General features: G+C 49.4%; 10 protein-coding genes and 2 pseudogenes across 16 annotated transcripts; 6 read left to right on the top strand and 6 right to left on the bottom strand.

The window, feature by feature from the left end:
- Positions 1 to 27310: 27310 nt before the first annotated feature.
- PIF1 (PIF1 5'-to-3' DNA helicase) lies at positions 27311 to 33965 on the bottom strand (the record flags this gene model as incomplete). Its single annotated transcript, XM_081114299.1, has 12 exons — positions 27311 to 27370; positions 27539 to 27730; positions 28353 to 28498; positions 28653 to 28740; positions 29474 to 29580; positions 29932 to 30071; positions 31551 to 31657; positions 31734 to 31848; positions 31930 to 32083; positions 32204 to 32329; positions 32417 to 32549; positions 33408 to 33965. 12 exons carry the CDS (start codon positions 33963 to 33965, stop codon positions 27311 to 27313), a joined length of 1926 nt encoding a protein of 641 aa, XP_080970425.1.
- Positions 33966 to 43449: 9484 nt separating this feature from the next.
- PLEKHO2 (pleckstrin homology domain containing O2) lies at positions 43450 to 63606 on the top strand (the record flags this gene model as incomplete). The annotated part of the gene is made up of 6 exons (XM_081088863.1): positions 43450 to 43461; positions 49045 to 49194; positions 54177 to 54293; positions 58572 to 58676; positions 60292 to 60390; positions 62605 to 63606. The coding sequence occupies 6 exons, from the start codon at positions 43450 to 43452 to the stop codon at positions 63604 to 63606; spliced, it is 1485 nt and encodes a 494-aa protein (XP_080944989.1).
- Positions 63607 to 72459: 8853 nt separating this feature from the next.
- LOC308517553 (solute carrier family 35 member G1-like) lies at positions 72460 to 73676 on the top strand (the record flags this gene model as incomplete). Its single annotated transcript, XM_081088754.1, is given in 2 exon segments — positions 72460 to 73438; positions 73441 to 73676. Coding segments are annotated over 2 exon segments (1215 nt in total).
- Positions 73677 to 108335: 34659 nt separating this feature from the next.
- LOC308528035 (transmembrane protein 230-like) lies at positions 108336 to 108666 on the top strand (annotated as a pseudogene). The gene has a single exon. The product of its transcript is annotated as a transmembrane protein 230-like (transcript).
- A 2572-nt stretch (positions 108667 to 111238) lies between these two features.
- On the top strand, positions 111239 to 141804 carry ANKDD1A (ankyrin repeat and death domain containing 1A). 2 transcript variants are annotated; one of them, XM_081090258.1, is made up of 16 exons: positions 111239 to 111301; positions 114851 to 114954; positions 117048 to 117146; positions 118172 to 118270; positions 119809 to 119913; positions 120582 to 120680; positions 124351 to 124449; positions 124992 to 125090; positions 126985 to 127083; positions 131212 to 131310; positions 132617 to 132715; positions 133641 to 133736; positions 135618 to 135822; positions 138164 to 138295; positions 139547 to 139817; positions 140468 to 141804. In XM_081090258.1, exons 1-15 carry the CDS (start codon positions 111268 to 111270, stop codon positions 139606 to 139608), a joined length of 1530 nt encoding a protein of 509 aa, XP_080946384.1. In that variant the 5' UTR covers positions 111239 to 111267; the 3' UTR covers positions 139609 to 139817; positions 140468 to 141804. The 2 variants fall into 2 exon arrangements, with proteins under 2 accessions (XP_080946384.1, XP_080946383.1); XM_081090257.1 differs by lacking the exons at positions 139547 to 139817; positions 140468 to 141804 and having other exon boundaries at positions 138164 to 139050.
- Positions 128767 to 129397, bottom strand: LOC308527315 (nascent polypeptide-associated complex subunit alpha-like; annotated as a pseudogene). Its single transcript has 2 exons — positions 129394 to 129397; positions 128767 to 129309 (listed from the first exon to the last, which is right to left on the bottom strand). The product of its transcript is annotated as a nascent polypeptide-associated complex subunit alpha-like (transcript).
- A 2538-nt stretch (positions 141805 to 144342) lies between the features above and the next one.
- SPG21 (SPG21 abhydrolase domain containing, maspardin) lies at positions 144343 to 165853 on the bottom strand. 4 transcript variants are annotated; one of them, XM_081090265.1, is made up of 9 exons: positions 165593 to 165853; positions 161549 to 161635; positions 158427 to 158588; positions 156447 to 156527; positions 154905 to 155050; positions 150305 to 150413; positions 148903 to 149010; positions 146351 to 146491; positions 144343 to 145053 (listed from the first exon to the last, which is right to left on the bottom strand). In XM_081090265.1, exons 2-9 carry the CDS (start codon positions 161609 to 161611, stop codon positions 144937 to 144939), a joined length of 927 nt encoding a protein of 308 aa, XP_080946391.1. In that variant the 5' UTR covers positions 161612 to 161635; positions 165593 to 165853; the 3' UTR covers positions 144343 to 144936. The 4 variants fall into 4 exon arrangements, with proteins under 4 accessions (XP_080946391.1, XP_080946393.1, XP_080946392.1 ...); XM_081090267.1 differs by having other exon boundaries at positions 146369 to 146491; XM_081090266.1 differs by lacking the exon at positions 165593 to 165853 and adding an exon at positions 165008 to 165048.
- Positions 165854 to 173940: 8087 nt separating this feature from the next.
- Positions 173941 to 192247, bottom strand: MTFMT (mitochondrial methionyl-tRNA formyltransferase; the record flags this gene model as incomplete). Its single annotated transcript, XM_081101734.1, has 9 exons — positions 173941 to 174919; positions 176498 to 176580; positions 177405 to 177483; positions 182941 to 183032; positions 184728 to 184803; positions 186255 to 186357; positions 187624 to 187746; positions 190065 to 190274; positions 192039 to 192247. 9 exons carry the CDS (start codon positions 192245 to 192247, stop codon positions 174725 to 174727), a joined length of 1170 nt encoding a protein of 389 aa, XP_080957860.1. The 3' UTR covers positions 173941 to 174724.
- An 8843-nt stretch (positions 192248 to 201090) lies between these two features.
- Positions 201091 to 210062, top strand: SLC51B (SLC51 subunit beta). The gene is made up of 4 exons (XM_081101723.1): positions 201091 to 201934; positions 205717 to 205928; positions 207006 to 207096; positions 209733 to 210062. Exons 2-4 carry the CDS (start codon positions 205808 to 205810, stop codon positions 209929 to 209931), a joined length of 411 nt encoding a protein of 136 aa, XP_080957849.1. The 5' UTR covers positions 201091 to 201934; positions 205717 to 205807; the 3' UTR covers positions 209932 to 210062.
- Positions 210000 to 225712, bottom strand: RASL12 (RAS like family 12). The gene is made up of 5 exons (XM_081101715.1): positions 225125 to 225712; positions 222636 to 222692; positions 215465 to 215538; positions 214591 to 214781; positions 210000 to 211938 (listed from the first exon to the last, which is right to left on the bottom strand). Exons 1-5 carry the CDS (start codon positions 225225 to 225227, stop codon positions 211563 to 211565), a joined length of 801 nt encoding a protein of 266 aa, XP_080957841.1. The 5' UTR covers positions 225228 to 225712; the 3' UTR covers positions 210000 to 211562.
- A 6956-nt stretch (positions 225713 to 232668) lies between these two features.
- On the top strand, positions 232669 to 234045 carry KBTBD13 (kelch repeat and BTB domain containing 13; the record flags this gene model as incomplete). Its single annotated transcript, XM_081088025.1, has 1 exon — positions 232669 to 234045. One exon carries the CDS (start codon positions 232669 to 232671, stop codon positions 234043 to 234045), a length of 1377 nt encoding a protein of 458 aa, XP_080944151.1.
- Positions 234046 to 252848: 18803 nt separating this feature from the next.
- Positions 252849 to 259335, bottom strand: LOC308512869 (protein SON-like). Its single transcript, XM_081082550.1, is given in 2 exon segments — positions 252849 to 256167; positions 256170 to 259335. Coding segments are annotated over 2 exon segments (5457 nt in total). The 5' UTR covers positions 258568 to 259335; the 3' UTR covers positions 252849 to 253108.
- Between the last annotated feature and the right edge of the window lie 2580 nt (positions 259336 to 261915).

Raw genomic sequence — 261915 nt, 5'->3', positions numbered from 1 at the left:
CCGGGAACCCCGGCCAGAGGCTCCGTTGGGACGGAAGAGACCGGCGGGACCTGGCCCGGATCCGGCGTTGCCGGGCGTGATTTGCCTCCCTGCTCCTAGTTTCTGCTCAATTTCCCGGGCCAACCTGGTCGCCGCACCTGCGTTTTAATGTTGGACGCGGAGCGCGGCGTCGGTGGAGTGCGGTTGGGGGGCACTCACAGACCAGTGAGGATCCCCGACCCTAGACCGGTGACTCAACCCTTCAGAGCCTCAGTAAGCCGACCTGCTAGGTGAGGCTCGCGCGGCCACCCGGGAGTATCTAGTGGGGCGCCTACGACAGACGTGCCTGACTTAGTCTCCACAACAAATCTTCATCTCCTTCCTAGCCTGCCACTTCACAGTCGGGTAATTGAGGCCTAGAAATAGGCATTGCCTTTCCCAAAGACACATTCTCCCAGTAAATCACGGTTGAGCACCTACTATGTGCTGGTGGATAGGCCAGAAGCACCCTGGTTCCCCACCGCCCTCATTGTGAACGTTAGGTTCAGGCTCCAGTATGAGGGGAACCGCCTCCTGTAGGGAGCCGGCACTGCCATTCCGTGCGAAGTGCTTCACTTTACCCAAACGTTTTTAGGTACTTCCAGCCTCTGGCACCTCCAGGTGGAGCCAACCTTGTGAGTCCGGAGACATCCAGACCATCCTTCATAAGCCGCAGCCCACCCAGCGTCATCTCCCCCACCCCTGCCCTAGACCTTCCCAGTTGGCGAACCACCAGCTTTGTCCCATGGAGATTATTCCTCCTCTCCCTCCTCCTCCCTTTTTCTTTCCTCTCTGCTTTTCCGGCCTTCTCAATCCAAATCCTCACTTCCCTCAAATTCCTGCTTCAGTTCGGCTCCCTTTTCTGCCAGGAGGAGAAGCCTGGCCAGTTTTCTAAACTCCGGTATCTTCAGTTAGTTTGGAATTTTTCAAAGAGGAAGGGCGTCTCATCTTGCCCTTCAGGTTCCCATTTTATAGAGGAGGAAGCTGAGGCCCAACGAAGAGACAAAGGACACAGAGTCCACAATTGACCCCCACTGCTGTATTTTTCCGTGACATGAAGCTGATGATTATTTTTAAATATTTATTACTTTTCTGATGATAAGAGCAATATATGTACATCGTTGAAGAGTTGTAAGCTATAAAATAGTTTAGGAAACAATCTGCCATCTAGAGAGCAATTTATTAATATTTCCTTCTAATCTTTTTGTCCGTGCAAAAATTTGCGATCTATAGTTTCAGAACCCCCTTTTTCTTAAATTTGTCATGAGCATTTCTTAAAATTATTCAGTCATAATTTTTTATTATTGTTAACCCCCATGAGATGTGCCATAATTTTTTTAATATACTTTTTTTATTGATATCACAGAGGAAGGGAGAGAGAAACATCAGTGATGAGAGAGAATCATTGATCGGCTGCCTCCTGCATGCCCTTTACTGGCGACTGAGCCCGCAACCCAGGCATATGTCCTTGACTGGAATCGAACCCGGAACCCTTTCACTGAGCCAGACTGGCTAGGGCGATGTGCCACAATTTGACATCTTTTGTTATTAGACATTTACATTCTTTCCAGTTTTATTCTCTTTTGCCTTCATGAGAAGCACCTTACACGAGGATTCTTATTGCTTCAGAAAGCTTCCTGGATGTGTGGCCAGCCTTTAAGCATATTGGAGGCAGCACCTGTCAGTCCTCCTCGTATCCCCCACAGCCCCTGAAATGGAAGAATCTCTGACTCCAGAGGGATTGGGAGATTATGTCAACTCAAAGGTCCCACCCACCCGGGTGTGAGTATCCAGTTGATGCAAATGGGGCTAGAGAGAAGAGTTCAGGGCAGCCGTGGGCAAACTACGGCCCACGGGCCAGATCCGGCCTGTTTGAAATGAATAAAACTAAAAAAAAAAAAAAGACCGTACCCTTTTATGTAATGATGTTTACTTTGAATTTATATTAGTTCACACAAACACTCCATCCATGCTTTTGTTCCAGCCCTCCGGTCCAGTTTAAGAACCCATTGTGGCCCTCGAGTCAAAAAGTTTGCCCACCCCTGGTTCAGGGTATACAACTCCAGCAACTGCCTGGCGGGTGAGAACTTTTAACTCAGTCTCTTCCAACTCTGACCTGGTAGCCCAGCCTCTAGCAACCTCTTCAGTGCCCCCTCCTTCCATGGTGCCAGGCTTCCCATTACCTCTGAGCTTCTCACATTTCTGTTCCCCCCTCCCTTCCCCAGCTTCCTGATCTTTCCCCACCCACACCCCTTCCCAAATGCTCTCATAGGGCCTTCTCTGTGTCCTCTTGAGCCTGGGAAGACCTCGTCTTGCAGTCTCACCTACCAGATGTGAAAATCTCTGACTCTGAGAAGTATCCACAAACCTTGCTAAGTGAATACAGGCTCACCTTTCCATTTCAGCAGAGAACTTGATGAGTGATGGGCATTTGCAGTGGTAGATGTTCAATAACCCTTCGCTGAAATGATACTGGACCATTCCTGGGGCCTCTGGGTTATCTGGGGCATATGGCCCTTTCTCTTTGATTTATTGTACATAATTATCCTTTGGTGTCTTATGCTTAGGGGATGGAAAAGATTCAGATGGCCTCACTCCTGAGAAATGCTGCCCTGGGACCCACCCAGCATCCTGAGGGTATGTGTGCCTTGCTACTTTCTAACCTCAGCTTCCCTACCATCAGGAAAGCCTGGGCAATGAGAAGGCAGGTAGAGAGGGTGACCTTGAAGCCCAAAGGCTGGGCTGTAGCTAAGGTGTATTTTCTTGGCATTTACAGGTTTAAGCTCCCCTTGGTGTAGGAGGTCTCAGGAAGGGAAGGGGGCTGGATGCTGACATTTATAAAGTACCTACGCCTTCCTGCCCCAGGCAGTTAATGTGCAGTCTGACTTAATCTCCCCATTGTTCCTGCTATTCCTAATTAAAGATTAGAAAACTGAGCCGAGACCGGTTTGGCTCAGTGGATAGAGCGTCGGCCTGCGGACTGAAAGGTCCCGGGTTCGATTCCGGTCAAGGGCATGTACCTGGGTTGCGGGCACATCCCCAGTGGGGGACGTGCAGGAGGCGGCTGATCGATGTTTCTCTCCCATCGATGTTTCTAACTCTGTCTCTCTCTCCCTTCCTCTCTGTAAAAAATCAATAAAATATATTAAAAAAAAAAGAAAAAGAAAACTGAGACCCAGGAATATTTGGGAACTTGCCTAGCTACTAGTGGATGACATGGATGATGGGGAAAATGTGAAATAGCCCTGCGACAGGATTCTGATTCTGTGACCTTGGGCAACCTACCAGCTGAGTATCGAGTTCATCTGTAAAATGGGAATACAGTGCACAACTTCAAGGATGTGTTATACAAGTTAAGTAAGAGCTCCTGGTAAGCTCTTGTTGATTGTGATTATTACCCTTGATCCTACTGCTAGTTTAAAGGTGGCGCAGGTCAAGACCGAAAACTGGGTCTTTTCAACCCAAAGTTCCTGAGCTCTCTCCTTCTCCCCTTGCCTCCTTTACTCTGGGCCACACAGTTACCTAGATCCCAAGTTCAAATCCAAAGCAAACAGTATTTCTAAAAAACAAAACAAAACAAAAAAAAACTGTGTCAGAAGGCCCAGGTTTGAGTTTACGTGACCACGGGCAGTTCGTTTAATCTCCCTGTGGCTTTGTTTTCTCATAGTAAAACGGGAGGTGCCTTTCAGGCTCTCCTGAGTATTATCCAGGCTTTCTTGAGTGTTAAATGAGATCCCAGCTCTGGAAGTTCTATGAGGGCCTCAAAGCTCTAGGGCAGTGGTCGGCAAACTCATTAGTCAGCAGAGCCAAATATCGACAGTGCAACGATTGAAATTTCTTTTGAGAGCCAAATTTTTTAAACTTAAACTATATAGGTAGGTACATTGTTATTAACTTAATTAGGGTACTCCTAAGGCTTAGGAAGAGCCACACTCAAGGGGCCAAAGAGCCGCATGTGGCTCACGAGCCGCAGTTTGCCGACCACGGCTCTAGGGCAACAAGAGGAGTGATTATAAAATCAGCAAAGGAATAGAACCAAGAACTTCACTTCGAACCCAGTCTTCCCAAGAGGCAGTGTCTCTGCCCTCCCTGCACATAATGTTATTTTTTCTGTTTCCATGTGGCTGAAAATGAGGGGAGGACCCTGAGGACAGGGGTGGTATCTTTTTCTGATCTTCGAATTCTCAGTGCCCAGCTCAGGTCCTGGTGGAGGGGGTTTAGGAATGAATATTGAATGAATGAAAGGCTTGAGTTACCATGGAAAAAATCCCTGAGAGGGGTATTTTTATACTAACATGTCAATAACTGCTTTTTCTTCCTTCTCCCAAAGTGGGACAGAGAGTAGGATGCCAGGAACCTGAAAAGTAAGCAAAAGATTAAAAAACAACAATCAGAAACCCAAAAGGGGTGTCTGGGCAGGTCAAAGGTTCCTGGCCTAGATTCTGGGTTCCCAACTGACACCTCCCTCTCTGCAGCCAGAGCCCCCGCCCCACTGCCAGTTCCTATCCAACCACTGGGCCAGTGGTCTTTGCAAATGGGGAAACTGAGTTTCAGCACCTGAAATCAACCTCTAAGGTCACACAGCCAGGCACTGAATTCATCTTATACTTTCTATTTAATTTCAAAGGCAGATAGCTTGGAAGTTTTCTTTCTAAGAAAAAAAAACAAACTAATCACAGATATTTTCATATGGAGCCCTCAAATGATCTTTTATCCTTTAGAAAGTGTGTGTTTAAAAAAAAAAAAAAGGTTCTGGCAACGATTAAATGGCACTTGCTAAACTTTTACTGTTTTCGAGTCCTTCCCAGGGAACCAAAGGTCACTGAGAATGCCACCCTGGCCTGCGTCCCTGCCTGAGTTGCAGGTCTCTCAGAGCCTGAGAGAGGGCCCCCCACGCCAAACAAATTGCAGAATTGCCTGGCATGCCAGGAAGCTGGCCCCACTAGACAGTTTCCGAGAAAGACCTAGGGACTGAAAGTAGGAATCGTTGTACTTGACCCAGGGTCCAGTGGGGCAAATGACACTCTTCTGGGGACTGGCTCTGCACAGAGTGGGGTGGGGAGGGGCCAGGAGGGAGGATGAGCTGGCTCTACCTTCCCCACTGAAGTTGCCAGTGAGGCTCCTTGTACAGTCTTTTTTGCTTTCCAAAAAGCCTCTTATTCATAAGGGAAAGGGATCAGCTGCACTCATCCTCTCTTAGACGTCAGGGATTTAAGGAGGCAGTATGCTTCCCCTGAGGTGGGCATTGCAGACCATAGAATCTGGTTAGAAGGGGACCTAGTGGTCACACAAGTCAATGGGCCTCACACTTGGCTGCAGACCAGAATTGCCTTTTGAAGAAGACAGACTCCTATGGCCCAGCGAAAACAACTGCATCCAAATTTCTGGGGGCAGACCTTAGGGATGTCCTGGTACCCTAGCAACTAGAACCCCGGGACCTGAATCCAACTGCCTGCAGCAAACACGCGAATCTCCACCAAAGACTAATCCAGCCTTGGCCTGAACTTGGGGGAAAGCAACTTCACCCACCCCAAACGGCTCATCCTCCTGCTACACCTCCAGCTGTACTTACAGTAATATTGTTATCAGGTAATGATTAGTGATAATTAACATATGTCAGGTACTTGGCCATTGATCTCTTAGCACAGAAGCTGAGCTTCCAAGTTCTAGACTGAGACAGGCCTGGGTTCCAACCTTGGTGCACTTTATATTTGTTTTTGTGACTTTGTGCAAAGTGACTAAGGACTCCAAGCCTCAATTTCTTCATCTGTGAAATGGGGACAGTTTGTGTAGAATTACACAACAGTGCTTGGCATGATGTCCTGTCAATTAAAAATTTAAGGTGTGCCTCTGGTTAAACCCAAATCTGTCTCCCTGTTCCTTTAGGCAACTCCTCCATATATGTGGCCCTGAGCTCTATAGCTCCATAGAGCAAACCCATGCTCCCTATCATAGGGTAGTCCTTGGCAGACAGCGGGCCCCATTGCCAGCACCTGACTCTGGTTCTTGTCCCCTCACACTCTGGTTGGCCACTCTTCTGGATGGGCACTAGGGGTGGTGAAACACTGTGGGATGGGGACTCTGCTCAGCAGGGCCAGGCCTGCAGGAATTCTTTTTTTTTTAAAAGTATATTTTATTGATTTTTTTACAGAGAGGAAGGGAGAGGGATAGAGAGTTAGAAACATCGATCATCTGCCTCCTGCACACCTTCTACTGGGGATGTGCCCGCAAACAAGGTACATGCCCTTGACCGGAATTGAACCTGCGACCTTTCAGTCCGCAGGCCGACGCTGTATCTACTGAGCCAATCTGGTTAGGGCTGCAGGAATTCTTTGAGCATGTGGGGAATCAGAGAAGCTGATGTAAAAAAGGCTGCAGAGTACAGATCTCAGGATAGAAGCGAGTAGCTTCCAAACCCTGCCTGCATAAAGCTGCTAACCTAGGCTGCTAGCTGTGTGCCAGGCTCAGAGCTAGGCATAAGATGTCTCAGAACTCATTCAGCTCTCACAGCTGGCTGGACAGGTGATTTTTCTGTATTTTACATTTGTGATGCAAAGAGGTTAGGTAACCTATACAGTGATGCACAGCTATAACTGACAGGACCGAGATTTGAACTCAGGTCTCCCTATATTCCACCACTGGAACTACAATGAAACAAACAAATTGAAGTGTAAGTCCAAAATGCAATTTTCTTCCAGGAATCCTCTAGCTAAGTATTTGTTAATTTTGTATCTAGCAATAATCCCTTGTATTTATACAGTAAATTTTTTTTAAATAAATGTGCACCTTCATTTTATATGTATATTTTTCTTTGTTTCTAGAAAAGCTAATATTTGTCATGGTACTTATAGTATAAGATTCACAAGGTACAAAAGAATATTAAAATCAGTTTCAGTCCTTAAGAAAGTTAAACATAGAATTACCAGATGACCCAACAATTCCACTCCTAGATATGTACCCGAAAGAATTGAATACAGATATTTAAACAAAGACCTGTACATGAGTGTTCAGAGTAGTGCTATTCACAATAGCAAGAAGGTGGAGACTACCCAAATGTCCATCAATGAATAAACAAAATGTGTTATAGTCATATATACAACCCTATATAATAAAAGGCTAATATGCAAATTGACCAAATGGTGGAACAACCAGTCGCAGTGACATGCACTGACCACCAGGGGGCAGATGCTCAACGCAGGAGCTGCCCCTTGGTGGTCAGTGCGCTCCCACAGGGGGAATGCCACTCAGCCAGAAGCTGGGCTTACGGCTGGCAAGCACAGTGGCAGTGGTGGGAGCCTCTCCCACCTCCGTGGCAGTGCTAAGGACCCCTTGGGGGGTGTCTGCCTGCCAGCTTAGGGGGAGTGGGCCTAAGCCAGCAGTCAGACATTCCCCGAGAGGTCCCAGACTGTGAGAGGGTGCAAGCTGGGCTGAGAGACTCTCTCCCCTGCTACACCCCTGTGCACGAATGTTGTACACCGGGCCTCTGGTGGAATATAAAAATCCATGAAAAGGATCAACGTGGATGAACCTCAAAAACATACTAAGTGAAAAAAGCCAGACATAAAAGGTCACATACTATATGATTTCTATTTATATGAAATATGTAGAATCATCAGCAATTCTGTAGAAACAAAGTAGATTTGTGGTTGCCAGGGGCTAGGAGATGAGAAATAGAGAGTAACTGCTAATAGAGGCAGTGGTGCTTGGGGTTTTTATTTGTTTGTTTGTTTGTGTGTGATGAAAATACTGGAGCTACATTGAGGTGATGGTTAGACAACACTGAATGTACTGAATTGTACATTTTACAATGGTTAAAATGGCCTGGCTGGTGCAGCACAGTGGTTGAGCATTGACCTATGAACCAGGAGGTCACGGTTCGATTTCCTGTCAGAGCACATGCCCAGGTTGCGAGCTCAATCCCCAGTGTGGGGCATGCAGGAAGCAACCGATCAATGATTCTCTCTCATTATTGATGTTTCTATCTCTCCCTCTCCCTTCCTCTCTGAAGTCAATAAAATGTATTTTAAAAAATAAAATGGTTAAAATGATTCATGTTATATGAGTTTTAACTCAGTTTTATAAAAATACTAGAGGTCCTGCGCATGAAATTTGTGCACGGGTAGGGTCCCGAGGCCTGGCCTGTGATCAGGGCCAATCTTTCCCAGCTGCTGGCAGCCGGCCCCGCCCCCTGCCGCCAACGCTGGTCGCCCTGTGTGTGGGGCGGCCAGCGGGGCAATCAGGGCCCCGCTCACTCGCACCCATCTTGGCCTGGCGCCACCCATACCCACCGCCACTCCCTGTTCCCCTTCCCCATTGGGCAATCAGAGCCTGCCAGCCATGGGGAGGGACCAAGAGGTTGGCCGGCAGGCCCTGATTGGGCAATCGGGGCCTGCGGGCTGGTGGTAGCTCCTGCGTTGAGTGTCTGCCCCCTGGTGGTCAGTGCGTGTCATAGCAAGCAGTCATTCCGCCATCTGGTTGATTTGCATATTATGCTTTTATATATATAGATTGAACATTAAGGCTCCCCTCAACCCTATCCCCTGGCAACTAGTACAAGTTCCAGGGGTATTCTGAGTATTTATAAACGTGTGTGTATAGCTTTTCATGTAAATGGTAGACACCCTGTATACGTTGCTCTGTGCCTTCTTTTACTTAAGAGAGACCTTGGAGATTATTCCACATCAGCACTTAACAGACTGGCTATGTTATTTTTAACATCTCTATAATACTCCATTTTGTGGATTTGCCCTGGTTTATCTAGCTTGCCTCCTCTTTTCTTTTTCTTTTAGCGTGTCCCTTTTTGGTGGACATTTAGATTGTTTCCAGTCTTGCTGTTTCAAACAAGCCTGCTGTACATAGCCTTGACATGGGTCATTTCACACAAACTTCTCTACCTGTGGGGAGATTCCTAGAAGTGGAATTGCTGGGTCAAAGGGCATGTGCATTTTAATTTTTTCAGTGTCATCTTTTGTTGTTGTTGTTAATCCTCACCCAGGATATTTTTCCATTGATTTTTAAAGAGAGTGGAAAAGGGAAAAAACAAAACAAAAAGAGAGTGGAGAAGGAAGGGGAGAGACAGAGAGAGAAACATTGATGTAAGAGCGACACATCAATCGGTTGCCTCCTGCCCACACCCCGACCTAGACTGGGTATCAAGCCTGTAACTGAGATATGTGCCCTTGACCAGAATCAAACCTGGGACCCTTCAGTCCAAGGGCTAATGCTCTATCCACTGAGCCAAACCGGCTAGGGCGGAGTGTCATCTTGACATGCCAAAGTATCGGGTGTGATCTCTGGTCAGGGCACATACAAGAATCAACCAGTGAATGCTTGAGTGAGTAGGACAGCAAATTGATGTTTCTCTCTCTCTCTAAAATCAATTTTTTATTTTATTTTTTATTTTTTTAAATATTTTATTGATTTTTTTACAGAGAGGAAGGGAGAGAGATAGAGAGTCAGAAACATCGATGAGAGAGAAACATCGATCAGCCGCCTCCTGCACATCCCCCGCTGGGGATGTGCCCGCAACCCAGGTACATGTCCTTGACCGGAATCGAACCCGGGACCTTTCAGTTCACAGGCCGACGCTCTATCCACTGAGCCAAACCGGTTTCGACTAAAATCAATTTTTTAAAAATATATATTTTATTGATTTTTTTACAGAGAGAAAGGGAGAGGGATAGAGAGAAACATCGATCAGCTGCCTCCTGCACACTCCCTACTGGGGATGTGCCCGCAACCAAGGTACATGCCCTTGACCAGAATCGAACCTGGGACCCTTAGAGTCCGCAGGCTGATGCTCTATCCACTGAGCCAAACCGGTTAGGGCTAAAATCAATTTTTAAAAACACACTCAAATATACAGATCCTGTAACATAGAAACCCACATTGGTCATGTTGACCAATGTCACCCCAATAAATTTAATAAAACACACACACACAAAATTAATGCATACTTGTAATACAAATTTCAAACAACTCTGAAGCTCAAAGGCATGCCTCTGAGGTGGGGTTGCTCCCACTTCCTGTCTGCCTCCCTTTTCTGGACACTTCCTTCCTGGCCCTGGGCCTGTGGCTCTCAGAGCCTTCCCTGCCTGCCAGATACTGGGTCTCCCTTCCTCCTATTCCCTCACCTCTTCCTTCCTTCATCCCTCAGTAGGGATGTTACCATCTGTCCCCAGGGCCTGGGCTGGGACTGAGGCTCAGAGTCAAATATAACCTATTATCTCCAAACCTACCTATGTCAGGCCCCTGGCAGTGCTTTCATGTCATAGAATGTTCAAACCAAAACGCTAGGAGCTTCTCATCTAAACCTCATGGTCCAGTTTACATAGGAGGCAACTGAGGCTCAGAGAAGGGAAATGTGGCTCAGTGAGTGGGTTTACAGAGCCAGGAAGAGAAGATACACTCTGTTCAAGAATCATTTTATTCATTTAATAAACAGTTATTGAGTAACATAAGAAAACCCACTGTCAGGCACTGGGCTCCAGCAGTGAATGAGACAGAAACCTCACGTTACATTCAGGGAGACCAACAAAAAACAACAGCAAATGGACAAAATACTTTGCTTACAAGTGCCATGTAAGCATAAAGAGTGATTTGGCCCCAGGAGAGAGTGGTGATATCTGAGCTGGGACCTGAATGACAGAAAAAGCCAGTTAAATCAGCATATGCAAAGGTCCTGAGGTAGGAAGAAAATTTGTGCATTTGACAGAGGAGAGGAAGGCCAATGTGACTGGAGCAAATGAGGTATCAAAGGTACACAGGTCTGATCACTTCGGACCTTGGAGGCAGTGAGGTCATTCTGCAGAGCCATAAAGTCAGCTTCTCCCTACCCACTCCTTCGTCCCCAATAGCTCGTCCTGGAGGACACAGCAGGTTTGTTATAGAATCCTTGAGCCTGGCCGGTGTAGCTCAGGGTTGAGCATCGACCCATGAACCAGGAGGTTGAGGTTCAATTCCTGGTCAGGACACATGCCCAGGTTGTGGGCTCGATCCCCAGTAGAAGGCATGCAGGAGGCAGCCAATCAATGATTCTCATCATTGATGTTTCTATCTCCTCTCCCTCTGTCTCTGAAATCAGTAAAAATGTATTTTAAAAATAAATAATAAATACCCCCAGATCACTAGCTATGTCGCTTGAGGCCTGCTGTTGTTCATCTGTATCACCACCATCACAATGGCAACCAGCCCTTAGAGGACGCTGTGAGTTATACAATTACATCTGTGTTGCAACTACTCTGTAGCTATAGTGGGAAAGCAGCCACAGACCTTACGAAAACATGTGCATGGCTGTGTTCAAATAAAACTTTACTGCCCTAGCCTGTTTGGCCCAGTGGATAGAGCATCGGCCTACGGACTGAAAGGTCCTGGGTTCGATTCCAGTCAAGGGCACATGCCCAGTTGCAGGCTTGATCCCCAGTGTGGGTGTGCAGGAGGCAGCCAATCAATGATTCTCTCGTCATTGATGTTTCTATTTCTCTCCTTCCTCTCTGATTAAAAATATAATTTAAAAAAATTTTTTTAAGTTATCTATAAAAAACAACAACACCTTTTACTTACAAAACCAGGCTGTGAGCCAACTCAGGTATAGTAATATGAACCTTACATGTATTGGCCTTTATAATGAGAGGCCAGACAGATAACTGTTCTGTATCTCATTTGGGTCTTGCCCTCCCCTCAACTCCCTTTGAGACTCAGGTGGCATCTCTGGATGCTGGCTCCAGAAATCCACAGACATACAGAGTTGTGCACACAGCCTGGGAGGTTAAGCACCTTGTGAAGCCTTTGTGGGCCCCCTGGATGGATAATTCCTCAGGCCGCTTCTGCCTCAGGCGGTGGTGGTGGTGGTGGTGGTAATTACGGAATGCCAGCAGGAAGACAGAAACAGAGTAGGAACCATGGGCTTTTCGGAATGGATAGTGCAGTCTGGGACCCCAAAGGGCCAGCTGACAAGAGGATTCCACTCAACCTCTTTGCTGGAGTCTATATCATGAGCTCTAGACAGTTGCCTTCCCAGAGAAAGGTGACTCACTTGGCCCCTGGGGGTCTTCCTTTCCAAAGTGAATGGCAGAGAAAGCCTAGCTCACAGAGGAGCCCTACGGAGGCCCCCTCAGTCACTTCTGTGCCCCCACTGTGTAATGCAGGTGGATCAGACTCATTCTTTCCAACTACGGGTATTTATGAGCACCTACTAGATATCAAAGACTACATTGGACCGCACCAGTGATGAAGCAGCCTTCAGGCAGGCCAGCTGGGAAGGCACGTGGGAGGTCTCGGCACTGGAGCCCGAACCTGAAGAGGGGGAGCTGGGGGCATTCTAGGCAGAGGGAAGGGCATGGGTGTGGGAAGACTCAGGGTGTAAGGGCCTGGTTTGGCTGGAGTGTCAGGTAAAAAGACAAGGAGAATTGGGTCCCTGTAGGGCCCTGGTGTGAGCTAGACCAAGGTCATCGGGAGGTGGAGAGAAGGACAAGCACTGGGCCTCACAGAGCTTGGTGGGAGGGGGCTAGGGAGGGACCGTGAATCTGGGGGCCGGGCGGGGGGCAGCAGGACTGGATGGAGAGGAAAGCTGGATTTGGTAGGAAATCTGTGTCCGGAGTTGGAAATGGGAGGCTGGAGCTAAGAGATGATGAAACAGATTGGCCAAGGTGACTGAACAGCAGGCGGTGCGCGCCTTCTCAGGGGAGATACCCGGCGGGCGGTGCTGCCGGGAGTAAGTTTGGGAGGCTCCGTTCCCCCCTCCCTTCCCAGAAGCTCTGGGAGGTCCACAGTGCGCATTAGCATGTGAAAGGCTTAGAAAGAAGGGGATGTTGCCGAAGAGCTCCACTTAGCTGCTGGTTGGGGGTTGTCTCACTGCGGCAGCTCACTAGACTTCCTGGAAGAACATCCAGGCAGGGAAACTTAAGCAGGCATTAAAAGATGTCACCATCTGATCAGGTTGAGTATATTTTTCAAATGGTTTGAAGTAAACTAGCCTCAGAGGGATGGATGGAGTAAGTGTGGTGGGGGCAGGTAACCTGAGCCTTGTCTATTGCTAGAAGAATCCATCTCCCCTCACAAGATTTCTAACCCGAAAGGCTAAATCCCTTTTCCACGTGTGGCTCAGAGAGGTTTAGAAGCTGCCCCAAGATCACAGAGCAGGAATGGAGGGAAGTCAGGACAGGACTGGAAGCCGAGTATGTTTTACCTCAAACCCCTTGCTTTTAACCTTCTGGCAATTTAACTCTGAATAGGTTGGGATTAAAAGTAGCAATGCCCTGGCTAGTGTGGCTGAGTTGGTTGCGTGCCGTCCCATGCACCCAGAGGTCACTAGTTCAATTCTGGTCGGGGCTCCGGTCTTGGGCTTGATCCCCAGTAGGGAGTGTGCAGAAGGTAGCTGATCAATGTTTCTATCTCTCCTTTTCCCTTCCTCTCTCTCTAAAATCAATAAAAAAAATATTTTTTTTAAAGTTGGGATTAAAAAGTTAGTAGTGCTCTCGTTGGTCTGGCTCAGTGGATAGAGCGTCGGCCTGCGGACTGAAGAGTCCCAGGTTCGATTCTGGTCAGGGGCACATGCCCAGGTTGTGAGCTCCATCCCCAGTGGGGGGAATGTGGGAGGCAGCTGATCAATGATTCTCTTTTACCATTGATGTTTCTAGCTCCCTCTCCCTTCCTCTCTGAAATCAATACAAATATATTTTATTTTATTTTATTTTTTTAATATATTTTATTGATTTTTTACTGAGAGGAAGGGAGAGAGCTAGAGAGTTAGAAACATCGATGAGAGAGAAACATCGATCAGCTGCCTCCTGCACATCCCCCACTGGGGAAGTGCCTGCAACCCAGGTACATGCCCTTGACCGGAATCGAACCTGGGACCTTTCAGTCCGCAGGGCGACGCTCTATCCACTGAGCCAAACCGGCTTTGGCAATACAAATATATTTTTAAAAAGAAAAATAGTTAGTAGCAACATTAAATCCATGAAGCAGTCAGGTCCTCCCTCCCTCAGTCCTGCCTGCCCCCCTCCCCACACCTCCAGCCCTATTGCTGGTTGTCCTGGTACACTGACGCTGGAAGAAACGGCAGGGGTTCAGGCCTGGGGGCTTGGTGGTGCTGCTGGTAGAATCCAGAAGGTTGAGAGGAGGAAACGATTTTTAGGATGCCCAGAGTTCATTTGTCATCAGACAGAGAGATCTACCACTTACCAGGTATGTGACCTGGGACAATAAAATGAACCTCGGTTTCCCTGAGCTGCAGGATGGTACTACTGTGGAAACCTCAGTTCTCAAACTTAATTCATTTGGAAGGCGGTTCCAGAAAGGAATTGTTTGAAAATGGAATCATTCCCTCCCCCCTCCCCTTAGAAATAATGTAAATCATCCCCAAAAGCAAAACACACACACACACACACACACACACACACACACACACACGTTTTCAGAGCACAATTTCCTGAGATGTTAAGTACTTGAAGATTAGCAGTAAACTGACTCACACTCACACATTTTCTCCTTTGTTGCCTGGGAGACACGTGACTGACCATACAGATATCAGCAAGAACCGAAGTTTTGTTCAACAACCAAGACATTTTCCGTGAACAACTTGGTTGAGAACCAAATTGTTTGAGATGGAAGACGTTCAAAAACTGACTTTTTAAAACATCTCCCATCTCAAACTTTCTTGAACATCTCCTCCTTTTCTTAAGTATTTATTTCTTTTTTTAAAAAAATGCTCACCAGATGATATTTTTTCCATTGATTTTAAGAGAGAGTGGAAGGGAGGGAGGAGGGGGAGAGAGATCAATGTGAGAGAGAGGCGGCACCCCAACTGTGGCTGGATTGAACATGCAACTCAGGTAAGTGCCCTTGACCAGGAATCAAACCTGAGCTCTGGTCCGAGGGCTGGTGTTCTAGCTTCTGAGCAACACCAGCCAGGGCGAACATCTACTTTGTCATTGATTTCTAATTTCATCCCATGTTGTTTCACTTTTTTATTTTTAAAGTATCTTTTTATTGACTTTTTAGAGAGAGAGGAAGGAAAAGGGAGAGAGAGAGAAACATCAATGATGAGAGAGAATCATCGGTTGGCCGCCTCCTGCACGCCCCCTACTGAGGATCGAGCCCACAACCCGGGCATGTGCCCTGATGGGGAATCAAACCCTGACTTCCTGGTTCATAGGTTGATGCTCAACCACTGAGCCACACTGGCTGGGTGGTATACTTTCTCTCTCTCTTTTTTTTTGGCTGGGTACAGTGTACTTTATTGATGGTACATACTAAGCCCCTCCCCTTCTTCAGGAAGTCTGGGATGGAAATTGTGTCAAAGATGAGAAATTCTCAGTGTATTGAGAGATTTAGTTGGGGGCAAGATCTCCCCGGCAGCAAAGGGCTGCTCTTTTCCTCTTGTGTTCTGGGTATGGCTGGTAGTCCAGGTCACTCTTCCTTCTTGGAGGCCATAGCGTCCATCACCCCGTTGCTGTAGTCAGATCCATTGTCATACCAGGAAGTGAGCCTGACAGAGTGGTCGTTGAGAGCAATGTGAGGCCTCACCCCCCAAAAAAGAGACGTAAGCCCCAGCATTGAAGGTGGATAGTGGGTGTGACTGTTAAAGCCACAGGAGACAACCTAGTCTTCAGTGCAGCCCAGGATGCCGTTTGGGGGCCCCCTAATGCCTCCTTCCCCAGCTTCTTAGTGTCATCATATTCGGAATCTTCCTTACCTAATGGTAGGTCAGATCCATAACCAATATATTAGGACAGCGGTTCTCAACCTGTGGGTCGCGACCCCTTTGGCGGTCGAACGACCCTTTCACAGGGGTCGCCTAAGACCATCCTGCATATCAGATATTTACATGACGAGTCATAACAGTAGCAACATTACAGTTATGAAGTAGCAACGAAAATAATTTTATGGTTGGGTCACAACATGAGGAACTGTACTGAAAGGGCCAGAAGGTTGAGAACCACGGCCTTAGGAGGTAGGGACATGGAAGGCCATGCCAGTGAGTTTCTCATTCAGCTCAGGGATGACCTTGCCCACAGCCTTGGCAGCACCAGTAGGAGCAAAGGTGATGTTCTAGACAGCCCCTCAGCCGCCACACCTGCTTCCCAGAGGGACCCTCCACCCTTGGCCAGTGGTGGGCCAAGCAGTTGGTGGTACAGGAGGCATTGCTGACAATCCTGGGGGAATTGTCATACTTCTCACGTTTCACACCCATCACAAACGTGGGGGCATCAGCAGAAGGAGCATAGATATGACCCTTTGGGCTCCAACCTTCAAGTGAGCCGCAGCCTTCTCCAAGGTGGTGCAGACACCCGTGGACTCCACAACATATTCAGCACCAGGATCACCCCATTCGATGTTGGTGGGATCTTGCTCCAGGGAGATGGGGGTGGGCCTCCCATTGATGACAAGCTACCTGTTCTCAGCCTTGGCTGGGCCATTGACCTTGCCATGGGTGGAATAACACTGAGACATGTAGACCACGAAGTTAAGTTCAATGAGGAGGTCATTGATGACAACAATACCCGCGTTGTAGAGTTAAAAGTTGCCGTGGTGACCAGGCACTCAATGTGGCCAAATCTACTTACCCGGTCCTGAACCATTATGTGTCAGACGTGGCTGGCACCGCACAACAAGAGGGGGCTGCCTGCTGACAGGGAGGATCAGAGCTTGGTGGTTTCTTTATGTTTATTCTGCTTGGGGTTTATTAAGTATCTTACGCCTGTAGATTTATAGTTTTCATCAAATTTGGAAATGTTTCAGTTTATTTTTCTTCAAATAATCTTTTCTGTCCTTCTCCCTCCTTCGGAGATGCCAATTACACGTCGGTGTTAGGTCACTTGAAGTTGTCTCAGCTCACTGACGTTATTATACTTTTTTAAGCTTTTTCGTTCTGTTTTATTTTAGATAGTTTTTATTACTATGTATTCAAGTTCACTAATTTTCTGCCATGTCTAATGTTCCATTAATCCATGTAGTGTATTTTTTATCTCAGACATTATAGTTTTCATCTCTAGAATTTCAATTTAAGTTTTGTGTGTTTTTTTTTCCAATTTAAGTCTTGTAAAAAACATCTTCTAGCCCTAGCTGGTTTGGCTCAGTGGCTAGAGCATCGGCCTGTGGACTGAGGGTCCCGGGTTCAATTTTGGTCAAGGGCACATGCCTGGTTGTGGGCTCGATCCCCAGTAGGGGGCGTGCATGAGACAGCCAATCAATGATTCTCTCATCATTGATGTTTCTCTCTCTCTCTCCCTCTACCTTCCTCTCTGAAATCAATAAAAATATATTTTAAAAAATATCTTCTATATCTCTACTTAACACAGCACTCTTTCCCTTATCTTCTTGCACCTATGCAGTCGAGTTTTAATAACTGTTTTAATGTCCGTGTCTCCTAATTCTGTCATCTGTGAAATTTCTGGGTAGGTTTCAATTGATTGGTTTTTCTTTCCATCATGGGCCATATTTTCCTGTTTCTTTATATACACGCTAATTTTTATTGGTTGCCAGACACTGTGAATTTTGTTTTGCTGGGCACTATTTTTGTATTTGTATAAATATTCTTGAGCTTTGTTCTGGGGTACAAAAGTCATTTGAAAATAGTTTGGCCCTTTCAGATCTTGTTTTTGTTAGGTGGGGCCAGAACAGCATTTAGTTTGACCTACTTTTGAGCCAAAAATTCTTCTGCGTGCTCCACTCAATGCCCCATTAATTGTGAGGTTTCCACTCTGGTTGTGGGAACCAGCACTACTCCCAGCCCCGCGTCAGCTCCCAGGGCTGTGCTGATTCCTTTGCATGGTTCTCACTGTGCCGCCAGGGTTCCCTCACAGGAGGCACTGCGCCGGGTTACCGAAGAGGGGCCCTCGGAGGAGCTCCAGAGCTCTCTGTGCGGCTCTCGCCTTTTCAGTCTCTGCCTCGCGACCCCAGGCCCCTGGCGTCACCTTTCCAGGGCCTAGACCACCAGACTCCACCTGCCTGCCCTGGTCTGGAAGCTTCGGGCAGTAAAGTGCGGCTCACCACATTTGTTTTCTGACTCACAGGAGTCACTACGGGGTGTCCCCCCAAAAATGTGTGGGTACTGTAACAGAGGATAGCTCAGTTTTGAGAATGAAATGTATTTTTTTAAATCTTTATTGTTGCCGAATCCGGTTTGGCTCAGTGGATAGAGCGTCGGCCTGCGGACTGAAAGGTCCCCGGTTCGATTCCGGTCAAGGGCATGTACCTGGGTTGCGGGCACATCCCCAGTAGGAGATGTGCAGGAGGCAGCTGATTGATGTTTCTAATTCTCTATCTCTCTCCCTTCCTCTCTGTAAAAAATCAATAAAATACATTTTTAAAAAAATCTTTATTGTTGACAGTATTACATAGGTCCTCCTTTTCCCCCCATTAACCTCTTCCAGCCTGCTCCCATCTGCACCCCCCAAAAATGAAATTTTAATAAACACTGCCTTTATAATGATTCAAAGTGTGTATACATTTTGGGGAGACACCCTATATTTTCCATCGTCTGGCATTCAATGTCTTCAGGGCCATTGTTTCATATATTTGTTGGGCATTTCAGTTGTTTTAGGTGGGAATGTCAGTCCAGTCCCTGTTGCTCCACCTTGGCTGGAAGCAGGAATCCTTGTGATCGTTGGTTAATTTGTTCAGCTGGCATTTATTGAGGGCGAGCCTACTGTGTGCCCACCGCACACTGGCCCTGTGGCTCTCAAATACGCCGCATGTCCCTATCTCAGGGTCCTTCGGGGGCCCTTTCCTCTCTCTGGAATGCCTTTCCCAGCTACGCATCCTCTCTCTGCTCAAAGGCCTTCTCCGTTTTCCTTTAGTAAAGCGAAGTCCTCTCTTTTATCTCCCATCACACGTAGCTTTCCTTTACAGCTTATTTTACTAGAGTAAATAGGAATGTCTGTCTGATTCCCTGCATCCGGCTCAGGGCCAGGCACACTGTAGGTGTTCAGTAAATATTTATGAATAGTGAGGTCTTTGCGTATTTCACAGAGCCTGTCATATAACAGCTCAGTCAAATTGGGGATGCTTGGCTGATGGGAACACATCTCCCTGCCCTAAGGTTGCTAGCAGGGAAGGGATTCAGGGCCCCTGGACTGAAGCCACACTCTCCTTAGTGATAACCAAAGGCCAGCGAGCCAGCCATGGAGGGCTGACAGGTGGGGTTGATGAGTTCCAGACCCAGGCCTCTGGGCCTCGGCATAGCCCGGCAGAACCGGACGCGGGGCAGGAGCCAGAGCCAAGCTTCCATGACGTCGTCTCCAAGGGCCATGCCCCTCCCTGGGCCCTGGGTGGAGCTTCAGGTCTCACCCACCCCTCTCAGAACCCTCTGCCACCAGGTCCTGGGGGAATACGGAGCCTTCCTCCTGGTTCCTGTCCCAGATCTAGTTGTGTGACTGTTGCAACTATTACAACACACACAGGACTATAGATTGACTACAAAGTGAAAAATACTTCGTACACAGAAAACCTTTTACAAGTACTCGCTGAATTGGAAAAGCCTTAGGAAGCTTCTGTTCCAAACCCCTATTTTTGACGACTGAGGTTTCAATGAGGTAATGTATATAGACTGCTTAGCAACAGGCTGGGGACTCTGTGTTTTATTCTAGCCTCTAACCCGCTGCCCACCTCTGGCTAAGCAACCTGTGCCTTGGTGCCTCCCTGCTTCTCGACAGCCGTCCTCCCCACCCTCAGCTGAGGGCCTGGGTCCATCTGTCATCGATAAGGCTTATCGCTAGCATATTTTGAGCCTATATGAGGTACCAAGCCATGAGCTAAGCACTCTGCATGCATCATCTGATTCTTATCTAATAGGTAGTATTGTCCCCACTTTACTGATGAGGAAACTGAGGCATTAGGTAACCTGCCCAAGGCCCTACCAGTGGTTGAAGCAGTGTTCAGACCCCAGAGTGGGTGGTCTCTAAGTTCCAAGGCCTGGCTTCTCTTCCCTTAGCAGTTTCTTCTGATAACATGGATTTTCTACCAGCTACCACTTCCTGGGTCTTTGGGGGAAGCTGGCTTTCTTTTTCTTATTTATTTATTTATTTATTTATTTTTATTGATGGATTTTAGAGAAAGAGAGGAAGGGAGAGAGAGAGAGAGAGAGAGGGAGAGGGAGAGAGAGAGAGAGAGAGAGAGAGAGAGAGAGAGAGAGAAACATCTATTTGTTGTTCCGTTTACTTATGCATTCATTGGTTGCTTCCTGTGTGTGCCCTGACTGGGGATTGAACCTGCAACCTCGGTGTAGTGGGATGATGCTCTAACCCAGGAAGCTTTCTGAGTCTTTTTGATTTCTCGAATCATCTGAACAGGGCAACACAGGGTCTAAAGCCTCCAGTTAAGAGTCTGCCTTGAGGCCCAACTATGAGCTTTTTTTAAAAAAAAATATATTTTATTGATTTTTTACAGAGAGGAAGGGAGAGAGATAGAGAGTTAGAAACATCCATCAGCCGCCTCCTGCACATCTCCTACTGGGGGTGTGCCCGCAACCCAGGTACATGCCCTTGACCGGTATCGAACCTGGGACCTTTCAGTCCTCAGGCCGATGCTCTATCCACTGAGCCAAACCGGTTTTGGCATATGAGCTTTTTTTGAAGTTGGTGCTGAGGATGTCTCTGAAGGTCAAAGATAATCTGTGTCAAAAAACAGAGCCCGGGGGAAGGTAGGGGAGTGAGCTGCAGCCCACAGGCCCAGCCTTTCCCCCAGCCAGTGCCTTGCCAGCTGGTTCTCTAGGAGCCCCCTTCTATACTGCCCACCGGGTGGTGGGAGCTGCAGGTGCAGGCAGGCGAGTGGAGTCCAGCCTGTGGGAGCTCCAAGTGGGCGGGGTCACCTCTGATGGGGCCCCCCCGACGGTGGCCTCTCGAGGAGGTAGTGGGACTTGGCCAGCCTTAGGGGACCTCACCGATTTGAATGAAGGAGAGTGAGAGTGGGACGGGCAGCCTTTCCAGCACAGAGAGCCAGAAGTGCGGGTAGCGTGTCCGCACCACAGTCCCCCAAGTTGAGGGGTTGTTAGTGCCCTCGGCACATGAGGAACTGAGTCCAGGGTCTGACTGCAGGCGGGATGTGCCGACTGCCAGGGGATGAGGTGGCTTATTCTGAGGGAGGCCCCTGGGCACCATGGGAGGTTCCCAAGCCTCCGGAGGTCAGCTGAGTGGTGTGTGTGGGTTAATCAGAGGGGAAGAGGGCGGAGGGGCCGGCAGAGGCTGTCGGGGCAATCTTGGTGACGATGCGGTGGCCGGGGCCAGCGCAGGAGCCTAGAAAAGAGGCCTGGGGGAGTAGGGCTGGGCCGATGGGATGGCACCTCATCTACCATCTGTCCAACCCTCTGTTTTCCACAAGGAAACAGGCCCAGACAGGAAAAGGGGCTTGCCCAAGGGCACACAATGGGTTAATGGTAGAACCAAGCTAGAAAGACCCTGGAAGCTCAGGGACACCCCCACTAAACAAGGAGCTGAATCTCCTCCTATAATAGACCCTCCTCCCCCAGGGATCAGGTCCACACCAGCTTGGCTTCTGTCTCATAGTGGGACCCCTGGCCTCCCCTCCCCTTCCCTGGGCCACAGTTTGCTCATCTGTGAAATGGGGCCACTGGACCAGCTGCCCGATCTGGCCCCTTCTGCGCTCAGTGCTCGGAGGAGGAAGAGGCCAGGCCTTCTCCCTCACTCTGTCCCCCGACGCCCCCCCCCCCAGTCCAGCCGCAGCCTGACACTGATGGGGGACAGGGCTTGGTGGGGGGGAGGGAGGGGGGCGCAGCCTGCTGTGGCTCACGTGCCTGAGGAAGGAGTGCCTGGTCCCGAGGAGGCAGCATGATCTGCAAAGGATCCCTGACCCTCTCCCTTTGAACCCTGGAGAGGGCGGCTCAGTCATGTGAGGACCACAGGGGGCTTAGTGGGGCTGAGATGGGAGGCTGGGGAGGGCCACCTGGAGAAAGACGGGGAAGAGCATCAGGAGAGCGGGGCCTTGGGCCTCAAAGAGAAAGAACTGAGCTGCTGGGAAGGGCTCTGCTGGGTCCTGCAGGGGGAAGGTGGGGGGCGGGGGGGCGGGGGGGGGGGGCAGGAACCCAGGAGGAGGGGAGAAGTGTGGGCCTGCGGAAAAGAGGAGGGGGGGCAGAAGGCAGGAGTTGGGACTGCCTGAGAGGAGAAACAGGCAGAAGAAGAGTGTGCAGGGGCTTTGAGTGAGGCCTGGTGCCTGACAGGAGTCGCTGTCGGTGCCGCGTACAGACCCTTCCGCTCACTGGCGGTGTGGCCTTGGGCAGGTCTCTCGGCTTCTCTGAGCCTCAGATGCTAAAACCAAAGAGCAGTTGTGTTTCATCCTTCACACTGGACAGGCTGTGAGATCAGATTTCAGTCCTACCCCAGATCCTCCCTCTCCCCTCACTAGCCACCGTGGTTGCACCACTTCTTCACCCAAGCACCCCCCCCCCCCCCCGCAGGGCCTGGGGGGGCTAGCATCATTCCCCACCCTCCCACCCCCAGGCAGTGAGGGCTGCTAGCCCCGCTAAGAGGTTCTAGCCAATCCAGGGCCTAAGAAGTGAGGGGACCAAAGTGGAGGCGGGGGTGGGGGCAAGGACTTTCCCAAGCTCACGGCGGGAGGAGGGAGCCATGCCTCTTGCCCCCATACCCCCTCCCCCCTCCAGCCTCCGATGGGATATTTGGGGCTCTCCTCCTCTTTCCCGAAGCCCTGCTTGTCTTCTGCATAACAAGGAGAGAATGTTATTTAAAAGGACATCAGGCGATTTGCCTTAAATAGGCATGGAGTGCTGTGCCAGGGCCCAGGGTGAAGGGCGGGGGGGGGGGGGGGGGGGCGCGGGGAGGCGGCAGTGGTGGGGAGGAGGTGGAGGGAGGGGAGGAGGCACCCTGCGTGGTGGTGAGAACGGAGGAGCTGAAAACCTGCCCAGGGGTGTGCACCGTCCTTCACAGTTTACCAAGCACAGTCCCAGGATCCACCCGACAGCAGAGGGTCAAGCTGGGCTTATTCCCACCCCCTCCATTCTGAGGAGGGGGAAACTGAGGCCGGGCCAGGGAACTGACATGCACTCGCTGCCAGGTGGCGTCCGATGCTGGATGCCATGGTCTTCCACCGCAGCCCCCAGAGCTGGGAGGTGTTCAGGGAGGCGAAGAGCCCAGAAGATAGGGCTTCCTGTAGTGGGGACGGGGGTGTCTGTGGGGTGGGGGTGTCGTGGGGCCTCTTAAACACCTGCCTCCACCCTCGGTTCGGTTCCCAGGTCTTTGGCTCCTGCCCCCAGGTTGCCCTTGCCGGCCCTCCCAGCCCCAGCTTGTACCTGGATGCCCTCCTCACTCTGCACCTTCCCAGGTGAGCTGGGGCTCTGCTTACCCAATACAAGCCGGGGGAGGAGGTGAGGGGCAGCCCGGGAGACCATGAGGCTAAAGGAGGGAGCTGGAGCCAGGGGTGAGAGGCATGGTCACGGCCCGCCCTGCAGGGCTTGTCTGGTGCCTGGCATTCCCTCACTTCCCTCTTCAGTGTCTCCTTCCAAGCCTCTCCCCTTCCATCGTGGCCCCTCCCAGCCGTTTATGGCTCAGCGGGTGATGCTCTTGGAATCCTAAAGAAGTGGAGTTTTGCCGAAACCGGTTTGGCTCAGTGGATAGAGCGTCGGCCTGCGGACTGAGGGGTCCCGGCTTCGATTCCGGTCAGGGGCATGTGCCTGGGTTGCGGGCACATCCTCAGTGGGAGGTGTGCAGGAGGCAGCTGATCGATGTTTCTAACTCTCTATCTCTCTCCCTTCCTCTCTGTAAAAAATCAATAAAAAATATATTAAAAAAAAAAAAAAAAAGAAGTGGAGTTTTGAGTGTGGAATTTCTGGGGCAAAGCTAGGGGCCAGAGGGCACCCCATGCTTGCTCCTTTTTGCAAAGGCCCTGAGCATTGAGGTGAAGCCTCAGACACTGGGTGTCCACCCTGGCCTCACCATCAGCCTTGAGACCTTGAGCTGCCCACCTGTGTCTGTCTCCTCCTCTGTACAGTAGATCTAAAGATGGCCCTCATACATGCTTGATGAGAAGAGGGACAGAGCTCTAGCCGGTTTGGCTCAGTGGACAGAGTCTCAGTCCTCGGACGGAAGGGTCTCGGGTTTGATTTCTGTCAGGGACACGTACCTCGATTGCAGGCTCGATCCCTGGCCCAGTCGTAGGAGGCAACCAATCAATGTGTCTCTCTCACATCGATGTTTCTCTCTCTCTCTCTGTCTCTCCTCTTCCGTTCTACTTTCTCTAAAAATCAATGGAGAAAATATCCTGGGTGAGGACTAACAGAAAAGAAGAAGGAGAAGGAGAAGAAGAGGGAGAAGAGAGGAAAAACAAGAGGCCGTTGTGACAAATGCACTCACAGGTCAGGGCTGAGACCTCACGTTCGTTGGGAGACAGAGCGGGGAAAACTTCACTCTCCCCTTCCTCTTAGTGGGTGGGCGCAGCCTGTGCCTTCTGGGAGACTGAAAGAAAGCAGTCACTTAATCTGGGCTCCGGTGAATTCTTTTTGTTATTCTCCAGGCCACTTGGGGGGCAGGGAAAGGGTAAGGATGGGAGGAGGGGTGCAGGATGGCCACTGTAGGTAAGTAATGAAGGACAAAGAGAGCTAACCAGGAGGGTTTCCCGCACGCCTGGCCCCATCCAGCTCTTGCCCTGACTTCATTGGTCAGCGGTTTGCCCCATTTCACTAATGGTGAAACTGGGGTTGAGGACTTAGGCAGCATGTCCAAGGTCACACGGGAAGTGGGAAGCCAGTATCTGACTTCAGGGCCTTCTGCTAAAAACCCCAGGATCCTGGGACTTGGGTTCCAGACCCAGCTTGCAGTGTAGCCTTGGCCAAGTCACCTAATCTCCGATTAGTTTTCTCTTCCCCCGTCTTCTCGGGGTTATTGTGAAAAAGCCAGAGGGCTAATGAGCACAAACCGTAAGGTACTCAACTGATGCCAGGCGCAAGCTCCTCAACAAAGGAACCTCCTCCTCTCTGCTCTTCCTGGGCTCCCGGCTCCTGAGGTATCCATGTGCCCCAACAAGGCAACAGACAAAGGATCGTCCAGGTCTCTGGGAAGGGACTGGCCGACCACTTGGCACCACCTAGTGGTCCGTGGTGTGTGGTGCTTGGGCAGGGTGCTCTGAGATTGAGGGTTTGAGCATGACCCTTGGCCCTGTGGGGGTGGGCAGAATCTGCCGGCCCCTCAGAAAGGATGAGCTCATGCCAAGCTGAGCCCTCCCCTGGCCACGCCCCTGAGGACACATGACGGTGGGCACGCCACCAGTCCCCATCTCAGCCCACATCTCACTGGCAAGGGGAGGCCACGGGTTCTCCTCCAGCTCTGCCACTGCCTCACTCCCAGGACTCAGCCGCCGCCCCTGCAGAACTGGAGTAACCATCCCCTGCTCTCAGGGAGCCTGGGACGGTGGTGTGTGCTTTCCTGTATCAACCACTTTATGAAGTGTCTCCTTTCTAAAGTCATCATGCTGAGAGCTGTGGGGATACAAGGGCTGCTAAGCCAAGTTTCTTGCTACCAAGGCACCTGCCTTATTCTAGACCAGTGGTTCTCAGCCTTGTCTGCACATTAGAACCACCTGGGAATCTTTTTAAAATCCTGATTTCTGGGCCTCATCCTCTGGAAATTCTGTTTCTTTGTTATGGGGTGGGGCCACAACATTAGTAACAAACAGAATTTCTGGAGGATGAGGCCCAGAAATCAGGATTTTAAAAAGATCCCCAGGTGGTTCTAATGTGCAGCCAAGGTTGAGAACCACAGTTCTAGGGGAAGACAGACGTGTAAGTTGATCATTGCCCTCAAGGCAGATCACGGCTGCTCGGAGGAGGAGGGCACTGCACAATGAGGACGGGACTTGCTGGTGCCCAGGCAGGCTCGTGAGGAAGCCGTCTTTCAGCAGAGCAGGTCCGTATGGAACCAGGGAAGGCTGAAGCCAGTGCCTGGGCGAGGGGAAAGGGCTGGCAGGGTGAGGGGTGCTTTGGCAGTGTGTGTCGAGGATGGGGTCAGAGAGGAGAATCCCAGGAGAGGACCCTCAGGCATCCTCAACAGCCCAGCTCTGGGGATGATGTAAAATTCATCTCCAGCAGAAGCCCTGGTACCTCCTGCACCTTCATGCACATTCAGCTCCTGCCAGAGGCTGCAGGACCTGCATGGGAGACCAAGCCCAGCCAGCCACACACCTGCCTCTAGGTCTGGACTGAGTGATGTGAGCAGGCAGAAGAGTTCAGGACTCCTTCCCCTGGTGGCTGTGAAAGGCGCCCAGGGGTGGCCAGAGGTCCTCCTGGCCAGCTGCTCCCAGCTCCACTCCTGCCAGTGGTTCTAGCCTCCCTGGTTCCCACTGTTTCCAAGCCTGGGTTTCTGGGCTCCTCATATCACTTCTACAAGCTAGCCTTCTGTTCTACTACCTTCCTTTCCTGCTTAAGTTATCCCCAGTCTGTTTCTCCTGTTTCCATCCACGAACCGGCAACCTCCTAGTGCATGGGAAGATGTGCAACCAACTGAGCAACACCAGCCAGGGCAGGGGTGTGCCTCCTTAAAGAGAGCCGAGGAGCCCACAGTCCTTACACAATTCACGAGTTTATTTGTCCTAAATAAATACCATCTGAGTATGCATATATGCATGGACACAGACAATAGGGTGGTGAAGGCCTGGGGCGGGGGGTGGGGGCAGGCTGGAGGGGGGCCATGGGGGGGAAAGGGGGACATATGTAATACTTTCAACAATATTTATTAAAATAAATAAATAAATAAACTCAACCGGAGAACATCCATTTCAATGCTCACTCACTATTTCTTTCCCCAGAAAGCAGCTTAAGAGACGGGCGCACAGTGTGCTGTGCGTGTCCTCACGTCAGGCTCAGGCGGGTGTTGGTCCTGGCTGTGCGAGGCTGGGCCTGGCTGTGAAATTACCTCAGGGTCCCTTCTCCATTTGGGGCCTGTACCGGCCTGAGTCCCACAGGACCCACGTGCCTCTTCCTGCCCCTGGAACACCTCTCCCTCTGCAGCCCAAAGCGGGTGGCCCTCATGACGGTGGTCCCATGGCCAGCCCTCTGTCCTCTAACGCCAGATACCACCACAGGTCCATTCCCAACTGGCACAGAAAGACGATTCCTGACCCTGGAAGCAGCTCACCCAGCGCAAGGGGAGAAACTGAGGCACAGCTGGCAAATGGGTGGGAAGCATTATCCCTGTACCTGTGCCAGGAGGCTGAGAGACCCTAATGACGGGAGAACGGGCACTGACCATCCTCCCCTGCTATCTCCTGGGGTCCTAGCTCACCAGGAGTGGGAGGAGGGGGAGACCATCTTCTGTCTTCTCTTTGGGGCTCAAAGGTTTGGATCCACATTCTCCTGGTCTGAGGCTGCTGCATCATCATTTGGGGACTCCTAGATTGAAGCCAGAGAACCTGAGTCACGAGCTTCTGCTGTCCTCCAGGGCCACAGCCTGGGGGCCAGCATCTCCTTCCTCTTGCCCCTGTCCACAATGGAGCCAGAGAAGGCTCTGCCACCCCTACCCAGGGTCCCTTGGCCCACCACTGGGTGTCTCCCTCTTACCAGGCCGAGGCCACTGCCCCGCCGCAGGGTGGCATAGAAGCGTAGCACACGGGGGTCACAGCGAACTACCATGGGGTCAAAGTCCAGCACACGCAGGCCCTGCAGGCTGCGGGCCCGGGAAAGGGCCACGTAGGCCTGGCCACTGGCAAACACGCGGCCCAAGGAGATCTCCACGCAATCCAGGGACATGCCCTGGGGATGGAGAGACAGAGATGGAGCCAGCTCTGCCTGAAGTCCTTTGTGCCCAAGAGCCCAGCTATTGCCCCTGGATCTCCTGGCCCAGCCCCGAGATTCTCAAGGCAGAGGGATAGGCTGACCCTGGATGGGGATCTGAGCAGGAGGGGCTCCAGGAGATACATCCAGGATAAGCGAGAGGGGTAGGGGGGGAAGGAAAGAACTCAGGCCTGGGTCAGACCGGCATGGAAAGGAATCCGGCTCTGCCTCTCACTAGTTGTGTGGCCTTGGACACGTTACTTAACCTCTCTGAGCCTTGGTTTCCTCCTCTGTAAAACAGGAGTGATGGTTACGTCTGCACTTCATACAGGTGTTGTGAGTATTAACGTTAACAAGTCTGGTAGTGGCTCAGAAAGTGGCAGGGCAGGAGATGACGGGGGCAAGTATATGGATCCCGGAAAGGGAGAGCATGGGATGGGAAATGCACTCAAGAAAGGTTTATCCTACAATTGGTCTGGAACTTTGCCTCCAGGGCAAGCTCAACTCCCAAAAAGCCTTTAAGGCCTCCGTCAAATTGCGCCTCGCCTATTTCGTCCCCCCTCTGCCCTGCCCTGCCCCACCCCCCGCACTGGCTGCTCACCTGGCTCTTGTGGATGGACATGGCCCAGGCCAGCTGGAGGGGCAGCTGCTGCCGGCTGAGGAGCCGGCCCCCGGTGGTCTGCACCGTCCAGCGTTCAGCACGGATGACCTCGGTGACTCCACATAGAAACCGGACCTGGGGCAGCCCTGAGGGAGGCATGGAGAAGTCCCACTTTTCAGCCCTGTTTCAGGGCTCAGAGGTGAGAAGCAGGCCTCACCTTTGCACCCTAGACTCTTTCTCTTCACACTTACCCTGGGGCCCTGTTGCCCCAAGCAGTAGGTCTGCACCCCCATCACTCACCTCTCCCCTCAGTCTCGAAGCCGACCACCACCCCTCGGGCACCATTCACCAGGCCCTGGGACACCGCTAAGTTCTTCACCAACATCACCTGCAAGGGAGAGAAGGTATGGAGAGCTGCCCATTCCTATGCCTGGCCTCGGGCCCAGGGGCCACTGCTGTGGCTTTGGGAGGCTGGGGGCTGTCATGGAGGGGCACTGAGTCCTACTTTTAGCTTAGCCACCAGCTGACTGTCCCCCTGCAGCAAGATGCTTTATTTTCCCGGCCTCGGTTTCCCTTTGTGTCAAGGGGACGGACATTGCTCGGGAGCAGGTAAAGAGCATAAGGTCACAGACATCATAGGGCTTTGAAAGCTACCACGTCTGTTGAGGGGTACATGTGGGCCCCAACCTCGAGGGCCAGCCCCCAGCTGCCATCCCTCTTCCAACCACATGGTGCCTGCACTTTCCCCCTGGGTGCCCTTTGGAACCTGAGGAAAGGCTCCCATGTGGCCCACCCCGACACAGTGGCAGGAAGGAGGACTCTCAGAGTAGAGGGTACGCTAGGGAAGGCAACTGCGTGGGGGAGACAGTTCACGCCCTGACTGAGAGATGAAACAAGGCTTCAGCAAGGACAGGGGCTTATCCAAAGCAACGCTGCCTGGAGCTCCAGATGCTGAAACAGGAAGGCAGTGGAAAGCTAAAGACAGGAAGGTGGGTGGGAACAGGAGGAAGGGAGTTTGCTGTGGTCACAGCCGGGCCCTCTAGCTGTGGAGCAGCCTGGGCAGAGGGGCAAAGGTTGGGGAGGCCCAAGCTCCCAGGGTGTAGGCCCTGCTTCCCACGCACCTGGGCCCCCAGCTTTAGCTGAAGGAGCTTGCTAACAGGACACTGGGCATCCAGAGTGCGGGCTTGCTCAGGGTCACTGTCCATGGCCTCGAAGCTGTGTACCTCACCTGGGGAAAGAGTGGGGCAAACAGATTACTAGTCACTCGTGGCTTCGTTTCCCAAAACACATATCAGACCAGGGCTTGCGGGGAGGTAACAGGGATAGCTCAGGCCTATCTGGAGCTTTAGAATCAGAGACCTGAATTCCAGCATCTTCTGGCTGAGTGACCTGGACCCTTTCAAGGTCACACCTCTCAAAACCAGTTACCTCTGTAAATATAAGGGCCTTATGGCCACAGAGGTTGGGGCCTGGGTATTTATCCCAAGGCCCCAGGCTGCCAGGAGTGGGGGGTGGGGGCTGACATACCTGCCTGATAGCCTCCCCAGCTGGTACTACCCAGCCCTGGCTCCCTGCTCACCTGGCAGGTCCCGCAGCCGCCTCTCATTGGTAAGAGCCACGTCATCCTGGTGGGTGCAGAGCCTGGTGGCCACAATCCCGTCTCGCCCCACCTTGTGGGTGGCCGTAGCCTGGAGCTGGCGGGTCACCTCATTTGAGCACCTGTGGGGGCTGGGCTTTAGGGCAGAGCCCATCTGAATGCCAGGGAAGGTGGGGCATGTGGATGGTATGGCTCAAGCAGCAGGCAATGGGTCAGGCCTGGGGACTGGACAGGGGCACGAGGGCAAGATTTGCCGGCCAACTTATCCTTTTCCACTTTTCCACTTCGACCCCGTACATGGGGACTGAGCATAGTTTGTGTGTGTGTGTGTGTGTGTGGGGGGGGGGTACTTGGCTGTGATCATGGGTGGGTACCCTTTCCTTCGCTTGCCCCCAGAAAGAAGCTAGCCACCCTCCTATCACCAGCGCTCCTTGGGGAGTCTGGTATGCTGAGTGGGCACAGTCCAGAGGTTTAGAGGACCTAGACCAGGAGCTGATGTTGATACCTGTTATATCGGTAGCCTATAATCTAGATGACAATGTTCTAGCCCAGGGGTGGGCAAACTTTTTGACTCGAGGGCCACAATGGGTTCTTAAACTGGACCGGAGGGCCGGAACAAAAGCATGGATGGAGTGTTTGTGTGAACTAATATAAATTCAAAGTAAACATCATTACATAAAAGGGTACGGTCTTTTTTTTCAATAGTTTTATTCATTTCAAACGAGCCGGATCCGGCCCGTGGGCCGTAGTTTGCCCACGGCTGTTCTAGCCCCTGACCTGCTGCCTTGGGGGAAAAAATTGAGCCTGTGTTTCTATATCTCCCCATCTGCAGTCTTCCTCCATCCAGGGAGGCCTGGGTACCGCAGCACTACCGTGGGAGGAGGGGGGACAACTTGGGTCCCTCTCTCCCTGCTCTGCCACTCAGCGTTCCTCTTATCCTGTGCATGCTGGTGCGTGCTGTGCACTTTCCTACCCGCCTCCTGTCCCCAGGCGTACAGAGCAGCTCACCACCACTACCCTCCCCAAGCCCATCCCAATCTGACCTGGCTTTCAAGGCCCAGCTCTGGCTCAAGTCATCTGCCCTCCTGGCCTGTCCACTCCCATGTTAGAGTAGTTGTAGCATTTCAACCGTTTGTCCTAGCTGGGCAGGGATCATGTCTGCAATGTTCCCCACCCCCACCTCTACCACCACCACCAAGTGACAGCACAGGCTTTAAGAGTGGAAGGAAAAAAAGAAAAGAAAAGGGTGGAAGGAACCTAGATTTTAAAGTCAGACCTGGGATTAAATTCCAGCCCTGACTTTGGGCAAGTCACTTCACCCCTGAGAACCCCAGCTTTTGCATCTGTGAAATGGGAGTGTCGATATCTCGGAATTCTTCTTGTGTGTCCATCTGACCATAGTTCCCTGACACCTACTCTGTGCCAGGCCTTGTGCTGGGTGATGGGGACCTGCCCTGGGGAGGCAGGAGCTCAATATTGACAAAGTGACCATCTTCTATGGGCCCAGGAAGCATTTCTTCCTCTTGTTTGGGTCCCCATGCTCCCCTCTGACCCACACGTGGGTCCACATCTGCAGGCCCCTCTCTATTCACAGAGCCCACCTGCCCAGTCTCACAGCCTGCAGCAAAGAGATGAAGTTCTGGTCTGCCTGCCTCCACACCTTGGTCAGCTCCTGGGTCACCGGGACACACCTCTTCCAGCTCTTGGCCTGATGGGGGAGGAAGGGGGTTAGGGAGCAGAGCAGACCCCTGGGGGGGAGGGCAGGACAGGAGGGTGAGTGGTACCTGGAAGCAGAACTGTGGGGGCTGGAAGCCCTTGGTTACAGGCGGCAGCTGCAGGAAGTCCCCACAGATGATGAGCTGGATCCCTCCGAATGGCTTATCCTGCTGCCGGACAGTTCTGGAGAGGAGTGAGCAGTGCTTTAGCAGCGAGGATCCTCATGGAAACCACCAGATCCCAGTCCTCACTGCACACACTGACCTGGCCACGGCCTCTAGCTTGTCAAATAGATCTGCCTCCACCATGGAGATCTCATCGATGACCAGCCGCTGGCAGTTCAGCCAGCCCTGCCGCACACCTGGCCGCTGGGCCAGGGCCACACATTGGGCCAGGGGAGCCTGACCCGAGCCGATGCCTGTGGGTGACATTATTCAGCTGAGACCCCAGCCCTGTCTCAACCCTGACTTCCCCTTCCTCCCTTCCCACAGGCCTGGCTTGCTCCCAGCGATTGCCGCAGGGGCGCTCGCTCACTTACCTGCAAAGGCATGGAGGGTGGTACCCCCGATGTGGCAGGCTGCCACCCCCGTGCTGGCGGTGGTCACAGTGCCTGTGGGAGGCAGTGAGCCCAGGATACGCTTCAGCAGATAAGACTTCCCTGTCCCTGGGCAGAGGGCAAAGTCAAGACCACCTCTCCTCCATCCCGCCCTCCACCATTCTCCCCCCCACCCCCGACTCTGCCCCCCACTACCTGCACTCCCAGTGAAGAAAATGCTCTGGCCTTTCAGGACGATCCTCAGCACTGCAGCCTGCTCCTCAGAAAGCTGTGATTTGGCGGGGGCCAAATTCAGCTTCTTCACAGGCAGGGGCCACCTTGGGGCTTCCTGGGGGGACAGGGCTGTCTCAGAGCCTCCCCCCCATACTCTAGGCATTGCCACCACCCCCACCCTCCAACCACCACCACCTTCTTGGCCCAGGTGCAATGCTAGGCCTGGGAGCTTTATTCCTTGGAGCCACTGGGCAGCCTTGGTTCACCTGAAGATATTACCAGTGACTTCTGGGGGCCAGGTCTCCCCTTGAGGAAGGGATCGAGGCTGGGTCTCCACTGACTCCTCAGGCCCTGAAGACCAGGGTCTTCTGGGTCCTTAGCCTCCTCCCGGGGTTCCTAACTCTCCTGGTCCTCTCACCCATCCTTCTTTCTCACTTCTCACTGCAATGAACCTGTTTCTCACCTCAAAACACCCAAGCAAAATCCTGCCTAGCCAGGTTCCCTTCTCCCCCATCCTTATCTTCCCACCTCCTCAGTCTCCACCCCTGTGGTCTGAGATCCATCTGCCCCAGATCACAAACTGTCAAAACCACCAGACTTTGTCCCCACCCCTATCTGATCGGACCTGTTGGCTCTCCTTATACGGCTGACCACTTGGTTTTTTCCAAACGCCCCTCTCCCTCTCTTTATCTTTCGAAGTTTCCTTTCCAGGCCTCCTTCTCTGCTTTCTCTTTTAATGTGACCTGGGCCACCCTTTTCCTATCCGGGCTTACCCGGTCTCAGAGGTTGCACTATGAGAAACACACAATTCCCGCATCTCGGTTCCACTCAGATGTCCGATGGGCATCTCCTCTGAGATAACCAGCAGCCCCCTCAAATACCACCACCCCCACCCCCAACTTGGGTCTCCTTGGTCCCTTCCAACTCAGCGGCACACCCAGTCCCCAAGGCATACCCCCTTTCCTGTCCTCACGGTGTTGGGCTCGGCCCCCACCCGCGACTCCGTGGGCCGCTCCACCGGCGTCACGTCCTGGCCCCGGGTGGCCGCTGCGCGCCGCAGCTCTTCGGGCTGCACGGGGCTGATGGTGAAGAAGTCGCGGGGCCGCGGGCCGAGCAACTGCGCGCGGGCGGAGGACGGCCCGGGACCTGGCGCCGCGGCCAGTTTGAGTCGCAGCAGGCGCAGGAAGCGGCGCAGGCGGTCCGGGGCGCAGTCCGAGAGCAGCAGCTGCACCGCGCCCGCCCGGGGCGAGCCGTCGGCGGGGAGCCGCAGGGCGCTGCGTCCCGAGGCGGCGAAGCGCGTGAAGAGGCGCGCCGCGCGCAGGGGGAAGCAGCGCGGCCGCTCCGCGGGCCCCGGCGCCTGCAGCCGCAGCATCAGCTCGCGGCGCTCGTTCCGACCCAGACTCAGCTCCGCGGTGCGCAGCGCCTGGCGCCTTCGCGGCTGCCCGCCGGGGCTCAGCTCCTCCACAGCCACGCGGCACCGCAGCTCCGCGTCCTCGCATTCCGCGGCCGCCGCCAGGGAACCGGCCAGCATCGCCAACGCCTCCGCAGGTCTGCAAAGGATCGGAGCACCGGAGTCGCGGGGACTCAAGGACACGACAGATGGTCTAGAGGCCGGTCAAGGCCACATAGGATCCTACCCCTCTCCGGTAACACAAAGAGGTCACAGTGATGGCAGAAGGACGCGGGGGCAATTTAGGAAATTCATTCAGAAATTACATCCTACACGATAATTTCCAGAGTGGCGGGTGGACAGCGTCAAATGCACCCGGGTTTGGGGTGCCTCGGCTGTCCGGCAGGGGCCGCTGAAGATGGGGGACCCTGAACAGAAAAGAAGACAGCTTCAGGGACCGAGGGGACGGCAGGGGAATCCTGAGTCCTCTCCCCAGGAAGCAGGGGAATCTCACGTGGGGAGATGAGCAAGGGCGCTGCTGCTCGTCCTGTCAGCTGCTGCTACGTTCACTGCTGCATACGCAGCCGAGCAGGGATCCCTATTCCCGTGGACAAAAGTGGGAACAGGCTGGGAGAGGCCACGCGCCTGGTAGAAGTCGGGGTGGTGTGATCCGAAGCCCTGGCGCTTCCCATTTCCAAGGTGGCAAGGGGTAGCGTATCTGGCTAGGTTAGGGAAATCGCGGGGCGGCCCTGGAATGTGTGTTCCCTCCGTCTGACCCTCTCGTTTGCACCCTCCCGGCGGGGACCCATTAAAGAAGCAGGTTCTCTTCCTCCCAACCCTGACATCGGGTGGACACTCACTTGCGCCGGAACTCGGACGAGCTGGTGGACCGAGCGGACCTGCCGGCGAAGCTCGGGCTTATAACTTTCAAACGCAGGCCGTGGGGAATCATCCTATCACTGGCCGGATCTTTAAATTCTCCAGCCATTCAGAGGCAGGGGCGTGCCCTCACCCTCCGCCCCCTCCCTGGCTCGGGCCGTACCAACCGCACGCTGGAGGAAGGACGCTTATGGTGGCGGCGGAGCGTGGAGCATACCAAGTCGCGTGGACCGGTGGGCGTGGCGGGAGATGGCGGGGGGTGGGGTTGGGGGACTGCAGGAGCGCCGTAGGTGGTGTGGTGTCACCCAACCCTGCTCTGAAGATTTATTTTCGGAACCACCCATCCGACACACTTCCCCTCCCTAGCCCTTACAGAGCGGCTGAACTTGGCGTTGGGGAGAGCGGCCACGGATCTCTCCCACCTCCGTTTCCACCCGCAGGATCATTGTCCACTCCGGGGCAGACCACCCCAAGGCCTGCCCCGCCTCTCAGCTCTTCCCACTCCTCTTTGCCTTTGTAAGGGCCCTTTCTCTCATTGTCTTTCCCACCCAGCTGAGGCCCATCAGGGAGGAACTCTTGAGACCTGGGCGATGAAAGCATGTGAGTTAGTCTCAGGGAATACTGTACTTATTCATCCTCTTGTTGCCCTGGAGGATGCTTGGGGAATTTATTTTTAATTACATCCCCCCTCCCCGCCCCTCCTCATTGAAGCTTGGAATTACATAGCTGGAGGGATCTTACAGGTGAGTACTGTCCCCTCTCCCCCCATTCATTTTATTGTCCTCATTTTGCAAATAAGGAAACCAAAGCTCCAAGAGGTTTACCAAAGGTCACGTAGCTTGTAGGTAGCAGAAACAAAGCCTTGAAACCAAGTCTCACCTGGCCTAAGTACCTGCGTGTTTACTACTAACCACACTGCTCCCAGGTGATTGGTCTTCATGGAATCCAGGCCTGGACTACAATATCAGCTCCGGACAGCCACTGCAATGCCCAGCCCTGCCATTAGATGTTACCCTAAGCAAGTTCCATAATGTCTCAAGCCTTTGTTTCCACAAACATAAAAATGGGAGAAAGATGAAAATGTGATGATTGCACAACTCTGTGACTACTAAAAACCATTTGAATGATTTGCTTTAAATGGGTAGATTATATGGTATGTGAATGCTATCTCAATAAAGCTATTAGGAAAAAAATAATGAGAAATGTTTCCTCTTTAGTGTAGTCTTTTTAAAAATTTATTTAAATAGTTTATTTTTAGAGAGGAAGAGAGAAACATCCATGTTGCCTCCTGAATGCCCCCTACTGGGTATCCAGCTGGCAACCTGGGCATTGTGCCCCTTGGCCAGGAATCAAATCTGTGACCTCCTGGTGCATGCCCAACAAACTGAGTCACGCCAGCCAGGGCTTCAGGGTAGTCTTGACGTAGGAGTAGCATAAAATTTCAAAGCCACTGTAGTAGGCAGGAAAATGTCCCCCCACCATGTCCAGCCTTAATCCCCGAACTTGTGAATATGTTACCTTACATGGCAAAAGGGACATTGCGGATGTAATAAATTAAGGATCTTGAGATGGGGAGATTATCTTGGATTGTCTGGGTAGGCCCAATGGAATCACAAGGGTTCTTATAAGGGAAAGAGGGAGACGGGAGAGTCAGAGAAGGAGATGTGATGCAGGAAGCAGAGGGGGTGGATGGTGTGTGAAAGAGAGATTTGAAGATGCTACTGTTGGCTTTGAAAGAAAAGGCCATGAGCCAAACCAAAGAACACAGGAGGTTTCTTGAAGTGGGAAAAGACAAGAAAGTGCCCGCCCCCCCCAGAGTCTCCAGAAGGAAGAATGCAGTGCTTGATGTTAGCCCAGTAAGACACATTTCAAACTTCCAGAACTACGAGATGATAACTCTGTGTTGTCCTAAGCTACTACATTTGTTACAGTAACAATAGCAATACGAAACAAGTAAGTTTTTAAAATAGTAAAGACTTTATTGGTTCCCTCAGCAACTCCAGCACAAGTTTTCTTTTGAAAGGGAGGCAGAATCAAGCTACCCAGTTATTCAATTAGAAAGTGAAAGACTTGGGATTACGAAAACAGGTCTGTTTCCAAAGACCGTGTTCTCTTCCCACTGACTTCTACTCCAAGCGAAACTAGCACACTCACTCACACAGCCTGCTCCTTTCGCCCTTCCCTTTGTGCAGAACTCCTGACTGCCTCTAGAGAAGGCACAGAAACTTTCACATGGATTTTCTCCCAATATTTCTTTTTTTTTTTTTTTGGCTTTCAAACTTCTCTAAATTGTAAAAGATATATAACATAAAATTTACCATATGATTACTTTAAGTGAACAATTAATTGCCATTAAGTAACCACCATCACTATCTATTTCCAGAAAAATTTCATCATTCCAAACAGAAACTTTGTACCCAGTTAGACAATAACTTTCAAATCCTTTCTCCTCTTAGCCCCAACATTTTATTCTGAAAATAATCCAACATACACAGAAAGATTACAGTGAACACCCATTAACCTACCACCAAGATTCTACAATTAATATTTTGCTGTATTTGTTGTATTACATGTCTAGCAACTTAGCCATCCCTCCATTCATCAATACATTTTTGCTACCCATTTCAAAGTTGTAGATAACAGCACATTTCACATCTAAATGCTTCAACACACATAGCATTAATTAGAGTTTATGTTTATCCTTTATTTTTTTAAATATATTTTATTGATTGCTTACATAGAGGAAGGGAAAGGGATAGAGAGTTAGAAACATCAATGAGAGAGAAACATCGATCAGCTGCATCCTGCACACCTCCCATTGGGGATGTGCCTGCAACCAAAGTGCATGCCCTTGACCGAAATCAAACCTGGGACCCTTCAGTTCACAGGCCGATGCTCTATCCACTGAGCCAAACTAGCCAAGGCTATGTTTATCCTTTAATGTAAACTTTACATACAGTGAAATGCACAAATCTTAGGCTTATTGTGAAAGGAGTTTTGACAGATGAATATACCTGTGAGGCCCAAACCCTTATGAGGATATAGAACTGTGTTGTTCAATAGGGAAGCCACTAGCCACATGTGGCTAATTTTAAATTTAAAGTAATTAAAATAAGCCCAGTCGGCGTGGCTTAGTGGTTGAGTGCGGACCTATGAACCAGGAGGTCACGGTTCGATTCTAGGTCAAGGCACATGCCCTGGTTGTGGGCTTGATCCTCAGTGTGGGGTGTATAGGAGGCAGCTGATCCATGATTCTCTCTCATCATTGGTGATTCTATCTCTCGCTCCCTCTCCCTTCCTCTCTGAAACCAATAAAAATATATTTTAAAAAATAATTAAAATTAAATGAAATTTAAAATGCAGCTTTTATTTGCACTGGCCACATCCAAGTGCTTCATAGCCACACGTGGCCAGTGGCTACCCTGTTGAACAGCACAGATCCGGGACATTTCCTCCATTGCACAAAGCTCTAAGAACATTACCATCACCTCGAGAGTTCCTTCACGCCCCTTTGCAGTCAATCCCTACCCTCAGTCCTCAGGCAACCCCTGTTCTGATTTTGTTTTCATCATAGATTATTTTAGCTTGTTCTAGAACTTCTCATACATAGAATTATGCAATATTTATTCTCGTGTGCACAGGTTTCTTTCACTGAGCATAATTTTGAGATTCATTCATGTTGCTGCGTGGCTCCTTTTTGTTGCTTAATAGTATCCCATTGTGCAGATATATTAGTTTATCCATTTTCCTGCTGATGGATATTTGGGTTTTCTGTGGATTTGTACTTCCTTTTGCATAAATACTTAGGTAGGAAATTGCTGGGTCAGAGGATAGTAAGTACTTAGTTTCATATGAAACTGCCAGAGCTTTTTCAAAAGTGGTTATGTGCCCACTCATGTTTTTTTAAGACCTGCAACAGTAGATCCTTGTAGGGAAAGGAAGCGAATGAATAACTGGATGCCGACGCGGCGAATTAACGGTCCTCAGCTCCGTCCTCCTCCCCGCCCCGGTGCAGCTGCAGCTGATTCCTGATTGGTCGGCGGCGGAAGGGGGCGGGGCCAGAGGGACGCCTCACATCTGGGGCCGGACTTCCTCCCTCGGCGTTGGGCAGCCCAGGCATCCCCCTGGTTCCCTGCCCGCTGCCGCCTTGGTGGGTGAGTGCGGAGTGAGGCTCAACACTGCCCCGGGGTCCCCTCGCTTCACCCGACACCTGGTTTGGACGCAGACTCTCGGGAGGAAGGGGTTTTCTTCATTATGAAACCTCCTTCCCTAGAACTCTTTCCTTATGTCTTATCTGCTCGCTCTCACCGGTAGTCTCAGTCCAATCCCCAGGTCATTAATAAAAACAACAATGGCATTAACACAGGACTGGGCAGTTTACAAAATGCATTTTCGATGTTAGCTCATTTGATATTTAAAAGAGTCCTTCCCCTCCAGCTCATGGTCCTTTCTCTGCAAGCTTTTGCCCTCCTGCCTTACAAGGACAGTCTACGGGAAGGGTGGTCTTCCACCTTCCAGAGCACTGGGCAGCAGACACTTTTTTTTCTTATAGACATGTTTTTTGTTTGTTGTTGTTGTTGTTTTTTAAAATATATTTTATTGATTTTTTACAGAGAGGAAGGGAGAGAGATAGAGAGTTAGAAACATTGATGAGAGAGAAACATCGATCAGCTGCCTCCTGCACACCTCCTACTGGGGATGTGCCCGCAACCCAGGTACATGTCCTTGACCGGAATCGAACCTGGGACCTTTCAGTCCACAGGCCGACGCTCTATCCACTGAGCCAAACCGGTTTCGGCTGTTGTTGTTTTTATATATATGTATATTGATTGATTGATTTCAGAGAGGAAGGGAGAGGGAGAGAGATAGAAACATCAATGATGAAAGGGAATCATTGATCGGCTGCCTCCTGCACACCCCCTATTGGGGATTGAGCCAGCAACCCGGGCATGTGCCCTTGACAGAAATCAAACCCAGGATCCTTCAGTCCGCAGGCTGACACTCTGTCCACTGAGCCAAACCGACTAGGGCTGGCTGTGTGTGTCTTTTTAAATTGATTTTTCGAGAGAGAGAGGAGGGGAGAGGGAGAGAAACAACAATTGGTTGCCTCCCGTAGGCACACCAGTACACACCTGATCAGGATCAAATCCAAAATCTGTGTATGTGCCCTGACCAGAAATAATTGAACCGGTGACCTTTTGGTGTACAGGACAAAGTTCCAACTGACTGAGCCACACCAGTCAGGGCTGTGGACATATTATTATTATTATTATTATTATTATTATTATTATTTTGTTAATTCTCATCACAGGGATGTTTTTCCATTGATTTTCTAGAGAGAGTGGAAGGGAGGGGGAGAGACAGAGGGAGAGAAACATCGATGTGAGAGAAACACATTGATTGGTTGCCTCCCACCTTGACCAAGGCCAGGGATCGAGCTTACAACCGAGATATGTGCTCTCGACCAGAATCAAACCCTCAGTCTGTGGGCCGACACTCTATCCACTGAGCCAAACTAGCCGGGGCTGCGGACACTTATTTTATTGAATCTCTGGTACAGTTGATTCTCTTTCCTTAAAATCCTCTCTTCTCTTAACTTCCGCAACTAACCCGACTAAATACAAGTCAGTCACTCCAGCCCCTCCCTCTGGGAACCAGCTCTCACCACACACTGTGTACTCCATCAGAGCCTTCTCAGTGTCCTCCTACTGGTATATCAGCTCTCCAAGACAGGGCCTGGATCTTGTGTAGCCTGGTCACACAATGCTGCCAAAATAGGTCATTTAGGAGAAAGCACAGACTCTGGAGTCAGATGAGGTTTGAATCCTTGCACCACCACGTACCAGTCAAGTGACCTTAAATAGGTCCAAGCTTTGAATTCTTGATCTGTAAAATGAGGTTAACAGTTGTATTTATTTCATGGATGGATGTCTACTTGTGTGAGGATTAAATGAGATACATGCGAAGAGTTTAGTACGGTAAGCAGGTAAGAGGCTCCCTAAATTCTTTTGAATGAATAGATAAAAGCCAGGATGAAGTATTGGAAAGCACCCCAACTTAGAGCACCCAATAAACTTGATTAAATGGTGCTCATGCAGCCCTAGCCGGTTTGGCTCAGTGGATAGAGCCTGTGGACTGAAGGGCCCCAAGTTTGGTTCCAGTGAAAAGCACATGCCTGGGTCGCAGGCTCGATCCCCAGAAGGGGGTGTGCTGGAGGCAGCTGATCAATCAATCACGATTCTTTGATGTTTTTATCTCTTTCTCCCTTCCTCTCTGAAATCAATAATATACTTATATATTTTTAAATAAATAAATAAATGATGCACATGCAAAGCAGACTCCATCACTTTCATAGTTCAAAACTTTCAATGACTTCCCATTCTCTGATGTTAAAATGTAGTCTTCTCAACACAGCCTTCAAGGCCCTCTCTATCCTGAGCTTTGTCTGCTTCTCCAGCCTGCCCCCCTACACCACACACACACTCACACTCACACACACTCACACACACACACTCACACACACTCACACACACACACTCACACTCACACACTCACACACACACTCACACACACACACACTCACACACACATACACTCACACACACACACACTCACACACACACACACACACACACTATTTCAAACCTCTATGCCATTGCTCACACTGTCCCCTCTGCCTAGAACACCTGTCCTGGTTGGGTGTCCTTCCTTTCCTCATCCACCCTCACATTTAGCACAGTTTTCTTATCTGTTTACATGCCTTTCTCTCCTGATGGAGGACAGGGACCCTGGTCTTGCCATTATCTTCCAGCTATTAGTGTAGGGCCTGGCAAGCAATCAAGGCCAATAAAATATCTGTGCTGAGTGAGTGCATGTGGTGTGGAGGCAACAACCAGAGGGCCAGCCGGGGCTGGAGGGGGAAACTGAGGCTGAATGGTTACCAGCGTCTCATTCCTCACAGTGGCAGAGCTGGCTGGATATCAAAACCCCCCTCACCCCACCTCCACCACAAGCCGCTACTGAGCAACAACATGAATTCCCCGGGGTATCAGTTCTCCTAAAGATGGAATCTGAGTTTCCAGATACGGATCTTCTGAGTCCTCGGGCATGGGAGGCAATAGCGCCACAACTCCACAGATTGAGGAAATAAAACCTCAGGCATGGGCTGCAAGAGATTGTCATACACACGGATTTTCTCAGATCTCTGAGCTGGATTTTCTTTATCCCTTTTCAGTGGTTCTCAACCTTCTGGCCCTTTAAATACAGTTCCTCATGTTGTGACCCAACCATAAAATTATTTTCGTTGCTACGTCATAACTGTAATGTTGCTACTGTTATGAATCATAATGTAAATATCTGATATGCAGGATGGTCTTGGGCGACCCCTGTGAAAGGGTCGTTCGACCGCCAAAGGGGTCGCCACCCACAGGTTGAGAACCGCTGCTTAGATAAAGACACCCAGGCCCAGGCACGAGGGAAACGTGTGCCTCCATCTTGGCCTGTGGCCCTAGGTCCCCAAGCTGCCCCTTTCCATGTAGGGCTGGGACTGCTCGGGAGCCTGAGGGCCAGCAGAAGGCAGTGAAAGGAGAGCTCAATCAACTGGGGCAGTTGCTGCTACGGCAGCCAGAGCCCAAGGAGGTCACCACTGATCCCACAGGCACTCAATTCTTCCTGCTGAGACCCGGGGGCAACTGAGAGCTAAGGGGAAGCGGTGGGGAGGAGCGGGGGGAGGGGAGGCGGTGCTGGCGGATGGGATGTAGCCACTTTCTCTCTGGGTCTCTGTTCTCTAAGTGCAAACTGCGGGTGCGCGGTGTAACTAACACCATTCTCTGCTGGTCCCCACATTGCACTCCCTAGCAGGGCGGTCAGGGTGCAAGATCACCGCTGAATGGGGAGGGGGCTGGGGTGGCCCTCAGGTGTTGGAACCAGATAAGGGTACAGTTCCAAGCAGCGCCCAGCTGGAGAACACGGCATTTGGGGACCCCTGAGAGCCAGGGCAGAACCTCTCCCCGAAGGGACTCGGAGCCCAGCGCCCCAGCCCCAGCCCCAGGTCTTCCGGTTACATTACTCCCCGGATGGGACTCAAGTTCCAGGCCCTGACTTGCCAGGAGGTTCCAGGGAGAAGGGAACCAGGTCGTCGCCACTGCCCTGGCGTCGGGGAGGAAACAGGGGAGCCTCTCGGGGGCCTCAGCTCCGGGCCGCCCGGGGCGCTCGGCCACCCCGGCCGCTCGGGTCGGGGACCTCCAAGGCGCACACCGCCTGCGCCTCGGGAGCTCCCCGGTCCGGCCCCACCCGGCCCCGCCCTCGGGCCCCGCCCGCTCCCGCTCCTCCCCCTCCAGCCGGAAACACCACCCCCCTCCTCCGGGTCCCCGCACCCTTCGCACCCACCAGCCCCTCTGCCTCCGCGGGCCGGCGAAGCCTCTCTCCGCCCCGTCCCGCCCTCTTCCTCCCGCTCGGGCTCCCGGTCCGCACACCCCGCCCACCCCGCCCAGGCCCCGCCCGCCGCGCCTGCCCCCCTCCCCCCCGGCCTCGGGCCCCGCTATTCCCCCCGAGGCCCCGCCCCCCGGCCCCCGGAAGCCTCTCCCCGCCCCCGGCCCCGCCCCCCCGAAGTTTCTTGGGCCCCGGGCGGCCGGCGGGACAGAGCGCTGCGAGCCGCCGCCCGGCCGGCGCGGATGGAGGTGGCGGAGCCCGCGCGGCGCGGGGAGTGAGCGCGCAGCGGCCCATCGGTGGACCCCGCGGACTCGCCATGGAGGAGGAGGTGAGGGCCGGCCGGGCGGGGGCCTGGGCGGGGGTCTCGAGCCGCTCACGGCGGTGGGGGTCCCGGGCTCAGGCCCTGCTCCAGCCCCTCTCCCGCCGTCTCGGGACGCCGGCACCTTCCCCACCCCCAGCGGGCAGAGCCGGACAGGGCGGCGGGAGGGATCGCGTCCGGCTTCAGCGACCCATCCTCCTTCACTGTCTCTTCGGCTGCGCTCACCCACTGGGGGCACGTTATTGTTCCCATTGGATTGACGGGGAGACTGAGCTCTGCTGAAGCGGCCTGGGGTGCTGGGCTCGAGCGCTGGTCACCGCTGACTCTCCCTGCCAGCAGGTCGGATCAGGAGGGGCAGACTGTGTGGATTGTGGTGTGTGTGTGCGTGCGTGTGCGTGTGCGTGCGTGTGTGTGTGTGTGTGTGTGTGTGTGTGTGTGTTGGGAGGGTCTGTGGGTTCTGGGGTGACTGTCTGAAGGAATATTGCGGCTGTGCCCCTCTCTGGTGGCCCGAGGACTGGAGAAGTTGCTTTTCCCCCCAGTATAAGTCCCCTTCACCCTACCCGCTCACCTACCCTAGAGTTGGCCCAATAGGGGCTGGTCCTCCCTGCCTCCCCCACCCCGGGAGGGCTAGTTCCCGGAAGGAGCTGGGCAGCCGGACCAGCAGTGCCCCTGTGAGCCTCTCTCTTTCCCCTCAGGACCCTCTTGGTCTGGGGAGGGGTCAGGCACTCTGTGACTCTTGCCCTTTACTTGCAAACACACTGCAAGCATTTAATGTGTGCTTGTGGAATGAATAAATTAGAGGAGGGGCCGGCTGAGTAGAGGACTTGCTTCTTGTCTTCTGGGTGTGTGTGGGTGTGTGTGTGTGTGTGTGAGCTTCTGACCCTCTCAGCCAAGGAGAAGGGTGTATGTCTGTGCCTGGGTGGGTGGGGAGGCAACCCTGGCCACCCGGGGAGCCCTGCCTGAGTGAACCAGGCTGCCTGTGTCCCCATCAGTGCCCATGTCCTTTCTGCCACTGCCCAGGGGCAGCTGGGGTGTCAGGGTTCCCTCCAGGCCAGGCCCTTCGTTCCTCTGGGGTGGTAGATAAGTCACTTCCCCTCTCAGGTTGTGTTTCCTCTTCTATAAAATATTGGGCCTGAGGGCCTCCTCCCCAGACCCAGACAGTGTGATTGTGGCCCCTGCTCTTAGAGCGGGTGGAAGTAGGGGGCCAAGTCACTTCACTGTGATTTGCTTTCGTTTCTTGCTGACAGAGGTAGGGCTGCCTTCCCCTGCCCCAGGCCCCTGTTGTGAGGGCTGGGTTGTCTGGCTGTGGCCCCACCTCTTCTCCCAGAGGATGTGAGACAGGATTACTCCATCTTCTGATCTGCTCTGGCCCCCAATTAAGGGAAGTTATCTCGGGGCCTCCTGGGCCACGGTTTGTCTCGTGGCCAGCCCAGCCCTGCACTCCCTCTGGCTCTGAGTTTCCAACTTTGCCACTTACTGACAGCACCAAAAGCTCCCCAAACAGCTGGGTTAACCAAGGTCTTGCTTACCTCTCCCCCACACATCCAGGGGCTCCCTATCCCCTACCTCCTCTTTGGCATCCCTAATTCTTTTCTTCTCATTTCTTCTCCTAGTCACTTACTCTTGTTGCCGTAGGCCCCAGTGTCCCACCTTTGTTTCTCTAAAACCCCTCTTAGACCATCGTCACCTGCTGCGCTTCATGACCGCAGGCTGGCCTCGTCATCTCACTCCCACATGGCTGCTTTCAGCCCCTCCCCAGCTTTGAGCTTCCTCCCCATGTCCCAGCCACCCGGGTGCCAAGGCCCCACAGCCTCAATGACCTCTGTCAGGCTGAGGCTCGGTGAAGTGCAGGTCTGGGCACTGGACATCTGTCCACTTGTGTTCCCAGGGCCTCGCTTCCCCATCTGTAAAATGAGAGGTGGGAGATCCAGACATGCAGCGATGTGTGCAGAAGCTTTGAAAAGTGCAAATATCAATGTGAGGTGTTCTTGACACTGGTGCAAGGCTGAGAACCCTGGACTCGGCTTTCCGCTCTGCCCTGGGGTTCTACCCTTGTCTTCTTAGTCATGCCTTTTCCTGGTGTGGCCTCCAGGCTGCTCAGTTGCCCTTTCCCATCTAGAGAGAGGCAGGGCAGTGTCCAGTCCCAGGACTGGTTCTGTTACCTCGAGCTAACCTCTGGCCCTTTCCAGGCTGTACTTTCTCATTCTATAGTGAAGGAGCTGAGGCTGTAGGGTCTTTGATACCCTTTGTATCTTTCCTTCTCTGGGCCAAGGTGTGTGTCTCCTTCCCTCTTCACAGGCCTATCAAAACCCTGCCTTCTGCAAGGGCTTCCTAAACCAACCTCAAGCCCTTCCTTGTCCTATTAGAGAGCGAGGACTGAGGTATCCCTGCAGGTAGGTGCTATGTCCCTCCCAACAGGGCCTCAAGTAGGGTCTGTGTTGCCCCTGTCAGATGGGAAGTTCCTCGCGGGGCTCTGACCTGGTGGCTTCTTAGCAGAGTTTGATCAGAGCATCACTGGGTTTAGACACCCAGCAAAGATCGTCATCGCAAGTTCCCAGTCTTGTGAGGGGTCAACAAATTTTCTCTCCATTATGGCCATTGTTGTGGCTTTCCACCCGCTCCCTCCTGTGCACAGGGTCAGGGTGACCTGGCATCTTTTTCTTTTTAATGAATGACACAGAGACCTTCCCACTTCAGGCAAAGGGGAGCCACGGTGCCTAGGGGTGCCTCAGAAGCTGCCCACGGTGGGCAGGGGAGAGCCTGAGTGAGGAGCGATGGGAGAGGAGGGAGCGAAACAGGAAGCACAGTGGTCAGCTGGTCAACAAGAGGAGAGGAGGCTGAGAAACTGGGCTGAGCCAGATAAAACCCCCTGTGAGCCCTGCCAAGGGGAGGGGCTACTTATGAAAACTTGTTGGGACATAGCCAGGCCCCTGGTGGGGGAATGAATGTCTGAGGGGCAGGGAGAGGAGTTGGGTGAAGGGTGGCAGGGGGGGAAGCTGTTGGTGTGTCGGTGGCTGATTCCTCATAAGGAGACCCTTCCCTGGGCTTTGGTTCAGGCCTCCAGCCCCTCACTTGTCACTCCCCTCAATCCCAAAGTGCCTTCTTGCCTCATCCTGGCCCCACCCATCCCTTAGGCCCTGGACTGGCTTCTCTACTTAATCCAGCCGTGGCGTTCCCTGGGCACTGCTCTGCTACAACCAGAGAGGACTGTGGTCAAGGCACAAGTCTCTAGTTCTGCTCCCTGGGAGCTCCCAGCTGGCAGGAAGTTTCACAGTGTCAGTAGGTGAGGCAGGCAGGGGAGGTCACAAGTGGAGGGGCTTAGAAAGGGGCGGTGGTGGGCCCTGAAAAGCAGGAGGGGGGCTTGGAGCTTAGCGGTGGGACATCCAGGCAGCAGCTTCATGTCCCACCGGCCCTACTGCCTGGTTTGAGAGACGGTAGCCTGAGCCTGCAGGCCTAGGAAGGAGCTAACAGTGCTGCAGTTGCTGATTGAAATGTGGGGGTGGGGTTTCCCGCTTCCCACTTCATCCCTTCCAGCCTTGGGGGGATGAGGCCCCCAAGGGTCACACAGCCCATGGGGCTGAACACAGGGTCTCTGGGGAGGAGAGTTGGGTGGGTGATAGGATACAAGAGCCTCCCTCTTCTTGTAAAGGGCCCTGAAGTCCTCTCTCTGGTCCAGATGGCTCATACTGGCCTGCAGGCAAGCCTTCCACTTCCTCATTCGTCCATCCGGGAAGACCATTTGGGACCATCCAACTTCCCCATTTTTCTTGTCGTCCAAAAGTTAGGGAGAGACCCTGAGATGTACCTCACATTCCAAGGAGCTCCAGGGGCAGTAATGCCCAGTAGCTAAGCCCAGAAAGGACCTAGTTCTAGATTCTGAACCAGGCCCAGGGAGAGAGGTCCCTGAGAGGCAGAGGGAGTGGTAGTGACAACAATAACAACTACCTTTTGCTAACTTTAGGTCTCCTAGGCACTGCTTTGCATGCCATGTCTTTATCCAGCAGCAAATATTGATTGAGCACTGCTGTGTCCCAGACATTGTCTAGGCACTGAGGATATAGCAGTAAACAAAACAAAAGTCACTGCCCTCATGGAACGATAATCTTTGCCATTTCTGTATTTATATCTATCTCCATTTCACAGATAAAACGGAGGCTTCGAGAGACCAAGTGACTTGCCTCTGGTGTGTGTGACTTGGACTTCAAAGCTCAGATCCCCAGCTGTAGTTCAGAGGGGTGGGGGCACAGTGAGAACCAGGTGAGAGAGCAGGGAGGCCGTGCCCTACCCAGCCCCTGGCAACTCACCACACTTCCATCTGCCTGGGCTTGTCCTTCCAAAGGCAGCTGTGGCCACAGGGTATCCCCTGGGGAGAGGTGTGCTTTTAACTGGGGCCACTTTTTTGAGCTTTATGTAAATTACAAAGTAGTCAAAAATTAGTGCTAATTTCCTTCCAGCACCCTCTAGATTCTGACACGCTCTTGATCCCCTCCCCTCCACCCTCCCCTTCACACTCACTACTGTGCAGACCAGTCACTGAAGCAAAGTGGTTAGCAAGTGGCATGTATTTTTATTTTCATTTCTCAGATATTTCTTGAGCACCCGTTATGTGTAAAGGAACAGTGCTGGGTGCTGGGAACCAGAGGTGAATCTGACCCCACCTGGTAGGCATACACCTGGCACCCAGCTAACCAAGCAGGTGGTTGAGGGGCACAAGATGTCAGTGGCTGGCCTGGAGGCCCCAGGGTGGCTGCCATGTCTGACAGAAGGACTCGTCCAAGGCAAATCCCTTGGAGCCCTCACCAGGTGGGGTGGCTGCCCCAAAGTCCTGGACTCGGTGGGGAGGAGCGCAGAGGAGCCTCCTGTTTTGGGGCGGAAGCAGGAGGCTTCCAAGGGTGCTCTTTAAAAGGGCAGGGGCAGGAGGCAGATTACCACTCTGCCTGCTTCCTCCTCTCATCCTTCTGATTCTGCTTGCATGTCCTCTCCTGTGGGAGGCCTGCACTGTCCTCTCTCACCTGCCAACCTCTTCACTGTTTCCTTCGTAGCATTTCACACTTGTTGTGTTTATGCCTAGTGTGTATTTGTTCAGCTCCTCCTTCCCTAAACTGCCGGCTCTCTGAGGGCAGCGATCCATTATTTTCATTCCTCTCTGCCGGCTCCAGCATCCGTGACATTGCTGGTGCTCAGGACGGCATTTGTTGGCTGGTTGAATGAACACCTGGGAGGCAGAATTGTGAGTTCTGGCTCTGTCCTTCCAGCTGCGTGACTCTGGCACGTTACCCCTCTGAGTTTGCTGTGACATGTAGATAATGGTGCCACTGCCTTGGAGGATAGCTGTATGGACTAGATGAGACAGTGCGTGAAAATGGTGGCTCAGTACAAGGTGGCTGCTACTAATCTTGTTGTTGCTGCTGCCAGCAAATAAACTGTTATTTCTAAGGCCGGGTTAAGAATATTTGCCTTGGTGGGTTGTGGGGAAGCTCACATGGGAAGATATCAGTAGGTATCCAGCAGAGGGATATGTCCCTGGTTAGGCCTGTGGACTGTGTGCCCCCATGTGGCAGCCCTCATGGTATGTCTGGTGCTGTCTTCCAGGGTGTGAAGGAGGGGAGCGAGAAGCCCCAGCGAGCACGGACGGCGGACAAGGCTGGCTGGATCAAGAAGAGCAGCGGGGGCTTCCTAGGGCTCTGGAAAGACCGCTATCTGCTCCTCTGCCAGGCCCAGCTACTGGTCTACGAGAATGAGGTGAGCACCTGCCTGGCCCTGAGGTTGGGGTGCTGGGGCAGGGGCCAAAGTGAGGGCAGCAGGGGGAACCCAGAACCGGGCCTGGAAGATCTGCTCCATGTTTGCCATGCTGTGCAGCCCTGGACGAGCACCTGCTCTTCTCGGGGTCTCCGCGGCACGGGACGGTAGCTCCAGATGCTAGTCTAGGGCTCCTGGATGAGGGGCTGTTGGAAGTGTATGTGCATAAGGATGAGTGGGTCTTCTCAGTGGCATGCCTACACTGCAACTCCCTGGCCCTGCGGTAGGTTCCACATATATGAATGTTCCAGAAAACTAAAGCTTGCTCCATTTATCAATGATAATGGAAATAATACTTATCACTCATGCGTGTTTAGAGCTCTTCGTATGACACTCTCGACAGTCCCATGAGTGCAGTCATCATGTCATCAGAGATGGATCTACAGAGATGGATCCTGGGGCCGAGGATGGCCAAATGACTGCTCAGCCTGTCAGTGAATGAAGAGCCAGGTCTAGAACCGAATCCAGTGCTCTTTCCACTCACTGATGCCAGCAAATAAACTCTACAGCCTATTTCGGGTGGACGTTCTCTAAAGCATATTGAGTATTCTCTGCCTTCTTCAGAAGAAGGCGCCAGCCTAAATTAAGTCTTCCCTTGTGGCTCGGAGTCACTTATAATCAGACTGTACTTTTCATCTTTTCTTTCTCCTTTAACGTCGAGCTACCAGTTGCTACTTTGCTACTTCTGCTGTCCTTGTGCCTCTCACAGTCCTCACATTTTCCCACTGCAGGCTTGCGCCCTGTCTCATTTCAGCAGGCTTGGAACCTCGACAACAAGGATGCTAAAATTGGTGTTAAGAGTTGAAAAACTTCTTGGTGACAACCTGAGGAGGAAAGATCTTTTACTTATGATGTGTGTGTCCTGGGGTTGGGGCTATAGAGGGCCCATCCACTGAGCATGGGCTATCACTGTATGCCTCTCACAGAGGAAACACACGGGGAGAACGGCCTGGAGGCAGAAAGGGCATCCTGCCTGTTCCTCCTCAGCCTCTCAGCATGCCTCGGGGTATCTTGGCAAATCCGTAATTGTCCCAGGCCAAGAAAGATTGGGCGCCCGGATCTCCGTGATTAAAGGAGCTACCCTTGAGGAGCACTTTGCCTGTCCTTCCCGAGGCCCAGGCTCATGGAGCTGGGGTGTCAGAGAAGAGCTGGATGAGTCGTTCAGACAGCCCCCCAGATGGTCTGTACTGCTGCTCTCACCAAATGAGGATGCGCTGTGGTGGCAGCAGGGGGATGTTTTTATAAATAAAGGGTGTTGTCAAGCTTTCTCCAGTCCCAGCTGCCTAAGAGTTGAGTGACAGGTCCCCAGCTGCCAGCCTGTCAGGCACTGCCAGACTTGTCCTGGGCTGCCCCTCCACATCTGGCCACAGCTGGGAAGCAGGAAGGATCTTGCATCCCCTAAACATGAAAAACCTAAATCACCCTTTTAAAATAATCACTGTTAAAAACCTCAATTGAAGCTTCAGGAACTTCGCCCTCTCAGGGGTGGGGAGCTTGGCCCAGGAGTGGGAATTGAGAAATGCTTATTAGTTCAATTCCTCTTTCTTGATGTAAGGAACTAGGCTAATGCGAATGGCTCTTGGCTGTCTCTTTGCTGTCAGTGAGGTTGACATTCCAAAAATGCTGCCCCCGCCCAGCGCCTGCTGGGTTATCTGTTTTTCTGAGCTGCAGAAGGGCCAGATGATTCAGCGATTCGGGTGGAGAGGAGACCCAGGACAGACAGCCGTGGGGAGCTGGGTGTGGAGAGGAACCACCTTTGTGTCTGGGTCGGTAGTTGTCCAGCTGGGGGAAGCATGTGCACATGGGGCAGGTGACCTGCACCTTCTGCACCTGGGGGTCCTTTTCCAGGCAGCCCCCTTCCTCTGGATGCCCAGTAGGTGAGGACTTCCTGGGGTCTCACTCTGAGTCAGGCGTTCATTCCAGCAACTGGTCCTAAATATGTTGCTCTTGAGCTGCTCCTTTGTGGGCAGGGCATTATAGGGAGAACAGAAAGGAGAGCAGACATAGGCAGCATCGGGTAGAGAGTGATGGCCCAGCAGGAAGTTAGGACTGTTCTTCCCATGGCAGAGTGTCCCTAGCATATAACTGGGTGCCTGCACCTGGCAGGTGCTTTGTGGATGGGGGACCTCAAAGGAGCACGGGAGCACCAAGGGGTGGGCAGTGGAGCTGCCTGGACCAGGTGGATTGTGCTACCCCTGTGTTGCGTGGAGAAATGTGGAAGGGATTAGAGACTAGGGCAGTGGTCGGTAAACTCATTAGTCAACAGAGCCAAATATCAATAGTACAACGATTGAAATTTCTTTTGAGAGCCAACTTTTTTAAACTTAAACTATATAGGTAGGTACATTGTTATTAACTTAATTAGGGCACTCCTAAGGCTTAGGAAGAGCCACACTCAAGGGGCCAAAGAGCCGCATGTGGCTCGCGAGCCGCAGTTTGCTGACCACGGAACTAGGGGTTGGAAAGATGTGCAGAGGCAAAAATGGGAAAGACACCTGACTGAATCTGGATGGGGAATATCAAGCTGCCTGGCCATATGTTCCCCTTTCCCTAAGGGGCTGAAGGGAGGGTACATCAGTGGTTATCCTCGTTAGCTGTACAGTCATCTGCTTTGAAAAAGTTTCATGTGTGGGCACCACCCCCCAGGGATCCTGAGGTAATTGATCTGGGATGTTGCCTGGGCATTGGGATTTTTTTTTTTAATCCTTACCTGGAATATGTTCCCATTGATTTGAGAGAGAGAAAATATTGATGTGAGAGAGAAACATCAATTGGTTGCCTCTTGTACGTGCCCTGACTGGGGATCGAATCCACAACCCAGGCATGTGCCCCAACTGGGGAACCTCCGACCTTTTTTGGTGTATAGGATGATGCTCCAATCAACCGAACCACCTGGCCAGGGCTGGAGATTGGTATTTAAAAAAAATTTTTTTTTAAATTGATTTCAGAGAGGAAGGGAGAGAGAGAGGGAGATAGAAACATCAGTGATGAGAGAGAATCATTGATCGGCTGCCTCCTGCATGCCCCATACTGGGGATCGAGACTGCAACCCGGGCATGTGCCCTGACCAGGAATTGAACCATGACCTCTGGTGCATAGGTCGATGCTCAACCACTGAGCCACGCCAGGCGGGTGGCACTGGGATTTTTAAAGGTCCCCCGGCCACCAAGGTTGAGAAACAGAGGTTCTCAAACTTTTGTATCCATTAGAATCAGCTGGAGGGCTGTTAAAACTCAGATTTCCCCTAAGATGATGATTCATTAGGAATGGAGCCAGAGAATTGCATTTCTAACAAGTTCTCAGGTTGTGCTGCTGCTGCTGGACCAGCTACCACACTTGGAGGACCCTGGTGCAGAGCAACCTATTGCTAAGGCACTGCCCATGCCTGCCTCTGCCCCTGGCAGGGAGGAGAGCGCTGTGCTGGGAAGAGCTCTGGCCTGGAGTCAGAGGGTGTGGGGTTGAGTTTGGCTCTGGCCCCTTATGTTTGGGTCTGTGCTCCTAGGGCAAATCAGTTCACCTCCAAACCTCATTCTCTTCCTCTATAAAATGAGTCAGGGGATTGGTTCTAGGACCCTCGTGGATACCAAAATCCATGGGTGCTCAAGTCCTTTATATAAGATTTCCATCTTATAGTGTTTGCATATAACCTACACACATCCTGTCATATACTTTAAATGATCTCTAGCTACTTATAATACCCAATGCAATGTAAATACTGTGTAATTAGTTGTTTAGGGTATAATGGCTATAAAGAAATGTCTGTACATGTTCAGTCAAGAAGCAACCACGTAGGCCTAACTACATAGTACATGTCGGCAACAACGTAACTTTCCCCCACAAATGTTTCCGATTCGAGGTTGGTGGAATCTGTGGATGTGGAACCCTGGGAAACAGTATAGGCAGGTTCATGGAGGGAAATGAGGCCATTTCCTCTGCAGATATTTGAATCACTGCTTCCCAGATATTCCCCCCAAACTGCAGAGCACGGAGAGGTCCCGGGTGGGTGCTCTTGCTGGCTGTGTGACGTCCAGCAGCAGCTTCACTTGGCCAGTTCCCAGGCCAGTGCCTCCTCTACCCCCGCTGATCCAGGGCCTGCTTCTCTTTCCCTGGAGTCTCCAGGGTGAGACTGTGCCACATCCAGGAAGTTGCTCCAGCTAAGGCTTCTGGAATAGCAACCAATTGATCACCATTGGGGGAGGAGGTTGCCCCGGCAGCTTGCTGAGAGGCACCTGGTGGAGGAAACACTCAGGTGCCAGGCCTGGTGGGCAAGAAAGGAGTCTCGCTGGTGTCCAGGAATGGCCTAGAGGAGGCTGACCACTGGCCCTTCTAGTGATGGGGCCTCAGGATGACAGCCTCGGTTGGGGTGCTCTTAAAGGAGCCATTGCGCTCTCCATTGTGCAGGCCATGGAGAGTGGCCTCTCCCCGAGCCCAGGGTCAGCAGAGGAAGATGCCAGTAGAGAATCAACTCAGGTCACTGTGGTGAAGGCAGGGATGTCGCCCCAAGCATGCCTTGTTCACGCTTCCCTCTGTGGCTCTGCCTGGAAAGCCTTTTTCTTTTCTTTTTTCATTTTGTGACAGCTTGCTCCCTCTTCCAGGCTACAATTCTGCACATCTCTGCCTGGTCTCTGGGCCTGCGGGGACCCCCAGGCACCCTTTCTAAGCCTCTCCAGCTTCCTGGGTTTCCTCCTCCTGCCTTAGGAACATTCGGATCAGCCCTGTTCCCCATCTCCGGAGGGTGAGCCCCATCTCTCACGTGCATTGTGAGCCTTGAGCGTGTCCCTGCAGCCAGCACAGACTGAATGCCGGGGACTGAATATCTCATCTTGGTGATTGATTGGCAGGCGGGTCCGAGGCGGGACCTGGGTGTCTGAGAGTCTGGGTGTGTCCTGCTCTCACCATTTCACGTCCCCTCTATCCCTCCACAGGACGAGCAGAAATGTGTGGAGACAGTGGAGCTGGGCAGCTATGAGAAGTGCCAGGACCTGCGTGCCCTCCTCAAGCGGAAACACCGATTTATCCTGCTGCGATCCCCAGGGAACAAGGTAGGGCTGTGCCTGCTGGGCCTGACCCTCCTCCAGGCTGGGGTCTGCTTGGGAAGATCATCCCTGGAGGCTTTCTAAGACAGGCTGGGCCCCCGGATGCAGCCCGCACAATCTCTGTGGAGTGTGCCTGAGGCTCAGATCTGGGGCTGCCACAGGTGGGACCTTTTGCGCGTTTCGTCCTGGAGTCTTCCCAGCCCCTGGTTGATAGGAGATGCGTGTAGAGCTCTGCTGAGAGCTCTGCTCCCCTCTTCCCTTCCAGGCCCTGGGGCCTCCTCCCAGGCTGCGGTTGGAAAGTAGCCTTTGGGAGGTGGGGCACTTGGCTTTCTCCCACACCCTGGACACAGGAGGCCCAGGGCTGAGGCAGGAAAGCTGAGGATGAGGCCTTCATCCCACCAGACCTCTGACACTGTGACACAGTCTGGGCCAGAGGGGAAGGAGCGGCCTCCCCTTTATCCCTGGCTTCCTGGGTGGGCCCTCTATCCTGGACTCAGGCCGTGGAGACATGCAGCCTCCCAGCTGCCCTCCCTTGCACGTTCCTCTGGCTAATGCTGGAGAAAGTCTCCTGCCCGAGAGGTTCTCCCCCTGGGACATGCTGTGTGTACAGATGAGGTTGCTGTTTGCACCACATGTCTCTGGCAGGCAGTCCGGGTGAGTGACGCTGGCGTAGTTTCACACATGTCAGGAGGGAGTCAGATTGAGGTTGGCGTGTACAGTACCTCTGGCCAGATCTCCCCCTCTGCACTGGGTCACGCCTCTCCCGACCTCTGCACGTCATGTGGAGCCTCCCAGAGTGGGGCTGAGTCACCCATGCGGGGGGTTGGGGAGCGGGTCTGGTCTGGGCCTGCTGGAGGCCATTCTGTTTCTTCCCCAGCTTTCAGGCCAGGAGCCCAGTCCTCGGTGGCTCTGGGCCTTGGAGGCCATGCTGTTCTACTCACTAATCCTTGGCCCTGCTCTGCCTGGGGGAGGGCAAAGCAGCAACTGTAGGCAGGGCTCTGACTCTGGGATTGGGGGTGTGCCCACGGGGGCGGGGGGCAGGTTTATAGTGTCATGAGGGTTCATGGGGCTGGGCCCAGGTTTCACGTGGTATCTGCTACTTAGGGCTCTGTGAGAAGAGGAGAACCATATTTTGGTCTCTCGGGCCAGGAGCCCTTATCCTGCTGGGGAGGCCTGCTTTCTCTCTGGTGGGCACTGTATTTGTGTCTGTGTGTTTTGAGAGACATGGAGTTCATTATGTGTTAAGGTCTGCACCTGTGTGTACAGTGCACGTGGGTGCACCTCTTTCTGTTCACCTGGCCACGGTCTGTTTGGGTCTTTGGGTGTCTCTTAGTGAGTGTATGTGGACGTGGAGTGGAGGGGACCTGGCTTCTGTCCTCTGCCAGTCCTGGGCCCCTCCTTTCTCCTGTTCTGAGGATCAGCTGGTGGTGGGATAGGTGGGCCAGGCCCAGTGCAGGGTGGGACATCACCTTCAGAGAAGCCTGTTTGTGTATCTGCCTTCTCACCTGCTTCGGCCAACACCTCCCTTCCATTCCCCAATTCTTCAGAGTTCAGGTTGGCTCAGGGTGACTCTGGGAACAGGGTGATCGTAGGGAGTGCGCTATGGAGCAACGGGTGGGGGCTGCAGAGCAGTGGGAGGACAGTACACCCTGCTTCCAACTCAAGGGGCCTCTGACCCTCGCCACCCTAGGAGCTCACACAGAGAGTGGGAGCTCTCCAGAGGGCACACGGGGAACCACCCAGAGTACCACATCCCCCTCATCCTCTCCCCCTCCTTTCCTATCGCCCTGGGTGTTCCCCATCCTCAGTGACGCTGCCCTCTGGCTGGGAGGTCACATGACCCCGGCTGTCTGGTCCTGAGGCCGCCTGTTTTTCCTTCTAATCAAATAAACAAAGACTCCAGTGTCTTGCATGCCCCTCTCCCCCGTCTCCCCATCCCCACGCCCCTGCCATGAGGTCACAGACAGACGCTGCCAGGAAGCAGGGTGGCCCTGCCGGGCCTTGCTGCCTGCTGGTCCCAGCCAGCTTGGCCCTTTCCTTTTCCTGCCTCCCCTCCCCTCCCACTTTCTGCCCCTCTGCCATTTTGTCCCCCCCGCCCCCCGCCTTCCCAGGCCTGTGTGGGTCTATGCTGTGGCCAGACTTGTTAGCTCCTAAAGTCCTTTCTCCTGGGGCTTCTTGGCTGGAGAACTTGGGTGGAAACCTTTGTAGCCTGTGGCTCCTCAGGACATGGGGGTGGGGGTGGGGGTGGGGCAGGAGGAGCAGCTCCTTGGTATTCTGCTTATCCCGGTTCTGATCACCCTGTGGGATGCCTGGCTCATTCAGCAGAATCACAGGGTTCCTGAGGGTGGGGCTGGGTCCTGTTTCACCTTGTATTCCTTCTCCTGGGGTGGCCCTTTGGCCTACACGCTCCTCCCTGCAGCCTGCCTCAGGGGGCTGGCCAACAGGAAGGCCATAGTTTGGGTTGGGTTCAGTGGTTCTGCACTTGTCCCCAAGTGAAAAGACTTGTGCAGGGTGCCATTGCAGGTTGGTGAGACCAGAACTCTGATCTCGACTCCCAGGCCAGTGGTCTTTTTCACCCCACTCTTGCTGCATTTACTGCTGTATTCAAGTACATGCCTCCCAAGCTCTCTGGGATGTTAAGTTCTGCACCAGGCACGGCCCCACCAATCAGGGCCTGCGAGCAGGAACAGCAGCTGGCTCAGAGGCACTGGCCCTGGTCCACCTTTTCACAGCCCCATCCCAGGGCTGGGTGGGCCCTCGCAGAGCCTGGATGCAATGCTGTTCCTCCCTGAGCTCCCAGCAGCCCTGATGGCTGGGCTAAGAGGCAGTTGCCAAGGTGCCCTAGGGTTTCTGACTTAACTGCAGATCTGCTGCCAGGATCGAATTTACCCTGGTCATGCAAATGAGCATTTGGCTGTGCCTGGCATGGGGGGGCGGGTGGGACCCGGGGCCTGGTATGAAGAGAAGCGGGAGGCAGCCAGGAGGAAGTTATGTAATGAGGATGCTGAGGGGCGAGGGGGACTTTGGTGTTACATAACTGGGAGAGAGGTGGGAGGGAAGGCGCTAACACCAGGGCGGGGGGATGGGCAGGCTGGCGACCCGCCCAACGAAGAAGTAGGGCATCTTGAGGTCAGAGAGTGGGCAATGGCCCAACAATGGGGTAAGGGAAGGAACCTTGGGCTAGTTCATTCGTTTATTGGCTCATTCATTCAGTAACTGTTTACTGAGTACCTACTGTGTGCCGGGCCCTGGCTTGAGTCAGGTTGAATTCCCTCAGCATTTTTTCCAGGTGAGAAAACTGGGGATGTTTTGTCCAGAAGGAAGGCCATGGTGATAATTTCTGCTACTGAGCACTCTATGCCCAACTCCAGATTTAACACTTCACATGTCTGTGCCCCTCACAGCGCCATCGGCAGGTCAGGGTGGTGGCCTCCTTTTACAGACGAGGAAGCTGAGGCTCCAGGTCAGCCAGCTGTAAGTGGTGGTTTGTCTAGCTCAGAGACCCCACTGCTGTGTCCCCCATGCAAAGCAGCCCCTCAGTTGCATGGCCTCGCTCCTTCCATCATTTTCTGTCTGGCCTTGGGGCCTGGCAGACGGGGGGCAGGGGGCTCTCTGAGCTGCCCTCTGATTCTAATATAGGAGCTTGGAGCTCCTGCCCGAGATGGAGAGGGCCCTGTGGGGCGGGTGGCATAGGGTCTGGAGTCAGGAGTCATGGCATTACGTTAGGCCGCCGTGGTCAAATCCCCTCCCATCTGTGAGCCTCTGTTTCCCCATCTGTAGAATGAGGAGGTTGGGAAGGACCCCAGTGCCCTTTCTTACCGTCTGTGATTCAAGGCCAGAAAGGAGACCCTGGGACTTTGTTATCTGTGGCCAGGACTGCTGTGGGGCCCACTGGGGAGCTGAAGGTGATTCTGGTTCCAGTGGGCCTTCTCCATGGACACCCTCATGCTTGTCACCTCTGTCACCTCAGTCCCAGGAGACTGGGACTACTCCTACTTCAGAGAAAACAAGCCCAGGGGTCAGCAGCTGGCGGGGGCCAGACCTGAGCTCCCTCCCCAGGGCAAGGCTGACTCCAATCTAAGTCTGACAGCTGCACCAGGGGAGAGCCCTTGCTCGGCTGGACCTGTCCACCCCGTTCCCCTGAAGCCCCAGGGTGGGGTCGTTGTGGTTTGCTCCCAGCCAGCTGTGCATGGCCCACCTTGGATTTGGGATGGGAGCTTTCTTCAGACCCCAGTGTGAGCCAGGTTTAACATCTGCCGTCTACCCCACCCATGCCCCCTGCAGGTCAGCAACATCAAGTTCCAAGCACCCAGTGGGGAGGAGAAGGAATCCTGGATCAAAGCCCTCAATGAAGGGATCAGCCGAGGCAAGAACAAGGCTTTCGATGAGGTGCGATGAAGTCCTGTGGACAGACAGCTCTGTGTCCCCTTCCCCCCTGTGTGAGCTCAGGGACCCTGCCCAGCCTCACCTCAGACGACCCCTTGATTATGTCGCTGCTACAAACCGGGCCATGCTATTGTTACCTCATTTAATCCTCACAACACCCCTCAAAGTAGGTGGTGGCATTCCCACTTTACAGATGAGGAAACTGAGGTGTAAGGAAATTAAGTTACTTGTTAAAATGAAAACATGGGTGAGTGGTGGGGTAGAATTTAAAGGCTTGTAGCCCAACAGCAGGTGGGCCCAGCCAGAGAGGTTTGGGGGGTGAGCTGAAAGCCAGAAAGCTCACTTTTTTTTTTTTTAATATTTTATTGATTTTTTACAGAGAGGAAGGGAGAGAGATAGAGAGTTAGAAACATCGATGAGAGAGAAACATCGATCAGCTGCCTCCTGCACATCTCCCACTGGGGATATGCCTGCAACCCAGGTACATGCCCTTGACCGGAATCGAACCTGGGACCCTTCAGTCCTCAGGCCGATGCTCTATCCACTGAGCCAAACCGGTTTCGGCCAGAAATCTCACTTTTCAGTTTGGCCATGAAGTGGAAGCCAGGCTGCCTCTAGCCCTGGGCCTCCCTATCTGCCTGCAGTGGCCACCCACCCCCTGTGCTGTAGTGGTGACGGTGGCCACAGTGGCCACAGCCAGATCTCCTAGGGAGGGTCATCTTTGACAGCGTGGGTTTGTAGCTATTTGGGCTAAAATGGTCCTGGAGGCTGCCTGGGGTGGCCCTGGGATTGCAGAGGTCTGAGACCCGAGGGGACAAATTTTCCCAAGGCTCCTAGTTCATGTCTCAGTGTGACCGGCATGCTCAGCGCTTCACTGGCTGGGAAAATACTCCCCTTTTATGGGGCGGGCGATGGGAGCAGGGACTGGGCCTCAGCCCACAGTCTGGGTGGAGTGGGGTCAGCTCCTCCTCTGAGGAACAGAGGCAGTTGGACCCCAGGTGGCCTGAGCCCTGAGCCTCACCTGGGGGCTGGACAGTTCCAGCCCCCACCCCCACCCCCCACCCCCCCACCAAAGGGACAGGCTGCTCCGGGTTCAGAGTCTAGATTTCCTGTGTGGATCTTACTCTGTGTCTTCCTGGGCTAGTCCTCACCCTTTCCCTTACCCTCAGAGAGGAGATGCTGCCTCTGGATGCTCGGACCCAAGGGTCCTGGGGGAGCAGCTGGGGCCAGGGAAGCCTGTTCTGGAAGCAGACACCAGGGTATCATGGGCTAACTCCTCGCCGTCCCCAGCTAAGCCCAAAGGCAGCCTCGGGGCCACTTACATTTCTGCAGTAGACCGAGGGGCAAGGGCCGAGAGCCCATATCGGGGCAGGAGGACTGAGCCCAGAGAGGGCAGCCACAGAGGGAGAGCCTCGGCCTGCAGCGAGGTGACAGAGGCAGTGCAGAGACGGAGAGCAGAGGTCGGACATGGGGAGATGCTTCAAAGAGAGGCAGCGATGGGGCTCTGACCCTGTGAGTGAGGTTGTGGGTCCAGACTCTGACTTTGAGTTAACACCTGGGCATTTCCTTCTCTCCCCAAGGCTTGGTGGGGACTGACCTGGTTCCTTCTCCTTCCCAGATAAAGGTGGACAAGAGCTGTGCGCTGGAGCATGTGACCCGGAACCGAGTGCGTGGGGGCCAGCAGCGCCGGCCACCTACGAGAATCCACCTGAAGGAGGTAAGACTTTGCCCCCAGCGTGGACAGATGGGAGGTCAGCTGAGCCCGGGACCCAGCTCCTTAGGATGGCAGCCAGGCTCAGGCCCCCTTTTTCCTGAGGACGCCTGGCGCTGGGGCCTCCTGAGCCGTGTGCGGGGTCTGAGTGCAGGCACATGTGGTAGCCGTGCTCAGCGTGTAGGTGTGCCTACTGCACTGTGAGTCCACACCCCGGCCTCAGCCAGAGTTGGTGCCTGAGGGCGACAGACCCAAAGTGGTCTGTGCCTCTCAGAGCTCAGCTCCCAGCTGGAGAAAGACATGCAAGCAGCGCTGTGTCTAGTTTTTGCACAGAGGACCCCCTGGCATTGAGCAGCCCTGGAAGGGCGGAGAGGATTTCAGTTCGCAGATGTGGTGCGAGGGAGGTGCCGGTGGAGGGAATGGTGTGAGCTGAGGCAGGAGGCAGGAGAGTGCAAAGTGTGCCAAGTCCCTTTGGGAGATGTTTCAGGGAAGGTGGGGTCGGGGAGGAAATTGGGAAGACCTTGAATGCCGGAACTGAGGACAGGATGGTGGGAGGGTGTGTTCCAGAGGTCAGTTTGAGGCCCAGGGTAGCAGGGGTTTGGATGGAGGGAAGGAAAGGTAGGGGACCAGGAGAAAGAGGAGCAATGGGGGCTCCAGGCTCCCAGAGGGGTTGAAAAGGGAGGGGCCAGTGGGAGAGAGACTGGGAAGCAAGAGTCCGCCTGGCTTGTGATTGACTGCAGGCTGGGGGAGGTGCACTAGACAGAGAAGGAGGGTTGTCAGAGGAGCCTCCACACCTGGAGGCTGGGCAGTTTAGAGGCCCTGGGCACAGGGAATTTGGGAGAAGATATGGGCAAGGGGAGGGGTGACTGAAGAGCCCCTTTCAGATCGTTGTTGCTGATGGGGTGCATGGTGGGGTGGTAGAGACCATGGAGGTCAGGAAAGAACCTCAGCACATGCCACATTTGGGGACTGAGGGGCAGTAAAGAGCCAAGGAAGAGGAGGCCAGGAGGCGAGTGGCACATCCAGGGGGAGAAGGGCATAGGGCCCTAGGTCATCAGCCAGGTTGGCAGCCACAAGGCACAAGGGCGGGTGAGAGACAGGCAGGTGGTAATGCTTACAGCATATTCTCTCAGGGGGGTCAGCTTGGGACTGTCATAGGGTGCAGAGCTAAGGGTGCTGGAGTGGGAGACCAGAGGAAGACAGAAGGGGAAGGGAAGGGGCCAAGGTCGTCAGAGAGTTTGCTTTGAGGTGAGGCAGCCTGTTCATGTCTGTCAGCCGAGGGGAAAGCTGCAGAGGGAAGGACTGAAGTAACCAGAGGGGCAAGGGTACCTGAGGGGGGAGATCTAGGGGGTGCGGGGAGGGCCAGCCAGTTCAGGGAGGGACTCTCATCCCAGTGACTGAACGTGTGTGTCGCCAGTTCACCTGTGTGCGTGTAAAGGGGAGTGAGGGTCCCCGCCAGGACCCCACCATCTGAGGGACCAGGGAGGGGCCTGCTGTCCAGCCCTGCTCTTGGGCCCTGGGGCTCCCTGGGAAGGTCCCCAGGACCAGGTGTGGTTGCTGGGTGTCCCTGCGGAGCCCTGGGCCAAGTTGGTGGCAGCTGTCTGCTTGGTGCAGCTGTTCCCCTCTGGCAGTCAGCTGTGGTCCAGGGCTGCCTGTGCCTGGGGCCACATCTGACCATGTGAGGAGAGTGGGCACAAGCTGCTGAGCAGCTGGGCAGGCGAGGGCTGGAGAGATCTGGGCCAGAGGGCTGGGTGTGGGGCTGGCAGCCTGGACAGAGGTCTCCAGGGAGGGGAAGCAGAAGTGAGTGAGCGCACACCACGCTGGAGACTTATAGAGTCCTGGTCCTGACACCTACGGGGTGGGTGGGTGCAGAGAGGGAACCCTCTCAAGGCCATACAGCCAGGAAGGGTCAGAAACAGGGCTGGAACCATGTGCCCGGCTGCCCAGGCCAGGACAACCGCTACTAAAACGAGCGGCCTCTTTCCTTGGCTGGAAGAAGCCGGCCGGGGCACCGAGAGGGCAGCCTGGCTCTGACCTCTGGCCTGTGATTCTGACACAGGGAATTCTCCAAGTGAGAGAGCAGAGGATTCATCAGAGGGCGTGGAGAGGGGCTGGGGACCTGGGCAGCCTGGAGGGGAGGGCTTTAGGACCCTTGTGCGCAGGCACATCAGACCCAAAGGCCAGTCATCCATGATGATGTCCGTATGCTGCCCCCACCAGGTAGCCAGCGCAGCTTCCGATGGGCTTTCTCGCCTGGACCTCGATGCTCTGGACAGCAGGCCGCCAGTGCTCACCCCCGGCAATGACGTCAGCGCAGCCCCGCCCCGGGAGGCCCTCCGGCCCCTCCTGCCTCCTGCCAAGCCTTCCCCAGCTCCCGAGGTGACCGCCCTTGGTGACAGAGGGGAGACCCCTGTCGGGGAGAGAGCCCCAACCCCTGTCTCAGCAAGCTCTGAGGCGCAGCCTGAGAGCCAGGAAGACTCAGAGACTGCAGTGGGGGAGGACAGCTCCTCTGAGCAGCTCCCCAGGGTCCTGCCTGAAAAACTGAAGGTGAGCTGGGACAACTCCAGCCCCGAGGAGCCCCCTGTGCCTGAGAGTGCGGAACCACCCCAGGTGCCCTGTTCTGAGACTTCTGAGGCTTCGACCAAGGAGGGTGGGAAGCCCCCTACGCCCCCACCCAAGATCCTATCGGAGAAACTGAGAGCCTCCATGATTGGGGTGGAGGCTTCCGGGCCAGCCCGGAGTCCCGGGGCCTCTGAGACCTCTGCCCCAGGCTCAGCGCAGGTCTCAGTGAACGGCGTGGACGACAGTCCTGAGCCTGTGGAGCCATCCCAGGCTGCTGGCACTCCAGGAATTCCCCCGGAGAACAAAACCGCTTCTACCGTGTTCCCCTGGGAACTGCCGCCTCAGAGCCAACCCCGCCGCTCCTCCATGGGGGACCTGCTTGGGGAAGGCCCCCGGCGTCCACAGCAGCGGCTGTACCGGGCCCAGCTGGAGGTGCAGGTGGCCTCAGAACAGACGGAGAAACTGTTGAACAAGATGCTGGCCAGCGAGCCGGCCCCGGTGAGTGCCGAGACACTGCTCAGCGAGGCTGTGGAGCAGCTGAGGCAGGCCACCCAGGTCCTGCAGGAAATCCGAGATCTGGGAGACCTAAGCCAGGAAGCACCGGGGCTGCGGGAAAAGCGGAAGGAGCTGGTGACCCTCTACAGGAGAAGTGCACCCTAGGGCCTGCCGGCCGGGGCAGGGTCCCTCCTAGCTGGCCTGGTTCATCGAGCCCAGCCCTGCCAAGAAATGTGCTTCTGACCAGGCTGTTGAAGGGCCATCGGACACGTCAGTGTTTGGCCAGGACCTGCAGAGGCTCCTGGTATCCTTCCTGCCTGGCCTTGGCCAGCGGTGCAGGTGTCACCCAGGGCCACTGTCTGGCTAACTGGCCTGGCCTCCGGGCCCTCGCTCGGGCTGGGAGCACACACTCAGGACCTCTGTGCTTGCATGGTTGTTCCGATCTGCCCCAGGGCTTTGGCACAGCACTCGGGGCTCTGGGGGTAGCATCATCTCTGCTTCTCACCCCCCGTAGTTTACATTCCTGACTTCTGAATAGAGCACAGCTGAGCCCCCCACAGCCTCTATGTCCAGATACTCCCAGGCGGACAGCCTCCTGGCAAAGGCAGCTTCAAGTCGTAACCAACCCTCCTGCCCGCCTATTACCAGTAGCTGCTGAGGCCTTGGGTCCAGGCTGTAGGTTCATCCCTCAGCTGAAAGCCCCTGAAGGCAGGTCAGAGGCAGGTGTGAGAAAGCCATTTGCCGTGTGGCTCCTCTCTGGGCCTTCCTGTTCTGCAGGCCTCCCCTGGTGAGTGTGGCAGGAGGACTCCAGGGTGGAGGAGGAACCCGAAAGGTCTCCTAGTCTAGCCTCTGCCTCTGGACCAGCTTGTGTCCAGCCCCACGCATTCCTCTACAGGTGAACTTCGGAACGGCCCGACGTCATCGTCAGAAAATCCTGTATGCGATTCATTCTAAATCAGCCTTCAGGAGAGAAGCTGCCCCAACTTCTGTGCCTCCCCAGATGGGATTTATATCTGGGTCTCTGTGGTTCCTCCACAACCAAACAGGTCCAATATCTCAGTCATTTATTCTTACGCTGAGGGGTATGCTGGGGCCTGAAACCACATCCTCTCCCCACCTCCGCTCACCCCTCTGGCTCAGGCCCCGGATGGGCTGCGCTTCCTGAGCTTCTAATGGAAGGAGCATTTTCTCCTGGCCTGGGCCAGCACCCGGGGCCTCTCCCGAGCCCCTCCCTGACTCCAGGAGCACATCTGCTCTCCATCCTGCTGTGGCAGCTGCACTGAGGGCAGAGCCTGTAGGTGCAGAGGCCCCGGGGGCTGCAGCCACTCTCCCTGGGGCTTGTGGGAGCGGGAGCAGCTCCTGACAGGCTTGCTCAGGGGGTTCTGCATGTGCACTTTTGTTTACTGAAAGAGAGGAGAGGGAGGGCCACAGCTGTGTGCTCTGGCCTTTCTGCCCACCGCCCGCCCCCTGCCACCAGTAGTGCCCACTGAGGCCTGCCAGTGCAGGCCGATGCCTTCTTTACTGTACTGCTACCTGTTTTTGAGGGTAGTAGCCAGGGGTCAGGAGGGGCCGATAGAGGTCCACTCTGTAGCCTGTCCTGGGCAGGCATGGTGTGAGCAGCAATGCCGTGGCTCATGAGCCCCCATGGATCTCCCCAAACCACACTCTGGAAAAACTAGGCTTCCCGGCCACATTCTGCCTGTCCATCTCTCTCCAGTGTGAGAGCAAGAACACCATCAAGTACCCACAACCATGTGGCCCCTGTGGTCTTGCTTTGGGAAACAGCCCTCCTGTGAGGGCTGCGGGGTTTTAGCCCATCACCTGCTTTCAGGGACAAGAGCCCCCATTTCCCCTCTGATAAGTGAACAGGCTGAGGGAGGAGCCCTGGGGCAACCTTAGCGGCCTAATGCCATTGGCTCCTGCAGGGTCCCCAGACCTGGGCAGCCTGGGCCCCAAGCGGGAGGCTGCTTCCAGGGGAGGGAGGATGGGAAATTGGCAGGGGCTGCCTTGCCTGCCTCCGGAAGGAGGGTGGCATTCCATGTCTTCTGCTTATAAAGCGCCTTTCTTGAAGTTCGGCAATAAATCCCTTTTTATGGAACTTTTCTGCCGCAAGCCTGTTTGTTGGTGTGGGACCAGCTCCAGGGCTGACCTCAAGGAGGCAGGGGTAGGAGGTTGGTCGGTGGCCTCGCCGGTCCTCCGAACCCCATGCTAGGGCATCCTTCCCATAGGCGGGCGGGGGCATCGCCCTCCACCGTGCTCCCCCTTTGCTGTGTCACCACACATTTATACAGGCTGGGGCTGTCATAGGAACAATGCTTTTCAATTTTTAAAAGCTTTATGTGGACATTGCAAACAGAAAGGTTGCAAGAATAAGAATAGCACATAGAACACGATTACACTCATACCCTGATGGACTCATTGGTTTATTTTTTGAGCCTTTCACTCTTTAACATATGTACACACAATTTTTTTCTGAATCATTGGAGACTTATCATGGTCCCTTACCCCTGAATACTTCAGTGTGTATTTCCTAAAAATAAGTGTATTCTCTTATGTAACCATAATATAGTTATCAATTTCAGAAAACTCAACGCCAGTATGATAGCTACTATTCATATTACAATTTTGTCATATGACCAAATAATGTCCTTTATCATACTTTTCCTCTAGGGTAGGGTTGGATATTGCTATTGCATACATGTCTCTTTAGTCCCCCTTAATCTGAAATGTTTCCACAGCTTTTATCTTTCATGACGTGGACATTTTTGAAGGACACAGTCCCTCCCCTTATTTTTTTTAATCCTCACCAGAGGATATGCTTTTTATGATTTTAGAGCGAGGAAGAAAGAGAGAGAGAGAGAAACACTGATGGAGAGAAACATCCATTGGTTGCCTCCCCATATGTGCCCTGACTGGGAATCGAACCTGCAATCTTTTGGTGTATGAAGGACACTCCAATCAACTGAGCCACCCGGTCAGGCCCCCACCTCCCTTTTTAATAGAACATTCCTCACTTGGGGTTTGCCTGAGTTTCCTCATAATTAGATTGAGGGTATGGATTCAGAAAACTGCACAGGTGCTCCTAAGTCCTTCTCAGGGCGTCACATCTGAGACACATGCGTCCTTCGGCCCTTCATTGATGATGTTAATTTTGATCACCTGGTCAAGGTGTCAGATTTCTCTACTGGAGAGTTATAGCTGTTCTCTTGTAACTAATAAACAATCTGGGAGACATTTAAATATGTTGCATCTCATCAGATACTAATATACCCCGTAGATTTAGCCTCCATCGAGAATGCTTGTTTGCACAGGTGTTTCCTATGATGGTTCAAAATGATTCCAACTGTTATTTTAACTCAGAACCTCGCTGTGGTTAGGGGTGAGCCTGGGCCCCACCTTATGCCAAGGGTACCCCTAATACATCTCAGCAGGACCCCAGGACTTCACTGAGTGTTCTTTGGCTCCAAGTCAAGCTGCTAAAGTTCATGTTCCACCCAGGGATTTTGGTGAGTCTCAGACTCGGGGGGGGGGGTCTCAGTTTCCTTACCCCCGAAAGGGCAATGGCAATGCTCCCCACTCCCCTGTGTGGGAAAGCACCACTGTGCTCCCCAAAGGCTGCCTCCCTTGCTCCTCTGAGGGCTGCTGGGCAGTCCCGGTGGCCAACGTAACAGGAAGCACCTGATCCGGACCTGTCGCCTAGAGCTCTGCCCCCCGTGTCCCTCCTGAATTCCCTGCCACGGGCCTGACGTGACAGCCATACTGAGCGAGTGGCCTGCAGGAGCTGGGAGACGCCCAAGCAAATCACTTCACTTTCATGGCCCCTTATCTGTGAGGAGGAACCCAGGTGAGGGAGAGGAGTCCCTTTAGTGATGGGGGTGTTCCTCTCACCCTGGCCCAGAAAGAAGGCCCCTCTGGCGACCCACCTTAAAGGGGACAGCTGCCGGGAAGGTGTCAGCGGCCAGCCACAGGGCGAGGAAGGATGTGGTGAAAACTTGCTTTCCCTCTCATCCTGGGGGCCTGTGCGGGGAAGGTCTTCCTTTTGAACACATGCTGTGTTATCTCAGTGGCCCGAAGTCCTGTGGGCAGTTACGGTCCACCGTTGTGCAAATCACAAGGTGGCCGCCTTCAGACGGACCCCAGACTGAGCAGGGGCTGGCGGGGAGGGGCGCCCAGATTGCCCCTCTCTGGCCCTACTTGAGCCGGGACTTGGAAGCTCCCTGTGTCTTTCTGGAACCACCACGTTTTGTGTCCTCCTCCAAGTCCTGGCTTCTGGCCTCTCCTCACTGCCTGAGACGTGAGACCGGTGTCCACAAAGGCCACCTGAACTCACGCAATGGAGGCTTCTCTGGGTTATGAGGAGGGTCTGTGGGGGAATGAGATGATAGAGAGGTAATGGTGGGAATTCTTCCCTGTTCTCATAATTTTATTAAAGGGACATTTATTAAAGGGATATTTCTGGAGGAAATAGCTGGGTATAAGAAGAAAAACCATGATTTTAGATGTGGAGGCAGACACGTCTAGATTCAAGCCCCAGCCATGAATGAGTTACCTTAGGCAAACTGTGCCTCAGTTTTTCCTGTCTGTAAAATGGGCTAATTCTCCTTTCTTCACAGGGTTGCTCTTAGCCCATGGCCTACCCCATAGGAAATGTTTAATAAACCCCAGCAGCCTGGCCCCACAGAGCACCTTCTATTTGGCAGGCATATGTTGGTCTCTCATTGTCACCATGTGGCCTCACGAGGAAGATGTATTTATGTTCACTCCATTTACAGGCTAGGAGACTAAGGCTTAAACAGTTTGCCCAGGAGACCACAAGTTAGTATTGGGACCTGAGACTTGCCCCACTAGGGTGCTGGCCTGGGGCCACCATCAACTGCTTTCTGCTTCTTCTCTGGAGAGTCTGTCACCCGAAGTCCTGTGGGCAGTTACGGTCCACGGTCAGATGGACACTCTGCTCAGGTGACGTCTGGCAGGCTTGGGGGAGCCCCACCTCTCCTGGCGCCTGGAGGATCCCCCGAGGCTGGCCTGGCTCTCTACCAGCCAGCTGTGGCCCAAGAGCGAGGCTCTGGAGGCCCTTCCCTTATAAGGACAACAACTGAGCTGTGATGAAACTTCTCTGCAGCCCAGCTGGGTGGGCGGGGAAGGGAAATGACAGGCTCCAAAGGCTACAGCTGAGCACTTGCGCCTCCACAGGAACTCGCCCATGAGCCTCCCCTCTCCCCTTCCTGTGTCTGTGCTGTGCACATCGGGGTTTTCCAGAGGGTCTCACTAATAGAGGGGAGGAGGAGCCAGAGCCTGGGAGGCCAGGGCGGGCGAAGAAGGGAAGATGCCGAAACCGAGGCCTGGATCGGGGACCGGACCCTTCCAGCAGGAAACACACAGTCTGGATGCCGAGCTGTAGCCTATCTAGCTCCAGCCCGCCCTCAGACCATCTAAGGGCCCGATGAGGAGGCGGGAGGAGGCTCTTAGACAAGTCCCCCTCTCCCTTTGGACATCTAGGGTCAAATCATAAAGGGATGGAGGCATGGGTGGGGCTGTCGACTGCTCTGTTACCCCATCCTCCTCCTCCCATCGCAGTGTCCCTAGTAAACTGCCACCACCAACAAAATTCACCAACCCACTCTCCATCTGAGAAACTAATCATGGGCTCACAGGATATCAGCACTGACAAGGCTCTTTGAGCCCATCTAGTCCCTCCAGGATTCAGAGAGGAGGAAGTAACAGCTCAAGGGAAGATGCGAACTTGCCCATCTGTATTGTAAAATTGAAAAACATTACATATATATGTTATATATACAAATTATATATATATCCATATATACACAACACAAGTTATATATAAATTATATATGTATAAATAAGTTTGGGGGGCTTTTCCTTGGTTTCCTATTAAAAGTTTCTTTTTAAGAAATCCCAACTTGCCTGGCCGGCATGGCTCAGTGTCTGAGCGTCAACCCGTGAACCAGGAGTCACGGTTCGAATCCTGTTTAGGGCACAGGCCCACGTTGCAGGCTCTATCCCCACAATGTGGGGCATGCAGGAGGCAGCTGATCAACGATTCTCCCTCATCATTGATGTTTCTCTCTCTCCTCCCTTCCTCTCTGAAATCAATAAAAAATTTTTAAAAAAGGAAACATCAATTAAAAATAAAATTCCAACTTGTTAGCTGAATAAAAGGACAAGGGCTGTTCCACACACAGGTCAGGTTAGCTCTGGGGACTGGTGGTTCCCTGGAGATCACATCTGGGGAGTGAGGTGAGGCCAGTTCCCAAGGGAGAACCAAGCGTGGCCGATGGACAGTCTCCGACCCTGCTGTGCACAAGCTGCGCAGCCTCTCCAAATTCCCGCGTGTCTCCCCAGGGCAGGGTGACTTTGAAGATAACATGAGATAATTTAGGTAAAGCATCTAGCTCAGGGCCTGGCACATAGAAGAGGCTTAGTAAATGCGTACCAATACTGTGTGCTGGGCACCTACTCTGTGCCACCATTACCTTAGGTACTGTGTGTGGGTCTCAGGTACAATAAAATGGGATCCCTTCCCAACTGGCAGCTGCCCACCGGCTATCGGGGAAACAGACCCCTGAACTTGGGATGAGCCTGAGTTAGATGGGTCAGTTCCACAGCAGCACGGAGCAGGGACCAGCAGGCTGCCTTTGCTGGGGGAATCGGGCAAGGGCCTCGTGGAGAAGGCGACCTTTGCCTGGGCCTTGAAGGAGGAGTAAGGGTTTGCCAAGCAGAGGATTTGGGGAGGGCGTTGGAGACAGAGGGAATAGCATGCGCCAAAAAAGAACTGCGTGTTACTGGAGCTGTGACAAATTCCTCGCGTCATATCCTGTGGGAGGAGGTGCTGAGGGAGGGTGGGGGGCTGGGAGGTGAGGTGGCAGCGGCTGGGGGTGGCGATGACGATCATTGATCAGCCAGCGGAGACAAAGGGGGCTTATGAGAGGCTTTAAGGAGGGCAGAGCAGGCTGTGGGTGGAGACGGGAGGCAGTGAGACCAGTTAGGAGGTGGATGCTCTGCACCAGGTGTGGCGTGGTGAGGGCCTAAGCTGGGACAGGGACCTTGGCGGTGGAGTGGAGGAGTAAAGTGTTTTTTTAGGAAGCAGAACGGGGGATTGTGGGTCTTGTGGATGTGAGAGTATGGAGCCGGGGGAAGGGAAATCAGAGACGACTTCCAGGATGCTGGGGGTATGGAGGTGCCCTTGCCTGAGATGGGGAGGACCAGGGGAGAGGCAGGTTGGGAAGGGATAGCAACTGTGTGGGGGGTTCTGGTGAATTGCCAGAACTTGGCTTGGGAAAATCGGCAGGTCACGGGCATCTAGAGGGTGGGTGATTGAAACCACGAGCATGGCCGAGCGACATTTTATTTGTTGCATTTAGAGCAGTGGTTCTCCACCAGGGGCCATGTTGCCCTCCAGGGGACATTTGGTAATGTCTGGAGATATTTTGTTTACCACAACTGGGGGGTGGGGGGGTGCTGCTGGGTGGAGGCCAGGGCTACTGCTAAACATCCTACTGTGCGCAGGACGGTCCTCCACACAACCAGCCCGAAATATCAGTGCTGAGACTGAAACCCTGGCCTCGGAGAACAACTTACAGTCCCATTACTGCAGCCAGGGGAGCGTGCAGAGTGAGTGGACGAGTTGGTGTAGGCGTGTAAGACACCTGTCCCTAGAGACCACAATGGCAGGGAGCTCAGCAGCTTAAACCGAGATGCCGGGGTTTCATCAGCTTGAAGAGCTCCTGCCCTCCTACACAAGCAGAGAGGCTTTGTTTGTTTCTCTTTGTTTTATTCACTTTTTGATGTCGGTCTCAGAAGTGCAGCTCCCTAGGCTGGACTCCCAGTGCAGCGGCTTGTTTAAGATGTGGACAGCCACCCGCCTTGGCTGCTGGTGAGGGAAGAAGCCCATAGTCTGGGCAGCCAGGGCCAGGCTCGGGGTCAGTCCCTCCCTTACAGTGTGGCCCAGTCAGAACCCTGCCTCCAGCCTCCTGGCCAGAAGCCGAGGCTGGGTGGCCAAGGTGAGGCCCCTGTGGCCCTGAATCCACAGAGACGCCAGGAAGGCTTTGCCCACAGCCTTGGACCAGGCCTTTCTGCGCTTCCTTCCTCCCAGGCAGCCTTTCAGCTGAGTCAGCATTTCTGGGCCCCTCCCACCTTCATTTCCTCTCCAGCGCGTGGCCTTGGGTCTGAAGGGAAGCTGGCTTGCCCCAGCTGTGGCCAGTGCCAGGCCAGGCTGAGGCTGAGGCCTGTGGGTCCCCAAAGTCCCCAGGACACGATGTGGGTAAGGGCGCGCCTGTCAGTGGGATGAGGAGTGTGTGAACAGCTCTGCCTCTGGGGAGGGTTAGGGAGAGGAATAGCCCCCAAATCCTTCTGAACTATCGGGTGCCGCAGGCCGGTCCATCCTTGCTGCTTGACACAGTCCCTGCAGGAAAGAAACATCTCATAGCATATGTTTCAAGGGACCTGGCGTATATGGCATACTGTTCTTAATATGTTTGCTCCCCTTCTTGGTGCTATGTGTTGTAACCAGGGTCACCTCTCCGAGAAAGGTTGTTTCCCCACGTGGGGATTTTTTTCCCTGGAGTTAGGGGTTAACAGGACGAAGGAAGGGAATTAATCAGTAAAACCCCTTAACTAAGTGCCAGGCAGGTAGTTAATCACCTTAACTACGAACAATCACGCTTAAGCTACATAATCTTTACTTAGGATAATCTCCTTCAGTTATTTCCTTGTAGCTTAACAGAACAGTAGAGTAGTGACCTTGGAATGGAAATAAGAAATGCCCTAACCTTTGGAATAAAATGGATAGGATTAAAATCAGCTGGTATAAATACAGATGTAACAGGAGAATAAAGACAGAACCTGGCTAGAGAACCTGGCTTTGCTGATCATCTGAACGCTGCCTCTGTGTCATTCCTTCTTCCACGACTCCATCTACACCCTTGCGAACCCCTGGACCTGCTGGGGCTGGACCCCAACATCTGGCGCTGGAACAGCCGCGGGGAGAGCACGGGTCGGGCAATGCAGCCCCTCGGCAGCACCCAGGTTGCCCTGCTGCGGGAGCCGGGGCTGCAGCTCACAGCCGTCACATCCCTGTCCACGAGTGAAAAGTCGCTGGGGCTGCCGCTCACAGCTGTCACATCCCTGTCCACGAGTGGAGAGTCGCTGGGGCTGCCGCTCACAGCCGTCACATCCCTGTCCACGAGTGAAGAAGAGTCGCTGGCCGCGAGGGAAGAGCCCGCGGAGGCAGTGGAAACCCCGGGCCCCAGCTGGTGCCCGCTATGCTGCTCCTCGCCATGCGGTTCGCGCTCGCAGCCGGAAGCCAAGAAGACAGCACCCTGTCGTGGACTTGGTCTGTTTTACGCGTTATTGTCTGCCTTCCTTTTCTCAGCGGCCTCTTTCCTTGTTAAAAAAGTGCAAGGCCTCCATCCTGTAGAAATTAGTGCATTCCGATGTGTGTTCCAAATGTTAGTCATTATCCCTTGCTTAATATACAGAAAAACTGGGTTTATAGGCCCCAACGATCTACGAATCTTCCTCATTCTCAGAGGAGTCCTCGGTTCTACCGGCATGGTCCTTTTATACTACGCTTTCCATACGACGTCCCTCGCCAATGCCACGGTGGTCTCGTTTAGCTGTCCAGTGTTTACGTCTCTATTTGCTTGCATGTTTCTCAAGGAAAAATACAGCCTTTGGGACGTTCTCTTCACCGCATTCGCCGTCACCGGAGTGATCCTCAGCGTGAGGCCGCCGTTCCTGTTTGGTTCCAACCCTGCGAAGATGACTGGAAGCTCCTCAGGTCACCTGAAGGGCACGTTCGCATCACTCGGACAAGCCGTGTGTGCCGCCTTGACTTTCGTTATCCTCAGAAAAATGGGGAAATCTGTGGACTACTTTTTGACCATCTGGTATTTCGTAGTGGCTGGCCTCCTGGAGTGCGTCATCATCCTCTTCGCATTAGGAATGTGGAGGCTGCGGAACTGTGGGATGGACACGCTCTTCTCCTACTAATCGGGCTGTTTGTTTTGGGGGGTCAGGTGTTTCTCACCAAAGCCCTTCAAATAGAAAAAGCCGGGCTAGTAGCGCTAATGAAGACCATGGATGTGGTTTTCGCTTTGATCTCTCAAGTTATTTTCCTGCATGATATACCAACGTGGTGGACGGTGGGTGGCGCGCTCTGCGTAGTAGCCAGTAGTGCTGGAGCGGCCATTCGTAATTGGTGCCAGGGATCCAAATGAAGCATCATTGCGGAAATGTGTATTTTTAACAAGTCCACCTTCACCGAGTACAAACACACCACATATGCACATACTTGGAAAATCGGAATTTACTTAATTGATTATATTTAATAAATTTCATAGTTTAAGTATCATTTTTGAATATGGTATGCCTTTTTTTTCCATCCTCATCAAGGATATTTTTATTCATTTTTTAAATTAATAAATCTTTATTGTTCAGATTATTACAGATGTTCCTCTTTTCCCCCCATATCTCCCCTCCACCTGGTTCCCATCCCACCCCATGCCCTTACCCCCTGCCACTGTCCTCATCCATAGGTGTAAGATTTTTGTCCAGTCTCTTCCTGCAGCCCCCACACCCCCTTCCCCCAAGAATTGTCAGTCCACTCCCTTTATATGGCCCTGATTCTATTCTATTCACCAGTTTATTCTGACTTAATTTTTAGGTTCACTTGTTGATAGGTATTTATTTGTTGTCACTTTGTTGTTCATAATTTTTATCTTTACCTTTTCCTTCTTCTTCTTCTTCTTCTTCTTAAAGAATGTCCTTTAGCATTCCATATATTCATGGTTTGTTGGTGATGAACTCCTTAAGCTTTTTCTTGTTTGTGAAGTTCTTTATCTGACCTTCAATTCTACATGATAGCTTTGCTGGGTAGAGTAATCTTGGTTGTAGGTTCTTGCTATTCATCACTTTGAATATTTCTTGCCACTCCCTTCTGGTCTGCATAGTTTCTGTTGAGAAATCAGCTGACAGTCTATGGGTACTCCCTTGTAGGTAACTAACTATTTTTCTCTTGCTGCTTTTAAGATTCTCTCTTTGTCTTTAGCCCTTGGCATTTTATTTATGATGTGTCTTGGTGTGGTCCTCTTTGGATTCCTCTTGTTTAGGGTTCTCTTCGCTTCTTGGACTTGTAAGTCTATTTCTTTTATCAGGTAGAGGAAGTTTTCTGTCATGATTTCTTCTAATACGCTTTCAGTATCTTGCTCTCTCTCTTCTTCTGGCACCCTGATAATTCGGATGTTGGTACATTTGAAGTTGTCCCAGAGGCTCCTTACACTATCTTCATATTTTTGGATTCTTTTTTCGTTTTGCTCTTCCGGATGGGTGTTTTTGCCTCTTCATATTTCAAATCTTTGACTTGATTCTTGGGATCCTCTAATCTGCTGTTGGATCTCTGTATTTTATTTTTAATTTCAGTCAGTGTATATTTAATTTCTGACTGGTCCTTTTCCATTTTTTTGGCATTCTCATTAAGATCCTTGACGGTCTCACTAAGTTCCTCGGGGGTTCGTAGAAGATTCTTGAGTAACCTTATAGCTGTGGTTTTGAACTCTATGTCCTCCATTAGTTTGCTTTCCTCCATTTCTTTCATTTGTGACATGCTTCTTTGCCTCCACATTTTTGGCTGACTGCGAGGACCTGTTGTGTCTTTAGTGGAAGAACTGTGCTGGAGACACCCTTATGAAGCAGGACTTGCTTCATTGGGGCTTTGGTGCTCACTGAGTCTGCTTCTTGAGGTGTCCCTTATGGATGTGAGGAGTTGAAATATGGTATTTGACCAGGGGTACCCTGGCTCTTGGATCTCCAAGTCAACCACTGTGTGGGTCCACCCAGCAGGAGCTCCAGCAATATCAACAGGTTTCTCCTCTTTGTTTGGGATTTGGAAGTTTTGGAGCTCTCTGACCCAGCTGCAATTTGTTGGGTTAGGCTGCAAAAGCGCAGGTGATTCCTTTGCGCCACTGGCACAGCTTGGGTGGGGATGTAAATTGAGTGGGGCAGGGTCTCAGAGAATCACCAGGGTGGAGCAAACAGCAATGGTTGTCTTCAGCGTCTCTGTGACTCCTCGCGTTTCCACGACACCGACTCCACGTCTGTCTGTTTGTCCCCGAGTGCCATGCCCCCACAGCAACAATGATCCCTGCGAGCAGCTCTGCGAGAAAGCCACCCTCGCTTTCTGACCCGCTGCAAGACACTCCAGTTTCTCCCCATAGGAGTCTGGGACCCCAGAATCTCGCTTTAAATGTGCTTAGTGCATTCGAGAGCTTGTATCTCATTCCAATTGAAAAAAACCTTGCATCCAGTTGCAGCCCGCCTCGCGCGCGCCTTCGTACCTCTGTTCTTGGCGCCTTTGCACCTCCCACTCAGTCTCAATGCACTTCTTTCTTTCCTTCTAGTTGTAGAACTTCCACTCGGCCAGCTTTCCCGTGGTTCTGGATGATAACTGTTTTGTCTTATAGTTGTAGTTTCAGTGTTGTTGTGGGAGGCAGCACTCACAGGTTTATACTTTACACCGCCATCTTGGTTCTCATGTTTATTGATTTTTAAAAATTTTTTTAGAGAGAGGCCTGGGGACAGAGAGAAATTTTAGATGCTCCTTTGCCAGAAGCTGGTCCATCCTTGCTGCTTGACACAGTCGCTGCAGGAAAGAAACATCTGCACAGCATATGTTTCAAGGGACCTGGCGTATATTAAGAGCATACTGTTCTTAATATGTTTGCTCACCTTCTTGGCGCTATGTGTTTTAACCAAGGTCACCTCTCCGAGAAAGGTTGTTTCCCCAGGTAGGGATTTTTCCCCTGAAGTTAGGGAGGGAATAAAACCCCTTAACGAAGTGCCAGGCGGGTAGTTAATCACTTTAACTACAAACAATCACGCTTAAGCTACATAATCTTTACTCCCTGGAATGGAGATGAGAAACGCCCTAACCTTTGCAATAGAAATTGACAGGATTAAAATCAACTGGTATAAATACAGATGTAAGAAGACAATAAACACCAGAACTTGGCTAGAGATCCTGGCTAGGCTGCTGATCAACTGAACGCTGTCTCCGTGTCATTCCTTCTTCGCTGACTCCGTCCACACCTTTGGGGACCCCTGGACCTGCTGGGGTTTACCCCAGCATTCCTTTAGCAGTGTAGAGGCTAAGAAACTTACCGGTAATAATGCTGCTATGATTAGTATGTTGAAAATTCATTTGAAACATAATTCCATTAGGAGGCCAAACTGGAACTTGGAATAGGTGCCTATTTAATGGTGTTAAAAAGACGAATAAAAGCCTTATTTTTAAGGCTTTTATAAATGATTATTATTCTTTTAACCCATATCTGTGCCTTTTCATTATAATGCCTGATTTTTTATATGTAAACTATTTGAAAAGTTTTTAAATCACCAAATTTGACTAATAGTTTCTCATTCAGTGGCATTAGCAACTTTAACTGTCATTCCATAATTTTATTTTATTTTATTTTATTTTATTTTATTTTTTTTATTAAATCTTTATTGTTCAGATTATTACATTTGTTCCTCTTTTCCCCCCCATACTCCCCTCCTCCCAGTTCCCGCCCCACCCTCCGCCCTCACTCCCCACGCACTGTCCTCATCCATAGGTGCACGATTTTTGTCCAGTCTCTTCCCGCATCTCCCACACCCCATTCCCCCCAAGAATAGTCAGTCCATTCCCTTTCTATGTCCCTGATTCTATTATGATCACCAGTTCATTCTGTACATCAGATGATTTATTCACTTGATTCTTAGATTCACTTGTTGATAGATGCATGTTTGTTGTTCATAATTTGTATCTTTACCTTTTTCTTCTTCCTCTTCTTAAAGGATACCTTTCAGCATTTCATATAATCCTGGTTTGGTGGTGATGAACTCCTTTAGCTTTTCCTTATCTGTGAAGCTCTTTATCTGACCTTCAATTCTGAATGATAGCTTTGCTGGATAAAGTAATCTTGGTTGTAGGTTCTTGGCATTCATCACTTTGAATATTTCTTGCCACTCCCTTCTGGCCTGCAAAGTTTCTGTTGAGAAATCAGCTGACAGTCGTATGGGTATTCCCTTGTAGGTAACTGACTTTCTTTCTCTTGCTGCTTTTAAGAGTCTCTCTTTGTCTTTTGCTCTTGGCATTTTAATTATGATGTGTCTTGGTGTGGTCCTCTTTGGATTCCTTTTGTTTGGGGTTCTCTGTGCTTCCTGGACCTGTAAGTCTATTTCTTTCACCAGGTGGGGGAAGTTTTCTGTCATTATTTCTTCAAATAGGTTTTCAATATCTTGCTCTCTCTCATCTTCTGGCACCCCTATAATTCTGATGTTGGTACGCTTGAAGCTGTCCCAGAGGCTCCTTACACTATCTTCGTATTTTCGGATTCTTTTTTCATTTTGCTTTTCCGGTTGGGTGTTTTTTGCTCCTTCGCATTTCAAATCTTTGACTTGATTCTTGCACTCCTCTGGTCTGCTGTTGGGAGTCTGTATAATATTCTTTATTTCAGTCAGTGTATGCTTAACTTCTAGTTGGTTCTTTATCACAACATCGAGGGTCTCATTAGATTTCTTGAGGATCTCACTACATTTATCGGCAGTTTCTAGAAAATTATTGAAAGACCTTAAAAGTGCGGTTTTTAGCTCTATATCCTCCATTTCTGTCATGTTTCTTTGTCTCTGCATTTTTTATGCTTTCTTGGTGCACCTCCTTGTGGTCTTTGTGCACAGCCTTGTTGTAGTTAAGCCTTGATTGTTGTCGGCAATACCGGGGGTGATTTGACCTCCAGGCTAACTGGCTATGAGAGTCCGCTGTGTCTGCAGTGGGAGAGCTTCTGTGCTGGATCTCTAGGGCGGTGCTAATCTAGCATTTGCCTAAGGCTATCCGGCAAATGCCTCTGTGCAGGGCTTGGGCGGGGCGGGTCCCCGGGGATCTACAGGGCGGGCAGAGCGAGCAGTTATGGCTGCTCTCAGTTCCATCCCCAGGGGCTCTGCCTCTCAGAGTCCCAGCAACTGCTGCAAACCTCGAAGAGAAAGCTGCCTTCGAGTTCCGACCGAAGCCAGACAGTCCCGCTTCTCCCGTTTGAGTCTGGGTCCCTAGAGACTCGCCAGAATCTGGAGCTCAGAGTCTGAAACTCCCTCCCGATTGAAAACAACAACCGCACCCTCAGTCGCCAGCCCACTCCGCATGCACTCCGCACCTTAGTATTTCACTTCAGCACTGCGCCTCCTCTGAGTCGGTATGCTATTCTCTTTCCTCCTAGTTGTAGAACTTCCACTCAGCCAGCCTTCCTCTGGTTCTGGATGATGTCCGTTCTGTCTTTTAGTTGTATTTTTGAAGTGGTTGTTAGAGGCAGCAAACTCCGGAGTTAACCTATGCCGCCATCTTGGTTCCCCTGGTATCTTCTTGCAGGAGCCCCATGTTATCCACAGACCGGTAGCCCAGGATCGCGATCTTCCGGGACTTGGACTGCGGCATCTTGGCGGCCTCCTCAGCCCCAGGCCAACCACATGAACCATGGTGGCGGCGACTCCTGTGCTCATTCCATAATTTTAATTGTCTTCTGATTTGGGGTTTTTATTTTATTTTATTTTTTTAAAAATATATTTTATTGTTTTTTACAGAGAGGAAGGGAGAGAGATAGAGAGTTAGAAACATCGATCAACTGCCTCCCGCACATCTCCCACTGGGGATGTGCCCGCAACCCAAGTATATGCCCTTGACCGGAATTGAACCCGGGACCTTTCGGTCCCCAGGCTGATGCTCTATCCACTGAGCCAAACTGGTTTCGGCAGGGGTTTTTATTTTTGAAACCATCTCTAAATAAAGCATTATCCCCATGCTTTTAAGCGCAGGCCTATTTTTATTCATAACTTTAATAATTATTTGTGTTTTCCCAGTCTTCTTCCGAGTCTTAAACAATGCAATCCGAGAGGTGGCTGCTGATTTACATGCGCTACATTTAAAAAATAAGAATAGGGGAGTTGCCAGAGGCCAGTTCATCCTTGCTGCTAGACACAGTTGCTGCAGGGAAGAAACATCAGATGTTTCAAGGGACCTGGCGTATATGGGATACTGTTCTTAATATGTTTGCTCCCCTTCTTAGCGCTATGTGTTTTAACCAGGGTCACCTCTCCGAGAAAGGTTGTTTCCTCAGGTGGGGATTTTTTCCCTGGAGTTAGGGATTAACAGGACTAAGGAAGGGAATAAATCAGTAAAACCCCTTAACTAAGTGCCAGGCAGGTAGTTAATCACCTTAACTATGAACAATCAGCTTAAACTACATACTCTTTACTTAGGATAATCTCCTTCAGTTACTTCCTTGTAGTTTAACAGAACAGTAGAGTAGTGACCTTGGAATGGAGATAAGAAACGCCCTAACCTTTGGAATAGAATGGATAGTATTAAGATCAAATGGTATAAATACAGATGTAACAGGAGAATAAAAGAGAACCTGGCTAGAACCTGGCTAGAGAACCTGGCTAGGCTGCTGATCAACTGAATGCTGTCTCCGAGTCCATCCACACCTTTGGGAACCCCTGGACCTGCTGGGGCTGGACCCCAAAAATCAGGTCCCTGCTGTGGATGAGCAAAGGTCTCGCCAGGCCAAGCTGCCCCCTGCTCTTGTCTGCTATGAAAGGCCCTGTTTTCAGGATCGCCCATTAGGTCAGCACCTGGGGCCTGGGCAGGGTCAGTCCTGCAGTGGCTCTGGGAGGCAGGGTCCCCGTGAGCTCTGGAAGGATGAACTCCTGCCTTCTAACCTGCTTCTAAAGGCTCAGAGGGGCCCCGGAGTCATCCCATTCTCAAATATCCAAGTTCTTCCACAGGACTAGGTGACAGGTTGGATTTGTAGCACAGACCTTCCGGCCCTGTGACCGCTGACAAGTTGCCTAACTTCTCAGATCCTCAGTCACTTTATCTGTTAAGTGAGAAGAAGAATACCCACAGGCATTAAATAAGGTCACGAGTGTGAGGGGTCCGGACAGTGCCTGGCCCAGGGGAGGCACTCAGGAAGCAGCAAGCAGCGGGTTTGTATTGTCATTGTGTTAACATTTCATTTCTCAGGAGAGCCTGTTTTACTCTTATCAGAAAGCCCTCCCCAGAGCTGCCACTCTAAATTTCATCACAGAAAAGCTATGGTGGGAGGAGCCTCAGTGACCTGCATTTTACAGATGAAGAGATCAGGGAAAGGATGGGTCCAAGGTCACCAAGAATCTGCTGCCGGCATCAGCTGCGTGGAATCCCCGGGCAACCTTCTTCCCAGCCCTCTCCCAGGCTCCACCCCCACATGGAAACCAGTCCCAGGCCTTTCATTGGCACCGCTGTTGGGAAGAGCCCCAGACACCCAAAGGCTATTTTTCTTCTGTCCAGCCAGCTCTGCTGATGCCTGGAATCAGGAAACAGAGTGATGGGAAGTGTCCTGACAGCCTGGGCGGGGGGAGGCATCCTCACAGGGCTGGACTTCCTGAAATACAGCCCTGGCCTAAGCAGTATCATCATAAAAAAATAATAAAAATATAAATAAAGCCCTGGCTGACTTGGCTCAGTGGTTGGAGCATGGGCCCAGTTCAGTTCCTGGTTAAGGGCACACACTGGGGTTGCAGGTTACACATGTAGGAAACAACCAATGGATGTTTCTCTCTCTCTTTCATGCAACTCAGGCACATGCTCTTGACTAGGAATCAAACCCGAGACCCTTTGGTGTTCGGGCCGATGTTCTAATCACTGAGCAACTGGCCAGGGCTAAGTGAATGACATTTTGACATGCCTTTGACTGGCAAAAGTTTGACAATACCAAGGTATTGTCATGTAGACCATGAGATCTCTTAAATATATACATGGAGTAGAAAGTCATATATTCCCACAACTACTTTAAAAAACAAGTTGACATTTTCTTGTCAAGCAGAATATACATTTACCTAGCTACAGCGGTTCTCAACCTGTGGGTCGCGACCCCTTTGGCGGTCGAATGACCCTTTCACAGGGGTCGCCTAAGACCATCCTGCATATCAGATATTTACATGACGACTCATAACAGTAGCAACATTACAGTTATAAAGTAGCAACGAAAATAAATTTTATGGTTGGGTCACAACATGAGGAACTGTATTGAAAGGGCCAGAAGGTTGAGAACCACTGCCCTAGCAGTAGGCTGAGTTTTTATTCCCATTTTACCAATGAGGAAACTGAGTCCAGAGTGATAGCCAGTAAGTATCAGAGCTGGGCTTGGAACCAGGTTATCTTCCTCCGATGAAAAAGAGAGGGCCCTGCTGAGAGTCCCAGACACGGGGACACCTGCTGGCTGGGGGGTGGCTTTCTGTGACCCCAGAGGAGAAAGCTAAATGGAATCTCTAAAAACAACACAAATGTAGACGTGTGATCACAGCCTCACAGGGAGGAAGGGCCCTTCCTGGGCTTCTGGCCCTGATGCAATACGAGTTCTGGGATAATAATTTCAGGTGCACCGCCTCCTCCCTCCGTTCAGCCAGTGGGCACGGTGAATGCGCACAGGTGCCCCGTAGGGAGGAGAGGATGAAGGCACTGCTCTCTCTTGCAGCAATCAGCCCAGTGAGGAGACAGACACACAGGAGGCCCAGACAAATGCTGTGTTGGGGGCAGCACAGGGGTTGGGCACCATGGGCGGTGGAAGGGTGGGCACTCACCCTGTAACCCAGCTGCAAGCATTTCTGTGTCTCATGAGCACCTGAACCCTCAGAAGATCCCGCTGAGTTAGGGATGATCCCAGGCCTTTTATAGACAGAAAATGTAGCCCCAGAGATAACCAGTGACCTACCCACAGGCACATAGTTTGGGTGTGACAGAGCAGGCCTCCAGTGCTCAGCCCTGCATCATTCCTAGCAGGTCACATTCCAGGCCCCGAAGCTAACACATGGTTTGACCTGCCCTCCCGAGCCCCTGGCTCTGCTCCTGGAATAAAGTGACTCTCTTGGTTTTCCTTCTCAAAAACAGACACCTCCTCCCCTCCCCCTTTTGCTCAGCAGTGATTGAGACAAACTGGGTGACTCACATCTAAAGCAGAAGCAAATCTGTATCACACCAACACCTCTTGGTCAATTTCCTGTGTTTGGTTCAGTGGGGGGTCATTCCTACAGAGTTTTCAAACTCCTACCCAGATTCAAGGCCACACTGCCTACAAGGGCATGTCTCCCTTGGGATATAATGGGGGGAGGGTATGTGGCAGGGCCCTCTGGTTATGTGGATCCCCCCACTGCCTGAAATACCACCACCAAAGTCACTCCTTTGTGTCATTTCTCCAGAAGGTCCCTGATACATTAAAACACATCAAACTAGCCCGGCCAGCGTGGCCCAGTTGTTGAGCATCAACCTATGAACCAGGAGGCCACGGTTTGATTCCTGGTCAGGGCACATGCCCAGGTTGCAGACTTGATTCCCAGTGGGGGGCATGCAGGAGGCAGCCCATCAGTGATTCTCATCATTGTTGTTTCCATCATTCTCTCCCTCTCCCTTCCTCTCTGAAATAAATAAAAATATATTAAAAGAAAACACTTATTCAGGAGAAAATAGTAACAGTAAAATAAAATGTGATTTAAGGTCAAAAAAAAGAAACCACTTATCAAACAACTTGTCAACCATGACTCCCATGTTATAGCTATGAAAGTCCTTTATCGTTTATACAGTGACTGCTCATCTGAAAATGGTTTTGATTCTCATAACAACTGTGACAGGTGGGCAGCAATGTAAACGTGTCCACACAATAGATGAGGATGTTGGACGAGGCTCAGCGAGGCAGAGGACTTCATGCCTATCAGAGCCAATACCCCTATACAGGTCTTTAAGTCCAAGTCCCATGTACCTCAGACAATATGCAGTTGCCTCAGAGAACTGATGGGACCTAGAACTTGGAGGCTGATGGGACATAGAAGAAGTGGACGTTGATGGACGGCCAGTGGAAGGGACGAGGGGAGTTCCGTCTGGAGCAGGGGAGCTGGATGGCAGACCGTGGCTCGAGGCAGATCCTGGATTCCTGAGGCGCTGACAGTTCGAGCAGGAGGAAGAGTCGCCTGGCAGTGGGGAGGAGGCCACAAAGGAGGAATCGGGGTGAACTCTGGAGAGTTCTGGTTGGGCCTGACCCGAACCCTGAGGAGCCGGAGTGGATCTCTCCTCTGGGCTTGCGTCTGCTCTCTGGGCTCCGAGGGCCTCCCGGTTCGCTGCCAATGTCTGCTGCCTGACTCCTGGCCGAGTGTCCTGTGAGCCTGTCAACACTGACCTAGTCATGCTGGCTCGTGACTGCATCTCGTGTGACCACAGATGAATCAAGAGGGGAAGCAGGAGCCCAAGGGTTTCCGGGGGATTCCCAGATGCAGGCTGCTCAGGGTCTGCATGAGGGAGGCCTTGGGGTGCCTGGGAGGCTGGGGCTCCCTAGAACTGAGCTGTGGAGTTGCCCTCCTCCCAGGACTGAGGGCCAGTCAAAACATCCCCACCCCTAATTCGATTGCTCTCCTTGCCCAGAGGAATGACTAGGGAGTGGCCACAGCAGAACCCTCCGGCGCTTCCCCCCCCCCCCCCCACCGCCCCCCACCTTACTGAGACTTACTACCTGCCAGGCACTTTATTTATCTGTAAAGTTAAGCAGATTTTAATAACTACGTTTGATACCATTACATATATGTGCTATAAAATAAAAGAACTAGTTCTTCTTAATCTGGGGACCATGGAACCCTCAAAGATCTAAGGATAGATTTCAAGGGGTCTGAAAATTTGGAAGAGAAAATACTACAACTTTATTTTCACTGACCTCAACCTGAATTTTTTTCTCTTCACTGATGTGGCCAAAAATCACATCAAATTAGCAGGACCTGGTGATGGTGTCCCTGGGAGAATGATAGATATTTTCAAACCCCATTACAGTTTTCTCAGATGTTTCGAAATATAGTTTATACTCACCCCTATTTCAAAATTACAGTTGCTGTTAGGCCTGTTGCAGATCTCAATATTGTTTACATTCATCACTGTTACTATATAAACCACACTATAAACTTTATGGTTTATAGTTAGTCACTACAGACGGACATGTTCACCTGGAGAGCGGCAAATGGCTCACTGTTCAGTGCCGGTGGAGAGCTGAATTTCACCTGATTGAGTAAAATAACCAGATCACCTTCAACTTTCTGATGTAACTGGAAAATAGTCCTTTAAAAAACCAGGATTCGCCCTGGCCGGTTTGGCTCAGTGGATTGAACACTTCTGTTTACAGTTAGTCACTATAACCCACATTTGCTTTTGATAACGACATTTTAATAGAGTTATGGCATAAGCCTATGTCATTTCATTTGCATTTAAGAACATGGTTCTGAGAAGGGGCTCTGGACATACACAAGCTGAAAAGCCCCTGAGGTGGGCCGGCCCTGCCGTATTTAGTGAGATACCCATATTTTCAAAATGAATCCCGCTTTTTAATTTTAATTTTTTAAATATATTTTTACTGATTTCAGAGAGGAATGGAGAGGGAGAGAGAGATAGGAACATCAATGATGAGAGAGAATCATTGATCGGCTGCCTCCTGCATGCCCCCTATTGGGGATCGAGCCTGCAACTCAGGCATGTGCCCTTGACCAGTATCGAACCTGGGACCCTTCAGTCTGCAGTCCGACTCTATCCACTGAGCCAAACCGGCCATTAGCATAAAAATCTTTCCCTCAACAGGCATTTTAATGGTTTGACTTAACAGAAAACAACCCCGAGTCCCCTGCATGCTCTTCTTCGTAGGCACGTACACTCCCCGTAATTAGGCAGTGTCCTAGGAGCGATGGCTGAGGAGCGGAGTTCTTAGCTAGAAAAGAGGCTGGTGGTGGAGGGCTGTGGGGAGAAGCTGCAGGACCGTTGTCTTGCTTTAAGGAAGGGTGGCCCCTGCATTCCTGCCTGCAGCCCTGGACGCCCGATGAAGACACAAAGAGGCTCAGAGTCAGGATGGCCGGGGAATGACCTTGAGTCCCTGTTCTCTCCTTGCAGCCCACTTCTTCCCCTCATCACCTGCCCTTGCTGGGGTCCTGGTTCCTCAACCAGCTCCCCTCTCTCCTGTAAAAATGTGCTCTGAGAGAGGGGATGGTGGCGTGGATGGAGTGGCAGTGCCAACAGAGGGGCTGGCCTTAGAGCTGGTTAGGGCATGGTGGGACCCGTTCCTGCAAAATGGGCATGATTCTGCCTGCGCTTGTTGGCATGGACTAAATGAGATGGCAGTGAGAAAAGGGTGACAGTTCAAAGTCACAGTGATCACCAACTCACTCACACCAAGGTTCAAGCAAGCGTAAAGCTCCATGGTGACGTCCCCCGCGGGCTTTGCATTTAAACGGGGGATGAAGTCTTGCTTCCTTCGCAGGGGTTTCTCCCTGCTTCTTGGGGAGGGGAGAAGCCCCAGGGTCCGGCTCTGCCCTGCCCTGTGCGTGGCCTGGAGCAAGACAGTTCACTTCTCTGAGACTCAACTTATCGTCTGTTACGTGGAAATAACAACAGGATCCACCCCAGTGTTGCTGTGATGATTCAATAAAATCCTTTGTGAAGGGCATTCAGCCCAGAGCTTTGGGAAGAAATATCCTAAAAATGTTTACTGATGGTCATTCAGTATTCAAATCCCGAGCTAGTGAACAGGCCATGAGAAATGAAGGCAGGTTGGGCAGACTCAAGGGCTAGTTGATAAAGGGACTGAGGAGAGCACCCCCTCCCCCGCCCTGCCCCCCCCCCCCACTACCACAGGGCTTCCTACTGACAGGGAAGAGGTGTCTGGCCTGGGAGTGAGGCACTCGACCTCCTGATGGCCTGTCCCTGTGGGGCTGACCCCCAGACTGCAGGGTCAGTGGGCCAGGACCTCGCTGGGCTCTGCGTCTTCCCTCAGTCCCCTGGGTTCAGGAGGCCGGCCCGCTGCCAGGCCTGATGCTCAGCTGCACTGGCTCCCTAGGCCAGGCCTGGAGACGAGGAGGGAGGGCCCAGGAGTGGAGGTGCCTCCTCAGAGAGTCCAGGCTCCCTCTTGCCTGGACGGCTCCCCAGAAAATGAGCAAGGCTGAAACTGATAGGGACGGAGGAGAGCAGGAACCAGGACCCAAAATGAGGAGCTAAAACTGAGAGGGGAAGGGGCACCCAGGCCGGGCAGGGCAGGGCAGGGCAGGCCAAGTGGAGAGCGCGGGCCCCTCAGAGCTGACTCCAGGGCCTGGGGGCTTGGTCACACACTCTGAGCCCCTGCAGGTGTGCCCTGCCTCTTGCCCTCTGCCCTCCCCAGAAGCCAGCCGCTCTCCTCCATCTCTGTCTCCCCAGGGCCCACATTACTCAGGATGAACTTGCCCTTCACACACACCAGAGTCAGAGCTGCACCCATGAAGGACTGGGGGTGGAGGGCTCTTAGGAGTCACCCCTGTGTTTGCCAGCAGACACCCATAGTCACTGCTTCTGACCAGGAGGTTTCAAGCATTGCTTCTAAACTTCGGCCATTCATGAGTCGCTTTCCAGACATTTGCTACTATTATCCAATTTTTTTTTTTATTATTATCCAATTTTTTAATCCTCACCTGAGGACATCGTTTTATTGATTTTTAAAGAGAGAGGAAGGGAGAGAGGGAAAGAGAGAGAGAGAGAGAGAGAGAGAGAGAGAGAGAGAGAGAGAGACATTGATCTTAGAGCGAAACTGCCCTGGCCAGGGATGGAACCTGCAACCTGGGTATGTGCCCTGACTGGGAATTAAACCCACAACTTTTTGGTGGATAGGACGATGCTCCAACCAACTGAGCCACCCTGGCCAGGGCACGGACCATATTTTTAGATTCATCTCATAGTCCATGTTTTGGGAAACTAGTGGAAAGAAAAGATTTGGGGATCATACCACATAGGTCCTACTACTTCCTTACTGTGTGACCTTGGGAAAGTCACTTAACCTCTCTGGGTTTCAGTGCCTTCACTGTATATCCCTCCTTCCTAGCTGTCTGGGCACGGGTGTGAGTGCTGAGCGCAGGGGCCTGGCTTCCCTGCAGGACAACAGGCAGGAAGCCTGGTCTCTCCACTGTCTTCCTAACCACAGGGAGCTGCTGCAGTCCAGGGTGTCCTACACTGAAGGTTCGCCTGGGAAGGGGTGTGTTCCTTTGACACTTGTCCTGGAGTCTACCAATCCCAGGAAACTGCTTCCTGGCATCCACCCCGTGCGGCCATGCCAGCTCCTGCACTTGTGTCCCACCCTCAGTGGAAATGGGAATTAGGTAGGGACCCTCCTCAGGGGGTGGGGGCGCCTGAGGATGGGGAAAGGCTCCTGGGAAGCTGGGCTCAGTCCTGGCACTGCCACCGTCTCCCTGTGCCTTGAGCAAGTCACTGGCTCAGCACGCGGGTTTCTCATCTGTGAAATGAGGGGCCAGCTCTGACTGCGAACCCAGCCTCTCCCTCACTTCCTTCCCCACTGCAGCTGGTGTGGGTGGAAGGGGCAGGGACTCCTGCCTTGCCCTATTGAGTAACTCATTTGTTTCTCTGCTGGTTTGAGGATGTGGGAACTGGGAGGGAGCGTGGCGGCCTGGGATTGGGGTTGGAGAGGAAGTTGTTGATGAGGGTGGGAGACTGGCTGCCCCTAAACCCTTCTCCCCTGGGAACTTCCTCCCCGTCCCCTCCCCCATACAACCGCAAGGAAGAGTCCATGGGCTTTTGAGGCTGGTCTGGGGAGGATTAGATGAACTCGGGGAGGGGGAGGGGGGGCATGATGTCTGGAGGGATATCTGGACTGTGCTTGGTGCCTCCTGAAAAGTGAACTCAGGATACTATTCTGAGTCTCTAAATATGAGGGGTGGGAGGGTTCAGAGATCACCTGGTCTAATCCCCCATCCTGCTCTCACAGGAAGGAAAACTGGGCCCTAACTTGTTTGGGGTTATGCAGTGATGTGGAAGCAGAGTGAGACAAGAACCCGCCCTCTGTTGCCTTCCTTCCTGCCCGGCCTTTCCCCCTCTCCTCCCAGCTCTGATGATGCTCCCAGGGAGGTGTGGGGCCTCCATTAAATATGCTCGGATTGATTCGTGTGTGTGTGTGTGTGTGTGTGTGTGTGTGTGTGTGTGTGTGTGTGAATCCTCACCCGAGGATATTTTGCCATTGATTTTTAGAGAGAGTGGAAGGGAGGGGGAGAGCCAGAGAGAAACTTCAATGTGAGAGAGACACATTGATTGGTTGCCTCCTGCACACGCCGGTCAGGGCCGGGGATCGAGCCTGCAACCGAGGTACATGTCCTTGACTGGAATTGAACCCGAGACCCTCCAGCCCACAGGCCGATATTCTAACCACTGAGCAACTGGCTAGGGCTCTAATAGATTCTTTTTTTTTTTTTAAATATATTTTATTGATTTTTTACAGAGAGGAAGGGAGAGAGATAGAGAGAGTTAGAAACATCGATGAGAGAGAAACACCGATCAGCTGCCTCCTGCACATCTCCTATTGGGGATGTGCCTGCAACCCAGGTACATGCCCTTGACCGGAATCGAACCTGGGACCTTTCAGTCCGCAGGCCGACGCTCTATCCACTGAGCCAAACCGGTTTCGACTCTAATAGATTCTTAACAGGAAGTGTGGGCACTTTTGCTCTGAGTTGACAACCACAGCAGCTACACACATATACACAGGCAAGCAAGCATATTAGCCCCAACATGCACACACTCACCTCCCCCCAAATCTGTATCCAGCTGTGTGCACACATGCAGAGCCACCTGCTTGTACTAGTCAGCATTTAGGCACACAGATGGGACACACCTGTGTACTTCTTCTTGTGCCAGGAGATGTCCAATCAGAGGCTCCCATCTTGTACCTTCTGACCTGTCGTTTATTTCCAGATGGAGAGTGGATTTGAAGGGGAGGAGCTCAGACAAGGGTACCAAGCAGGGCTTCTATGGGTAGTAAAGGCCACACCCCAGGCTGGGCCCCATGGCAGATGCCCATCAGTCTGGCCTAGAGGGCTGCTCACAGTTGCAGGGCAGGCTGACAGGGAAACCACCAATTAGTCACGGGGGCCCAGTGAGTCTGAAGAAATGGGGCCTTGGAGAGGTTAACTGACTTGCCCACAATGGCCCAGCATGTAAACGGCAAAGTCTAAATTTGATCTTGGGTCTGTTTGACCAAGAGCCCAGGTTCATAGTCCCACAGGCATGCCTTTCTTCATGCCAAAGTAACTGATCTGGCAGCAGCACCTCACACACCCATAAAAATGCCACCAAACTTCTCATGGACCAAATAAAGGAAACAGTAGTATTACTGGAAGTCTAGGCTTGAGGGAAGCTTCGTGGACAAGTTGGCATTGAAGCTGCTTTAAGAATGAATGAGAGTTTATTAGAGAGAAAAGCAGAGGAGGCCAGGGAGAGCTTTCCTAGCAGACGCAACAGCGTGAACAAAAGTAGTGCCAGAAGGTGCAACTGTTAGGGAAGGGCATGGTGGCAATGGAGCAGGGGGTGACTAACCAGGGGGTGTGGTCAGAGATCTGGGATGGGGCTGGAGGACTGACATGATCCAGGTCAGAGAGGTTGGAAGGGCCTTGAGCGTCAGGCAAAGGTATTTGGGTGCCAGGGTGTCCTGGAAGGTGCTAAGGAGGGGTGTGAATCCATTAGTACTATATTCGGAGGCTCGCTCTGCGTCCAGGATGAAGGATGGTAGGGATTGGGTGCAAGGAGACCAGACTGAGGATGAGGGACCAATGAAGAGCTGTGACAGGCATCGAGGCAGGGCTCATGGGGCTAGAACCAGGCCTGGGGCAGTGGGAGAGAGAGGGGGGTGGGTAGGAGAAGAGAGACAACCTGAAAATAGATAAAGGCAAGGATGACTCTGCAGCCACTAGGTGCAGGCTTCTGAGACCACCCAGTGCCCACCTCTGCCCTGGCCCAGGCCACTGGGTTCAGGCTGAAAGGCCTCAGAGAAAGCCTAACCTCTGCCCCAGACGCCCTGTCATTTCCAGGTGCTGCCCACCCCACCCACTTTCTCTGCGGGAAAGTAGCAGAGACACGTCCCCCTGCCCCCCCACCTCAACACACACACTTTTTAAACTAGCTATGGAGAAATACTCAATCTCTGCAAAGCTGGAGGGACAACGCTAGCGGCCACCACTGGGCACAGACACTGCAGTGAATGAGGGCCCCTGCCCCTACGAATGGCTGCTGGTGCCACTGGAAGCCAGATGAGGCTCCTGTTGTGACTGCCTTAACTGACCGCCATGGTGGATCTGTACAGTCATTGGCCAAGTCTGGTCACATGCCCATCCTTAGCTGCAAGGGAGGCTGGGAAAGGGAGTATCTGGCATACTTAGCCTCAATAATGGAAGCTGGGTTTCTCTTCATGAGGGGAGAATACCCCACACCTAGGAAGGGGTTTCAAATGCTGGGTGGCCAACAGGAATGAGAAATGTCCAATATGCTACCTCATGGGGATGTTGGTAAGAATTCGATAAATCCCATGTAAAGCATCTGGTGTGAAGCACATGCTCAATAAATGTTAGCTCTCATTCCATTAAACTGTAAGCTCTACGGGGGCAGGAAGTAGGCCTCCTTTTTGCTCCCTTCTAATATTCCTAGTGCCTAGGATGATCCCCGGCACATAGTAGGAGCTTGGCCAATGTTTGTTACATGAATGTCTTGCTCTCAAATCTGTGCTCTGTCTAGTCTTTCTCTCCTCCCCGTTTGCCCTTTGCTCTGGCTGTGGCCACAGTATTCTCCAAGGAGGAGGCATACACTGGAGCAGAAGGAACACTGTCAGGAGTTAGGTTCCAGCATCCACTTACCATGTGACCTTGGGCAACTCCCCTCCCCTCTCTCGGTTTGGATTTCCGCATCTGCAAAGTGGGCGCAAGAGCCTCAGCTGCTCAGCCCCACATCCCTGGTGGGAGGGACAAATGAGAAAATGTGAGAAGCTGATTGCAAAGCAGCAAAAATCCTCTGCACCAAAACCGGGAGGAAGCAGCTGCTGAAGCCATCCACCGAGAAGTGTTAAGACCCCACCCAAGAGGACCAGTTTTTGAAGCAAGGCCGAGGGGATGCGAGTGGGGAAACGGCCTTCCTCTTCCCTCAGTGAAAAGGCCTGGTGTTCATGTATCTGCGAACTGAAGCTATTTTTATGCAGCACAACTGCGATTATGACAGGGCCTCTTCCTGAAGGGGAAGGGTGGGGAGTAGATCTGAGTCATCAGTGGGACGGTCAGGCCACCCACACAGGCTACCCGTGGAAGTCAGACCTACCCCCCAGTCCACTCCAGGCCCCTGCCTTCCTCAGGTAGAGGCCCCAGAGAGGGCAGTGGGGCGGACCACCTGCCCCAGGAAGGACTAAGTCAGTCACTGGGCTCAGAGCCTGTCAATCATTATTGATGCTCCAATGAGCTGTGGGTTGGCAGTGAGTGTCCCTGGGTGGGAACCTGAGGACCCACTGAAAAGAGCTGGAATAGAGGAATGGAAAGGGTGCCTGACACACCCTCCCAGCTCCCTGCAGGCGTGGCCGGCTAGAACTGGTTTCCACGAACTGTGTGCCCTCACTGTGTTTAGGGGCTTTACGTGCCCACCCTTGTATTGAATTCTTCCCACACCCGCCCCCTGAGCTACAGGTGGTTTGCCTCCATTTCATAGATAAGGGCACTGAGGCTCATGGGGATTTGACTGACTCAGCTCCGCAGACCTCCCAACTGTGAGTCCTGGGCTGCCCGAGCCAACAGGAAGGGTGATTATTTTCTTTACTGGAAGGACAAGGAAAGCCTTCCTAGAGAAGGTGACATTTGAGCTTGGCCCTAAACAATGAGCAGGATTTAGCTATCGTGGGGGAAGGGAGTGGGGAGAAGGAAGGGCATGTGACCAGAAGGGATGCAGCACGGGCAAAGCATGGACTGTGACCATGTATGGTTTGTTTGGGGGTGTCAAATAACTCCAGGTAACTGGGTAACAGCAAGGGCAGTGGGGGCATTAGGGGAGGGCATTCTATGTGAGACTAAGGGCTTTGGGCTCTTTGGGACCTAAGCTGGCCTAGGCATCCTCCCGGAAGTGTGGTCACGCAGAGAGGGGAGGGGAACCCACAGTGAGAGGGAGGACACGGGGTGGCTTGTCAGACCAGAGGAAACGAGGTGGGTTTCCTGCCCTGGAACACGAGTCAGGCATTGCCGGTCGCGGTCACAGGGCTGCTGTGCTCCGTGGGCCAGCCTCCTATGGAGCTGTAGGCCCGGCTCCCCTGCGTTCCACAGGCCCCCTCCCCCTGCCTTTCTCTGAGCCTGCTCTGTGTCAGCCTTTGCACACAGTAGTCCCTTTAACCCTCACAGCCCCCTGCAAGGTGAGTATTATCACCCCACTTCATGGGGGAGGAAACTGATGTCTAGCGAGGCGAGGGGACCTGCCCAGGCCATCGCAGTCCCCTGGGTGACCTCATGGGATCCTCACCATCATCCTTCAACAAAAGCATCCCCTGAGCCCTGCTTTCAATCAGGGGACCCATAGCCTCCTTCCTTCAGAGGAAACAGGACCCTGAGGCCAAACCAACTTGTCTGCCTCCCAGGCCCCTCAGCACAGACGCAGATGCAAATCTGGAGAGCCCCTTAGGGAGAATTTGTCCACATGTTGCAGATAGGGAGCCTGAGGCCCAGAAGGAAAGAGACTTACTTGGGGTCCCACAAATGGCCCGAAAGGTGATTGGCCAGCCTCTTTTGAATCAGAATCACTGGGGCTCTAGGCCAGCTGAGAAGTTGAGCAATGAGGTTGGTTAGAGGGCAAGGCCTGGGGAAGAGGTGGCTTGTGGGATGCCAGCTGGCTTGGGGCTTTGGCCAATCAGAACCAAAATGCACTCAGCTCCTTCATCCCACTCAAAGCATTCAGACAGTTTAGAAAAAGATGCCCCCTCTCGGGACACTTGACTGCCTTCTGCCTGAAAAGTGCACCCGAAACTATGCAAATGTTGGTGACATTGTGACTGCATCCCCTAGAATCGGGCAGTACACGATTTGCACAACTGGGAGTGGCCAACAGCCCTGAAAATGAAGTGAGGTCTGAGCAACTTTCCCCACTTCTTTCCCTTAGAGACCAGGGTGTCATTTCCCACCAGGGAAGGGACGACAAAGACAAGGGAGGAGGGAGGAGAGTGTAGCGGGCAGCAGAGGGGAAGGGCAGCACTCATTTCTGCTCTCCGAAACCGAAACCAGAAGTCCCGGCAGAAGTCAATGTGCAGGGCAGGTCTGCAGCAAAATGTCTGCACCGGTGCAAAGCCGTGCTGAGGGCGCTGGATGGGACACCCTAGCTCAAGCTTGGGGTCACCTAGACCCGGCCTTGCCCTTTGTACTGACAGAAGTGTGCAAGGCAAGAGACTCTTTTCTCATCGCTGAGGATTCGAAAGGCTTCTCCTGACCTTAGCGCTCAGTACTGGGCTTAGGATCTTTGCCGGAAGGGGTAATGGTATCCACTCACGCCACAGTCACCTAAGAGCCCGAGAGAGGGTGACCTAGGCCTGTGTGAACACGCACACACCCACCAAATGGGGCAGCGGGCATAATGTGCCCCGCACAACGGAGACCCTACTTCCCCAAGTTGAGTCAGGACATGTGAAGTAACATCTGCTGTGAGAGGTCATTTAGGTGCCACAACACTGGATTCTTTGGGGGGTCCTGATGCTTTATTCAAAAAAGGGAAAAGCATGTTTGAAACTTGGTCTTTAAAAATTGAGATTGTGCGCTAACCATTCCTTGTATGATTCAACGAGTCAGTCGTGTGTCAAGAACGCAGGTGTCACCCTTCCATGGAGGTTTCCTGGATCCTCTATGGAGGGAGGGATGCTGAACTCTGGCCCTCCCTAGAGGGCTGGGGCTGTTTAATTCATCTCTGTATCTCCCATAATGACAGGGACCTCCCTTCCCTGTGAGGTTCTAAGCGTGTAAACTTCTGGCCCAGCACATGGCTCAGTGGTTGAGCGTTGACCTATGAACTAGGACAGCGGTTCTCAACCTGTGGGTCGCGACCCCTTTGGCGGTCGAATGACCCTTTTACAGGGGTCACCTAAGACCATCCTGCATATCAGATATTTACATTACGATTCACAACAGTAGCAACATTACAGTTATGAAGTAGCAACGAAAATAATTTTATGGTTGGGTCACAACACGAGGAACTGTATTTAAAGGGCCAGAAGGTTGAGAACCACTGAACTAGGAGGTCACAGTTCAGTTCCTGGTCAGGGCACATGCCCAGGTTTTGGGCTCAATCCCAGGTGGGGCGGGGGGGTGTAGGAGTCAGCCTATCAATGATTCTCTCGTCATTGATGTTTCTATCTCTCTGTCCATCTCCCTTCCTCTCTCTGAAATCAATAAAAACACAGCTTAAAAGAGAGAGAGAGAGAGAGAGTGTGTAAGCTTTTGGTTTCTTCATTTGTGCGCTGACAGCTACCCTGTGCTGGCCTCCCAGAGGAAGGGAAGAAGGGGAGGGTAGACTGATGGGTCAGGGCACAGGGGAACCCGTCTTCACCATTTTCCAGCTCTGTTTCCTTGAATAAGTTCCCCTCCTCTCTGAGCCCCAGTGTCTCCATCTGGAGATGGTGATGATTTAAATAGCTGACTTTCATTGAGCACATACTAAGGGTATGTCAGGCACTGTCTAAGGGTATTGCATGCAGTAACTTATTTAGAAATTACTTACAAGGACCTCCAGTGTGGGAGGGACTCCACGAGATCAGCTGAGGAGGCTTGGAGAAGTTAAGTGCCTGCCTGAGGTCACGTGCAGGCGAACTGGTACTCCAGAACCCACCTCTGTACTTGACGGGCCCAGCAGGCCTGCGGGAAGCTCAGCACGGAGCTGGCTCAGGGTAAGTTCCATGGTGGTGGTGTTATCCACGGCGGCCAGGCCTGGCTGGCCCAGAAGGCACTCACAGCCTGAATTCAGGAACTTGGGGCAGTGAGAGTCCAGCCAAGTGACTCCCACAGGATGCTGTGGAAGGGGGCCCCCAAAACTGGGATTCTAAAGACCACATCCAGCAGGGGTGGGCAAAGGCTGCCGAGGGCCATGAGGAGGCCCCGCAGAGGGCAGGAGCCCGAGGGGAAGCTAGCTGAGCGAATGTCAGAAGAGGAAGCAGGTCACATGGAGGTCTGGCTAAGCCACAGAGCCCAGGCTGAAGAGACCGCGGGTCTGGGAGTGCCCCAGAAAGCAGGTCACTGATAAGGTAACAGTCAACTCCCTGGGCTGCCTCTGGGGATCTGGCTTAGCCTCCCTTCCCAGCACCCAGGGCTGACTCCGCTCCTGACCCAGGGACCAGCAGATAGATGGCCCCACGCAGAAGGGGCTACGACGTGCTTGAGGAGCCTCCTGCAGAGGCGGGCAGACCTCTGACCTGCCAGAGCGGACGTGGGTCTGCAGTGGACACCCAGGGACCGGGCACACAGACACACACACACCACCCACCCAGAGGGACAGGATATGAGGGCCAGGCTGGGTAGATGTGGAGAACCCACTAGAAGCCTAGTAGCGCTGCTGAATCCAATAGGCCAGAATCCTCGAAGCACCCTTGCCTCCTTTCACACCCCACGTCCAATCCTAGCAAGTCCCGTTGACTCATTTCTTCCCCATCGCCAGCTGAGCCACTGCCGTTTCTCACCTGGGCTATTGCAACAGCCCCCTCAGTGATCACCCTGTTTCCACCCTTGGCCCCCCATCTGTTCTCAATTAGTGTTAAAGATTACATCATTCCTCAGGCAGAAGCTTCCAGTGGCCCCCACTTCACTTACAGCAAAAGCCACGCTCACACCTCTCAGCACACCCCTCTTTGATAGCAGCTCTCCCGGGCCTCCCTCCCTCTGCTGCGGCCACCGGGCTTTCTTGCTCTCTTTCAAACAGGTCAGGCCTCCCCTCCCATCTCCAGGCCTTTGCACTGGCAGTTCCCTCTGCCCAGAAACTCGTCCTTGGATATGTGCAGGCCTGATAGTCCTGCTCAGATGTCACTGTATTTCTCAGCATTCCAGCAGACTACGGCACTCAAATTAGGAATATTCAAGGACTTTTTGCAAAGGTGTGGATGGGATATAAGGAAACTCTTTGCTACTCCCAGGCCTGCGGGGGAGGAAAATAAGTGACTGCTGGAACCAGGAAGGAGAGAATTGTGGGAAAGGCCGCCTGACAAGAGCAGGGACCAGCCCAGGGGGGAACCAGGGGCATAACCACCTCCCTCTCCTTCCTGGCTCTCCTGAATGGGCTCGGAATTGATGAACCAGGCTGGAGGGCCAATGAAGTCGCCCCTGCCGTTAGCCATTCCCACCCCCAATTCCCAAGTCCTCTTTCCTGGCCCATTTTTTCCCTTGGCATTTATCTCCTAACATATTTACCTACTCACTAGGGTTACTAGTGTTTTTATTGTCTGTAAGGTCCAGAGACAGGAATTTTAGTGTCTTATATTCTCTACTGTATCCCAAGAACACTGACTGGACATCGTGGACACTCCATAAATAATCCTTGAACAGGAAAAAACTAAGATGGCGGCATAGATAAACACCGGGAAATAGTCGCCTCCCACAACAATTGAAAATTAGCCCAAAGGACGGAGCAAACATCGTCCAAAACAACAGGAAGGCTGGCTGAGTGTAATTTCTACAACTAGAAGAAAAGAAAAGCACGCTGAGAGCCAGAGGAGCTGCGGAGGCTGAGTGCAGAGGTACGCGGCGGCTCGCGCGCGCGGAAAGGGGGTGGCACCTGAGGACGCGGCTGTCTTTTTGAATCACAAGCTCCCGACTGCTCTGATCTCCGGTTCTGGGAAGTCTCTGGGGACCCAGGACTCATACGGGCAGAGGCTGCTCTCTCAGGCGGCAGCGGGCGAACTTGGGGGCGGATTTTCCTCGGAGGTGCTTGCAGCCATTGCCGGGACACTGAGACGCGCGACTCCGGGCGCGGAGAATCAGCCATTGCTTCTTTCTCCGGCCTTTTGCCTCCCTGAGACCCCGCCCCACCCGGGCTGCGGCAGAGGCTTTTGCATGTGAATGCCCCAGAACTTTGCAACCTGATAATTACCTAACTGCAGCCGGGCCAGCCAGACCCGGAACTTCCAAGAGAAGGCCCAAGGCCCCGCAGCGGCTTGCATTGCTTCACAGCTGAGCCTCTTCGTGGCCCGGCTGTGTGGCCTCAGGCAGGGGCTGAATTAGCACCTCCTTAGATCCAGGAGCCACTGTACCCAGTGGTCAGAGGGGGACCATTCTCCCACTTCAGACACAGCTGCTTCCCACAGCCAATTGGCCTGGAGGTCAATTCCTCCCAGTGATCCTACAACAATCGAGGCACCAAGAGTGCACCAAGAGTGTCCACCCCAGGTAACTGGGGAGGCTGAGCCACTGGGCCCTACAGGACACCCAGCGCGCAGGCCACTCTATCAACACAGGGAAGCAGCCAAAATGCGGAGACAAAGAAACAGGTCACAATTGGCAGAAACGGAGGAGGCCAGACGACTGGATATAGAGTTCAAGGCCACGTTTATAAGGTTTGTCAAGAATTTTATGGAAACCGCCGATAAATTTAATGAATCCCTCAAGGAGTATGGTGAGACCATGGAGGTCATGAAAAAGGACCAATTAGAAATTATGCATACACTGACTGAAATAAAGAATACTTTACAGAGATCCAACAGCAGACAAGAGGATCCCAAGAATCAAGTCAAAGATTTGAAATGCAAAGAAACAAAAAATACCCAACCGAAAAAGAAAAAAGAAAAGAGATTCAAAAAATATGAAGATAGTGTAAGGAACCTCTGGGACAACTTCAAGCGTACCAACATCAGAATTATAGGGGTACCAGAAGGAGAGAGAGGGCAAGATATTGAAAACCTTTTTGAAGAAATAATGACAGGAAACTTCCCCCACCTGGTGAAAGAAATGGACTTACAAGTCCAGGAAGCGCAGAGAACCCCAAACAAAAGGAATCCAAAGAGGACCACACCAAGACACATCATAATTAAAATGCCAAGAGCAAAGGATAAAGAGAGAATCTTAAAAGCAGCAAGAGAAAGACAGTCAGTTACCTACAAGGGAGTACCCATCCGACTGTCAGCTGATTTCTCAACAGAAACCATGCAGGCCAGAAGAGAGTGGCAAGAAATATTCAAAGAGATGAATAGCAAGAACCTGCAACCAAGATTACTTTATCCAGCAAAGCTATCATTCAGAATGGAAGGTCAGATAAAGAGCTTCACGGATAAGAAAAAGCTAAAGGAGTTCATCACCACCAAACCAGCATTATATGAAATGCTGAAAGGTATTCTTTAAGAAGAGGAAAAAGAAAAAAGGAACTCTTACCATTTGCCACAGCATGGATGGAACTGGAGAGTGGATAAATACCACAAGATCTCACTTATTTGTGGAATATAATGAACAACATAAACTGATGAACAAGGACTGATCCAGAGACGGAGAGGCATTGATTGGACTGTCGGGCCTTGGAGGGAAGGTAGGGGAGGGTGGGGGCAAGGGGGAAAGATCAACCAAAGGACTTATATGTAAGCATATAGGCCTAACCAATGGACATGGACAACGGGGGGGTGAGGGGGTGAGCGGGGAGAGGGGGGATAGAGGGTACACATATGTAATATCTTAATCAATAAAAAATATTTAAAAAAAAAAAAAAAAATAATCCTTGAACAAATGAGTGCCCAGTCAGCTCCCTGGGCACCTCTGGGCCCTGCTGGGGAAGGAGAGGGTGGCTGCTGCTGTCTGGCCCTCCAGGACTGGACAGGGGCCAGCGGAGCCTGGCAGGGGAGGGAAGGAAAGCCTGTGCCCAGAGCAGCCCCCGAACCTGCGGCTCCTGGAGCAGATCCCTGCCCTTCCCCACGGCTGTGATGTTGCGACCAGCCGGATTGTCCTTGGCAAAGGCCTTACTGCGTTTGGTCTTGTGAACAAGGCGCTGCTCTGTGAAACCTCCGGCCTCATGAATCAGCTCTTTGAGGGCACGTCGGGCCCCGCTCCTGGGCCTCCAAGGAATGTTTCCTTCAAGGAAGCCTGGACTCACCCTGCAGTGAAGGTCCCGGAGTTGCAGGCCAGGGGCTGTGTTTCAGGCTTCCCTTGGCCAGGCCTAGGGTCCCAGGGCCAGGGCCGGGCAGGGCCTCCTATCACAGGGCTGCCCTTGCTGGGCTCTTGGGCTCCCTCCCCCACAGGTGCCTGGGGTGCTGCAGAGGCCTTTCTGATATGGCACCGCCAGCCCCCAATAAGCTTCAATGTCCTACAAAAGGGAAGACTTCAAAAGGTGACATCCAGCCTTAGCCGGTTTGGCTCAGTGGATAGAGCATCAGTCTTCGGACTGAAGGGTCCTGGGTTCGATTCCGGTCAAGGGCACACGCCCGGGTTGTAGGCTCGATCCTCAGTAGGGGGCGTGCAGGAGGCAGCTGATCAATGATTCTCACTCATCATTGATGTTTCTATCTCTCTCTCCCTTTCCCTTCCTCTCTGAAATCAATAAAAAAATATATATATATATTTTTAAAAAGGTGACATCCAGCCCGGCCAGTGTGGCTCAGTGGTTGAGTGTTGCCTATGAACCAGGAGGTCATAGTTCGATTCCCGGTCAGGGCACATCCCCGGGTTGCAGGCTCGATCCCCAGTGTGGGGCGTGCAGGAGGCAGCCAATCAATGATTCTCCCTCATCATTGATGTTCCTATCTCTCTCTCCCTCTCCCTTCCTCTCTGAAATTAATAAAAATATAAAACAAAATATCTGAATGAAGAAAATTATCAAAAATGCCACACACTGGGACAACTATTTGTAACATACTGTCACATAAAGAACTAATCTCCTTAATATACACATTTTAAAAATTAATATTTAAAAAGATGCACCAAATTTCAAAATGAGCAAAGACAATCACAAGGAAAGAAAAATTTAAAATGAAATGATGCTCAACTTCCCTCGTAATTAAAGAAATGCATAACAAAATAACAATGAAATACTATTTTCAACTGCCACATTGGTACCAGTGTTTTACAATGCACAGAGGGCATGGGGAAAGATTCTTACACTGTTGGTGGGAATGTAAATTGATCAACATTTTGGAGGGCAATTTGGAAATAGCTAGTAAAGGTGGCCAAACATTCTTTGACTGTTCTCAATCCAGAGGTGAGGTCTGTGTTCCCTTCCCTTGAATTTGAGCTGGTTTATGAGTTCTCTGACCAGTAAAATACAGCAAAAGTGATAATGTCCTAGTTCCAGGTGTGTATCCCTTAACTTGCCCAGCAGGTTCCACTTCGTACCTCTTGCAAGCCAACTGCCAGTTTACCTGAAGTGCAATTACCTGACATCATCCTGCTGTGAGAAGCCTGAACCAGGTGGGGAAGCCCTGGAGGATATGACACCACGTGAAGAGAGAGAAGTCACGCAGCATTGAGGCTGGGTCATGTGAGTGATGACTCCAGCCTGGAAGAGAAGCAAAGATGAACCATCCAGCTGAGCCCTTCCTGAATTCTTGACCCACAAAATCAGGAGCAAAATAAAATGGTGGTTTTAACCACCAACTTTTGGAGTAGTTTATTATACAGCCATAGGTATATAGCTATCCAAATTTAAATGTTCCCTTTGACCCAGCAACTGCATGGATTCTATGGATCTAACCTACTGAAATGTTTGTACAAGTGTACAGAAACACCTGAACAAAGACATTCATTGCAGCATTGTTTGTGAGAGCACAGGACTGGAAACGATTTACCTGTCCATCATTAGGGGAATGGCTAAATTAATTATCATATACCTCGTTAACCATATATACTGTGCCTGCTGAAAGCCTGAGACATGAAAAAGTCCCATTCGGGTTCTGTAAGCCTCGGGTGACATAACAGACTTAAGAGCATAGATTCTGGAGCCGTAGACTCTAGCTCTGCCATGTATGATCTGTGCGACTTTGGAAAATTGTTTAACTTCTCTCTATACCATTATTTCCTCATATGCAAAGTGGGGATGATAATCACAGTATCTACTTTGGATGGCTGTGGTGAGAAATGAGTGAGTTACAATGACAAGCCTGGTATGCATCCGAGCTATATGTATTTTGAAAAATACAAAGAGCTTGGAATTTAAGTTGGGTTAGACCAGACTTAATATCTTAAAGGAACTGCATAGCAAAGGATCTGCCAGATGGACATCTTGGGTGGGACAGGGAAGGGAGCTTTGACAAATAAAGGACTGAAGCAGTGGGGGGAGAATGCTTTTAAAGAAATGGACTCATAGTGTACTTCTTGTTCTGCACCTTGCTATCTTTTAGAGATTCTTCCTACATCAGCACTTACAGACCCACTCAGTTCTTTAGTTCTTTTTAACCACAGCTCAGCATTGCATTGTGTGGCTGCACCTCAATTTATTTCACAATCCTCTCTTGATGCACTCTTGGGGTGGTTCCAGTTCTTTGCTATAGTTACAAACAATACTGCAACAAACATCCTTGCATATTAATCTTTGCCTTATCACTGCTATTATTTCTGTGGTGTATAATCTTAGGAATGGAGTGTCGAACATAAAGTATATGTACATTTTTTAAAAAGTCTGCACGTTTTTTAAAAAACAAGATGAACTTAGCATCATTTTGCCAAGGATTATCAGGCCTTGTTTTGAATGAATACAAGGATGAATCAGCCACATACTGTCCTGAAATGTTCACGGTCTGGCAGGCATGTGAGTGGGGATAGCGGTGTAGCGGGGGTGATAGATGCAAAACGAACAGTTATCCCCACTGAGGCCAGGGTTGGACCATGAGCTCTGGGAGCCCCAGGAGAGAGCGGCATTTTGGATCTGGGCAATCAGGGCAGCGTCCACAGAGGAGGCTTCCTGCCTGGCCTTTGCCCTGGGGTCGCAGAGCACTTTTTAGAACACCTGCTCACTGAATTCTCACAACAGCCTTTGCATTAGGTATTATTATTATTAGGTGGTATTATTATCTCCACCTTATAGATGAAGAAACAGGCCTGGAGAACGAAAATCTTCCCAGCTCCCGCGCTTCCCCCATCACTTCTTCCTCCGTCCACTCCTCCCCCTGCGCCCCCACTTCCCGCCCTGAACCATGCTGGCTGGGTTGGCAGAACTCTGAGTGGCGGGCACTGCCTGTGGGCGCTGCCTAGGGTAGGCAACCTTCTTACAGAGGCTTGGGGCCCCGACCCCATGTGCCCGCGTGGACTGGCCCAGACCACACAAAGCTGCTTCCCTTCCCAAGCCAGGAATGTCAGGTCATCCCATCCCTTCACCTCTCTTAGAAACTAGGCTTTTATAAATTTTTTTGAGGGGTTAAGCATTTGCCCTGTTGTGCAGTTTTTAAAAATGTACATTACTCTAACAGGAACCCATAGTCAATCCCCAAACTTTCTGTGTGAATATTCTGTCTTTTCCCTCCGGCTTAGAAAGGCCGGAGGCAGTTAACCCCACATTTACCACATCCCGCTGCACCTCTTCCTCCCTCGCCCCGCCCGCCCGCGCGCACCAAGCCCCTGGCCTGGCATCCTAGGACCTCCACCTGCCCTTCGGGGCAACAGCAGCAGGAAGCCCGATGGAGGGCCCGCTGCGGGAGAGTGAGCGCGGCGAGCACCCGCGGCCCCGCGTTGTGCCTGCTCCTTCACCGGCAGGCCGAGCCAACCTCAGGCCAGACCACAGCCCGGACCCCCAGCCTCTCCCGCTCCGCGCCCCTCTGGCTTACGTCACGGTCGTGACGGTGGTGGGCACAGACCAGTGTGCGCACGCCCGCGGAAACCACGGTATTTAGGGCAGCTCTTCGCGGCGCTGGCTCCCCCGCGTGTCGATAACGGGAACTGCAGCCGGGCCAAGCCCGCCCCGCCCCGCCCACGCCCGGCAGGGCTCCTGGACCAGGCTCAGCTCGGAGAAGCTGGGCGCCCACCCTCCCGGCTGCCTCCTCCACACCGGAGGACCGGCTAGCGCTGTTTTTGAGGCTTCCTCCCAAATCGCTTTCTTTCCTGGCGAGAGAGTCGCCCCCTAAAGTCAACCCGGCAGACGCTGGTCTGAGAGATGTCCTCGGATCTCACCGGTGGCACGGCCCCAACCTGGACGCAGCGGGTGTTGCACCTTGGGGACCACTGGGTTCACTTTGGAGAGAAGCCCATCTGGATTCCACTTGCAACTCTCACCTGTTTGCAGCGTGTCCCTGGTCGAGTCATTTACCTCTCAGCTTCACTGCCTCTTCTGAAAATGGAGCTTAGATTTCCTGGCACTGGGCCCAGGGTAGTGCCAGTGGCAGTGGAGCAGAGGGTAATGATCACCACCATAATGGGGCATTCACTGCATGCTGGGGAAGGCCCTAAACCAGTGGTCGGCAAATCGCGGCTCGCAAGCCACATGTGGCTCTTTGGCCCCTTGAGTGTGGCTCTTCCACAAAATACCACGTGCGGGCGCGCATGTACAGTGCGATTGAAACTTTGTGGCCCATGCGCAGAAGTCGGCTTTTGGAAAGGAGATAGACAAAACAAGTACACAAGACAAGTGTGGATGGGAGAGTTGGAAGGGGTCGACCTCAGCGAACGTACCTCAATCAGATTGAGGACTTTTTTAGCAAAGGCCAGCTTAGGAGTACCCTAATTAAGTTAATAACAATGTACCTACCTATGCAGTTTAAGTTTACACAATTTGGCTCTCAAAAGAAATTTCCATCGTTATACTGTTGATATTTGGCTCTGTTGACTAATGAGTTTGCCGACCACTGCCCTAGACATTTTGAAATGACCTTGTTAAAAAAACTGAGGGAAGAAACTGAAATTTAGTGATTTGCCCTGAGTCACACAGCTAGAGGGTGGCAGCGCTGGGACTAGACTCAGGAAGACATGGGCACACAAGTGCTGGGAAGGTTTGTGAATTTAGGGGGTGTCCAAAGGCCTGAAAATAATCCAGCCCTGCCCTTTTGGATCATTAATCAATGCTTTCTTCTTCTAATAGATTATTCATCCCATCTTAGCATAATTCTTTCATAGGAAGGGGCCTAAAAGACCATCCAGGCCTATTTCCTTAAGAAAAGAGGGAAAGCCCATCCAGTGTGGCTCAGTGTTTGAGCATGGACCTATGGACCAGGAGGTCACGGTTCAATTCCTGGTCATGGCACATACCCAGGTTGCAGGCTCAATACCCAGTGTGGGGCGTGCAGAAGGCAGCCAATCAGTGATTCTCTCCCATCATTGATGTTTTCCTCTCTTTCTCCCTCCCCCTTCCTCTCTGAAATCAGCAAAAATATATTTAAGAAGAAAAAAAAAAGAGAGAGAGAGAGATACTTGTCCAGGGCCACACAGCTTGTCCTGTTGTTCCCCCATCTCCCTCCCCTCCCCTTTGGGTGAACAATTCGGCAGAGTGATGCTCCTTCCCACTAACAATCAAATTGCCCACGCAATACAGGCACCTCTCCCGGGGCTGTCCACTGGCCACTCCTGACCCACTTGGCCAGAACCTTCTGCCCCTATACCCCGTTCCCTCCTCTAGGCACACCAGGCCTTCCTCCCTCACAGAGCTGATGCTCTAAGCCAGTGGTTCTCAACCTTCTGGCCCTTTAAATACAGTTCCTCATGTTGTGACCCAACCATAAAATTATTTTCGTTGCTACTTCATAAATGTAATGTTGCTACTGTTATGAATCATAGTGTAAATATCTGATATGCAGGATGGTCTTAGGCGACCCCTGTGAAAGGGTTGTTCGACCCCCAAAGGGATCGCTACCCACAGGTTGAGAACCGCTGCTGGTAAGCAGACAGACAAGTGCAGGCTCTGACTCCCAAGCACTGGCGCACGACCAGCAAATATTTACCACTGTTTGCATGTGTGTGTGTGTGTGTGTGTGTGTGTGTGTGTGTGTGTGTCTGTTTGGGAGGCAGCAAAAGCAATGCTCAGAGACTGAGTTGTCTTTGCCAGCAATTTATTTAAGCACAAGTTTGCTGTAGGAATTATAATAATTTCATAAGCCAAAGCACACAGGATAATATCTCTTAATAAGCCAAATACAAAAATAACATACTCCAAACAAATGACAAATTGATCACACTGTTTGTTCCAGGCAAGGGGAGATGAAGGAATCAAGTCCAAATTTAATATGAGATGTACCTTTTTATACCAGTAGGCACTGGGTAGACCAACCAGAGCTGATTTCCAGCTGCCAGTGCCTAAAGTGAAAGTTCTCTGTTGCTAGAGTACATTGCCAGGGAGTGAGATGCCAGTTTGTGATAGGTAAGCTGGGCAGCCCTATGGCTTATCACCACTGTCTCTGTAAGAGTGCCTGCCCAGGACAGGAGCGAATGCCCCAAAGGTCTTCCAGGAATTTTTAGGTTAAAACTCAAATAGTCCTCACAAACTGTCAGTGTTTATAGTATGAACGTTCCATTGCCATAGTTACTTCTACACACTTTCTTATCGACAAGTCTGGAGGGAATCCCTCAGCTGCTGGGTTACGGACTGCTTATCAGTGACAACAGATGTAGAATGATGACACCTGACATCACTTCATACTTATATCAAAGCAATTTTTTCTCTTTGTCATAAACGAGTGGATTAAAACAACTGCACTTAAGTCATAAACAAGTGGGTTTGAAATCATATTAAACCTATATACAACTGTGCGTATCCTTTTCCTTTGTTAGAAAGGGGCTAGCATAGTGTATAGCAAGTGATTCCCAGTGGCATTCTTGAGTAGATGAATTAAGGCTATTTTTTTCCTTGCCTGTATTTTAAATTTTCTTTGATAACCAACAGACATTACTTTATTAATAAAACAAGGAATTCTCTTAAGCCCTGGCTTGTGTGGCTCAGTTGGTTGGAGTGACATCCTGTGCACCAGAAGGTCGAGGGTTCAGTTCTGGTCAGGGCACTTACCTAGTTTCCAGGTTCGATCCCCAAGAGGGGCGCCTACAGGAAGAAACCGTTGGATGTAGCTCTCTCACATCGATGTTTCTCTCTCTCTCTTTCCCTTCCTCCCTTTTTAAGATCAATTAAAAAAAAAAAACTCTCTTAAAAAAAGTCAACAATCATAAAGGAAAGTGAGCTAGAGATAAGAACAGATCGTTCTCAGAAAAAAATGAAAATGGTTCATAAACATAGAAAAAGATAACCAACTTTGCCTGTAATGATAGGGATGCAAATTAAAATTACACTAAGTTTAACATTTCTTACCTATCAGATTGGCAAAATTCCAAGTTTGAGAGTATATTCTGTTGGAAAATCTGAGAGAAATAGGCTCTCTCAGACACTGCTTGCTGATGGGGATAGAAAATAGTATAGAACATGTGGAGGGGATTTGGCAGCAGCTAGTAAAATCTTTTGTGCACTTACCCTTTGACCCAGGAATCCATCTGTAAGAATAGACCCCAGAGCTCTGCATTGGTAAAAAATACCCAATGGCTCAGTGGCTACCAGGGGTGGGCAAACTTTTTGACTCGAGGGCCACAATGGGTTCTTAAACTGGACCGGAGGGCCGGAACAAAAGCATGGATGGAGTGTTTGTGTGAACTAATATAAATTCAAAGTAAGCATCATTACATAAAAGGGTACGGTCTTTTTTTTTTTTTTAGTTTTATTCATTTCAAACGGGGCCGGATCCGGCCCGCGGGCCGTAGTTTGCCCACGGCTGGGCAAGATTGTGAGCTTGTGGACTGAAGGGTCCCAGGTTTGATTCCAGTCAAGGGCACATGCCCAGGTTGCAGGCTCAATCCCCAGTAGGGGGCGTGCAGGAGGCAGCCAATCAGTGATTCTCTCATCATTGATGTTTCTCTCTCTCTCTCCCTCTCCTTTCCTCTCTGAAATCAATAAAAATACCAAATGGTAAGTGGATGAGGCTACTCATTGTAAATCTATCGTAATGGCACCAGACTAGGGCTTCTGTTGAGAATGAAATGACAGGGCAGTGGGTTCCGAGTGGGAGCCGGTGAACCCAGTGTTGTTAGTGCCACTGAATTACACACTGTGATTGTGACTGTGCTTGGGCAGAGAAGGCTGCTGTGAGAGGGACAGTGAGGGTAGGGGTGGCACCATTGCACTGGGAGGGTGACACTTAGGCAAGTCCTGGAAAATGACAAGGAACCAGCCATGGAAAGGGGTGGGTAAGAGCTGCTCCAAGCAAAACAGAGCAGCAAGTGCACAGGCTCTGAGGCAGGCAGAGGAAATGCCGTTCCGCTGGAGGCACTTTGGCAAGTTTAATTTTATTGTTTTTCCCCTCCCTGAGGATTAACATGAAAGGCGTTTGAAATCATGCATTACTAAGCTACGAAGTTACTATGTGGAGCTCATACATGACAGTATGGGCCTTATTTTTCCACAAAGCAAGGTTTTCACCTGTTTTCCTCAACTTCATAATTCCTCCTTATTCCTAATCTGTGTTCAGGTCAATCACTTCCCTCTGTCACACAGACTCACACCGGTCCTGGAGCCCCCCCCTCACCCCTACCCCAAGCCCCAGCACTGTGCTCTCAGGCCCCTGTCCATCCATGTCCAACCTGGTGGTCTCTGAATTACATGTTCTTCTTGTCCCTCAGCCCCACAGTCCCTGATGCCAAAGGGGTGGAGGCAGCATATATGTGAAGCTGGGTACTACTTGCTTTGGAAAGACATGGAGATGGCGTGTGTGTGTGTGTGTGTGTGTGTGTGTGTGTGTGTGTGGTGAGGGCTGGAGATGCATGGTGAAATGGGCTCTGCATCCTGGCAGGGACAGGAAAAGGGCAGAGCCAAATATTTCCTTCCCAATACTCCCAGGGATAGAGCAGTGGGAACCCAAAGCTCTGTGGCCTTGTCCAGGTGATCCATGGGGTAGTGTATCTATACTCTTACTCGTAAACCCATGGTTGTTTTTGATCCAGTCTGGGCGGGGTGGGGCAGGTGGCAGTCAGGTGAGGCGTGTCGTGAGCATCTCTGTTTCCAGTGGTGAGCGGGCTGTCGGCGTGCGGATGATTTGGCATGGCGCTCCGGTAAGGGACTGTGGCTGTGTCAGTGTGTTATGATGCCACCTCGTATCAACCTGGCTACTGGGATCCCCAGTAGGAAAGTGAAATACTCAAGACTCTAGGACAGAGGATGGCTACATTGACCTCCAGGTTAAGAAAAGCCCTCCTAAGATTCCATGTAAGGCCATTGCGCTTGCCATGGTACTGCTTTTGGTAGGCTCCCTCCTGCTATATCAGCAAAGGGGAGAAGACCAGGCCATTCCTGTTCTGATCATTGGCACCCCGGTGTTCCTGTCAGGGTTTTACCACCTGCGCATTGCTTACTGTGCATCCAAAGGCTCCCGGGGTTACTCCTATGATCACATTCCAGACTTTGATGACTAGCACCTCCCTCAGCCCTGAGGAGCAGTCAGATGGGTCAGAGCTCAGCTTTAAGATACTGAGCAGAAATCATAGCTCAGGGCTAAGGAATTCTGCAGGTTGCAGATGCTTAACAAAACAATGGCCATGTTTTATGGGCCCACCCTAAGAGCTTACATTAGCTAATTAGGACATGCTCTATATTTCATCTCCTGGCCCTGACCAAAAGCTGACAAGTTTTTCCACGTGAACCTGTATCATGGAAGAATAGCAATGTTAACTGCAGAAAGTGGGTGGTGATTCTGCAGTGAGAAGTGTTGCTGCCACCACCCTTTTCAGAGTCCAGCATTTCTTTTAAATAGTGTTTATTATCAGTTTGTTCTTGTGTTAAATGGAAGAATGCAGTATGTAACAACAACAACAACAACATGGTTGTTCTAATAAAAATGCAACTTTTTGCCCTAGCCGGTTTGGTGCAGTGGATAGAGTGTCGGTCTGCGGACTGAAGGTACCCGGGCTCGATTCTGGTCAGGGCACATGCCCAGGTTGTGGGCTCGATCCCCAGTAGGGGCGTGCAGGAGGCAGCTGATCGATAGTTATCTCTCATCATTGATGTTTCTATCTCTCCCTCTCCCTTCTTCTCTGAAATCAGTAAGAAAAATACATATAAAAAAATGCAACTTTTCCACTCTGCCTCTGGCATCATGTAAAATTGAGGTTTTAACTGTGGTTTCCTGTGCCCGTTGTCCATGACTGTGTCCCCTCAGGGTATGGGCACCCCGATTTGAGATGCCCAGGACCAGGGTATCTAGAAGGGAGAGCAGGCAGAATGCACTGCAGCCCTGAGCAGAGACCCCCGACTCTCAGGGAGTGGCCCTGGGGCTCTGAGGGGAAGGTTCCCCCCACTGTAAGGTGACAGGACCTTCACGGACTGTGTCCTGACACTGGCATGTGCCCATCTTCCTGCAGGGGGTGCGCAGAAGCTGGCATCCCAGCCTGGCCCTCGGTGAGAGCAGTTGTGTAGCTTATGTGCTGTGTTTGAATTGGCCACTTACTGGCTGTGGGACTTTGGGCCGGAGGCTCCTCAGGTCTTGTGACTGTGAGCAGCCATTTTCCCAGAAAAAGAGGCTGGTAACAGCATTCACCTCACAGGGTGGGCGTCGGGGAAGGGGGAAGAGTGCATGAGATAATGCTGATACGGGACTGACACAGTGGCTGCTTCACAGCGGGTGCTCACTAAATGAAGACAGTGCAAGAGGCTAGATCTGCTTATGGAAGGTACCGAAATAAAAGCCTGTAAAAAAATGGACTGGGATGGACAGCCTAGAGCAGTGCTTCTCCTACTTTAATGTAAACAGGAATCACCAGGGATCTTGTTGAAACCCGTGTGGCTCAGTGGTTGAGGGTCGACCTATAAACCAGGAGATCACAGTTCAATTCCCGGTCAGGGCACATGCCTGAGTTGCAGGCTCGATCCCCAGTGTGGGGCGTGCAGGAGGCAGCTGATCAACGATTCTCTCTTTCTCCCTCTCCCTTCCTCTCTGAGATTAATAAAAATATTTAAAAAAATAAATAAATGCAGGTTCTGATTCAGCAGGTCGGGGCTGGGCCTGGGATGCCGCCTTCCCAAGAGAATGCCACTCAAGTAGCAAAGCAGCATGAAATCAACCAGGCAGAGTGCAGAACACAAGTCGGTTCTAGTTTGTTAAACAACAAAAGAAACACATAAAACAACCCTCTAATTTCTCAAGATATGAAGTAAGAACAATGAAAAGCCTGGGGGGGGGGGGGAGGGCATCTTGTGGAGAAACCTGCCACCCCTGCTGGGGCCTCACCTCCTCTTCAGGGACCTGGGAGAGAGGTCCCTGCTGCCACCAGGGCCCACCAGGCGGAACCACTGGCAGACCCCGCTCCAGCCGCGGGCCTTACAGGTGAAGAGGAGGAGAAGGAGCTGGAATCCCCCTCACTGTTGCCAGACTTTCTGAGATCGGAGGCCCCAGGCTGCTCGCAGCAGCAGTGACCTGGCTGGGACAGCTCCTCACTCCCCACCGTTTGGCACTACCCAGCTTTCCCATGTTTGTCGGTCTAACTGGCGCAAGTGAAACCTCATTCTCGTTTGAACTTGTATGTTTCGGATCATGAATGAACCTGGCCATCTTCTCATACGCTTGCCCGGGCTTCTGTGCCTTAAGAGCCTGCCCAGTCCCCGAGGATGGGGCCTGCCGGAGGCCGTGCACACACACCTCGGGGCGTGCAGGCTGGGACAGCTCCGGGGGGCGGGGGGAGAGGAGAGGAGGAGGGAGACACGCGGAGGGGAACCTGGGGAGCCAGAGTGGCCCCTCCCTCCCCGACACGCGTGGTGGGCCAGGTCCAGGGAGCCTGGTCTGGGATGGGGGGCGGGGGATGGGCAGCGGGGGCGGGGAGAGGCCGCAGAGCCGAGTTCACATCATCCCCAAGGGCCCAGGCGGGGGCGGGGGGGGGGTCAAGGGGAGCGGCTGCCGCCCGCACCTGGATGCTCCCCGCCCCGGCTCCGCGCCCCCTCCCTCCCCTCCCCTCCCGCCCGGCTCCGGGGATGCGCGGCTGGTGGGCTGGCGCGGGGCCGAGCGCGGGGCTGCGAGCGGCGGCATGGAGGAGCACCTGCCCTGGGAGACCGACGGCCGTGAGTCCGCGGCGCTGCGAGGCCGGGGCGGGGGCGGGGGCGGGGGCGGGGCGGGCAGGGACCAGAGCATCTCCCGCACCCCCCGCACCCCCACACGCCCGCGGGGGCGACCCCGGCTGGGATTGGCTCGGCCCACGTGTCCTTCTCTGCCTTGGGCTCCGTTGTGGCGCCGAGAGGAACGTGCATCGGGCCGAGGGGACACTGCCACGCGCCTGAGACCTTCGCTCGCAATAAGCCGGCGCTGCGACCTTTACTGAGAGCTCACTGCTGTGCCAGGCCGAGCGGCAGGCACGGTCCTTGACCTCCATGGCGGCCCTAGGGGTGGGACCTACTGCCATCTCCATTTCTGCAGAAGAGAAAGCTGTGGCACAGGGTGGTTAAATAAGAGACCCAAGGTCACAGTCAGTAAGCGCCCCCAGCGCCCCCAGCACCCCTGTGCGTGAAGAGCCGTGACATCAGATGGGGAAACTGAAACCCAGAGGGGAGGGGCTATGGTGTGCCCAGTGCCAGGGTCCCAAGGCCAGGGAGCAGCAGCCAGGTGGGCATCAGCTGGGAGAGGGGAGAGCAGGATGGTGCCAGCGGCCTCCAGGGGATGGGCGGGGGAGGGGCTCTATCAAGGTGTTACTTCAGAGGGTACAGGGTTCTGCCTGGGACAGAGGGTCACATGATCGGGACCTTTACAATGTGCAGCCAGATGCATGGGGAAGTGTGGGATGGAATTCTGGGCAGAGGCCCCAGCCTGGGCAGAGGCCCAGGGATTAGAGTGCCGTGTGTATCTGATGTGGCCACAAAGAGGATGCGCGGGCTGAGGTGCATGGAAGAGAGGAGACTCAGTTGTATCTGGGCTGTGCAGGGTCGGCTTGCTCCCATTTGGACTCCTGGCTGTTTGCCAGCACAAACCAGCCCACAGCCCCTGGGCTTCAGCTAAGAGAAAGGAGTCAGAGCTGGAAGGGATGGCTTCGGATCACTTTCTCTTGACCCTCCTGCAATGTTACAGCTGAAGAAATTGAGACTCCCCCTGGGACGGGACTAGCCCAGGATCCTGCTGCTAGAAAGTGGCAGAGGGGGTACTAGAACCCCAGCTTCTCTAAGCTCACGCCTGCAGTGCCAGCTCCTTTCCCAAACCTGGGTCGTGGGGGTTTACAGCCAAGAGGTTAAGGAAAGAAAAGCCAGGGAGCCTGTGCTTCCTGGAGATGTTTGAGGTCTGAGAGGGGCTCTTCCAGAAGGGCCTCCTCACTGCAGGAAAGGCAGGCCCTTCGGAATGGGGAGATGGCGCTATCAAGGTGGACCTCACTTGGAAGGTGGTGTTTTCTCCATGCCCTGAAGTATTGACAGGAAGCTGCCTTCCCCTGGGCTTCTTTCCTATCATTTCCCTGAGCTTACGGCTTGGTTTTCCATGGGGCTAATGAGTCTTAACTGAGGCAGTATTTTATAGTTCCAAGGCCCCAAGGAGATTTGATGATTTGTGTGTTTCTCATTCATTTAACAAATATATGCCAGGGCCCAAATTTTAAAAATTACATTGCCCTAGCCAGTTTGGCTCAGTGGATAGAGTGTCGGCCTGTGGACTGAAGGGTCCCGGGTTTGATTCTGGTCAAGGGCACATGTCCTGGTTGCAGGCTTGATCGCCAGTAGGGGGCATGCAGGAGGCAGCCAATCAGTGATTCTCTTTTATCATTGATATTTCTATCTTCCTCTCTCTTCCTCTCTGAAATCAATAAAATATATATATTTTAAAAATTACACACATATAGATGCATGCCAGGGCCTGAATTTGGGGATATAGTAATTAACAAATCAGACAAAAATCTGTCCCATCATGGGCTTATATTGTAATGGGGGAAGCAGACTGTAAGCTTAAATATGTGAATATAGCATTTGCCCGTGGTGAGAGGTGTGATGGAGAAAAGTGATGCAGGGAGGTGGGTAGGGAGGTGCTTTCCTTGGTTAGGGCTTCACTGGCTCACTTCCAGGTCTTTGGCCACCAGAATTTATTTATTTATTTTATTAAATTTATTGGGGTGACATTGGTCAACATGAACATATAGGTTTCAGGTGTGAGTTTCTATATGACAAGATCTGTCTATTGCACCATGTGCCCACCACCCACAAATCTCCTGTCGCAGCCACCAGAATTTAATCTCTGATCTTTTGTCTTGGAGGAATGATAGTGATGACAAAGGTGGCACTACTTACCAGACACCATGCTAGAGGCTTCTCTTATCTTATATCTAATCATTACAATAGCCCTGGAGGGCAGCTTATGTCCCCATTTGGAATATGAGGAAACTGAGGGACGAGATAATTAAGTAACTAAGTCTTACAGCCAGACAATGACTCAGCCGGAGCTGATTGCCCTGGAGCAGCTACTCTGAGGTCCACAGGTTGTATCTGTGAGGCACCAGAAAGCCCAAGACCCTCTCCCACATCTGGGAAGCCAAGTGGAATTTATCAGGCAAACCAAACTGATGGTAGGCCTGTCTGTCACCTCAATGCATTGCTGGCCACCTGTCCCTAGACAGAAACTGGGTTTAGACATTCACACTGGACCATACATGCAGGATGTGGGTCTGGCAGCAATAAAACCACAAGATTACCTCCTGCAATGGCTGCGCAAAGGGCCAGGAAATATTTCTGGCCGTGTGTCCAAGCTTTTCTGGAGGAGGGACGGGCATCTCTTAGTCTGGGGATTATTGGTGTCACTCATGGAAGCAGAGTTTTGTGGATCCCTTCCTGTGCCCAGCTTTGGGCCTGCTGTGAGCTGTAGGTGGATTGGGAAGGGTCAGGTGTGGCCAGGGCCTGCAAGGACCTTAAGGTCCAGCCAAGGAGCTCAGACATCCTCACAAGCCGAGAGCAGTCAGGATGACAGCAGTATGGGGGTCACCAGGCCTGATCCCTCCTGACGTGGCCACTCACCCTCTGAGTCCACCACTGCCCATGTAGGGGGCTGGCAGGGGCGCTCTGAGGTTCTCTCTCGTCTGAGACTGAAATGAAGGTGCATGATGAGGGTGAGAGGTGTGCAGAGACCGCAGGGAAGGCCCCCTAGCTGGGAGAGAAGTGAAGAGGCGGAAGGATGAGGACAGAGAAGTCTGGTGAGCATGCCCCTGGCCTCCACAGGGCCCGGCGAAGCAGAGGACTCAGTAGCTCCTGGCTGCTTTCTATACAGGGCTGTGAAAAAGGCAGCTGTAGACTCCAGGGGGGATGAATTCCATTCCCTTCTTAAGAGCAGCTCCGGGAGAGCAGACATGAAGCCTGGGTGATGGGGCACCTCTAACGGGTGAGGGGCACACACCCAGCTCTGCGGATGGTCTTGCCCATGGTCTCCCATGTTCAGGGTTTGGCCGAGTCCTGGCCATGTGGACCTGTGGTGAGTTAGAAGGAAACGCAAGCTGTCTGGGGAAGTCCCGACATATGGCATCACCTTCACGCTCCATTCCTTTGGAAGACCCCAGCCCAGGAAACATTCGGGGCCAGGGAGGGGCTGTTCACTGCACCTTGTATGCAGTGTGGGGCCCTCACTCTCACCCCACTCCCCTTTTTCTCCCACAGTACTTCCTCTGGAGAGGCAGCTCCACGAGGCTGCCCGCAGGAACAACATCGGGAGGATGAAGGAGCTGATCAGAAGCAGAGTCAACATTAGGGCCAGAAACCACGTGCGTAACCAGGCTCCTCCACCTCCAGGGGCATGGGCACAGTGTGGCGGGGACGCCTCCCCCCAGGAGGGAGAGTTTATGGTGTCTGCATCTGCATCTGCAGGTTGTCCACATTGTCTCAAGGTCTCTGAGGCCTCACCCCAAGTCAGGGTCAGGATTCTGAGCCAGACTTGGGCAATTCCAGAACTTATACTCTTATAAGTTACTAGAGTCCTGATGCAGCCCAGCTTCATCCGGAAGGTTGTTCAGAAGGACATCCGGAAGATTGTTGGGCTGTCCGGTCTAATTAGCATATTACACTTTTATTATTATAGACTAGAAGCCCAGAGTGCGGCCCTACCCACCCACACCAGTCGTTAGGGCCACAGGCCTTTTATAATATAGATACTGTGACCCATCTGAAAGGCATACCCAAGGAAGGTCAGGAGTCAGAGGCTGACAGATAGGCAGATAGGAGCATTACCTGGAGGGACAAAGGTGGAGTGATGCCTGAGGTCAGAAGTCCAGGGGTTTGAGACCAAGAGAGACCAGACCAAGAGAGAGGCTGAGCATGCATGAGGCAGCCGTCCAGCTCAATTCTCTGAGGGCCCTCTGTGCCCACTGAATGTGTCAAGTTGCTGTGGGCCCCCGCCTGCCCTCAGGGACTCAATGACCAGGCTGGGAGGCAGATCAGGCCTCTGGGAAGGCTGCAGGTGAGGTGGTCCACAGCCCTGCTGAGGAAGAGGACAGAGGGCAAAGCCATTCCTTCTGGTGGGGGACACTGAGGATAGGCCTGAGTACCACTGGGTAGCATCTCCCGCCTCGGGGCTCCGGCTGTCAGGAGCACCTTAGAGGAGATGCCAGCTTGGGTGCTAGTCAGTGGAGGCTGAAAAGGTTGGATGCAGGGTTTCTGACCCCAGCAGAGGCTGCTCTGTCCGGGTGACACGACAAGGGTATGACCTGGGACTCAGTAATAGTAACAGGATTTCTGAGGTTTTCAGAGCACTCACCCACCTGTTTCCTGGTGATCCTCACCCTCCCCTAGAGAGGGGAGGGGGCAGAAGTGTTAGTCCTGTTCATATTTTAGAGCAGGCACAGATGGGGCAGCAAGTAAGCTGAGGTCACACGGCGAGTTGTTGATGACTGGAGCCTTGGTCTCAACTCCTGGACAAGCACTAGCAAGGAAGCGTGGATTTGTTGGATGATAGGATGCTAATGCCAGACTCATTCATTCATTCACTCACTCATTCATTGATTCATTCAATCAATAAGTATTTATTAAGGGCTTACTACTCTGTGCCAGCGCTGTGCTAGCTGCTAGGGATAGAGCAAAACCCATGATGCAGTCCTCTTAGAGCTGATAGTCTAGTGGGGAAGGACTGACATTAAACTGAGTATCACAAACAATTCATTTCCACGGAGAGAAATTGAGCTCCATGGGGGTCAGAGGGGTCTGTCCCACCTGAGGGACGGGGAGGCTTCTTGAGGAAGAGGTGTTTTTGTAGGAGCCAGTGAAGAAGGACAGTGTTCCAGGCGGAGAAACCACTCCGAAAATTAGTGTTTCTTTCATTGTCACCTCACAAGCAGAAAACTATGAAGGGACACTGGCTTCCACCAGGCCTGCTCGGATGTGCCGAGGGCCAGATGCCATCATAAATTGCCAAGGTGGTGTGAGAACTAGGTGGGGGGTCAGGAGCCTTCAGACCCATTCTGAGGGAAAGAGGGGAGAGAACCCAGGCCCTCAGGGACCCTCAGGGACGTGGAGAAAAGCCACAGGCCACAGGAACAGACAGAGTGGGGAAGCTGGCATTTCTGAGAAGCAGTGGTAGGCAGGGCCAGGCCATGCAGTTTGTCCCAGGAGCAGTGGGGAGCTGTGAAGAGTTGCAGGTGGGGGACAGATGGATCTAGTTGTTGGTTTTACTACGTGCACTTCACTGCTGCCCTTTGGAGGCGGAAGGGACCAGGATGCGGCTGGGGCCCCAGTCACTGGTCACCAGAGCCAGCCAAGGCCTCCCGTGCTGTAGACCAGCTTCCTGGCCTGGTGGTGGTGGAGGTGGGGGAGGTGGGCCAGGCAGCCAGCCAGTGCCTCACAGGATTCCTCTCACTCCTGGCAGGTGGACAGGGTGGCCCTGCACTGGGCCGCAGGTGCCGGGCACGAGCAAGCTGTGCGGCTGCTGCTGGAGCATGAGGCTGCTGTGGACGATGAGGATGCGGTACGGGACCCCTATGGAGGCGTGTCTGTGTGTGCATGTCTGCCTGTCTGTCTGTCTCAGGGTGGGGAAGCTCACTCTGGATCTATGAACACTGTTGTTGCCAAGGTTACCGCTGCTATGCAGATGTGCAGGTGCAGATGGGCGGGGAGGCTAAGTCTTTGGGGGCTTTGACACTGCAGGGGTTCCCTTAACCCCTTGTCCAGTCATAGAGATCTCTCCATCTTCAAGGGCCTTTCAGTGCTCAGAGAGCCTTTTCAGTTCCTCCTGCTATCATGTGGGCAAGGAGAGATCTGGGCTCTAAAACAGATAACTGAGTGGATTAGTAAAGTCACCAGAAGGCAGGTCTGTCTTGCTGTGCCACAAGGCCCTGTCCTGTCTAATCCTTTAACAATTTGCACAAAGACTAGCAAATTGGCAAGCAGCACATTGCTGAGCACTGAAATTAGCAGGACCTACAAAATTAGCTCTACAGGCTTGTGGAAGGGGCTGCATCTGACAATGGCATTTGACAGGGATACATTTAAGAGTCTAAATTTAAATATTGCCCTGGCTGGTGTGGCTCGGTTGAGCATTCGACCCATGTAACGGGAGGTCACCGGTTCATGCCCAGGTTCTGGACTCGATCCCCAGTAGGGGGCGTTCAAGAGGCAGTTGATTGATGTTTCTATCCCTCCCTCTCCCTTCTTCTCTCTAAAAATCAATAAAAACATGTTTTTAAAAAACTGTATTTGGAAAGAGTATATTCTGAGATTGGCTCCCTCCAAATTTTTTGCGTTAAAGTGGTCTCTCTTTATGAAATGATGGTGACAGTAGATGGCAGCTGTTTTATTCAGCAACCTCCCCTACCCTGAAAGTTTGCAATAGTATATCAGCCTCTATTTTTAAAGATGTCCTGGACTTTAAATTCCTAAAGCTGGGCGCTCCTTGGCCTGGGTGGCACTTACGGTCTCTTGCGGTGTGTGACTTTGCAGAGCAGCCACACCTCCTCACATCCTCCTTCCCTCCTCCCGTGTCCGCTCCCCTAGTTTGGGATGAATGCACTTCTCCTGTCTGCCTGGTTTGGCCACTTACAGATTCTTCAGATCCTGGTCAACTCGGGGGCCACGATCCACTGTGAGAACAAGGTAAGGCCTCAACTGGCAGCCCACTGGACCCCACTGCCCCTGCCCCCTCTGTCCCCTGACCCAGCTGCACAGGTGTGCCCCACCCCTGACACCTGCCCTATCGCTGCTCCCTTTGGTCCCACATACATGCCTCTGCCTGCCCCCGTTTGCCTCCTGAAAACCCAGCTGAGCTCAACCCTGTGAAACTGGGACCCCCGCTGCTCCCACTGGCACTTGGAGAAGGGCCAGAGGTGCCCCTTCCATCAACATTGAACCCCTCTTTCTTCTGATCCCCTCATCCTTTACCACTCTAGGTGCTGTGACAGTCCCCGGTTGTCTGACCAGCCTCTTCATTCACAGAAGAGGAACACAAGTAACACCCTCAGAGGGTGGTCGGAAGATTACATGAGAGGGAGGGGGACCTGCCTCCCTTGTGCTCAGGGAGGCGGGGTAGGAGGAAGCACTGCTTACCAAACTCTGGGATCTTTGGGCAAGTTACTCTCCCCCCTGAATCCAGTTTTCCCCTTTGGAAATGGGGATGCTGGCACCCACCTCCGAGCTGTGGGAGAAGCACGTGCAGTGCTGTGCGTATATTACCTGGGGCAGTGTCAGCGAGCCCAGCAGTCCCTCGCTGTCACTGGTGTGCTTGTCACTGGTGTGCGCTGTGGTTTGAAGGGGGGGGGCCCAGCCAGGTGGAGTGCCTGGAACCCCTGCACAGTGGTTCTAAAGGAAATGGAAACACCTTGGCCACATGCTGTCAGCCAGGGCTTCTCAACTTCAGGGGCCCAGGGATGTGGATGGAAAAAGAACATTTTATTTCACTTCTGTCAAACGTCTGCTTGAGATTTTAGCATTTCTTTCAGTGATGGGTGAATGCAGGGGTGGAAGTGGCATGGTCTCTTGAGGCCAAGGCTGGAAAGTCACATGATAGCGTGTCCACCACATTCTATTGCTCAAAGCCCGTCACAGGGCCAGCTTAGGTTGGGGGGATGGAGAGAGCTGGCTTCCCCCTGAAAAGAGCAGTACAGCCCCCCCACTTAGGGTGTTGCCAAGGGCGGAGGGGGTTGGGAAGAGTTGTAGCAGCCATCTTTGCAAACAGTCCACCAGTCTTACTTTCAATCCCTTGTTCAAGGTCCTTCCCAAAGGTACTCATCTCACTGTTAGATGAGCTGTGGCCCGGGTCAGAGGCATCATTACCCCTGTCTGCTCAGCCCAAAGCTTACCTTGCCAGTCATTGGTGACATTTCAAGTTTTACTAAACTACAGACTGCATTCAAATGTCATCAGTGTTTTTTTTTAAAAAAAACTTAATATTCTAAGTGCACTTAGGCATCTTGTCCCCCTGGGTCTCCTTTATCTTGTGACAATTTCTCAGTCTTTTCTTGTTTTTCACACTCTCGCTGCAATGGGAGGCCAGGGTAGAGGCTCTGGGCTGTCAACACAGCATTTGCAAACCTCCCTCACTGACGTTGCTTGTGGGGCCAGGAGCCCTTCTTCCTCACAGTGTGTGAGGAGGGTCTCCGTTCCAGACAGCAGGGACCACCCTGGGCTTGTTTCAGGACGGCCTAACCTTACTGCACTGCGCAGCCCAGAAAGGCCACGTGCCGGTGCTGGCGTTCATCATGGAAGACCTGGAGGACGTGGCCCTGGACCATGCTGACAAGGTGAGGGTGGCGTCCAGCCTGTCCTTCCCATTGGGCCCGGGGCTCCTAGGGCCACTCGTGCCCATTCCTCAGGTGTGTCCTTTGAGCTGTGGCTGGTGCAGACTGGACCCCGCCTCAGGGAGCTGCGGGTCTAGAAGGGACATTAGGGCACAAATGAGCAAGACACAGCAGAAATGTGGTTAGTTCCGTCAGAGAGGCTCTGATAAGGACTAGACGTGTTAGAGAGGGAAGCCACTGCTTCCTGCTTCCTGGAGGAGGTGGCCTTTGGTAGATGAACTGAATTCTGTCAATAAGATTGGAAAGCAGGGGGCCGTTCCAAACGGAGGAGAGAGCACCCTAGAGAGTTAGGGGTGGAAAAGGGCCCTTTGTGTGTGAGATCAGGCGGGTCAGAATATTGGGAGTGAGGGCCAGAGGGCTGGGGTCCCTCATGAAGAGCTCCACCCCCAGCCTCAGGAATCTGTCCCTTACTCAGTAGGCAGCCGGGAGCCACAGGAGGGTGTCAGCGGGGGAGGGACCCCCTAGTGGGGTCTTGTTGGGAAGTTGGGTGTGTGGGTCCAGGAGAGGGGACCGTGTCTGGGTCGGGAGAAGCCACGGCAAGCCCGGCATGGTTGGGGAAATAGAGGCCGAGGGACAGAGCGTAAAAGTTCACTCTCTTCTCCGCCCGTCAGCTGGGAAGGACAGCATTTCACCTGGCGGCCACACATGGACAGCTGGAGGCTCTGGACTTCCTGGTGGGCTCTGGCTGTGACCACAGTGTCAAAGACAAGGTACTGTGACCGCAGGTCCCAGATGCTGGGCTCCAGAGAGGTGGGCGCTGGCAGCTCATCTGGGCCTGCTTCTGCCTCTAACCTGCTGGAGGGGCAGGAGCCCAAAGACCAGAGTGTGTCTGATGTCCATCCAGCCGGAATTTCTTGGACACACTCTCTGGGCCAACTCTGTGCTACAGGTGAGGGGCACAGAGATGCCCGAGACAGTTCCTTACTCAAGGAACTCAGTGCCACAGTCCTAGTAAAGAGCTACGATCTAATATGGGGAGTCAGGATGGCAAATCGGATTGGTGGGTATGAGCGGACTGTGATTCCACTGGGAACATCTGTTGTTGGGGTGTGGGAAGAGGTAGGGGATGGTAGCCACCCTCCTGTGGTCATTTGCTTTCTTTGTGGTTTAGTAAGCTACAGCGATGATGGCAAAAGGAGGGTGGGAGCACTGAGGAGGGAGCACTCCACGAATCTGAGGAGTGAGGGACGGGGACTGGAAGGACCACCCTGCAAATGACTCGTATCAATGGGTCATTGCAAATCATTAGGCCAGTGGTTCTCAGCCTTCCTAATGCCGCGACCCTTAAATACGGCTCCTCATGTTGTGGTGACCCCCAATGTCATTGTTACAAATTGAACATGATTAAAGCATAGTGATTAATCACAAAAACAATATGTAATTATATATGTGTTTTCCGATGGTCTTAGGCGACCCCTGTGAAAGGGTCATTCGACCCCCAAAGGGGTCGCGACCCACAGGTTGAGAACCGCTGTATTAGGCAAATATGTTGCAGCAGATTCTAAACAATGCTTCTAACAAGGAGATGAACTCCGTTTTTAATCCTCTGATTAACGTGCTTGGTCAGGTAGGAGTCCTGTTCCTATGCTAGGGGACAGAGAGCTCACAGACAAATATATCGCAGGGTGTTAGAGCTGGAAGGCATCTTCATCGGGGGCCAGTTCAACCTTCTCACTTCACACATGTGGAAACTGAGAGCCAGGGAGGGGACTGCTTTGGCCTGGGTCACACAGCGAGGCCACGGCCAAGCTGGGTTTGGAGCCGGCATCCTGATGCCTAGGTCTGTGCCTCCTCCTCTCCCTGGGCTGCGCCCTGGGGCACTGAGCCCTCAGGTCTGCACTGCATTCATCTGCCTGCATTCATCCTTTGGGATGAAAAGGCTGAGTGGGGTCCTGAGACTCCCATTAGGGTGCTTTCCTTCATTTTGGAAACATGGCTGGAAATGGCTGTGTGTGTGCCCGGCACTGAGCCGGGAAGCAGGGTTACAGAGAGGGCGAAAGGGCAGCCCCTGCCAGGACACATTACTCAGGAGGCAAGAAGATTGCACTCAGGGCCCAGGAGAGCAAGAGCACCAAAACCAGAGGACGAGAAAGGCCCAGCTTTTTTTTTTAAATATATTTTTGTTGATTTCAGAGAGGAATGGAGAGGGAGAGAGAGATAGAAACATCAATGATGAGACAGAATCATTGATCGGCTGCCTCCTGCATGCTCCTACTAGGGATCAGCCCACAACCCAGGGCATATGCCCTGACCAAAAATAGAACCGTGACCTCCTGGTTCATAGGTCAATACTCAACCACTGAGCTATGCCGGCCCGACTAGCCCAGCTTTGATGAACTTGCTCAGAAGCCTGCTGTCAGAAATTCTAGAAAGAAGCATTTAAAATTGCACACCCCTGTGAAGTTCTGAATGCTCAGATGAGGAATATTTTCATTTTGTATTTCATCTGGGGCGGGCAGCAGAGAGAGCTTTTCAAGGCTCTGGGCTCCTGAAGGTCTGACTCCTGCTACCCCACCTGTCAGACAACACGATGACATAACGGTGACAACACACGTTATGCCACAGGTGCTGTGATGGCAGAGAGGCTTTGAGCACCAGAGGAAGTGATGAATGCCACTGGGTGCATTGAGGATGCTGATAGGGCCTCACAGAGGTGGGGAGGGTGGGCATCCCCACTGCAGAGGGCAGGGGTCACTGGACCCCAGGCCATGCCTTCTATCGCCCGCCTCTGAGCCCCCTTCCTGCCCAGGCAGAATTCAAGCGCCCTTTTAGGGGTCCCTGCCACCTGCGGCTTCAAAGGGCAGGATGTGGATATTTATAGCCCAGAAGGAAGAAGAAAGCCCTGCCCTGCTAGCTGGGGGCACATGTCAGTGCGTTTGCATTTCTTTGATCACGGAGACTTCGCGCTATGGCCACATTCCCAGCCTGGTCCTTGTTGCTGCGGAGAGCTGACTAGGCCGCTAAATGCACATTTGCAGAGAGGTGGGGGAGAAGCAGAACAAAGCTGTTGGGATTTTTAAAACTTGTTTTTTGTTTATTAATATGATATAACTGTCATCATAAAAGAAATGTAAATGTTTCACCTTTGATCCCATAAGATAGTTATAGCTGTTTCATGTACGCATGGATCGACGATGGGGGAGTGGGGCATGTTTTTAACTCTTTTAAGTACTGCTTTGGCTTTGGCATATGTTCACATCCTCCTCGGGCCCTTTAAAAATCTGTGCTAAGTGGGAATGTCCACCCATCATGAAGGCAGTGAGACAGGCCAGTAGGAGGAAGGAGCCTGAGTGAGGAGGCCCCTATGACTGGTTCAGCAAGAGGTGTCCCAGGGGCCTTTGGGGTGTGAGGAATGGCCAAGGCTGCATCTTCCCTTCTGGACGCTTCTGTGGTCCCTCAGGGGACCTTGCCCTGGTCTTCCATCTGTGGTTCCTCTTTAGGGACATACTTATCTCTGGCCGCTTCCGGCTGTCCTCTTTGCTGGGGCCCTGCGCCCTCCTTCCAGCTGTCCCCCAAGCAGGGACTTCTAATACAAAGAACATGTGCCTTCTGCCCGCCGCATGGGGCCTCTGGTTCCGCCACGGTCACCGTTGGGCTTCTCACAGGCGAGGCGATGGCCAGGCCTCTGGCTCTCAAGAGCAGGAGGCCAATGGGAAGCTCCCATCACATTATTTACTCACTGGACAAACGTCTATTGAGAGTCTGCCGTGTGCCAGGCCCTATGCTAGGCGCTCGGGGGAACCAGAGAACAAAATGGACAGAACTCCCCACCTTGTGGTGCTGATGCTCTGCCAATGGAGTCAGACAATAAGCCACGAGCATGGGAGACAAGGAAATCCTGCAGGTCTGAGGAGGCCGGCGGTGCTATGGAGAAGAAGGAAGCGTCGAGCAGGATGCGGGGATCGGGAGGACAGGGGTGGGGTCCCAGTTTTAAATGTGTGGTCAGGGTGGGCCACAGTATTCCACGAGAAGCTAATCATGTCTTGGGAAAGGGCAAGGCGCAGTGGCTGGGTCCTGGCCTTGAGCAGGAGGAGGGTGGGTGGTCTGCAGTCCCCAGGGAGGGCCAGTTTTAGACAGGAGCATGGAAAGTAGGGATTTTTTTTTTTTTTAAAGTATGTGTCTGCCTTGAATTGTCCAAAAGAGAGAGACCAGGACTCGGCCCTTGGAAGACCCTGGTTATAGTCTTTGGCCCAGTTCTCAGGAGCAGGATGGCTTTGGCCCGGCATTCAGGGCTGCAGCGTGTCATGGACTTGCTCTGTGACCCTGGAGATGTCACCTCCCCTCTCTGGACCTCAGTTTCCATGTCTATAAAACAAGGGGTGGCTCTCGCAGGCCCTCAGAGCCGGGAAGGTGTGTGATTCTACCAGCCCCTTCTTGCAGGAGGGGAACACGGCTCTGCACCTGGCCGCCGGCCGGGGCCACCTGGCTGTGTTGCAGCAACTCGTGGACATCGGGCTGGGCTTGGAGGAGAGGAATGCGGTGAGTTGCCGCCGGGATGAGCAGAAGTGGCTGACACTCACTCTCTGCCTTCAAGGAACCCACAGCCCGTGGTTTTCCCCGATAGAGGCCCTAAAGCTGGCAGCTGAGGGTGTGTTCTTGACCCAACAGCCCGCCAGGAAAAGCTAAGCCGGGGCACAAAACTCCAGGCTTAGTGGGGCACCAGGCAGGAGGGGTTACGAGGAAGTCATGCACAGGGTGTGTGCTCACAGAAGGGAGGAGTCTCGTGACCAGGATGGGCAGGGGCGGCTTCCTGGAAGAGGAGGATATGAACAGGGAGCGGGGTGAGGCTGCTTGTAGGGCAGGAGATCCTGAGCAGAGGGGTGAATGGACCACCTGTCCCTCAGAGTGAGACAACAGGGGCGGGGATTAGGGAACCGCAGGTAATGGGGCCATTGTCCTAGGAGCAGGGCAGTGGAGAGATCTGAGCCCGGGAGCCTGGCAGGAGGGTGTCCTCTGGTCTCAGGTCCTGGCCTCAGCCTCCTGCCCTCCCCATACCTCTCCCCTTCTCCCGTGTGTTTCAGGAAGGTCTGACCGCCCTGCACGCCGCTGCTGAAGGGATCCACCTCGACTGTGTGCAGCTCCTCCTGGCGGCAGGGAGCAGCGTGAATGCCCTCACTCAGGTAGCCAGGCCTCTCCATTACTGACAGCGGACTTTTAAATAGCTCTATTCCTTATCTTCACATAACCAAGTAATTATTTTGTTGGATTGCATGTCTGAGGCTTTTGTTAATCCTCACCCAAGGATATTTTTTCCATTTTTATTTATTTAAAATATTTTTATTGATTTCAGAGAGGAAAGGAGAGGGAGAGAGAGATAGAAACATCCATGATGAGGGAGAATCATTGATCAGTTTCCTATTGCATGTCCAACACTGGGAATCGAGCCCACAACTCGGGCATGTGCCCTGACTGGGAATCAAACTGTGACCTCTGGTTCCTAAGTCAACACTCAACCACTGAACCATGCCGGCTGGGCCCACTGATGTTTAGAGAGAGTGGAAGAGAGGGGGAAAAAACATCAATATGAGAGAGACACATCAATTGGTTGCCTTGGCTTGAGGTTTCTGGGACGGCTGCCCTGGGCTGCTGAACTGTAACCCCGTCAGCAGTAACAGCCACAATGATTCCAGAACATTGTGTGCCCGGAGGCTATGAGGCAGCAGGCCCAGGTGCTGGTCTTGGCTTCTCCACTGCTGAGCTGCTGTGATCTGAGCAAGTTACTTAACCTCTCTGAGCCTCTTTCCCCAACTATGAAATGGGGAGGCAACCGATCAATGTGTCTCTCTCACATAGATGTTTCTCTTTCTGTCCCTCCCCCTCCCTTCTCCTCTCTCTGAAAATCAATGGGAAAAATATCCCGGGGTGAGGATTAGTAACAAAAAAGAAAATAAATAGCAAAATGGCAAATGTAAAAATACCCATGTTAAACCACTCTAAGTATGAAGAATGTTTTATAAGCCACGAAACAATGTACGGAGCTCCCTTAGAAGGGACCCACTGGCCTAGGGGGGTGGGGGAGGGGGGACACCAAGGCCCAGAGAGGGAAAGTGGCTGCCTCAGGGCTCCCAGCTGTGTCCTCGGGTGCTGCTCCTTGGTCAGCAAGGCCCTTCCCCTGTGCCCCGCACAGCGCTCAGTGCTGGGAGGGCTCTGTAGCAGGAAAAGCATAGGCATTTAGAGGCTGGGCGCTGATAACGGTCATGGTGAGGGTGGCGCTGCCCACTCCTCTGGGCCTTGTGCTCCAGCCTTGGCTTGAGGTTTCCGGCAGAGGCCACAGTCCATCTAGAAATTCTCACCCCTTGAGTGTTTTGCAGCAGGGTCTCCGGGGGTGGGGGGTGGGGGTGGGGGGGGCAACCCACGTGATTGTATCTCCCCCTGGGAGGTGGGCTACTTCCCACCCACCCCGTGCACCCAGGCAGGACTTTGAGAGGGTGACCAGCTTGTCCTGGCTTGGCCCCATATTGGCAAACTGGGACATTTGCTTGGCCACCCACTGGGGCCTGCCTGGAGGTCTCTGTGTGAGAGCCTTGTTGGGCCGGGAGAGGGCTCTGATGAAGGCGCGCACTTAGAAAGCTGATGCGGGATCAAGCCCTCGCGCTGGCCCCGCCAGGTCCTGCTGGGACACCCTGAGACCAGAGCCCGCTGGGCAACGCGTGCCGGGTGGGGTGTGCCCTGTACTGGCAAATCTGATTCGTCCCCTTCTTTGAACACCACCTCCTCAGAGTCTGTACGCTGCGTGTCTTTCCCGGCTAAGGGATGGTGCAGCCTTCGGCCTGTGTTCCGGGGTTGTGACAGGAGGCCAGGACAGGCTGAGGTCATAGTGAGCTCGTTTTACTGTCACCAGGCCTGGGCGCGTCATTGATTTCTCCAGCCTCAGAGTTGAAAGGGGAGAATAATCCTGAAGGGGTAGAGGGGGGAGGGGTTATGAGAAAACATGGAATAGTGACTCCCTCAGTGCTGTGTGAACCCGCTGTGAAGGGTCCGTAGGGCATTGCATTGATTTCTGTTTTCCTCTAGAAAGAGCAGAGCTGCCTCCATTACGCAGCTCTCAGTGGCTCTGAGGACGTGGCCCGGGCCCTCATCCACTCAGGGGCCTGCACCAACGTGGCTGACCATGTAAGTGTGGGGGCCTGCACGGAAGGGGGCCCCCATGACCCCAGAGTCTTCCCTGACCCATTGATGGGGGTTAGGATGGGGGCCAACTGGCAGCGTGTGGGAGAGTCAGAGTGGGCTCAGTGGGACAGGACTCGCAGCCAAGCTCGCATTCCTTCCAAGCGCAGTGTCTCCTCGCGTTTGTCCACTGAGTCTTAGGAATGATCTCATTACAGATTTACCTCTCGGTTGTTCACACGTTTCCGGTTATGGTGTGGCACATGCAGTGTACCATAGGCAACAGTATGACCTTGTGGTTAAGGCTTGGACTTTGGTGTCAGACAACCTGGCTTTGAGGCCTGGCTCTGCCACTCAAACTGAATGGCCTTGGGCAAGCAGCTTTGACCTCCCCGGGCCTGTGTTTCCCTATCGGTAAGTACTGTTATTATTCCCATTACACAAACGAGGAACTCTCTATTGTTTAAATTAGAAAGAGGTCATTTCATATAGCTGAAATCAGTACTCCATTTAAAATTATTGCAGTACTATGGCTGGTGTGGCTCAGAGGTTGAGCACCAACCTATGAACCAGGAGTTCATGGTTCAATTCTCGTCAGGGCACAGGCCTGGGTTACAGGCTTCATCCTCCCTGGGGATGTGCAGAAGGCAGCCAATCAATGAACTCTCTCATCATTGATGTTTCTATCTCTTTCTCCCTCTCCCTGCCTCTCTGAAATACAGTGGGGCCTTGACTTACGAGTGTCCCGACTAACGAGTTTTTCAAGATACGAGAGCCGTCTCTCGGCCGATTTTTTGCTTTGAGTTGTGAGCTAAAATTCAGGTTACGAGCCAGCTTCAGATACCCCACCGCTAGTTGGCGCAGCGAACGTCACAGTGAACGCCACAACATCAGCCCAGCATCACGTGTCTCACTCGTTCACTTTTTGATTTGACATACGAGTCATTTGAGTTACGAGCTCCGTCACGGAATGAATTAAACTCGTAAGTCAAGGCCTCACTGTACATAAAAATATGTTTAAAAAATATAAAATTATTGTAAAAACAGTATAACACAATTCATTAGACTAGAGAGAAAAGGGGCATCCTGAATCCTGACACCCTAGTAAAGCAATAACTTTCCTCTATTCCCTTTCGGTTTCTCCTCATATTAGTAGCACCTCCAGAATAAATCCAGGCTAAGGCAGACTCCTGCAAGGAGGGTGCTTATTCGTTTTCCCCATCGAGACACCAGAATCGACTCCAGTCCAGTGGAGTCCCCCGGGCCCAGGTGCCCAGTGTTGCTGCAGCGTTTTCCTGGTGGACATTTTTTAGGTGTTGACCATGACAGGTGTGGTCCAGTATCCACATCACATTTAACAGATCCTCAACCATTGGACATTTAAGTTGGTGCTGATTTTGCAACTATAAAGAATGATTTCATGAACATCTTTATGGCATAACTTTTTATTGCTTTTGCATTATATATGAGTTCTCCAAGCAGGATTCCAGGTCAGGTAGTAAAAACATTTTTATGATTCTTTTTAAAAATCCCACAAAAAGGCTTATTAATGATAGCAACAGAACAAATTTCAAACCAAGCAGCACCACTCCTTCAAACAAACAAACAAACAAACAAACAAGTCCTCGTTTTCAGATGGTTACGGTGTGGATTCCATAATAGCATTTACAATATCATTACTATTGTTCTTCAGGGCGTGCATTGACTTTGCTCTCGACACATGTGCTTGTGACATGAACAATTCTATGTCTTAACTCCCACCCCGGTTTCATCAGCTTCTTCCTCTTCACTGTCCTCTAGACAGTTGGAGTCTGTGTTTTCTTGAATGTCTGAGAACTTTGAATTTCTCTGCTGCTAGCAGGACTTGCTGAGATAAATCCTCAATCTTGGCTTCCCCCAAAACTACGTAGGTATCTGAAGCTGGGCTCTTGTAGACCTCTGGTTTTGTGATGACAAAGAGGATATTCTTAGATTTCTGGACAGTGACCCTTAGAACCTCTGTAACCTCTTGAAGGCCCAGTTTGGACCCAGCCTTTCACGCCTTCTTTTCACTCTGGCTCTGTTTTGCTTTACCGACTGGTTCTTCATCGATTTCAGCGGCTGCCGGCGGGCTTGTTGTGTGGTTTGCCTGTGTGGAATCTTGTTCCTCGAGCTCTGGTCCTGATTCATCACTGTCAGATTCTGTTCCACACCTTGCCTCAGCCTGGGGCGGCGGCAACTCCTGCTCTGTACCTTATGATTTGGTGCAAGTTGTTAAATTGCTTTCCCAAAACGTCATACCACATAGCTTCCAGTCATTTATGAGTGACCTTTCACCCATATTAGATATTCTTCTATTAATTTTATAGTTAAGTGATTCCTTGTTATTGTTTTAGATGACTATTGACTCTGAACCATTAGTCATTTTTCTAGTTTATAAGTTCTTTTGTTGTGAATTATTTCTTTAGATCCTTTTATAATCCAATGTTACTTTGTTGCTCAAATGTTTCAGCTTTGACCATTGGGGAGCCCTTTCAGTTGGCTCCTATGTCCCTTGATATTGCCTCATCATTCTGCCTGTGTTTGGTTCTCTTAATAGACTTTATTTTTAGAGCAGTTTTAGGATTACAGCAAAATTGAGCAGAAGGTAGAGATTTCTCATATGCTCCCTGCCCCTACACATTCGTAGCCTTCCTTATTATAGACACCACCCACTGGAGAGCTACATTTATTACAATTACTTGAGTGTTTTTGTCTTCTATATGATTTTTAAAATTAATTTTAGTAGTGTTTTGGGTGGGGGAGGGAGGGTAATAATGATTTTAACCTGTCTAGAGGAAAAAAACCAGATTGCCTACAAATAATGATATCATTATTCTTTTTTAAAATATATTTTATTGATTTCAGAGAAGAAGGCAGAGGGAAAGAGAGATAGAAACATCCATGAGAATCATCGATGGCCCTGACCAGGAATTGAACCACGACTTCCTGGTTCATAGGTTGACGCTCAACCACTGAGCCACACTGGCTGGGAAAATCTTTTCTAATATTTATAAACCGTTTTTCCCCTGTCCTAAACTAGTGATGGCAACAGTGGGCATTCTTGTTGTTGCATGTGTATGCGTTCTGTCTTATAATCTTTTTATACTCAATGTGTGAGGGTATATTTCCACAATCAGTATAGATCTATACTACCAATTTTACTGGCTTTGTACTATTGCACAGTATGTGTGAGACCTAGAGAAGGGGATACAGTGGCAGTGTCTTCACTTTGTCATGCAGTCAGGGGTCACAGGGAAGGGAGTCTCCTAGCCTTGAGCAAGCCCTCGGATAAGTGCTGGACTTGGAGTGAGATCTCTGTTCCAGTCACATCCAGCTCTCTCTCCCATTGATACCACACAAGAATAGGTCCCAGGCATCTACTGAGGTGCTAGGTTCAATGACACAAGGTATCTATTAGCTGTGTGTCCTTTGGCAAGTTGCATCCGTTCTCTGAGCCTCAGTGTTTCCATTCGTAAGATGAAAATACCAATAAAAGTACCATCCTTATATACTCTCTAGGCCAGTGATGGCAAACCTTTTGAGCTCGGCGTGTCAGCATTTTGAAAAACTTAACTCTGGTGCTGTGTCACATAGAGAAATTTGTTGATATTTGCAACCATAGTAAAACAAAGACTTCTATTTTTGATATTTATTTTATATATTTAAATGCCATTTAACAAAGAAAAATCAACCAAAAAAATGAGTTTGCGTGTCACCTCTGACACGCGTGTCGTAGGTTCGCCATCACGGCTCTAGGTCATGTGTGGGTTACATGGGAAATGAGCAAACACTAAGGCGATGTTGCTAGGAGGGACCGTGGCAAACATTTGCCAGATGAAGAGTGGCAGAGAAGGAACATGACTTGCCCAAAGCCACCATGTGAGGTCCTGGCATAGCAAAGTCTCCAGCTTGGGTCTTCACGTCCCCACCCACCTTGAGGTTCAGTGTTTGGACCCCAGGGATTCAGGCTATGGGAGTGTAAATGCCTCAGGCCACCCATCAAACCCAGAAGCACTATCAATGCTCCTCCCTACTCTCATCCCCCAGCACCCACCTCCTGCTCGGCAGTCCTGGGAGAGACCCTTCAATTGATTTGTGTCTCCCTCACCCCAGCAGGGAGCCTCTCCAATGCATCTCGCTGTGAGGCACAACTTCCCCTCCCTGGTTCAGCTCCTCATCGATGCTGGCAGTGATCTGGACGCCACTGACAATGTAAGTAGCTACAGGATCCACTTGGTTCCCACAGAGCCTCTGGGCACCCTTCCAGGCTGGCTGGGCTCAGCTGCAGTCTACCAGATGGCCCAAAGCTATTAATTGTTTTATAGCTTGATTTGTTGACGGTAGTGGTAGCATCATTTTTATTAACCATTCCCCTATTATTTTGAATATTTTGGTTGTTTTCAAGTTTTCCTACATTCAACCTTTTCCTTTCATTGACTCCCCCCCCCTCCCGCCCCCCCCCCCCTCCCCAGGGAGAATCCCGGGGCAGGGGTGACTGGGGCAGTCTTGTGTAATTACAAGAGGCCTCCACGTCCTGAAGTTGTGATCAGTCAGGAGTCCTTTTAAACCCCTGTTCCCCCAATCCACCTCCTAACCATGAATTCCTCCGTGCCAGCACACACACACACACACACACACACACACACCCCACTAGGGGAAGAAAGCAATTTGGCAGGAGATAGCGTATACCATTAAAATTGTGACTATTTTTACATCTGAGAATTGAGCTTCAAGAAATATGTTAAGAGCTCGTGCACAAAGATATTCATTGCAGCATTATCAATCTTCAGTGTGAAAATGGGCCAAATACTTAATAATAGAGAAGTGGTTAAATTACAGTATTGACATGGACTATTGTGGAGCTATCAAAAATGGTGGGTGCCATGGCTGGTGTGACTCAGTTGCTTGGAGCATTGTCCCATACACTGAAAGGTTGTGGGTTCGATTCCCAGTCAGGGCACATACCTAAGTTGAGGGTTCATTTCCTGGTCAGGGCACATATAAGAGGCAGCTGATGAATGTTTCTCTCTCATCTCTCTCTTATCTCTCTCTCTCTCTCTCTCTCTCTCTCTCTCTCTCTCTCTCTTCCTCTCTCTAAAATCAACAAACATATCCTTGGGTGAAGATTTTAAAAATGGGTGTTTATTAGAGTTGATAATATGTGTAAAGTGTAATGTTAGGTATAAAAATAGGTGCAAAATGTATGCATATTCAGGATGGTCTCAAATATGTAAAATCAACAAACTAAGAACATTCTGCATTAAAAAAAAAAAGACTAGAGAAATATCATTACAGAGGTTGACTTAGGTGGGCTAGTGAGTAGTATTTTTTTGTTTTTACCAACTTTTCTCTGGTATGATGCTTACAATTAAATCCAGCTTACTCTTCCTCGTAACTTCGTAGAGAAACTTTGTTAAGGCCCAATTGGGAGTGCACCCACCTTGGTCCTATCCTGGCTTTAAGCACAGGCCACCTCTACAAGCTCTTCCATTTCCCTGTCCCTTGATTTCTCTTCCAGAGGCAGCAGACGCCCCTCCACCTTGCCGCGGAGCACGCCTGGCAGGACATAGCGGAGATGCTCCTGGTTGCGGGGGTTAACTTAAACCTGAGGGATAAGGTACCTCTGCTCACAACCAGCCTCCCATCAAGCTTTCATGGCCACCTGCTTTCAGAGCGTCAGGGCCTCCCCTCCTTTACAGACCACCTCGAATGCAGCTTCCTCCAGGAAGCCTTCCTGCTGCATTTCCTTTCCCCGCCTCCTCTGAGGGCCCTCAGCACTCGGCCCTCCCCATTCCTGTTCTCTAGGCCTAGGATGTGCCTGCCCTCTGTTTCACGGCCTCATCAGACTCTGAGCACCTTGAGTCACTGGTGGGGAGGGGAAGCTTTTCAGCACATCACGCCTGTGGGGTGACTACATCCTCAGTGGCTGGAGGTCTGAGAGAGTGAAGACCTAGTATGAGGCTTGTGAGGGGAAGGTTATTTGCAAAAGGCCTTTGGGATGGGGGTGTGGGGGGGGGAGAGGGTTGGGCAGGACCAGGCTCTGAGGCTGGGCCTGGGAGGGGCTCCCTGCTTTGAGCTGGGCCTCCGGGCAGCTGCCCAAACTCGGAGAGGAGCTTCCCATCCATGGGGGTGGTTGAGGCCAGCCCTGATTGGGAGGCCTGGATCACAGGCCTGGGAGCATGTGGGGAAGTGGGCAAACTTGACCCAGGGAGCCCAAGCCCCTTCTCTGGGCTCTGGTTTTATCTGAGAAACGGCCAGCTATTTCCCAGGTGGTGTAGGAGTGTTATGCAGGCTGCATTTCATACGCACTAAGGCTTCCTAAGTTCTAGAGAACACAGGAGGCGGTGGCTGGAATTATCGTTATTGCTTATTCTACCTGTGACTTTTCCACCTCCCTCCTCATGACCAGAAAGCCTTCCTACTCTCCAGTGTAGATGGCTGGAAGCCACTTCCTTTGGGCGGCCGGGTTTGTAGTCCCGACTAGAGATCACCTACACCCCTCCTGTAGACACTCCCGCTGCCCTCCTCGCTTCTGCTTGCAGCAAGGGAAAACCGCCCTGGCCGTGGCCGCCCGCAGCAACCACATCAGCCTGGTGGACATGATCATAAAAGCTGACCGCTTCTACCAGCGGGAGAAGGTACTGGGGCCCTGCGCCAAGGGAGCCACCTGGGCTCCAGGTGGAGTCGGCTTCGACCAGTTCAGGGGCCCCTAGGTTTCCAAGGCGGCAATAATCGCTGCCTTACCTGCCAGCAGGGCTGTTTGTGAGGGTGTGAGTTGGGGAGCGTCCACACCAGTGTGGAGAGACTACAGGCCGCTGCTATGGCTCCTGGTGGTGGACGAATAGATGCGTGCGTGTGTGTGTGTGTGTGTGTGGGTAAAGAGATGGATGGTTGGTCTTGGATCACTGCCATCTCCGGGTGATTGCAATTACTGCTTGGGGTGGTGTAGGCAGGCAACTTCCTCAGCCCAGGAGGAAGGTGTGCTGGGAGCGATTAGTGATGTCTGCTGTGGAACTGGGAAAGAAGGGTGGCTGATGGGAGGCCAGGCATTTGCTGTTCTAGTTGTCAGCAAGTGGGGGTGGGCAGGGGTTTCTGGTGTCTTTGAGGGTGGTTTATGTACACAGGAAATGATTTCTTACATTTACTTCAGTTTTAAAAAGTAATACTAAATTTATTATAACTTTAAAAAACTAATTTTCTGTAAATTTCAAATTTATTTTATAAATCTTATTATTCTATTTAGACATCCTAGTAAATTTAAACAGTCACTTTCAAAGAAGCCTTTTGAATAGTGTTTGGTCCCATGTATAAATTTAGTTAATTATTGTAAACATTTTAAAGTGAATGGATACATTTAATATAATAGATTTTCTTTTCAAGTACTTCAAATGCTTCCTCCATGTAAAAATTATCCGAGTGAACCCAATAAATTTAACCTATAAATAAAGTGAATTTCATTCAAATATCACTCCAATATTGTTTACAAACTTAGTAAACTTCTCTACACCTCTCAAATTAAAAAAAAAAATCACTATTCCAAATCCGTTGGTGGATAACCAATTTCACTAGGAATCATGAGATATTCCTTTTCACTGACATGCAGGAGTCTCATAAACATTTCAACAGACGACCCCTAAATGTAACCCCAGGATATTAATATGGAGGGTTTGACGAAGTGAAACTTCGTCATGTGCTTAATGCTCAGCCACATCACTCTGTAAAGCTCTCGACACTAGGGCAGAGGCGCAGTTAGAATCACGAATTCCCCCTGGGGACGAAGCGTAGTAGTTCTTACAGCTCCCAGATGGTCCCGGTGCACAGCGATGCAGCGGAGAACATGCTCTCTGCTCTAAGGAATGGTGTCTTACTCCCAGGCTGAGAGCCAAGCTCCCATGTCCTCCCCTCACGGGTGACTGGCCAGACACTGCTGGCCAGGAGGTAACATGCAGACACCAGGGGGACTTTTCTCACCTTGAGCTTTTCAACAACCGGAACTCTGTATCCACTTCCTTTAGAGGGGCTTAGAGCGGCCTTTGTGGGTTAGTTTATGCTGTTACGTAATTCTTTTGTAACCTCTCATTTGATCACTTGCTGTGCATAGAAAGACTTCTGTAACGTTACCCTTCGCTGCTTGTTGGCATGTGGCAAGCCCAGTGCCTTGTTTAGTTTTAGCCACAACTGCGGAGTCACTCTACTGTCACCTGTATCGCATAAAAACAGAGAAGAGAGGAATTGGGACGCCTTCCTGAAAGAGGTGGCATTTGGGTGGTCTTTTGACTATGGCAACGGGCCTGAGGGACAGGGAGGTGAGGAAAGGACTTCTGGATGGAGGAACAGTGTGAGCAGCTTGGGTCCCAGAGGCCAAAGCAAGGCCTAGAGGCAGAAACCAGAGCCGTAGGCAGTAAGGCCCAGGTTGGTGATGACACCATCTCCCAGTTCCCAGTCCAGGATCACGAGGGAGAGCTTGGCAGGGATTTCCCCCCAGAAACCCCTGTTGCATTTTGGGGTCTGCCCCACAGGACCACCTCTCACTCAGGGACCCCAGTGGCCTCTCTGGGAAGAGTTTGACCTTTAAGCAGGACCATCGGCAGGAAACGCAGCAGCTCCGCTCTGTGCTGTGGCGACTGGCCTCCAGGCACCTGCGGCCCCACGAGTGGAAGAAGCTCGCGTATTGCTGGGAGTTCACGGAGGCCCACGTCCATGCCATCGAGCAACAGTGGACAGGTACCCCGCGCCTCGGCACCCCAGAGCAGCCCGCAGGTGGAGGGGTAGGGGCACTGGAGGTATCTTCTGTTTTCTGTGCTTCTGGGGGGAAAGCCTGTGCAGCCCAGAGCCCAGCCACATGAAGCCGCGTGCCATTCCCAGCACATGGCGTGCTTTCTTCACTCATCGGGCCCCTGCACCGGCCTGCCCTCTGCTTCTCCCTCCCCATTGCCCTGTCAACTGCACACTCTTCATGAATCAGCCGGAGCTGGTACTTACCGTTCATACAGGAAACGAAAGGCAGTTCCAGGAAAAAGAAGAGGAGCTGCTGTGACCACTGTTACTTAACATATATTTGAAAATGTTGGCCCTGGAACTAAGGCATGAAACAGAATTAGAAACGAGTGCAAATACTGGAAAGGAAGAGAGAGATTTATTAAGTTCAGATGCTGTAATTATATGCACAGGAAGTCCAGAGGCATCAGCTGAAAAACTCTTAGCATAAAATGATTCAGTGAGCCCGGCCAGCATGGCTCCGTGGTTGAGCATTGACCTGTGCACCAAGAGGTGGCCGGTTCGATTCCTGGTCAGGGCACACGCCCAGGTTTTAGGCTTGATCCCCCCAGCAGGAGGCAGCCAATTGATGGTGATGTTTCTCTCTGATCGATGTTTCTGTCTCTCTCTCCCTTTCCTTTCTTCTCTCTCTAAAAAATCAATTAAAACATTAAAAAATTAATTCAGCCCTGGACAGTTTGGCTTGGTGGTTAGAGCATCGGCCCACAGACGAAGGTAGTCAGTCAAGGGCACGTACCTGGGTTGCAAGCCCGATCCTAGTCCAGGTTGGGATGTGTGCAGGAGGCAACCGATTGATGTGTCTCTCTCACATCAATCTTTCTCTCTCCTCTCCCTCCTTCCCTTTCACTCTCTCTAAGAATCCATGAAAAAAAATATCTTCGGGTGAGGATTAACAACAACAACAAAATTTAATTCCATGAAATGGCTAAATATATGATAAAATATGCAAACACCAGAGTATTCCTATGAACCATCAATAAGTGGGCCAAATAAATAGAGGCATTTAAAAAAAGATATTACTTTTACAATAATGTGTTTTTATAAAAAGAAATATGAATGACATATTAATAAAACAATAAAAATTAGTTTAGCCATAAAAGAAGACTTGGGTAAATGGAATGACATTTTATATTCCTGGCTGGAAATAATATCTTATAGATATTGATTTTTTCCAAATTAGATTAAAACTTTGATCTAATTTTAATCAAATGAATATAGGAGGTTTTTGAAGCTTGACTGAAAGAATAAACAGGGAACATGTAAATGAATATTCTGGGGGCGGGGTAGTGAAGGTGATCTAATGCAACCAGACTCAGTCATTTATAAAGTTAAAATAAATAATACAGACACCTGACACAAAAATATGCAAACCAATTAGTGGAATAGAGCGGGGTATCCAAAAGTAAACTTTATTAAGGACAAGAGCTTTCATAGCCGATAGAGGGGCACTGGGGGGCAAAGGCCAGTGAACAAAGGGGTCAGGTGAAACTGCCGCGCCAAGGGCAGCACCGGGAGGATGTGCCTGCTGAGGGCCCACAGGGGGCAGGGCAGGCAGCCAAAGGACTGACCTGACCCACGGCTGTGCCCGCCATCACCCTGCCTGGGAGAGCAGACCTCGTCACAGAGTTTAAAACCAGTTAATCCCACCACCGGCACCGAAGAGTGTGAACACTTATTTTCCAAACATGGTTGTACCTTGGAGTCGCCAGGGAAGCGTTAACACCACTCGGTGCCTGGGCTGCCCCCAGACCCACGCTTGTCTGGAGCTGGGGGTGGGGGGTAGGGAGGGGAACTGGGTGTCCATAGTTCCTAAAGCCTCCCAGGTGCTCCCAATGGGCACTCAGTCGAGAACCACTGATGCCGGGAAAGAACGTGGCCAGCTCGGCCTCTGACTAAGCCGACTTCTCCCTGTAGAGCAGGGCCACGAGCATGCAAGGCACAGGCTGTCCTGAGCAGCCAGAGGTGAAGCCGACCGCCTTGTGCATCCGGTACCACAGTGATGCCAACTCTCTCCTAAGAGTGACACCAACGGCATGCGTGGTAGATGCTCAGGGGAAAGCCTGGGGCTGGGGAGTTCAGGGTCCCCAACACAGAACCTCTACCCGCACCCTATCTGCGGCTGCTCCGCCCTCCCCTCCCCATCTCTGGGCTGAACCCCTCGAGAGTAGAGGAGGGCCCGGTGTCCGGAGGCAGGACAGGGCAGCATGGGCACGTGCTTAGATCTGGCTCATGCTAAGTGGGCCAGGCGACTCCTTTCCCTTTTCTCTTTCTCCTCCATGGTCCTCAGGCACCAAGAGCTACCAGGAGCATGGCCACCGGACGCTGCTCATCTGGCTGCACGGCGTGACCACGGCGGGTGAGAACCCCAGCAAAGTGCTCTTCGAGGGCCTCATGGCCATCGGCAGGAGGGACCTGGCTGGTAAGAGCGTCCCCTGCCCCGCTCCTGCTCAGGGCAGCGCCCGGCCCCAGGGTCAGAGCAGCGTGGCCCCCGCTGGAATGCGGCAGAGCCTTCCCAGGCTGCTCAAACCCCAGGGCCGTGGCGCTGGCTCTGAACCTTCCAGATTCCTGGTCCCGGCTCTGCCTCTTTCTGGAACTCAGGTGGCCCTTGGGCGAATCACAGTGCCTCCTGGCCCTGGGTTCCCCACCTGTGCAAGGAGGGTGTTGTCCCAGGTGATGCCTATGAGTAGTGGTTCTCAACCATCTGGCCCTTTAAATATAGTTCCTCATGTTGTGACCCAACCATATGATTATTTTCGTTGCTACTTCATAACTGTAATGTTGCTACTGTTATGAATCGTAATGTAAATATCTGATATGCAGGATGGTCTTAGGCGACCCCTGTGAAAGGGACATTTGACCGCCAAAGGGGTCGCGACCCACAGGTTGAGAACCACTGCCTATGAGGTTCACAGCCCCGGAGCCAGGGATGCTAGTCTCTTCCCCTCCAGCCTTCTATACTTCATCCCCCCGCCCCCACCCCCCCCCCAGTGTGGAATAAAGCTGGAACAGCCTGCAGAGTTTTTGTTTTGTTTTATTTTTCTTTTACAAACATTAAGACATACGGGCCAGAACTGGCTTAATATGAGTTGAGCCAGTCAGATCTCAAAATTTCCAATGCCATCCCAACTTTTGAATTCCAGCTATTAAACAAAAAGGATGAAACAAATGGAGCTTGTAATGAAAAAAGAAAAGAAAAAAATAGTCCCCAAATCCTGGTTTGGTACTCAGGGCATCCATGGAACCATCAGGCAAGAGGGATAACAGCTTCTGGCACAACCCCCATTAGGAACAAGGCCAAGTCTCGATGACAAAGCCTTAAACACTGCGATGTGCATTGGAGGGCGCTTTACAGGAAAGCACAGGATGGGGTATCAGGCAGTCGCCAATAGTAGGGAAGGCTACGTTAGTCATGTGGCAACAGGAGAAACATGGAGAGCATGTTACTGAGGGGAAAGGAAAGCCCCGGGCATGCTGGCCATTGCAGCGCTGCCACAGGCAGGGTAGGAAAAGAGTCATTTCAGAGTGGAGGAATTGGGTATAACTTTTTTTCTTTTTCCAAAATGTTAAATCTTACTGTTGCTTCTTCTTTTAACACAAATTCTGGCAGCCAGTGAAAACCTGAAACGAGCCCTTAGGCAACAGGAGGCAATAGGAGTCTCCTCTTTTGCAGAAAGCATCAGGAGGAAAGTAAACGCCGACCCGGGCACCCCCAGGAGGTGCACAGCCATGTAGCCAGAGGGGCTGGACCTTCAGGAGCCTGGGACCTTGGAGTGGGGGCCACGGAACCGAAGACGACCACCACTTAAGGGCTTAAAAAAAGAATCACCGTTAACAAACCTCCAGCTGCTTTTACTGAAATGCATCGTCATGCAGGGCCAGCAGGCAAATGTTTGCGATTTCTTTCACAGTGATTGGTCCAGGGGCTGTCTTGGGTTTTGCAGGTAATTCCTTCCCACAGGTATGGTCCTCCGCATCTCTCAGCTCACTTTCATCCCCATCAGCTCAGAGCCTCACAGGGTGCAAGAGGCGTCTTGTCAGAGAGGACACGGGCTCAGGCTAGCTAAGCAGCTAAGCAGGTGGGGAGGTCAGGTGCCAGCCCCAGCATTCCGTCTCTCCAACTGCTGAAGGGCTCCATCCATCACTTACAAAACGGACCACCCTTAACTCATCCACTGGCTTTTAGGAATGCTGTGCTTGCTCCACAGCTGTTTCTGTTCCCAGGTTTATCTGTACGTGTGGACAGTTCCATGAGGCACACACTCTCATTTTTTCCCTCTCGTAACATTTTTTAAGGGTTTAAAACATTTTTGAAATCATTTTAGGCTTACAAATATGTGGCAGAAACAACACAAAGAATTTCCAAATACTCTTCACAATACAGCTTCCCCAAGTATTAACATCTTACATAACCAGAGCATAATTTCCCAAACCAGGAAATGAACACTGATACAATACTGTTAGCTTATCTTCAGACCTTATTCGAATTTAGTCAGTTGAGCCATTTTTCTGCACCAGGATCCAGTCCAGGATCTCTCCATGCATTTAGTTGTCATTTTCATTAAAAAAAAAAATTTTTTTTTATTGATTTCAGAGAGGAAGGGAGAGGGAGAAGAGACAGAAACATCAACAATGAGAGAATATGATTGATCAGCCGCCTCCTGCACGCCCCCTACTGGGGATCGAGCCCACAACCCCGGCATGTGCCCCAACCGGAATCTAACTGTGACCTCCTGGTTCATAGGTTGACGCTCAACCACTGAGCCACACTGGTCAGTCGTCATTCTCATTTGTATAGCCCCAGTATGAAGACTCACCTCTCTGGAGCAGCTCTATTCAACACAGCTTTCTGCGATGATGGACATCTGTGCACTACGGTTTATTTGCCACTGGCTGCCTGTGGCTATTGAGCGCTTGCAATGCGGCCAGCGGGACCGAGGAACTGAGTTTTAAATTTTATCTCATTTTAATTATTTGAAGTTTAAATAGGCACCGTGGTAAGTGGCAACCACATTGGACGGCACCGCTGGTCTGGAGTCTCACGTTCAGGTGACAGGCAAGCAGGTGACTGTGCAGCTCGGCCACGCCAACCCACGTGTGGCTCCAGGGAAATGTGACTGGAAGCTTCACGGCTCACAGCAGGGGGAGCGATCTGCGGGGGAGCCTGGAAGTTGAAGTTCTCCTGCCACGCTTGCTAATTCCAGCTCTTTTGCATGCGGCACAGCTGGTGATGGTCAGTGGGGAGCCCACATCTTAGGAAAACTCCTCACAAAGTTACCCATTGGGCCCAAGTCCTGGGAAGGAGATAGAACAAAATCTGTTGGAGCTGAAAGGGGTTTCGGTGACCACACACGGCGATGGGGTTCACAATGGTACCGTCCTCTGAAAGGCACTGTGGCATTACCTACCAGAGTTACAGGTACATTTCCCCCCACCCAGCAATCCCACATCTAGGGATTCGCCCCACAGAGAAACCTGCAAACTCATGCTAACACTAGTGCAAACTAGTACAGGGGACACTGCCGTGGAGAGGGGAGTGTGGGAAATCTATACCACCTGCTGTTTTTTGTACTGTTTTAAAAATTAAGTCTATTAATTAAACAAAGAAATCCCACAAACTAAGTTTTGAAAAGAAAGAGAGGCTTTGAAACCAGCCCATGTTACAGGCAGTAACCTGGTGATGAGAGGTGTGTCTTGTCAGAGGCCACACAGCTCACATGGATCAGACCCCGGCATAGCAGGCAGCCTCCGTGCCGTGGCCCCCGTCCTCCGCATGGAAAACCCTCCTCTTCCATCTCCCACTTGGGAAAGGTATTTTGTTCCACATGGGACTTAGATCATTTATCTGAATGGATTTTGCTCAATGAATTTTGTATTTTTTTGAGACAAAAATAGCAAGTTCGTAAAATAAAATTGAAATGTTGAAACATCTCTCAGATTCAATACCCATTTCCTTTGTTTGGGAGACCTATGGCAAAACTTCAGATGAGACAAGCTGTTGTGGATCGGTTCTGTGTAACCACAACCGTTCAGCTCACCACCAGCAGTCAATATTGACTGAGTGTCTTCTGAGCCGGGCAGTCTGCTGGGAGCCGGGGAGCTGCACGGAGGAGTCCCGTTCCTGCCCTCTGGAAGCTTGTGGTCTGGGCGGCGGGTGGAGGGGCTCAGATACCAGTAATGTAATAGAATGCGTTGGTGCCTGAATGGGTATATGCAGGGAACTACGGGATTTATTCCTCCTTAGGGAAGGTAAGGGAGGAAGGTGAGAGGCTCACAGAGAAGATAGAAGTGGGCAAAGCACGTTCCAAGCAAAGAGCAGTCTATGCCATGGCACGGAGGCGTGTCTGTCTGCAGAATGGTGTGGCTGAAGCACAGGAAGCATGGGAGGGAGGAGAGAGGTGCTGGAGGGGCAGGAGGCCCAGGGGCCGGGAGTGCAGACGGGTGGACTTTTCCGCCCTTGTTGAGAGGACTCCAGGGGGCACTGGTAGCCCCGGAGCTCCTTCATCTGTCAGCCTGCGTCACGATGCCCAACCCCTCTTCCTTCCACAACCTTCCTTCTTTTGATCTTTAATAAGCATCTTGCTCTCAATGTTTCATCAGCATCTGCTTCAGCCTGAGGCATGGAGGTGTGGTGCTGGGGTCCAAGATGGCTGAGTTTCTAGCTGGGAAATCTGAGGAGCAGTGGTGTTGGGAACCGAGATGATGGGGTGGGGAGCGCAGGGGCAGGTTTGGGCAGTGGGGACATGGGTGTAGCTTTTGCCAGGAGAGTCGGGGGTGCCTGTAGAAGGCTGGCCTAATAGACAGGCCTGGATAAGCATTCAAGGCCAGCACTCAAAATCAGTCAGGGCAGGAAATGGCAGTCGTCTGGGGGGAGAGCCAGGGAGGCATGGCTTACAAGGGAGAATTTGAAGAGTGGAGGGCAGCCCTGGTTCATTACTGCACCAGGTGAGGGGTTGCTGCTGACCACGTGTAGACTGGCCCTGCCCACGGGCCCTCCCTGTTGGTTGGGAAGTCAAGACACACTCGGTGAAACTATGGCAGCCTCAAGGAAGACTCAATGCCAACAGTTAGAAATGGCAAGCCCTGCCTCTGTGGCTTACCAGCTGCTTCCCTAATTCTCGACTGCTGTCAAATCACAAGGCAGTCAGGGAAGACACTGCACCTCTGAGGACAGACCCTTGGCTTTAGGCATGACCCAACGTGGCAGTCCAGTCCCGTCCTTACTGTGTGACGCCCAGGAGTCTCTCCACCTCTCCAAGTCTCTGCGCCTGTAATATCAGTCTAAAATCTGAAAAAGTATGGCCAACTCAGTATTCTGAAAACTTAAAGAAACATGCATGCTGATCTTTTTGTCTAAATTGTACCTCAGAGAAACCAAACAGTTAATGAGGCAAAATTATAGTTGTCTTTTGTTCAATCCGTGAACTCCAGGTAATGCAGAAGGAATACTAAGCATTCGAGTACTGTCACTGTCCTGCAGCCCCTGAAGAAATGATGCTTGTGTGCGATGATCAGCAGTGGCAGCTAAACCATCGGGGGATTTTCCAATGACTGGATCAGGCTGACAAGGAGCGATCTTAAGAACTTAGACACAGAGGGACATTATGTGCCTCCTAAAGTTCCCAACAGGAAGCACACAACACCTGTGAAGCATTCCTGCCAAAAAGAATGAGCTCAAACTTGCTCAAGCCTCTACATGCAATTATCAGTTTATGGGAAATACCAGGGACAGAGAAGTTAAAGGACACCGTGAGTTGCCATCAGCCAAATCCAGACTGTGGTGAATTCTATAGGGCAAACAAGCCTGTTTCTTCAACAAGTAAATAGCAAGAAAAAAATAGAGGGCAGAGGGAATTATAGTTTAAAAGAGATTTAAGAGACATTTCAATCAAATACAAAGTGTGAACTTTGTATGGAAGCTGATTAGAACAAGTCAATCATAAAAGGACGTTTATGAGGTAGTCATGAATGGGAATATTGACTAATGATATGAAGGAATTATTGGTGAACTGTTAAGCATGTTAATGGCATTATGGTTATTTTATCTCTTGAAGGTACATATAGAAATACTTATAGATAAAATCATATGGTATCAGAAACTGCTTTAAAGTAATCCAGTGATGGGAGTAGGTGTGGAAGAAGGGATGGTGGGATAAGAGATGACATAGCACTGTCCATGACTTGATAATTTTTGAAGCGAGGTGAGTGGGACATGGTTCATTATATTATTTTTCTCTATCTTATGTGCATTTAAAATTTTTCATTAAGGAAGGAAAAAGAAGGTCTGAAAAGTACCTGGTACAGAGTAACTGCTCAATAAATGATAGCTACTATTATTTTACAATGAGCAAACTGTGCTTAAGAGAGATTAAGTAAGTTACCTAAAGTCACACTGAATTGGCAAACACCATGGTCTGCTTCTCAGAAAGTCCCGTCTGTGTAGCCCAATATAATAATCATAAAAGCCAGTCACTGAAATTGAATTTTTATTCCAAATGACTGTAATGGCTAGAAAGACAACAGCTAAAACTCAAAACAACTTGCATAACTGGAATTGGAAGTAGTTGATCTGCAGGAGAGTAATAGGTGTGGTGACAACCTTGGCACTTTGGTAACAGTTATAACAAGAAAGCACAGAAACAACCAATGTCCTTCTAATACACGATCTGGATGTGCAGTATTTATAGCAAATGATATAAAAAGGAAGAAAGGAAAGAAAGAAAAAAAGACAAGGAAAACCCCCACAAAATCGCAAACCTCAGAAAGTAACATTCACATAAGTACACGATGGTGAAGACTTTTGGTAGCAAAATTTTCACAATTCTTAAAATGGAGTCTTCAAAAGTACTTCTTCAAATTCAAAAGCTAAAAAAACCAAAGAGGGAACAGTTACACTGGCTCAGAAGAGCTGCCGCGTGTCACAAAGGGGACCATCAGTCCTGCTTCCGAGCAGTGATAACCGGCGAGCCTGACGGACTGAACAGAGGCTGACTGGCGGGCACTGATGTCACTGATTGTGCAGGAACATGCTGGGTCACTCGTCATCACCAGCCAAAGCGCCAGCTACTGCTCCTCCTGACTGAGGCCGAGGTTGCCTTTTTGCACCTCGAGCTCCTCGGCACTGACCATCGATGGGTCGATGGCCGCATATTTGGTTCCATGGAATTGCAGCAAATGTATCTGTAGAAATGCAGAATCATTATTTTAAACGTCACCATAGTATATAAATGCTCTGTCCCTCTAAAATTAGAGTAATAGCTACTAATTAGAGAAAAATTGGGCAACACGGAAAAGTCAAAGAAGTATTTTTAAAAACCACAGTTTGGGATCTTTGTTCCTCATTTAGTATGTAGCCAGCCTCTCCAAGTTCCTACAAACTCTTGATAAACATCTGAAGGGGTGCACGCTGCTCCGTGAGCAGGGGTTTACCCGCCCCCCGCTGCTGCAAGGCGGGCCTTCCCAGCCTCTGCTTGCTGCCTAGCACCATGCTGAATGTCTCTGGGCATCAAGCTTTTCTGTATTTAGGATCCTCTCCTTAGGATCCATTTCCACAAGTGGATGGCAAGATCAAAGGACGTGACTGGTTGTTTTTTTTTAAGACTCTTAATACTTTCTGCCAAATTGTCAAAAACAATCATTTCTCACCGATATTCTAATACCCTTTAGGTAGAGGATGAAGAGGTGCTGTATTTATAGATGAAATTTGTTAATTTTTTAAAAAATGCATTAAAAATAGACCAAGAAGTCACTCCATGGAACTCAGATGGGCCCCATTCAGGGCTGGTGTCATGCTCTGACTGAAGTCACCGTGTCCAGGAGGCAAGGTCACTTCCTACCAAAAGGTGCTTCAGCGTGTGGAGGCGATGGGCCTGCTGTTCTTAGAAAAGGGATGGTGGGCAGAGTCACCTGGGGATGTCTAATACATCTGCTCAAATTATCCTATAAATTATTCATGCAAACCGACTTTATTGAATCAATGCCTCAGTCCTACAGAGAATTCTATAGTTCTCTTACTCCACATTTTTTTTAAAAAAAGGCTTTATGTTTCAAACCATACACGTTGGGTTCAAAGTGCTCTGGGCAGCCCCTGTGAGGCTGAGATGGCCCCTGGGAAGCTGAGAAAAATACCACATGAACTCACTCATTTATGGATAATAAGGACCATTATAGACTGATGAACAAAAATGGATACAGAGGCAGAGCAGCATTGAGCAGACTGTCAAACTACAGTGGGAACCCTGGGAGGGTTGGGGGGGGTAGGAGATCAACCGAAGGACTTATATGCATGCATATGAGAATAACCAATGGACACAAGACACTGGGTTGCGGGGGGGGGGGGGGGAATGTCAAGGGGGGGAAAAAAGGAGACATGTGTAATACTCTTTGTAATACTTTAAGAAATAAAAAAAATAATAAATAAAAATAAAACAAAAACAAAAAACCCCACAAAAACAAAGTGCTCCAAGCTGGGACGCACCTGTACATAGAGATTCACCTCTGCGCTCCTGCACAGGTACGGGAAGTTGCCCCCCGTTTTAAGGTGAGCCCTCCGGGCATTAGGATACAGTTTGTACATTTCTTCTTTAGCTTCAGTTGAAAGTGCACTCTGGTCAAATACCTTTAAAAAAAGACAAGGTTGTAACCGACTGGTAATTTAATATGTTCTTTTCACATTCTGGAAAGTGCCCCCCCAGGCATTTCTTTCCCATGAAGAGACACTGCTGAACCCCGGTGCAGTCGGGGCCACCTCCTCCTGCTTGCTGATCGCCAGGGACTCCAATCCAACATGAGACATTAGCCACAGATTTTGCTGCCAATGTCTCCTGCATTCTTTTTGGGGGAATGGGGGTGGGGGGAGGAGGAGGAAATTCTTCTATAGATTTCCTTTTTCCTCAAACATAGCTAACTAAATGAACAGAATATTAATAGTGAACAATCATTATTGGAAAATGCCAGTTTAATTTCAAAAAGATCGTAAAACCCCAAAAGAATTTTAAAATTTTACTATGTTAATAACAGCTATATAAGTAGTATATGCTCAGTAAAGAAATCCAAAAAAATTTGCAAGTATGAGAAAAAGTCCAGATCCTTCCCTGGAGGGACCATTGCTAGAAGTTTGGGGCATATGATTCTAAACATTTTTCAATGCCCACACAAACTGATGTTTACACACATATGCAAAAATGTTTTTTAAAAAGTAATTTAAAAGAAACAAAAAAATGCATCTCATCTTGCTAAAGCTTAGAGACAGTTTTCCGTGACCATGTACCCAAGTGGCGGGCAGTTTTAAAAGATGAGCAAGCAGGTCAAATGCACCGTGAGGAGCAGACATTCCACCGAGAGTACTTAAAGGTTGCTCAGTGTCATGGCGAATGTCAGAATGTAGAGATTACAGTGGAAAATGATAACAAGTTATCATGCTTATAATGAATAATTTTCTGACAAAATCAACTTTTTAAAATACCCTGAATTTGCTGAACCGGTTTGGCTCAGTGGACAGAGCGTCGGCCTGCGGACTCAAGGGTCCCAGGTTCAATTCCGGTCAAGGGCATGTACCTGGGTTGAGGGCACATCCCCAGTGGGGGGTGTGCAGGAGGCAGCTAATCAATCTCTCTTATCGATGTTTCTAACTCTCTGTCCCTCTCCCTTCTTCTCTGTAAAAAAATCAATAAAATATATTTAAAAATAAAAAAATAAATAAAATACCCTGAATTTAAGAATAAATCTATTTTTGAGGCAAGATAGTTATATAATATTTTTTTAAAACTATAAGCCGCCGAAACCGGTTTGGCTCAGTGGATAGAGCGTCGGCCTGCGGACTGAAGGGTCCCAGGTTCAATTCCGGTCAAGGGCATGTACCTGGGTTGCGGGCACATCCCCAGTAGGAGATGTGCAGGAGGCAGCTGATCAATGTTTCTCTTTCAACAATGTTTCTAACTCTCTATCTCTCTCCCTTCCTCTCTGTAAAAAATCAATAAAATATATTAAAAAAACAACAAACAAACAAACAAACAAAACTATAAGCCAAAACCACAATAAAATACCACTTCATATCCACTAGGATGGTCATTATAATCAAAAAAACAGAAAAGAACAAGTGTCGGTGAGGATATGGAACTGGAACCCTGGTGCATTGCTGGTGGAGATGTAAAATGGCACAGTCAGGGTGGACAACGATCTCGTGGTGTCTCAAAAAGCTAAACACAGTCACCATATGACCTCAGCAATTCCACTTCCAGGTATAGACCCCAAAGAATTTAAGTACAGACTCAAACAGACATTTGTACAACCATGTTCAGAGCAGCATTATTCACAATAACCAAAAGGTGGCAACAACCCAAATGTTCATCAACAGGTGAATGGATAAATAAAATGTGGTATACACATACAATGGAATACTATTCAGCCTTAAAAAGGAATGACATGGTAATACATGTTACAACCTGGCTGCAGGGACTAGGAGGAGGGAGCAATGGGGGGTTACTGTTTAATAGGTACCGAGTTTCAGTTTGGGATGATGACAAATTCTAGAACTAGATAATGGTGATGGTTGTACAACACTGTAAATGTACTTAATGCCACTGAACTGTACACTCAAAAATGGTTAAAGTGGTCAATTTTATTATGTATAATTTACCACAACTCAAAAACATAAGAAGTTTTTGCACTAATTAGACTTTATGGAATTCTTGATTTGCTGCCCTCCTGAGACACCTTCTCTTAGCTGCCCAGATATGTAATAGCTAAAGTGTAATATCTGTTGATAAGAATAAAAATAAATACACCAAAATGGGTAAGAATTACCACGTTTGTTTAAATTTATTCTGATTTCGATTGGGTTATCCCTGCCAGGAAAAATATAGAGTAAACAATAAACAGATTGCTTTGGAATTAAGGAAGCTAAAGAGATTTAAAAAAATCCAAGCTGCCTTTGAAAAACATTGAAAAATTATAAAATAATTATGAGGAGGACCTTGACATACACATTTAAAAAGATAAAGCATCTATTTTACTTAAAAGGAAGCTTACATCCATGATGGTTACAGGGATGTCCCGAATCTTATGAGGTTCCACATAAGAATTTTGACAATTCAGGGTAAGTCTCGAAGCCAGTTCACTTTGACCCAAACTTTCCAGCTACAGAAAGAAACACAGGTAAAGTTTTTGAATTGATTTTGTTTTTCACATTTCCATTAAATCCACAGATAGTATTTGTGCTTCTAAAAGAGGGATCATGTGTCAGGGGGCCAGGAAGGTCACTGGCAAGGAAACACATGTATCTGAGAGCCATCAAATAGGCCTCTCCAGTGGTGGCATTTTCCTGTTCTGGGAACCTGGCCTTTCACAGTCTTCCACCTGAACTGCTTCTTCAACTCCGTGCCATGGGCAGCAAGCAAACTCCCGCAGCTCCAAGACGACAAATAGCCCTTGCCAGTTGGGCTCAGTGGATAGATGGCAGTCCACGGATTGAAGGGCTCCAGGTTCGATTCCAGTCAAGTGCACGTACCTCAGTTGCGGGTTTGATTCCTGGCCCTGGTGCGTGTGGGAGGCAACCAATCTATGTGACTCTCTCACATCGACATTTCTCTCTCTCATCGACGTTCCCCCCCCCACCCCCCACACACACTTCCACTCTTTTAAAAAATAAATGGAAAAATATCCTCAGGTGAGGATTAACAACAACAACAAAAAAAGACAACAGATAAACATTTAGGAGATCTTAGAGCTGGATAAGACCTCAGAAATATTAACTAGCCCAGTAGTTTCTAAATGCAAGTCTAGTGCTAGCTGGGTAGCTCAATTGGTTAGAGTGTCGTCCGGATATGCCAAGGTTGCAGGTTTGCTCCCCAGTCAGGGCACGTACAGGAATCAACCAATGAATGCATAAATAAGTAGAACAAACTGATGTTTCTCTCCCTTCTTCTCTCTAAAACAATCAATAAATAAAATTTTAAAAATCTATAATAATAAAAACATAATATGCTAATTAGACCAGACATAATAATCTAATTAGACCAGATAGCCGGACGTCCTTCCGGACAACCTTCCAGAGGAAGCCAGGGCTGTGAGGGCCAAGCCCCTTGCACAAATTTTGTGCATTGGGCCTCTAGTAAATAAATAAATGCAAGCCTATAGAGCTGCTACATCAGATTCATCTCGGGAAGGTAGGAGTGGGGAGTGGAATAAAAATATAGGAATCCCAGGTCCAATGCCCAGGAATTTCAGTTTGACGGTCTGGAATCTGTATTTTGAAAAGTTCCCCACAATGATTCTGAGGAATTACCAGCAGTAATATATTAATGTTAATACAGAAGGCTACTCAACAAGCACCTTTAATACATCCTCAATGAGACAGATGTTTCTTCAGGAACCAAGCAAACATGAAAACTCCCAGTATAAGGTGTCCCCACCCCAATGCTGCAATCCTTACCCTGTCCACCATGAAATCAATGGCATCAGCCATCACAGGGTCCACTGGGCCAGATGAAAAGTTTCCAAGAACTATTTTTTTGAGCATAAATGATGGCATCAGCCAAAAGCTGTAAAACAAAGACCTGATCATTTAACTTCCAAGACTACACATAAATAGCAAATATTTATTCAACCCTCAAGTGTTGCTATATTAGCTACTTAGGATCTAGAGATAAAAAGACCTAGTCCCTTCTTTCAAAGCGCTCAGCATCTCGTTTTTATATACACTTTCCCAAGCTCCCAAAGAATTATGTTTAATATGACTAAACTTTTGAGGATTTAAATAATTATAAGTGACTAGTGGCCCAGTGAATGGATTTGTGCACATTGAGAGGAAGTTAATTATAAGAACTATTTTAAAACACTATTCGCCCTTTCTCTATAATAGAAGTGTCAACCAAATTCACAATCGACAATGACAGATCAAAACACATGCATGCAATTGGCGTCAGGGAGAGATTTGTATGTATCGCACATGTGTGAGTCAACTTAGCCTTTTATATATATAAACTTGCTTAATTAGACCTGCTTTCTGATGCAGCTAAACTTTTTCCAGCCCAATGAAGCACGCCAACTTCTCTTTCAGGTAATTGTCAGCAACACAGTTGACAAATATAATATGAAGAAGATGATTATTGTAGATCACGCAGGGAGAACACAGGGTAAAATATTTAACTGTACCAGTGTTTGACTATATTCTGCGCAGTGAGAAAACCTGAAGTCATTTTCAAGGTCCACCATTTCTTACTTCTTTTCAGTCGGGTCAAGTTTCTAAGCTTTCTAAATCTCCGTTTTCCAGCTAATGAAAAGAAAATGGGATTCCATCGAGTTTCCCATCTACCTACTCCAGGACTTCTGTGAGGATCAAATGAGATGAGGCATGGGAAAATGCTTCACAGACATTTGGTTAAAGTGTGAAATGTTTGCACCTGGGTATAAAGCAAGTCATGTTCCTGGGCTGAAGAAACTGCAAGGAGGCTAGTTGTCACTAGGGAGAAGAAGCTGGATGTTGATATGTGATGTCATTACCCAGCGCCCACAGTGCCCATTTCTGGGCTGGGCTGGGCTGTGGGCCGCATTTTGCACCATGGGGTCTCGGCAGCGTCGGCTGTGATTTGGTGGGCTGTCGCTCTGAGGTAGTGGGGCCTGTGTCCCACTTGGGGGAAGCCAAGTGTTGCTTTGTAGGCGCCAGGTCCGTGGTGCCATTGCACGTCACGGCAGCTCCTGCATTGACGTCTGCCCCCTGGTGGTCAGTGTGCACCATAGCAACTGGTCAGACTTAGCATATTAACCTTTTATATATTTCAAAATAACTGTACCAAGGTAGACATTCTGATGATTCCAAGACTTTTTTTTCCTAATTGCTAAGCCGTATTTCTAGTGCTAACCTATTTCTTATAGAAGACTGAAAACCTAAGATACCAACCTTCACATTTACATCACCTTTGGATTGACTGATATTTCAAAATAGATTTCAAATTAGCACAATGAGAGTTAGTGTACCTCCCAAAGTTTGATACTATTAGATTCCACTGGTCTAATTCAAGGCAATTCCATCTTTATGGATTTCTATGTGATTTTTGATTGATATTAATAATAATTGGTTGATATTAATTATATTAATGATATTCTATTAATTACAAATGGTGAGAGCCACTATATAGGGTAAAACACTGATTTCTCTAAGCCTGCACTGAAAATGACTTACAAAAGGTGCAGATCACCTTCTGATGCATATTCTCAGTAGAATGGCCTTGTTGGAAGCTGAGCTTCCCTCACAAGGATAGTCGGCTATCTTTCACTTATCTATGTTCTCCACCTCACCCCCAAAGCTTTCTTATCTTCTAAAAAGGCCTGATGCCTAGGTGTGCATTATGGGGAGTGGATCCTGTTGTGTATGCTCACCTCTTTGACCTCAGTGTATGGCATATAGTAAACGCTCAGATATTTGTTAAAAAGTAGCTAATATGCCCAGCCAGTGTGGCTCAGTGGTTGAGTGTTGAGCCATGAACCAGGAGGTCATAGTTCGACTCTTAGTCAGGTCAATTGCCTGGGTTGCAGGCTCAATCCTCAGTAGAGGGAGTGCAGGAAGCAGCTGATTGATAATACTCTGTCATTATTATTTTTTAAAAAAATATTTTTATTGACTTCAGAGAGGAACGGAGGGGGGGAGGGGGGGGAGAGAGAGAGAGAGAAAGAGAGAGAGAGAGAGAGAGCAATGATGAGAGAGAATCATTGATTCGGGGATCAATCCCACTACCCGGGCATGTGCCCTTGACCGGAATCAAACCCAGCACTCTTCAGTCGGCAGGCCGATGCTCTACCCACTGAGCCAAGCCAGCTAAGGCTCTCTGTCATTATTAATGTTTCTATCTCTCTCTCCCTTCCTTGCTCTGAAATCAACAATATATATATATATATACATATATATTTTTTTTAAAGTAGCTAATATGCAAAGAATACAAAATGGCTTCTGACAATTGAAACATTATAAATCATTCAGCCCTGATCGGTTGGCTCAGTTGGTTGGAGTGTCTCCTATGCACGAAAAGGTCTTGGGTTCAAATTCCAGTCAGGGCACATACCCAGGTTGCGGATTTGATCCCTGGTGCGGGCACGTGCAGGAGGCAACCGATTGGTTTTACTCTCTCACAAATGTTCCTCTTTCTTTCTTTCTTTCTTTCTCTCTCTCTCTCTCTCTTGTCAATAAAAGCATGTCCTCAGACCCCGGCTGGGTAGCTTAGCTAGTTAGAGCATCATCCCACCCAGTACACCAAGATTGCAGGTTCAATCCTGGTCAGGGAACATAAAAGAATCAACCAATGAATGCATAAATAAGTGGAACAACAAATCGATATTTCTCTCTCTCTTCCTCTCTGAAAAAAAAAATCAATAAATAAAAATTTAGAAAGAAAAAAAAACAACCCAAACCTGTCCTCAGATGAAGATTTTAAAAAATCATCAAACATAATCAATGAACTTTTTAGTACATCACCTGGATATGAAGTACCTGTAGTTAATGAATACAAGAAATCGTTGCATGAAGGCTGAGTAAACTACTGAGATGACTTCAGGAAAATAACAGAGTACAATCTTAAGTAGATGTGAAAGCCATGAAAACATCATTTACCTATAACATTATGCGAAAACCAACCTGATCAGACAGGCATGTTCAGTCACTGGGCTATGTTTTAGGGTAGAGCTTAGCCTTGTTAGCAATGAAACAAAATGCATATTAAGTTAGCTTTAAGGTACAATTAGATCCCTATCAAACTACTTAAAAAGACAAAATCAATGACAGGATAGCTCAGAGGAAGCAGGTACGCCCTTGGTTGCCCCACAAAGCAGTCCATCATCCCATCTTTCTGAAAAGCAAATAAACATTAACATGCTAAGCGCCCTGTCGGTCACCGGTGACTGACACTATACTTTCCGTCCCGAAGACAAAACAGGCTGGCCACTTAACATGTTAAGTGTCATGACCTGCAGAACATCTGGTGACAGACTAAATGCTCTACTCCAGGAATGGGAATCTTTTTTCTGCCGAGGGCCATTTGTATATTTATAACATCACTTGCAGGCCATACAAAATTATCAACTTAAAAATTAGTCTGCTATGTTTGGTCAAATGTTTAATTAACTCACCCCTACTGCCGTGGCAGGGCCAGGCCAAATGACATTCCCCATCCCTGCTCTACTCTATCCATTTTGGGGAACATATCTAAAGGAAGTAACCCAGGAAGGGAAGGAAAAAAAGTAATTTGTACAAAGATTTACAATAGAATACGATGAAAAACTGAGAGAAGCCAAATTCCTTAAAAAACCATTTCAGTCAATACACAGAATCATATATAATAAAAGGCTAATATGCAAACCGACCGAACGGCGGAACGACTGGTCACTATGACATATACTGACCACCAGGGGGCAGATGCTCAACACAGGAGCTTCCCCCATGGTGGTCAGTGCGCTCCTACAGGGGGAGCGCTGCTCAGCCACAAGCCCTGAGCTGGGATCATGGCTGGCGAGTGCAGCGGCAGTGGCCAGAGCCTCTCCCACCTCCTCAGTAGTGCTAAGGATGTCCAACTGCAGCTTAGGCTGGCTCCTTGCCGGGCCTACGCTGTCAGTCGGACATCCCCCAAGGGCTCCCGGACTGCGAGAGAGTGCAGTCCAGACTGAGGGGACCCCCCCACCCCGCCCAGTGCACGAATTTCGTGCACTTGGGCTCTAGTGTTTACATAAAATAACAAGTGCAACATGTAGAACACAAGAATAGCTGCATGTGCACCGAAGAGAAACTGTAAGAGCTTATGAATACATATTAAACAAAGCTACACAATCGTTTAGAGTAAATGAAATAGGTGAATTCAGAGTTCATTCAATTCTTTTCTTTTGCAAAGATGACTATTTCTAATTTTAAAAGCCAGGGTGGTTTCAGAAGACAGAAGTAGAAATAACCTCCCTCCCTGGTGTACCAAAAACACCCACAAAAGCCAACATTTCCAAAATTCCATTGAACAAAAACAGTAACAATTTTGGCCAAATGTTTACGTCCTTACCTGTTTGCAGTCCAAGTTTGATTAAAGATAGAGGTGTCACTGAAGGAATTGCAGAGGATGAGGGAATGGACTCTGGGAGATTTGTGAGTGTATTCAGCAAATTTCTGGGCCAAAAAGCCTCCCAAGGAAGCCCCAAAAAGATGAACCTAATTGTAAACAAGCACAAGGAAGATCTTACAACAATGATTAATCCTGAACATAAATATAAAAAACAACAACACATTTTTAACTGTCACCAACTGCAGAAGAGAATGTCACTACTAGCCAACAGACTAAACTATCTATTGCAGTTAGAATTTTAGGAAATATTGTATTTAAATGCAATGTATACACCCCTTGAAAAACAATACAACTGTACATACAAATCATACAACTTAAAGAAATACTCTTCACAGATTACATTAGAAAATGAAACCACTGGCAGTTTCTGTTTAAGAAAACTACGATTCAGGCCCGAAGTGTTGTGGCTCAGTGGTTAAGCATAGACTAGTGATGGCGAACCTTGAGCTCGGCCTGTCAGCATTTTGAAAAACCCTAACTTAACTCTGGTGCCGTGTCACATATAGAAATTTTTTGATATTTGCAACCATAGTAAAACAAAGACTTATATTTTTGATATTTATTGTATATATTTAAATGCCATTTAACAAAGAAAAATCAACCAAAAAAACGAGTTTGCGTGTCACCTCTGACACGCGTGTCATAGGTTCACCATCACTGGCATAGACCCATGAACCAAGAGTTCCCCAGTTCGATTTCTAGTCAGAGTACATGCCAGGGTTGCGGGCTCGATCCCCAGTAGGGGGTATGCAGGAGGCAGCTGATCGATGATGTTTCTCTCTCATCAATGTTTCTATCTTTCTATCCCTCTCTCTTCCTCTCTCTAAATATCAATAAAAACATATTTTAAAAAAAACCCAAACACTATGATTCAGTAATTCCTCTCTGAAAACCTGTCCACACCAAAACTTGTACATGAATGTTCACAGCAGCATTATTTATAATAGCCAAATATTCTGGAAACAGTCCAAATGTACACCAACTAACAAATGGATAAACAAAATGTGCTATATTCATAAATGGGATATTATTTGACAATAAAAAGAAATGAAGTACTGCTACATCTACAACATGGATGAACTTCAAACACATGATGCTAAGCTAAAGAAGCCAGTCAGAAAAGGCCACACATAGTATGATTTCACTTATACAGAACATCCAGAACAGCAACTCCACAGAGACAGAAGGGAGAGCAGCTTGCCAGGGTTAGGGGGAGGGGGAGTGAGTAGTGACTGCTGAGTATGGGGTTTCTTGTTGGAGTGAAAAAGGTGTTCTAAAATTGACTGTGATGATGACTGCAGATATCTGTAAATATGCTAAAAATATTTGAATTATAGACTTGAAAAGGGGTACACTGTATAGTACGTGACTTTTATCTCAAAAGAGATTTTATTTAAAAAATAAGAGAAAAACAACACTCAGCTTTATAATGCAAATGTTGCATTAAAGTCACACGCAAGTAATTAGTTTCAAGGTACTCACTTTATCCAATTGTAAATGGTCTAAAAGCTTTCTGAATCCATCACAGAATTCAAGATGGTCCCAATAAACTGGATATTGCAACTGAAATAATAAAAAAAATAATTTATTTTTAATGAACTAATCTATTTTTATTTTTTAAACTCGTGTATCTGAAAAATTTAGGACTCTCATAATAGCATTTCTCAGTTGCTCAAGCTTTGCTCCTTATTCAAAATATGTAAATATGTTTCTCACCTTTTCCTAAACTTCAAAATTCACATTTTATCTAACAGACCAATTTTAAGAATAAAAAGTAAGCACATTCTAGTGATATTATGTGAATAACAATTTCAACTCACATCAACTTCCTTTACAAATAGTGAGAGCCTCTGAGGTTTAAAGGTCCACAGAGCAGAGCCCATCCAAGTAAAGAAATACTGCTTTTCCTTAGATCTAAATTCATTCTGAGTTGTGGCTCAGGAGAACTGGGAACAAAACCTGTTCTAAGGAGAGCTCCCTCTCTTTTGGGTAGCATTTCTTTAAGGGAGCATTCAATAAAATTGGTCCTTTTTTTCCATTGACTTAGTCTGTATGATTTCCTGAACTTTTTATTGTGTGACCAAAAAAGTATGGTGCTTGACCCTACGTCACCCATCTATTAATGCTGATGATGAGGGGAAAAAAGAAATAAAGTCACTAACTCTTTTCTAGGGTACTCAGTCTTGTCACCTAATAATTCCCTCTCTTTAATAATATGTAAAACCCATCTGACAGGCTTGTTGTTTTAAGCACTTACATGCACTTTGTCATTAATAAATCATTAGAATAAATACTGCCATGTAAATTATGGGATCATTTCAGATTTGATGTACTTTTAAAATTTGTGTTACTTTTACTATTAAAATTCCATTTGTGGATAAGATTCTGCTATTTTGAGACAGCATGGAGAACAGACTCTTCCTAGCAGAAAATTTGAGTAAGATGATACCCTAACAGAGAGATGATAGAGAGAGAGAGAGAGAAATATTAGGGTGGAGGGAGGAGGGAAGAAGGGAGAGAAAGAGACATTGATCAGCTGCCTCCCATACAGGATTGAACCCAAAACCTATGGGACGACACTCCAACCAACTGAGCCACCTGGCCAGGGCTAAAACCTTTAATTTAAAAAGATCTGTGCTTTAGACCAGTGATGGCGAAACTTTTGAGCTCGGCATGTCAGCATTTTGAAAAACCCTAACTTAACTCTGGTGCCGTGTCACATATAGAAATTTTTTGATATTTGCAACCATACTAAAACAAAGACTTATATTTTTGATATTTATTTTATATATTTAAATGCCATTTAACAAAGAAAAATCAACCAAAAAAATGAGTTCACGTGCCACCTCTAACACGCGTGCCATAGGTTCGCCATCACTGGCCATTGTGGTTACAGCTGAGGCATGCCAAGAAATGTCACAGCAACAGTGCCCTCCCCACCAGCCTTTCTCAGAGAAGACTCAGGAAGCTCCCAGTCACCCAGCGTTAGATCTCTTTGCTGTCGAACATTCCATGCTCGCCTCCCCTGAAAGCAGTGGAGTAATACACGAGGAGGGGAAATGGAGTCAGAAGACTGGGCTTGGTTCTCCCTCCACCACCTATTGGCTGTGTGACCCGAGGCCATCACTAAAATGGCCGGGGCCTCCGCTTCTTCACCTACGAACAAGGCCAATGCTTCCTGCTGATCAGACTTGTGAGAAGAGGGACAGGAGAGAACGCACAGAAAAGCTGGGAGTGCAGAAAGCTTCCGACGGAGGACTGCCCCTTTGCATCTCTGTATGTCTGTGTACCATACCACCTTCCTTCACAAGGCTTCATCTCACTTTTAAAAAAGGAAAACAGTACCTTACGTCAATAAAAAATGTGCCCGTCACTAGAGTTGATCAGAAATAGAAGCACAACCCCCCCCCCCCCCCCACAAAATGTGGACCTGAACTGGAATACTGAATCAATAATACTTACAGCTATCACCCGGTAGCCCCATCCACTCAGAGCCAAAATCTGCTGGAAAAATACATCTGCAGTTCCGCTGACTGGGGGGAGAAATATGAGAGGACACCTAATATTTCTGGGACCTGCATCATAGAGCGACCATATCTTACTGTCATCATCATCCACGATAATCTGGAGGGAAAGTTATATATATAAAAAAAGGGTAAGTTTTACAGATTTGGTTTTTGTATTGTTAACTTTACACTATAATTTTGCTGACAATTTTAATACCACCGCCTTGTTTGTTAAAAGGTAACCTGTCGGGAGGGGTCACGCCAGATTAGTACATAAAATAAACTGCTTTGGTCTCCTTTTCCTTCTTTTGTGCTAAGGAAATATTCCATAGAACTGCTTTATACTCCTCCAAAGAGCTGCTTTTCCTACCAGTTGCTAATTTTCCTTTCCATCTATGATTATAGGAAATCTATTTTGTTTACCATTAAACAGTAAACTCTGTACATGGCATCTTACTTCCTCCCCATACGTGTGTGCGTGCGTGTGCATGTGCGTGTGTGTAGGAGAAGGGCAGTTTGCAGAATCATTCTCCAGTGCTGGCCCAGAGGGCTGACTGGGATCAGCAGGGTCAGAGTGTGAACAGGGGAGGCAAGGGAGAGAAAGACTTCAGGCTCTAGGGAGAAACTGGACAGAGATGGTACCACTCAGGAGATGCTTCAGGAACCTGATCTAGAACAATCTTCCAGAGGCGAGACTTCTGCTAGAGAGGAGGGATGAGGCAGGGGTGGGTGTCACTGTCCCAGGAGAATGTTTCAAATCATTTAGTCGGGTGTGGGGTGTGGGTACAGAAAAAACTGGCCTTTTTTGGGGGGGGGGGACGTGGGTGGGAAGGAGGAAGGTCTTCAGAAACCCTCCTGATTTAATGGTTCTTGACCCAACAGGGGAAAACGATGAGCTTTAAGTGAGCTGAGATTATTCAAGTGCTCAGCACAGAGTTTGGCAGATGCTCAGAGTTCAATCAGTGTTAGCGATTAGTATCATTCATTGCGTGTTAGTTTAATTTTTGTTTTCTTTGACTTTTGGTGGTATTTGGAAAAGTACATTAATGGTTTGAACTTTTGCCCATGCAAATCAATATTCCTCCTAATTTCACATTAAAAAGTTCAAGGCCTCCAGGTCCTATTTTCGGAGCTCTCCCAGCCGGCAGTGCTGTGAACCCCATGGTGTCACTCTGGGTGGCAACACACTGACCATGGTCACTGATGTTACCAAGAGCAGACGACAGCGCGAGGCAAAGTCCAGAGAGCCCTGACAACTCCCTTTTGGACTCGCCCAGGCCACAGGTGGTCACAACAGAATCTCACATTCATGTTTGTGTCCTATGTATTTTATTGCTCACATTTTTGCTTTTCATGCCTTTTTGCTGAAATTGTGGTAAAAATCTATCAATGGCTTTGACAGTGCACACAGTAAATCTCAATCTTGTAGTAATAAAATTCATATGAGAAAAGATCTCTAAAGTTTTCTAGAAAATATTTCAATAATCCAATTTGGAAGAAAAATAACAAAAAATAGCATGTTCTTTTTTATGTCTCTCCCCCATCCCCATCCCCAGTTTTATTGAGATATAACTGACATAGCATGTTCTAAATATAAGCCATAAATACAAAGGTTGTTTATCCCTTCAACTTCCTCAGAGTTCTCTGAATGGCAATTTTGTCAGAATTCCTTTAGAAGTCACAATATCTGCTTGATAATTTGTAATCTAGCACCACAAAATGTATCAAGCAAGTTTATCATGACTTTTGTGGGCCAAATTGACCTGACAACTGCAGAAAATCACACCAATAAAACAACTTCCTATAACTGCTTCTTAGACTATTTAGATAGGTGTGGGTTGTTCTGGGTCTGGTGATCGATCGGCTTATTAAGTGAGTCCATCAAGAGGAGCTCACGTGAGTTAAGCTGAGGGATGGGACGAAGTAGAGGGACTCCAGAGGCTAATCCTCCTTTCAGTGCGGGCAGTGCTTTCCCGGCAACAAGAAGAAAGGGAGCTCCCTTTGGTAAGCAGCCAAGTACTTCCAGCTTTGAAGTCAGATTAATTTGATTTTAATCTCAAACCTATTAGCCTAGAACAGTGCTTGGCACATAGCAGGTATGATCTGTTGACTAAATGAGTGACTATGTCCTAAGGAGACTGAACTAGGCAATCCTAGAATCCCTTCGAACTTGGGCAACCTTGAACAAGCTAACCTCTGTGAATCTCAGTTTTCTCATCTATGAAATGGGCACACCACTACCCACTTTGTTAAACTATTGAAAAGAATTAAATACGATATCTGGGGACTTCCTACAACAGTGCCAGGTATATAGCAGGTATTCTGTCTATACTTGGAAAACTGTGTCTCAAATTTTTATATGGAGAGTAATTTTGTTATTAACTCAAATTTGCATGATACTTCCACAACTGTCTACCTTGACAAAATAACAGAGACATAGATGATCATCAGATCATAGTACTCTTTTTTTTTTCATAGTACTCTTAATACTTTTGAAAGGGGATAAGCAAAGATTTTATCCTGTGACGTGAACAGCCTTTGCCTAGTATGATCCCAAAATATTTAGGATTAATCTGGGACTCAGAGTCAAAAGTGAAATTTCAAAATAAGTGTTTGGTGCTTTTGGACATCCCAGGGAAATAAAGTTTCCAGAAGATGACAATGGCAGAGTGAGTAAATCATTGCTAACAGAGAATCTCTAATGTAACCCACTGTGAATCTTAAATCTGAGGAACAGAAAAACGCTTTATAATAGAATCTGACTGCCCTTACTGTATAGTTGCTATTGCTGTAAGTTTTCCACTAAACTACACTAAGGAGTACACATTTTCTTGCTTGCTTGAATATGTAAAAGTAATTATAAAATAATGAGTAATTTATATGCACTTTTACTCTTGAATGAGCCTCAAAAGTTGACTGTACTTGACAGAGTAGGGGCAAACTTTATGCTCTGAAACCCAAAGTCATGATACTTGGCAATAACCTTTACTCTCAAACACTATAAGACATAACATCTAAATCACACACAAAAACAATATAAGATTTTGGAAATAAGAAGTGTAGTAAAACCATACATACCTTTTTAAGGGGAACTGTACTTCTAAACCAGTTATAATCAGGAGAGACTTTAATCTCTCCCATGATTAGCTGAAATGGAGGTTAACCCTGAAATAAAAGCATGTGATGTTTCATGTCAAGAATTCATGTTCACATCAGAACTAAATGTACAGTTTGGTCTAGCTATACCAACAATGCATACTTTAAAAGGTAAAACTGAAGAAATGGGCTATTTTTAACTTGCTGACATATACTTAAAGCACAAAAAACAATTTGGTGAAATGCTAGCATCATAGAGCAGGAAGGGGCCTTGAGAGATAATTATTCACACCTCTAGTTCTTTCAAAAGAGAAATCTGGTCTAAAAAATGTAAACGCCTTACCGGAGAGGCCATGGCTAATTCAGAGCCAGGACCAGATGCAGGACAGTCTTTTCTGACACCAGACTGCCTGTCCTAGTTAAATGATTCCAAAGTGCAGGGCCACCCCCTATCTTTTGACAATACCTTATTAAATCCATCTTAGTAAAGATGTTTCTGTCTGATAGAATTATAGGGAATAGTCCCCACTAAAGAAAGGAGTTAATGTACTAATAAGCCTGTTTCCTGATCAATTCACCAAATACCACAAATCTAACTGTAGTGGAACATAACTTCAGAACCTCACATGTAACTCTTAATGCAAAATACAGGAAAATTGCTATTCATATTAGTGTGATTAAAAATGATCTAATATCCTCCAAAGATCTATGATAATACATGAGGGTAGGCTTGAAGGCACTAGAACTAGCAACCAAACAAAATATGTGCCTTTACGAAAAAATGTGTGGTCTTTTGTTGTGGGATTAGTGATCTCTAGCTTTTATAGTTCTGTGACCTTAGAACAGTCACTGACCCTCTCTGGGCTAGTTTTCTCACCTATGACTGTTTCACCATGGTATCTCCAACACCTAGAACAGTGCTTGGCACTCAGCAGGCATCATCTGTTGACGAATGACTATGTCCTAAGGAGACTGAACTAGGCAATCCTAGAGTCCCTTCTAACTTGGGCAACCATGGGTGCTGAACTGGCTGAGCATCTTCCATTTAAAGGCTGGTCTCTTTGCTCAGGCATGCGTGTTATGTCATAACAGGAACCTGAAATTATAGTTCCCTGTTGTAGATTCTTACTGCCAAACAGGGAACTTCCACCCATTGGTTTCAAAGGATTCAAACACCTACAATGTACCCTGTCCTCTACCCCAGGGCAAGCCTGGATTTCCTAGGAGGGCTAGGATGAGCTTGGGATCTTAGGGTTTGATTTCTGGGCTGACTCTGAGCTGTCATTTTAGAGGGGCTTCTCTGGACTGACCAGAGGCAGGGGATTCTAAAACCAAAGGAGCTCGCCCAGCGAGCATGACTCAGTGGTTGAGCTTCGACCTATGAACCAGGAGGTCACAGTTCAATTCCTGGTCAGGGCACATGTCTGGGTCACTGGCTCGATCCCCAGAGTGGGGCTTGCAGGAGGCAGCTGATCAATGATTTTCTCTCATCATTGACGTTTTTATGTCTCTCCCCCTCTCCCTTCCTCTCTGAAATCAATAAAAAAATATATTAAAAATAAATAAATAAAACCAATGGAGCTCTTCCTCCTTGGATCTCCACATCTTTTCCCTCAGTCACACAAGGCACTCAGCAGTCTCAACTGTTATCTCTAACCTTGAGGGATTACTAAATTGAACCCCAAGGAAATGGTAAACGTAGACATCCAATATTAAACTTGATTTACAACCTTGACATTATAATAATGGTCTCTTCTCTCAATGCTAAGATGGTACTTTTAGAAAAATTTGTTAAAATTATAAATTGCTCTAAAGTACCAAGAAAATCATTAGTCAGTCTTATCCTGAAAATCACTGTGCACACATATAGTTTTTATTCATACTGAAATAAAGAAAATCATTCTTTGCATATCCATTTTCCCTTAAAGATTAACATGTTAAAAATCTTAATTTGAACTATAGCCTTTCTCTGAGCTGCTTATCACTTTTAATTGAAAGCAGCTAGCATATATAGTTAATTCTGGAATATTTTCAACCTGGACAGACTTGAAATATTCCTATATCATATAAATAGCTCCTAACAGAGACATTTTTTATTACTGCATTACTATAAACAATTACCATTTTAAAGAAGAAAACATCAAAAACATGTTTAGCAAAAAATAAAAAATAAAAAAAATCTACCCAATAGATTTATAAAACACCTTAGCTAATTAAAAGCAGAAAGCTTCCTTCTAGATTTACCAAACTTGGCATAAAACAAATTATTCACAGTTTGCAATCCACTGCAATGGACTAACCAAACTACTGTACACAGGCACATACATTCACTGTCATCCACTTCTTCCCATAGCAATAAATAGAAAGATATTCCTTACCACAGTCCTCAATATTATTCACAACCACCCCAGCATCCTAACATTTTATAACTAATCTTGCTGGAGCGAGTCCTGTGACTACATTTTTGTAGAGGCAAGTGATTTTAACACTTGTGCTAGTCTGGCAGCACATGAAAGGTAAGACAGACAGCAAATGCTGCATATGACCAACTGACACCTAAGTGAAAGAAAGCTCATGCTGCAAAGGGAAAGCAGCTGTGAGCAGCATGAAAAGGAAGTTTGTTCTCCCAACTCTCTCTCATTCACTACAGGGGGGTACGTTTCCAAGTCACAAGAAGAACATTCCGTATATGGCAAAAAAGGTTAACTGAGATTGTGACCAAACTGGTCGGTATTAAAAAAAGAAAGAATGTGGACCACGAGCTCAACACTGATCTGATCTCTCGCAAGTCAATTCTCCACCGAAACAAAAGCACCTGTTCATGCTGGGAGGGAAAGGGCCGCAGAGATCAGCCTTCTTCTTGCCCAAGGAAGCCCCTCCCCCGGGGAGAGCTGTGGCCACCTGGTCTTCCCTGGTGCTGCTTGTCAGTGAAACTGCCAGTGGTGAGTGTGCACCGAGAACCACCAGCATTTATGGCTCAGTTTCAGCAGAACCTGCCAGTTTACAGCCAACGAAATCACCTTTACCAACGTCTGTCACATAACTAGCTTAACTACTCAGAGGTTTTCTGAACCTTTATCTCAATCTGTAGTTGATCTACATATGCACAACCTAGGATTGTTATTGACACCACAATAACAAAATACTGAACCCGAAAGTCTCCAGGAGATGCAATTGGCTTTTAAAGCAAGTCTCCCGTACCTTACCACATCAGAAAATAGCTATCTTTTTTTAGATATCTACAGGGGAAGACTTATCTCTCTCTCTCATTATCTTCTAACCCTCGTGGGAGGAAAAGTTGCCTACTTGACATTTCTTCTGTGACACCTCATCTTGTCCTGTCTCCGTATAAAAGCTTTTGGAAAATCGCACACAGCTATTAAGTTACGCCTTTGTGCTAACAGGAGCTGCAACATTGTAGGTGGAGAAGCAAGAACTCACCACTCCCCAGGAAAACCAGAGGAAAAGAGAGACACTCTCTCAGCCCCGAGGCACCAGTCTCACACCTGGCCCTACTCAGCAATGACAAAGTCACCTGTCACTTTCAGGCTGGGGCCCCATCTCCCAAAGAACTGGTCTCTGCTCAGAGTTCTTAAGAGTTTACAGGAAAGTATGTTCCCGGGCTGCAGCAGCGAGCCCAGGAGGGGATTACAGGAGGGTGCCCTGTCAAGCGCCCCACCCTCACCCTAGACGACCTCCACACGGACCCCCATCTTCCCCCAGGCCCACCGGTGACAGCCACACAAAGGCAGGGCCATCGCAAGCCGACCACCCCCACGAACTCAGACTTGAGCTCAGTCTCTCTCTCTCTCTCTCTCTCTCTCTCTCTCTCTCTCTCACACACACACACACACACACACACACACACACACACGGACATATGATCACGTGCATGGTCACAAGGATCGGCCCACTCACAAAGTCACACCGACTGGGACAGCAGCTCACACTACACACACACTCACCTGCCACCGCATACACACCGCACACCACACCCCCGCTCCCGGGGCCTCGCTCATCCCTCACCTGCCGTGGCCGCCCCCACGTCCGCTCCCCTCCTCCCCAGGCGGCTCTTCCCTCCAGGACCCGAGCGGGCGGGGAGGTGGCTGGGCCCGCGCGGGGGCCGGCGGCCGGAGCGCTCAGACCCGCAGGCGCCGCAGGCAGTGGGGACGCACAGGACCGCCGGCCTCCGAGGGGCGGGGCGCGCGGCCGAGCGAACCTGGGCCGCCCCGCTCCCTCCTCCCGAAACGTCCGCGCATCGGCAGCCTCTCTCCCGCTTCCGGGTTTGGAGGGGGTGGGGCCACGTAGTGAGGAAGGGGCGGGGCTCCGGTGGTCACCATAGCGACGGGCCCAGTGAGAGCGTCCCCGCGCTCTGGCTGCTTCCCCGGGGTGGCGGCGCGGGGAGGAGGTCCCAGTTGCCTCGGGGCGGCTCTGGGTCACCCGTGTAACGTGGGAGAGGTTATGGGAATGGAAGGAGGGGTCGCCGAGCCCCTGGGACCTGCCCCTGCCTCCAGTTGGCGTCCTCCTGGAGGAAGCAGTTTCCCCTGCCTCGAGGAGCGCTTTGAGGGACCCCTTTGAGTTCAGGCTTGGGTGAGCAGGTCTTTGCATCATTTCTGAGCAAGTTTTTTTTGTTTGTTTCTCCCCCTCCCTGCCCCGCGTTGGCACAGCTACAAACGTCCTCCATAGCCCTCCACTGTAACCTGCCCACTTCCCTTTCCAGGTTTGTGCTGATGTTCTGAGGTCTTTCTGGGAACAGCTCCTTCGCCCCTTTCCCTTAAATACAGAATATTGATATATTTATCATCATTTTTCTTAAGCAATATGTTGCAGATGCCACGACTTTTTGAGTAAAATATTTGCTGAAAGAATAAGATTGAATAACAGCTTATACTCTGTTTAAATGCCTTTGGATTTTACCTTTACGCCAGGCAACTGTTTATGGGATTTAGGTTAGGGGAGAATCGTAGTAAATTGCATCCTTAGTTAGGACCTCTGCCCTCTCAGGAGCTTTGGGTCCCAGTGTAGAACTTGGACGAATTCCAATAACATTTCCCAAGGGCATAGTAACACATTCGCAACACTCCTGCCCCCCATCCCCTCTTTTGGAATTTCACGTCAGTCATAGGAAGCAGCCTTTTATTTTATTTTATTTTTTTAATATATATTTTATTGATTGTTTACAGAGAGGAAGGGAGAAAGATAGAGTGTCAGAAACATCAATGAAAGAGAAACATCAATCAGCTGCCCCCTGCACACGTCCCACTGGGGATGTGCCCGCAACCCAGGCACACGCCCCCGACCGGAATCGAACCCGGGACCCCTCAGTCCGCAGGCCGACGCTCCATCCACTGAGGCAAACCGGCCTCGGCAGGAAGCAGCCTTTTTTTATAAGCACCAACCACATAGGTGTGCAGGTCATGTTCCCATTGAAGATGTTTAAACTTTGGATTAGTTTAATGAACTGGCAAATCATTGGTTGTATGTAAACCCATTATGGGTGCTCATCACGTTATTTATCTGTCCCACTGTGTGGGGAGCTTTAATTTAGGGAAAAGGGGGAAAAAGGAACAGAGTGACTCAACCAGTACCTTAGCAAATGATCAGGCTCAGAATAGGCACTAAAAGGATATTGAATGAATTAAAGAGAGAATAAATAAATCTATCCATATATATTTCCAAAACTGTAGTCTTTAGATCCCATACCCAGACCTCTCTTTAGTAACAGCCTTAATATATAGGACAAAATATATTAGAAATCCTATTCTATTAGTTTGGTAATAATAATGTTTAACTTGACTTGATAATGAAAAACCACTTCACCATGTAATTATGTTTTGTTATATATATACTTCTTTTTAAAATGTAAAAGTTCGAACTCAAAATGTTTCGTTTCCCTTACAAAAGGACCCCACAGTCATGTTTGGACCCTCAGTTACTCCAGAGAACATGGCAAGCACATTTTCTGTTCCCTAATCTGAATGAGGAACATGTAATATCTGTGAATTTCAGCTGTCCTATCATTGCACAACTGCAGAGAACAAACTTTTGATCCAGGGCAGGCCACAGCACAGACAGACCTGGTGTTTAAGGCTGTGAGGGTTTGCAGCTGTCGTGGCTGGGTCTGCCAGGTGGTTCCCACAGCACCAATCCCTGTGTGAGAATTTCAATTAAAAACTGGAATGTTCATAAAATACTCTGCAAATACCAAATAAAGTAAACAGATGGCCAGCTGGCTGTCAGAATTGCCTAACCCCATGCTCTAGTCCTCAAATTGATCTCTTGACAGGATATTTGTTTTAAAACACACATGCAAAATAATCCTAGATATATCTTGAATGCATGTATACACAACAAACAGAACAGTGGTTACCTCTGGGGAGAAACTGGGGATGTAAGGAGTAGTAAAGGAGAAGTTTGGCTTTTAGATTTAGTATTTGAATTTATTTAAGAAGGTATTCAGCCGAAACCGGTTTGGCTCAGTGGATAGAGCGTCGGTCTGCGGACTGAAAGGTCCCAGGTTCGATTCTGGTCAAGGGCATGTACCTGGGTTGCGGGCATATCCCCAGTGGGAGATGTGCAGGAGGCAGCTGATTGATGTTTCTCTCTCATCGATGTTTCTAGCTCTCTGTCTCTCTCCCTTCCTCTCTGTAAAAAATCAATAAAACATATTTTTTTTAAAAAAAGAAGGTATTCAGATGTTGTTGTGTGATAAAAATACTTAAAAGCAACTATATTCAGGCTTTAAATCCTGCCCTAAACCCTGTTCTAAATCCTTCAATAGTTCACTACTATCTTTTAAAAAAAATAGTTATTATTGATTTCAGAGAGGAAGGGAGAGTGAGAGAGAGAAACATCAATGATGAGAGAGTATTATCTATGGGCCGCCTCCTACACACCCCCTACTGGGGATCAAGCCTGAAACCTGGGCATGTGCCCTGATTAGGGAATTGGACCGTGACCTCCTGGTTCATGGGTCAATGCTCAACCACTGAGCCACACCAGCCAGGCCCCAACTGTTTTGAAGCTAAAGTCCAAGGTGCACAGATTAGAGTAGGTCTGGCTCTCTCAAAGGGTCCTGAACACTCTATGAAGTCTCAGACCTCTAGGCGTTTGTATGTGCTCTTCCCACCATTAAAATGCCTCCCTCCCTTGGCCCACCAGTGTTTTACCCCGATTTTACCCCCAAGAGCTGTGGATGTGTGAAAAAGTGAAAGAGGAGCAAAACACATATTTTCACACTAATACCAATTCTTGGAATACCTTCCTTTTAAAGCTTCTCAGGGTACAACTGACTGCAGTGTTATATATCAAATTATGCTGACACCCAAGATTGAAAATGAATGTTGTTTCCTCACTGCCAGACCAACTCTGTGTCAAATACATACCACACTGAATTATAGGGATCAGACATGGAGTGGGGATTCTGAAACTGCCCAAGACAGACACAAATATGACTCTTCTGCAGCTTGCTACCGAAAGATCCTATCAAACAAGTTATATATAGTAATTTATAATTAATAATTTATTATCATTTGAGAGTTAAGAAATCTGAGTGCTATCCTTGTACAAGACACTTCCCCTCTCTGTGGGTGGTTTCCTTCTCTATAACATGAGTCCAAGGTTAGACTTAAATGATCTCTAAGTTCTTTCCAATTCTAAGATTTTAGATTTTATATATTTATGAGAGATATGTTATAGACTCTTTAGCCTTCCCTCAAAGTTGCTTCTCTCTGATAATCCTCCCCTACTGCTTCTCTCTTCCCAATAAACTTTTAAAAAGTATCACAAAAATGCCTCTTGCCCAGGCTGGGTGGCTCAGTTGGTTGGAAGGCTTCTGGCACGTCAAAAGCTTACAGGTTCGATTGATTCCTGGTCAGGGCACATACCTAGGTTTCAGGTTCAATCCCATCAGGCACATATGGGAGGCAACTGATCGACATTTTTCTGTTTCTCTTTGCCCTCTCCCCTCAACTTCCCCTTCTATCTCTAAAATCAACGTACATATCCTCTGGTGAGGATTTTTTTTATAGCCTCTTTAATGAAAAAAGTATTTTAACTTATTGAATAAGTTAATGTTTGTCCATTATTAACTTTTCAAAATGAAAGTTCCTAAGCAAAGTTTTCATCTGTCGACCTAGCATCTGATTGTTTCTTCTGTAAACATTGAGATAATCTGCCTTCAAAGAGCAGCAATATAGAACCCTGCAGCGTAAGAGCTGCACAATATACTGCAAAATGAATCTGTGAGTTCTAGAAAACTATGAATCCTTAGAGGTAATAAAGACAGTGGTTAAACCAGTGGTTCTCAACCTTCCTAATGCCACGACCCTTTAATACAGTTCCTCATGTTGTGGTGACCCCCAACCATAAAATTATTTTCGTTGCTACTTCATAACTGTAATTTTGCTACTGTTATGAATCGTAATGTAAATATCTGATATGCAGGATGTATTTTCGTTGTTACAAATTGAACATAATTAAAGCATAGTGATTAATCACAAAAACAATATGTAATTATATATGTGTTTTCCGATGGTCTTAGGCAACCCCTGTGAAAGGGTCGTTTGACCTCCAAAGGGGTCGCGACCCAAAGGTTGAGAACCGCTGGGTTAAACAGTAGCAGTCATTTGTTTGGAAATAGTCTAGCACAGTGCCTGTGTATAAATTAAAATGTGCTCCCATTTCTTTGTTTTTGAGCACTAAAGCCTAACACATTAAATTCCCTGGTCAAGGATAAAAACACTTGCCAATAGAACCAAACCAGTCCAGGGTTAGGACCATAGACTGGCATCAGACTGCTGGAGTGTGAACTCCAACCCCACCACTTATGAGCAATTTAATGTTCTGGATAAACAAGGATCAGTAACAGTACCTGGCTCAGAGGGCTATTGTAAGGATAAAATGAGATAGTTCAGTTTAAGTCCTTACACACATAGCCAGAACTTATAAAATGTTAGCGAATAATAATGGTATTCAGAACTTACTGTGTGCTTGGACCTGGCTAGATGCATTTATATATGTTATTTCTAATCCTCATGGCAACCCTTGCAAAGTAGGTACAATTTTCATTTCAAAGATAAGGAAACAGATTCAAAGAGTGGGTAACTAGCCTGGGCTTATTCAGTGGCAGGACCAGGGCTGATACCATATTTGTTGAATCGAAGACCCTGTCTCTCAAAATAGCATATTTTCACCTCGAAACTGTTTGATTAATATACGTAAAGGAAGAGGATGAAAATGAGTTTTACTGCCTAAAATATAAAGTATGAAAACAACAAGCATCCTTTTTGACAGCCATTCTCAGAGCTACTTTTTATGCTCAGAAACATTTCTTTTGTCTCCCAAACAAAACCAAGAGTAAAATCCTTTTAAACAAAATCTGTGATCTCCCAGTGATAACCTTAGAATTATCACGAGCTAGCTGTTGCTGGATCCCTGTTTCATCACCTCTGAAATGAAATTTTGAGTTACTAAATCATAGATCCTTTCCCACTCTAAAATTCTTTCCCTCCTGTTGGTCTAAAGGTGCCTCAGTACGCAGTTGCTGCCGTCCAGAGGAGAAATATGTTGCAGGCCCAGGGAAGGAATTATGGCAGTTTTAGACTGTGGTGACAAAATTAGCTTCCACTTATTGAGTGTCTGCTATGTGCCAGGCACTTCCATGGGCATATTCCATATGTATTTCTATTCTTCAAGTCAGGTATTACCCATATTTTTTAAACTGAGAAATCATAGTTTAAAAATTTTAAGTAACTTGTCCTGAGTCACCCAACTAATAGTAACTGAATTCTGTTTTGAGTCTGATGTTTTTTCAGTGACAAGAGCCAAAATAGAAGCTTCTTGCAAAAGAGGGAATATATTTGCAAATACATCCTTTTAGCCCGAAGACAGAACGGACTGTGTCCCACCTTCCCTGAGAGTACCCTAGACCTAGGGGCCAGGATATGGCTCAGATCCATGCGCACCTCTTAAGCTACTTAAAGCTGTTACTGCTCTAGCATACAAATCATTTGTTGAGTGTGACAAAATGCAGGGTCTCATATCCAGAGATTCTGATTCATGGCCTGGAGTAGAACCCAGGAATTTGCATTTTAAACAAGTACCCCAGCCCTGGCCAGGTAGCTCAGTTGGTTAGGGCATCACCCCAATATGCCAACGTTGCAGGTTTGATCCCCAGTCAGGGCACATACAAGAGTCAACCAGTGAATGCACAAATAAGTGGAACAACAAATTAATATCTCTCTCTCTCTCTCTCCCTCACATCAATAAAATTTTTTAAAATATTAAAACATAATTTAAACAGAACCCCACGTGGTTTTTGTTCAGATAGAAATGCTGCTCAGTCACACTGGATTGTGGCTTCTACAGGAGCTTGAGGAGAGCGAGTCATGTAGTTTCCTGAGGCCTCTCTGGGATGTGCACCGTTTACTTTTTCAAAGAATGTGTTGCCAATTTGAAGATGGCATTTCTAAACCTGGTGTTTATCCTCCAGTCCCAGGATGGGCTCAAGGCTCCCTGAATGGGAAACTGTCCCCTATGGGATGAGCTTTGCACTCTTGCCTCAAGATTTCATATGTTTTGAAAGGTATTTCCTATACTCCTAAGTATGCCAACCATGCCAACTATGCCAACCAACTTCATTTTCAGCTCACACTGCCTCACCCACAGCCCTCTACTCAGCATTAGGCTGTTTTCTGTGCAGGTGAAATCACTGGACTGGGGTGGGCCTTGACTCAGACTGGCCAAGGACTAGAGGTAGTCTGCCTAAGAGATTCTGACTGGTAAGGGCAATGGTAATTGGCTAACCAACCAGATGGGATCCACTCAGAATGTGGGTGGCAGACCTGAGACCATAACCAGTAGGTAGTAAGAGATCAGAACTGATAAACAGAGCTGTGTCCTCAGAAAGGCTTTCCCTTGGCAGTGTCCAAATGGGCACTTCCTCAGATCCCTGCAGAAATCACCACTACCGCACACTGTAAGCTCCCAGAGGGCACTGGTTCTCACTCTCTCTGGATTTCATTGTATGTGCTTAATGTCTAGGGTAGGGAGTAGTACTCAATTCATACTGAAAACATAAAAAGCATGTTCAGTCTCTTATTCTCAAAACTATTTTGGGAGTGTTTTTTAAACCCCATTTCACACATGAGGAAACCGAAGTTCAGTGATGTTAAGTGTCTTTGTTAGAGATCGAAGAGCTATCATTGCGGGAGTCAAAACTCTCTGTAAGAATATAATTCCCAAGTGATAGCCAAGTTCTTTCACTTCCACAGTGAAATCTTTTAAATCCTTTCCCCCTTCCCCATAATTGGAGCTGTTGCCCAAACCTTCACATTTCCAACTTGCCAACAGATCTTTTACTTCCAATCTTCCTTCCACGCCACGACCAAAATTACCTACCCAAAATGTAGATCTGGTCACGTGACTTCCCTGGTCTGGTCACGTGACTTCCCTGGTTAAGTCTCTTGCATACATGACAAAGGGCCAAATTCTGTTTTCAAAGCCCTCCATAATGTGGCCGTCTGGTCTTGCTCTTCCAGTCTCATCTCCATCGTCATAGTTCATATCAATTCTGGTTTCTTCCAAACACTCCGTTCTTCCCCCCCGTGTTTAACATGCCATTTGTTTCTCTTCCATGATTCACGAGCTTTTTCCCAGCCAGCTTTATATGTAAGTAGATAATTAGCCCCATACATTGAAGAGCATGCCTAGCCAATTTATGATTTAAAGAATAATAAAAGCCAGTCATGCTCCCACCACCAAGTTTAAGAACATTAGCAACTCGCAGTGAGGGTTCTTTTATGCCTCTGTGCCTCTGCACATGCTAGGGTGCCCTGCCAGGCTTCAGTCTGCATTGTGAACTCATCATTTGGAAACGCAGATTCTGCTTTATCTCCTCTGGAAAGCCTCCATTGACTCCCTTGAGGGAGACTGAATGCTCCCATTATACCTCCATTATGGCATTTATAACTATTATATTTGCTTGTTTGCCTCCCCAGTAGATTGAAGATGCCAAAAATTATTTAATCTCTGCATCTCCAGCAACCAGCATAAAGGATAGTTACACAGAAAGTGTTCAGTAAGTAGGATGTCCATATAACCTGGAGTCCTGGTTTATGCCAGTTGTCCAGAAGTAATTATTACAAGTACTTCCTTTTATACTAATGAACATATTCTATTTTAAATGAGCAATTATATAATTGCCCTATCAATCAATAAATATTGATGATTAATGAATGGAGAGTTTAACAGTCTAGGCAGGAAAAGCTGGTATGTAAATATCCTCAAATAAAAGTTTAACAGCTGGCCCCTGTACCCCATCCTCCTCCAGAAGTGCCTGACTCTCTCAGAGACAGAGAAGATGAGTTTGCACAGACCAGATGCTCAATAACTTTTATTGTGTAAATACATTGAAAAGTGTTAGGATATTCCCACTTCAAGAAAACCTAGATGTAAAATGTGAATTTACAGTAAAGCTCAATGTGACAGATTGCCATTGTCTGTTCACTACTTGATGGGAACTAGGTAGCAGAGGAATTTAAATAACTGACTTCACTACTTGCTGAAAAGCAGAAATGCAGATTACTCCTGCATGAAAACCTGGTCAGAGTACATAAATTTTAAAAATGTAATAGATGCTTTTAAAGAACCTCTTCAGTATACATATGCATTATCAGTTAGTTGCACTTGCTCTTAGGGAAATATAAAATCTCCTTGACTTTGACATAAATAAAATTTTTTTTTAAAGTTTCTTTTGTTATTCAAGTAGAAAAGTTGTGTGGGTTTTTTTTTTTTTTTAAATTGTTTTCAGAGAGGAAGGAAGAGGGAGAGAGATAGAAACATCAATGATGAGAGAGAATCATTGATCGGCTGCCTCCTGCATGCCCCACACTGGGCATCAAGCCCACAACCCAGGCATATGCCCTGACCAGGAATTGAACCGTGACCACTTGGCTCAATCACTGAGCCACATTGCCCAGACTAGAAAAGTTTTTAACTATTGTTAAACAAAAAGCAGGAAGTGAGGTAATTAATCTTTTGGATAATCTTCTCTTCTCCAACAGTGTCATATTCCTTGAAAATCAAAGTAATTCCTTATGAATAAGGCTTTTAATAAATTACAAATATGTAATAGGTCTTATCTATCTTCTTTCTAAATTACTTAGTGCACTGTTGCATAGCAACAATTTTTTCCCCCCGCTTCTTTGTTGGAAGTCTGAGAGTCTGAAATCTGCATTGACTTGGATGAGCTTGGGAGTTTTTCTGGTGCCAGGGGTGCAAATATCCATTGTAGAAATCAGCAGCTGTTAGTGTTTTCTTGAGCATCACTGACCGAACACCAATCCAGCCACCCTAAAGGGCAAAAGATAAAGAGTGAATATGAAGTAGTAGTAAAATGAAGTAAATTGTAGTTTATAAAACTTTATCATGAAAACAAATAAACCAACCAAAACACTTTTACTAAATGCTTAGCTGCAAAGAGCACTGTAACGTATACGATTCTTTGACTCTGAAAGTTTATTATCAAGGAGTGATAACAAATGTATAGTCTGTATAAACCTACTTAAACATAGAGGGGCAGAATAAAAGGTATGTTTGCATGGTGCTTTATAGTTTTCAGAGTGTGTCCATGCTTCTTATTATGACTGGTTATCAGAATACAAGCACTCTAAAAAGCAGACAGATCCAATACTATCCACAGAGAAAACTGATGCCAGACAGTGTGAGTGATTGGTCTGAGGTGACACAACTGGTGGATCTCAAAGTCACATCTGCAGACAACACCAGCTTCTTCTATGAGAGCAAACTACAGACCCAGCCAAGGACAAGATATATGCACCCAATGTTATTCCAGAATAAGTTGAAGAGACATGAAGGGAGGTTGACGCAGGAGTTCTCTATCTACAGTCTGTGTAGGTCAGATCAATCTATCATACATTTTAAACATCCCTTCGTGAGCATGAAACATCTCACATATACACCCTATGAAGGAAATGCAAGGAATGTGGAACACTTCTTAGGAAAACATCATCAATATATATAAAAGCCTAAGTGACCATTATGACCAGTCGTTATGATGTGCACTGGCCACCAGGGGGCAGATGCTCAATGAAGGAGCTGCCCCCTGGTGGTCAGTGCGCTCCCACAGTCAACCTCCTGGGGCCGGCTAGTGGCCTCGGTGTCCATTCCTTCCACGCCTGGCCAGGCAACCCTTGCTTCCTCTCCCGAACCCGCCTGGGGAAACCAGGGGTGGGTGGTGGCAGGCACGGCCCCTTTCCTAGGCTCCCTCTTTGGGGCCAGAGGCCAACTTCCTGCGCCCTGTCTCTCCCCCCAGCCAGCAGGCCCCGATCGACCCGTGGTCCCTCCCTGTCCCTCCCCCAGACCGGCAGGCAGGCCCCAATCGCCCGGCCCTTATCGGCCCTGATTGCTGGCCAGGCCTCGGGACCCCACCCATGAATGAATTGGTGCACCGGGCCTCTAGTTATCTTATAAAACAATAATGGTTTCAAAGTCGTTTTAAATTGTTAGAAATCTGTCTAACCACCGTTGAACAGTAGTAAAAGCAATTAGGACACATGCACTGTAGTTCAGCTAAATACTTGGATAGGACTATCTTTTATGATAGTCATATTAACAAGATAAAAAGAGCTTGTTAATTAAATTGGTTTACTTAGCATATACAAATTTCTTCAAAAAGAAGCACTTTGGTTACTGAATTTTCTTTCATTGTTTGAGTAATAACAATGCCTTGGAAAAACTTCATCACTTTAAAAAAATTACATGAGATTCTACTATTTGTTAAGAAAAACTGTCCATTGCCTCAATCTGATAGACAAGCAGTTCAGTGAAGTCCCAACTAAAAATGATAAATGATACAAACTATAAATTCAGTAAAACAAGTATGATAATTTTAAACTAAAGGAAATGTACCTTGCAACAAACCAGAAGTTTTTGTGACTGTTTGTGGTATATTATGGATCCTGGAATAACAGCCTGTCCTGTTAATTTTGGATCTAAAGAATGGAGGGGGTGGGGACATGAGAGAGTGAAAATAATTACACTTCATTATGCTTCTTAAAGATTAAATCATCTTGGGAGGCGGCACTAATCTAGAGAGGACTCATTTGCTGATGACCTGACTCTGTAACCCAAACTTACAATGGAGCCACAGTACTTCGTGTGTACCTTGAACCCAAACGCAAGCTTTCCATACACATAAGCTATGAGTCCTTTACCCAGTCTCTCAAAGGTCAACCTAAAAATGCGGAATCCAGAAGTTTTGACCATTTGGGGGAAATAACTAGCTACCAGTGGAGAAATATACAGGATCTTAGCTGGCCCCTTCATCCATGACCAAACACATACCAATTCCTAGATTTCTGGGGAACCCCGACTCTGAACTGCACCAGCACCCGCTGTGGCTCACACTCCTCAGTCCACACTGGGAGGGTACTAATGGGCCTCAGAACAGGCCTGTATTGTGAAATGGCATACCTTGGCCCAACAGCTCCCTGAGCGTCTCAGACATTTTCATTATATTCACCAGAATGAAATTAACCAAGTCAATTTGCACCCCCTGAAAAACTTAGTGTAGGAAATCACAGAGCTTAAAAAGGGATAGTACCATGCTCTGCCTACTTCCCAGGTTCCTGTGATGACTAAATGAGAAAATACATGTGAATGGACACTAAATGAATGTAAAATATTATCATTATTGAACCCAAACAAACTAAAAGAATTCCTATTTTTTGTAAATGTGACCTATGGTAAAACAGACACATTTTCAAATAGACTATAGTGAAAACATTTTCTATGTCAGCTATTCAAAAGTTAATACCAGTGAGGACTGAACGATTAACTTCTACCAAATCCAGAAGTTTAATGGTGTTATCCATCCAGAGTGTCTGTAACGGAATCTGCAAATATAATTAAAGAAGGGATGATTAAAGAAATGCCCTCAGCCCCCAAACCTTTTAACTACCATTCTGTGCCAATCAGGTCTGACTTGTCTCCCAATTACAGAGGAATTGGGAACTCAGTTTCTAAATCTTACGCAACGGAACACAGACCTTCTATATCAGTCTCCAGAATTTATAAGACCTTAACATTAAACACTATTTTAAAATCAATGTTTATATCTTTATTATTTCTAATTAAAAATATATGTACATGATAAAAATGCAAATTTTATATATGTGTGTGTGTGTGTGTGTGTATGTATGTGTGTATATATATATATATATATATATATATATACACATAGCAATTATATTAAAAATTTAGAAAATAAAACTATTCTGTACTCCCATCCCCAGAGGTAACCACTGTTAACAGTTTGGTGGATGTAATATCCTTTTTTTCCCTACCAATATTATTATTAAAAACCTAGAACATACAGTTTTATAAGGAACTTTTTTACTTAACCATAAATCATGGACTTTTCATTAGTACACACTTATCTATTTCACTCTTTTTATCTGCTATATAGTATGTCATTTTATGAATGTACCATAATTTATGAAACCAGTATCTTTATGATCAATATTCATTATTTTTAATTTTTTGCTATTATAAAATTGAAAAATGTGGTAATAGCCTGCTAGATACATGTTTGAGGACTTTTATATATTTGAGGAATTTTATACATATATATTTGAAGATAGTTATTGTGTTTTTTTAATTTTTGTTAATAGCTTCTTTTTAAAAATATATGTTTTTATTGATTTCAGAGAATAGAAGGGAGAGGGAGAAATAGAAACATCGATGAGAAAGAAACATTGGCTGCCTCCTATAGGGATTGAGCTCGCAAACGGGCATGTGCCCTGACCAGGAATAAAACCTGTGATCTCCTGGTGCATGGGATGATACCCAACCAACTGAGCCACACCAGCTGAGCTAGTTATTGTTTTTTTAATGGGCTATCTGGATTAAAAAGCATCAACATTTCACTGTTAAAATGCTGATAGAAAAAAATGACAATATATTCTTTATTAGTGATGCCGAGGAGCATTCCATATATTTACTTGCACATTTTATTTTTTATGAAAACTACCAATTTATGCTCTTTGCCCATTTTTTAATAAAACTGAGTTGTTCATCTTTGCCTATTAATTTGTGAAAACCTTTTATATTTTTAGGAAATTAGCCCTTTAATTCGAGTGTTATGAATCTTTTCCCCATTAGTTGACTTTTTACACTATTTTTTTTCATGCATAAGTTTTTTATATTTATGGAGTAATATTATCAATCTTTTCTCTCATACCTTTAGTGGTTCACGTCATGCTTAAGGAGGCTCTACCTGTAGTTCAAGATTATTAAATCTTATACAATTATTTGTGTTTTTTTCCGTCTTTGGTGGGATTTGTAAAAAAATTAAATCCCTGATCCATCTAAATGTTATTTTGATTTTAAAAGGTAGCTCTCTAATGCTAACCAGTTGTCCCAGTGCTAGTTACTGGGTAATCCATCTCACCCTTTCCTGCAATGTGAAATGCCACCTTTATTACATAATATATATCTGAAACCCTAGAACTTGATTTAAAGATGTTAATAAAATTAACACATAGCAGAAAATAAGTTCTCTCGATTTTCTGAATTAAAAATAAGTTTATTTTCAGACTGTGTAGCTTGATCTCATGTCATAGGTGAAGAAAACGAGGCCCAGGAAAATGCAGCTATTTCCCCAAGGTTAGACACAGCTAGCTAGTAGCAAAGCCGAGGATCAGAATCCATGTTTTTTCATCCTCAGCTCAGTGCTCTTTTTATGAGATCCCTTAAAGAAGACATTTACTTTTTAGAAGAGTTAAGTGGTTGCAAAGATTTGAACATTAAATTTAAAATATTAAATTTGAAGAAAAGTTCATAGTGTTCATATTCTTAGATATGACACGTTTTGGTACAGTATTCTCTTTTATAACTTGCTGACACATTTTGCTTCACTCATATTGCTTCCAATAGAAGTTTTTTCATGTGTGTAACCTTTTTCTTTCAAAGAACTCAAAATACTTTAGAAACATGCTTACTGACTAAAAAGAGGTTTATATATACTGAGAGCTATGAATATGTTAGAAATATAATAAAAATATACAGCTCTTTTTTAAAATTGATTTGAGAGAAACATCAATATGTTGTTCCACTTCCTTATTTATTCATTGGTGGCTTCTTGTACGTGCCCTGACCGATCAAACCCACACCCTTGGTGTATTGGGACCATAATAAAACCAAATGAGCTACCCAGCCAGGGCCCCAAAATAATTTTGATTCTTGAGGAGGTAAAACTTATCTTCATCTATCGTCAGAGCATTGCAGAAAGGAAAGGGATGGTAAAAATATAGTCATTTCAGGGTCCACCATCATTACTGTTAAAATTATATGTTTGCATAGATTTAAATTCACAGTTTATCTCCTTTGATCTTGACAGTTGTGAACGGGGTAATCAACCCCTCTTTAGCGGTAAAAAAGCAGAAGCTCAGAGAAGATAAGGGTTTTGCTCTTCATAGTAAATGGAAGCTCTAGGAATTAAATCTCACCTTCTGGCTCTTTCTACTATAGCACCAGCTTTTCTTAGTGGCGAGGAAAGGTGAACTGCAGAAATAAGGATCCTATGTAGTAATATATCTCCGTGTTTAACTTTTTGAGGAACTGTCAAATTGTTTTTCACAGCAGCTGCACCATTTTACATTCCCACCACCAATGTATGAAGGTTCCAGATTTCTCCACATCTGTGTCAAAACCTTTACTGTCTGTTTTTTAAATTATAGTGATCCTAGTAGGTGTGAAGTGGTATTTCAGTGTAGTTTTGATTTGCATTTTCCTAATGACTAAAGAAGTTGATCATGTTTTCATGGGTTTATTGGTAATTTATATGTCTTCTTGTGAGACATGTCAGATCCATTGTGCATTTCCTAATCAGGTTGTCTTTTTGCTCTAGCGTTTTAAGAGTTCTTTATATAATCTGGATACTAGATCTTTATTAGATGTATGTTTTACAAATGTTTTCTTCTGTTCTATAGGCTGCCTTTTTTTAAATTTTTTTTATTAGTTAAGGTATTACAAATGTGTATAGGTTGCCTTTTCATTTTCTGGGAATGTTTTTTGAAGCCCAACTGTTTCTTTTAATCCTCACCTGAGGATATGCTTTTATATTGTTTTTTGGGAGAGAAACATTGATCAGTTGCCTCCTGTATGCGCCTAGACCAGGGATAGAATCCACAACCTAGGTATGTGCCCTGACTGAGGATCAAACCTGCAACCTTTTGGTGTACAGGACAACACTCCAATCAACTGAGCCACCTGGCCAGGATGAAGCCCAACAGTTTTTAATTTTCAAGTCCAATTTCTCTATTTTTAGTTTGGCTGCTTATCCTTTAGGCAAGATATCTAAGAACCATTGTCTAATTCAAAGTCATTAAAATTTACCCTTGTTTTCTTCCAAGAATTTTATAGTTTTAGCTCCCACATTTAGGTCTCTAATCCATTTTGAGTTCATTTTTTATATATAGTATGAGGTAGGACTCCAAATTCATTTTTTTGATTGTGAATATCCACTTGTCCAAACTCCATGTGGTGAAAAGACTATTCTTTCCCTATCAAATTGTCTTGGTACCCTTACAAAAAACTAATTGAACACAAATGTATGGGTTTATTTTCGCCTCTCAATTCTATCCCACTGAGCTGTATAGCTATGTTTGTCAGTACCACACTTGATTACTGTAGCTTTGCAGCAAGTTTTAAAATCAGGCAGTGTGAGTCCAACTTTGTTCTTTTTTTCAAGAATTTTTGGCTATTCTGGTCCTCCTGGGATTTGGTATGAATTTTAGAATCAGCTTGTCAATTTCTGCAAAGAAGTTAACTGGGATTTGTATAGTAATTGTGTTGAATCTGTAGGTCAATGTGGAGAATGGTACCATCTTAACAAAACTGTCTTCCAGTCCATGCACACAGAGGTCTTTACTGTTTACCAGCTCTAACATTTGGGGGGGGGGGGGGGGATTCTTTGTTTTTCTCTATCTAAGATCATGCCATCTGCAAATAGAGGTAGTTTTACTTCTTCCTTTCCAATCTGGCCCCTTGTATCTTTTCCTTGCCTAACTGCGCTATTACCTCCACTACTGAATAGCAGTGGTGATAGTTCTCTTGCTCCTGATCTTAGGCGGGGAAAGCTTTCAGTTTTTCACTATTAAATATGTTAACTGAGGGTTTTTTGGTAGATGTTCTTTATCAGGTTGGGAAAGTTCCCTTCTATTCTTAGTTTATTGAGCATTTTTTAAAAATCAGTAAGGACACTGGCCTGGCCAGGATGGCTTAGTGGTTGAGCATCGACCTATGAACCAGGAGGTCATGGTTTGATTCCCAGTCAGGGCACATGCTGAGGTTGCAGGCTTGATCCCCAGTAGGGGTGTGCAGGAGGCAGCCAATCAATAATTCTCACGATTGATGTTTCTATTTCTCTTTCTCTCCCTCTCTGAAATCAATATATATATATAAATAAATATAAAAGAAAAAGACATTGGATTTTGTCAAATGTTTTCCCTGCATCTATTGAGACAATTCTGTGGCTCTTGTCCATTATTCTATTAGTATGGTGTATTGCTTTGATTGATTTTTGTATGTTGAATCAATCTTGCATTCCTTGGATAAATCTCACTTCATCATAGTGTATAATCCTTTTCCATATGTTGTTTGATTCAGTATGTTAATTATGTTGAGGGGTTTTGCCTCTATATTCATAAGGGATATTGATTTTTAGTTTACTTTTCTTGTAATGTCTTTATCTGGTTTTGCCTCTGCTTGGAATGCTCTTACTGATCTCGGCATGGCTGGCTCCTTACTGTTTTTCAGATCTCAGCTTAAATATTAGTTCAGAGGTCTTCCCCATCTAGCTAATCTAAAATAACCTCCAGTTAGTCTATCCTTTTAAAATTTTCATCAAAGAACTTACCACACTATCTGATATTTTCATTTACTTGCTTATTTGTTGTCTTCCCACATCATTTTATCTATAGTACCTGGGATAATGCCTGACATAATATGGGCGTTAAATATTGTTTAATGAATGAATAAATAATAGCAGATATCATTTAATGAGTACCTCCTCTGTGCCATATACTGTAATCTGGTCATAATAGATGCTTTATATATATTATATCAGCCCTAATTTTCTGAAGAACAAACTAAAGATCAGAGGTTACTTAATGTTACTGACCTAAAGTGGTTAAAATGATATATTTTATGTTATATGTATTTTACCACAATAAAAAATGAATTTCAGAACTTTTAAGGTTTAGTTTATGAGACTCATTCCTAAATAAAAATATTTTGAAAGTGAAGTACACACAAAATTGAGTAAAACTGTATTCTGACTTCCAACTTACTATACTTCCAATGGCACGATGAAGTCTGAATATTTCCTCTGAAGTTTGTTCCTCCCATTTTATACAGCTGGTACGAGCAGAAATCTTAGGGGCTACAAGATAAAGCCAATGGCAAAAATGAATAGCAAGTTCAGTGTCCATGAACTGATAACTACTGATACTGAATAATAGATACAAGATTAATTCGTTACATTATTTTCTCAATTTTTGTATATGTTTGAAATTTTCCATAATACAAAATAAAAATAAATAAATTATGCAGGTACTAGAAGAAAACATGGGTGAATTTCTTTATAACCTAAGTATAGAAAAAAATCCTCTAATTCAAAATTCAAACGCAATTAAAGAAAAGGATCATAAATGTGACATAAAAATAAACTTTTGCAAGACAAAAAGAAATGCCATAAGTCACGCATTGAGGGGCATGAAGGAGGCAGCCAGTCAATGATTCTCTCTCATCGTTGATATTTCTATCTCTCTCCCTCTTTTCCTCTCTGAAATCAATAAGAAAATATATATTTTTTAAAAGTAACATGGAAGGAAGAAATAGTGGAGGAATTAATTACTATAGATTAAAGAGAATAAAGGGACATAACAACTAATTACAATTGGATCTCAGTTTGAAAAATATACAGCATAAAATGTTTTTAGACAATTAGGAAAATTTAAATATGGATTGGATATTAGATGCTATTGTGAAACTGTTCATTTTTCACGATGCATGCTAACGTGTTTAGGGATGAAAGGTCATGATGCATACTTCCAAATGGTTAAGCAGAAATTAAAATACATATACTAAACAAACACACATTTAGAGAAAAAAAAGGAAAATATGGCCAAACACTAATAATTGTTGACTCTGGGTTACATAGATAGTCAATCTTTCAACTTATCTCTGTGTTTGATACTTTTCAACATAAAGAGTAGAGAAAACATGTCTATTCTTTCATGAAACTGCATGTTAACAGGGAGAGGGAGACCTTACCAACCATTCTTTTTTTAAGTATATTTTATTGATTTTACAGAAGAGGAAGAAAAAGGGATAGAGAGTTAGAAACATCAATGAGAGAGAAACCGATCAGCAGCCTCCTGCACGCCCCTTACTGGGGATGTGCCTGCAACCAAGGTACATGCCCTTGACCGGAATCAAACCCAGGACCCTTCAGTCCGCAGGCTGACGCTCTATCCACTGAGCCAAACCAGTTAGGGCAACCAACCATTCTTTAGAAAAGGACATACAAGTGGGCATTCAACCTTTAGTCAAAATTAAGAGAAATGTGCAAATGAAGAAGTCAAAGTGTTCAGATGCTTATCAAGTCCAACAAAACCCTTTGCCCTGATCAGGTAGCTCAGTTGGTTAGAATGTTGTCCTGATATAGCAAGGTTGTGGGTTCAATCCCCAGTCAGGGTACATACAAGAAGCAACCAATTAGCCTGACCGGTGTGGCTCAGTAGTTGAGCATCATCCCATGCACAAAGAGGTGTACAGTTCGATTCCTGGTCAGGGCACATGCCTGGGTTGTGGGCTAGGTCCCCAGTATGGGGTGTGCAGGAGGCAGCCGATCAATCAATGTTTCTATTTCTCTCCCTTCCTTTCTCTAAAATTAATAAAAACATATATTTTTAAAAATCAACCAATGAATGCGTAAAGAAGTGGAACAACAAATCCATGTTTCTCTCTCTGTCTCTCTCTCCCTCCTTGCCTCTCTCTAAAAATCAATAAAGAAAAAGAAAAAAGACAAAGGAAACCTATGGGAGGGATAAGAGTCTCTATAGCTTTCACTTACCATGTGTCACCCCCTCAGTTGGCTGCTGCCTTCCATTCTTCAAACTTTCAGGCAAATTTTTCAAAACTGAAATAAGCTAAAAAAGGAGAGCAATATATTCAAGATGAAAAGAACAAAAGCAGAAATATATTACAACTCAGTATCATGAAATTACTATCTATAGCTTTAAATGCTGTGTGGCAGGTAAGGTAGTAAATTGGTCCAAGCTGTGAGCACACGTGTCTACTCAGTGGGGATTCAGTAGAGGTGCTGCTCTCTGTAGAGTGCAGGTCATTGATGTGCTTCCAGTGAATGCTGAGCTTTGACTGGATGTGCAAGCTTTCAGGATCAGGACAGACTATGCTCGGTTATCCACACTCTCACCCTGCAGGGAGGAAGGCAGTGGAGCCTCTCAGAGTGTACTCTGGGATCACATAGTTCTGGATTCAAATCCCAATTCCACTACCTACTAGCTGTGTCATTGTGGAAAAGTTACTTTACTTGTCTGTGATCTTCAGTGGCATCATCTGTAAAACAGTCACCAGCAAGAGCTACCTCAAAGTTTGTTGGAAAAGTAAAAAAAAAATAAGTCTATAAAGTATCCTGGCACACAAGTCAGTGCTTAATAAATGACAACCACTATTATAGTAGCATTTCCAAGGTGAGTGCCTGGAATAGGACACCATCTATATAGTTGGGGGAAAAGTTTCCTTCTATAGAAAATTAACTAGTTCATATGAAAATCATTAATTTGGTTATTAAGCATTTACACAGACCCTACTGTATACAGATTCAATGACCTATACAAAGCCATGGAGTTCATGTATAGCTGGGGGTCAGCAGAATTCCAGCGCATATGGATGCAAATGACTGGAACACAGGCACAGAAGTGCTTGGAGGGAAGCCACGAGTCACTCAGGAAATTCGGATGAGACTGAGGAGAGTGAAATTGGGAAGGATAGTTTAAAGCAGCGGTTCTCAACCTGTGGGTCGCCAACCTGTGGGTCGCGATCCCTTTGGGGGTTGAACTACCCTTTCACAGGGGTCGCCTAAGACCATCGGAAAACACATATATAATTACATATTGTTTTTGTGATTAATCACTATGCTTTAATTATGTTCAATTTGTAACAATGAAAATACATCCTGCATATCAGATATTTACATTACGATTCATAACAGTAGCAAAATTACAGTTATGAAGTAGCAACGAAAATAATTTTATGGTTGGGGGTCACCACAACATGAAGAACTGTATGAAAGGGTCACGGCATTAGGAAGGTTGAGAACCACTGGTTTACGCCTTGCTGTGAAACTATGACCCACATAAGATCACGTGTTTCATTTGAAAACCTTTATTAAATACCCAAACTGTGTAAATTCTCAGACACACATGAGACCATAAATGCCATGTTAATTTTTAGGAAGTCAGGGATAGAAATCACTCTTAAAGAATTAAAACCATATATCATAAAATTGTTCTTCTTATCATAACCACTTAGGAAATCTACTAAGTGAATAAAAGCAGTGTGATATCGAGAAATGTACCATGTTGGCCCCCAGTCTTGACAGCACTACTTCCAATTCCTTTGCAGTGCTCTTGGGGGGCACAGGAATGGTTTCCTGTTTGAGAATTGGACCTACATCAAATCTACAAAAAAAAAAATAGTAATGTGATTACTGACAGTTTCTTTCAATCAAAATGTCTGTCTACATGAGCGTTTACACACTACCAGGACAGTTTAACCTTGGCCACAAATTTGACTGTTAGCAATTAGCAAAGATAAATGTCAGTTTGAAAGAAAGGTGAGTAAAATCTGGCCTATACTTAGATTTTAAATTTATTTTTCTTAATGGGTAAAAGTATAAAGTTGCATATCAGGGGTTTGATTGCAATTATAGATAATTCTATCATTAGTAATAAATACTATGAAAAAAAATCTCTATTTATATAATGACATCATAGAGCAAAGAATTTCTTTTCCAAGGAAGTACAATAAAAATATTCCTAATTATTTCTTTCTATATTTCCTTTCTCAAAGGACAAGAGTTTTGCCTAGATTATAATCACTGTTGATTATAAGTAGGTGCAAGTACATTTGCATTCCCACAAGTCTTATATTTTACATCAAGCTCTGAAATACTGGCCATTAGTTTTTATTAGAAATATGCTTTACTTTGAATATTTAACTTTGTAGACCTGTTAATTCTATTTTTAACCTATAAGTTTTAGTAAAATGTTTATTATGAAAAATCACAAACATTCACAAAAACAGTGAATAGTCTAATGAATCACCATATATACATTACCCAGATTTTAGAATTATCCAAGTTTTGACACTCCCCCCACCCTTTTTCTGAATTAAAGCAAATCCCAGATATTGAGTTGTTCTTCTGAACTTGTGAATTATTAGTTTCTATGGGGACATAAGGTGACAACTGGCAGAGTCTTAATGCATTCCTGAAGCAGTTGTAAATAATTATTTCTTGGACTGCAGGTATAATAAAAAATTAAATGTTTAAGAAAATTATTGGTATACAATATATTCTTATGTCAGGTTCCAAAACATTTTTGACCATAGTTTTACTATAGAAACCAGGGCCAGTAGAACCAAGATTCATAGCAACTACTATACAAAAATCCATTTCTCATTTACATAACATCTTTTCTAAAAATCCAGTTGCTAATAATATATTTCAATTATCAAGTTAAAAATGTCACAAGGGCATGAATACCAAAACACTATGGCTTATGTTAGAAACCAGGAAAAAACAGAAAAAGTATAAAAGCAAAGGAAGGACTCTGGAGTTGGAGAAATTAGAGCATCATCCATTCATCCATACCCAGCCCCTCCAATGAACTGATCAACATTCAAAATCACCAAGAAAATCTCAAGAAAATAAAATAAGCTCTTACCTTTTAGGCCTGATTTGCATAATTGTTACTCCAGTAATTGTGTCTCCTTGAAGCACAGTATGGATTATAGGGGCTGGACCACGCCACCTTGGGAGGCAACTGGGGTGGACATTCAATATGCCACTGAGTTAGAAAAGGCAGAAATTAGTATGCAAGTGGGTTGTGCCATTTAGTTACTGCTATCTAAACTAATATGCTACCTTTTATCATTAAACTTTCCCAAAATTTTGAAAAACTAACAGTTAAGTCCAGTCTTGTACTACTAGAACAGGGAGCCAGAGCTAAATTCACTCTACCATAAGAGACCAATGAAACTCAATTAAAAATAGAGCAAGAACAACTATTCACTGTTACAAAGATGTTGCAAAACAGCTCATGATGTGCCCTAACCGGTTTGGCTCAGTGGATAGAGCGTCGGCCTGCAGACTGAAGGGTCCCAGGTTCGATTCCGGTCAAGGACATGTACCTTGGTTGTGGGCACATCCCCAGTGGGGGGTTGTGCAGGAGGCAGCTGATCGAGGTTTCTAACTCCCTCTCCCTTTCTCTCTGTAAAAATTCAGTAAAATATATTTAAAAAGGCTGGTGAGGCCTTGGCACCAGTGGAAGTCCTTCCCCTTGAGTTGGGCTTGCCTGCCTGGCCCCCAATATTTCAAAAATCAAAACACAAAACAAAACAAAAAAAACCAACAAAACCAGCTCATGATGTTTGGGAGTTTTTAAACAACAACAAAAAAAATGCATTTTTTTTTTTTACTATATGAGAACCACTCAAACCCTGTCATGCATCTCAGATAGTTTAGTTACATAATTACCCTCACTTCTCTTGGTTTGCAATTAGATGCCTAAAACAAGCTTCTTTTAGTACCATCACCTTCACTGTTTATCCCAATACTCCTATCAGCCATTAATGAGCAAGTTAAATAATTTGCTGATCTGTCATTAGTTTAATGTCTCCCATGAGTATGCACTTGAGAATGTGTGACTATGGGTCTTATATTGTAAGTTTCACTGTTCAGCTCAGTCTTACTCCTTCAACAAATATTAACTGAGCATAATGCATGTGCTGGCAATGTGCTAAGTGCTGCAGATATAAGCAACAGTGAACCAACCTGTCCTCAGGGAGCTTATGTGACAATGTGAGTGGAAGATAAGCAATAAAAAACAGAATATGTAAAAAGTTTGTCAGTGGTGCTAAGGGCTATGGAGAAAAATAAAGCAGAAAAGGGGATAAGACTATTGGGTGGGAGATTACAATTTAAATAGTGGTTTAAGAAGGCTTTACCAGTAAGAAGACACTGGGCAGAAACATGAGAAGGTAAAGGAATAGCCATGCAGATATACAGAAGAAAAGCTTTCCAGGCAGAGGGAACACTAGGCACAGTACAAAGGTTTTGAGGAAGGTAAATGCTGGCGAGTTCAAGGCACAGCAGAGGCTACTGTGGCTGGAGTGGGGTAAACCTGAGGAACAGTACTAGGAAATGAGCCCAGAGAGCCAGCAGACCAAACCAAGTAAGCCGGTCCTCACAGGCCTTTAGTTTTTGAGTGAGATGGAAAACCACCAGAGAACTTTGAGCAGTGACTGGTCTGACTTATGCTTTAAAAGCATCATTTTGGCTGCTGGGTTAGTAAAAAAGTGAGAGGGCCAACGACAAAAGTAGAGGCCAATTAGGAAGCTACTGCAGTACAACAGGTGAGTGGCCAGAGTGGAAATGATGAGACACAGACTCCAGACAGATGTCAAAGGCGGAGCCAGTAGTATTTCCAGATGGATTAAACGTGTGGTGTGAGATAAAGAATTAAGAATGACTCCAAGGTTTGGGAGCTAAGCAACCAGAAGGCTGGCGGTCCCATCTGCTGAGATGAAGATTTTGGGGAGGAGCAGATTTTGGGCAAAAGTTCAGGAATATAGTTCTGGACCTTTCAAATGTTGGATGTCTACTAGACATCCAAACAGGGCTGTGGAGGAGGCAGTGGGCATTAGGGACCTGGAATTCTGGGAGAGATCTGAATTGGCGGGACACATTTGGGAGTTGTCAGCATATATATGAAATTTTAAAAAGTTTTTATTGATTTTAGAGAGAGAGGAAGGGGGAGATAGAAACATGGATGAGAAACATCATTTTTGTGGCCTCTTGCACGCCCCCTGCTGGGGATGGAGCCTGCAGCCCTGACCGGAAATACCCTGCTGACCTCCTGGTGCATGGGTTGCCGCCAACCACCTAGCCACAGGGGCTGGGCAGCATATATATAAAATTTAAATGAGGGTGCGTGAAAGAGCATCATTCATTTTAACAATTCATACCATTAATAAAATGTTTTATTTTAAGAGAAAATACTAAAGAAAGAGCAATTAGAGTTCAAATTATTGCATTTTGTAAATACCAGGTCTATACATAAAGACCAAGGTCTCTCTACTATATTTCCTTATAAATAAAACTTACTAGGGAAATTTAAGAATAAGAGCCTCACTCAAAAGTCGGCCAAATGAAGCGACCACTCCAACATCATATTCTCCAGATCCGACATCTGGCCACTCGTACACGGGCAGCTGCGACTGGACAGCATACTGCTTCACTGGCAGTCCTTTTGGTGATGGGGAAGGCACCGTGACTACCTCCAACTTTTCGATTAACTCTTCTTCTTTGTTGTCCCTAAATTGTAAAGATTGGAAGAAAATATGACAGTATTAAGACAATGACAGTATTAAACTATTTCACACACCTCTACAGTATTTTTATGATTACATTCATGAGCAACTGAGAGACCGAGTTTTCACTTTTAATGAATTTTAATTATTTTAAGTTTGGAGAGCTACATGTGGCTACTGACTACTGTTTGGACAGCATGGCTCTAGAAATATACAGAAACATATATAGTACAGACATTTTAAACAACTGGGATAGTACATATGCTGCTCCATATTTTGTTTCTCCCTCTTAACACTATCTATGCTATTATGGGAGTCTTTTGGAAAAGATGGGTTAATTATGCATTTGCTAATTTATGCAACGAACATTTCTAGAATAAGAAACTAAAAGCAGTGACTGTCTCTGAAGGGAGGGACTGGGGGATAAACACTTGGGGGGGGGGGGACAAGAATGTATTTCTTGGGCATCATTCCATGACAGTACATACAGTACTACCTCATTCTTTTTATCTGCTGCATAGTACTCCAGTGCCCAGAGGGGCCGCTCATTGGTTTATTTAGCAGGTATTGCATCACATGTTGAGTTCTGAGGAGTATCAGAGGGCCCCAAAAGAGCAGGAGTAATGAGCCACCAAGTGAGGACCAGCAGAAGGGCCAGGATATTGCAGTAAGAGATGTGGGAGGCAGTACGGGAAAACAGCACGTGGAGAGTACAGTATGTGGGGTAAGCAAAGGGAGCAGGTGTGAAGGGAGGGTTTCAAGGGGTGTGTGTGAAGGGAGAAATATGATACACCGGGATTGAGGGAGTCAATATGAGGGGCTGCTGTGAAGAGCATGTGGGGAAGGCCTGACGGAGATGACAGAAACGAGCGGGGAGAGCAGGGAAATATAAAATGGAGCCGTATACATGGGTATAGGCCCCACATATCATGAACTGTCGGGACAGGCTGGATCGCAATTTTTTTTTTTCTTCTAGTAAACAGTATTTGCTAACTTTTAAAAATACTAAATATATACCTAAGCGTTCTGCTTTATAGATTTACTCATCTGGACCTGCTTTTTGGACTATGTCCTCATTCAGCCCCAGATATCTAGGCCCAGTTGTATACAGGAAGGGGGTGGGGGGCAAAGGAGTAAGACAGGGGTGTGCAGGGGATGCCTGCGCCCGTGAAGACGCCCAAGGGACTTGAGGTACAAATTAGAGGAATCCGAGGAGGTGGAAAGGGGAGGACTTGAAGTCACAGCATATTAGTCCCGTGAGCTCAGATGAGGACCTTAGGCAATCAGTGGTTCTCAACCTTCCTAATGCCGCGACCCTTTAATACAGTTCCTCATGTTGTGACCCAACCATAAAATTATTTTCGTTGCTACTTCATAACTGTAATGTTGCTACTGTTATGAATCGTAATGTAAATATCTGATATGCAGGATGTATTTTCATTGTTCGCGACCCACAGGTTGAGAACCGCTGGCTGAGCTCCGATTTCTCCGCGCGCAACCAGGCAGGACGGTGGTCGGGCTGGACGGAAGTGATGCCCGCAAAGCGGGTAGCGCTCGGAGCACGAACGGACCGGGCCTGGAGTGCGGGGTGCAGACCCGACAGTCCCCGGCGGGTGCGGCGCAACTTCCGGGCGCCGGATTCGCCGCGATCCGGGCCCACACGCCCCGGGCGCCGCCGCTTTCCCCAACGGGGTTCCAAACCGTAGGGCCGGCAGCAAAGGCTGACCTCGGCGCCTTCGGCTGCGCCCCCCGAGCCCCGCCCCGGTACCTGGCGGCGTGCAGCGCCCGCAGCGCCTCGCGGGAGAACTGGTCGGTGCCGAAGAAGAGCACCCGCCAGGGCGGCTTCTCGCGGACGCGGGTGCCCCGGCCGTCCTCCCCGCCGAGCCCGGCCAGCGCTCGCCACTGGGGGAGCGGCCTCCGGCCCCCGCCGCCTCCCACGGGCCGGGGCCCCCAGCAGCGTCGCACCAGCACCCTCATCGCCTCTGGGCGGCCGCCCTGCGCAGGCGCGTCGGGCTGAGCGCAAGCGAGCGGGGCTCGAGGGGCGGGGCCGGAGGAAACCGAGGGGCGGGGCCTGCTGGTCCGAGGCGAGGCCGTTCGTGTTGGAGGTATTTGCCGGTTCAAGAGTCCCCGTGATTTTTTATTGCATGTATTAGCACGATTTATCTAATCTCCCCCAAGAACTCTTTCTGGAACAAGTCATGTGTTTTCACACAATGAAATCTCATTTATTGCCGTCATTCTGTGTCATTTTCTCAGCCATGATAACTAATATTTACTGCGTATTTAATATGCCACGCTCTGGCTACGCATTTTGATTAGTTCCGCTAACCCTCATATCATTCGTACCAGGTAAATATTATTGCAACCATTATAACTGAAGAGCATGTGAGGCTCAGTGAAGTTAGGTAATTACCTAAGGTCCTCACAGCTGGTCCCTGTAGTTCCAAAGCGTGGTCCTAACCTTTTGGCATTCACAGCAATCCTATGTCCTCTGAGCGTCAGTCAGAGTCCCTGTCTTGCTCCTGAGGGAAATGAGGCTCAATCACTTGCTCTGGCATTCACTCTACCCTGTGGGTTCCCTTACACACAGAGGGATACCATAAAGGAGATTTAGGGAAACTGATATCCTGGTATACCTGCTGGTGGTGGGGAGTGCTCTTAGAAGACCTCTAAGGACCTCTAGTGATTAGATTTTTCATTCCCCAGGCCCAGGCAGTGGCTTTCGCCTTGAATGTGCTCACACAGGATCCTGGCTGTAGAGAGGAGACCAGACTCCTTTCTAGCCACTCTCACCAACTTTCCCCATCACATAGAATCATACCCAGTCCGTTTTCCTAAATTATGAGCTCTGAACATCCCGGCTCCCATGTCTTTGTTCACGTTGTCCTTCCTAGATGCCCTCCCCACCTTCCTGCTTTCTAAATGCTGTCACACATTCTTCAATGCCAAGTTTAGACATTCTCCCCTGAGCTCTTGCCTGTATGGAGTTGATGTCGTTCTGATGCGTCCTCTTAATGCTCCGTGGGGACCTCTGCTTCTCACACAGTTTGGAGTTATCGAGGGAAGTTGCTAATGTGTGCACAAACATGGATACATTCACCTGTGTGTTGAATAAAAAAGAGAGCGGCAAGAGGAAGGGAGAGACTATTTCCAGTGATCCGCTCACCTGATCTGATCATATATGAGCAGAGTGAGATGGGACCCCAAACCTTCTATTCTTTCAATGGAGTTCTCTTTCAGAATCCTGTCTTAGGGCAAGTGGAATGTGATTCTAATATTAGAAAATGGTCTTATCCCATACAACATGACCTATAAACACAACTAAAATAGTCATTTGGGTTTTCATCTTAGACCGAGCTGCTGTCTGAAGTGTAACTATCTGTATTTATGTGAATATCCCTTCTCTCCTTGAGTTAGAGGGCCTGCATTATGCTACCTTTAATTTTCAGCGTCCTAGTTCTTCACAGCTGTCCCCTAGAGCAGCCTGGAGCTGTTCACAGCGCCCTCTGCCAACCACACAGCGACTGATAGAAACCAGAAGGCTGAGAGGAGGAAAGGATTTTGTAGGATGATCACAGTTCATTTGTCATCAGACACACTTGGATCTGCCACTTATCAGCCACGTGACCTGGGATAATAAATACACTGAGCCTCAGTTTCCCGAATTGTAAAATGGGGATGGTACTACTATTGTACCACAGCCACCCCCGCCTGTGGTTGCAGTAGAATTCCGCTAGGAGGCGCTGCTCACCAGCCTGTCCAGTCATTGGCAGTGGGGACGTCACAAGGCGGCAGCGCTTCTGATAGGGAGTAGGCCCTCTGTGTTTCCGTAGGAAATGTCAATCCCAAATATGTCCAGTCTTTCTGTAAAGCGGGGTTGGGCTGCAAGACCACCCGCTGAGGACAGGCCGGCCACGCTGGCCATCCCACAGCTCTTACAGAAGGTGACTGCTAAGGAGGCTGTTCTGTGCAACAGACTCCCCCCACCGGGAGACTGGAATGTCTTTGGTCCCAGGGGAGAGCTAAAGAGGCAGCCCGGGTGTCCTTGAAAGGAGAGAGACCGGAGAGGCCACATGACATCTGAAGGAAGCCAGATGTGAGACCCAGGACCCAGGAGCAGGTTAGGGGTAGGAAGTACCCCTTTGCTGCTGGCAGTGGACCGAGTAAACCAAGGGGAATATAAATATCGCCCACATCCAATCCAGAAGCAGCACATATTTCTTCCTTACGGACTATGCACCTGTTAAACAAAAAAAAATTGTCATGGCAGAAAGCTTTTTAAAAAGAATGAGTTTATTAAACCAAATGCAAGCAAGAAAAAAACCAAGACCGGGGACATGAAGTCTAAATCACCAGCAGCAGGGCTCTTTATACACCAAGTAGGGGAAGAAAGACGTAAGTTGTTTTGAAAGAATTTACATTGGCTGTAGATGAAGGGAATGGGTGAAGGCGAATGGGGCTAGTTCTGGGATAGGTGCAGAGTGCAAGGAAAACACGTTTGTTCTTTAGGATTGGTTATGGGCAACAGTCTGGAAAGTTCAAGTGTAAGCAAGAAGCTTAGGCTCCTGGGGTTGTGTATGGGGGCGGGGGGTTCATTGGCTCCTGGCTATTCTCTTTAGATAAATGCAGAAATAGCCACCTGGAAGTTAATTCTAAGTTTCAACATTCAGTAATGTAAGCAATCTTTTGTTGGTTTTGCCATGCAGTTGTTAACTGATGAACCTCTTGTCTCTCTCCCTTCTACCCTCAGGACAGCTGCAATTTAATTCAGGACATCTCAGAATTTTCTCTGTGTCATTCCTATCCTAGAACTGGCTCGCTTCACCTTTTAAAGAGCCCCGTCAGCTCCAGGACAGTGGACATGTTTGTCTCCTCCATCCAGCCCTTCTTCCAAGGGTTTAGACGGTATGTCCCAGGATCTGGTCCTTTTTCTGGCTAGCATATGGCCCAATAAACCCTTTCTTTCAGAAAACCTTTTGGCCACGAAGGCCCTTGTTTAACAAAGGAATAATATCAACATGGATACAAACACTTCTGGCAACAATGATTGTGTTTGTTTTGTATGCCTACTTGCCTCCATTTATTACAAAATGTAAAAAGTGCCCTAGCCGTTTTTGGTCCGTGGTTAGAGTTTGGCCGTGGACTGAAGGGTCTTGGGTTGGATTCTAGTCAAGGGCACGTACCTCAGTTGCAGGCTCAATCCTGGCTCTGGTCAGGGCATGTGCTGGAGGCAACCAGTCGATGTGAGAGACATATCCATGTTTCTCTCTGTCTCTCCCCCTCCCTTCCACTCTCTCTCTTAAAAAAAAAGAAAGAAAGAAAAGAAAAAGGAAAAAATATCCTCGGATGAAAATTAACAACTACAACAAAAAAAGTAAAAAGTGATAAACTAGGCAAGAAACTCCTTTTTAAAGGAGACTCCTTTTTAAAATTTATTGATTTTAGAGAGAGTGAGAAAAGCGGTATAGGGGGTTTGGGGGAGGCACATCCTTTCGTTGTTCCACTTATTCATGAATTCATTGGCTGCTTCTTGTATGTGCCCTGACTGGGGAATCGAACCCCGCAGCGCTGGCATACTGGGACAACACTCCAATCAACTGAGCTACCTGGCAAGAACTACTCTTTTATATATATATATATATATTATTGATTTCAGAGAGGAAAGGAGAGGGAGAGAGAGAAACATCAATGATGAGAGAGAATCATTGATCGGCTGCCTCCTGCACGCCCCCCACTGGGGACCGAGCCCGCAACCCAGGCATGTGCCCTTGGCTGGAATCAAACTCAGGACCCCTCAGTCTGCAGGCCGACACTCTAGCCACTGAGCCAAACCAGCTAAGGCTCTTTTTTTTTTTTTTTAAACCAAGACAGATCTTTAAAAATTATCTGAGCCAAAAGGAGGGGCTTTAAAAGAAAAATTGTCCCAGTACTATATGATCTAGCTTATATGTGGAATTAAAAAAAACAACAAAACAAAACATAAAACAAAAAACACCTCACACAAATAAATGAACAAACAAAACAGAAACAGACTCATAGATGCAGAGAATAAACTGATGATTGCCAGATGGGAAGAGGGTCGGGGGGCTGGGTGAAATAGGATTAAGAAGTACAAATTGGCAGTTACAAAATAGTCATGGAGATGTAAAGTACAGTTTAGGGAATATAGTAAATAATATTGTAATATGATTGTATGATGCCAGGTTTGTACTAGATTTATCTGGGGGATTACTTTGTAAATTATACAAATGTGTAACCACTATGCTGTACACCTGAAATAATATTGAATGCCAACTGTAATTGAAAATTTAAGAAAAATAAAAGAAAGAAAAATTGCCCCAACTCTGATCTGGGCAGAATTTTTCCTTTTTAAATGATTTAATTCACAACTTCCTTCTGAAAATAAATTATGCTTTCTGGTTAAAATGCTTAGAAAAATTTCTGATAAACTTAAAAGGATTAAGATTCACCCAACTGACATCAGTCAAGAGTCTTAGTGACCTTTTAATCAAACATTCTTTTTTTAAAAAAATCTAGTCTAATCACTATTATTTAACCATTTACCCAGAGTGAATGTTTAAAGTGAGACTACCAGAGGCCTTCCCTCACAGCAGGTTTGTAATAAAGCTTTGACAATGAAATAGCCCTAACTGAATTGTCTGAAGCGTTTGCTTTAATACTGGGGCCAACTATATGCCACCTCTGTTCCCTCAAAGAATGTTGACTTGCATGTGAAAGGTGGGAGCAACAAAGTTCAAAGTAACACACAGCGCTGACTTACCCGTTGTTGGACATGCCTCAAACACATTGAGCAAGCCCTCTTTAAGACGAGGCTATTCAGAGTGCTGTTTATGGGAATGACTAAGCTTCAATACCTCATATAACTAAAACGAAAGGCTGAGAGACTCTGATTTTATTCTGCGGTTGGACTTTGATTTATTCAGGGACTGAAGAAGATATCTGGTTATACTGTAACCAGAAGCAAGGGGTCAAAGACATAGGAAGTACTAAATATTCTGAAGAAGGGCCAATGACATAGGAAGTCTCAAATGCCATAGAGATAAGATGAATGGGATGAAGGTGGCGGCTGCAGAATGACCTTTCATGGAGATTCTGCCCAAACTTCCAATACTTTGCAAATGTTCCCAAAATGCTCCCAGCAAAATATGTATCTGTTGAAAAAGCATTGTGTAAAGATGGCTTCTCATTGGACGCCCATCCTTCCTCTCAACCACCCTATTGCAGACAGAGGCATCAGGTCAGTGCTTACGCACCAATAATTTAGGACTTAATTGCAGGATTTAATATAAAAAATTGATGCTTAGAAAAAATATGCAATTCTATTGATACCATATTATCTAACATTTAGGTTTTGTTTTGTGTTGTTTTGCCATCTTTTGTGTGTATGTGTGTTTTAAATATATTTTTATTGATTTCAGAGAGGAAGGAAGAGGGAGAGACAGAAACATCCATGGTGAGAGAGAATCATGGATCTGCTGCCGCCTGCAAGTCCCCCACTGGGGATGGAGCCCACAACCCTGGCATGTGCCCTTGACCAGAATCGAACCTGGGACCTTTCAGTTTGCAGGCTGACGTTCTATCCACTGAGCCAAACCGGCCAGGGCTGTTTTGCCATCTTAAACAAAGTGCAGTGACTGTCCTTGCACATCTATCTCTGCTCCTGTGTGTTCTCTCCTTACATCACCACTTTTAGATTTAATTTATTTTCCATGAAGTTTTCTCTACTGAGAAGAGAATGTGCCACAGGGACCTGACAGAATCATTGTTCAAATTGAATCATGACATTGATTTCTGAGTGTAAGTGATGTTTGTGAAAATGAAGATAAGAACAATCGGCTAGCCCAGGGTATGTCCACCCCTCCTGGTGTCAGCTGATGCTGAGGGCTCACCCCAGGGAGCAGACCAGGCTGACTTGGAGTACAGAGCAGTTTCTATCACCTTGAGGCCTACGGGGCTCTCAGCCCTTGTCCATGGTTCTCCCTGTTGTCTGGGTTTCCCCTCTGATAGGTTACTTGTCCATTATATCCTGTGGTCCTTCTTCTCTTTTTCCTTTTTTTCTCCTTGGAACGTGGACATAATGGCTGGAGCTGCATCAGCCATACTGAGACTATGAGGGAATCTCAGAAATCTCAGCCCTGATCTCCTTGAGTTTTTGACATTCGTAACTGGCTACTTCAGAAATTCTTATATGAGAAAATAAACCTGTATGTGTTTAAACCATTCAAATTGGGTGTTTGTTACCCAGAGCCATACGCAATATTTTTAAAAATATATTTTTAGTAGAGGCCCAGTGCACGAGATTTGTGCACTCAGAGGAGGGTCCCTCAGCCTGGCCTGTGCCCTCTCACAGTCTGGGAGCCTTAGGGGGATGTCCAACTGACAGCTTAGGCCCACTCCCCACGGTCAGACATCAGCGCTGCTGCTGGTGAGGAGGTGAGAGAGGCTCCCACCACCGCTGGGAGCCCTGCTCAGGGCTCCTCCTCTGGGAGCGCACTGACCACCTGTTGTTCCACTGTCTTGTTGATTTGCATATTAGACTTTTATTATGTAGGATTAATTTCAGAGAGGAAGGGAGAGGGAGAGAGAGATAGAAACATCAACGATGAGAGAAAATCATTGATCAGCTGCCCCCTGCACACCCCCTACTGGGAATTGAGCCCACAACTCAGGCATGTGCCCTGATGGGGAATCAAACCGTGACCTCCTGGTTCATAGGTTGATGCTCAACCACCGAGCCAAGCTGGCCAGCCATACACTATATTTATCTGATGTGAAAGAGTTCCCTGACAGGATGACATATAAGCTGAAACTGGAAGAATTATGAAGTGGCAGATATTAGACTAACAGGGAAAAACCAAAAGCCCTTTCCACTCCACTCCACTGCTCATTGCCCACCACATTCCAGGCAGTGGGACAGGGGACTGGAGATGTTAGGGAAGGAGATTCGAAGGTAGAACTGATTTGTCCAGAGTGATATTTGAAACTATGAGGAAGGGAGAGCTTGGTGATGTGCTCTCATCTCTGTGCATATGTTTCCTTCATGGCACCTGTCAGCAACAGTCACCATTACATGATCTTCATGAGGCCAGGGGCAGTGTCTGTGATTTTCATCGCTAGCAGAATGCCTGGCACAGAATCATAGTTACTGGATAAGCGATAGCAGAGAGAACTAGGGTAAGAGGAGGGATAAAAAAGAAACAGGTAGAAGAGTGGGAAACCTGGAGTGGGACAGGCTCCCCATGATTCTCCTCCAAAGCAGACAGGGAGAATCCTGGTCAAGGGGTCACTTGGGGACCCACACTGGAGTGACTGTCCAGCTCTCAGCCTTGCTCTCCTGGCTTCCTGATGGGCATGTGGTTTGAGCTGGTCATCCATGGCACCTTGCCCTTGGCTGAAACAACTGATCCAAAACATGGGTACATGACCCAGGTCAGGACAACTAGAACTAGAGCCCTTTGCCAGGAATTGCCAAACTGGAGTTGAGAAAAGGGACCGCTTGTCCTCCGGCTGTAAGGGTGACTTCCTACAGCTTGGTCCAGGGTCCTGGAGATGGTAGCCTCTGGGAATGAGCCTGATGTCCAGTTAGAAGCAGGGAGAGAGCTAGAGAGAGAAGAGCTGGGGATCTTCAGGCTTCTGGCTCCAGTTCTCCCTAAGGTCAGCTCCACCCTGCTCTTCCCAGTTATATGAGCCAATGGTTACCTTTTGAGTTGCTTTGTTGCAGTTAGTGTTGAGTTCCTCTCTCTTGAAATCTACCCATTGCCTTTCTCTTCAAAATCCACCCTGAATCTGACCACTTCTCACCATTTTCACAGCCACACGCTGGTCCAAACCACCACTGTCTCTTGCCTGGCTGAATGCAACAGCCTCCCAATAGGTCTCCCTACTCCTCCCCACCCAGCAGGCCAGTGATTTTACATAAATGTCAATCAGATCATGTCACTTCCCTGCCTACACCCTCCGGTGGCTTCTCATTACATCCAAATGCCTTACCCTGTTTTACGAGGCCCTACAAGGTCTGCCTCCGTCTGCCCTCCAGCTTTATTCTATGCCACTTCCCCTCATCGCCCTGCTTCAGCCCAGTGCCCTCAGTGCCCTCCTTTTCGTTTCTCAAGCTCATTGTGCCCAGTATCTCTTCAGTGCCTTTGCACCTGCTGTCCCAGGTCCTTGTCCTTCAGTTTGTACAGGAATACAGCAATCATAGCTCTCCTACCCCATCTCTTTCTATACCATTTTGTTGTTTAAATTATTCACAGAAACTTTCTCTAGCTGAAATTATTTATGTTTTTGCTAACTTTTGTTGTTGTCTGTCTATCTCTCCCAGAGTGTGAGCTGCAGGAGAATGGGGTCCTTGCCTGTCTTGTTTACCATGTCATCTGTGTAATAGGAACTCAAATAGTATTTATTGAATGAATGAATGAGTTACAAAATAATGAGTTGCTGAAGTTCCAGGCAGGCCCCTAAGTTCCCTGTTGGGTCTCCTTTCCTCTGCACCATGCTGCTGTCCACAGTGTTAACCTGTGCTTAACTCCTAGAGCAGCGGTTCTCAACCTGTGGGTGGCGACCCCTTTGGCGGTCAAACGACCCTTTCACAGGGGTCGCCTAAGACCATCCTGCGCATCAGATATTTACATTACGATTCATAACAGTAGCAACATTACAGTTATGAAGTAGCAACGAAAATAATCATATGGTTGGGTCACAACATGAGGAACTGTACTTAAAGGGCCAGAAGGTTGAGAACCACTGGTCTAGAGGAACTTGTTCCTGTCACTTGACCTCACTCAACTTCTACTACCTCATTTGTGAAATGGGAACCCTGCTCCTTGCCAAGCCAACTCCAAGGATTGTTGAAGATGCACGGAGCCAGTGGGTGGAAAAGCCCAGAGCTCACCGATGACCACAATTGAATGGGTCTGGCCTGGTGCGAGGAGCATCTTACTCCTGCTTCCCTACCAAGCTCTCCTCACTCTGTGCTCTTTGACCCGCCCTGCTTTCTCCTTTCTGTGCCACTCACACAGCTTCACTCACTTGCCTTGCCTTCCGGGACCGCCCCTTGCCCTCCAAAGGTCTTATTTTATAGCTCCTTGTGAGGAATTCCTATATGGCCCTGGCCTTCACTGTGAGAAAGAACAGGCTGTCAAAGGCCGGGCTTGGCTCCCTGCTTTGTGGTTAAATATTGATAACACCAGGAGGCAGAGGCCCGGAGAGAGCACACCACGTATCCCCCTGGTTGCTGGCACCCCAGCCCGGGGTCCTCTAAGCCCATTCCTCAGGGCTGGCAAGAGGGTCTGGATGTCTTCTCTTTACTTGAGGCCACCATATAAGAAAGTGAGCACTGGGCTCCTGGTTCTTTAAGCAATTAAAACTGGGTGGAGCCTGTCTGCCACCCAAGGCCACTCATTCAAGAGGTCAGTCACCCCAGAGTAGCAGAGAAGACTCCAGGCCTGGGCGTGTGCTAAGAGCAGAGCTACCAGATGGGATGGGCTGCCACAGACTCTGCACTCATCCCAGGTGACAGCTGTGTGGAGAGCTCAAGTGCAAAGACCATCCTGTGGTTCGGTGAGAGGAGGAGGAAGAGGACACAGCAATCAGTGCTGCTCCCCAAAGCAGATCAAGGCCGGCCCCAGGAGCCAAGGACCCAGGGTGAGTGTCTCTAACCTCCCATGGGAATGAGTGACCAGGGTGTTCCGTAGGAGTCACAGGCCAGTGGCAGATGGTTAAGCTCTGTTTAAAATGCAGGAATCTCCCAGAGGGGCCCAAGGAGACAGGACAGCTGAACGCAATGTGATATCCTGGGTGGGATCCGGGAACAGGAAAAGACATTCATAGAAAAATAAAATCCAAATAACTCATGAAATGTAGTTAATTTTTTAAAAGCAGGGATATTAACAGAATGCTCACTCTAGAAGGAAACTGGTTAAGTGTTCTGAGGGGAAATGTGTCTTTGTTTCTGGGGCATCTAACATAGTCCGGAGGGTTGACTCTCAGTTCTGGACTTGAGTCCGACTTGTCATTTTGTTTGTTGGTATATGTTCATTATAATATTATCATATTTAAAACACACATTCCCCAATGGAATCGGCCAAGTTTGTACACTTATCAGACTGGCTCCGACACCATACTGTCTTGGTTACTGCAGTTCTACAGGAAGTCTTGAAGTCTGATAGCGTCAGTCCTCTAACTTTGTTCTTCAATATTGTGTGAACTATTCTGAGTCTTTTACCACACACCATGTAAACTTCAAAATCATTTTGGCGATGCACATAAAAGAACTTGCTGGGATTTTTATTGGAATTGCATCAAATCCATAGGTCAAGTTGGGAAGAACTGACATTTTAATTAGTTTTATTAATTAAACACCCAAAATTGGAATTGTTGTCTCAAAAGCTATAAATACTATACATACATTTTAAAATGCATTCAAATTTGGAAAATATATTTAAAATATACATTAAAATATATACATTTAAAATATATAAAAATTCCATGTATTATTTTCATAAAGGTAGTGTGTACTCATGAGAAATGTATACAATACAGAAGTATTCAAGGTGTTCGCATGCGTCTAGGCCCCATCCCACCTTCCCAGAGGGAGTCGATGTTTGGTTTCTTGACCTTCACACTCCTCTTTGTGGGTGTGGGGAGGTCCACATAGGCAGCAGGGGCCTATGGGCGATGTTACTAATTAATCCAGGCATTCCTGCATCTGAGATTGGACAGAAAGTCACAACCCTTCTTAGCAAGTGCTCTGGACAGACCGTTGGAACTGGAAAGAGATCACGTTGATTAGCCATCCCTATACCTTTGTCTTCTCATTATTCAGTGTATATACACATACCCCTCAACGGGATAGTGGACAGTATGCCTCGGAGTCCTCGGAAGTCTAAACAAGGTCCTTCTTTCCCCCTGAATTCCATCTCCGCCTCGGCACGTGAATGGTTGTTCACATGTGAAAACATTTCCCCTCAAAACCTGTAGATGTTTCTTGTTTTCTCAGAGCCTTAGAGTCTGATGTCAATTAAGCCTTATTTCAGCCCTGTGTCTGTCTGCTTGCCATCCAGTTGCCTTTTCATGTTCCTGGCTGGGCCTCCAAAGGCTCCTTGGGAAGGCAGTGTGAGCAGGGGGACCGGAGATGGCCTGGGGCCTCTGCTGTTGTTGTTGTTGGCCCCATGACATGTTCCTATGAACGGTTTCTTCAAAACCCTCCTCTTCTATTTTTTTTTTAGTTCCTTTTATCTCCCTTCTTGTTCCCCTTTTCCTTTTCCCCCAGAGAGAACTAATGTGTTTAATGTGTCTTTTTTATGTGGGGTTTTTAATGTGTTGTTTTGTGCGCATATATTTTGTATTTTCATAAACAATATGGCATGTCCTCTATGATCCTTAGGGATACTTTTTAAAAATATTTTTTTTATTAATTTCAGAGAGGGAGAGGGAGAGAGAGAAACATCCGTGATGAGAGAGAATCTCTTGTATGCCCCGCACTGGCGATTGAGCCCGCAACCCAGGCATGTGTCCTGACTGGGAATAGAACTGTGACATCCTGGTTCATAGGTCAATGCTTAATCACTGAGCCACGCCAGCCGGGTATTAGGGATAAATTTTTTATATATATTACACACTCAGGAGCAGAGCGGCTGTGTACACTTATTGTGACTAATTTGCTCTCTAGATGGCTGCCTCATCCTACACTCCTGTCAGTGCATGAGGCTATGGCCTAGAGCAGTGATGGCGAACCTTTTGAGCTCGGCGTGTCAGCATTTTGAAAAACCCTAACTTAACTCTGGTGCCGTGTCACATATAGAAAGTTTTTGATATTTGCAGCCATAGTAAAACAAAGATTTATATTTTTGATATTTATTGTATATATTTAAATGCCATTTAACAAAGAAAAATCAACCAAAAAAATGAGTTCACGTGTCACCTCTAACATGCGTGTCATAGGTTCGCCATCACTGGCCTAGAACCTCAAACACATGACATTATTCACCTTTCCAACTATGATGATCTAATGGATGTCAACTGGTATTTCATTTTTAATTTTCACCCTTCTGATTACCATAGAGTTTGAGCACTTTTTCATATGCTTGCTAGCCTTTTGGGTTTCCTACCTTGTAAACTGCGGTTTAGATTTTTTACGCGTTTATTAGAGTTCCTGTCTTTTTCTTGTTAATTTGCAAGAATTCTTTGTGTATCCTAGATATCAGTCTCTTCCTGGTTTTAAGCATGGCAAGTATCTTGCCCCAATCAGAAAAGTGTTACTTTATTGATGGTATTCTTCAGTGAACAGATAATCTTATTTTTTGATATAATCAAATTCATCAGTTTTTTGTTAGTGAATGATTTGAGCTTTTATGGTTTTGTTTAAAAAGTTTTACCCCACTTTTATTAGCTTTATGTTTTTCCCTCTTACATGTGGGGTCTGTTTTTGTATGTACTGTTTGCCGGGTGCACATCCAGTCTTCCTTTTTCCCACACGGTGAGCCAGTTCCCGACACCTACTAGACGGCCCCTCCTTTCCCTGCCGATTAGTAGAGCCGCCTTTATTATACGTCACATTCCCATGTGTACACAGGTCTCTACGAAATTCCTGTTCTGATCCCTTGATATAGTGATGTGGCCTTATGTCAACATCCAAAGTTGGAATTGTTTATTATTTTTTATTACTAGATTTCAATATCTGACTTAGTAAACACAGATTGCTTAACTTGCTTTGTTTTGCGGGGATAGGAACAGGCTGAAATTAATGAAAGGATGTAGCCAGGGAGCATGGATTCAGTTTCTTGCACTACAAACGACAGAAAACAATTCTTATAACATGACTCCCCCCCCCCCCAAAAAAAAAAAGAAGTTATGAGGGGGCTGCTGAACTGAGAGCAGCACTGGCCAGTCAGGCCTGGGGGTGGCAGCGAGGAAAGTGAGCTGCCAGCTCTCGGCAGCAATAGCTGACAGCTCCCCTTTTCTGGTACTTTCTCAGCTCTGGGTGGCAGGCATGCCAATCCCCAGATAAGAGACTGTGATAGGCCCAACCTTTGTTATGTGGGTCCTGTGACTGGCTACCACATGAAAACCAAAGGCAAGGGATGGGACAGTTTGCTAAGGAGCCAGGGTGAAGGGAGCCGTGGCTGCAGGAGCTGGGTGGGGATGCAGAGCAGGCAAAAGCGGACGGTGTCCCCTGCGAGGGTCCCACAGCCCAGCAGTGGCTTAGTCCTTCCCGCTCCAGGTCACTGCTCTTCCCCACGCGTGATGGGTTTTAATAAAGACTTGAGTGACTCCCAAGTCCGTGGTCTCTGCCTCTCCAGGCCCCACTGCTCTGGGCCAGCCTGTTCTGGTCCTGTAATTTCGGGCGAGAGGAGAGTTGGGTTTGGGCAGGGAGGGGAGCTCCGGCTGGGGTGGGCTCTGGGTCATGCTTTCTGCTTTGTTTCCAGGGATCTGCAGGACTTTGCACAGGGACCAGCACCTAGGAGGCCAAGAGGGGAGCTGAGGGGCCGAAGGGGCCTAAGGACTTCATTGTTAGAAATGTACCCCAGCCCAGAGCAGGGCGTGCCCCTTGGTGAGGGGGTCACCGGAGCCCCAGCTGGCACTGTGGTGCCTCAGGAGCTGCTGGAAGAAATGCTTTGGTTTTTTCGGGTAGAAGATGGTAAGTGGCAGGGGACGGGGGAGTGGGGTGTGTGCTCTCAACACAAACTGGACTCTGGCTGAAGCCCTGGACATGGTCCCTTCCTCCACGGCAGGCTGCACATTTGCTTCAAAGCAGCTGAGGGGCCTCGGTACCCAGAAGGGTGTAGTAGAACCTCACGGGCTTGGTCATTCATTTACCCACCCATTCAATCATTCCAAGTATTTAAGTTCCTTCTGTGCGCCAGGCACTGTTTTCAACACTGAACAACACCAAAACTCTCTGTCTTCATGAAGCATATGTTTTCGTGAAAGGGAGAGAAAATAAACAGGATAAACATCAAAATGCCTAGTGCGTTGGTGATGAGTTGGGCAGTGGCATTTTGTTAAACGCTCTGGACGATTCCAGGACTAAGAGAAAAAATAAGGGAGAAAATGAAGCAGAGAAAGGGAATAGAAAGTAGGTAGCAAGGGTAGGTAATGTGGTCACTCAGAAGGTGACATTTGAAGGAAGGCCTGTAGGAGGTGAAGGACTTAGTTATGTGGGGGAAGGCCGTTCCTGGTAGAGGGAACAGCCGATGCCAAAGCTCTGAGGCTGGATCCTGCCTCCATTCAGTACAGTGTGGCCGAATCTCGGTTATCTAGATTCAGATTAGCCACTTTATGTGTTATCTGTGGGCAGTCCTTGAATCCATTTTCACTGCCACCCTTCTTTCCTTCCTTCCCTCCTTTCCCCCCTCCATCCCTCCCTCTCTTCTTGTCCCCTTGGTTTCTCCCTTCTTCCGTTCCTGGCACTGCCCAATGCCTCCAGGCCCTGGCAAAACTCTGAAGATTGTGAAGTTTATCTTGACTCACCCCTCCCCACCCCCCTATCATCCAACTGCAGTGCTGGCCCCTTTAGATTAGGGCTGTTCCAAGGCAGAGATCTTGTCCTCCTCCTCCCACCCCCACTCCTACCCCTCCCCCCCCCCACACACACACACTGGAGTTCCTGCAGGGTGGATGCTGGGAGCTGTGTCTGAGCCCAAACCCCAGGTGTCAGGGGGCCTGAGGGGCACCAGCTTCTGCTCAAGTCTCTGCCCTCTGTGTCCCTCCCCAGCAACTCCTTGGAATATTTCCATCTTTGCCCTGATGGGTGTGGTGGTCGTGATCAGCATGGTCCTCCTGGGAAGGAGCATCAAGGCGAACAGGTAAGGGGATGGCCGGGGTGGCCTCTGGAAAGTGAGGGCCCTGCCCTCCCCAGGGAAACCTAGGGAAGGGTGTCTATGGGCCTTGGCTGTCCACCCGTTGGGATAGTAAAAGGCAGCCTTCAGGGTCTTTTGAGAACCCAGAATTTTTGGAAAACTAGCAACTGTCCCCAGTTATCGCCTGCTGGCCCTGGATAGGGAACAAGGCAGAGGCTGGTATGTCTTAGAGGTCAGGATCTCTGGCTCTGGAGTCACAGGGGCCTGAGTTCAAGTCCCAGCCCTGTCACTCACTAGCGGGGCAGCACACTCAATACTTCTGAACCAGTTACCCCTATAAATGGTGGTAGCAACCAATTCTCTGTGGGGAGTGCTCAGTGGGGCTACTGCAGAGGAAGGCATGCTGTTAAAGGGGAAAGTCCTGCCCTGCTCCAAGGCCCAAAGCAGGGTTCCAATAGAGCCCTGATATCAGTTGAGGCTCCTGGGGTAGTTTTATAATGACAGTACTCCTCAATCCTGGATGCACCCAAAATCACCGGAATATTAAAAATTCAGAATGCTGGGCCTCCTTTGGAGACACATAGGGGCTGAGGTGAGGCCGGGACAGTGGCATGTGGTTAAACTCTCTGGATGGCTCCAGGGCTAATGTTTGAGATCCTTGAGGGCAGGGACCACATTTGATACAACGCGTTTCCCCCCAAGCCCGTGGTCGGCAAACCGTGGCTCGTGAGCTACATGCGGCTCTTTGGCCCCTTGAGCGTGGCTCTTCCACAAAATACCACGTGCGGGTGCGCACGTACAGTGCAATTGAAACTTTGTGGCCCATGCGCAGAAGTCGGTATTTTGTGGAAGAGCCGCATGTGCCTCGCAAGCCGCGGTTTGCCGACCACTGCCCCAAGCAATTGGCACAATGTGTGGACCTAGAAATCACTCAATAAATGCTTAGCTCACTCATCCCCACTAATTCATTCACGCATTCAACAATTGCTATATATCCATCAACTATCACATCAGTAACTTTGAAACAATAATGAGACTCTCTCCTTCAAATCTGTATCATGTTTGTAATTTTAAAAGCACCTTCACATTCTCTTATTTGATCCTTAAGACAGCTCTGTCAGGCGGGACAGGCACAAGTTATTAATTCTCGTTGTACAGAAAAAGGTCATTAAGGATGCATGGAAGGGTTGGCCTAACTTCCCTGCTCTTCCTTCTATGCCATATTTTACATCATCTACGAATCTTCCTGTTTGCTACCAAGTCAAAAAGAAATAACCCCATAGTTCACACTGAGAACTAGTCATTGTGAACTGCTGTGGCCCCATTCATCATTCACCACACAGATACGGGCTGAGCATTGCTCTGTGCTAAGCTCTATCCTGAGAGTGGAGGCCACACTAGTGGCCAAGATAGTTCCGCCTTGGCCTTATGGAATCTACAGGTTGGTGAGGAGATGACGGTAGTTCAAAGTGACAGATGATGACTGTGGGACATACAGAGTATTGTGGGAGCACAGAGCTGGGATCTGGGGCCTTCAGGGCAAAGAGATGGTAGGCAGGCTGCCGAAGCCTCCAGACCAAGGGGCAGCACGCACCAAGCTCCAGGTGGGAGGGAGGGCCTGTGTGGCTGTCGTGTGGGGTGTGAGGAGGGCTGCAGAGGGGGGAGAGGGAGGACAAGAGGCGCCAGGACCCAGAGTGTACACACCCTGAGGGCCATCATAGAGAGTTCAGCTTCTAGCTCATGAGAAGGGCTTTGCACAGGGACATGAAAGGTTCATGTTTTAGCAAGATCATTCTGCATGAAGGGCCCAGAGGGGTGTCGCCTCTAAGGGACTCTGCCTCTCTCATCCTGTTGGGAAGCATACCCCTCAGCAAGGTCAACTCGGAGCCACGGTGTCTGTCCAAGGGAGCGGCAGACACTGAGCTGCACCCCCACCCCAGGGCCCAAGCAGAGTCTCTGGGCAGTCAGCTCTAACCACAGCGGGGTCCCTCCCGCATGGCCAGGAAGTGTACCTTAAGTAAAACCACCTCAGAGGGAAGATATCTGGGGGAGTTGTTGAAAGGAAGGCAGGCTGGATGCCGGATTAAGGAGGTGGGCAATGGGGAGCCATTGAAGGTGCTTGAGCTGGGGAGTGACGTGTGCACACCGGGGCTTTCGAGACATGACTGGTGTGTTTAGGCTGGTTTGGAGATGTAAGCACCGAGAGGCTGGAAGATTATTTAGGAATGCCCTGCAGTTTGCCTGGGGATGTGGTGTGGGGTGACAAGGACCTGCACTAAGTGAGATGACAGTTCTGGGATCGGAAAAAAAATATGATTTGGTGAAAACACAGGACTCAGAGTCAGGAGACTTAAATGCATGTCCCAGGAATGTGCTTCTTTGAGCCACATCTCCTCCGTACGAGGAGCGTTCATAGTTGAGCTCACAGGTGGCCATGAGGATTTGGTGAGAGGCACGGGCAAGTCTACTCCGTGTCTCTGCTGAAAGAACATCAAAACCATCTCCCCCAACAGTTCCCAGGACAGCCTCCTGGGTCTTCCCCTCAAACGCTCCAACGCATCTGGGAACCCAGGCCTCCCCCAGCCACCCAGTACCCCCCGGCTCAGGGGACGCATGCTCAACAGTGTTTTCTTTCCCCCCAGAAGGCAAAAGAAGCTGCCACGGGAAAAACCAACTCCAGAAGTCTTGACTGAGGCCGGAACCAAAGATGACAACAATCTGAATATCCTAAGAGAGACTTTGCTCTCAGAAAAGCTAAACTTGGCCGAGGTGGACATTGAGTTAAAAGAGAGGAGCATGCCAGCCGTCTTCCTTCCAGACCCACAGGAATCCGAGAGCTAGTGAGAGGGCAGGGCAGGCCCCCATGTTGTGAGCAGATAAACCGAAAGAAGTGCCATCCAACGAAAATTCTGTTATGGGGAAAAAAACCCTCCACAAACCACGTTTTTATTAAAATGCTTCTGAATGTGGGCAGTTGGAATTGCATAGTTTGTTCAAATGGTGGTGGCCCCACATACGGGGCTGGGAGCAAAATCCACAGCCAGCCTGCAGGTCAGGAAGCCCGGCCAGGACTCCTCATGTGGCCCAAGGAGGTCCCAGCCTCTGACCTCCGCTTCCCTCTATAGAGCGGGGCTGAAGGCTGGGTCAGGCCTGCTGTTTTCCATCCAAGTTCCTGGAATTGCTGACGGGGGAAGGAGCAGGATTCTGGCTCAGAACCCCCTTCCCAGCCCTTCCTCCCATGAGGGGCCTCTCCTTTATCTGCTTCTCTGCTGAGGGTCCATGAAAGACTTCCTTTGGGCCCGGAGTCCCATGGTACAAAGAGTTAAAACCCAGGGGACACCCTGCCTCTGAGACCCTTCTCTTGCTAACCATGGGACCCCAAGGGAGGGTCCTGATCTGTGTCTGAGCCCCAGTGTTGTGGTCTAAGCTATGGGGGCAACCCCAAATAATTTATGTAAAAACTTGCTTTAAGAACCAAAAATGCTTTAGATTCTATCGTACCAAAGAAGACTTTGAACACTCAGACCCATTATGAAGGGTACTGGGTCCTGCTGAACCAGACTACAAACTGGTATACTGTTTCCACCTGTAGACCCAGGGCAGGCCTGGATGCCAGCCGTGGGCTCCCTGGAATCCTGAGTCCTTGTCACCGGAGAGAGCAACTTTGTTCTGCAGCTTTGATCATTACACTAAGGAGGCTGGTCCCGACAATGGGCTGAGTCCTTCGTTTGAGGATGGGAAGATAAGGAGGCCCTGCCTTCTGGTGAACAATTCTAAGGTCCCCTTCACTGGACGCACACAGCCTCTCCCTCTACCCTCCTTAAGCGGCCAAGCACTGGAATAGCCCCTCCTGCGACTTTGCTTCTTACAGGGTGTCTCATAGGTTTAAACTGGATGTTATTTAGAAAAACTGTGGGGTTTGTTGCCTGGGGCTTCTGTGAGATCAGGAGACAACGGGAGGACCAGACTCTGGCCCCCCAAACCCTGGACCCACCCTGCCCTCCCGTCTGCCAGGTGCTCGAGAGCCTCGGCCTGTCCTTCCTGCAGGATGTCCTCAGGCCTACACTTATGCCAGGCCTCCTGGAGCTGTCCACCCAGAGCTGTCCACTAGGGGCCACATCTGGCTTAGCTGGAGCTGGAGCAGGAAGGGGTGATACCACAATGGACACTGCAATTTCCTCCTGCTTAAGGCTGACTCCAGGCGTCTGGGCTGTCCCAGGGGGCTGTTTTCCTTCAATGGCAGGGAATGTGGTGGTTACCACAGAAACCAAGGCCCTCCGAATAGGAGCAGCATTCCTGCCCGTCGTCCCTCCAGCTTACACATTGAACTGGGTGTCGGGGACACTGCTTGGTGCTGGAGCAGCGGTCAGCTGTCCACCAGAGGGCGCAGGCTATTGTTCCATCGGAGGGAAAGCCAGTGGCTAGAGGTCAGCCACCCGCTGCTGCCCTGCCAGGCTCTGAGCCTCGGAGCCTCAGAAGATCTTGAAGCCCTTCAATAGGGTCAGGGTGGGTGCCTTGCGCTTGCTCTGGGCCCGGGACGACTTCACAGTGACCAGCTTGGCCTGGGCTACGGTGGGCATCTCCTTCAGGCTGACGGTGGAAAGGGTGTTGAAGGTGCAGCTGGCCAGCCCGTGACGGGCAGTGAGCGGGGCCTGGTGGGGCAGGGCCCTCTCCTCGGAGATGAAGAGGGGCCGGGCCGGGGAGTTCTTCTCCAGCTCCCGCCGTGCCTCCCGCACTGCCTCATGGAAGACGTGCTGCACATGCTCAAAGTCCAGGCAGGCCGAGACCTCGAAAAACAGGCACCCAAACCTTCCCGCCAAGGCTGCGCCCTCTGCCTCGGTGACCTGCCTGGTGGGGAAGGAGGGCGAGGTGAGGTCAGCAGCAGGCGTCCACGTCAGGCAGGCCTGGGCCCACACCAGGTCCCACTTCCTAGCTCGGTGACTAGATCATCTTCATCTCTACAAGGTTTAGCTTTCTCATCAGCAAAATGGGACAATTACATCTGCTCTCAGGGTTAAGAAGAGTAAGAAAGACAATTTGCCTAGCACAGTACCTGGCAGAGTCAGTGCTCAATAAATGGTGGCTGATGTCACCAAAGCCAGAATTTAGGAGTGAGGTTGAGGGTAGGAGAGAAGCTGGTCAAAGGCCCTACCTACACCCTGCCTGTGGCTGGAGGAAGACAGCCATCCACATCCCTACCCTCTCCTCCCATAGGGGGCCCTTGGTCAGGACATGAGCCACCCTCAGCCCTCCCTCGTGAGATCAGCTCTTCAGCTCTACAAAAAGGCAGCAGTTTGGACTGACGGGTGTGAGACCACAGTGTCTACAGAGGCGTGGAGGGCCAAGTCACTCAGGATGCCTGTGGTTGGCAAAGCTCTCAGGGCTTGGGGGAGTTTTGTCTGCCTGCCTAGGGGACGGGCAGGAGAGAGAAGGGTGACAACATTCATGTGGAGTGGGGAGCAGGGGGGAGAGGGAGCAGCACCTACTCCCAGCTTCATCCTACCTCCCAGGATGGTGGGAGCAAATATTTGCAATTGGGAAGGTCCTAAAAGCATCTAACCTGGAAGCCCCAGGAGTCAAGGTGAGAGGGGAAAAGGCTGGTTCTTGGACAGGTCAAATGTCCAGAAGAGGGAAGGGACAGGATGTCCCTGCCAAGGTTCGATGCCTGAATCCTCCTGACAGCCTCCCGTTGCTGAGCTGCCTCACCCAACACTCCTGAGGACAATGGCACAGCCCACGCGATGGGAGGAGACACTAGGGTGGATACTGGTGGGAACAGGTTTCTGAGCCAAGGTTCATTTGGCAGGAGTAGGGGGCTGGGAGTGGGCTAGCTACCCAGGGCAGTACCGGATAGAGTGACTGGGACAAAAAGGGTCAGGGGCAGAGCACCTAATCCTGCCCCCACCCGGGGCTGGTGTCCTGTCACTGCTTCCTGAGGTGCCCCTTGTGAAAGAATATTTAATATTATTTACTTTTATAATAAACTTGAATCTGAAACTTTGTCATCGTGGGGCTCGAATAATGAACTTTCAGGAACAGGAACCCCATGCATGATGCATGCATGTATGTGAATGGGGTGATGCAGGCACGTAACATCCTTTTTCTCATTTTGTTGGAGCCTGGTGAACATTTTATCAGTGGTTTGGGAACCGCTGCTCTAAACCACATTTAGCTGCAAGACAATCATGGGAGGCACTGATCAGTGCTCAGCTCCAAGTTAGATTTACGATGCCCATCAGAGCCTGACCTCCTGAGCTAGGGACCTGATCGGAGAAGGAAATGGGGAGTCAGGGACTTGTTCTTAGGGAATGGATGCTGCTTCACTTGAGCCCATGTTCTTTGTTATTTGCTCCCAAACCATTTTTAGACAATCTATTTGGCAAAGATTGGGATCAAAACAACGGTCTGGTTTTTTTCCTCATAATGAAAACTGGTTTACCTCAATCCAGTCTTCTAGGCTCTGGGGGCTCTGTGGTTCATTTTGGCTTTAAGATCACACAACTTTCTTCATTCCCTGAGATGGAATATGTCTGGGTCTGAGGGCTTGTCCCCCTTCATGAGACTGGAACCCCTTTCCCACTGTCCATAAACAAAGGGTCCCCTCCTTGCCACCATCAGTCAATGCACCCTTGGGGCCTAAGGGATCAGGAGTGGCCACCCATGAGCAGGGGGGGACCGGTGGGAGGCTGGCAGAAGGTGCCATACCTTTCAGGTGGACTGGCCACACAGGACGAATGTCAGTACGAATGCCAGGGAGATTACTAGTACTTATCAAGTGGAGGCATCATAGTCTCAAATTCTTCAGGGCAGACAGGCAACTAAAATGTGTGTAGAGAGTAGAGGAAAGCCACAGGGAGTGGTGAGGCCTGTGGTCAGCTAGAAAGAGCATGCCCAGCCCCAGGTCTCCTAAAATACATGAGCTACATATGGCTGCAGTATTCGATGGTAATCTGCTCTCTGGTCCAGTCTGTGACCTCTGATCCAAGTCCAATCCTTGCGAAGAGAACTGCCCTCAGCACAGCCAGCTGTGGAAGTGAGCCTGGGGGCTGCGCTTGGGTGAGGTGAGAGCTGGGTGGACCAGGGCAGACTCCTTACCCAGTAAACCGGAGTCTCCTTCTCTAGAATTGGAATTGGGCACAGAGTGGCCAGCCCGCTGCACCGAGTGGGGACAGAAGGTCATATAGACTCAGGCAAGAAAGGGTGAAGCCGGCAGAGACCACAGAGCCCCAGGAGGAAGGAAGGAGTGGCCTCTCTCCTGACTTTCAGGGTCCAGCCCCTGTGCTGCCCAGATGCCCCTCCCTTCCTGTCCATGGCTGCCTAGAAGACACACCCTTACAACATACCCCCTTCTACCTAAAACTGCGCTGCGCTGCCAGCCTCTGCCTCCCGAACTCCTCGAGATTCCTATGCTTAGCAGCCAAATAATCCCTGAAGATGACACCCAGGCTTCACAGATGAGGAACGTGAGCTCTGGAGTCGTGGGACAACCGCCGTGCTCACCTGTACTGGGCCATGTCCAGCTTGTTGCCCAGCAGCAGAGCCGGGTAGTTGCGCTGCGTCTCCTTCGCGTGCAGAGCGAGCAGCTCCAGGTAGCTGCTGCTGCCCTCGAAGCTCCGGCGGCTGTCAACGCTGTAAACCACCAGGAAGGCGTGGGCCCAGTTCAGATAGCGCTCACAGTTCCTGGGGGTGTCCTGGGGCAAAGGAGGGACGCCCCGGTCAGGGACAGAGGAGGTCAGGGCGAAGGCCTTCACCTGAGCTACCCCGCGGCACCTCCCCACGCTCCGGGTCTTTGTATATTGTTTCCCAGCAGAGCCCTTGTCAAAGGGGCACTTGAGTGTGGGTTTGGCGTGGTGTGAAAGGAGACATTGTCTCGTGAGCCTCCCTCCCACCACCCAGCCAGAGACTGGGAGACCTTGGCCTCTGGGGCGCAGAGCCAACACCCTGGCATGGCCCCTAAAGAGACCTGGCTGTCTCTGGGCACCGCTGGTTTGGGGTCAGGTTCATGGTGCTCTTGGCTTCTGAGAATGAGTGGCATCCGGTCTTGGCAGGAGGTGGTGAGAACACAGGGAGATGTGTGTATTGGGGGGGAACTTGGGCCGAGGGGAGCCTCTGTGTAAACATGTGTGTGCACCTGTCTCCACGTGTGCACGAGCATCAGGCCCCAGAGCACAGGATCTTGGAGCTGATGCCCTCGGTCATCAAGTCTCCCCGGGCCTCACCCCTTTCCTTCTCGTTTGGCAAATGAAGAGATTCAGGCCAAGAGAGGGTCACACAGCAAATGAGCTGGAAGGGGATGTTCCCATCTGAGGCCCCCACTGTGGGGCCCGGACTTCTCAGGAGGCTGCGCTCTCAGCTGCAAGGGGGGTAAGGTTACCAGGTCTGCAGTGTCCATGACCCTCAGGTGCACAGGCTGCTGGTCCACAGTCTCCTCAGAGCTGTAGGTGTCTTCTGCAACACAGAGAGTCAGCCGGGTTAAGGGCGGAGCAGGCCGCCACGCTGATAATGGGCTGGGTCTGAGTCCCAGCTTCCCTCTGGGCAGCCCTGGGGGCCAGATCCAGGGCTGGCTGAGCCGGGAGCACTGCCAAGGCCTTGGCTCTCCCCACATGGAGGGCCTGAGCAGAACCCCCACCCAGGAGAGGCTGCTCCCCCTGTCAGGGCTCAAGCTTCTCCACCCTCTTCCCCTTTAACCACAGAGGCTGGCCCACAGGAAGCCCCCAAGGACAGTCCTCCTGTCCTCAGGGGGAGAGACCTGTTTAGAAGTCCCAAGAAGGTTGTTTTTTTTTTTTTTACTTGTTTTTTAAATGTATTTATTTATTTATTTATTTATTTATTTATTTATGGAGAGGGATAGAAATATCAATGAGGGAGTAAAGTCTATTGATTGGCTGCCTCCTGCACGCCCCCTACTGGGGATCAAGCCTGCAACCTGGGCATGTGCTCTGACAAGGAATTGAACCATGACCTCCTGGTTCATGGGTCAACCACTTAACCACCGAGCCACACCAGCTGGGCCAAAGAAGATTTTACAAATAATTCTTGTCGAAATAATAGAGGAATCTGGTAGTCGAAAGTTTTAGGTTAGAGATGTGGAATCAAATCCCATTTTGGCTACTTTTTAGCTGTGTGACTTGGTCAAGTCATTTCAGCTCTTTGAAAAGAACTGTTTCTTCATTTTACTTTATTTACTTATTATTATTATTACTAGAGGCCCGGTGCACAAAAATTTGTGCACTCGGTGGGGGGGTCCCTCAACCCAGCCTGTGCCCTCTCGCAGTCTGCGACCGCTCTGGGGATGACCACCTGCTGGCTTAGGCCTGCTCCCCAGGGGATTGGGCCTAAGATGCCAATCAGACATCCCTCTGGCAGCCCGGGAGCCCTCGGGGGATGTCCACTTGCCAGCGGGAAGCAGGCCTAAGCTGCAGTCTGACATCCTTAGTGCTGCTGAGGAGGTGGGAGAGGCTCCCACCACCACCGCTGTACTGGCAGCCATCAGCCTGGCTTGTGGCTGAGCAGAGCTCCCCCTGTGGGAGTGCACTGACCCCCAGGGGGCAGCTCCTGCATTGAGCATCTGCCCCCTGGTGGTCAGTGTGTGTCATAGTGACCAGTCATTCCCAGTCATTCTGCTGTTTGCAGGCTGTTTGCAGGCTGGTCAAGCCCCCCCACCCCCCACCCCAGTGGGGACCCTCACCCCATGGAGGTTTGGCAAGCCTGGGTGAGGGGCTGATGGCTGTTTTCCGGCTGGCCACACCCCCTTTAGGGTGGGGTGTCCCCACTGGGGTGCCTGGCCAGCCTGTGTGAGGGGCTGATGGCTGTTTTCCGGCTGGCCACACCCCCTTTAGGGTGGGGTGTCCCCACTGGGGTGCCTGGCCAGTCTGGGTGAGGGGCTGAGGGCCGTTTTCAGGCTGGCCAAGCCCCCCCACGACAGAAGCTCCCAGCCTCTCCTTTTTTCTTTTTTCTTTTTTTATTCTGGGATTTATTTACCTTCTATAATTGAAACTTTGTTGCCTTCAGTGAAGCTCAGAGCCGGCCACGGCAGGTGGGAAGCTTGGCTTCCTCCATCACCGGAGCAACCAAGCCTCCTGCTCACTCCAGCTCCATGGCTGCCGGCCGCCATCTTGGTTGGGTTAATTTGCATATAGTCACTCTGATTGGCTGGCAGGCGTGGCTTAAGGCGTAGCGAAGGTATGGTCAATTGCATGTTTGTCTTTTATTAGATTATTATTATTTATTTTATTATTTTGTTAATCCTCGCTCAAGGATATTTTTCCATTGATTTCCCAGAGAGAGGGAAAGACAGAGACAAACACTGATGTGAGAGAAACATATCAGTTGGGTGCCTCCTGCAGGAGCCTGACCACACCCGGGCCAGGGAAGAGCCTGCAACCGAGGTGCATGCCCTTGACAGGAACCAAACCCAGGACCCTTCAGTCCGCAGGCTTTCTGTCCACGGAGCCAAACTGGCTAGGGCTGTTTCCTCATTTTAAATGTTTCCTCATTTTAAAATGGGGATAAGATTAATAACATTGGCTAACTGTTTTCAAGCTTTTCCTTTGTGCCAGGCACTGTGCTAAATGCTTGTCCCTGCACTATCGCACAGGGCTGTGAGGACTGGATGGGTCGCTGGTTAGGGCCCTGGCCCTCCACAAATAACTGGTAAAGGACAGTGGGGACCATGGTGCTCCAAAGTTTACAGGGCAGGTTCACTTATTTTTACTTTAAAAAAATGTTTTTGTTGACTTCAGAGAGAGGAAGGGAAAGAGAGAGAGAGAGAGATAGAAACATTAATGAAGAGAGAGAATTATCAATTGGCTGCCTCCTGCATGCCCCCTACTGGTGACTGAGCCCAAAACCCAGGCATGTGCCCTGACGGGGAATCGAACCATGGCCTCTGGTTCATGCGTTGACACTCAACCACTGAACCACACCAGCAGGGCTTACTTTTTATTTTGAAATAATTCTAGACTCATGTAGAAGTTACACAACAGTACAGAGAGTTCCTGTGTACCATCCCCCTAGCTGGGCCAAGTGAAGTTTCTGTGTAAACATGTGTGTGTACCTGTCTCCACGTGTGCACAAGCATCAAGCCGCATCCTCCCATTGTTAACCCCTTACATAACCATCCTCCCGTTGTTAACACCTTACATAATCATAGTACAAAGATCCAAACCAGGAAATGGACATTGGTAGCACACTATAAACTAAACTACCAATCTTATTTGGATTTCATAAGTTTTTAATTTTTCAGTTCTCATCACCTTAAACCTGAGAAAGCAGCAAGTGTTCGAGAATGCAAAGAGGACCTCGCTGCCATATTGGCCATCACTCTCCCTACCCCCAACCTAACTCCATGTCACTGGCCCACATGTGTGTGTGTGTACCTGGTCCTTACCTTTCCCTTGTGTCCCCCCAGTGCCCCAAGTGACCTCAAAGAAGACCCCTCTGGGCAGAACTGGGGCCCTCTCTGTCTTCCTGGCAGCAGTCACTGTGAGAAGAGAAACCCCTTAACCCTGGCTGAGTCAAATACTTCTCTCTGACGGCCACTGGCAGCCAAGCCAGGCCTGGACACACGCCAGGTCCACTAGCAGCCAGCAGGAATCACAGACAGCTCCTGTCCCCAGCCTGCTTTGGGGACTTGGATAAATGCCGCTCTTATTCAAAGACAAAAAAAAAACAAAAAAAAAAAAAACAACAACACACAAAAAAACACCAAACCACATCTAATGGAAAATATGCCCCAAATGTTTAACTATATTTGGTGCAACAAGAGCTGCCCCTAGATGCCTACATCTCGTTCAGATTTTCCGACCCAAGTTGTCCAAGGCACCCCTTTTAGGTACTTCACAGCTCCTGTTCCCAAACAGGCACCGACTCCTGCCCAGTCCAAGGAAAAATATTAGCCCGCCCCTGGGCCTGGTCTCCCTAGTCCCTTATAGCACAACGGCCGCCCAAGGTTGCTGTTAGCTCCACTACAGAGAGATGACAGGGAGGTGAGGCCCAGAGAAGGAAGGATGCGTCCAAAGCCCACAACACCTATCTATAAAGGAACCTGAACTCACGTCTTCTAGGCTGGGCTGCCTCCCCACCGGCACCCCCTCACTCCCTTTGCTCAGTGGACCCGTCAACTTCCAGCTCTATCTGGGCAAAGTACAGGGGAAGAGCAGAAGCTCCCAGCCCAGCTGAGGATGTGGAACATGCATGGTGAGCTGGAAGAAGCTCAGAGGTCATCTTACCCACTTTCTCCCACTCTGGGGGGTGGGGCTCCTTTCCAAGTCACAGCGATGTCCTTTCCTCCCAATCATCTAGTTTCTGTCCTAAGGGCAGTCTGGTATCTTTACATACATGGACCTCATAATGTCTGGTTCTAAATAACATTCTGTGGACTTTAATGCTGAGAGAAGAATCTTTTCCCAAAGCATTTTTCTCTCATTTACAGCAATCATTTTCTTAAAGGCACCAAAGGAGGTCAGGTGAGTGTGTATAGGATGATGCCTCAGAAATGGTGATGATGTGCTTGCTGGAGCAGAATGAGGGCAAGATAGAAGCCATCACTCTGCCCCGGGCAAGCAGATGAGATGGCCCCAGCCCTCTGCAAGAGAATGTTCTCCCGGCGCTCAGCACAGGCCAAGCCCTTTCACAGGCACTGAATCTCTCAGCTCCTACTGGCTCTACCAGTCACAGTGCCTAACAAGGCACAGCTTTTACACAGACAGAACAGTCTATTAGTCACCTCTTCCCAGATGGGGAAACCAAGGCTCAGAGAAGTCAGTGCTATGCAGACCTCCGCCTCCAGGCCCTCTACAGCAGAAGGCTTCCCTTAGTGGAAAGCAACTGGTTTGGTGTCTCATCTTGCTTTGAACCTGAGGTTCTCCATGATCTTAGGCAAATCACTTCCTCAGTTTCTTTATCTGTAAAATGGGGTTAATAATAGACACTGTTCTTTAAAGGACAATCCTAAAATCAAAATTCAATTTCATGTCTATAAGCACCTGTGTTGTACCCAGTACTGTGCCCCATGCTGGACATGGAGACAAATACAGGTTCCCACCCTCCAGAGGCTCCAGGTGAGCTCAAGCTCTCGGAAGATCTTTGAAAAGGGGAAAGAGTGGTTCTCCATCTCCTGATGCTAACTCTGCCCTTGGATGCGCAGACCTTTCTCCATAGAAGGAAAGGCTGTGGGGTCCCGGGGTCCCCGTTATTACTGGAACCAGCCATGGGAGCGTGGCTGAAATGTTTAGACAGTGAAACAGAACCTCCAGGAGTGGCACTGGCCTCCCGGGATGGCTGATGGGGGAGCATCTGGTCATCTCTCCAGCTCATAGGCGCTCAGGGTGGGATGACTAAGCATTCCGGGGCTGCTGCCCCCCACACAGTCTGACCATGCATTCCACTACCAGGTCAGAACTCCAAAATTACTCAACCAGGAAGCTCACAACACCACGAGAATTGGCTCCTCGGAGGGACCCTGCACAAAGGGTATAGACTGGAGGCGGTTACCAGGTAAAATACAGGATGCGCAGTTAAATGTGAATTTCAGGTAGGTAGCGAATAATTGTTAGCATATGCATGCGGCCTTGAGCTAGGCAGACTGTCTTTTGAGGCACCATCCTTTAGAATCCCTGCTGTCCCTTCGCAGACACTCCCGCTTGTATGCCTTTCCTTCCTCCCTTCTCCCTTCGCCTCCCCTCTCCAGTTCCCTCCACTCCATCTGATTTCATGTTCTGGTTTCTCCCATCACTTCCCCCGACCAGCACACAATCGCATCCTGTGTCCCACTCCCGTGACATTCACCTCTGCTAATCAAAGGGCTCTCCTCAAAATTTGAACAGAGACACACACAGAGATGATGTGAAGACACAGGGAAAAGGCGAGGAGGCCTTAGAAGAAACCAGCCCTGCTGACATCTTGAACTTGGGCTTCTAGCCTCCAGAACCATGGGAAAATAAATTTGTGGTGTTTAAAAAAAAAAACCCACAAAAAACAAAGGGCTCTCCTCAGATCTGCTGTGTGACCTTGGCCCAGAAGCCTCAGCCCCCTGGGCTATTTCCTCCATGTAGCATGGAGGGGCTGTCAAAGACTGGTGGCCAAGTCAAGCTTTGAGGAGCAAACCCCTCAGCGGCTGTTTGCCAGTCACTGGCCTGGCACTCCTGACTTAACCAGGGGAGCCCTTTGGATTTCTCTGTTCAATACCCTGGGGTTCTGTTTAAGATCTGTTCACCCAAGTGGTTCCTTACCCAAGTTGGCATATTCACTGATAAACCTCCTGGTCAGAAGAAGTCTGCTACTCAAGGAAATCATTCTAAAAACTATTGGCCTAAATAGCCCTGAGGTCCTTTCTCGCTCTGACACTGGGATTCAACATTCCAGCCTGAGCTGGGGGGGGGGGGGGTAGGGCTGGTGGGCACCAATGGGCTAAGCAGTTCTTTCCTTCAGGTGTCACGGGGCATCCCATCAGATGCCTGCTGCAGGAAGTGCTGTATTGTGCAGCTTTTCAACCTGTGCTCCAAAGCCCTGGGCTTCCTCAGGGCTCCTGGGGGTACCACACATGCTTTATTCCGTTATTATGAATGGGGAGAATATCCAAGACTGCAACCTTCATTTTCAAAAGGCAAAGAGATCCAGACAACTCATTTTTCTTAGTGCATAGTTTACAATAACAAATGTTATAAATAGGTTACATTTATACTAATAAAATTCTGCTCTTATTTGTTTTAGATATCGGGGTTCCATGTAAGTGGTCATTTGAGATAAAGGTCCTGCTGCTAAAAGTAATTTTTAGAAACACTGATCTGATTAACGTGAGGGAATCGCAGCCATCATAGAGAGGAAGCCACTGGAGGAGGGAGAAGGAAGAGAATGTACTGAATGTCTCCTGTGGGTCAAGCACTAGGCTAGCTCTTCCATGTGTTACCTCTTTCACTGCCACAGCAATTACCTGAAGTAAGTGTTTTTACGCCCATTTTACAAATAAGGAAACAGAAGCTCAGAGAGGTTGGGTGACTGCCTTAAGGTTGCACAGCCAATATGTGGCAGAGTCAGGATTCAGACTCAGTTCTGACTGACACCAGGGCATCCCTTTTTCCAATATACCATGAGATGTCAATAAAACAAGACTAGTTATTTGTATGGTTCAAAAGCTGGTTCAGAAGCCAATTCCACTGGAAAATTTCTCAAATGTCTTGTCCAGCTTTTCTGGAAAAGCGCATTGAGTGACCACCTTGAAGAACAACATTAATGGATGTGGATGTTCTGCTATGTTTTATTTTATTTTTTTTTAAAGTCTCATCAAACCTCATTTTTTAGGGCAAATCACACAGCTCTCTGAATTTGGCCAACCCCCTCGTTGTCTGGGGTGGGCTGTGGAGGGTGTATGTCTAGCACTTAAAACATTTGCCTGACGTGGGCTGAATCATCCTGGTGGCTCCTCCCCTTTGCCTCCAGATCTTTGGTCCTGGTCACACCTGGGCCCACCACAGGGCAAGCAGGTGTCATGGGAGAGGGTAGATCCAAGTGGGGCACAGCAGGAGGAATAGGAAGGAGTTCCTTACCCAAGTTGGGGTCATATTCACTGATAAACCTTCTGGTCAGAAACTTCACGGTCAGGGCTGCAAGAAGCAGAAAGAAATTGGCTCACAATCAATGATTCTCTCTCATCATTGATGTTTCTCTCTCTCCCTTCCTCTCTGAAGTCAATAAAAAGATATTTTTTTAAAAAGGAAGGAAGGAAGGAAGGAAGGAAGGGAGGAAGGAAAGAAGGAAGGAAGGAAGGAAGGAAGGAAGGAAGGAAGGAAGGAAGGAAGGGAGGAAGGGAAAAAGTTGGCTCATCTCCCCTGGCTGCTGGCCCTGGAAGCTGCCCCTTTCATTTTAGGAAGGCCTTATCTAGCCTCTGTGACCCCTGGCTGACACCAAGCCCGAGTCTCTGGGGAAATGTGGTTGGAAGCTGAGTTGGTTTGAGAGGCTCAGAAGAAACCAGAAATCTGGGGAACTGTGTCCCTGGGATTTTTTATTTTGGTGGCAAGAAAAGCAATAAGAGACAAGTCTAAGGGGTGTCTGTGAAGATCCAAACTACGGAGTCAGGACCCATGCAACCCCAACTGAAAGGAGATATCTCCCACCCTGGACAAGCCCCAGAGATTCTGAAACGTGCGGCATTTATTCCAATTTTGGCTACAAGCCAAAGAGAGAGTAAGAGCCAAGTTGATCAGTGGGTGATCCCTGGGGGCAATATGACCCCTTGCGGGCCTGGGATTTGCAGGGACATCCAGGCAAGATCTGTGTCCTAAGTAAACACACTTTAGTCCTCAGCCATTCACATCTCCAGTCTTGGCTGTAGGGCCTCCAGACTCATCTTGGTGCTTGGCAGAATGTAAAACTCTAGAATGAAGTTATCCCCAGGTGCAATGCATTAACAGAATTCTGATTTTGTTCAGAATTTAACCACAGAAAGCCAAGGGCCAGCCAACTATTTTACTGAACTCTTAAAAAGTAATGAGATATTTTATTTTATTTTTTTAAAAATATATTTTATTGATTTTTTACAGAGAGGAAGGGAGAAGGATAGAAAGTTAGAAACATCGATGAGAGAGAGAGAGAAACATCGATCAGCTGCCTCCTGCACACTCCCCACTGGGGATGTGCCCGCAACCAAGGTACATGCCCTTGACCGGAATCGAACCCAGGACCCTTGAGTCCGCAGGCTGATGCTCTATCTACTGAGCCAAACCCGTTAGGGCAGTAATGAGATATTTTAAAGAAAATCCTGAAAATTCTTTCCCAGGATTCCTATCAGTGTCAGTTTGCAAAGTAATACCCAGGGAATACATATTTTTAAATTTAGATTCCTTTATTATCATAGCCATTGGCTAAACTGTACCAGTGACACAGCTCCGGATAACAATTTTATTTCCAAAGGGGAGAAGGCAAATCTTTTCTGTTGGAAAACGTGATTCAGAAGCATCCCTCTCTGAGCCAGAGGGCTGGCTTTAAACGTAGAGAGGAAGCCCCTAGTGAGCCCTAAAAACACCCTGGGGAAGGAAGCAACAGCAAACTGAGCCCATGCTGGCCATTCACTAATGGCTGTAACTGGAAAACAGCCAGCGAGGAGCCCCTTCTCCCTTCCCCCGTGCAGCTGCCTTGAACTATAAGTGGCCGGGGGAGGGCTGGACCCTTTTCCTGGGTCTCTGTCTATGGTGACTCCCCCGCTCCCAGCCCCCTTGGATCCAGGTGGGTGAGAGCTGCCAGGAATGGTGAAGATGGAGTTCAGTGTTGATAGACATGATTTCAACGGAAACCAAGATCTTGGTTTGTCAAGGATGGTCCTAGCCCTGGGACCACAGTCCAGTTTGTTGCCAGAAAGTCAAGAGAGGGATCTGGCTTGAAACAAATATGTTTGATAAGAATGCACACTTTACCCCCAAGTCCCAGGGAACGGAGTGGGGAGCATGGCCTGGGAAGTCCCACTAGCCAGTGACTTCTACCAACTCCCTTCAAGGGCCAGTGGCTCCTGCACCTCCAGCCTAAACCAGGGAGTAGCAAGGCTGTGACTAAGCTCACAGGGGCCTTGGGGTGGGGGGATGGGGGGGATAGTGCCCAATAGGTCCTTTGGTGTCATGCACCACAGCTGACTGCTGGCCCCAGGTGGAGGTGATGGGGGGTAGGGAGCCACAAGGGGGAGACCAGCAGAGGTCTGGGAGACACAGAGATGGACAGAAGGGAGAGAAAGCTGGGGTACAGACATGGAGCACAGAAGCACAGTAGGGAGACACAGTGGGAGAGCCAGGCAAGGAACAGAAGACGGATGAGAGATGGAGGAGCTGAGAGCGAAGCAGAGAGAGTGCCAAGTAACAGAGTCATACCCAGGGACTACAGAGAAACCGAGGCAAAGAAGAAAATCAGTGTCTTGCCCAACTCACTGGGTGCAGGCAGCCCCCACAGCCAGTGGAAAAGCCTGCCCTCAAGCCCACAGCGCCCGGATCCCTTCATCTGCTCCCCGGTCCCCACCTCACCCCCATCCCTCCCTGGCACCTGCCCCACTCACCGGACTTGCCCGCTCCGCGGCGCCCCAGGATGGCCAGGTTGACCTCGAGGGGCGCGCTCTGCTGCCCGCCGCCCGCGCGGGGTTTCCCGAACACGGACGACATGGCGACGCTGCGGAGAGGGACTCGGGTCCTTGGCCCAAAGGCCCCAAGCAGCGTGCCGGCCCGTCGGGGCCCTCAGGGGCGACTCGCAGGCCCCCTTGGCGCTCGCCACTCGGCCCCGTCGAAGTCCGCGCGCCCCGGGCCGGGTTCCCGCAGCTCGGCCCGAGGGGGTGGGAGGAGGGGCCGGTGGAGCCCAGCGGGCGGGGCTGCCCGAGCTCCGCCAAACTCCTTGTAAGGCGGCGGGAGCACCCTGCGGGGCGCACTCACCCCGCAGACGACGCGGGGGAGGGCTCGCAATCGCCGGTGCACCCCACCATGCTTGGCCTCGAGGGCCGGGGGCTGCTGTCACTGTCCGGAGCGCCCCCACACCCGGCAGGGAAGGACAAGGACCAGAGAGAGCGAGGCCCTGGGTAGGGCGATAGAGAGGAAGTCTGTTTCCAGCCCAGTCTGAACCTCCATTCAGTCTCTCCTTCCAGCAAGAAAGTCCCTCCCTCCCTTTGTTCTACCCAGCTTCCCCCGCCGCCGCCTCCTCCGGGAAGTCTGCTGGGTTCAACTCCAAGCCTTGCCCCTTTTCTAGGTCACAGCCAGCTCAACCTTGGCACACGACCTCCAGGGCCGCCTTACCCTGCCCTTGTGGAGACTCTCAGGCATCACTGCAGCACCAGGCGGGCGGGACCCAGGCTCCTGAAGGGGGAGGATGAGACCTCTTTACTAATAGTTCATGGCCAGTGTGGGCTCAGCTTCAAGAACCAAACCCCATCCTGCATTACAGTTTGCTACCCGATCAGCGCTAATGAGTTGCATGGGTTAGCAGCTTAGAGTGTAAATGGGCATTTTATTTGTCCTAAAACCTGGCACACCACTTGCCATGGTGGCTCTGTGGTTGAGGGTAGACCCATGAATTATTCCTGGTCAGGGCACATGCCAAGGTTGCAGGCTTGATCCCCAGTAGGGGGCGTGTAGGAGGCAGCTAATCAATGATTATCATCATCAATGTTTCTCTCCCTCTCCCTTCCTCTCTGAAATCTAAAAATATATTTAAAAATAATAATTCTGGGATTGGTGGAGCCTGTGGGGGTCACCTGCCATTCCCCTTGGGAACCAGGGTAACTCTGGTCATAGGAGAGACAGGGCTAAGGGCCCACATGGGGGACCCAGCCACTTAGGGTCTATGCCAGCTCCTTCACTGGGTGACCTTAGGCAAGTAACCTTTCTTTGGGCCTTTTACCCCGATCTATAATACCAAAAAGGGGGGAAATAAATCCCCAATTCCATGATGTGATTTAGGCCTAATTGAGAGTGATCGAATCAGCCCTGGGCTCCAGGCCTGAGTACTTTGTAAAATTCTGTCGGGACTCTTTGGAATACACTGCAGGCTAGAGTGGGGAAGGGATGAGAGTCTCAGAGACCTCTCACTGCAGCGTTTCTCTCCCCAGCCCCTACCTCCCCCCCCCCCCCCCCCCGCCACCACCCCAGCTAATCTACCCACCATGTACAAGAGAAATCATAAACCCAGGTCAGCAGGCAAGGGGGTCAGAGCCTGCTGGTAATAACTCCTCAACCAAGAAGAAAAATTATTTTCCAGGACAGGACATAAATACTGACTCAGCTTAATTGTGTTTCTGGGAGCTGGTGGTAAACCAGCTGTGTTATTAAGGCTCCAAGGTGTTGGAAGAAATGTGTTTAGATTACACCCTCAGGCCAGAATTCCTCACAGAGCTAATGGCCAAGGGTGTTCCTGAGTTTTAGGAGGAGAAAAAGTGGGAGCCAAGTTCCAGGCACATCCCTGGGCTGTGGGGACAGGCTGGTTCTGCACGGGGTCTGTGGGAAGAGGAACCAGTCTCCCTGGAGGGCTGCCAGAGCGAGGGCAAGCTGTGGACACCTACAGACCCAACTAGGCGTACATCTGGGCTCTGCTACTTCCCTGCCTGTGTGAGGCGGGAGTTGTTCTTTTCCTTATCGCTTAAACTCGGATCAAACGTAGATGGGATCTGCAAGGAGGCATGTTTAGCTCAGTGTGAGGGTGAGCTCTAACCATCTGAAGCCCCCCAACATTAAAGGCAACCAAGGAGTAACCACTTCAAGGAGGCATTGTAGAGACTCCACCATGACTCGCAGGATCAGATGAGATGATCCTTAATTCCCTTCCAGTTCAGAGATTATTTGAACCAGTTGCCAGCTGGTTAGTCAGGCCCTCAGCTGTGACTGCTAAGGGCCAAAGTCAGCCCCTCCTCTGAGGCGTGGGAGGAAAACTGTGCAGACCTCACAACCGCAACCAGTCCCTTTCCTCATCCTCACGCTCCTTGTCTGCAGGCTGCTTGTCCAGCACCCGGAAGTGCCAGTGTGGACTGCAAAGCCCTTCGGAATAATCACCTACTGTCAGACCCTAGAATAAGCTCCTTGGCCCTCCTGAGCCTCGGTTCCTCATCTTAAAATAGGGGTAGTATTAAGGAGTTGAGATAACATGAAAGAGTCCCACCCAGAGGTTGGCCCATGGCCCCAAAAAGCAAATGATAGTTCCCTCTCCTCCCTCTGACATGCGTAGCACATACTTCTCACCCATCTTCCCAAAAGCCAAACTGTTTAGTGACCAGAGGTTTGGACCTCAGGTCAAGAGAGAAGTTATTCTGCGAGGACAAGGAGCCCAACCCTCTTCGTGGTTCTTACAGGAGGCCCTCAAGTACCCAAAATGCAGAGGATGTGGCACCCAGCCCAGCAGTGGGCATGTACCAGTAGCAGGTGCTCAAGAGATGTCTCTGGAGGGGATGAGTGGGGCATGGACAGGTCTAGACAGGTAGGGCCAGTGAGGATTTCTGGATGCCTGGTCCTACCCTTGCCACCCACCCCCCAGGAGCCATTCCACATAAAGCTAAGCTTTCAAGACCCTGTTGTGATGTCACGGCCTTTGCTGGAGGCCCAATATGACCACCTCTCCTGTGGTTGTACAATGGTAAGTTCAGATGTCAAAGCCGAACAGACCTTAGAAATCAGATCCAAAGTTCCATTTCCCAGATGAAGAACTGAGGCCCAGAGAGGGTTGGGTAGCTTTTGCAAATCAGTGATAGTCCCAGCATCAGAGCCTGGCAGTCATACTGATCCCTAATCCAGTGTTCTTCCTTTGTCAGGTCCAGGCAAGCTCCTCACTCCCGTGTGTGTAGAAATACCACCAGGGGCAGCAAAGGCCAGGGGTCCCCCATCGGACTGTGGGGGCGCCTCCCAGGGCAAGGGCTAAGTCTCCTCCATCAGACTGGAGGCTCTCCTAGGATGGAGTTGTGTCTCCTCCATCAGACTGGGGACTCCTACTTAGGTTAGGGCCCAGGATTCCACTTAACAGACCCCTTACTGTGGGCCAATCATTCTGCAGAGACAAAGAAAAGGCTGGGTGTATGCTCTGGAAAGGCTCAGAACGTCTGACACACAGCCCCTTTCATTTCCCCCACCTCCAACCTTGCACAGCATTAGGGGTGCAAAGTGGAGAAGGAGGTTGGTGTGAGGTCAGGCAGGGCCTGGGAACTCCGTGGGCTGCCCACAGCCAGGATAGTTCCTGTCCTCTCCAAGTCCCAGAGGGATGCTCACTGTCTGGGAGGAGGAAACTCACCAGCTGCAGACAACACCCCACTGGGGTCTTGGGGCAGAGCCAGAGGCCTGATCCTCAGCCCAGCCTCAGAACCATGACCCTCACCTTGGGTGAACCCCTCCCTACTGCCTGGCTCTGAAGGGTGGGAGCTGGTGTGTGCACCAGTGTTCCAACCCTCTCAAGCCAGGGCTGGGCTTGGGGAAAAGAGATTGGGAGCAAGCTTCAGCCAGGAGGGATTTGCTCTCCTTTCCCCCAAGCTCTGAGGAGAGGTCCAGGCAATGGCTCCATCCGGTTGTGTCTGCCAATTACTAGGTCCCTGAAACAGGCCATTTGGGAGGAAACTGTGGCCCTTTGGGAGTCAGCCCCTTCTCAACCTCACCTCTTAGCTTGAGCCTGGAGACAGTTTCTCTCCTCTGAGGTAAGACTAGTAGTGCTGGTGAGCAGAGGCAGCTGGGCTGGGACCTGGGATCAGTGGACAGGGTTCAATCCAGTCCCACATCTTTGTTCATAATCAAGGAAAAGCCTATTTCATCTCTGGGCCTCCCTTTCCTCATCTGTGAAATGGGAATAGTCAGATACCCACCTCCTACTCCTGAGCCCACTAGCAAGGACAGTTAAGGCGGCATTGCAGTCTATTTTCTTCCAAGAGCGAGATGGTCACAACTGTTCCCTGTCAGCCAGTGACTGGCCTCAGGGAAGGAAAGAAGCTGGCAGAGGGCCTGGGATAGTATTATGGGGACTCCTGCCCACCCCCTCCAACTCCACTTCCTCTTCCTGTCTGGTCCCTAGGGCAGAGCATCTGGGATATTTCTGGCTGCCTCCTCCAGGCTTTGGCTTCCCAGGCTCACCAAGTGGTCCCCACATCCCAGACCTGCTTTGATGTAGTGAACTGGGTGGCAGTTCCCTGGCAGGGGCGGCACATTCGTGTTGGGTCTGCAGATTCATACGTGAGGGTCTGTGCATGCTTGTGTCCTGGGGGAAGGGAAATTCTCCTGCCCCCTCCCAACTCCGACTTGGTCACTGTGAGCCGCTCCATCCTCCTGAAGTAGTCCTGCAGTTGGACATCTCCAGAATGGCAGATATCATCACACACAGGTCTGGGCCTTGGTTTCCCCACCAGTAGAATGAGGTGGCAGAAGAAAATAATCACTAAGCTCCCTTCCATCTGACATTTTGGGACCCAGAGTCTTAGGTAGTCACGCAAGAAAGTTCAGTGCAGGGGGAAAACTACCCCCAGGTTGGGCAGCAGAAGGCCTGGGACTGTCTGCCCCAAGCTAAATGACCCTAGGCAATTCTCTTTCTGATCTTCCACTATAAATAAAGGTGCTGAACCATATGAGCCTTAAGTTCCTTCCAATTGTGACCACCTGGCCCAGCATTTGTAGTAGAGAGAGACAGCAGGCACAGGGGTTAGGGCAGCGGTGGGCAAACTTTTTGACTCGAGGGCCACAATGGGTTCTTAAACTGGACCGGAGGGCCGGAACAAAAGCATGGATGGAGTGTTTGTGTGAACTAATATAAATTCAAAGTAAACATCATTACATGAAAGGGTACGGTCTTTTATGTCAATAGTTTTATTCATTTCAAACGGGCCGGATCCGGCCCAAGGGCCGTAGTTTGCCCACGGCTGCTCTAGACTCAGACTGGCTGCACGCCAGTCCTAGCTCTGCCATTTTCCAGCCATGTGACCTTGAGTATGTGACAACCTCTTAGCCTTAGTCTCCTAACCTATGAAGTGGGGCCATTAATAATATGTAACTGCCAAGCTGGAGTGGCTCAGTGGTTGAGTGTCAACCTATGAACCCAGTCAGGGCACATACCTGGGTTGTGGGCTCGATCCCCAGTGGGAGACGTGCAGGAGGCAGCAGATCGATGATTCTCTTTCATCACTGATGTTTCTCTCTCTCCCTCTCCCTTTCTCTCTGAAATCAATAAAAATAAAAATGTCTAAGTCATAGTGTTGCTATAAGCAATCTATATATATAAAAGCCTAAGCGACCATCGCAACTGAACGGACGACCGAACAGACTGTGTGGGGCGACAAGGCCGGCAGGGGGGTTAGTGAGGGGCGACCAAACGACTGAGCAGCAGGCTTCGTGGGGCGACCAGACCAGCGGGGGTGGGGGGCAGTTGGGGGTGACCAGGCTGGCGGGGGGGGGGGCAGTTGGGGGCAACTAGGCCGGCAGGGGGGGCAGTTGGGGGCAACCAGGCCAGCAGGGGGGGGCAGTAAGGTGCGACCAGGCTGTTGGGGGGGGCAGTTGGGGGTGACTAGACCCGCAGGGAGGCAGTTGGGGGTGACCAGGCCAGCGGGGGGGGGGGGGCAGTTAGGGTTGATCAGGCAGGCAGGCAGGTGAGCAGTTAGGAGCTAGTGGTCCTGGATTGTAAGAGTGATGTCTGACTGCCAGCAGTAGTTGGACATCCCCTGAGGAGTTCCAGATTGGAGAGAGTGCAGGCTGGGCTGCCGGACTGCCCCCCCCCCCCCACCTCCCCCGCACGAATTTCGTGCACCGGGCCTCTAGTAAGTAGATAATACCTATTAAATGAGGGAAAATAATAGCATTTACTCATAGGATTGTTACAATAATTATAGGAATTAAAGTGCTTACAAAAGTGTCTGACAGTGCAATTTAAGTGTTAACTGTTATTATTTCAAGAAGCCCTTCTCCTCCTCACCCAGAGATATACGATCAGCAGCCCCGCTTTCCTTTTCCTAAGGCTTAAAGACACAGAAGTGGAGGAGTGCTGGCAAGTGGGGAATAGACATCAGCTTCCCATTCTCATCCCACATCAGGAAGTACTTCCACATTCAGGGGCTTTATGGATACGTGCTACCCTCCCATTTTTACAGAGAAGAAAATCCAAGCTCAAAATGAGATTGGACTAGGCCAGAGTCAGGGCCCTGACCAAGTTAGCCCTCTGCTCCAGACCCCAGCCTGGCTCACTCTAATTGTCCCACCTCTGCCTCTTCCCTCCAGTGCCCAAGTACTCCCTGTGTCCGCCAGCCGATGGTGTGGGCTAGGTATTAATCCTGTCCTTGCTTCTTCCCAGTTGAATGACCCTGAACAAGTCACGTAATAGTCTCTGAACCTCATTCTGAACACTACAAATATTGTTCCAATTATCCAAAAGTAGAGCGTTCCTACAAAACCTTTTGTAAATCGAAACAGCCTAAAAGCGAAGAAGCAATTATCTTGCTAATGGATGCAGAAAACAAATGGATAAAGCAGAGATGCTCACAGACACAGTTCAGAGTTATTGCGGTTTGCTATTGAGATGCTGAGTGTCATTCCCAGGGAAGGAGCTTGGAGGGGACACTCCGGGTACAAGCTGCTCCTACAAGGACTGGTTACAAAACACTGAACGCTATGTTTGCTTTTCAGCTATTCTTTTAGTGAAAATAGAGAGTTATGTGCGTCTTTCAAGAAAGCAAAATGGCATAAAGCAAACCTTTAAAAAGCAGGGGCTACCTGTACCATGAAAGAGGTGTTATTAGCCCCATTTTGAGGAAACAGAGGGTCGGAGAGTGAGGGTACATGCTTACAGAAGAGCATGCCGCTGGGTTAGTGCAGATTAAGTGGGATACCTTTGTAAGTACCGCTCACGTGCCCAGCATGTGGGTCGGAGCTCGGTATATGGTCACTATTATCATTTCCCGGGCGGGTCTGGGTGACCGTGCAGGTCTCTGATGCCCTCTGGGCCCGGGGCCCTACAACCTGCCAGCCACCACATCACATGAGCCTGACTATCTTTAGCCAGGGATATATTTATATCCCGGGGAAGTGTTTTTCCGCTGCTACCGGGGAGCCCCGGAGTCCGTGGCCGCTGCACCCAGGCCCCCCGCGGCAGCCCCCCGCCCTCCGGCTCGCCATGCTTCCCAGTCCGCAGGTCCCGGTGCAGGTGTGGGTGGGCGACCAGCTCTTCCAGGCCGACCGGGCCCTGCTGGTGGAGCACTGCGGCTTCTTCCGCGGCCTCTTCCGCTCGGGCATGCGGGAGGCGCGCGCGGCCGAGGTGCGGCTGGGCGCGCTGAGCCCCGGCGGCTTCCGCACCACGCTGCGGGTGCTGCGCGGCGAGCGGCCGGCGCTGGAGGCCGCCGACGACCTGCTGCAGGCCGTGGAGTGCGCCGCCTTCCTGCAGGCGCCGGCGCTGGCGCGCTTCCTGGAGCACAGCCTCACGGCCGACAACTGCGCGCTGCTGTGCGACGCGGCCGCCGCCTTCGGCCTGCGGGACGTGTTCCACGGCGCCGCGCTCTTCATCCGCGACGGCGCGCGCGAGCTGGCGGCCGAGCTGGCGCTGCCCGAGGCCCGCGCCTACGTGGCGGCGCTGCGGCCCAGCAGCTACGTGGCCGTGAGCACGCACACGCCCGCGCCCGGCTTCCTGGAGGACGAGTCGCGCACCGTGTGTTACCTGGACGAGGAGGAGAACGCGTGGCGCACGCTGGCCGCGCTGCCCCTGGAGGCCAGCACGCTGCTGGCGGGGGTGGCCACGCTGGGCAACAAGCTCTACATCGTGGGGGGCGTGCGGGGCGCCAGTAAGGAGGTGGTGGAGCTCGGCTTCTGCTACGACCCCGACGGCGGCACGTGGTGCGAGTTCCCCAGCCCGCACCAGCCGCGCTACGACACCGCGCTGGCCGGCTTCGATGGCCGCCTCTACGCCATCGGGGGCGAGTTCCAGAGGACGGCCATGAGCTCCGTGGAGCGCTACGACCCGGCCACGGGCTGCTGGAGCTTCGTGGCCGACCTGCCGCAGCCGGCTGCCGGCGTGCCCTGCGCCCAGGCGCGCGGCCGCCTCTTCGTGTGTCTGTGGCGGCCGGCGGACACCACGGCTGTCGTGGAGTACACGGTGCGGACCGACGCGTGGCTGCCGGTGGCCGACCTGCAGCGTCCGCAGAGCTACGGCCACTTCATGGTGGCCCACCGGGACAGCCTCTACGTGGTGCGCAACGGACCATCGGATGACTTCCTGCACTGCGCCATCGACTGCCTCAACCTGGCCACAGGCCAGTGGACGGCGCTGCCCGGCCAGTTTGTCAACAGCAAGGGAGCCCTCTTTACGGCGGTAGTACGCGGCGACACCGTCTATACTGTCAACCGCATGTTCACGCTGCTCTATGCCATCGAGGGCAGCACCTGGCGGCTGCTCAGGGAAAAGGCGGGCTTCCCACGGCCCGGCTCTTTGCAAACCTTTCTCCTGAGGCTGCCTCGTGGTGCTCCGGGGCCTGTGGCCTTGACAACGCCTGAACTGTGACTCCTGGGCCGGGCTTTAGGAGGGGACGACTTCCTGAGTCTTCCCTGAGCTATGGCTGAGTCTACGAAGCTGGCCTTGGTTTGGCAGGGAACTTAACTCTCTGGTTGCGACGTCTGAATCTCATGTCTTTTGGTGGTGTGAACATGTCCAAGAAACTCAGGGAGCAATGCTGGGGTTTGAGCCCTCAAATTATTTGAGCTTTTCTGAGAGCTGGGGGTCACAGTGTCAGTGGAAAGGGTAGGGGGGTGGGATTTCTATCATCTAGGCTTGTAGGTGAATGGGCCAGTAATGTAGCATGGCTAGGAGTGGGTTAAACTGCCAATCACTAGGCAAGAATTAGGCAACTACTGTGGGCCCTGCATCGTGCTTGCCCTAATGTAATCTGTAGTTGCCCGATGGGGGGGGGGGGGGGGGTGGTCCACAAAGCTTAGAATTTCATCCAGAACAACTCATCTTAACAGAACATTTACAGGACGACAAAAGGCTTACACGTACTTGTCTTGGTCCACAAAGGGTTGAAGGCAATGTGCAAAAACAAACAAACCTTCCACCATCACCACCCCCCACCCCCCACCCCCCCCATACACAATATATATAAAACAAAGTACTGAGGAGATCAGGGCAAAGGAAAATGGGGAGAGGAAAAGGACCTAACTCCAGGAAGGAGGGTATACTAACTCTATGAGGAAGATAAGCAGGATAATTAGCTGATGAAAGGGGAGGTTCATCTGGTGGAGACAAGGAGAGCTCAGGAGAGGAGAGATGGGGAAAAGGCTTAAGCAAATGGGAAGAGTCTCTGTGAGCCCAGGCTTTAAGGCAGAGCAGCTACGGATGGAGGCATTCCAGGAGGGGGCAAGGCTGGGCTGGCTTATAGAGACAGTAGCTGAACTGAACCTGGAGTGAGACCTATGAGGAAAACCAGGGTTCTCACACCCCTTATGGGGTGTGGCCCTGCAGGGGAGTTCCCAGTTGGAAGCCCTTGTCCACTCCCTTTTTACCGCCGCCACAGGGGCAGTGGGTTATTAACTTCCATGATTACAGGTCACTCAGTATGAGCCAATCCTGGCCAGGTCTGATGGCCTCATCTTAACCTTCCCCCACATTCTACAGGTTAATTCTGTCTTCCAGCCTCTGCTCCTGCTGTTCCCTGGGCCTGGAATGCCTTTCCTCTTCTCTTTCTGTCGGCTCTGTGCTCACTTCCTCTGGCAGGGTTGGCTGTTACTGACCTTAGCTGCCTACATTGCTTACTGGACCCCTGACACTCATTCTCTGTGTGTGTGTTTGCACGTGTGTGTGCAGCCACACAAGTATGCGGATAGCAAGGGTAGAGATCCCATAGTGCTGTCAGTTGAGCTGGGCCCTTTCCTACCTACAAAATAATATGATGAGGTCCTGACAGGCTGTAGAGGCCACTAGTTAGGGACCTGGTGTTAGATGAAGACTCTTGTCCCTCCTTTAGAGTACCCCACCCTGGCTCCTGGTCAGATTCCCACTCCGTCCTCCATCTTTTCCATGCCCCTGGGTAGACTTCTCTGCGTGGTCCTGAAAGGTCTCCATCCTCCAGAACCCGAGGCCCATGGAAAATCCTGGCCTCATCACAAGTGGAGAATGCAGCATCAGCATGGCACCTCCTGGACATGGAGTCTAGTATCGGGGCTGCCCTACCTGCCTTTCCCCTGATCTATGTCCAAAGCCTTGGAGAATGCAGCCCTCAAGCCTGGGACCTTCTCGCCCTGGAGTAGCCTCATGTGATGAGTCACAACAGTGAATCCTGGCTTTTGCATCCTATGAATGATGTGCGAAGTCCTTTCATGTCCCTCTTCCCACCGCAGCCCTACCTCAGTCTTGGAGTTGGGTGCTTTCTTCCTGTGGCAGAAAAGGTATGTGAGGCTCCGAGGCAGATTGCCTGGCCCAAAGCCACTGGCCCATGCCAAAGTATGGCAGAGTCCTCATTTTGGGGTTTTGTCAAAGCATAACTTTTATCCAAGATTTATTTAACTCTAGTAAGGGAACCAGAGGAATTGTAAAGCTGGTTTATCAAAGGAGCATTTGAAATACAGAGATTTGTGTATTTAGTTGGGAAAGACATACTGAAATAAGTTTGCTAAGGTAAGAAATGAAGCTGATTAATGTCTTACAGGGCAATAAAACCATAAATTTTGTGGTTCTCTACTGGACTGAAATCCTTTGCCTCTTCACATACATGCATATTCCTATTTGTACATGCAACCACATAGTAGCATATAAGTTCTCAAAATCAGGACACTGATCAGTAATAAACTATAAAAACAGAGGTATATTCCCCTAGAGAATTGCGTAACTCTTAGCTTTTCATTTCTGCCCAGAAAGACATTGAAAGGACAGCAGTCCTCCTTTTGCCTACTTAACAACAGTGATCTCTGCTCAGTCGGGGGCTGACCATCCTGAGACTTGCAATCTCAAGATCTACCAGCTCATTTGCTCTCAATCCACAGAGCTTCGTGTTTGTCAGCTTTTGCAGCTGGTTGCATGGACCAGCCCAGATGGGGCCTGCTGGCTTCTGAGACTTGGTTGTTCCTTGATTTGGAGCAGCCCTTTCTGGGGTGTCTTTTGGGCATAGTAATAATGCGATGTTTACAGCTTTCCCACAGTTGACTTATTTAAGCTTTGTCAGAATTTTAAGTGATAGACATCTCAGGAACACTCCTACTCCCTTCTTAAAGAAGAAGGAGGAAAAATAACCCACAACACCGAAAGGTTATGAGATTGAAAGAGGCACAATTAGGAAGTAGCAGAGCCCAGCTTTGAACCCAGGACCACATGCTTATCTTCTGTTGTTGCCTCCTTGCTTGGCTGACGCTCTAGGATGGACAGGGTGTTTCTGCCTGTCTCCTTAGCACTCCCCTCCATTACCTTCTCTCAGCACCTCTACTTCCTGTAGTTCACCTATTTTCCTGGACCCAGCCCTTTTCCTCCTCTTCCAATAGGAATATTAACTGTCCTGGGTTCTTCTGCCTTAGGATCTAGCTAGGAGACTATACTGGCCCACTTCCCAAGAGTGTTAATGACTGGTTGAGGCCCTGGGGGTGTTCGCACTTTCACAGATACTCCCTCGGAAGTTTTCATAACTCAGCCCATCATCTTCTCTGGCCTCAAAGGTCAGACTCCGTTGTTCCTCCCACAACCCAACATGCTTGGCAAGGATTGTAATCATGCCTGGTTGGCAGGTAAGGAAATCTCTCTGTCCCAGCCCAGAGGCCCACTGTGAGAAATCTGTCGTTGCAGAGAGATTTACATGTGGCACACGCACACGCACACGCACACGCACGCATGCGCACAATACAGCAAGGAGCATTTTCCGGAACCTCCGTGACAGCCCTGCAGCCTGACGCCCTGGAGCTCTCTCCAGTTGTCCACACATACTGCTTGACCCTGAGAGTTAGTGTCTGGATGTCCTGCACCCCAAGCTTTCCTCTCCCTGGAATTTATCCTGTTCTGCTTATATAGCCTGGTGACAGAGGCAGAAGGAGAAACCAGACCTTCTCACACTTCACCCAGGGCCTGCTTCCCTGCTTGCCTCCCTTTAGTCTGCTCAGGTGGCAGCCAGAATGAAATGCCAGCCAGGCCTGTTGCCCCTCTGCTCATATGAGTGAAAGCCAAAGTCCATTTCCTCTCTGACTTCTCTTACCACTCCCCCCCAGCCTCACTGAACACGGGGCACGCCTCAGGGCCTTTGCACGCTGTCCCTCTGCCAGGCACACCTCCCTCACTTGGCTGCCTGGCTCACTCCCCACTTCCTACAGGCCTTTGCTTAGATGTCACTTTCATTCTGAGGCCTTTCGTGACCACCCCACTTTAAAATCTACCTCTTCTTTCTCTACATTCCATACTCCCCTTTATTGCTTCACTCTCCTCTATAGCATCTAGCATTGTCTACCATGCTATATTTTTACTCGTGTAGCGTCTGTTCCTCCTACTGAAACGGAGCTTGATGAGGGCACAGATTTTTGTCTGTCTGTTCATTGCTGTATCAGCCAGGACGCAGAACTGTGACTAGAACATAGTAGGGGCTCAATAAATATTTAATGAATGAATGGCACTCAGTGGATGTCAGAAGAATGAATGAATTGATCAATCAATCAAAGGAAAAACCCGGACTGGTAGATTTCATTTCTGCAGAGGTAGGGGGGCAGGTAGTTTGGGAGACCTTCATGAGGCGGTGCTGGGCTGTCAGGTACACTGTGGGAACAGCAGCAGCTGGTAGGTCACTTCTCTGCCTTCAGTGGAGGGCGGAGAATGGAGTTGGAAGCGGTAATCGCTCTGTGAAGAATTGCTGCTCTTGGCGGTGGAATACACACAGGGCTGGCCTGTTTATTTTCCTTCGGCCCCAAGCAGCTGGGCCTCTTTTTCATCTTAATTACTTTGTTTCAAGTTGCTGTCACTTCCCAGGAACAGCAGCAAATTAACTGTGCTGGTGGGAGACACAGCTGTGGGCAGACAGGCCACCTTGGAGCAGGCCAGTCGTGGGCACAGGATATGGGACCCCAATGGAGGGGTCTCCTAGGATTCACCCTGGCAGTGCCCCTGCAGCCATCATGATTCTGTCCAGCTGAAGTGGGGAAGCGTGGACAGAGGGAGCCCCACGCTGGTGTCTCTCAGCTGCTAACAAAAGGTAAAGGGCCTTTTATGAGGCCACGGGGTCTTGGAACAGGATGTAAGCGTCTCATCCAACCCCTCTCTTTTTACAGGGAGGAGAAGGAAGTCGGGTGGACCACCCTGAGCCCAAACCCACGTCTCTAGAATCCTCTTCTCACTACACCATGCTTCCTCCAGGACACCGTGAGGGAGGGTCCCCCAAATGACCCATCAGGCCTACGCCCTGATTCCAGACTCCCATCCTTATTTTTTCCAGTGAGTCTCACTCCTCTTGGTCCCACTCTTGGAGCATTCTGCTTTCATTCAGCGGGTGGAGACAAAGAAGTTGATCTCTAATGTAGTATTTGGGTACCTGGGCCCTTCAAAACACACACACACACAATTTTGACAACTGTAAGGGTGGCCTGATGCCATCAGCCCAGTACGCTTCTCTTTCCAGTAATGTTTTCATTCTACCAGGGGCCTTCTCTAGATGTGCCTAACTCTAAGTCGTGATTGGCAGAGGGAATTTCAGGTGCTCTGAGAGGGATGCAGCATTGGGTTGGGTGGATACAAGGGACTGATAATCTTGCAGGCACCACTCTGCAGAAGCTAGCTCTGCCTGTCAGGCAACCAGCTGGGTTTTTAGTCAAACCCTGGCTCTGACAGTTATGAGAGTAAGATGAGAACCTACTTCAGCATATGTTATGCTCATCTTTCACAGTCCTTTCTCCTTTTTACTCCTTCTCCCCACCCCTTCATTGAGACCCTTTCTGTGAAGCAGGCTCGGGTTGGATGAGCTGCCTGTGGTTCTCAGGATGGCAGGGCGGGAAGGCGTTGGCTCTGCTGGCAGGGCACCTGCCAGCTCCATCACTGGCCAGCTGTGTCATCTCAGGCAAACTCGGTCTCTATGTAAAATGGTGATGGTGGGACCTACATACCCAGGCAGAGTTGCTGTGTGAAGCTCCCATAGCTCTCGGGTGGGGGGGAGGTTGGAGCCTGAGTGTGAAGAGCCTTCAATGCCAGGCTGAGAACTTGGGCCTTACTCTGTAGGAAGTGGGGAGCCACAGCAAGTGTTTGAGGTGGTAACTGCGGAAGATGGTCACCAATCCCAAGCCCCTGCCCTGTGCCGCACGGCTCCTGTCTGCCCCTCCAGCCTCACTCTCCCCTTCTCATGCTCCACACCATAGGAGGCTGCCCTTTTGGGTTATATCAATGGGTTGTTCTCCTGATTCTGGCTCCAAATGGGGGACTCTAGCAGAAGGTGGGGATGAGGAGGAGGGGAAGGCCAAGGGACTTTGTTCCTGGGTCCCTCCCTGCAGGGCTGCCTTGCACCCATCTTCTTCCTCCACTCACCAGGGTCACAGCTCCTGCCAGGCGGCCCTTTCTGTACAGCCGCTCAGTCCCCAGGTGCAGGAGAGGTGAGAGCTCACTGTCACTAGCCTCCCACTCTCCATACACTAGCCTTCCACTCTTTGTAGATAGTTTCTTTCCTCAATTCTCCCAATTTAAGATGCTTTCTTCTTCCTGCCCAAATACATGCCCCGTCCCCTCTGGCCCTGGTCTCTCTGGGCATCTGTCACTGAGTGGTTCGTTTGGGCACAGCAAAGAATACTGCAACATGTCAGGGCCTTGGCCTGATTGTACAGTGATGGGAAACCAGAGGAATGTCTTACCAGAAGGGGTGGTGCCTCAGTGACCGGAAGCCAGGGACTTGCCTCCCAAGCCACTTGAATGTGAGGGGAACAAAGTGACCTTTAGAAGCTCTCGGAGGAGTGGCTAGGAATGGAAACAGAACCAGATGCATGCGCTCCAGGCTGCACAGCTTCTGCTGCCCCCTCCCAAGTGGGAGACCAGGCAGGTCTGCAGGCCCCACCTCTAGGTAGGACCTGGTTCTCTGGCCAGACCTGGCCTTTACCAGGCTTAACCAGACATCCTGCTGGGTACTCAGGGAGAGCCCTGGATACCCTCACTCCAGGCCCAGCCCTGCCACCCATCTGCTGGGTGATTTGGGGCTAGCTGCCTTACCTCTCTGTGCCCAACTTTGCACCTTTCATTGAAGACAGTAGCTCTCCTCTGATGCATACATTTGCTGTGCGGACAGGTGAGGGGACGGTGTGCAGGCCCATGGAGAGGGGAGCTAAGATGCTCCAGCTTCTAGCTCAGACTTTCTGGATTCCAAACCAGCTCTAGCGCTCCTAATCATGTGACCTTTGGTCACTGCTAACATCAGGTGGCATCTGTCAGTGAGGGCTGTCGAAGCGAGAGAGAGAGAGCACACAGAAAGAGCTTAGGATGGTGCCCAGCCCACAGCAAGTGTCAATAAACCAGAAAGCCCTCTACTCTCAGGGGAGGACCGTGGCTAAACTTGGCAGTAGCAGTTGTTCTGGCTTCAGATGGAGAAGGCAATTAATGACTACGTGATTGGGAGCCCCAAAGAGTGGCTTTGGCCTTAAAATTATCTCCTACTGCCTGGCTGGTGTGGCTCAGTGGTTGAGACTCGACCTATGAACCAGGAGGTCACTGTTCGATTCCTGATCAGGGCACATGCCCAGTTGTGGGCTTGTTCCCCAGTAGGAGGTGTGCAGGAGGCAGCCGATCAGTGATTCTCTCTCATCATTGATGTTTTGATCTCTCTCTCCCTCTCCCTTCCTCTCCCCCTATTCCTCCTGGTAGGCATCGTCTCCAGAATTTAATTTCTTGACCCTGCACTGTCTTAGGGATATAGGGCAGGTAAGGCCCAGGGGTAGGCATGTGAGTCCTTTCACCAGATACTGAGAAGGCCCAGCCCCTATAAATGAAGGCCCTGCACCCCCAGGGAGCTCAAAATGCTTCTCTCAGCTTCAGAAACAGTGACCTACCTTGAACCCTGAAAATAGCTCTGATTGCCACTAAGCCATCCCCTTGGCCACATTCCCCCCATGGCCTGGGGTTGGGGTGCACAGAGCAAAGCTCCCCATCACGGAGACGAGTAGTGGCTTCCTTGACCTGCAGCACCAGCCCTCTTCTCAGAGCTCAGCCTGGCCCACCACAGAGAGTGGTCACTGCTTCTGGCCCACTCAGGGATGGTGACCCACGCTTGTCTCTGCCCAGCCCTGTTGCCATCAAAGGGGCCACATGCTCCCCAGAGGAGCACATCACACTTCACACATGGACTGAGAACCTGCCCCTTCCCTGGGCACTGGGGGGCCTTGTACAGATTAACTCCAGGGCCTTCCCTGCAGCTGCCCGGACCTCTTGCTCACTCCAGTCCCAGCAGTGTGGCCCCTCCAGGCTCTGAAGGACTAGGCCAGTGGTCGGCAAACTCATTAGTCAACAGAGCCAAATATCAACAGTAAGACTGACATTTCTTTTGAGAGCCAAATTTTTTAAACTTAAACTATATAGGTAGGTACATTGTTATTAACTTAATTAGGGTACTCCTAAGGCTTAGGAAGAGCCACACTCAAGGGGCCAAAGAGCCGCATGTGGCTCGCGAGCCGCAGTTTGCCGACCACGGAACTAGGCTGCCTTTGTCCCCTGAAATCACCCCACGGATAGTGTCATCCCAAGTACCCAGAGCTTCCCTTAATACTTTCTGGCGAATCCTTCACTTGGCAATTCGGTGAGACCTCTTTGGAAGCCTTTCCGTGTGGGCCACCCCTCAGAGGGCTTACTTTCATGGGTTGCCTCTCCTGCCTCCCTCCCCTCCCTTTGTTCCTCTTCATTCAGCAAACACTTCTGAGCACCTCCTCTAACCACAAGCTGGGGAAAGGGGATGCAGAGAGACAAACCAGGTGCAATCCCTGCCCCCCAGGGCTTCCCAATGGAATGAAGGAGGCAGCCCCTTGGCAGTTACAGGCCCACGTGACAATTCCTTGATGAGATAACACCCCTCAGTGAGAACCAGGACTTCCAGCCTCCTGAGTCAACGTGCCTCATCCTGCTTTGCCATCTTAGGCCTTTCTCTAGGTTCCAGGGGTGACAGGATGCACTCTTTGCCCCACTTGGGGGCTGCCTTAACTCCTGTCCTCTCACTGCATCCATCAGGGGGCTTTGGTTGTCAGCAAAGTTAAGAACAGGATTCTACTGGAAGGACTTTGGGAGCTGCAGGCACCTGGGAAGGTGAGTGCACTGGCCAGGAAAGGACAGGAGCCCAGCAGCTACAAGGTCCACAGCAGCAGGAACTGTGAGGCCGCAGCCAGAGTGAGTGCGCTCGAGATCCCAGGGCTACATGTCAGAGTCGGCCTGGCCCTGCGTGGGTGACATGTGCCCACCCCTCCCCACGGGGAGACAGGGCACTTTGACTGACAACACACCGAGATGGCCCACGATGGCAAGGAAGGTAATTCCTCCACGTTCACCAGGCGTCACTTAAGAATAAGGAGAAATAGCCCCTAAGGGGGGGGGGCGGGGGAGGGGGAGGGAGAAAATAGCAGTGACCACCACGGTCTCCCTTTTGCCACCTCTGTGTTCAGTCCGTTCCTCCCTGGCTACAGCGTCAAGTCCAAACGCTCAGGTCCAGACTCCACCTCCCCGCACAGTGAGGAGCTCCCCACCCCCCCCTTGTCCCAGGTGGCCTCGTGCCTGAGCGACGGCAGTCTGGATGTCCTTCCTCTACTTCTCCATGCAAAGAACTCCTGCCCACCCTGCAAGGCCCAGCTCAGTGTGGCAGCCCGAGGCTGACCTCTCAGCCTGGCTCAGGCTCCTGTAGTGTGGAGTCTCCTGTCTGCCCGGAGGCCTCCTTCATGCGCCAGAACTTATGGCTTATGAACTGTCGAGCCCATGGCAGGGTCCCTGAGGGCCTCCCCGCTCCATCCCCTCCTGTGCCCAGCACGGGGCCTGCTGAGGTTCATGGAATTGTGCGGCTGCTGAGGGTTTTCAGACTCTGTGACGCAGCCATGCCTTGGGACCCTGGGTCCCCAGCCCCTGGCTTCCGTCCTTCCATCTTAAACTGGCACCCTGTTAATGTCTCTGCTAAGCCTGTAAACATTTTCTTAATGACAAAAAAAAAAATAAAATAAAATCATAGGTTAAAAATCTTGAGCAATAAAACAGCAGATGACGCTGTGTGGGCAACTTCCCAGAGGACATGGAACACACGTCCCCTGAGTGAGTGGCCTTATAAGGACAGGTTCAGGAGGAGAGTGGGCAGGAGGCAGGCCACCCGCCAGGAGGGGGGTGTGGGGTGGGGACAGTGCCCCACCGCTGTCCTGGGAGTGGAGCCAGCAGGGGTGCGAGCTAGGACACAGTTCCACAGGGGAAGCTAGCAAAGCGCCACCTCCACAGGCCCTCGTTGGGCCGAAGCCTGCTGTCCTCCTCACGGCCATCGTCACCAGCACAGGCACTGCCCTGCTCCCAGCCAGCTGCCCAGCCTCGCACTGGGAACCTCCACCCCAGGACAGGCCACTTCTCATTCTTCTTCCCGCCTTGCCCACTCCTGGGCCCAACTGGGATGCAGGAAAGGCCTGCTGGGTGGAAGAATGAGTAAGCGAATGCTTCTTCAGCGGTAGCTTTGGCTCATCGGCTGGGCGGTAGCACCTGGAACACGGGCGCAGCATCTTCACAGAGGGACCAGTGCAGGCCTGGGCGCACAGTAGCAACTTAATAAAGGATTTGGTGGCTAAATGGGCTGTGACTTTGAGTAGAGCCAAGCAATCAGTTCTTGCCCCACTCAGGGTCGCACTTGTCCCCAACATGAAGGCATGAACGGTCCCAAACTCCTCCAGAGAATGCCTGTCCCCTTGAGGACAGTGTGTGTGTGAGGGAGAGGGAGGGAGAGAGAGAGAGATAGAGATGAGAGAGAGAGAGCTAGTTTCTGGAAGAGTCCTGGTTGTCAAAGTGTTCCTCTGACCCTGAGGAACAAAGCATATCTGGGAACAAAGCGCTGGCCCTTAGGATGTGAGGGTGAGGGGAGGCGAACACAGGAGGTCCCTGTGCGGAGGGAAGGGCTCTGGAAGCCTTCCCGACCGCTCACTAGCTCACTAGAAAAGGCTTTCCGAGCTCCCCAAACACCGCCTGGCAGCCAGTCTTACCTGGAGACAGCCGTGGATGGTCAGATGAGAGGAAGAGCTGGAGGGCCACGCCTTCCCTTCGCCAGCTTTTCCTAGGCCTAAAACCCCATCATTTATCAGCCATGCGGTTCCTGAGTTAAGCAAGCCCTCTCCCTAAATCCTCTTAAAAAGCAAACAGTGCTCCCCGCAGGGGCCCACAAAAGAATTCTCTAGTCACCAGAAAAGACAGGACAGGGCAGGTAGCGGTCAGACTGGGGAGAAGGACTGGGAGGAAGGGAAGAAGGAAGGGGCCTGAGAGGGGGAAGGGTCTGGGAAGAGGAAGCTCCTGGCTTCTCCACTTGATCTTGGGAGGCCAACTGTGACCTGAGGGTACACTCTGCCCCCCTCCACCATCCTCAGAGTGGAAGGGTCAGGGCTGAGGGGAGGCTCTGGCAGCCGGGCAGCTGGCCCTTCTTCTGGTGCCGGGAGAATGTTGTCAGCTACAGGAGACGGACTCAAGTTGAAGCAAGAGCCGGAGAGGCTCCTAGCGGAGGGGAGACAGGATTGGAGCCAGCTGTGTCAGCTTGAGCCTAGGGAGCGTCCAGCCTTGCCTGGGACCCTGACCCCTGGGTAAGGCCGACTCCACAGTCGTTCTGCTCTAAAATAGAAATGTCCTTTGTATATCAACATCCTCTAGATGACGGCCTGAAATTCCACCGTTAGTCACATATTATTTTGGGTTAAGCATTGCCCCTCTGTGGAAGGCTGAAGAATGGTCCCCCAAAGATGTTCATGTCCTCATCCCTGGAATTATGTTACCTTACATGGTAAAAGGGAGTTTGCAGATATGATTAGAGATTTTGTGTGGGAGATTATCCTAGATTATCAAGGTGGACCCAACTTAATTACAAAGGTCCTTACAACAAGGAGGCATAAGGATCAACTAACAGAAGGCAATGTGCACATTTCCCTGGGAAGGGAACACACAGAAAAGGAGATTTCAGCCTGAAATAGTTTATGAGTTTATAGTGTCAGCCCAGGTCTGACTTCAGAGTCTATGCATTTAATTCACACTATTCTACCTCCTAAAAATATTTCCTCACCCTCTTCCTCATCAGTCAGGAGACCTTCTTCAACCTGCTGGCACTGGGCCTCTGAGGGATACAGGAGAGGAGACAGAGCATAAGGGGACAGAAGTGAGACCAAGAATCAAGGTAGAACTTGCTTCATTCTGCATTCTTGGGCCACGCCTTGATTCAGCACCTGGAGCCTAGATTCTACCATACTCCTGGCCTCCTCTCCAAGGGTTATATGGATGGATGGATGGATGGATGGATGGATGGATAGATAGATAGATAGATATAATAATTTTGTTAATTCTCACTGGAAGGTATTTTTTCCATTGATTTTTAGAGAGAGCAAAAGAGTAGAAGGGAGGGCGGGAATGAGGGAGGAAGAGGAGCAGAGAGAGAGAAAGAGAGAGGGAAACATTGATGTCAGATACATTGATTGGTTGCCTCCTGCACTCGCCCAGATGGAACCTGCAACCCAGGTTTGTGCCCTTGACTGGGAATCAAACTTTCCACCCTTCGGTGCATGGCCCAACATTCTAACCACTGAGAAACACCAGCCAGGGCACCAAGGGTTATCTTGTCTAAATCCTGGCTTCGGGGAGCGGAATGTGTCATTTACTGCTATTTCAAGGAGCCACCAATGCAGTCACCTGACCCTTAGAATTAGCTGTAGAGATTGTCCTTCACCAAGGTGGTACACCCAGAATCTCTGCTCCAGCCACCTTCCTACCCAGTAAAGGTTATGTCCTCCCAGCTTCGCTGCTTGCCTTCCCTGGGATTGCCCTGTGTCGGTGGGTCTCCAGGGGTATAGGCTTTGGTGCTTTCCCTGGTGGGCAGACCCCGGGGGATGTGGGCACAACAAGTCCCACATTTATTGCCAACAGTCTTAGTCCAAGTACTCCATAAGTAGTACATGGTATTTCTGTAACACTAGGGGGTCTTATCTTACTGATTCATTCCCTTCCTTAGTCCTGTTAATTCCTAACTCCAGGGAAACATCCCTACCTGGGGAAACAACCTTTCTCGGGGAGGTGGTCCTGGTTAAAACAAATAGCACTAAGAGGGGGAGTAAACATATGCCATTTACACCAGGTCCCTTGAAACATAAGCTGTGCAGATGTTTCTTCCCTGCAGTGACTGTGTCAAGCAGCAAGGGTGGACTGGCTTCTGGCAAATTCCCCCATTTTTATTTTTTAAATGATAGTGTGTATAAATCAGCGGCCACCTCTCGGATTGGGTTGTTTAAGACTCAGAAGAAGACTGACAAGCAATGATAGCGAGCATAGCTATAAACATAGTGGATGGAGTGCACATGGAGCCTTGCTCCTGTAGAAGGTTGCTGGCCTCTTCAGTCAAGGATTTTAGCTGTCCTCAAGTCGGTGGTTTGGTTGTCCTCATTGATCTGGCTAGTGGGTGGCGTCGCTGGCGACGGGCTTCCCAAAGCATCAGTGCATTGAAGGGCTGCATCAAATGGTCCATCAGGGCTGGGCTTGATGGTGGTGTTGGTGTCCGGGGAGGAGTAAGCTGTGCCCTCTGGGTCGGCTGATATGGAAGATACCGGGGAGGAGGAGGAGGTGGCAGAGATGGAGGGTAGTAGAGAGAAAAAGAAGAGAAAGAAAAAGAACTACAGGCATGGGAGTGTTTAGAAAAAAGAGTGAGAAGAAAGGGAAGAAGGCAACATCCTGACACAGCCCTTTCCTTCAGCTTCCCCTTTCCCTGTGGTCCAAGGTAGAAATGGGAAACAAGTCCTGTTGCAGTGAGAGGGCAGCTGCTGTCAGCCAGTCTCTGTCTTTACCTGGGTCCCGAACTGAGCTGGGCCAAGTCTCTTTCTGTTATCTGGGTCCCGATCTGAGCTGGGCATGGGAAGCGGGAAGCAACCATGGGGGCAGGAGACCTCCCTCAGAAGGGGCAAATATTCAAGCCCCTGCATAGTTAGGCGGGTGAGGATCTGTGCCACACCTCTGTTGACCCCCAAGTTCTCTCCTGCTGGCCTCTCTGCGATTGTGCCTATCTTAGGTTGTTCCTCCCTGAGGAATCTTACCCGTTTTTGGCTAACCAGGGCCAAGCAGGGTGATGTGAGGTTCAGTTCTGTCTCCTTGGTAGCCTATGCCCCTGTGGCCTCCATGCCCAGCACCTGCCTTAGGCTCCCCTTGCCTGCTGGCGGGGCCCTGGCTCTGGTCACATATCTTGGGGAACCCAGGTTTCTTCTCCAGAGAGGGCCCAGCTCACACCATTGGGCGAGAGACAGATCCATGGTACCAGCCACCATGGCCTCAGCAAGAACAGAGAACTCAGGCAACAGCTGTGGGCAATTGGATTGTGAGAAGAGGGATCCTCTTGACACAAGGGCAAGAGGGGCCAATACAGGACAAAGGAGGAGTGGCCTGTCAGCATGTAGTTCCGGGACAGGGCTTTCTCAGCCCAGGATGTCAGGGTCTTGGCACAAGACAACTCCACGTATGGGCATATACCATGTTACAGTTAAGCCCCCCTTGTAAAATCTCTTAACCTCTGAATGTCCCTCTCAGGCATGTTGGCAGTTACTGGGGAAATGGAACCAACTATGGTCGAGGGTAGTCTGGGAAACAAGGCAAGTTTATAATAGCTAGGGCAACAGGGCAAGTTGATATTAGTAGTTGGGGCAACGGGGCAAGTTGATATTAGTAGCTGGAGCAACTGGGCAAGTTGATTAATGAATACCTTGGTAACGGGGCAGTATTGATTAATGTAGCCTTGGTAACTTTGTGTCTGTATCCCAGGTAACTTTGTGTGTGTTTAGCCAACCGTTGTATGGTTTTTGGGAATAAAAGGCTGGCCCAGAACCAGGGTCGGCGCTGTCGTGGGAAAACATGCCTACGGAAGCCGCTGGCCAGCTTTTCAATAAATCCTCACTTGCTGCTTAAGACCTAATTGGAGTTGGTGGTCTTACTCTCGCGAACATTGGTTCATAACAACCAGACACACCCAGTCACGACTGAAAAGGGAGGTGCCCTTCCTGGGACAGTAGGTTAGGGAGATTCTAGAAAAGGCTGTGTTCAGGAGAGAAGGAGAAAGGCCAAAGAACCAGCAAAAAAGTAGTCAGATTAAAAAGAAAAAAAGAAAAGGAAAGGAGAGATGTGGGGCAGATCTGGGACATAAGGACAGACAAAAAGGAGGCATGTGTGATCTTCCAATTGACAGGTGGTTGCAGCTCAGGGCTGCATATCTGCTGCAGACGGGCACTGGTCAGGTGTGCTAGGGTGAGGCGGAGATGGGGAGCGGTGATACATAAGGTCGGACTAGACGGTCTGGAATCCACACAGGTGAGTCTGCGTCCTGTGGAAATATACAAGCATATCCTCTCCCCTGGGTTAAAAGTACATCAGGTTCCTTCCAGGTCCCTGTAAGCAAGTCTCTCCATTTGATGAGGGCTTTAGGTTTAGTTAGATCGGGGTTCCAATGTCTGTACATCGGGGAATTTCCCTCAGAATCTACATTTAGTATATTAATTACAACTAGAGTATGTTGTAGAACATGATGAGGAGAGGACTATTTAAACTCATTTTCTTGTAATTTTTTAATCTGTGTTTTTAAAGTTTGGTGAGCCCTTTCTACTATTGCTTGGCCTTGAGGATTGTAGGGTATTCCTGTAGTGTGTGCGACTCTGAATGTAGAGCATAAGTTTTTAAAAGCTCTAGAGGTGGGGAGAAACCAAGATGGTGGCAGAGGTAAACACCGGAGATTGCTGCCTCACACAACCACTTCAAAAATACAACTAAAAGATGGAACGGACATCATCCAGAACCACAGGAAGGCTGGCTGAGTGGAAATTCTACACCTAGAAGGAAAGAGAAAAGCATACCAAGACTCAGAGGAGGTGCGGTGTGGAAGTAAAATACAAAGGTGCGGAGGTGCATGCGGAGCGGGCTGGCAGCTGAGGTCACGATTGTCTTTTTCAATCGGGAGGGAGTCTCAGGCTCTGAGCTCCAATTCCAGGCGAGTCTCTGGGGACCCAGACTCATACAGGAGAAACGGGACTGTCTGGCATTGGTCGGAACTTGAGGGCAGCTTTCTCTCAGAGGCACTCTCAGCGATTGCTGGTGCCTCTGAGGACAGGACTGAGAGCAGCCATACTGCTCACTCAGCCCGCCCTGTTGATCCCCTGTGACCCCGCCCCGCCCAAGCCCTGCATGGAGGCTTTTGCATATGAAAGGTCCAGCCCCTTGTAATCTGAAAATTACTTAACAAACTGCAGCTGCCCCAAGCCCCAGGGCAACTTGCATTGCTTTACAGCTGGCTTCTGCTGGGTAGCCTCAGGCAGAGGCTAGATTAGCACCTCCTTAGATCCAAGAGCCAGTGTACCCAGTGGTCAGAGTGGGACCATCCAATTACAACTCCCCAGATCCATAAGGGACACACTCAGGGGGCAGACTCAGTGAGCACCAAAGCCCCACTGAAGCAAGTCTTGCCCCATAAGGGTGTCTTCAGCACAGAAGTTCTCCCACCGTAGACACAGCTGATTCTCACAGCCAATTGGCCTGAAGGTCAAATCCTCCCAGTGTTACCTACAACAATCAAGGCTTAACTACAACAAGACTGTGCACAAAGCCCACAAAGGGGTGCACCAAGAGTGTCCACCTCAGGTAATTAGGGAGGCTGAGCCACTGTGCCCTATAGGACACTTAGCACACAAAGCCACTCTATTGACACAGAGAAGCATAAAAAATGTGGAGACCAAGAAACAGGACACAAATGACAGAAATGGAGGAATGCAAACTACTGGATATAGAGTTCAAAACCACACTTTTAAGGTTTTTCAAGAATTTTCTAGAAACCGCCGATAACCTTAATGAGACCCTCAAGAAATCTAATGAGACCCTCGATGTGATAAAGGGCCAACTAGAAATTAAGCATACACTGACTGAAATAAAGAATATTATACAGACTCCCAACAGCAGACCAGAGGATCACAAGAATCAAGTCAAAGATTTGAAATAAGAAGAAGCAAAAAACACCCAACCGGAAAAGCAAAATGAAAAAAGAATCCGAAAATATGAAGATAGCGTAAGGAGCCTCTGGGACAGCTTCAAGCGTACCAACATCAGAATTATAGGGGTGCCAGAAGATGAGAGAGGGCAAGATATTGAAAACCTATTTGAAGAAATAATGACAGAAAACTTCCCCCACCTGGTGAAAGAAATAGACTTACAAGTACAGGAAGTGCAGAGAACCCCAAACAAAAGAAATCCAAAGAGGACCACACCAAGACACATCATAATTAAAATGCCAAGAGCAAAAGATAAAGAGAGAATCTTAAAAGCAGCAAGAGAAAGAAACTCAGTTACCTACAAGGGCGTGCCCATACGATTGTCAGCTGATTTCTCAACAGAAACTTTGCAGGCCAGAAGGGAGTGGCAAGAAATATTCAAAGTGATGAATACCAAGAACCTACAACCAAGATTACTTTATCCAGCAAAGCTATCATTCAGAATTGAAGGTCAGATAAAGAGCTTCACAGATAAGGAAAAGCTAAAGGAGTTCATCACCACCAAATCAGTATTATATGAAATGCTGAAAGGTATCCTTTAAGAAGAGGAAGAAGAAGAAAAAGGTAAAGATACAAATTATGAACAACAAATACACATCTATCAACAAGTGAATCTAAAAATCAAGTGAATAAATAATCTGATGAACAGAATGAACTGGTGATTATAATAGAATCAGGGACATAGAAAGGGAATGGACTGACTCTTCTTGGGGGAGAAAGGGGTGTGGGGGGTGCGGGAAGAGACTGGACAAAAATCGTGCACCTATGGATGAGGACAGTGGGTGGGGAGTGAGGGCGGAGGGTGGGGTGGGAACTGGGAGGAAGGGAGTTATGGAGGGGGGGGAAGAGGAACAAATGTGATAATCTGAACAATAAAGATTTAATTTAAAAAAATACAAAAAAAAAAAAAAAAAAGCTAGTGGTATAGGCAGGCCCATTGTCTGTTTTAAGTGCCCTTGGTATCCCTAGGTAGGAAAAACATTGGAGTAAATGTTGACTTATATCTTTAAGGCTTCTCCTGTACGTGCAAAAGCAAGGATAACATGAGAAAAGGTATCAATACAAACATGCACATAGCAAAGTTTGCCAAAAGATGGGACATGAGTAATATCCATCTGCCATAAGTCACAGGGTCTAAGTCCTCTTGGATTAACTCCAGTAGCAGGGCTAGGAAAATGAGTAGGACAATGGCCGCAGTCACGCACAATACTTCGAGCAGCTTCTGTAGATATGCGATAATATAGAGGGAGAGCAGAAGCATTTTGATGGTGAATGGCAGGAGACCGCCGGGCGTCCTCTAGAGCTGTACAAACTACTGGGCGAGTTAGTAAATCTGCCTGATAATTTCCTTCGCTTAAGGGTCCTGATAGGCAGGAATGAGCTCTAATATGTCCTCTATATAAACCCTTTTCTCGTTTATGAATGTAAGTCTGTAACTGAGTTAACAAAGAGAAAATGGCTGTTCTTCCTTGTGGGAGAGAGGTGGTCACACTCGGCCCCGCCCTGCCCTCCAAAAATACCCAAACGTTTAGACCCAGAAATGGATCAACTAACAAAGCCACCAGGACGAGGGCCCTTGAAGCCAGGGAGCACCAGGGAGGCGCAGCCCTGGAGGCCAGAGAGAAAGGAACCCACTCTCTGTAAACGCTGTCTGCTTCTTTTTTTCGGTGCTGAGATCCGGATGACACAGGAAACTCTTTTTTGTTTGTTTGTTTTTAATACATTTTATTGATTTTTTACAGAGAAGAAGGAAGAATAGAGAGTTAGAAACATCGATGAGAGAGAAACATCAATCAGCTGCCTCCTGCACATCTCCTACTGGGGATGTGCCCGCAACCAAGGTACATGCCCTTGACCGGAATCGAGCCTGGGACCTTTCAGTCCGCAGGCCGATGCTCTATCCACTGAGCCAAACCGGTCAGGGCTAGGAAACTCTTTTGCTGATGTGACCTGGCTTTTTGGAGGCGTGGGCTTTGCTGCAGCAATATTCAGGTTGAAAAAAATGGGTTTGGGTTTACTGAGTTTAAAGGGATGATGATAAAAAGGAGGTTCTTCTTCCTCTTCATCCGAAACATGAGGCTTTTTCACTATTACATCATTATCTTCTTTACTCTGTGCAATCTTTTTGCATTTCTCCGTTAGTTCTTCTATAGTAGCTCCTCCTGACTTTTTAGCAACTTTCTCTTCTATGGTAGGTGGAGGTGCAGGCTTTCGGTTGGCAGTACAGGAACGCCAGCCTTGGCACACATGGCAGCTGCATCAGCTTTGGCTATTTCAAGTAACTGAGCCTTATTCAGGTCTGTCAGGCCTTTAGGCGATGGGCCTCTTTCTGAAGATCGAGACCGCTTACGGCGGAGGGGAGACCTGCTAAACCTTCTTCACAAGGGTGTCCGTGATCGCCTTAACCTGACTGGTGAGATACTGAAGCTTCGTCTTCTTACAACCGACCTTGATCTTCTCCATCGGCTAGAAGTGCGGCTCCGTCGGCTCGGGGTGCGGCTCCGTCGGCTCGGGGTGCGGCTCCGTCGGCTCGGGGAAATGCTAAAGCTCCTTCTCCCCACAGATCTAGATCTTCTTCGACGACTCAGAGTGTGACTCCGACTCCTCCGACTTGGGGTAGGACTCCAAGCTCTCACAGTTTTCCGATTATCCCTGGAGCTTGATCTTTTTCTTTTTCTTTCCCTGGATTTGGATCTGTGCTTTGGAGACCTTTTGCGCTTCTCTTTTGATACAGATCGCCTTCCTCTAGACTTGGATCTTGACCTGCTGCTCCTCCTCCTGCGTCTTGAACGTGACCTTGAACGTGCTTGAGAGTGACGAGACTTGAACTTCGATGATCTCTTCCTTGCTCTAGAACGAGACTCACTGGTACGTTTGCGTGATTTGTGTTTTGAAGACGTGGACCGCTTACTTCGAGATCTTAATGAAGCGTCTCTTTTCTTTTCTTTCTCACCTTTATCCCGGTTCTTATTTTTCTTGCTTTTTTCATGAGTGTCCTTAACTTTCACAAAAATTTCATAATCATCTTTCTCCTCTGAAGATGACTCTGAAGCTCTTTCTGGTATACTCATTACAACTGGACTGGCAGCAGATTTGCCATGTTCAACTTCACTTGCAAGTAAAGGTCCTTCAATAGCAGCTCTGAGGCTTGTAAGACGTTCCGTGTCCTTAGGAAGTAATGGTCTCACTAAATCTGCTTCATTAATAGCTTCAATATTGGCAGGAAATGCAGATTCAGACACTGTCTCTTTAGTAGGGAGTGGTACCTCTTTATCTTCACTACTTTCTTTAGGGCTGAGAGCAACTGCTAATGTCTGGTCACTCTCCTTTATAGGTAATGGTCCTTCTGTATCATTGCTAATAAAGGTATTAGATGGCAAGTCAAGATGAATGTCTTTAGCAGGCAAAGGCCCCTCTATGTCAGCCTCACTACCACCACTGGGGCTAGTGGGAATTACCATGTCATGTTCCGTATCTTGAGTAGTTAAAGATACTTCAACATCATATTTACTAACTGAACTGAGAGCAGATACTGCGGCAAATTCAATACCCTTTCTAGTTACCAATGTATCAGGTTCGACAGCAAGAGGACCAGCACAAGAGAGCGTTCCTCCTGCATCAGCTTCACTAACACTAGGGCAGGTATCCAATACTGTGCATTGTTTAGTCTCATTGATGGCCAACATTTTCTCTTCACCAATTTCACCAACAGCACCAGTGCTGGCAGTGGACATTGTGCTATGTTCCATGTCTTTAGCAATTAAATGATTATTTATATCAAGGTCTCTATTTATACCATGTTCACTTTCATAAGAGTCATTCTTCAGGTGCTCTTCATCATGTGGCTCTTCATCTGAGTGCATGGGAACCTCCTGCATACCAATCTCTGGAGTAAGATCTTGATACGTAGATATTAAATTCATTCCTGTTATAACACCAGACTTCAGCATCACAGAGGCAGGCTCTAAAGCCATCCCAGTCGGTGTTATTTGAGTTTGCTCTGAGACAGTGACGGCAGGCTCTGCCACTGTCACTGTAGATTCTTGGACAACAGGTGGTTCTGAAATAATGTTAGGCTGAACTGATACTGCTGGTTCCAGGACAGGTACAGCAGGCTCCGGGGCAGAAACAACTGGCACAGGAATGGTAACATGCTCTGGCTCAGCCAAGGCCATGGGCTCTGGGACAGCCTCAGGTGATGGCTCCAGTACAGCCATGGCCAGTGGCCCAGGGACAGTCACAGCCAGAGGCTCTGGGACCTCAGCTGAGGGCTCTGGGACAGCCTCAGCTGGGGGCTCTGGGACAGCCACGAAGGGTAGCTCTGAGATGGCCATGGCTGACAGCTCTAGAGCACTCTGTGATGGCTCTGGAATAGTTACTGCAGGCTCCAGGAGGGACACAGATACCTCTGAGGCAATATGTCCTGGAGCTCTCATGGAATCAAAAGTTTCTGCTGTCTCTGACATAATAGAAGGCTCTGATGTTGACATAGTTGGTTCAGCTGACATCATGGTAGTTTCAGATACTATATAAGTCCCTGGTCTCTCTGGAACTTCATGCTCCTCTGCTTCTGCAGCAGACTCTATAGGTGTTGATGTAACTGCAGACTCTGGCTCCAGTGGTGGCTCTGGAACAGTCATGGCAGCCTCTGATGCCAACATTGAAGGCTCTGATGCTGACACTGAATAATCAGCAGGCACCACTGAAAGCTCTGAAATCTCACTTTGACCCACAGGAGGTTCAGGCAGGGATACAGACTCTCCAGGAGGTAATGGTGGCACCTCAGTAGGCCAAGTATTTTCAGCTGTTAATGCTGACTGCTCAGTGGGTAATGCTGTGCCCTCCAGTGGCTCCTCAGGAGGCAATGGTGGTGTCATTGGTGGCTCTTCAGGAGGCAATGGTGGCACCAAATATGCCTCTGTATATCTATCAGTATAAGAATCGGTGTAAGAATCAGCTGCCATAGACATTGAACCATCAGCAGTATAAGATGACATCATAGTTCGGTCAGCTGCAGAATACAATGACATCATAGACCGGTCAGTAGCAGAGTAAGATGACATCATAGACTGGTCAGCCATCATTGATCGGTCAGTCATCATAGAGTGCTCATAAGCTGACATCATGGAGTGCTTGGCCATAGGGGACATCATAGAGCGCTCATAGGCTGACATCATGGAGCGCTCAGCCATAGGGGACATCAAGGTCCGCTCATTAGACATCATAGAGTGTTCATAAGATGACATCATGGAACGTTCTGCAGCATAGGACTTCATCAGAGAACATCTAGACGCCAACATTGGGGGTCTGGGTGCTAACCTATATGGTCTAGGAACGGCCCTATAGGACCTGGGTGCTATCCTGTAAGGTTTAGGTGACATCCTATAGGGATCAGGAGTTAGTCTGTAGGGATCATGGCCTAATCTATAAGGGTCTTGCCTAATCTATAGGCATCATGACCTAGCCTATAAGGGTCATGACCTAACCTGTAGGGATCCTGAGCTAACCGATAAGGATCCTGAGCTAACCTGTAGGGATCAGGGGATTTTGAACTCAGAATAGAAGAACCTTGGGTACCAGATGCTAACATCTGGGCATCCATGGTACCAGACACTAGCATCTGCGCATCCATGGTGCCGGAAGCTAACATTTGAGAGTCCATAGTGCCAGATGCTAACATCTGAGAATCCATAGAGCTAGTTGCTAGCATCTGGGAGTCCATGGAGCTGGTTGCTAACATCTGGGAGTCCATGGAGCTGGACGCTAGCATTTGGGAGCCCATGGTGTTGGACGCTAGCATTTGGGAGTCCATGGTGTTGGACGCTAACATATGGGTCTCCATGGTGTTAGAAGCTAACATATGGGATTCTTGGGCCATCAAGGAATCCAATCCTGTTATAGAAGTCTCCCCGACTAATGTAGTAGGCAGCTCCTGTGCTACCGTATTATAGGATTCCAGCGCTGTCATTGAGGGCACCTCCAGGGACTGCGATACAGTCATCGTTGACAGCTCCATTATCACCACAGACTGAACAGAGATCTCCAGCGCCACAGTTGCTGCAGACAACTCTGGCGCCCCAGGCTGCCCTGGCAACTCCAGAACCCCTGTTGCCAGAGGCTGCCCCAAAAGCTCTAGTGCTCCAGCTGCCCCAGACTGCCCCGCGAACTCCAGTGCCCCAGTTGCCACAGGCTGCCCAGGCAACTCCAGCGCTGTCGTTGCCACTGGCTGCCCTGGCAACTCCAGTACCATTGCTGCCTCAGGCTGCCCCAGCAACATTGTGGCTGTTGTCACCTCAGGCTGCCCAGGATATTCCATCGCTGTCATCCCCACAGTCTGCTCCAACTCTGTCATCGTCGCAGGTTGCTCGGTCAACTCCATTGCTACTGTTACCGCAGGCCACCCTGGCAACTCCTGTGCCTTCACAGGTGGCTCTGGTACCTCCTGTGTTGGCTCCAACCCCATGGATGGTGCTGGAAGCCCTGGCAATTCCTGCGACAACTGAGGCACTGATATCACTGAGGGTCCCGGCAACTCAGACACTGCTGTCGCAGGGGGCCCTAGCAACTCAGGCACTGGGGTAGAAGGGGGCCCTGGCAACTCTGGCACCGGGGTAGCAGAGGGCCCAGGTAACTCCAGCCCTGGAGTCACAGGGGGCCCCTGCAGCTCCGGCATGGAGGTCGCAGGTGGCCCTGGCAACTGCATCGCTGAGGCCACCGACGACTCGGGCAGCTCCAATGCTGTGGGCTTCGGTTGCTCCAGCAACTCCTGTGATCTTGTCATGGATGAATCTGCAGTCTCCGATGGTACTTCTACAGGCTGCTCTGGCAATCTTGGGTCTTCAGTTTCAGAAGACTCGGCAATATCCATTGTTGATGTGCTTGGCTCAGGGTGTGCCTCAATAGGTGACTGTGATGATACCATAAGGGTTTTTGATGGCTCTAGCACTTTTGCTGCTGGAGGCTCCAATATGGTCTTTGATGGCTCTGGAGATGTGCGCTCCAAAGATTTCAGCACAGACTTCATCTGATACTCCATTGACATTGTTACAACTGGCTCAGGTGACTTTAGCACTACTGTTGTAGTAGACACCGGTGCTGTTGAAAAAGAATCCAGAATCTTTGTCATGGGTGGTTCCAGCGTTACTGCCACAGACTGTTCTGATTGCACAGAGATTACTGATGTAGATGCAAGTGACAGTTCTGCAGTATTTGTAGCTGGCTTCAGAGTTTCTAAGGTGTGGGGTTGTGATACCTCCATTGAGACTACAGGAGGTTCTAGCACAACTGCAGGAGTTTCACTGGTCTCAGAGAGCCCAAACGCTCTTACAGGATGCTCCAGCGCCATTGCTGAAGGCTCAGAATCAAACTTCAAAAAGGAATCTGATCCTAAATCCATGTTCTCTTCATGATGTGATTTTGCCTTTGATTCAGATTCTTCTGGCTGCCTTTTATACTTCTTTCCCTTTTCTTTCTTCTTTTTCTTCTTTTTATTTTTGTGTTTTTTATGCTTCTTTGACTTTTTGGTGGGAACTTCATCAGTAGGGTCTGTTTGTACAGAGACACATCTACTTTTTCTGGAGGCCTCCTTCAAGTCTGGCTTACAGCGTAGTTCTGTATCTAAGACCCCGTAAAGTACTTCCTCTATCTTCTGAACTATTTCTTCATTTGGTAGGCTCCTGGCAGAGGCAGCTGCATCACCTGCCTGGTTTCCTTCAGTAGGTGTATTTGTTTCACCATTGAACTGACCTTCACTCCTTCCACTGGAAAGCTCTTGTTGAATTTTCTGGAATTTACTCACCAGGAAAGACCTAAAAATCTGCTCGATGTTGGTCGCCATGGCGTCCGCTCCGTTCTCGTTGGTAGAGCATGAGACTCTTAATCTCAGGGTCGTGGGTTCATGCCCCACATTGGGCACCAGATGTTGGGGTCCAGCCCCAGCAGGTCCAGGGGTACCCAAAGGTGTGGACGGAGTCGGCAAAGAAGGAATGACACGGAGACAGCGTTCAGTTGATCAGCAGTCTAGCCAGGTTCTCCAGCTAGGTTCTGTGTTTATTTCTCCTGTTACATCTGTATTTATACCAGTTGATTTTAATCCTATCCATTCTATTCCAAAGGTTAGGGCGTTTGTTAATCTAGTTCTGTTGAGTTTAATCCTGTCTAGGTTAATCTCTGTGTTCCATTATAAGGGCTATTCCAAGGTCACTGCTCTACTGATAAGCTACAAGGAAGTGACTGAAGGAGATTATCCTACCCAGTAAAGTTTATGTCCTCCCAGCTTCGCTGCTTGCCTTCCCTGGGACTGCCCTGTGTCGGTGGGTCTCTAGGGGTATAGGCTTTGGTGCTTTCCCTGGTGGGCAGACCCCGGGGGATGTGGGCACAACAAGTCCCAAATTTATTGCCAACAGTCTTAGTCCAAGTACTCCATAAGTAGTACATGGTATTTCTGTAACACTAGGGGGTCTTATCTTACTAATTCATTCCCTTCCTTAGTCCTGTTAATTCCTAACTCCAGGGAAACATCCCTACCTGGGGAAACAACCTTTCTCGGGGAGGTGGTCCTGGTTAAAACACATAGCGCTAAGAGGGGGAGCAAACATATGCCATTTACACCAGGTCCCTTGAAACATAAGCTGTGCAGATGTTTCTTCCCTGCAGCGACTGTGTCAAGCAGCAAGGGTGGACCGGCTTCTGGCATTAATTCAAGTTTTAAGGCCAAAAAATATTTTTAATGTGATTTCAAGTTGGCAGGCATTGAGGCTTAGTGGAAAGCACCAGGGGCTGATGGGCCTCGGGAGGCCTGGGTTCTAGTTCCAAAGTTGCTGTTTAGACCTGTGTGGGCCTGCAGAAGCCCTCACTCGCTCCATGCTCAAACAAGGTGTCTGGGTTGAAGCCATGAGAAATGTGGAAGATTTTGCTTGTTGTTTTACAGGCCTCAGCTCTAGGTCCAGCGCTGTTTGCTGGGTGGAGGAGCGAGAAATTTTTATTCTGTGGAAATTGCTGCAGGCCTTTGCACAGGACCAGCTGGGAAGGGCAGGAGTATCAGTGTTTTGGCTTCTGACCTCTGCTTGCCCTAGTCACAGGCAGCCCAGACACTGGTCCTCTCAAGCCCCTGGGGCCTCCAGAAGGTAGGCCTGTGGTGATTTGAAGGCAACTCTGCTCCCAGCTGGCCCATTCTCCACAAGGAGGAGAGACTGACATAGTACCACAAACTGTCAGAGCAGAAGGGAGCCCAGATCAGCTGACCCTGAGGGTCACACACTAGCCCTGGGCCCATTACAATGAATAAGAATCCCCAGAGATATTGGCATAAATATAGACACAGAGATCAATGGAACATAATAAAAAGCCCAGAAATCAACCCACACATATATGGTTAACTAATTTATGACAAAGGAGCCAAGAATGTATGATGGCAAAAGGACAGTCTCTTCAAAAATGATGTTGGGAAAAACTGGACAGCCACATGCAAAAGAATGAAATTCTACCACTATCTTACACCATACACAAAAGTCAATTCAATATGGATTAAAGGCTTAAATGTAAGGCCCCAAACCATTAAGTTTCTAGAAAAAAAACATAGGTAGTAAGATCCTTGACATCTGGTCTTGGCAATATTTTGGATATGACACCAAAAGCAAAAGCAGCAAACAAACAAGCAAATAAATAGAAACCATACACATATACAAAAAGAACAAGTGGGACTACATCAAACTATAAAACTTCTACACAGCAAAGGAGACCATCAATAAAATCAAAAAGCAACGAGAGAAAGTATTTACAAATCATATATCTGATAAGAGATTAAAATCCAAATTATATAAAGAATTCAAACAACTCAACAGCAACAAAACAAAACAAAACAAAACAAAAAAACAACCACCACAATCTGATTAAAAAATAGGCAGATCTAAAAAAAAAAGTCAGATCTAGGCTTAGGTGGTTTGACTCAGTGGATAGAGCATCAGCCTGCCAACTGAAGGGTCCTGGGTTCGATTGCGGTCAAGGACATATACCTAGGTTGCAGGCTCAATCCCTAGCCCTGGTCAGGTGGACTGCGGGAGGCAACCAGTCAATGTCTCTCTCACACATTGATGTTTCTCTCTCTCTGTCTCTCCCCTCTCTTCCACTCTCTAAAAATCAATGGAAAAATATCTTCTGGTGAGGATTAACAACAACAAAAAATACGTAGATCAATATAGACATTTTCCCAAAGAAGGTACATGAAAAGATGCTCAACATCATTAATCATTAGGGAAATGCAAATTGAAACTATAATGATATATCACCTCATACCTCTTAGAATGGCTATTATCAACAAGATAAGAAATAAGTGTTGCAAGGATGTGGAGAAAAGGGAACCCTTGTGCACTGCTGGTGGGAGTGTACATTGGTGAAGCCACTATGGAAAACAGTATGGAGGTTCCTCAAAAAATTAAAAATAGAACATATGATCCAGGAATCTTAATTCTGGGTATTTATCCAAAGAAATGAAAACACTAACTCAAAAATATGTGTACACCCCATAGTCATTGCAACATTATTTACAATAGCTAAGATATGGAAATAATCTAAGTGTCTATCAACAGATCAATGGATGAATGGATAAAGAAATTGTGTATGCCCCACCAGTGTGGCTCAGTGGTTGAAGGTCAACCCATGAACCCAGGAGGTCATGGTTCAATTTCCAGCCAGGGCACATGCCCAGGTTGTAGGCTCCATCCCCAGTGGGGGGTGTGTAGGAGGCAGCTGATCAATGATTCTCTCTCATCACTGATGTTTCTATCTCTCTCTTCCTCTCTGAAATCAATAAAAACATATTTTTAAAAATTATATATATATATATATATATATATATATATATATATATATATATTAGAGGCCTAATGCATGAATTCATGCATGGGTGGGATCTGGCTGGCCTGCCCCAATCGGGGCTGATAGGGCTGGGCTGGCCAGGGGGAGGGGCAGCGGGCAGTTGGTGGGCTGGCCCCGGGTGTGGGGGGGTGGTCGGGGGTGGAGCTGGCCAGAGGGGAGGGGCCTTGGGCAGTTGACTGATTGGCCCCATCCCCTGGTTGAACTCCCAGTCGAACTCCCGGTTGAGGGAAAATTTGCATATTAGCCTTTTATTATATAGGCTATATAATGAAATATTATATAGGATATATAATGGGATATTATCCTATAT

The sequence above is a fragment of the Myotis nattereri genome (assembly GCF_964212035.1).
Source record: "Myotis nattereri genome assembly, chromosome: 1".
Taxonomy (NCBI): domain Eukaryota; kingdom Metazoa; phylum Chordata; class Mammalia; order Chiroptera; family Vespertilionidae; genus Myotis; species Myotis nattereri.
This window is presented reverse-complemented; position numbering and strand designations above follow the sequence as displayed.

What these genes read in the sequence shown, in the direction of transcription:
- SPG21 (XM_081090265.1), bottom strand. Translation starts at nt 161,611, where the DNA reads ATGGGAGAGATTAAAGTCTCTCCTGATTATAACTGGTTTAGAAGTACA. An exon ending in ACCATTTACAATTGGATAAA is followed by an intron (nt 155,051 to 156,446) that starts GTGAGTACCTTG and finishes GTTTACAATTAG; the next exon opens with GTTCATCTTTTTGGGGCTTC. An exon ending in AGGTGAATCTCTATGTACAG is followed by an intron (nt 145,054 to 146,350) that starts GTGCGTCCCAGC and finishes GCATTTCTACAG; the next exon opens with ATACATTTGCTGCAATTCCA.
- RASL12 (XM_081101715.1), bottom strand. Translation starts at nt 225,227, where the DNA reads ATGTCGTCCGTGTTCGGGAAACCCCGCGCGGGCGGCGGGCAGCAGAGC. An exon ending in CCGCGGAGCGGGCAAGTCCG is followed by an intron (nt 222,693 to 225,124) that starts GTGAGTGGGGCA and finishes TGCTTCTTGCAG; the next exon opens with CCCTGACCGTGAAGTTTCTG. An exon ending in CTGGACATGGCCCAGTACAG is followed by an intron (nt 211,939 to 214,590) that starts GTGAGCACGGCG and finishes CTTCCCCACCAG; the next exon opens with GCAGGTCACCGAGGCAGAGG.
- ANKDD1A (XM_081090257.1), top strand. Translation starts at nt 111,268, where the DNA reads ATGGAGGAGCACCTGCCCTGGGAGACCGACGGCC. An exon ending in CGATCCACTGTGAGAACAAG is followed by an intron (nt 118,271 to 119,808) that starts GTAAGGCCTCAA and finishes GGCTTGTTTCAG; the next exon opens with GACGGCCTAACCTTACTGCA. An exon ending in GCGTGAATGCCCTCACTCAG is followed by an intron (nt 125,091 to 126,984) that starts GTAGCCAGGCCT and finishes GTTTTCCTCTAG; the next exon opens with AAAGAGCAGAGCTGCCTCCA.
- SLC51B (XM_081101723.1), top strand. Translation starts at nt 205,808, where the DNA reads ATGTACCCCAGCCCAGAGCAGGGCGTGCCCCTTGGTGAGGGGGTCACC. An exon ending in GTTTTTTCGGGTAGAAGATG is followed by an intron (nt 205,929 to 207,005) that starts GTAAGTGGCAGG and finishes GTCCCTCCCCAG; the next exon opens with CAACTCCTTGGAATATTTCC. An exon ending in AGGAGCATCAAGGCGAACAG is followed by an intron (nt 207,097 to 209,732) that starts GTAAGGGGATGG and finishes CTTTCCCCCCAG; the next exon opens with AAGGCAAAAGAAGCTGCCAC.